Raw genomic sequence first — 288,358 nt, 5'->3', positions numbered from 1 at the left:
AACCTGGCTGGGAATCCTAAGAGCTTAACAAGTTCATGTTCACTGGGAAGTTTGGGTGAAGGACAGGAGGGCACCTGCAACTTAGTTTAGTACAAAGGTGTCTTTGAGGGAAGCTCTTGTCTGGTGGTCTGGCTGGATGAAATGGATTAGAAGTGATCAAACAGTAGCTATAAGTCTACACTTCTGTAGAGAACACATGTTAAAATATTAGTGCAAACTGAATTGTAAGAATAGTTTGGGACAATGGAACAAGATGCCAGGACAGATAGTGGAATCTCCTTTGCTGGAAATAGTCAAGACTAGATTTGACACTGCTCTATTGGTGATGAATGATTTGATGATGATGGGCCAAACTGATCATTAGCGTATGTCAATGAACCTCTGAAATTACACTCGTGATGAATTTGGCCCAATTAAAGCAACAAAGGGGAGGGCAGGATTAATGGGCCACTTGGAATCTAAATGAGCCCAAAAGAAATAGCTCTATAAGTAAGGCTCCGTAAGTTTAAGTAGTTTAAATAAAAATGTATTTAACAGGCTAATTCTTTTGAAATCTAATTGAGGAGTGCATCTAAAGCCAAGTAGTTCTTGGTTCTGCATGTTTCCTAGTTAGGACACTTAAAACTCATTCAATTTGCTTCTTTCAACCCCATGGCTGAAAATATTTTATGCCCCCTCTTTGGTAGTAGAACTTGGTGGAGCACAGATGTTGGGAGTATTAATTTTTTTTTTTTTTAATCCCTTTACAGATCAAGTTGCTTAAAAGTGGTTGGCTGAGGGCAAACCAAGTATTTTTATTGTTAGTGTAACAACATGTATAAACTAGCTAGCTCCATTGTTAACTAACTCCTTATTCTGGTGGGGCTGGCTTCTCTAGAGAAGAATATTACATCCGTACTAGAGTTCAGGCTTGAGTCTCTTCTCCAGGAAAACAGTGCAGAATTATGTGGTTTGCATTACTCTTTCTGAAATAACAAAGTTGATTTCTTTTAGGACCTCCACTTTGACTTGAACAAGGTCCACCAGTCTGAAGGCCTTCACGGTATCAACTCTCCTACGCAGGAGTCCTGTTTCTAGAGCTTTACAAATTCACCCATACACAGCATCAGACAACTGAATAATATGCCAAAACAGGTAAAAGCCCCAATATTGTCCGTCTTCACTAATTTAAACTTTTTGTCATAAAATAATGCTGGGCTGAGGTTCAGTTGATTTGTAATCCACAATCGGAGATTGTTAAAGTATGCTCTTCCTCTTTTTCCCCCTCCCTTGTTGCCCTGCAGCTGCTCCACAAATTTGTGAATAACCTCTGGGTAATATCAAGACACTAGATTTGATAAGTTTAAGGTTTTGATCTGTGTTACTAAAGATTGTTTTTTATATATGGCTGATAAAATGAGTAAGACTAGTGAGTACTGGCAATTCATTAATTTAGGTAGGCCTGCATTCAGGGATGTAGAACCACTAAAACTAGAAATTGCAGGATTACAATAGACTATCACTATTTTTTAATCATCGTTCTTCAAATTAAATTTTCAATGACATTGTTAAAATGTGCACTTTTTTTCTCCTACCTGGATTTTAAGAGTTGAGCCAATTCTTGCATATTTTTGATTTTAGCCATAAATATCAATAGATGAAAGTGAAGGCAAGGAAGTTGGGCTAACTAATACAAGCCAGCAAAAAAGCCTCCTTTTCCAGGACTTATTACAGCCAGCTCTGCAATGGAGTTTGCAACCATTTATCTACCGTAAACATTAAACAGTAAACCGATGAGAGGGCCGGGGGAGAACAATGCATATTGTTCCACAGATAGGGGAATCAACAACAACAAAACTCGAGTATTATCTGAAGAGCAGTATTTGGCTTTGTGTAGTTCAGCATGTCCAGCTGTGAACTCATTGGGTCCCTTAATGCTCATACATAGTATGATAATGAAAACCATGTTCATGTCAACATCTGACCTACTCTCTCTCATTCAACTTTACTGGTAAGCACATTTTTATTCGTATGCTATAGAATTGTGCATGACTTTAAATCCAGTTATATCCAATCTGGAAAGAAATTGGAGATCCCCAAGTGCATATATTAATTTTGAGGAATTATTATTCTAGTTTGCATATTATTCTTGCAGAGCCATATGTGCAAGTGGTGTCTAGAGGATGTTGTTTGTCCATTTGAATGCTGCTGAGGTCAGTTAACAAATTGTATTTGCTAACTGTATGCAGCAGCTTTTTGGTATAAACAAAAAACAGCGTGTTAAGACGTGGTCAACTTGTAACGCTAATGATAGTTACATAATTTGGGGGGGGGGGGGGGACGACAGAACGCTTGCAGGAAGGAATGCAAAAATCAGCATTTGCCCAAAAATAACAACCCAGCACCTGAAACCTGTGTGTACTGGCTATGCTTTTCATTATGTACGCTTAACAAACAAGTGACCTTCCAAACAGTGTTTTCAAGGACACTGGAGCCCAGAGGCTCCGATTAAAACCTTTAAATAAGTTATTTGTAGAGGGCCACATTCTGGTTTCATGCAGACAAAATAGCATAACCTCTCCATTCACCTCTCCAAATGGGCACTATATATACACATTGCAAAACCATAGTTGTGGAGCACTGTTTGGCTCCAAAAAAGGCAAGCCTGGGGAACCTCCATTAGCCTTAGTACCTCTGACAACTAATATGATCTGTGCACCAGCCATTAAGGCTAATAGGCCATTTCCTTGAGTCAGATCTTGTGTTGAATATATGGTGTTTAGAGGAGTCAAAATCCCCTGGTCATGAACGACTGTGTAAGTGTATTTGTTCTTAAAGAATCACAAAGTTGCCAACATCAAGAACTATACATCTAGGGACACATTTATCCATGGTGTCATTCCTCTTGAGTCAGAATTACACCAGGGATGAATTAAGCCCATAAAAATTGTCATTAGTTCACGATCTCTCATGCATCAAATAAACACCTTCTAAAGCATGTCTAAAGACTGAAACACAACTTCCACGGTAGTGAGATATATAATAATTTTTTTTAATACTTCCTGGGCAGAGAGGTCAGACCAGTAGTAAAAATGTGCTGAATTATTTGTTTCTTGCTAAGACTGAGCTTAAATCAAATCTGTCTTATTTGGAAACTGGAAAGGGACTTTAAACTGCAGTTGAAGAGGTGAAAGTCCACCCTGGTGTTGAGTCTGTTACAGGTGTTATCTTTTATATGTGCTTTCCAGGTGAATGGCCCAAAGAGAGATCCTGCCATCCAGAATGAGCTTAATGACTCATTCGAAGAAGAGGTTAAAGCTTTTCTGAGTGATGAAGATAAATTGCATCTCTTAGATGACCTTACCAAAGTTAATCCTGTAACCACAACAACAGGTCAGTGTTTGTGGCCGTCTGGGGCATCTCCTGAAAGATTACTTCACTTCACATAACAAATAACTGTCAACATATACTGTGACAAGATGGATGAGGCAATCTCTTTTATTGGATCAACTTCAATATATTTAAAAGATATTCCCTCATCCACCTTGCCTCTTTAATATCTTGGGACCAACACAGCTACAACAATACTGCATACAAAATATATTGTGGTCAGCTATTCTGATCCCTGTAATACTAGCATGAAAATAGTACCTGCGGACATGATCCAGAGCCTGTTGAAATCAATGGAGAGATTTCTGGTGACTTGAGATCAGTCTTTAAACTTGGCTTGATCAATATTCTTTAGCATTGCTTTAAACCCACACCGGTCTTTCAGCAACATGGAACTAAGATTTAAACAAAAAACCTTTCACCTATGTCACTGGTTCAAATACACCTTGAATTGGTAGTGGTTGGCAGTTGTTACTGGATGGCTCTTACATGGCTATGCGAAAGGATTTTGTGCTCTGTCCAGTTTCAATTAACAGATTTCCTTATCTCAAGACACCATCACAAACAGTAGAGCCCTCTTACTGTAATAGTCTTTGCAGAGAAGCCAAGGATTGAAATCAGGCTTGGAAACTGCAGTCTTCACTTAACTTTAAAAATGGTCCTTTGTAGACTGAGATGAGGCATATTGATGGTACAATGTGGAGAATTCTCCAATGCTTTCTCCTTTTTCTGTGAATGAATAGATGATTCAATCTCCAGGGCTGTGTATGTGGAACCTATAATGAGAATGCATAAGAAATTAATTAGTCAAATTTGGTGTTCTTTAAATTTTTGTTTTTAAGACCAGAAATGAACCTATAAGATGAATATTTATTCATGGTAGACATGCTAGAAATTATCTTATTTGACTATTCTCAAACTCTGTAAAAATCAGATTTAAATCCATCTGTGAATAGGTAGAAAAGATAGTATTTCCTAAATATTTCTTATACAAATAGGACTGGGGAAAACAAAATACATTTGTTTCCAATAATTGCTAATAGAACGTATGTTTATTTCAGTACTGAAATGTCTGCAAGCAAGGTACACAGTAGATGTGTTTTATACATACGCTGGCTGCAGTCTTGTGGCTGTAAATCCATTTCAACCTATCTGTCACCTCTATTTGCCTGAGCTTATGAAAGAGTACCACACTGCACTTCGCCCTCAGGTAACGGTGATGACTGTTCCTCTTACAAAGCAAAAGAGATGAGAAGTCATCCAAATCTGAACTAATAAACCAGCTGTGTTAGAACCACTTCTAGCAAAACTATATGCTTTATTCAGCCAGGGCTCTTGTGCATTTTTGCCTTCTCCTCTCGCACTCTTCTATTTGCCAGGTTCATTCCTATAGTGTATAGTTAAGTGCGCTTCTCAAATTTTAGATTTAGAACCTAACATAGAGCTCTATGTAGAAGAAAAGATGTGATTGATATTTCTGTGCTCAAATTCTTCAATCAACTAGAAGAAGAGACAGTATGTTCTAGTGACCTGAGCGTGAAGCTTAGTCAGAAACTCCTGAGGTCTAATCCTTGTTGTGTGGCCTTAGGTTACATAGTTTATCCTTCTGCTTCTGTTTCCTGGGCCCAAATTCTTCTGTTCAGTTCTATTTCCCTACCTCACTGGGCGAGTGAGGATTAAGTAATAGACTCTGCTTTGTGTTAAACATAACTGTCTTCCTTTTCAAACTATATATATATACACATACATTCACACTCTTTATTGTTAGGAGTTGAAACCTCATATCTTTGCTGTGGCTGAACAGACCTACAGAAATGTTGAAAGCCAGATTGAACCGATAAACCAGTCTATAATTGTTAGTGGTGAAAGTGGTGCTGGAAAGGTAAGCATAGGATGTTTTTTTGTTTTTGTTTGTTTGTTTGTTTTGCCTCCCCTTTTTAATCAGGCCACTGTTCTGACATTGTTAGCATGTTCTGAGACTTTAATGTGGTACAAAGCATTTCAGCTAGCTCTCTAATTTGAAGAAGGAAGAGAGAAACACAATGCAATTGGTACAAAATACAGCAGCCAACTGTAAGCCATTATAGTATGGGGGAAGACAGATGGGAGGGGAATGCACTCTGGTTAAATTCAAATGTGCCATGCTCAGTAAAACTGCTCTCTGGACCCTATTTGTAGTTCTTAATAGAGTAAAATTCCTGTTGAGATCAAGGTAAGGATAGCTGAGTTTGGCCCTTTGTTAGGACTTGACACGTGGGGCTTACGCTAAATTGTATCAACACATCCACAAGATTTGAGGAGTTCAGCTTCTAACTCTGACCCTGATTCAACAGTCCATCCCTGCTCAGCAAAGCACTTAAGCAAAGCTGTATGTGAACTATAGCTGTCAATTCTGGCTATAGTTTCTGAATAGCTGTACCTTCATTTTTCTTACAAGAACCTAGTCCAGTAAGGCACGTAAGCTTGTTTCATGCATTTGAAAAAAAAATCACTTTCCTCAACATAATAACTAGGTGCACAATGTTGTTTTCTCATAGCCAAAGCTCTTGTCAGACTTGCATCTAATTAATAATGTGAGAGCAGACAAAGGCTTATTGTCAAGATTCTCTTTTTAGACTTGGACTTCCCGATGTCTTATGAAATTTTATGCTACTGTTGCTGCATCATCTACCTCTCCTAAAGGCAATGAAACAGTGGAGAGGATAGAGAAGAGAGTGCTGGACTCCAACCCTGTTATGGAAGCTTTCGGTAAAGCCCTTTTTTATGTCAATAGTAAGGAGAAACAAAACCATGACTACATTGTCAGTTTGTGCGTTTTTAATTTTTATTCAAACCTTCACTATTCCCCATTATTACTCTTTTAAAAAATCACCTCTGAAATACTCAAGCAGCATGCAAATCATCCTATATATTTGTGTGTCCCTAGAAGAAGACTAAAACAAGCTCTGGTTTTTTTGGTTCCCCATTATTGGAGAATAATTATGCTTTGTGTCCCCCCGCTCCTGGTGACTTCACAGGAAATGCATGTACTCTTCGGAATAACAACAGTAGCCGTTTTGGAAAATATATCCAGCTTCAATTAAACAGGTATTAATTATTATGTAAAATGCTCAAGCTGTGTGGTGGTTTTTTGTTGTGTTGTTGTTTTTTTGACATTCACAACTTTCTCTTCTTGCAAACGTGTGTCTCGAGTCTTCCACAGAACATGGAATGGAGTGTTTTTTGTAACATACCTTGGTATATTGGGATGAATTAATGTTTCCTGGATTTACCAAGTACGTTGTCAACACTGAAAGGACATCTATCTTGCAAAGATAGCTTTTCAGTCCAGAAGACTGTACCTATGGACTACTCTGCACTTGCATGGCTAATCTATTAAAGATACTATGATAGAGTTCTTAAATTAAGTAAAGACACCAGAAGCTTAAAACAGCATTAAAAGATATGGGGCACCTTGCATGCTGTGTGACAACGGGCTGTCCATAAGACTTCTGTTTTTAAGGGCATATACTAACCTGTTTGTTGTTTCTCTAGATCACAACATCTGACTAGCGCTTCCATCCAAACATTTCTATTGGAGAAAACCAGAGTTGCTTATCAGGCCCCGCGTGAAAGAAACTTTCATATTTTTTATCAGGTTTGTACTCGATTAATTTATCTAGGTATTTCTAAAGTACATTAGTGATAGAACCATTAGATCTGGCAGAAGATCTGCTTGCAACTTCCTGTTTAGAACAGTTCAGTTTTTTACTCATGGTTTAATTCAGTTTTCTGGACCTTGTGTTATCATCCCATTAAGTATGTTCCCAGTTTGCTAATCATCACTCTGCCATTTATGTTTCGTACAATATTAGGATTCAGTAGTCTTCTTTTTTTGTTGCAAGATCACAAAAGGTGCCACAAAGGATGAAAGACTGGAATGGAACCTGCCTGAGGGTGCCAATTTCTTCTGGCTGCCAAATTCTGAAAGAACACTGGAAGGTAAGATTTAAAGTTGACAACTGAGACTGTTGTATGTAGAATATTAATGGCCCATAGGAGTATGGTCTTAAGGAAGAAAAATCACTCTATAGAGACTTAGGGCTCTGGTACATTGGATTTATGTTCCATTTTCACAAAGCCACCTGCCTGACTTTGACTCTGTTCAGATTTCACTTTACACTGTTAAGAATTTGTACTTGGCATTTCTCTGAGGCTAAGTTTACAAACCTCGTGTGATACCTGGCTGCTTCAACAACTTGCTGCCTAACCTCTGGGGCCCACAAAGGTTCAGTATTAAGTCACTCAGTGGCAGTAGTATAATTAATAGTATGACTTCTGCTCCTTTGGTTTGGCAAAGCAGATGGTCTTGTGCTTGCAGCTGGTACTTTCAAAGGGGTGCCCCACCACCTTAGGCTCTGAAAATTTCAGCTGACCTGTCTACACTGCTGTTTTGGAGGGATGAGAGTGGTGTTGGGTGGCTTGTTTATGTGTTTGTTTTTTTTAACAACACCCGTTTGGCTTTCCAGAGGACTGCTTTGAGGTGACCAGAGAGGCAATGTTTCACTTGGGCATTGACCGCTCCACACAGAACAATATTTTTAAGGTCAGATAAAAACACTCTGCAATATCTGTAAACTCATCTTTGAAACTAAGGATCTTGGTATGCATTTGGTTGTTTGGTGTGTGATCGGTCTTAGTACCAAATTCTGCAGTCCTTGCCTTACCAGGCAAATCTCCTACTGATTTCTTAGGCAAAGTTCCCATTAGTAAGGACTGCAGGGTTTGACTTGTTAGCAGCAAATCCTAAACCTGAGTGAGAATCCTGGGTAAGGAATCCTACCCTGCCTCCCCAAGACTGTGGAACCTGTTTGGCTATTGTTGCAGTAGTCCCCACAACTTCTGCGTTTCTGTCTGTGGGTGCGGAAAATGGCTCTCCTCTGGCATTCCCCAAGATCTTTTTGACGATCCTGCCCACTCCTGGCATCTGTTCAGCTGCATTCAGAGCCCTTGCTAGCAGCAGAGCAGGGTGGTGGGACGATCGGGAGGATGTGCTTCTAATGCTTCATTTCAGCAGTTGACTGTATTTGTTCAACGTAATTTGTAGACAGATGTTAAACTAATAGTAGTTCTGGTTAGGATATCCTATCTAAAGTGTAAATGTTAACTTCCAATGGCTCAATTCTGCTCTCACTGAAATAAATGGTAGAATTTTCATTTACTTGAATAGTGCAGGATCAGGCACTAAATTAGTGGCTTAAAAAAATATAAGCAGCGTCTTTCAAATGATTTCTGGCTTGCATATTTGCGCAAATGTTTCCGCTGCTGTGCTGTTTTTCTGAGGTATTTGGAACCCAGATGCCTCTAAAAATGATAGGTGAATCTGAACTCCAGAATTCAAATGACTGTTTATGTTGCAGATATTAGCAGGACTTCTACACCTTGGTAACATTCAGTTCTCTGATTCAGTGGATGAATCCCAGCCTTGTGAACCAGAAGATAATGCCAAAGGTGAGGCCCCAAACATGCGTAGTTTTAGTGTTTAGTTTCCTATTGGGTAACTACTATTGAAAGATAATGGCACCAGAAAGACCTAATGATGTCAGAAGTACATAATCTCATATACTGTATTCTTCCTTTCATTAGGAGACCAAAGTGGGGAGAGGAATGACAAGAACTGTCAGTTAATTGTACCCTCTCCATTATTCCTTTTATCTGTTTTTATAAAACATCAGAATGCTGCACAAATGCTAATGTAATCGTCCCACCCCAGTGAGAGATCCCTGTCTTTCAGATCAGGGGAACTGAGTGATTTGCACAAAGGCACAGAGTGAGTTGTTGGAAGAATCATGATCCTTGTTCTTAGTCGTATACTTACACCACATGGCCCCTGGAGGCAAAGAGACCTAGACTGGAGGTTTTATATATATCTATGTGCTTAAATATTCAGGCTGTAATTCCATTTTGAGATTCCAATCTGAGCAAGTCTGTCAAATTGCAGCCTTAGATACTTTACAAGGGAGAACATATATTAAGCTGCTTTCCTTCTATCCAAAGATCATCTCTATGACCTAAATTTAAATGGCCCCAGTTTTCCATGGAACTAACAGTGGCTTAATCAGGAAGGCTTCATATTTCTGTTTCACAAGTTCTGACAAATTCCAGTGGCTTTAATTTGGGCCCAATAATTTCTAGTACACTTCAGCTGCTTTTTTGAGTTAGCACGGTCTTAAGTAGTTTACATTTTCTGCATACGTTGGACTAGGAAATCTTGACTCCTCCTACTGTGACAGGGTTAAGTTCTCTAACGATCATAGAATATCAGGGTTGGAAGGGACCCCAGAAGGTCATCTAGTCCAACCCCCTGCTCAAAGCAGGACCAATTCCCAGTTAAATCATCCCAGCCAGGGCTTTGTCAAGCCTGACCTTAAAAACCTCTAAGGAAGGAGATTCTACCACCTCCCTAGGTAACGCATTCCAGTGTTTCACCACCCTCTTAGTGAAAAAGTTTTTCCTAATCTCCAATCTAAACCTCCCCCACTGCAACTTGAGACCATTACTCCTCGTTCTGTCATCTGCTACCATTGAGAACAGTCTAGAGCCATCCTCTTTGGAACCCCCTTTCAGGTAGTTGAAAGCAGCTATCAAATCCCCCCTCATTCTTCTCTTCTGCAGGCTAAACAATCCCAGCTCCCTCAGCCTCTCCTCATAACTCATGTGTTCCAGACCCCTAATCATTTTTGTTGCGCTTCGCTGGACTCTCTCTCCAATTTATCCACATCCTTCTTGAAGTGTGGGGCCCAAAACTGGACACAGTACTCCAGATGAGGCCTCACCAATGTCGAATAGAGGGGAACGATCACGTCCCTCGATCTGCTCGCTATGCCCCTACTTATACATCCCAAAATGCCATTCGCCTTCTTGGCAACAAGGGCACACTGCTGACTCATATCCAGCTTCTTGTCCACTGTCACCCCTAGGTCCTTTTCCGCAGAACTGCTGCCTAGCCATTCGGTCCCTAGTCTGTAGCTGTGCATTGGGTTCTTCCGTCCTAAGTGCAGGACCCTGCACTTATCCTTATTGAACCTCATCAGATTCCTTTTGGCCCAATCCTCCAATTTGTCTAGGTCCTTCTGTATCCTATCCCTCCCCTCCAGCGTATCTACCACTCCTCCCAGTTTAGTATCATCCGCAAATTTGCTGAGAGTGCAATCCACACCATCCTCCAGATCATTTATGAAGATATTGAACCAAACCGGCCCCAGGACCGACCCTTGGGGCACTCCACTTGATACCGGCTGCCAACTAGACATGGAGCCATTGATCACTACCCGTTGAGCCTGACAATCTAGCCAGCTTTCTACCCACCTTATAGTGCATTCATCCAGCCCATACTTCCTTAACTTGCTGACAAGAATACTGTGGGAGACCGTGTCAAAAGCTTTGCTAAAGTCAAGAAACAATACATCCACTGCTTTCCCTTCATCCACAGAACCAGTAATCTCATCATAAAAGGCGATTAGATTAGTCAGGCATGACCTTCCCTTGGTGAATCCATGCTGGCTGTTCCTGATCACTTTCCTCTCATGCAAGTGCTTCAGGATTGATTCTTTGAGGACCTGCTCTATGATTTTTCCAGGGACTGAGGTGAGGCTGACTGGTCTGTAGTTCCCAGGATCCTCCTTCTTCCCTTTTTTAAAGATTGGCACTACATTAGCCTTTTTCCAGTCATCCGGGACTTCCCCGGTTCGCCACGAGTTTTCAAAGATAATGGCCAATGGCTCTGCAATCACAGCCGCCAATTCCTTCAGCACTCTCAGATGCAACTCGTCCGGCCCCATGGACTTGTGCACGTCCAGCTTTTCTAAATAGTCCCTAACCACCTCTATCTCCACAGAGGGCTGGCCATCTCGTCCCCATTTTGTGATGCCCAGCGCAGCAGTCTGGGAGCTGACCTTGTTAGTGAAAACAGAGGCAAAAAAAGCATTGAGTACATTAGCTTTTTCCACATCCTCTGTCACTAGGTTGCCTCCCTCATTCAGTAAGGGACCCACACATTCCTTGGCTTTCTTCTTGTTGCCAACATACCTGAAGAAACCCTTCTTGTTACTCTTGACATCTCTGGCTAGCTGCAGCTCCAGGTGCGATTTGGCCCTCCTGATATCATTCCTACATGCCCGAGCAATATTTTTATACTCTTCCCTGGTCATATGTCCAACCTTCCACTTCTTGTAAGCTTCTTTTTTATGTTTAAGATCCGCTAGGATTTCACCATTAAGCCAAGCTGGTCGCCTGCCATATTTACTATTCTTTCGACTCATCGGGATGGTTTGTCCCTGTAACCTCAACAGGGATTCCTTGAAATACAGCCAGCTCTCCTGGACTCCTTCAAGTTAGTCCCCCAGGGGATCCTGGCCATTCGTTCCCTGAGGGAGTCGAAGTCTGCTTTCCTGAACTATGCCAGATACGTTTCTTATTTTCCTAGCAATAACTGTTTGTATACTACCCTTCGTGGATTTAGAGACCTCTTTGGGCAGTGCATGCTGGGGCTTATGTGAGATGACAAAGTAAACAGGCAAGGGTATATTTTAAGAGATGTGACCTAATTTCGGGTGGCCAGTTTTAGACACTGAAGATATGTCCACACTATATTTTAAGCCCAGGTTTCAAACTTTGGACGCTAGGTTTGAGCCTGTCTGTCTACACACAAATAGTGCTAACCCAGGGTCCCAAGACCCCTTGGGCTTCAAGCCCTATTGCTTTGCAGTGTAGATTCAGCACTACTGGACTCATGTTCTGGGAGTCCATCAAAAGTGTCCCACAATCCCACAGGCCAATCCTTTGTCCTCTGGACAGTCAAGTTTGGACAGTCAAGTTTTCCCACACTGCACCATGAACAAAAAGCTAGAGCAGCCACATTTTGGGTGGGCATTAGGAAGTCCTGGAATATGAGTGATTGGACTGTGGGTCCACATCATGCAGTGTAGATGCTTGAGCTCCAAGTTGGGACTCAAGGTTCAACAATTCCTAACCTGGGGCTAAAAATAAGTGTAGATGCTCAAGCCCTAAGTTAACAAACCCAGGGTCTGCTGACTCAAGTTCTAACCCTGGGCTTTCATTGCAGTGTAGACATAGCCCTACAGGTGTGTGTTTTTTAAACAGTCATTGTTGAGCACCTGCAACTCGGGTAAAATTAGTGGGCATTCAAAATGAGAGGCTAGTCTTACAACATTCTGTCTTAAAAGTAAAAGAGCATATTCCATGAAGTCAGAAGCTTCAGTGTGGGCTATCCAAAGGCCACTTTTTAATATATATTAAATTTCTGGAAGGTGCTTAGGTTTTAAGAAACAGATTATATTCCTATGATACTTTTTTGGCTGTTTTGAATAAGGTTTTGTGAAGACAACTGCAAACTTGCTAAAAGTATCTGTAGAGGAGCTACTGGAAACACTAAGAATTCGAACTATAACTGCTGGAAAACAGCAACAAGTCTTCAAGAAGCCATGCTCCAGATTAGAATGTGAAACAAGAAGGGACTGCCTGGCTAAAGTTATCTATGCTAAGTAAGTTCCATCAGCAATGTTGCCCTGACTGCCTATACAAGGTTTAGTTAAAGTGTCAACGTGACCAACAGGGTTTTATCCTAGTCCAGTCAGTCATTTCTACTATATTCCTCTGCAGCCTATGTAGCATGACTACATGTACTTGTCCTTGGAAAGCTTGCCATGTGATGTCTGTTCAAGAACATTTCTAATCGGTTAAGTTTTATCTTCTACATGTTTGAACATTTGAGGATTTTTTAGCATTTTCAACTTTCTAATAGCTTCATGTATATAAACATTTTAAAAAAGCATAATATGGCAGCACTTTCCAAACTCTTGTTTTATAGCACTGGCTTTTTCAGTTTCAGCTGTGAAATTGCATTAAGACAACTGAAAAACAACTACTCTTCCCCTCTCTCTTGCAAATACAGCAATTGCTTACATGGATGTTATGCAATTACAAATGGGAAGGAGAAGTGGTCTGTGCAATCACTAGTGGGATTTAAATACATTAAAAATGTGGCTTATATTATGAAAAAGCTTAGGAATCCTGAGCCAGTGCTCCTCACTGTAGATATTTGACTTATGTTTTGAAAGCGGGAAGTTTGCTTATTGCACGAGTCACTGTTGTTGTTTAGATGCAGCACTAGAGATATATCTCCAAGTTAAAATAGTTTGAATACATGGGTCAGTGCTATGAAAATTTTTTTCTTCTCATCAACTTCCATGATAGCCCTATGTGATTCTGCCTTCTGATAAACATTAGAGAAACAAATGTGCATATTCTCTCTCCCTCCCTCTCCTCCCCACTTCGAGACCCTGATCCTACAATAAGTTCTGCATAGATAAGGGGCTTAGCACGTACCTCATTGTATGACTAGGGCCTTGGATTGTAAGCTTTTTGTGGGAATTGGTCTTGTATTTGTGCAGCTCCCAGCACAATGGGGCCACACTGCTGGTGCTACTTCAGTCGAAGATAAAAAACATGGTATAGGTGATTTTAAAATAAAGAAAACCGTTTCTTGAATGACAGGTTTCAGAGTAGCAGCCGTGTTAGTCTGTATTCGCAAAAAGAACAGGAGGACTTGTGGCACCTTAGAGACTAACCAATTTATTTAAAAGTGCCACAAGTACTCCTTTTCTTTTTGTGTTTCTTGAAGAAACTCTAGATCAAATTCTGCCTTCACATTCTGACTTCCCTTTGATTTGAGTGAGACAACATGATGTAAAGTAAGGCAGAATAAGGCCCTGTGTCCTTAACTGAATCAAGCCCTTAAGGGTTTAGGTCCACAGGAGTTTTTTAGGTGCCATTTTCAAAAGGGCCATAGGCTCCTAAGTCAATTAGTCGTTACAGTGCTGAGCAGAGCAATACCTAAATACGTGTACTAATCTGCTAAACTCCCACCAAACTCCATGAGACTAGAGGGAGTAAAGGGAACAAACACAGTAAAATAGGGTCTTGACCTTGTGTTCCCATATTACAGTATAGTCTTCTGCTCTTCAAAACTTATTAGACACAATTAAGTGAATTAGTGGCAGGGGTGTGTGGGCTCTTCATTTGTTTGAGGAGGTCTCTTAACTTTATTCAAATAGTCATGGCCTACCACTGACTTCATAAAAATTAGTTTAGCTGCCAAGATAAAGTGGGAAGCTATAAAATATTGGGGCACTGGCAGTAACAGTTGGAATCAGAAAAAAAAATCACTGGAAAACATAAATCAACTGATCACTTACCCTGTAAATATAAATCTTTTCAGCTAATCAGGGTTCTGTTATTTACAGATTATTTGACTGGCTGGTTTTAGTGATAAATGGAAGCATCTATGCAGATTCTCTTGTGTGGACCAACTTTATAGGTATGGTTTCTAGTCCCTTTTTAATTCAAGAGTAGAAAGTAAATCTGTAGACCCAAACACACTAGATCTGATAGAAAATAAATATTTTCCCATATTTCTCCAGGTTTGTTAGACGTTTATGGTTTTGAATCTTTTCCTGAAAACAACTTGGAACAGCTCTGTATTAACTATGCCAATGAGAAACTGCAACAGCACTTTGTAGCACACTATCTGAAGGCACAACAGGTACTGTCCCTCCACAAGATGTCTAACACAAGGCCATTTTATTTATTCCTACGTCACTATACTGCTAAATTCCTGATTACAAGACTGATTTTGGTTTTTTAACCTAAAACTCTATTTTATGGCCTGATTATGCAATTTTTACTCTGTCACAGAAATAATGGGCATTGCACAGGTCAGTCAGGATTACTTAGGGTATGTCTACACTACGGAATAAGGTCGAATTTATAGAAGTCTTTTTTTTAGAAATCGGTTTTATATATTCGAGTGTGTGTCGTTCCCCCCCCCCCCCCCCCCCCAGAAAATGCTCTAAGTGCATTAACTCGGCGGAGCGCTTCCACAGTACCGAGGCTAGAGTCGACTTCGGAGCGTTGCACTGAGGGTAGCTATCCCACAGTTCCCGCAATCTCCGCTGCCCATTGGAATTCTGGGTTGAGATCCCAATGCCTGATGGGGCTAAAACATTGTCGCGGGTGGTTCTGGGTACATATCGTCAGGCCCCCCCCTTCCATCCCTCCCTCCCTCCGTGAAAGCAAGGGCAGACAATCGTTTCGCGCCTTTTTTCCTGAATTACCTGTGCAGACGCCATACCACGGCAAGCATGGAGCCCACTCAGGTAACCGTCACCGTATGTCTCCTGGGTGCTGGCAGACGCGGTATGGCATTGCTACACAGTAGCAGCAATCCATTGCCTTCTGGCAGCAGACGGTGCAATACGACTGGTAGCCGTCCTCGTCGTGTCCAAGGTGCTCCTGGCCATGTTGGCTGGGAGCGCCTGGGCAGACATGGGCGCAGGGACTAAATTTGGCCATTCTCTTTAGTCCTGCAGTCAGGCCTATTGAACCGTCTTATGGTGAGCAGGCAGGCGATACGGATTGCTAGCAGTCATACTGTACCATCTTCTGCTGGGCAGGCAAGAGATGAGGATGGCTAGCACTCCTTCTGCACCGTCTGCCGCCAGCCAAAGATCTAAAAGATAGATGGAGTGGATCAAAACAAGAAATAGACCAGATTTGTTTTGTACTCATTTGCTTCCCCCGCTCCGCTGTCTAGGGGACTCATTCCTCTAGGTCACACTGCAATCACTCACAGAGAAGGTGCAGCGAGGTAAATCTAGCCATGTATCAATCAGAGGCCAGGCTAACCTCCTTGTTCCAATAAGAACAATAACTTAGGTGCACCATTTCTTATTGGAACCCTCCATGAAGTCCTGCCTGAAATACTCCTTGATGTAAAGCCACCCCCTTTGTTGATTTTAGCTCCCTGAAGCCAACCCTGTAAGCCGTGTCCTCAGTCACCCCTCCCTGCATCAGAGCAACGGCAAACAATTGTGCATCTGAGTTGAGAGTGCTGTCCAGAGTGGTCACAATGGAGCACTCTGGGATAGCTCCTGGAGGCCAGTACCGTTGAATTGTGTCCACAGTACCCCAAATTCGAGCCAGCAAGGTCGATTTAAGCACTAATCCACTTGTCGGGGTGGAGTAAGGAAATAGATTTTAAGAGCCCTTTAAGTCGAAATAAAGGGCTTCATCATATGGACGGGTGCAGGTTTACATCGATTTAATGCTGCTAAATTCGACCTAAAGTCCTAGAGTAGACCAGGGCGTACTTGACCAAGGATTGTCGGATGGGGCCCTTGCAGGGAGGGGGACCATCTGTGGAGGAAATAAAACGTGTATCCACGTACATATTAAAAAGCTGTCACCGAGGGTCCGGTGACATTGGGAATTGCTGAAATGTTCAGAGCTCATCCCGGGGGCATATTGGTGCTGCTGAATTTATTGGGCATCTCTTAAGGTACGTGGAGTCTGAACAGCGATTTCCTCAGAAATTGCAGCCCCAGCACCCCTTTCCTGTTAGGAACAAAGGAGTTAAACCCATGGCTCTGTAATGGTCTTGTGGGCAGTTCCTGAGGGCCAAAATTCATCCCCGGGCAGAGAGCTCATGCGGGGCCCTGTAATAAGCGCTTAAATGATACCTAATGCTTTGCGTGGGCCCTCTGCCTTGGCAGTACTCCTCATAAACCAAGTTGCCACTCCCTTGTCCCTACACTTACTGTCTGCCCTGTGTTATGAGTGGGGAAATAGCCCTGGGAAAGGACGAGCAGTATTTCCTACTCTGCATTTCAACCACTAGAAAAGAAGGGCTTGAGTTAATTTAGAACCATACAAACATTTATGAAAATACTTTGCACTTTGCGAAGCTGTTTTTGCAACCACTGGCTAGATCACAAGAAACAAACAAATTCATTGCTAATTAGATCTTGATGCATCTGAATATAAATTTCAGACCTATAAACCTTCAGACTGTAAGTGTTTAAATTTGCCAAGTTGTACAGTGTCTAGCACAACGGGGGCCCAACCCTCACTGGGGCTTGTGGCTGCTACTGTAACATACTTGTTGCATTCTAGCCCATTATTACTCATATATCCCCATTATGCTTTTTGCCCTTTCAAGTGAGCTGAAGGATACAACGCTATCTAGTATTTGTGGCAGTGAGGAGATAGCATAGTAGTGCAAAAGTGGCCCCGAGTGTAAGTTATCCAGAAATTCACGATCTTGTACGCTTGTGTGTTCCACTGACTTTTTTTCTTAAACTGCTCTCCTGGGATGACTGTGTACAACTTGCCAGCACACAAGGGGTTAACCATCTGTACAGATGGAAACCAGGTTTTGCGCATGTGCGCAAATGACTTTTCCCCTTCTGACTGAAACAAAATCCTAATCTCCATTTACAGAGCCATTTTATGCCAGCTGCAAGTCACTGCTTGACTTCTTGCCCTTCTTGATATGGCTGCATGCCAAAGAGTTTACGTTCCATTCGTGAGTCTGCCTAAGCAAGTTTAACTTGCCACACACTTTTAAAGTTAACAAAAATGAGAACTCGTTCTGCTTTATCACTTGTCTGTTTTGTTTTGTAAGAATGCTGAACTCTGCATCACAACTGCAGTACTCCAATCAATTACATTGATTTTTAACTGCAATACAATCCTTTTCCTTTTGGATCTAATTTAGTTTTCAAACACAGAACTGTTAGCGGGTGGGTGTGTGAGCTCTTGCTTAGGGCTTAATTCTGCCCTAAAGGTGACCGTGTGGGACACCCTTTCCCTTTAAGGGAACCCTGAAGGGGCATCTGAGTCACAACTTGGCTTTAACCTTGTGTGATTTGCTCTGTAAAGCATCTCTGCAGTTTTATGAAAAGCTGCACAATTCCCACCTATCCCCTACAGATGGCCCTGTGGGGTTCTGGTACTAGGTATTAGGCAAAGATTTTAGAGCTCTTATGTGAGAAAAAACTTCCAAACATTTGTAGTTCAGAAAATGATGTTTAAGGGTATGAACTGACTTGTTCTTTAAAAAGCCAACATGAAACAACTGTATGTCGAGTGACAAAAGCCCTATGTGAAATACTGGGGCCCTGAGGAGAACATTCTCCCCATTTCTCTTGTATTAGGAAGAATATGCAGCAGAGGGTCTAGAGTGGTCTTTCATAAACTATCAGGATAACCAGAGCTGTCTAGATCTGATAGAAGGAAACCCTGTCAGCATCTTTTCTTTGCTGAATGAGGTAAGTTTGAGCTGAACTGATAATTCTGTCTCGCCTGCTTTTCTTCCTTTCCTCAACTGTCTCCGAAAATGACCAAAGAAAACCAGTCTGATAGCAGGTATACAGTGTGTACATTCTATTTAGCACGAAACCTGCCAGCAGTGAGCTTCATAGTAGATTCACTTAAAGGCGAAAGAGCCAACTGTTCCCATAATACTATATGGGAGCTTCTTTTCCCCACATCCCTCCCCCAGTCTTGCAGGGTATCCCAGGCACTCCACTGATGTCAAACATAGAACCCCAATGACTGGGTCACTTTTTTTTTAAAGTACTTTAACATTAAAGGACTTGGAATACCAAATGCAACATCGACCTTAAGGCATTTTACTTGTCTAAGTATACTAATGCCTGAAAGATTTTATTTGTTGCGCAGGTAAAGTTTGCCTATATCAAATAGGACATGCTGCAATTCTACCTTTTGTTTTCATTACACAGGAGTGTCGTCTGAACAGGTCCTCTAATGTCGGCCAGTTCCAAACCCGAATTGAGAACGCTTTGTCTCATAACGGGTGCATAAGCCGGGACAAGTTTAGTAAGAAGCCAAACTTTGTTGTTTTCCATTATGCTGGCAAAGTCTGTTACCAAGTGGAAGGTATGGTGGAGAAAAACAGGGTATGTATTTTAAAAATAAAAATAAGCACATGGCTCATGAAAGAAGCTAGCCTTAAAATAGTGTTTAACTGCTGTTTAACATGGTGCATGCATCCACTACTAGTAGATGACTGTTTTGGCCATGTGAAAGGGGTTGATCATCTCAGTCCAGTTCCTAGTGAACAATCACCAGGACAGGTAGCACTTTTGGTAGCAGGCTCAGAGGCCCAAGGATTAAGGGAGCCATGCAGACTCCATGACCTCTCGCCCCTAAAGATGTTCTCTCCAGGGTTTGGTCATATTGCTGGGGCAGCGTAGAGGCGTTTGCACTACTGTTGCATATTGTGACTAGCGGACATCAGCTTCCAAAACTGTCGTCGTGCATTTAATTATGAATATTAAATTCAGATTTTAAACTTCCACATGATCAAGGAAACAGCAGCATGGACTTACCTTTGGCCGTTTACTAATATCACATGGAAACTTAAAACTTAGCGTCTTTCTGCACCATGCCTACCAGGAAGTTAATGAGGTAATCTGTGAACACAAGAATCTATTTTATATTATGTCATTTCTGATACGGCAAGTCACCTTTTTTTGCAAGGAACTTTTAAGAAATGGTATCGTGATGCAGTGAATATCATCTCTTATTCAGCATAGGAAAGTGTTTTAATGTCCATTATGAGGACTACCTGATGATTAGTTAACTAGCCCTAGGGCAGCTTAACTTAAACTAAACTCCATGAGTGCTTTAGTCTTCTCACTGTGCCATCCCTCCATAAGAAAACGCTAGTAACAGACACCATTTTTAGTAAATATGGTCTAACTCTCAGCATTTTCCTGTATTTGTGAATTCATATTCAATACATGGGGTCAGATCTGAAATGGTCTCTAAACCATTGCTTTTGTTGTGTAATAAAATTCTGATACAGCCTATTTACTAACCTTATTGATGCCAAATGTGATGACTATTTAGTTACATCTTTAAGGGTGCCTTATGTATCCAAGTAACTCCACCAAATTCTAGTGACGTGTATTTGCTGATATAGGACCCAGTTCCACTGGAGTTACTCCAGCTTCTGAAGAATTCCCAAGACTGCTTGCTTCAGAAGTTCTTTCCCATGACAGAAAAGAGCCAAAATGATACCAAAACCCAGAACAGAGCAGCAGCAGTTACAGTGGTCTCCAAGTTCAAGGTTTGTTTTGTTTGAGTGATGCTACTTACATACTATATCCTTCTGCCTGATTTCTGCTGCTGTCTTCAAGTAACTTATGGTAAAATCCTTCCATTTATTTCCTGACTCTGTGCCAAATAATGTTTTGATACACTGGTATAAAACTCCACTGTTGAGTAGAGAGCCTCTGTATTTAAACAAGTAGAAGTTGGAGTCTGTTGTACTTCCTTTGTGCTTTTTAACCCATCTTGTGGCTGTATGTCAAACCGATACCTCCGTCTCTGGACTTGCTACAACCCCAGGCAGAGAGCAATCAATCCACGTACGAACATTGAATTACCCCCAAAATAAAAAAGTGCCAGAAGCTATCTTTAAAGGAATACTGATCATTTGTTCTAGCTGTCCTAAAAAAAAACCAAACCAGCTGTGCTTATTATGCTGAAATTAAGCAGTTCTGCTCTTGTGGGCCTGTGAACACTGCCATGAATAAACATCAGGATTTTTTAAAAACATAATTATTGATTAGCCAAACTACTCTGGAAAAACAAAAGGGACTCAATATGGCATGGTCATTAATAATTGCTATGTTTGTTTCTATAGGGTTCACTTGAACGTCTGATGCGGATCTTGCAAAGCACTACACCTCATTACATCAGATGCATCAAGCCTAATGCTGATTGCAAAGCAATGACCTTTGAAAAAGAGGAGGTAACTCTACAAAGAATTTTCCTCAGAGTCCATGTCTTTCCATTGGTTTCATACTGAGCTTTGCATCAGGCCCTGTATGATATGGATTGTAAAGCACTTTTCTTAGCAAATAACTTGAAAGTTTCATTTGAGACAAGGGAACTTACCAGAGGTATCATAGATGATACTTAAACTTCTCCAAACTAGGGTGAATCTTCAGTGAGGATCTCTTCACTGCAGCTTCATTGATAAATACTGTGTATGTGAAACCTCAGTTTCTCTTAGATGATGCTGTTCAGTACGAGTTTGGATTTAGTGGTTTGGGGGGCTTGGAGCTCACTCAACCTAGCTCTGAGTCAAGACACATCTTAATGGCACAGTCTATTTTAGAATACACACCTTTAAGCTGTGCCTACTCCTAGTTTCTATAGAAGGAGGTCTGCCAACTCAGATGAGAACAGCTGAAATGCATGCTGAGTGGGAGGTTCTTTGGGAGCTGAGCAATTGTAGCTAAACTTGGAGAGTTTCAGCTGGTGTATCAAAAGCTCTGTTGAATGGAGCTACGCTGATGCTTATATCTACAAAGGATCTATCTTGATGGTCCTTTATTGACATTCAAAACAAGAATCTGGTTGGAAAATTCAGGATAAGTTTCCTGCCATTTGTGGTGAGGCACATAGGTGGCAAATCCTCAGTACAAATTGCAGGTAAAAGTTTAGCTTGGGGTTGGAGCAAAACAACCTACTTCACAAAGTAAAGGAACTTCTGCCACTAGTGAATGAGCTGAATGTGTGAGGGGGTGGAAATCGGACACCTAACGAAATTAAGTTTCAAGACTTCTGGCAAACTGTCTGGGATAGGACAGTCCTGTCTAACTCTCTGCTCAGAGTTAAATGTAATGTATCATTTGTTTTAACACACTCACGCTACAGTACTTAAGCTAAACTCCCACTGTAGTAAGTGGGAGATGAGCTCCATAACTTTGCCATCTTTCAAAGAATCAACAGATTTGAGAGATTGAACAGGTGAATGTTAATTGCTCTTGGAAACTTTTTGAATAGAAAGGTTCAAGTCTTTTGAAAAACTTGTAGGTTATCAAAGGTAGTTTGCACTGATAGAAACCCTGGTAAACAATACCTAAACAGAATGAAAGTGTTTACATTCATGCTATAGGTTCTCAGTCAGCTTGAGGCATGTGGCATAGTAGAAACTATCAGCATCAGTGCAGCTGGATTTCCTATTAGGTAAGTCCTAATGAATTTTAAGTTTCTTGTGTTTACTTTACTTTATCTTCAGAATATAGCTGCTTAGTCTTCATAAGACAGATTTGTCTAGTGTAACTCCACTGGCTTCCACAGAGTTTGACCAGGGACAATTTCATCCCTCTCTACATATTTATATTACAACGTAATTGTTGAGTACTTGTTATTATAGAGATTGAGTGGACAGATAAGCTCTTACCTGATTAGCCAAATGTAAATTGGCAGGAAACCTACATATTCTGCTGTATGGCTTATTTAGACAAATGCACCTTGGTGAAGAATTTCAAAATAGTGTAGAGAATTTTAGATGCATATTCCGCTTATTTAAACAGAAGAGGCCTAAATTCCCCACCTTCCTTTTTAAAATCTCCATGCTGAAAGGAAACAGCCCTATGACCTGTTGGCTTAAGAAATATGGGTATAAGATTTGTCACCTATGTCCATTTCTCCACCCCCACATCAGTGTAACAGTTCATTATGCTGCCACTAGATCAGGTCAGCCTTTGTATATGACAATTTTGAAATCTGCCAGTGGCACAGACAAGTCACTTAATTATTCTGTTCTTAGTAAGGAATTTTGTATTCTGAGACTGAGATTTGGAGAACCAACCGGGGATTTAGCAACACAATTCCCACTCATTTTTAGTTAGCTAATGTCTAAATCCATTAGCTTTTGGTGGAGATTTTTGAAAACCAGCTATCATGAGTGCTGTCTCTGGATTTTTCTCATAGAAACAGTGGGTTTTTAAAGCCATCTGAGCAATTCTTTTGCAGGGTTGTCCTGTATTTAAGAGCCAAGACTTAACACAGCAGAATAGCTTTGTGATGCAGTAAGTCGCAGTGATAGCTAGCTTGCCTCCAGTAGTAAAACTCTGTGGGTTTAACCAACTAAAAATGGAATAATCCTGTTTAAACCAGGGCATGGAATATCTGCTGTTGCAGTGTAGAATTTCCTAAACAAAAACTAAGTCTATACCTGTGTGCAATGGAACCTTGCTCATCCTTTCCTTTAATAATTCACACCAAAAATTAGTTTGTTTTTTTTCATTAAAAGATCATTTTTAAGCATTTGAGCCATACTGTAAATGGTACTCATGTAGGATTGATTTTCATTTTGGCTGTCAGGGTCTCCTTCCAAAGTTTTACTGAGCGTTATAAAGTGCTGGGAAAATCACCTACATCCAATACAATGCCAGATGAAAATGGTTTCTCTCCCGCTAAGAAGAAAAGAGGTAGGTTTTATTCATTTCACTCAGCTCACTGTAGTATACAGAATTTCTTGATATTGCATAAATCAAATACAGCTACTGTATTATCACATGTTCAGTTTTGGGGAAGTACCTCATTTTTGAGCTTTCATAGTATTTTTACATTCTAGTCATTTAATTTAATTTCCATACAATCTGGCATTTAAGGCAGGTTTTTAAAACTGTTTAACTAAAATTACTTCCATGCTAAACCCTCCATCTTTGTGCAGATAGCTGTATTCTCATCTGGAGTAGAATACGATTTTTCAAATGATCCTGTTTTTTCTTTTGTGAATATTTTTATGTTTTTTGCATTAGATAAGTAAACTGAAGAATTTTAGTGTTTCTTTTTGTTTGCTTACGGTCCTTTCTCTGTTTCATGTATCTGTTGCCAAATATACAATTGGCCTCTAGCTTTACTGGATTCTGCTGCTGCTATTATACTGCTTCTTCTACCTTTCGCAAACTTCTCTATGCGAGTCTGTATTTCAGAGCAACAATTGAGGATGCACTGTAAAAAGTAATCCTATTCACAAGGTAATACATATGCTGTGAATTCCTGAAAGAGGGGCTATTAGGAGACGTACCAGCTCATTCATTGTTAAATTTGGCATGGAAAGTATCTGCAACGTGCACCATATTAATCCATTTTTTAACCTTAATCTAATTAAGTTTGTACATCTAACTTTTAACATAAAAAAGGAAGCCCGGTAAGCTAGGAAACATTGGTCATTGGTGCAAGAGGTTCTAACTCGCTCAGTCTCCTTGTATCTGGGAAAATAACGATTGCTTAGCTTTGGTTAGTTATATGCAGTAAAGTATAAGCAGATAACTATTTTGTCTGTGGCTCGCCATTACAAATTTACTGGACACTGGCCTGGGAAATGCCTTCTCCTGACTAGCTACTTTCCCTCTTTATTGTAGTAGGTAACAGGTTGAGGATGAAGAGGAGGAAACTATTTCCTGTTGAATAAGCAATACGGCTATTGGTTCCCAGTGGTGGCCAATGGAAGCACTGCTCATCCCCAGGTGTTCTGTTGGCAAGAAAAGCAAAACTTCAGCATTCAGCCTAAATGTATTGCTTATTCCAACTCTTCCATTTCCTAAAGAGAAATAAGTATTGCAATGAACAAGCAGAAACGCATGCATTGTTAGGGGTGGAAAGATGCAGGGATTTCCAGCTTCCTATATTTGACATTCAGAATCACCAGGCAGCACTATTTTATACTCGGAAAGAGATATGTAGTAGTTCTAGCCTGAATTGTCTATCCTCCAGTCTTCCTTCTTCCAAAAGAAAAATTACCATGTGAAACCTTTTCTCAACCAATTTCCCTCATTCTCGTGCTCACTCTGCTGTCCATTCTTTATTTTTTGGCAATTTCCTAATAACGTGACTAGAACTGTGTCCATCCTATCTCAAAAGTGGCCAGAATAATCCCTCATTCATTGACAGAATCATCTCCTATTTAGGTATCTCAAATGTTTCCCTTTTAAAACTACAATCTAAAGCACTGTGGTGAAGTCCTGCTCAGTGCTTTTGCTTTTTTGCAGAACATTGTCACTGAAGGTCTAAATCCGTTGCCGCTTGCTCCTGTTCTCAGTTTTGTTTTCTAGATTGCATAGGATCTGTTTATCTGTTTCTGATCAGTTTCTACGTAGGTGGTTTTAACCATTGCAGTAATTCTGCCCTTTCACTTATATTGAGACAATTTTCCAGTCTTTTTAATTAGATGCTTGACTTTCCCTCCCTTCAACATCTTGCATTTTGCAGGTTTGACTCCAACAGCAGATGATGATGAAGCGTTACGCTTTGTCATCCATGATATTCTTCAGAAAGTGACCGTGGGACAAAGTGCTATTTCCCTGAAGCAAACAGAGACCAAATCAAACAACTCTTTGATGTACTGCGGAAAAACCAAAATCTTTATGACCAATTTCATGGTAAGCACGTTACATTCACCTCCTGGAAGAACAAGGGTGTGCTTCTGCAATATGAGTCAAAGCCCAGTTCCATTATAGACAATGACAAAACTGACTTCAGTGGAACCAGAATTTCACACCCTGTTCACATTATTTAAAAAAAAAAACAAAAAAAACCTTTTACACTTTGGTATGTGGTGAGAACGCTCCAATGGGAGTAGGCATTTAGTCTTTTAAAAACCCCATCTCCATTGTGTCAGGGACATGAGGTATTCACCCAGACTGTACCTGTTTCCATGCCCACTCATTTGCTATTGCTCGTCACAGGTGCACTGAAGATTATATTCAGTTTCAGGCTGATAAATTTCATTCCTCTCCTATGTGTCAAATCTCCTGTTCACAACGTGCTTAACATGTTGCTGAACTCATAGCTACATGCTTTGCTGAACTGGGCCTAGGCTAATGAAGCAGACCACTTTAAACAAGCTTCTTGCATTGGCTTTGATAGAAAGTCTTTTTCTTCTAGGCACTTTCCCACCCCTAGGTCTCTTCCCTCTCACTTTAGGAATAGCAGACTATCTAATTAGTATGTCTTTTCTTTGGCTTTTAAAAACATGATCTACAGTTCTAGAAACTGAAATATTTTCATGTCTCCATGGAGACATTAACCCACCACTGTTTAATAGTTTTCTGAAATGTGTTCATGCAAAATACCAAAGGATCCATCTTCTAAATTAATGAAAAATGAGAGGCCAATCACAGCTTTTTCCTAAATGACTGAATGAATATGCAGTCTACTAATGGCAAGATTTTTTCCTTGCCACAGCTAGAACAACTTGAAGCTAGAAGAGCAGCAGTACTATCTGAGAGAGCATTTTGCATTCAGTGTTGCTGGAGAAGATTTAAGCAGAGGAAGCTATCAAAGCAGAGATGGTCTGCTACCATCATCCAAGCTGGTAGGTGAAAGCCGATACAGGTGTGGTTCTGATGTCCAAAGGTAATTTTTCCAGATGGGTTAAATAATATTCAAAGTGCCAGGGTCTGGGTGCCATAACTGAACATTGGCACAAAGTTTACAATTAGGAAATGTATACAACTGGCTTTGTTACAGGTAAAGGCTTTGAGATCCTCTATACACCAGTTCCTTTATTCTTGACTCTTCTGATTAAATCTTCAGCTATTCGCTCCTGGTTAGCAAAGAAACATTTTCAAGGAATGCGCCGGGCTGCTACTGTTATAAAGCGTGCCTGGAGGAAATGGAAAGTAAGTACCATACGAACTGCATTGAGTCAGTGTCTGGTTGCCTGCTTCTTTTTACGTGTTTAAAAATATTCTCCTCCTTCAGGTAGTCATAAGACAACTTAAAAGTACAGTGCTGTGACTTGCTGTTTTATTCCTTCCTTCCCATTACTATAAATATGCCTCCTCTGTTTCTCTTAATGGGAAAGGAGAAAACCAGTCTCTGTAGTCTCCTCTCCTGGGACCAGAGTTAGTTTTCTCAAGCTGAAGGATGGGAGAAAGGCAAGAATTCAGAATTCAATCCTGCAGTTAGTCCCCTTTGAGGGCAGCGGGATCAACTCCTCAGTTGCTCTTCAGCTTCATTTAATGGAGAGTTAGTGTTTTAACCAGCCACCTAGACTCTTTTAATTCTGCAGAATGTTGTCCTAGTGGTTAAATTGCCCATGTTGTTTTTGGAAGATTCTAATAACTTAAGGGCATAGGGGGCTACTTCTGAACTAGCTACCTCTGCTCCTTTCAGTCTCTCAGGAATATTTTTGTCTCTCTTCCCTAAGGCAAGAATGGATGCGCTAGCAGCAGAGGAGCTGGATTACGCTGAAGAAAAATTCCATTCCCCTGTTCCTGGTGCTACCGTTTCCTTAGACCGGTCACCTAGTCCACTGGAAAAGACTTGGCCTCTAAGTGCAATAATCCAGTTCTGGCCTCTTGGACTAGTTCTTTCTACTGCACCTGTTACAGTGGTTGGGTTTCGAAAAGACCTGTCCCTTCTGGCATGCTTGAAAATACTTCATCGGAACAACGGTTACAAAGTGGAGAGCAATCTGTTCAGCTGTGGCATCACTTCCATTAGAGCACTCCCACAGGTAACGTACCTAATATTGAGAACACTTCAAAGTCAGCAGTATGACCTGACATGCAACAAACTCTGGTTATTACGTAACGGCATAGCTAGTGAGATTTACTGTCTAAACTTGAGCCTTTTGTGCTTGTAAGCCACAGCCTTGCCCCACGAATGTCCAAGGCTGAGCGAGACTTCCTGGCTCAGCCAGACTTCCTATGACCTTAGGCATGTCATTTAACTTATAATTATCTGCAGTTTCATAACTTGTGCACTCCATCAGGACGCTGAAGGTTAATATAGTGCTGGAAGCATTTTTGATACGAAAATGCTTGCAGAAGTGCTAAGTATGGGCCTATAAAAAATCTGCACCACCAGGGCTTTCTAGAATTCAGAGGAGGGCAACACTGAACTATCTCCTCTCCCACTTGTTTCCAGAAGAGAGCAAATTGGGGAAAGATTCAGTTAGGTAAAACTGCCCCCAACTGGTCAAGTCACAACCCCACACTTGCTTCTCCATGAACTGCTCTTTACTTAAAGGCCTAGCTTTTTTTTAGTCCTGTTTCTCAGCATGAAATAAACTCAGATGCCATCATAGGATGCTAAGCATGAAGGAACATTTGTGTAAGCCTCAGCATACGGGGGACCTAAATTCCAACCACTGGTTGCATGCACGTTGGCATTCAAAACCAAAATCTCCTATTTAAAAATGTAGTACTGTAGCCCCTGCTGGTTTGAAGGGCTTATTGTACAAGTTCTTCTCTGCTGTAACTTCCCTGAAGTCTGAGGGCCAGATTTCCCCACCCCTACGTACAGGGAGTTGTATTTATTCGCTCTGCACGTAGTCTAACGTCAGTGGGTTGGTGACTGGTAGCAAACTGAGCCCAGTGTGTGGCTGATTTCTTCCCCCTCCCCTGCAACTAAAAACTAATTATTTTTCTTCCTAGGGCTCTGTCAAGTTTCACTGCAAGAAGTCTCCACTGCCTCACGCAAACATCAGTCCACATAACCAAGCCTGTATGATCGCTGGATTCAACCAAATCTTACTAGATAGGGGAAAACTGCTCACTACATAATTTGAACTTTTGGCCACCATAAATATTTATTGCACTTTTTCCTTCAAGGAAGGACTTCTTTCAAGCTGCTGCTTCTAAATGTTTTAATCGATCTACAATATTCATGTATGAGACAGATCAATTTTAAAAATATCAGCTGCTACCCTGGAACCTTGATTCCTCCCCCCACCCCAGTCACATATGTAAGTATTACAGATATATTGGCCATTAGCACAGATTTCTTACTTTCTCCTACAGGTAATAGAGGAAGTATTAATACCAAGAAAACACTACAGTAGGACAAACAAAATCACAACAACCTTTAATAGAACTAAAATATTTTTGGGGAAATAATTGAACAAGTAGCTCTATGATCTGATGTAAAATATCCTTCCAGCCCTCCACTGCATAGGGAAAAGTAAGAGGTCAACAGTGAGTTTTTCAAGAAATCTGAACACTACTAGGGATCATCCCCCAATCTCTCCTCCCCCCCCCCAAGGCAAACATACAGCCATTTACCTCGAAGAGCACTAAAATTCAACAGGTTGCTAATGCTTATGAATAAAATACAAGAATTGGTGGAGCTTAGTGCTGGACACAACTGGCTCAGGAAAAGTGGGATCATAAGACTGGGCTCAATGTATCTGACCAGCTGAAGAAAAGTTAACATGCTGCTTTTAAGCAGTTAAATTGTATTGGTCCAAACTCAGATAAAAGTATATAACGAGTTTCACCCTCTTGATGCTGCTAAGGTCCAGAGCCCTTCACTGTTGCACCCATCCCCAGGATTAGGGTCACAGATTGTGTAGGGGCAGAAGTGTTTCTTAGCATGGGAACCTTTAGAGCAAGAGAGCTCAAAAGGGCTCTTTTCCTCTTGCTTGACCTGAAGCAGGGAAATGTATGTTTTGTTTGTTAATCTTCCCTACCTAGCATTTTAATAAATATCTTGTGCAGCTCTCTGGACTCTAATTTCTCAGCAAGGTTTGTCAAATGCTTGAAGGATAAAGTTTTAAACACTAGGGGACTTAATCTAACCTTTCTCCTTCCTTACACACCTGACAGCAGCAATGCCTAGCACAGCTACTGTTGGCAATGGAACCTGTACTAAGAGAAAGTAAGTCACAGCACTAAAACACTAACCTTCAATTACAGCTAGTAGATGCATACATATTCCCCCTCTCTTCAGCCACCTGTGACAAAGCTTACCATATGACAACGCTGGAGGTGAGAATTAGAGTGCAGACATCCAGGAGTTAAATATGTTTTACTGGGTGGGGGGGAGAGAGAGAACCATCTGAGGCTGTTTCAGCAAAGCACATGGTAATAAAACATTTCTTCCAGGTTTAGAAAAATTCATGATTAGTTCTGTTCCTGAAGAGTCTCACTCCAAAAGCCAATTCTCTTTCTCTGGAGGTTCAACAACCCTCAAGCAGCAGTCTGCAAACTCCACAAATAATGGCTCTTGCATATATATTTTCATGAGGGAATCTTTTTCTTTGGCTTGATCTACAGTTAACAGAAGTTGCTGCAGATGGGGGTTGAGTAGTAAGCTTCTCAGTTCTTTAGACTCCCCTATTTTAAAAATAGAAACTTAATTAAAGGAGGAAGAGTGCCACATTGAAATTAAAACATGCAGGGGATTAATCATGGGTTTGAAAGTGTGTTTTTTGTTTTTTAAAATCAACCTAATGCTGCATCTGCTTGAGGAAACCAGAAAAACTTAATATGTAGGAGGGAAACTTACACACATATTTAAGAGGAAAAACCCAAGCCCAACCTTTCCCATTATCTGTTGTCTAAGAGGACTTAAACTCACCCCCCAAAGCTTCAGCAGATGCTACTTTTGTAAATACCTAATTTCCTGCAATTGGAGAATAAGTCCAGCAGTACAGTCAAAGAATGTGTTGCTTATTTGTCCTTGTGTATGTGCTATGGTACTCCCAATTCAGTTTATTTGGAAATTACTCTTAGTTTTTGTACAAAAACTAACACACACCTTACTAATGGTATAATAAAGATTCCCATGAAGAACTAAAGACCGAGCACTGAATTTCTCAACTTAGCTTTTAATAGAATTCTTAGGTGTTGACTGAAGCAGAACTGGTGTCAGGTCTTACCGTAGACATCACACATTAATTTTAAAGATTACCTAAGAGTTTGAGTTTCTGCAGTGGAACTCTGTCCACCTCATCATCTTCTGTCAGGATATCATCTACAGACCAATGGCTTCCTAAGACAAACAGAAATGTGGTTTAACTGATAAAATAGAAAGAAATGTTCGTCTTGTTGCTGTGACTCCTATCTACTATCCCTCATTTAGAACTCAGATCACCCACTGGCAATGGGGTAAACCTCAGCTGTGAAATACCTAGACTCCTTCATCCCACTTTCCTGTAACCTTCTGAGTACCATTCAATGTAGAGGTCTCCTAGACAAGACCTTACACAATTGTAATACCTGAAACACTGAATAGGTATTCACTCACATGGCACTTTCTAAAGAAAAAGGACTTGGCCCTTCTGCTTTTGGTATAAATGTAGAGGACTCATTTGAAAATCTGGACAACTACCCATTCAAGTTTAGTCTTAGCTACATATTTAATTTAAAATAAAAAAGCAGATGTTCCGATTAAACTCACATGTGTTAGCTGTAGAGCCCATTAGCTTGTCACAAGGTACTTTACAAAAGATAGCTATTTAGAAGGATTCTGGGTTCTAAGCATATTCTAACCAGCTAAAGGAACAATTCTATTAGGAAGCAGTACTATTCCAACCAAACAGGCTACATTCTACAGTTATAGAAAAACTTTCCCTCCCTTACATAAACAATAGCAGGCATTTGCTAAAACAGGCAAGTATTCAGCAAAAAGTAGGAACAATTATAAGATTGTTTCAAATGACAGCCTTTATAATAATGTGCTTTAATTTTATGTATTAAAAACCTGTCTATTTATGGGGGGATTAAATGTATTTAGGCAGTTTTAACAGGTTTACAAATCACTGCATTTAAATATCAGACAAAATTATAATCATTACCACAATGAGCTTTTGTTTAGAAAAACATTACATAGTAATCTAATCATTAGATCTCGCTAACTATATTACAGAGAAAGCCTCTTTACCATATCCAGGATGTGGTGTTTCTGGTACTTTTATTAGAGAGAGTGAAACTTTTGATGACATTTATTAAATCAGGCATGTCTATCCACTGTTAATATAAAATAAGTGGACAGTTGTACTTTTTTTTCCCTTTAGCAGACAAATGTTTTTTGCCTGAATACTGAATAAATGGTAACCAAATACCTATTTGTCCTCTATTTTTCTGGGTACATAATTGGCGTGTTAATTTTTCCCAGTCCCTAGGTTTTGGGCTATTTTTCTTTCTCCAATGAGAAAATAGCAGTAACCAAGCAGATGAAAGATGAACTCTTTGGTTCTTTTTGTGTGACCATTTCTGCTAAGAAGCCACAGAAGGCTCATTTGGTAATCGATATCCAGAATTTATGCTTTTAGTATATTTATAAAGGAAGTAAACATACCTTCATTTTCCACTGGTTTAACTCTTCTGAAAGGTGAGGATGGGTCTGTAATCAGCGTCTTTCCAACCTGATCCTGTTTGGGTCTACACTGGTCTATGAAAAATTCAAAGTTACATGAATTCTCCACAGTAGGAAGGTCACACAGCTGCAAGTGAGCAGTATCTTAAAAACTCCTTTCGAACAATGTACAGCGCTGAGCCAAAGTCATCTTCTTACCTTTATGCTTCTTGTAGCAGGGGACAGAACAACTACAACAAAGAACAGTGTAAGTAAGTATAAAAAAAAAAAGAGCCATTCCTTTTTTTAATAAAACACCCGTTAGCGGGTGCCTGGGCGCCGCCAGAGACTAACTGCAGCCACGCTCCTTGCAGAGCGAGCAACCTCGGGGACAAGCAGCGGCTCCCCGCGGCGCAGCGAGTATCCCCGCTCCCCGCACGGGGTCTGGGCCCAGCAGCGCCGGCGAATAGGCAGAAACGAAGCGGCTCCGCTGGTTCACTTGTAGGACAGAGGGGGCGCCCCCCCCCCCCGAGGGGGAAAGAGCCATCGCGGGGCTCCGGGGGCTGCCGCGCCCAGCTCTAACCGGCGGCGGGCGGAGAACGAGGATCCCCTTCCCTGCCGCAGGCCGCTGCCCCGGGGGGGGGGCGGACCCGTCCCGGCAGCCGGCACGAGGCTCCCTTCGCAGCTGAGGGGCCACGGGCCGCTACTGCACGGGGGAGGGGGAGCGGCCCAGGCCGGGAGCCAGGAGGCCCCTGCCGGGAGGGGGGGTCACGGGAGGAACCTGCCGGGCCTGGGAGCCGGGTGCCCCTACCGGGGGGGGAGGGGGCTGTTTAACCGGCCGTGACCGGGGGGGGGTCCCAGCCCGCGCCCCCCGCACTCACTATCTGGCCCGGCAGCCCGGGCAGCGGTACCGGGGGGCGCCGCGCCCCGCGCACACGCCGCAGCCGCCGCCCTGCCGCTCCATGCTCCGTCCGCTCCCAGCCGCCGCCCGCGCTCCGGCTCCGCCCCAAGCCCCGCTCAGCCGCGCGCCCATCGCCTCCACCCGGCTCTACTAATCCATCGCCGATGCGCGCCGCCCCCAGCGCGGGGGCGGGGGGGGCTGGAGGCCCCGGGTCAGCCCCTGCCCGCTGGACTGGGGGCCTTGGCCGCTGGGGACACCCCGAGCAACAGCAGGAGACAAGATGGGCGGGAAGAGAAGAGGAATTAAGGAGACAAGACCCAGGGCCAGGCGCTTAGCACAGAGAGCATCACTGCTGGCCGCCCTCAAGAGGCACGCCGGTGCTTCTGAGGCAGCCCCTGGGGCGAGAACGGGGTCGTGTCTGGTTTCAGAGGAGCAGCCCTGTTAGTCTGTATTCGCAAAAAGAAGAGGAGGACTTGCGGCACCCTAGAGACTGGGCCCTAGGGCCGTGCAGGCTCCTGCCACCCAGGGGTGCACGTACGGAGCGCTGGCTGAACCCCTGTTCTGTTCACGCCCTCGGGGGGCCCTGGCATGGGCCCCGGTCCTTGGGTCTGAGCCCCTGTGGCCTCTCAGCCCTTAACTGAGAACCACTCCCCACCCTGTCCTTCCCTACCTTGGGAGCGGAGGGGTGCTGTGTTACATATTTGGATAGACCAGCCTCAGGTGACTGAAGCATCTCACCCTTGTATTCAACTTCCTTGACTGGCTCCCCTCCTCTGTCCACCCCTTCAACCTACTTCTATTGCCTTCGGCCCAGGAGCAGCGGAGCACTTCCCAGAAATTAAAATACAAACAAAACTCTCTCCTTTTTCCTCCTTTGTCACCCATAGTCATAGAATTGTTTGCTTCCAGGTTTAAGACAGGCATTTTAAAAACAGCAATAGGGCATCTAGCTGCATCTTTGGGTGCCTAAATACCTTTGAAAACCTTGTTCTTACACCTTATTTTCAAGGCTCAGAATGGTCTGGTTCCAAGGTACATAAAAAAAAACCCTCCTCCACCCACCAGATCCGTGCCTCTGCCACTCCCCAGAACCATGACCCTGTCTAGAGATTCCAGGGTACCACACATGCCTTGAGGAGACAGCACTATCGCAGGGATGGGCCCATAACTTCACTCCCACAGGACCAAGGAAGGACACCTCACCACTTTTGTTTTCAGTCCTGCAATGAGTTCGGATACTGTGCTGATGGACATGGTGTAAGAATCTGAGAACCCATTAACTCATTTTACTTTGCTTCTAAATATTGAGCTGCTTTCCAGTTAACAAAGCATTTTTCCTCTTCTCCTGGCTGGAGTTTCTATTGTCATTAGCTAAATTTATGATAACTCGACTTACCTTTGAGACCTTTGCGTGGCTTCCACTTGCAAAGAAAGGGTGGGCATGCAGCTGTAGCTTTTCAACCCAATTTCAGGGCCCTGGGGATATTCCAGCTGGAAGGAGAAATTGATTGAATCTGGTATTTTCTTTGGTGCAATCTTGTTTATATACAAGGAATGTACAAAATCCCACTCCTCACAAACATCGGAAGAACCAAAAACAACCTGAGCATTTTCTTAGCTTACAGCTGCCAGTATATTTACAGACTCAAAAGCTCTCTATAGTTTTTTCTAGGATATCACACCCCAGACTTCAGAGCCCGAGATCTAGCCTGAGCTGCAATGTCTACACCGCTGTTTTTAGAACTGTAGGCGAAGCCTAAATGTGTCAACCTGGGCTCTAAGCCTCACTCTCACAGGCTGTGTAGACATACACTTAGTTACACTAGAGGCCCACATAAAAGAGAAGGTCAGGTCTGCTGCCCCAGAAGAATTTTTTTCTCCTCCTTTTTGAGTCACTCTTCTTCTCTCCCCTCCCCCCATCCCTTTTAGATGGTTGAATTTAGTTTGATGCATCCAGACTGGATATTTTTGTTGACTATAGTGACACCTGCTGGAATGAACCTTTCAATGCTCTACAAAGTCAACTACGGGGAGATTTTCAAAGGCATAAAACAGGAGTCAGGTGACCAACTCTGATTAGCTTTTCATTGAGAGTTTGGCTCAAGCTGCCTTTTGTGCCTTTGAAAATCTCCCTGTAAATTCATGCAACTTCAACAGATATTTGGCACTTTTTACCTGGGAGACTATGGGCTCATTCTATTCTATTCTTCCTAGAAACATTACCTACAAGCAATCTACATCAGCATGACCTGCTTTGTTCACTAGGAGCCTGAAAATTAGACAGACAGACAGACAAATCAATGTGAATTTGATGAACCTCAGACTATGGATCACTTTTTGGAACATTAAATATCTATTGTATTCACACAAAGAAAACATTAGTTCGTTTAATGTTAGTTAAGGTTACACTGTCACCTTCAATAACATCTTCTTCAAGTACTGAAAAACTAGCAGACATATAGTTAAGAACCACGCTTCTATTGCTCTGTCTATACCCATATAAAATGTGTTAACTCTTGCCCATTGCTATCCTCCTTCTACAACTCGTTCATGCCCCTGGCTCTGTACAGTCCCATGCAGCCTTAACTCCAAAATACATACAAGGACAGCACACATGTTCAAAGAAATGTTAAAACCATCACATCTCTTAAAAGAAGAAGTTATAGTTTTAACTATATAGTTATAGTTTTATAGTATGTCTCCTTCTCATATGTATATTGGATTTAAGGCTGTATGGTAGTTTACAACAAGGAGACAAGGTTAAAAGTTGTTCTCTTTTTCACAGCAATCCACAAACAAAAGCATATGTCTCCTTCCTGGATAAACTACCATACATGTTGCTTTGCTCTCGCTTTTAAAGAGGGAGTTGCTCACAGTGCTGTTTTCCACATAGTCCTGCTCTGGAGAGGCTTCTTGTGAGAAATAGAGGGACCCTCTTACAAAATACTCATACATTTCTCCCTCTCCCCCACTCTCTCTATTTTGTTGGTCTAGGGATGGGCCTGGAAGAGGGTTAGAGGCATCATTAGCTGAGATGAGATTCTGAAATAGTCTGGAATTTAGATGGATAAAAGGAGAGGCACTCTTCCAGACGAGAGGGACAGAGTAGGAAAAAATATGAATTCTCCATGAAAAAATAGGGATTCTGAAAAGAAAAAGAGAGAACCACTGGCTCTGTACTGTGGCTATGGTAATAATCTGCTACATGGAGTGACATATTTCTGGAAGGAATCCCTTTATAAGACACCGCAAAGGGATGGACACTGTAGAGCACATTATACAGTCTCCAAGTGATAATAGCATCCTGCAGGTTACTGCCGGTTGATCAACAAGTCTCAGTTCCATGCAAGGTGATCAGGAGTGCTAGACTTGAAAGCTAGTGTCCATGTTTGATCTGAAAACAAGTAGAGGGAGAAGGGACCCCCTAAATGGCCACAAGATAATCTAAAGCAAACATTTACTTCTTTGCAGAGTTAATGGTTAAACTGAATGGTTATACTGGCATTAGAAAAGGTTCAGAGAAGGGCAACTAAAATGATTAGTTTCAGAGTAGCAGCCGTGTTAGTCTGTATCCGCAAAAAGAAAAAGGAGTACTTGTGCACCTTAGAGACTAACAAATTTATTTGAGCATAAGCTTTCGTGAGCTACAGCTCACTTCATCGGATGCATTCAGTGGAAAATACAGTGGGGAGATTTATATACACAGAGAACATGAAACAATGGGTGTTACCATACACACTGTAACGAGAGTGATCACTTAAGATGAGCTAATGGGGGGGGGGAGAAAACCTTTTGTAGTGATAATCAAGGTGGACCATTTCCAGCAGTTGACAAGACTGTCTGAGCAATTGGGGGGGGGGGGAGGAGTACACCAGTCGGAGAACACTTCAATCTCTCTGGTCACTCAATTACGACCTAAAAGTCAAAATATTACAACAAAAAGACTTCAAAAACAGACTCCAACTAGAGACTGCTGAATTGGAATTATATTTGCAAACTGGATACAATTAACTTAGGCTTGAATAGAGACTGGGAGTGGATGGGTCATTACACAACGTAAAACTATTTCCCCATCTCCCCACTGTATTTTCCACTGAATGCATCCGATGAAGTAAGCTGTAGCTCATGAAAGCTTATAAATTTGTTAGTCTCTAAGGTGCCACAAGTACTCCTTTTCTTTTTTTAAAATGATTAGAGGTTTGGAATGGGTCCCATATGAGGAGAGATTAAAGAGGCTAGGACTTTTCAGCTTGGAAAGGAGGAGATGAAGGAGGGATATGATAGAGGTCTATAAAATCATGAGTAGTGTGGAGAAAGTGAATAAGGAAAAGTTATTTACTTGTTCCCATAATATAAGAACTAGGGGCCACCAAATGAAATTAATGGGCAGCAGGTTTAAAACAAATAAAAGGAAGTTCTTCTTCACACAGCGCAGAGTCAACTTGTGGAACTCCTTGCCTGAGGAGGTTGTGAAGACTAGGACTATAACAGGGTTTAAAAGAGAACTAGATAAATTCATGGAGGTCACGTCCATTAATGGCTATTAGCCAGGATGGGTAAGGAATGATGTCCCTAGTCTCTGTTTGTCAGAGGGTGGAGATGGATGGCAGGAGAGAGATCACTTGATCATTACCTGTTAGGTTCACTCCCTCTGGGGCACCTGGCATTGGCCACTGTCAGACAGGATACTGGGCTGGATGGACTTTTGGTCTGACCCAGTATGGCCATTCTTATGTTAATGAATGTTAGTTACCAGAATTCATCTTACAGTCTGGGTAGCACAAAGCACAAGCACAATACTCACGTGATCACTCACGAACAGCAGCCTGGTAAAGGGAAGTTTGAGTTTCGGTGCCTTTGGATTTATGATTTGCATTTGTTTTGCAGCATAAATGATCAACAGAAGTGACAGGCAGCATTGTAGGTTTATCAGCACACTGATGAGGAAAATGCAATACACACTCAGGTACCACAGTGATAAGCATATTGTAACTATCCAGAGTATTTTACTTCATATTTTCAGCACTGGATCTACAGTTCCTGTGAAACTAGAGGACCACTTGCAAATCCTGCTTCACTTACTCACAAGTTTACAGTGCGGAATGCAGCTGCCCTCTTGTGGTGTTCCAAGCAGAACACACATTTCACACCTGTGCTCTCTCTAGCTTTCTGAATGGATCTTAAGATATTAACTCTGCCCTATAAAAGCCAACAAAGCCTGGATACAATGAACCTGGGCTATGCCGTAAGGGTCTTCTGTGTTACCAGGCTTTTACAGGGGCAGCGATGAGGAGGGGGCTGAATAACATGATGAAGTGGGGCGGAGGAATTTATATGGATGAGTTGGAAGATCTTATTTAAGGTCAATGATCTAATATATTTCTGGGTGTACATAGTATCGACTGTATCTTAGACAGAAGGCTTTTTAAATTTGAAAAAATAAACAAATCTGGATTCCTAATTACTGTACCTTCTCCTGCTTCTTACTGTTATTACTGATGCAATATTTACACACCCTAAATCAAATCAATGCCCCATTGTGGGAGGCACTGAACACACCCAGAGCAGGAGACAGTTCCTGCCGTGAAGAGTTTACAGTCTAAATAGACACAGCATGAGAGGGGAAGTAGAGGCACAGATAAGTGAAGTGACTGGTTCAAAGTCACACATCAGTGACAATGCCAGAAAGAGAACCCCAATCTTCTACATCCCAGCCCACATTTCCTTCAAGTTAAATCAATGTGAGTTTTGCTATTGACTTTAGTAGGAACAGCACTGTGCCTGAACAAAAGGGGCTGTAGCAGTACAAAGTTTTATTTGCGAATTGATAGGTTTGAGATTAACTTTTCTTTTTCTGGCTACGGGCCAACTGTCTGTTATCTTGCTTTTAAAAGAATTTCAATATCTTTTACAATCACCAGCATAGATAAATGGTAAATGAAATATTCTGGTTGCTACATGTCAGCTTGCCAAGGTCAACATGGCTGTTAATGCAGCTAAGCAAAATAAATATCACACCCCAGTTTTATCTTTAAAAACAAAACCCACTAAAGGGCAGATTATAATCTCCTGATTTACAACTCAGGTTGAAATATAATTAGTGAGAAACAGCTGTTTAGATGTTGTAACTTCTGAAATACAATTAAGAATACAGTAATATTTAAAAGAAATAGAAGAGAATTTGTCCTACTTGACCTATAGGACATCATTTATTTTAATGATTATTCATTATTGTTTACCTGGTACTGTCACTTCCTTAAAAGTAATGGATGGCTTTTAAATGCTTGCTTAAAAAAATATAAAAACACCTCCCAGATTTTCCATATTTAGTGTCACAGTCAAGATGGCTTTTGTTACCAATATCCATAAAACACTAAATTGCCAGTACGTAAATGTTGAATTTACCTATGTGTTAATTTAACTGATGCATGTTACCATCATAGTAAACTAAACTTGCTGTTTCAGACCCTCTGAATAAAAGGCTGATGATGTTTAAGGAAAATTTCACCTAAGTCTTTAGAGGTTTCAGAATAATAATTAAAAGCAAAACAAACAAACAAACCAGAACCACCCAAAGCACAAACAAAAACCACCTTGAAATGTATAAAAATAAACAGCTTCATTTTCAAAACTCCAAACCAGCAATTCAAGGGCTGATTTTCAAATGATGATTTTGTTTTGTTTATGTGATGTGTGTGTTTGTTTTGTGACTATGAATCCATATTACTGTATTTTCACACACCAGACAATGTCCATTTAAGTAGCCTTTTCGATCAAAAAGGTGAGCTTGTGTAACAAGGATTTCTAAGTGCAGATTTCTGTATTCACAACCATATGTGTAGTGCTTTAGGACTACCTCAGATCACTCAAAACTTCTATCCCAAAAATCCCCCCAAAACATTTATCCCAAAAGTTTATTTTGAACAATAAGGGGCAGAGTTGAAAAATTAGTTTTCCATTTTCTAGTCTACGTAAGGAAATATGAAAAAATAAACTATTCAAGTATCCAATTTTTGGGGGGTGGGGAACCCTCCCTCTTTTTAATTAGATGCAGATGAACAAAGTTTAATACCAGTTATAAAATGTTTGCTCTTTTTATCTGAAAACTCCAACAATTTTCTTGGTACACGATTAACTCCATTGCAGTCTTGATATTGTAAAACTGAAGTGTGTTTTTAACTGAGGTTATAGTTCAAGTTTTAAAGTGGATGCAGTGTGAAAAGTAGAAATATGAAGAACTGAAAAGGTAGAAAGTATAGGATCACAAATGTTTCACAAAAAAAGACACAATTCATCTATATTTTGCAATTAAAAGGTCTACAGTAAACTACAGTGAGTGCTATGTTAATAGAAAAAGAAATAAATTTTTGCACACAGAAAAGTGATTATAAATAAATAGCTGAAACTAATTTTTTCCACTATTTCTGAAAATTTTCGTGTAAATGAACACAAAGTCTCCTTTAACAACGTGAAACAATATAAAAAAAGAAAGTTTGGTAGTAATGCAAGCACAGCAAAAGCACATCTCCAATGCAAAGTAAATAGTATCCATGGATTTATTTTTCTCTTAATGCAAAATAAATCTTATGTTTCCAATAAAGAGAGACAAATCAGGCATACACAGAACTGTCAGCAGACAAATAACTGCTACTCACAATTCCTGTGTTCAGGGTCAAGGGTTAACTGAATAATCGAGTAAAATTAAAATAATGTAAAGAAAATTGATTTAACTCACAAAACTCTTTCCTTTCAAGACAACAGCATTGCTGTTTTATCACAGCAAGACCAACAGGGGTGCATCCAGAGAAGCACCTAACAGACCATTTGGATGATTGCATTTCTATAGTCCAATGACTGAAGTAGGCTAATGTTCACAGCCAGTTTTTGCTCATTAAAAAAAGCTCCCCTTGTTTGGGTTTTTTGCTCCCACAGGCACTCAGTATGAATTTCTCCATAGGTGCATTACAAAGCAAAGACTTGAAGAGCTCAAATCAGTGATGTTGGTGCCTATGAAAGAGTTAAGCAGTTCCAGCCCTGCCTCTGCCAAAGTTGCAACAGGGAGCTGTCCACTTGCCCTAGTTCTGAAATTGACCCATGGTTGTAGGCCAATCTTTGGCATGCTAAAATCTGAGTGTAGCTTTGCGAGAGAGAACTATAGTCCATCTGAAGAACTACATGCATGCAGAGATAGATAGATAGACAGACAGACAGAATGTGTTGTTAGTCATATGCAATTCCAGACTGGGTCAGATATTCCCAATGACTTGTACCCGGTTGCTGGCAGGGCACTTCAAAAACTTGAGCTTACTCCCCAGTGTTTTGACTTGGAGCGTGTATATGATGGGGTTCCCTAGACAGTTCATGGTTATCATCATAGCAGTAAAGTTTCGAAACACATAGACACTTGGATACAGGTCAGTGGGGCACAGACGGTTGGCTGCATCTAACACAACTCCTACAACGAAAGGTGCATAGGAAAACAGTGCCAGAAGCCAGATAAAGACACCAGTTCTGGCAACCTGGACTTCAGCTGATTTGTAGGTGCCAGTGGTTTGTCCACACGCTCCCACTGTGAACTTCTGTTTCCTCAAGACGGCAATGATGCTAAGGTAGGTGAACAGAGGCAAAATAAAAGCCACCACACAGTTGGGGATGGTGATTAAGATGAGGTAGTCAACACAAAAGGGGCTATAGAGAGCAGAGATGTTTTCTTTGTTGTGCAAGCAGTTCCACCCCACTAGAGGTATGCAACCCAAAAAGAATGCAACTGCCCAGTTAATTAGAGCTGCAGCCAGCGACTGGTTTCTGGAAACCCTGCATCTCATCCTGAGGCTTTCTGCCACAGCCAAGTAGCGCTCAATTCCAATGCTGACTAAGTTATAGATGGTGGACAGAATAGACATAGTATAAAAGGCATAAACTATGAGGATATCTTTGGATCCAAAGATTGTGCTTTCTGGATTAGTGATGAACAGCATTGAAATCCAAAAGCCTGAAGAGCTGGTGAGGAGATCAGAAAAAGCCAAATTGCAGAAAAGAATAAAGATGGGTTTATGCAGATCCTTTGTAGACAATATGGTAATGATGACCGCACAGTTGATGATCACAGATATTATGTTCATGATCAGTTGAGGGATACCCAGTGCAAGGACTAGATTGGAGCTCCAGATTTCAGTGCTGTTGACAGAACAGTTCAGGTATCTGTTCATGGTGGAAAATCCAATTTTAAACTGCTAAAAAACACTGCTTTGTATATCCTATATCCCATGAGAGTGAATACTACAAGATGTATTACTGCCCCCCTGCTCGGCAGTTCAAAAATTTATCTTTTTGATGGAGTTTCTGTTGCCACGATATCATCCTAATAATGGATTAAACTTCAACCCTTGGTGCATTTAAGCGCTTTGGTTATCAATTCAGGGGCATGGCTAAACCCCTTCAGGTTGCTAGGATAACCAAAGGTGGCAAACATATTCAATAAAGTATCATTCCCCTGCCTACGGCAACCTTTATCAAGCAGTAAATATTCACTGCCTACAGTGGCATTATATGATCAGATTAGTAATTATAAAGTCTCTGACGGTATAAAAAAATAGAAACTAATGTGAATTTGGGCCCTGATTCATAGATAGATTAGACAGAGATAGATATGCTAGTATGGTAATATTTAGCAGAGCATGTCATTGGGTGGAAATTAAATGTGGAAAACAATATTTTAGCTTCACTGTCTTGAGCCCCAATCCAGAAAAGTACTTAAAAACATGCTTAAAGTTAAACTTGTGAGTAGTCCCATTGATTTCAGTGGAATTCTCATGTGCTTAAAGTTAAGCATGTGCTTACATGCTTTTGCTGGCTCAGGGCCCTAGTCTTCAATTCAATTTCTTTGTAGAAAAAGATGCCAATTTATTGCCCAGCTTTCATTTCAGAGCAAATCTTAAAGCGTCTCATATCCTGGATGGTTTACAGACCTCTAGTATTATGTTCTTAACTAAAATCAGCCATTTTCTGCCTCTTTCTAGACCCGATATGAGTCAGGGCTGATAATTTCTTAATCCAGCCTCTCACACAGAATTGTGAGCTGTACTTTCATCTCAGAATGATTCTGAAGTACCAGAAATGCTACTAACCATTAAAGCTTTCATACAACACAGCATCCCCTGAGTTAAAATTCAAAATTGTTTTATGCACAAAAATACATATAGTTCATGTGTGCCTAATACATTACATAGGGAATACATCAGAATTTCTAACAGCAATTTGATAGAACCAACAATCTAGTAGCTAAATGCCTGTTTTCTCACAGTTGCAATTGGTCTGAACAGTAGCTGTTCAATTTTTCTAAGCACAGTACAGACATGGTAAGACAATAGATCCCCAAGCCTGCAATCAAACCCCTTTGCAATGTCCCAGAGGGGCTTCATGCAGGTGAAAGGGTCTGCCCAAACAGAGCCAATTACAGAACTGAAACCTATATTTGCAGAAACATCATTTTCAGGCAGGACATTCAAAAATGCTTCATGACCAATAGCTAAATATAAGGGCCTGAGTCTCCTCTCTCTAACAATGGTGTAAATCATGAACACTTCCTACTGTTTTCTTTTTAAGTTAAAACATACACTGAATAAGAGGGTCTAGTCTATTCGCAGGATTTTCAAAAGCATCCAAGCAGGTTAGGCACCTAACTCTTAATGAAATCAATGGAAGTTAAGCACTTAAGCTACTTAGGTGCTTTGAAATCCCATCATATGTATTTATCTAGTCCTGATACACGTTTGTAGAAGGCAAATGACAAGCATCTGTATTTGCATATATTCATTATGGGCTATTCCATGTGGTACCAGCACAATTAATGACTACTTTCTGATCTATTTTTTTAAAAAGCTATATGAGTTTCAAGAACCAAGTTTAAAGTGCTTCAGCCTCGTTGGAAGAAGGCTGGTGTTGGAATGTACATTATAAAAACGCATGTTAGACAGTAGAGGTCACTGTTGTTATAAAGAATGTTCTACAGCTACACACATTGTGAGTGGGAAAAATGAAGAAAGTGGGACAGTATCAGAGCTCTCTGGGAGTACCACAAAAGGGCAAATATTCACATAATCCTCCCTTAGAAAGTTTTTGCTGAGTCTGATGGCTTTCTTTTCTTACATCATATCAGCCAATGCAAACAGTGAATCAATATGTGAATTTGCATTGGTACACATACACAGGTACCTTTTTATACCCAAACAGCTGCTTTTGGTCCATAAAATTTTATCTTTTTTTATATACAGCCCTCTCTTTTTATCACAAGAAAACCTTCTGGACAGAGGACCTGCTGAAATATTTATGTTGTTATTTGGCTGTCCAAAATGAGGACCCACTGGTACAAGTTTCCTGTGAGCAAAATAACCAAATTGGGTTATACCGAAAAGTTTATAGAACAGAATAATTACAGAATAATTTTAAATCAGCTGATGATGCACCAAGTCATGAGTCTGCATCATTATTCTATAATCATAGGATTAATTTTTATTCAAAATAAGCATCTATTACAGTGAAATGGTAATGTCACTACACTATAACTCCAACAGCAGTTTTGGACTTGATGCAGGAATTCCTAGCATCGGTGAATTTCTATGGACTATGTTATATGGGAGGTCAGAGACTAGATTATCAAAATTGTCCCTTCTGTCCTTAAAATCTATGAATCTGTGAATCACAATAGTTCTGCCAGCATTTTACAAAATTCAGCAAACCGGAAACCCAAGGTAAGAAATCCATATGAAAAGGCTGGATGGACATGAAAAGGAAACCAAAATAATCCCACTTTATATTAAGGATGCCTTTATAAAGTTGATAAAGGCTTAATAGGTGTTGTAAGCATGTTACAAATGTAAATAGTATGCATTATAGAGGGTTATAAGAACATCAGCCAAGGTGTTATGAATGGCTATAAGCAAACTATCGACCTGTTTGACTCAACAACAGTTGATCAACCCTTTATTAAAAAAAAAATCTATTCATGCTATATTAACCCTTTAGAAACATACCCAGTGCAAAGCGTGACCAACAAAAAGTTGTGTGTTAATGCTTGTCTATACACTCTTGTTTGTCCTCTTACGACTTCATCGTCCAAGCAGTTGGCATGTTGTTTTGCTGTGTCCTCTTTTACTATTTCTGCCACTATCACTACCTCCCTGGCAATACCGTGAGGGGCAGCAGTTCCTGTCAGCATCCAGCTAGATCCACTGCATCCACTGATGTACAAGTCAGACAAAAGGGGAGAACAGTGGGACCAGCAGCAGTAAAGTTATTAAGGGTAAATTTTTCAAAAGCACCTAAGTTCAATGGAACTGAGGCTCCAAAGTGAAGCTAACACTTTTGAAAACGTTACCTTAAGTCTCTTGGGAATCTAGTGTTCTGGGGTGAAATATCATGTGAAGTGATAGCCTAATTAAAGAGTAATATCAAACAGAGCATAAATAACTTTTGTGAAAAGCTCAGGGATCTTCTTAATTCTCTATTGGATTTGCCAAATAAAATTTTAAAAATCCATCCGATATTATTAGATTAAAGGAGATATTAGTGAAGTAGTAGAGAGTGCTGATTTATTATGCATTTATGTAGAGGAAGCCAGACTTCTCTCTTTTCAGCTTTTTGCAAGAGAGTTTTGAACTTTCAAAAATATATATAAGGAATGGTTTAAAGCTGAGAATGAAAGCTATGCTAGACTGGGGACCACCTACTCTGCCAGAGCTGAACATCTATCCTGGGCCTCCCCATGAGCGAACAGTGTAACACTGTTGCAAAAAACGTGATCATCATTCTGGGATGTATTAGCAGGAGTGTTGTAAGCAAGACACGAGAAGTAATTCTTCCGTTCTGCTCGGTGCTGATTATGCCTCAACTGGAGTATTGTGTCCAGGAAAGAAGTGGACAAATTGGAGAAAGTCCAGAGAAGAGCAACAAAAATGATTAAAGGTCTAGAAAACATGACCTATGAAGGAAGATTCAAGAAACTGGGTTTGTTTAGTCTGGAAAAGAGAAGACTGAGAGGGGACATGGTAATAGTTTTCAATTACAAAAAAGGTTGTTACAAGGAGGAGGGAGAAAAAATGTTCTTCTTAACCTCTGAGGATAGGACAAGAAGCAATGGCCTTAAATTACAGTAAGGGCAGTTTAGGTTGGACATCAGGAAAAACTTCCTAACTTTTAGGGTGGTTAAGCACTGGAATAAATTGCCCAGGGAGGTTGTGGAATCTCCATCACTGGAGATTGTTAAGAGCAGGTTAGACGTACACCTTCTCAGGGATGGTCTAGATAATACTTAGTCCTGCCACGAGTGCAGGGGACTGGACTAGATGACCTCTCGAGGTCCCTTCCAGTCCTATGATTACCAGAGCATCTGGTGATCTTTATTTAGCCTCAACACTGCTGAGAAGTAGGGAAGTACTATTGTCCTCATTTTACAGATGAGTAACTAAAGCACAGAAAGACTAAGTGACTTACTTAAGTCACAGGGGAAGTCTGTAGCACAGCAGGGAATTGAACCTAGGTCACTGAAGTCCCAGGCTAGTGTCCTAACCATTAGAACATCCTTCCTTCCACCTTCCCTTGGCCAAAAGCTCAACAGGTTTAGATGTGTACCTGGTGTTACCAGAAAGTAACTGATTTATATCTAGCTGTTTGATACCTACTGATGAAAAACACTATATAAGAGGTAGGTATTATTATATTATATAGTGTGAAAACAAATGCTAAGTAATAACAATATTTTGCTCTTCTGTATCACCTTTCCCCCCAGGATATCAGAGTGCTTTATAAACATTAATTAAGCTTCCTGTTACCTCTGTGGGGCAGGCAAGTATTAGTGTACTCATTTTACCGATAAAGTGAGAGACAGAAATTTGGAGAGGCATGTTTTTTTAAAATGTCCACTACTAGTGGGTGCCCCAGTTCTTGAGTGCCAGCCTGAAACAATTAGGGTCCGATTTCAGACATGCTGATCCCTTGGTGTTCAGCTGGAGTTGTGGGTTGTCTGCACCTCTGAAAAATCAGGTCCTAGTTGTCCCACACCAAGTCAATTTCCAAACAGGGAGTAGAACCCAGAAGCCGTGACACTCAGCCCCCACACGATAACCATTAAACAACGTCATCTCTTATGAGCACTATAAAGGAAAAAATTGTCTTGAGGTCTGTTAGGTTTTCAAGTGAATCATTAGCCTAATTTAAAAATATTATTTGAATTTTTAAAATGGGAAAGAGTTTGCTGATATATTTAATTTCCAAATTTTGTTGTGGCAAGACAAGAAAAAAATACAGGTCAGGCCTTTGGATCAGGCCTCTCTCTCGCTAGCTCTCTTCTAAATCTAAGAATTTATTTATATTACAGGAGCACTCAGAGGCCCCAGTCAGGCTGAACCATCATTGTGCTGGGTGCTGTATAAACCCACCAAAAAAAAAAAAAAAAAAGGTCAGTCCCCACCCCAAAGACTTTGCAGTCTAATTCGAAACATGAGACAACAGGTGGGTCATAGCCTGCAATAGAGGTCATTGGCAGGAGGTGAAAGACCAGGACAGTGGTTCTAGGAACACATGGTTACTTGGACTAGCTATGTGCATAATTTGCAGCTTTCAGTCTTTTTTTTAAATGAGATTGAATGCATCTCTAACAGGCCACTTGCCCAGCCATCAGTCAACCTGCTGATTGCTTTGTTTTAAATGCCATATTTTATGTTGCAGGAATGTACTGTACCATGCAGAAGATATATGGCACCAGAAAGATCATCTTGTGACTTTAACCATTCTTACGGTCAGCAAACAGATATAAAGAGATAGGAAATTACGGCCTTTTTATTACCGATAGACCAGAGCTCAGGAATGCTTGCAGGAAGTTTGCAGACAAAAAACAGTCCCAATAAACTATAATTTTTTTAGCTAGACAAATGAGAATGTAAAGTAGCATGTTTATGGGTACAAGAGGTCACTTTCCAACATCAAACCCTTTAGGTCCACAGTGTCACATGACTTTTAAGTGCTACATTCTGGTATACATTAGCTTAGGTTTAAGAATATTGAGCCACCCAGCGCTGAATAATTTAACGAGAGTCCTTCAGTCTTGGTCTTACATTGAAACATTCACTTTGAAACTGTGACACCCAACCATGGAAGGCCCAATACTCTCAAAATGCCCACTGGCACCAAGAGAGAGCTTGGACTATAGAGTTTTGAACAGCATGTCACTGGGGTCAAGCTTGCAGGAAGTGTGCAATGGAGCTAAGCATGCTCACTTTCCCCCTGAAGACACCCCCTTTTCTCTCTGTGCAGATGGAAGTGCAGGGCACATGCACAACTAGCCTCTCACACCTCTCACACCTCGGGGCAGGGATCATCTCCTACTATATATCAGTACAGTGTCAAGCATAATGTTATTCGGTCTCAGTTGTGGCCTTTACGTGCTGCTGTAATACAAATAATGAGTGTCAGTAATACTATCTGCCAGGATCTGGGTAGAATCGCACCTAGGCGGGCTTCCTGAGAGGGGTCCACTTTATGGGAAAGTCATGCACAGTTTTGTCCATATACATTAGCACAAGGCATGTCAGAATTTGTCCTATGAGGGATATCATGCATCCTGGGTTTTGTGTTGAAACCAAAAAGCAGTTTGTAAAATATCTAAGACAAATTCTGCAAGTCCTTACTCAGGCAAAACTTCTACTGACACCAACGGGAGACGTGCCTGTCTGAAGACTGCAGAATTTTACCGTGATTTTAAATAAATGCGCAAAAACTGTTCCTGAAGTTATAGAAGATGCAGCACTGCAATGTGATGAGTAAGACAATATTTTGTGTCTCCGTTGCACCTCACATCACCCAGTGTTATCCCTCCAGTCGTTTATGCTTATTTTACATATAGGGAAAGTGAAGCACCGAGAGGTTAAGTGATTTGCCCATGGAAACACAGAAAGGCAGTGGTAGGAATAGGAACACAACCCAGGTCTGGCTCACCATTTTATGCTTGAGCCCCAAGACCTTTCTTGCTATGAAATTCCACAGGCCCAACATACAATAACTATTTTTTCCAACCATCCCCTCATTCTATTAAAAATATTTTTTAACAAACTGTGGACAGCAAATATCCTGTCCCAAATTATGAAAGGCAAAGAGCAGGCTGGACCTTATTAAGGAAGAACATACCATTCCTGCTTGCCATGACCTCCAGCACAGTTTTGACACAAGAATACGCATCTACTCAGCATTTCAATCTAGATCCAGCAGGCCTGCAACGAAGGAATATTCAGCAAAGGGGGTAGTAAAAACAAGGAGCCTATTTACCCAATTTTTGTTTTAATTAATGTGGATTAAAGCCTTCCTCTTTGGATAGGAAGACAAGAGTCGAGTGTATAATCTCTTTCCAACATTTTTGCTGGGACTCTTTCAAAACGGACGGTTTTGCCCCTCCCCCATCCCGTCCCACTCTAGAATTTCTGTGTCCTAATTTTTCAGTTAACTGAAAATGTTCTAGCCATAAATGTGTGGCCCTCAGCAGGAATTTGAATCCAAGATGATCAGGATTTAATGTCTCAGATCATTGTTCAGCAGCCAGTTAACAGAACTACATTAGCTACAAGCCACAGATGGAGAAGCAAAAGAAGGGAGTGAAAACCTTGCGCAGCCAAAGTAGCACATGACCCAAGGCTATACTAATCTAGTTCTCAGATGTAACATTTTCTAAATGTGCCTGAGTTACTTAGGAGTGTAAGTTCCATTTTTAAAAGTGATGTAGGCATGCATGAGCTTGTCTATACATGGAATTATTCCTGATTAACTCTACCGATTAACCCAGTGGATTAAGATGAATAGGAACCAAGTACTCTTGTTCCAGAATAGGAGTGTCCACACACAGAGCTAACTGGGGATAACTCCATGTGTAGAAAAACCCTTCATCTGACTGAAAGTTAGGATGACTTAGGGCCACATTTAAAATGATATTTAGGCACCTAAAGACACAGATAGGTGAGATTTTCAAAAGCAACTGTGTGAATTAGGTGCCTGATTTCCATTGACTTTCAGTGGGAGTTAGGTGTCTAAATTGTACGAGCAGTTTTGTAATTCCCTCTAGACACCTATCAGCATTGTTAGTCATTGTTAGACTAAGGGCCAGATTGACAGCCACTTTTGAAAAATGGTACTTAAGCTCCTAGGTCACTTAGGCACTTCTGAAAATTCTACCCCAAGTCTGACTAGATCAAGGGCCCAATCTTGCAAAATTCCCACAGATTTCAATGGGAGCCAATTTACAGAGCCAAAGACTCCTCCTGAAAATCTTCTCCGGGCTCTGCACATCCACTAAAATGGCCTTGGCAGGCCCTGTGAATAAACTCCTTTTTCCTTTTCATCTCCTGGACATGGACAGCCTTAAAAGGAAAAACAACAAAAACAAAAAACATTTTCTGGAATATTACAGTTTGCAATTATTATACTACCTGCACTCGATAAATAATAGTAATTATTATAACTGACAAGAATCACATTTATACTTCATCAAGAATTTTCCAAAAATAGATTTAGAGATCAAGAGAAGGAAAACTTAAAATTTATCTATCTAATCTAGGTACTTATATGACTTCCATTACTGCTATATCAGAGCATCTCAAAATCTTGCACATAGCTTTCACATATCCTCATGGCACCCCTGTAAGGGAAGGAAGTACTATTATTCCCGTTTTTGAGATAGGGAACTGAGGCACAGAGAGACTAAAGCTCAAACTTTTAAAGGTATTTAGGCATGGTACAGCCTGTACAATTCACCCAAATGGAGGGTTGTAATTTTTAACCTGCGTAGAATTTATGAGGTTGTCTAAAAAGAGAAAGACATTGATGTATACAACACTGAAAAAGGGAACTTGCGTGTCATGCAGCGAAGTCCCCTACCTATAATTTAATTCTAAAGAAGACAATGCTTCCTGTATTTGCAGTCATAAACCCATCTGTCTCAACATTCCTGCTTTTCGCAACTTGTGCCTGAACCAAAATACCCATGTTCAGACTAGAGGAATGTTTGGCACAAGGGACTGGTCTTGCAATAGAAGCAGTGTAACAAATCCATGTACTGTAAAAGGCCAACACAATGCCTAGATAAACCACCTGCACACACCTGAGGGCTAGGAGTAGCAGCCATTGTCCTTTAGTTTAAAAAAAAACCAAAACAATCTAACACCTGAGTTAAAGGAGAAGTTTTCTGTTACAACTCTCTCATTACCTATGAGACGGAAACATCACATACTCATACACACACAGTCATGCCGTAGACCAGAAAGACTGCATGAAGGTGGGTACAGAGTCACAATAGTTGATGGTAAAGACTTACTGGAGCACATAATGCCGCATACAGTTCTCAGATATAACACAAAACAGATAGTAAGCAGATAACACAAGAACTGAGCCAAAAGGCTCAAGAAGCCCTGCAAATCTCTCTGGATGCCCCACCTACAATGATCTGTTACTGGGATAAGTTCCCCACACCACAGTGAAAAGGGCTCTGCTGTTAATGTTCATCACCTGTTCAAATCTGGCAGAGGCTCGTCAAACTGGTTGGGTGGTTAACGGGTCTTAGTTCTGTTCTTGGAGAAGGCATGTCCATAGTGCAAAAGCAAGCTCCAAAACTGGCACATCTGTTGGCCATCTAAGATTGCGAGGAGAGGGTTAAGGTGCAGCCATGGGGCTGTGTGGCCTTTTACTGCCACCACCTATGCTGTACCCGTGTCTGTAGACAGAGGACTTCAGTCTCTAGGGAAGTCAATTTGGCACATTCCACCAGCACTAAAAATTCACTTCCCTTAAAAAATAAACTATCAGACAAAACCCCCCGACCAAGTTCATGAGCAAATTTGGAAAGGTCTTGTTTCAAACCAGCAAGGGGACACTCAACCAGCATCACCTTTCAGCAGATCAATGCACTGTCTGGAAGGAACTGTTTGCCAGCCTTCCTCACCCCAGAATGAGCACTGTGGCTGCAGCCGCATGGCAGAGCAGACTTGCTGGGAAGGATCAGAGCTAACTCAATGGAGAGAGAAGATGCCTTGGGAGCTTGGATCTCTCCAGGTTTTCCTGCACCTACTGGTAGAGATATTCCAGCTTTCCCAGCCCGTAGGCAGAAAACCTTCACACAGTGTAATCAGGAGCAACCCCACACGTTCTCTCATTCTTGAGGGCGGGTTTCCCAACTGGAGAGCCCCTAGTTGATCAAGGGTCAATCCTCCAGCATTCTTAGTCCCTCTAAATGCCCCCAGCCTCCCCAGATGGACTCATGTCATTCTCCTGCTCTCTGATCTCCATCCGAAGTGAGACAGGTGCTGACCAAAGCAGGTAGCTGACTGGAGGCAATACGCTGAGCACGGTGCCTGTGGCCCGCTACTCTGCCTCTGTTCCATCTGGTGTCCCCCCCCACCACCCCCCAGCCATGGTACTCTGATCCAAAGGATCCTGCTTTAATCCTCCCTTGGCTGCTTTCCTCAGATATCCAAGAGGCCTCCAGCCATTCATCTGGAGAGGATGCAAACTGCTTTTACTTCCTGTCTCCAGGCTTCTGCAGAAACAGACTGGCTTAGTCATATGCAAACAGTCCTCAGGAACGTTACAAAAAGGATCACATCAATTCTTGCAGCACATCCTTTGAAGCATTGTGGGGAGTGGCTGGCGAAGGTCAGATCTCTTGGAGGCCAGGATCCAAGCCCCGGCAGGAGATCCCCAGAAGTCTTTGCTGCCGAGCGCCAAGCATGATGGCATACCTTTTAGGATGCTTGCTGCTCAGGTTACCAGGCAATACAGGGTTTACCTCTGGCTTGTAGGGGTTCACAAAAGAGTGGAAGGGCTAGTCTGGACTGGGAGAACTTAAAATGTTTTCTGAGGCCAGGGTTTGGGGTAAGGAGAATCTCTGCAGAGAGAGACCACAAAGTGTGGGGGGATCCCACTGTTCTGAATGTCCCCAGTTCTTAGCCCACCCATGGCCAAGGAAACCACTGCAAAATATTCTGTGGAGGAACAGCTATGGAAGGGGATGAATGGCCTTGGGGTTAAAGGTCAGGAGACCTGGATTCATTTTCCAACTCAGCCACAGACTTCTTGTGTGACACTGGATAAGACACTGAGTCTCTCTATGCCTAAATTCCCCCATCACAATACTTCATTTCTCCTGCCCTCTAGCTATCTTCTCTATTTAGACTGTAAGCTCTATGGGGCAGGGACTATATGTATGTACAGCACCTAGCACAAAATGGGGCCTCTAAGAGTACATTACACTGCAGCTAGGAGCAAGGGTCCCAGCCCAGGTAGACAGACTTGTGCTTGCTCAGCTGGAGCTAGCTCACTAAAAGCCCACCCAACTTCCTGGGTCTGAACCTGGGTGGCTAGCTTGTCTCTCCACCGGAGCCATGATGTCCACACTGCTATTGTTAGCAATGCTAGCTCAAGCTGATCCAGTGTGAGCCCGTCTACCTGTGTTGGGAAGCTTGCTCCCTGCTGCAGGGTATACATACCCTAAGCACTACTGTAATGTAAATTAAATAATAACGAGAGGATGAACATGGGTATACAGGAAAAAAGAAAGAGTCCGATTTGAAGGCCAAAGTTTCTCAACCTGATTCTTTGGTCCTAAATAAGGATGACGTATATGAAGTGTGGAATTAAGCTCTTGGCTTTCAGGGAGTGCAACCAGACCAGTGAGAGGAAATTGTTCTGGAGGAGCCACCGCCCTCTTCCCCACCAAAGACCTTATATCTGCACCTAGTACAACTGAAAAGAGCTCGAACAAACTTTGGTGCACAATCATAGAATCATAGAATATCAGGGTTGGAAGGGACCTCAGGAGGTCATCTAGTCCAACCCCCTGCTCAAATCAGAACCAATCCCCAATTAAATCATCCCAGCCAAGGCTTTGTCAAGCCTGACCTTAAAAACTTCGAAGGAAGGAGATTCTACCACCTCCCTAGGTAACGCATTCCAGTGTTTCACCACCCTCCTAGTGAAAAAGCTTTTCCTAATATCCAACCTAAACCTCCCCCACAGCAACTTAGACATTACTCCTTGTCCTGTCCTCTTCTACCACTGAGAATAGTCTAGAACCATCCTCTCTGGAACCACCTCTCAGGTAGTTGAAAGCAGCTATCAAATCCCCCCTCAATCTTCTCTTCTGCAGACTAAACAATCCCAGTTCCCTCAGCCTCTCCTCATAAGTCATGTGTTCCAGACCCCTAATAATTTTTGTTGCCCTTCGCTGGACTCTCTCCAATTTATCCACATCCTTCTTGTAGTGTGGGGCCCAAAACTGGACACAGTACTCCAGATGAGGCCTCACCAATGTCGAATAGAGGGGGACGATCATGTCCCTCGATCTGCTCGCTATGTCCCTACTTATACATCCCAAAATGCCATTGGCTTTCTTGGCAACAAGGGCACACTGCTGACTCATATCCAGCTTCTCGTCTACTGTCACCCCTAGGTCCTTTTCCGCAGAACTGCTGCCTAGCCATTCGGTCCCTAGTCTGTAGCTGTGCATTGGGTTCTTCTGTCCTAAGTGCAGGACCCTGCACTTATCCTTATTGAACCTCATCAGATTTCTTTTGGCCCAAACCTCCAATTTGTCTAGGTCCCTCTGTATCCTATCCCTGCCCTCCAGCGTATCTACCACTCCTCCCAGTTTAGTATCATCCGCAAATTCGCCGAGAGTGCAATCCACACCATCCTCCAGATCATTTATGAAGATATTGAACAAAACCGGCCCCAGGACCGACCCCTGGGGCACTCCACTTGACACCGGCTGCCAACTAGACATGGAGTCATTGATCACTACCCGTTGAGCCCGATAATCTAGCCAACTTTCTACCCACCTTATAGTGCATTCGTCCAGCCCGTACTTCTTTAACTTGCTGACAAGAATACTGTGGGAGACCGTGTCAAAAGCTTTGCTAAAGTCAAGAAACAATACATCCACTGCTTTCCCTTCATCCACAGAACCAGTAATCTCATCATAGAAGGCGAGTAGATTAGTCAGGCATGACCTTCCCTTGGTGAATCCATGCTGACTGTTCCTGATCACTTTCCGCTCATGTAAGTGCTTCAGGATTGATTCTTTGAGAACCTGCTCCATGATTTTTCCAGGGACTGAGGTGAGGCTGACTGGCCTGTAGTTCCCAGGATCCTCCTTCTTCCCTTTTTTAAAGATTGGCACTACATTAGCCTTTTTCCAGTCATCCGGGACTTCCCCCGTTCGCCACGAGTTTTCAAAGATAAACACAACCTTCAAGGCCTCCGCTTGACACCGACCCATTCCCTCCCTCCCTCCGACGCCCCCATCTCTGACTACGTGCTTAGCTTGGAAAACTCCACAGAGGCTGCCAAATTAGGAAGTTCTAAACTCCAACAACCCCCCACCCCAACCCCTTTGTTATTGTTACTGCAGTAACAATTCAGCTCAGCACCAGGTGCTAGGTTCATTATTGTCCATTCATGTTTCTAAATCTACCCAATCCAGGATGGAAAAATAGCAACTCTTCATTGTTACAACTTTATTTATAGTCATCATCTCTTGGGGGGAAAACAAAGGCCAGCGCATCACAGATCAGCTGGGAGATATTAAATTGTTATTATTGGCCCCAAACCTTATTCAGGAAAGACACCAACTGAAAGCAAAGGGAGATCTGCCCAAGTACAGACTTAGAAGAGTCTGCAGGATCTGGCCCATTATTGTTGTTTACTATGTACCTGCACACAGAGGATCCCTGCACCAGGGGCTTCCAGTGTAAAGGCTCCGTTCATACGAGGTGATGCTGGGTCAAGTAATTGCACTGGGAGGTGCGTGGGGAGAAATTATTGCAGACATTTACTGGGTAACCCTTGCTTTTCCCTTCAAACCAGCTCAGTTCTGATGGATGGCACTTTAAGACTCAGAGCCCCAGCATACTCATCTCCAGCTGCTCCCTATACTTCTGTTTGATGGAGCAAGCAGCAGGCAGACAACTCCAACTCTTCTCTTTCTATCCAAGCCAGGACGTACAGTGCACTAACATGGCCACAGGAAGGATCTTCTCTCCTTTACCCCTTTATTTTCATGCATGGCTGGGTCATAACCTGGCCCTAACTCAGATGCATACAATACAGTTTGAATAGATACACTGTATGAAAGGAAATGCTGCTTGCTAGTAGACTTGTTCATCACACCTCTACTGGCAGAGCATAAAGCCTGTCTGTGAATCAGGCACCTTGAATCAGTGCACTCCAATATTACAGGGATGAGGCAGTATAAGAACCTGCATCGCATGGCACAGCACAGCAATCAGAAGAGTTGCGTCACTTTTTTATAGTTAAAGGAGCATTGGATGAAAAAGTTTCGCTCTCATTTAACTGTAGCAAGTTAAAACTACACACACACATAAGGTGCCTGGCAAAATGCATGAAAGCCATATGGCACTTGATAAAACATTGACTGTAATTGCACAAAGAGATCCTGCTTTTTCAGTCTCTAACCCTGCTACAAGTCTGAGTAGCTTCTTATTTTTACAAAGCACTGACCATAATGGACATACTCTCACTTAATCTGAAGGTCATGTGCACTATCAGAGAAGCTGCTATTTTTCAGTGGATAGAAATGAAACACTAAACTAATCGGCTACAAGATATCTGCCCAGTCAGTAAAATATCTGTCATTTAGCCCCAGACACTTATTTAGTGCTGGAAAATCTCACCCCTTCTACAATTCCAGTTTTGGGAGAAATTAATAAATTAAATCAAATCAGGAGTAGGGTATACCTGGAGAAATTAGAAAGGGGAGGAGTTCACCTTCCTGACTACAGCTATCAGGACTGACCACGACTACTTACTCCTGTATAAAAACTCCCAGAGCAGAAATATGATCACATCCTAATTGATTCTAGCCTCCTCACTCATCTTATCTAGAATAGGAGATAGATAATGGAATTGATTTTTCTTGTTCTGCTCTCTCTGCACACTGCCAAGACAGCAACAGAAGGTAAGAAGACCATGCTGTTCTTCCCACCCCTGGGTATCAAGGTTATTCATATTTGATTATTTGAATTTTGAATACCACTGAATTCTGTTCAAACTCTTTAATCCTTCTATATGATAAATCTGAGGTATTTGTTTGTTTCTCTCTCAGGTCATTTATGGGTTGGTATCACAAGTGGATTTATTCTGACTGTTTTATTTTACCTTTATGGTTACAGTATTTTTTCACCCCAAGAAAATCCATCAGGTTTTACTTTACCTCTATATGTAATTATAAATGTCAAAGATTCCGTAAAAATGTATTTTCTTTGCCTATGTACTATGCTGATTTAAATGGCATACAACTATAGGTAGCCTAATTATTTTATTTTTCTTCTAATAATGCTAAGAAATAATGTAAGAAATGAAAGAATTCAGGTTCTTTGTCTTATGCTACTTTAGCCTGATAGAGCCATATATTTGTTTAAAAACTAACAGACATTTATAGTTCTCTTTCTTTCTTTAATTAAATTTTTGCTATCCACTGATGATGACTGTGTTAATACCAGATAATGATCTATCATCAGCACTGCAAAAATTTCAGATGGCTTTTGTACGCTTATATTGGATCAGGAATGCAGTACTATTCAATAATATCCTTCCCCATGTAAATATCAAAGTTAAAAATAAACACAACAGTCCTTAAGTAGCGATGAAGGCTCTGAGAGTTTTTGTCCTAAAAAGGAGCAGGCTGCATCATTAAGAAAAAAGATTCAGTATTATCAGATGCATCTAATGTATTGCTGCCCTGTGTCTGAGAGTTTGTGAAAGGGATGCAGCTTTCAACAAGATAACCCATCTCAAGATCCACTGGCAAAAGTAGTTGAAAGCAGCAAACGTTGAACGTGATGAGGACAGTGTTAAAACCTGAACAGAACACTACTGAAACGGAGGAGTTTAACCCCAGCGAGGGGTTTTTTAATTCTCCAAATCAACAATCCAGTAATTTACCCTTTTCCTCATCCATCCTTTGAGAATGACATTGCAATACAGTTGCAGCTGCTCAATCTGACCAGTGTGGCTCTTCTGTCACTTAAGACTTCCAATAACCTCCTTCCTATAAACTTCCCCATCCACATCTAGTACAGATGCACATGCACAACAAGCCTCTGCTTTTCAAAGTATTCAGCAACTAATATATCTCCCACTTGGTTCAAAGCCCACAGCTACTAACACACATCTCTCTGACTGCACTCTTGGTGGGCTGTTTTTATAAAAGAGGTTTGTGCTTTTAAATAAGAGACAATCTATAACAGTTTGCTGTATTCACAAGACAGAGCTTAAGTTACTAGGGCTCTGTTTATACTTTTAGGGGTTCTCCCTAAACATGAGTGATCAGAGCTGAATTAAAAGCAGGTTTGATGGGACCATAGCTTGGGGACCTCAAGTTGTAGGAAGCCTTGACCTTTGGTAAGAGAATAATAACATCACCACCACCAAGCTCTTTTCATGCATATATCTTAAAGTGCTTTATAGAGTAGGTACATTAAGTATTATCCCCATTTTATCAATGGGAAAACTGAGGCACAGAACTGAAGCAACTTTCCCTAGGTCAACCAGAAGCCAGGAGCAGATCCAAGAATAAAATGCAGAAGTCCTAACTCTCCGGCAAACATCCTAACCTGGGCCATGTTGTCTCTCAGTATGGTAGCATCTCATGAAACATCAGAAATAATTTAATGATGTTAATCGGCTCCTACATATCTATTGTTATTCCATCATCAACAGCAGCATAATGTGCCCCCAAAGCATCCCATTTCAGTGCCTCCTGGGGATCACTGGTAGGGGCAAGACTGAACATGACAGATCCGTGTGAGATCTGGGCAGCTCCAACAGAGACATTCAAACCTTTTGAGAGAGGATTGCTTAAAACCATCTGTAGTGCCATCACCATTGTTAGCACATTATGGTCCAGATGTTATGGAACAGGGATACACCTGCCAAAGTGGGGATAGGGAAATAATTTCTCCCCAGGGCATATTAGCAGGGACCTTGGAGCGTTCTCACATTCCCCTTGAGCACTGAACAGGATTTACAGATTTACCACCCCAAACTATTAGTTTCTGGAACTTCAAAGGATACACATATGGCAGACCTTGTTCCTTTCATTTTCTGTACTTCTACTTTATGTATTTTTGATTCTCATGGAGGTAAAACTTTGTAACGTACATTGGCACTGACGGGGTCTGCACGAAATTCTAGCCTTATGTCTCTCTGGGCCATGCAAAGGCAAAGTATGTGCTGTTCATAGCAATGCAGAGTTGCAAGAACAAAAAAAATAAAACAGAACAGAACAAATAAAGGCATAAGAATTCTTTAACTTTTTCCATTTCCACTTACTGGGGCAAGAACTCTTTACAAACACACTTTAATATTTCATACCCAGCTCCAAGATGGCAGAACCATGACACTGTCACCTTAAGATTTAATGTAAAACTAAGGAGAGTGAGAGGTACACGAAAAGAACACAAAGACAGGTTAGTACTGGAGAGCCAAGGAGGAAAGAAATCGCTGATCGCCTCCCTGCCTATCCTCACCATCCAACACAAGATTAAATATCACTAACAAGTTATCAAAAACATGATCTTCTCCCAGTAGTTACCTTGGCCATTACAACTGTCAAGGTTCCTTCCCCACTCTGAACTCTAGGGTACAGATGTGGGGACCTGCATGAAAACCCCCTAAGCTTATTTTTACCAGCTTAGGTTAAAACTTCTCCAAGGTAAAAACTATTTTACCTTTGGCCTTGGACTTTATTGCTGCCACCACCAAGCGTCTAACAAGGAAAGAGCCCGCTTGGAAATGTCTTCCCCCGCCCCCCCCCCCAATCCTCCCAAACCCTACACCCCCTTTCCTGGGGAAGGCTTGATAAAAATCCTCACCAATTTGCATAGGTGAACACAGACCCAAATCCTTGGATCTTAAGAACAATGAAAAAGCAATCAGGTTCTTAAAAGAAGAATTTTAATTGAAGAAAAAGTAAAAGAATCACCTCTGTAAAATCAGGATGGTAAATACCTTACAGGGTCATCAGATTCAAAACAGAGAATCCCTCTAGGCAAACCCTTAAGTTACAAAAAGACACAAAAACAGGAATATACACAGCACAGCTTATTTTATCAGCCATTTAAACAAAAGAATCTAACACATTTCTAGCTAGATTACTTACTAAGTTCTAAGACTCCATTCCTTTTCTGTTCTTGGCAAAAACATCACACAGACAAAGAGACCCTTTGTTTCTCCCCCCTCCAGCTTTGAAAGTATCTTGTCTCCTCATTGGTCATTTTGGTCAGGTGCCAGCGAGGTTACCCTAGCTTCTTAACCCTTTACAGGTGAGAGGGTTTTTCCTCTGGCCAGCAGGGATTTTAAAGGTGTTTACCCTTCCCTTGATATTTATGACAACAACACAGGCAGACTTTTGATCTTAAGTTTATATCCTTAAGCAGGATAGGTTCTTTGGTGCTTCCTTTTCTTTCTTCCTTGTAAGCATTCAGTGAGCGGCTGCCAGCACACTCGTAAAGCCTTATCTGAGTTGGCCTGCGAACATTCATACATAGCTACAGCGTGACAAACTCTTACTCAACAGACCCAGTGTAAGCATGAAGGAAGGAAATACTACGTGCTGCAGGTTACTGAGCATGTGCCAAGAACCGGAGATGCTCAGCCCAATATTTTTCTGTCCTCACTATTCTTCTCCTGGCCCTGTAAGCCTGAAACGCAGGCTTCAGTCATCATAGGAACTGATAGCCCCACAATCTATGCTGTGACAATGAGAATATTTAACATTTATATAGTGCTTTACAGCATCAAAGTCCTGTAAAAATATTAACACATCAACCCTCTGATTAAACATCAATCCTGCAATTAATCATTAAACTAATAAGAGCGGTTAATAAGGGAGTAATAACTGAGCTTTGGACAAGCCCACAGAATAGGCAGGAGCGTACCTCACTTGGGATGGAGGATTTGGCCCACAACCGAGGGCTTCTGTGAGCAAGAGAAAGGCGTGGACGGACTGCATGGCAAAGAGACAGAAGAGGAATACGAGGGGAGGAATAGAGGGGAATTTAGGACATACTCATTCATCTCTTTAGGATTATAGTAAGATTGGAGGCTATGGAAATGCAGCAACTTCAGTCTAATTCACTTCTTAATGCTAAAAGTCCAACGAAAGATAAAAACAAAGCAGCACAGGCATTCAAGTGCTTCCTACTGCGGAGACAGAGACCTAGACGGTTTGTTCTTACTTAGTCGCTTCCATTTTTATGAGACACCCTAACTGGTGGCAGACCAGGAGACACCACTATATGCTACGTGGTGTATCTGAAGCTGTCCCCACTTGCAGTCATTACCAGGTGTACCACATATTCAGGCACAATATGGCCTTTTAAATGAATATACTTTCAGTGTACTGAATTGAAATGTAATAGGCTATGGCGGGTTAGAAGCCCCAATTGCTCTTTAATTAAAGAGTGTTTTGTGTGTTCTTACCGGTAGTATGGCAGGAAGCCTCTTCAGAGGTGTCCAAAAGGGTATTATAGCCTTGTATGAAACAAACCTTGAACAGTTTTAATCCTTTACAAGCCACACACCCTCCAGCCAGACAGACATGGCTTCATTACATATGGCAGAGAAGGAAGAAAACGTAGCTTCTTATAAGTCCACTGTATATCCCTCTTTAGCAGTCTTCTTGTAAAAGGATTTCAAAGCAGTATGGTCAACAGCACATGGATACCAAGCACATAATCTTCCGGATACCCCAGTCCCCATCAAACTTCAGGAGTGAATTCAGAGCCTGGTTCTGCAAAGCCTCCTGCAAGTCCCATTTTTTAAGGAGTTGTCCACACATGGAATTATTCATGAACAACTCCATGTGCAGATGCTCTTATTCTGGAATCAGAGTTCCTTGTTCCTGTTTATCTTATTAATCAACTCATTGATATAAGCAAGCTAAACAGAAATAAGGTACTCTGATTCCCGAAAGAATATCCACACATGGAGTTATTCTGGAATAGCTATTGTGCTTTAAATTCACACTGTACCTTAATCTGAATTACTTTTCGAATGTAAAGAGCTCAAAAGATTATACAGGATCGGTTCCTTAGCCTGTCTCACAGTATGAAACAAGTTGCTGCCATACCAGCAGCTCCGGAACATTTACGTCTTTTTAACCGCTCAACGAATACGGCTGATAGTGCAAGAGCAGATGCCTGACCCCACAGTCAATAGGCCAGTACAAGTCCTCCCGTGCTGGATACACGCTTTAGCTCCTCAGCCAATAAAGGGGCTAAGGATCGCAAGAGAGTGCATTCTTTGCTGTGCCAATGCAACCAAGGGCATCACAGTTGAAAGTTCGCAGGTTGTTTTCCCCTACTTTTCACTTTGTCTCTGGTAATATTTAATGACTGGGTAGAATTTCTTCTCGTAAAAAAGCGGAGTCAACATCATTAATACCTCAACTTCTTTAAAGGATCGGCCTTTGTGTTGTCAGTACAGTGCACGGTCAGCATGTTGTATCCACTCACCCTGTTCATCTCCCTCTCACGTAGCAGTGTAGGTGCAGTTTATTACATGCTTCTCCCCAGTGCTCTTCAATCCAGTACACTCATCCTGCAGGAGGAAAGGGACCATCCGATTAGCCAGTCCGGGGGGAAAATGACATTTCCCACCAGTTTCACGTCAAAGATTATTCCCCTCTGCTACAGCAAAGGGTGCAAGACAAGCACCTGGACAGACAGATACACCATTCATAGGAAGCGTCATTTCAAAACAGCGAGAGCATATGCTCATTTCATGACAGCAATAGCAATCAGAGACACTTCTGCTCACAGTCCCTAGATCTAAATTCTGAAAGCAGAAGGGCATGTGAAACTCATTCCCTTTGACTGTTCACGAAGCCCAAGTGTTCAGGCCTTCAGCATGTGTCGCATTAGGTTCATCTTCCCAGTAAACAAGTCCAAGGCTTTGGGCTACGTATTTGGGATTTTTTTTTTTTTTTTTTTTTTAGTTGGAGCGGGAGATTGGTCAGTAACGATAGCCATTCTCCATATATTGACTTTACTGGATGTTTTGTTTTTAAAGGATACAGTATGCCCAGAGGCCCCTTATTAGATTTTTCACTCACATTTCTATGCACGTTACCAACATGTACCTAAAACAGCAAAACTAGGCAAATGTTACAAAAGAATTCTATTCCTTTTTTTTTTTTTGTTAGTCATAATCATATTGAATAGGGCTCCCAAACTTTATCTAGTACTACCTTAAATAAAGGAAGATAAGAAAGATTCACCTTAGCCCTGCATATCTATTTAACGCCAGCTTCCTTCTTTGATAAGACAACCAACCTCACCGCAATAGCTTATCATTACAAAGGAATTTTATTGATGGGACAAGATCATAGGTTATGGCTGGAAAACAGAAAGGGAAACATTTAGAGTTATAAGTTAGAATCTTCCCTTCACGCTAAAGTGACAAGCTAATTTGGTTCTCTTTCTTCACCTGGCAGTGAGTTAAGGGCTTACAATTCTTATAAGTCATATGAGATAAGCATATGGGTGTGTATGTGGGGATAGTGATGGGGCAAGGCCAGATGGCCATAGAAAACTAGTGGGAGATAGCTCCAGGCTAAACAAATCCCTGGTAACAGGATCAGTGAAATGCAGCTGCTCCAGGTCAATTAAGACACCTGGGGCCAATTAAGAACTTTCCAGAAGGCAGGGAGAAGGCTAGGTTGATTGGGACACCTGAAGCCAATCAGGGGCTGGCTGAAACTAGTTAAAAACCTCCCAGTTAGTCAGGTGGGTGTGCACATCAGGAGCTGTGGAAGGTAGTTGTGCTGTTAGAGAGGCTGGGTAGTACACACCATATCAGGCACAAAGAAGGAGGCCCTGAGGTAAGGGTGAAGTGGAGCTTGAGGAAGTGGGGGCTGCTGTGGGGGAAGTAGCCCAGGGAATTGTACGTATTATGTTTCTAAAAGGTCAGCTACCATAGCTGATACTATTAGGGTCCCTGGGCTAGAGCCCGGAGTAGAGGGTGGGCCTGGGCTCCCCCCAGCCACCTTTGCCCCCTGATTAATCACTGAGACTGGAAGACAACAGAGACTGTGCAAGGAAGGATAACTTCTCCTCACCTCCCTCGCTGGCTTATGATGAAAATGGCTCAGTAGACTGTAACCCTTGTCTCTAGAGAGAGAAGGATTACGTGCAGGGTCATGGTGAGCCTCTGAGGCTAGCGAAATCCTCCAGGAAATGTGGGACCCACGGAGACAAGGACAGAGTTTTGTCACAATTATATATATAATGATTAGCTAGATAGACCTATTATATAACTATACGTAAAGCTCCACCATTTTGAGAACATTTTTCCTTGGGCACCCACTTCTTAATGGTCTGGAAGGCATGCATTATAGCTCTCTGTCACTGGGTGACTGATGCCTTTTAAAAGAACAGGTCCAGCTCCTTGTGCTCAAACAGGTGTTCCCAGTTTGGCAACTGAAGAGGGCAGAGCAGCAGCTGTGGCAATGAAGAACCAGGCTGTCAATAAGGAAAGAGGAGCTGGAGCTGCGGAGAATTCCCAAGGTGGGCTGCTGAAGTCCAAGAGGCACGGCAGAGGGAACTGCCTGGGGGAAATGTGCCTCCAGGGAAAGAGCCCCAGAAGGCAGTGGTCAGTTAAAAGGAAGATTCTTGCATTTGGCCCGGAAGCAGGAGTGGGTGTGGCAGTGGGTCCCCCATGAGCTGGGGACAAGCCAGCACCTTACACTGACTGTGAAGAATAAAATTATCATACAAAGGGAAGAAATACTGGGAACTGGAGACACTTGGTTGAACAAATCTCTGTCCCCAGCTGGTACAGCTACACCACTCGAGAAGTTAAATATTGGAGGCTGAGTCTACCCATCGAGGCTGACAACCAAAACTTCCCTGAAATGAGCAGCACGTTAACTGATAGTGGTTTCCTTCCCCTGTCCCCTAAAACAAGCTAGCCCAACACAACTAATGCTGAGGGTGACTTTGACCCCTAAGCCACCGCATGCAAAAACGTTGCTAATAGAGTTAAAGGGCCAAATTCCTTCCTGGTGTACCGCTGTAAGCTGCAGGTGAGTACACCAGGGATTAATTTCCCCCCAGTGTTACAATACAGCAGTAACCAGAAGTACAACATATAGGTCAGTTTAAGTATTTTTTTTAACGTAACGTCAGGAAGACTAATGTAATGTTAGGAAACTAAGAGCTATCAAAAGAAGGATTGTGATGCTGGGAAACCAGGTACCAGCTTATGCCAAGGTCTCCATGTCTCCCTTGGATACTGACATATTCATATCTGGAAGTAGACTAGCTCCCCTGGGTGTTAGTATTGTTAAAAAAAAATATGCTTTAATCTCACTTACAATACCTGTATCCCATATTGTAAGGTAATATTTGAGTGTTTACACTGCAATTCTCTCTAACTGTGTAATCACCAGACAACACTGTAATATGAAATAGTGTGAAATGCTGGCTTCCAACAGAAGGTGTTAGGCCCTGCACAGTAGAGAAGGCCAATGGACACCAGACAAACTATTGTGGAACATCAGAGGACAAAAGACTTTGTTGATTGTTCTCCCCACCCCATGGCCACCCCAGCCTGCCCATGAAAAGGTGACGTGCAAGTGATTTCCTCCCATCAGCTGAGCTGGTAGCTCAGAGAAAGGGGAAAGGAAATAAAAATTTCTGACAAGAAGAAACTACCTCTGTGCTGCTTGGATTCTTGAAGGCAAGATTTTTTGAGGCATAAACAGATTCCCCAGTGTTTAGCCTGGAGTAGCTCTAAGGGACTTATAGAGCTTGCTTATTATAGAAGTGTCTATTGCCTTTTGAAACTTAAAACTCATTTGTGTGTATGTTTACCTACTTTAACTTTGCATACAATTCTCTTATTTCCTTTTCCTAGTTAATAAATCTTTAGATAGATCATTATAGGATTGGCCACAAGCGTGGTCTTTGTTGTGAGATCAAACGTGCAACTGTCCTGGGGTAAGTGGCTGGTCCTTTGGGACAGGGCGTAACCTGAATACTGTTGTGATTTTTTTATGTAAGGGACTATCTATCACAAAGGCATCTCAATCTTTAGGGCACTTAGGGCCATAAAGGCTTTCCAAATCTCAGAGATTTAATCCGTGTGTTTAACAATAATGAATAGATAATACCATTTAGCATTTTTCATCCACAGATCTCCAGACACCTTACAAAGATGGGTAAACAGTTCATTTAATATCTCTCTTTTATAGGAGGGCACACTAATGAAAAAGAGGTCAAGGGACTTGTACAAGATCTACATAGTAGATCACTGGCAAGGATTGGGAATAGAATCTAGGTATTCTGATTCCCAGCCAAGCGTGCTATCCACTAAACTGTTAAACAGCAGAGGGTGGGGTTCTAACTAAACGGAGCTGCCCCTTTCCCTGTGCCTTCTGTGGTAGCTAAAACAAATGATAATGTTCACAAAAAAAACAAAACAATAAACAACTGTATTGTTTCATGGCTGCAGGGGAGCCAAGAAATACTTTTAGTCAGGAAACTAGCGACAAACTGGACAGAGTAGAAACAGAGATAAGTGTGCACTTATTTGCCAAACGCACAAACAAGACTCCCTGGGTTTAACGGACGCTGCTACCTTGAACTTTGTATAGGAAGAAGAGGCCCTGAGGCACAATACACGCTGGTATAAAACACCAAGGAAGTGAATGGAGTTACATCCTGTATGTGTTGCATCACAGCTTGACCCTGGGATAGCTAAAATGTAGCACAAGGGCCTAATATGGTTCACTTGGCTGTTCTGAGCCTCAGCTGACTTCATCTGTTACAAGATGTAGGTCCTTCTATGCAGACTACAGGTCTCATAACAGCCACCCAGCTCCCAGTGGAGCATGGCATGCTGGGCCTTGGTGTCTTGAAGGTCAGGTTGCCAACTTTCTAATTTCCAGAAAACTGAACAGCCTTGCCCTGCCCACTGACCCGCCCCTTCCCCGCTGCCCCACCCCTGCTCACTCCTTCCCACCTCCCTCCATCCCTTGCTCTCCCCCACCCTCACTCACATGCTCAATTTCACTGCAAGGCCCAAACAGGCATATTTATTGTTTTGACAGATGTATTATGCTAAGTTCTGGTTTTATTTGTTACAGGGCGCTAGAGCTGGCAGCAAAATAGTCAAAAAGGGTCATTTAAAAAAAAAAGAAATTTCACAAAAGGTTTTCATGATTCTTTCCCTCCCCTCTTCTCATTTTTCGTAACTTGCTCCATGTTTTTTGTTCACTAAAGTGATTGTAATTGTATGTGTGGAATTAGGACAGTCCCTTAAAGGCCCACTCCTGAAGCCCAAATACAAATCCATAGAGCACAACCACAGAAATGCACCTGTCCAGATACCTATATAATTAAATCTGTAGAAACTGACTCCCACACCTACATGCAGATATACGCAAAAAGAAAAAGGAGTACTTGTGGCACCTTAGAGACTAACCAATTTATTTGAGCATAAGCTTTCGTGAGCTACAGCTCACTTCATCGGATGCATACTGTGGAAACTGTAGAAGACATTATATACACAGAGACCATGAAACAATACCTCCTCCCACCCCACTCTCCTGCTGGTAATTGCTTATCTAAAGTGATCACTCTCCTTACAATGTGTATGATAATCAAGTTGGGCCATTTCCAGCACAAATCCAGGTTTTCTCACCCTCTGCCCCCCCCACACACACACAAACTCACTCTCCTGTTGGTAATAACCCATCCAACTGTGCCCACATATCTATTCAGGGGACACCATCACAGGGCCTAATAACATCAGTCACACTATCAGAGGCTCGTTCACCTGCACATCCACCAATGTGATATATGCCATCATGTGCCAGCAATGCCCCTCTGCCATGTACATTGGTCAAACTGGACAGTCTCTATGCAAAAGAATAAATGGACACAAATCAGACGTCAAGAATTATAACATTCAGAAACCAGTCGGAGAACACTTCAATCTCTCTGGTCACGCAATTACAGACATGAAGGTCGCTATCTTACAACAAAAAAACTTCAAATCCAGACTCCAGCGAGAAACTGCTGAATTGGAATTCATTTGCAAATTGGACACTATTAATTCAGGCTTAAATAGAGACTGGGAGTGGCTAAGTCATTATGCAAGGTAGCCTATTTCCCCTTGTTTTTTCCTAGCGCCCCCCCCCCCCCCAGACGTTCTGGTTAAACTTGGATTTATGCTGGAAATGGCCCACCTTGATAATCATACACATTGTAAGGAGAGTGGTCAGTTTGGATGAGCTATTACCAGCAGGAGAGTGAGTTTGTGTGTGTGTGTGTGTTTTTGGGGGGGGTGAGAGAACCTGGATTTGTGCTGGAAATGGCCCACCTTGATTTTCATACACATTGTAAGGAGAGTGGTCAGTTTGGATGAGCTATTACCAGCAGGAGAGTGAGTTTGTGTGTGTGTGTGTTTTTGGGGGGGGTGAGAGAACCTGGATTTGTGCTGGAAATGGCCCACCTTGATTTTCATACACATTGTAAGGAGAGTGGTTACTTTGGATAAGCTGTTACCAGCAGGAGAGTGAGTTTGTGTGTGTGGTTTTTGGAGGGGGGGTGAGGGGTGAGAAAACCTGGATTTGGGCTGGAAATGGCCCACCTTGATTTTCATACACATTGTAAGGAGAGTGGTTACTTTGGATAAGCTATTACCAGCAGGAGAGTGAGTTTGTGTGTGTGGTTTTTGGAGGGGGGTGAGGGGTGAGAAAACCTGGATTTGTGCTGGAAATGGCCCGCCTTGATTATCATACACATTGTAAAGAGAGTGGTCATTTTGGATGGGCTATTACCAGCAGGAGAGTGAGTTTGTGGGGAGGGGGGGTGAGGGTGAGAAAACCTGGATTTGGGCTGGAAATGGCCCAACTTGATGATCATACACATTGTAAGGAGAGTGGTCACTTTAGATAAGCTATTACCAGCAGGACAGTGGGGTGGGAGGAGGTATTGTTTCATATTCTCTGTGTATATATAAAGTCTGCTGCAGTTTCCACAGTATGCATCCGATGAAGTGAGCTGTAGCTCACGAAAGCTGATGCTCAAATCAATGGGTGAGTCTCGAAGGTGCCACGAGTCCTCCTGTCCTTTTTGCGGAGACAGACTGACGCGGCCGCTCCTCTGAAACCTGCGGAGACACGTGTGTGTACACGTCTAGCACGCACTAACACACATACTTCCACATTATGGATTAAGACAATTGTTGTTTAGCGCTTAGAGACCCCAGCTAAGATCAGGGCTCCAGGGTGGTAGGTGCTGGACATACACGTAAAAAGAGAGAATCTGCAACAAAGAGTTTATAGCGTAGCTAGACAAAGATGGGAAGAAATGTCTGATAGATTGGCTCTTCCGCAATTACTAGTCAACAACATTCACTTTTTAAGAAATAATACATTTCTTTTAGAGTTCCCTTCTCTTTTAAAAACTTGTTATGAAATGAATACACAGATATTTTATGTCATCAATTTGCGTGTGTGCAAGCCAGCCAAAGGAATAAAAGTCAAGGAGTTAGGCTGCAAATTTTATTCACACAGGTACACACACGTGGCAATACACGCACCTCCCGACACCAAGGCACGCAGTCTCTTCCACACACACAATGCACCGACTTGCCTGCACAGAGACACTTTCATACACTTTTCCAGGGGCTGCCTAAATCACGCAGCTGGGAAGGGAGGAGGGTGGGCTGGAGGGGAAAAGATGCAGGGGGTGGAGGAGAGAGGATGGGGAGGGAAAGAGGGCACGGTGGGGATGAGAGGAGCGGGTGTGGGGGGCATGCGGGGTGGATGGGGATGCAGGGGGAGGCAGAAGGCTACAGGTGCATGAGACGTGGGAGGGCACAGGGGTGTATAGGGGGATAATGGGAATGCAGCAGTGTACGGAGATGAATGGGGTACAGGGTGGGGATGGGTAGGTGTTGGGGGCAGGACGGGAGGGGACAGGGATGCAGTGAGGGGCGCTGGGAGTGGCACAGGAAGGGACGTAACGATGGGGGTGCGCGACAGGGAGGGATGCAGTGAGGGGGATGGGGTGCAGCCCCATTCCTAGCACTCAGAGACGGGGATACGCATACCTTCAACTCCTGGGCGCCAGTGCTGGGGCCACAGACCACGGTTCATGGCAGGGCACGTGCTGCAGCTCGAGGCCTGCCACGCGAGGAGAAGAGGGCCGGGCAACAGCGGGAGAGACGCGTGCCACGCAACCCCTCAACAGCCGCTTGCGGAGTGCTTGCGTGATGTTAGTTCCTCCCCTGCCCTGACCCACCCATAGGAGCTGCGCCTGAGAGCAGGGCAGCAGCAGAGCCCCCCCGGCAGCCGCCAAGGCTAGGAGCCGGACTTCTCAGCTGCTTCCCGACCTGGGAGCCGTGCGGTCTGTAGTGCAGTGGCTAGCAGGAAGCCTGCCAGCCCTGCTGCGGCGTGGCACAAACCGGACGTTCAACGGGCAGGTCAGCAGCGCTGAGCGGAGCTGCCAGGATCCCTTTTGGACCAGTCCAAAACTGGACACCTGGTCACCCTACTCGAAGGGCTGCATCAAAGAGAACGACTGCCAGCTGCTCCATTCTGGGCCAGTGGGGCACATGGCTTTTGAGATCTTGGCCAGACTCAGGCTAAGTGTGGATGCTCATGGCTTAGCCCATTTGTGCCAATAAAACTGGCAAAAGTTTTGGGAACTAAACTCCAGCAGAGAGTTTAACCAGGCTATTGGCATCAGTGAGAGTGATTCAGCAGCATCCTTGAAGCAGACACTTGTGGAAGGGAATATCAGCATTTCAGTCACAAAGAAGCATTTCCTTGCATTGTCCTGGGCAGAGCCAGTAAAGAATACAGCAACCTTGGAAAAGGGGAGGCTGATGGGAAAAAAATCTTATTGTAAATAAGACTTGGAAAACCTTTATCTACAAGCTCTGCTCCATCACCTTCTGGCTTTTAGGCCTTGGAAGTTTTAGGAAGCAGGTTACATTCCCTCTGAAACTCTGTATAACTTAATGGGAATTAGAAACTCGTTCAGGCTCCTTGTGATTTGAGAAGAAATTAAATGGATTCCAGTGTTAGCGAAAGATATCTAAACAGCAGCTCCAGGGAGAGCAATTCTTCATTTATAATACTACCAGCTGCAGAGTAACTATGCCACCACCCAGGTTGGTGACTCTTCAAAGTAGCCAACCAAGCCACAATTCTGTCCTGGGAGCAAGGGTTCCCTTCTGTTGTTGCTGAGCCTGTCGGCTGTCTCCCCCTTTCTGCTCCTGTGCTAAGCATTTAGGTTGCATCCAGCAGGAAGCAGAAACAGTGGGGAGGCACCAGATGGTGGCCAAGAATCTCCTGGATCTGCCCACTAATTGCTAATGTGATCAACACCAGAAGGGTGAAAAGAAAAAAGGTAAGAGATGGCCGTAGGAAAAGGAATTATGAGGACAGAGGAAGGGGAAAGAGAATGAGGGAGGGATAGGAGAAAGAGTCAGATGGTCAAAGTGGGCACAGGAGAGAAAGGAGGTTCAGAGGAAGAGCAGAGAATTAGAAGGATCTGTGAGAAGCAAGAGGACTCAAGAGAGGGGAAAGACCCAGAAAAGGATACGGACATGGCTATGAGGTGGGGAGGGGCAGGATAGACTGGGGAAATCGGGATCACAAGAGAAACCCGAATGAGATAGTTTAAACAGGATTAGGAATTGGAAACCAGGGAGACAGTATTTGAAGACTGTATACACCAGGGAAGGAGAGGAATTGTTTAGAGTGTTACTAGGAGTGAAGGATAAAGATAAGCAAAGGGAAAATGTACACTGTACACCAGGAAATGTTTCCTGACAGTGAAGTGGGAGGAGCCCCCTGCTTTAGATATTTAAAACTGAACTAGACAAGTTTCAGAGTTGGTATGGCAACACCCATTTTTTCATGTTCTCTGTGTATATATATCTTCCTACTGTATTTTCCACTCCGATGAAGTGGGTTTTAGCCCACGAAAGCTTATGCCCAAATAAATTTGTTAGTCTCTAAGGTGCCACAAGGACTCCTCAGGTGACCAGAAGTCCCGATTTTATAGGGACAGTCGCAATTTTTTGGTCTTTTTCTTATATAGGCTCCTATTACCCCCCACCCCCGTCCCAATTTTTCACACTTGCTGTCTGGTCACCCTAAGTAGTCCTTGTTTTTTTAACTAGACAATACACTCTAGGGGATAATTGCACTGTAGTCCATGAGTAACCGGCTGGATGTGACCATCATCATTTGCATCTTATCCAATGAAAGGTTCAGAAACCAAATCCAGTGGGTGAAGGGAACTTTTACAACTCAAAGTTCTCCCATACACAGGGAGAAATCACACCTTTTTCAAATACTGCTTCATAATGCAAATTTTTCAATAACCTAGGCGGGTTTCTGACTAAGTCATAAATACAGTAAACATCCTGGTTCTCAACTTTTCTTAAGAAAAATAATAAAAGTCTTATTCACAACCAATATTAATTCAGCGCTAAGTACTAAAATTAATATTTACTAAAGAATCCTTGTCACCCATTGTGAAACCCACATTCAGATTTATTGACTACTTTCCTGAGGAATTCCTGAGTATTTAGCCCATACTATGATCTGTCATTCTAAACCAGAGCTGTGATAGGAGAAAGCTACATACTTATTAGTAATTTCTGAACTTCTAAAAGGTTCATACAAAGTCCCCCAAGGTCAGATGCAGATCCAAATTGTACAAACAAATTATACAATTCGTATACAAATTATACAAATCTAAATTATATGCCTCCGTGCATTCTACGTGTAGTGGATATAAAGCAGCCCAGCCTGCCTGAGGTCTGGAGTTTCTCTCGTCTTCTCTAGTTATTTTTCAGCATCTGGATGTGCAGGTTCCTTGGTTAAAGATCCAAGGTTTTTCTGATGAATTCACCTGCCCACTGGAACTGGACGGAGACCCACAAATTCTTTTGACACAGGCCAAACAGGGTGTCAGAGGACATTTGATCACATTTGTGAACTGGGCTGGATTCAGGCAGGTGATGAAAGGATCCATACATATCCCACTATCCTTTTCCAGAGGCATTTGCTCCCCTGGCATACGGATGTGGAGATAGTGGATTGTGATTATTAACACCATCCCGGTGATGCCTTTTTGCTCCCAAAGGGATTCCCCGTGTCCCTCTATGACCCTATTTGCATGGCTTTTGTCCCCATAGTCTGAAAGCTCCAAGAAGCAGCCTCTGCTTTTCCAGCCAATGAAATATGCATTTGATACATGCATCCCTCAGATCTAAATCACGTTGTATATTATTATTTAGACTGCAGCAACACCTAGGAGCCCCAGTCATGAACCAGGATCCTACTGTGCTAGGTGCTATTTAAACACGGAATAAAAAGCCAGTCCCATGCCCCTGCGAGCTCACAATATATGAACCAGTAACATGTATATTGAACTTAATCAGATCATTTCTGGGCAAAGGGAAAATAATCACTTAATGTCTGAACCAAGGTTGCTTTCAAGGTGCAGTAGTTCTTTTCCAGCAGTTCCTGGGAGAACACACACTAAAGGAAGCTGCCACTTCAGTGTGCTTGAGTTCACTGCACTATGCAACTCTGGTGTTAAAGCACATGATGAGCCACTGTGCTAGCTGGAGATGCCAAAAATACATTGGCAGCCATTCATCTTTGCAACGGTATATTAAATATTAAAAAACATGATTGTCAAACGCCATGCAGGTTGACCTGCCCAGAGTCCGCTAGGCATTTGTCAAGGTTCCTCCCCCACTCTGAACTCTAGGGTACAGATGTGGGGACCTGCATGAAAAACCTCCTAAGCTTATCTTTACCAGCTTAGGTCAAAACTTCCCCAAGGTACAAAATATTCCCCCCCGTTGTCCTTGGACTGGCCGCTACCACCACCAAACTAATACTGGTTACTGGGGAAGAGCTGTTTGGACGCGTCTTTCCCCCCAAAATACTTCCCAAAACCTTGCACCCCACTTCCTGGACAAGGTTTGGTAAAAAGCCTCACCAATTTGCCTAGGTGACTACAGACCCAGACCCTTGGATCTTAAGAAAAATGAACAATCCTCCCAACACTTGCACCCCCCTTTTCCTGGGAAATGTTGGATAAAAAGCCTCACCAATTTGCATAGGTGACCACAGACCCAAACCCTTGGATCTGAGAACAATGAAAAAGCATTCAGTGTTTTACAAGAAGACTTTTAATAAAAAAATAGAAGTAAATAGAAATAAAGAAATCCCCCCTGTAAAATCAGGATGGTAGATATCTTACAGGGTAATTAGATTCAAAAACATAGAGAACCCCTCTAGGCAAAACCTTAAGTTACAAAAAAGATACACAGACAGAAATAGTTATTCTATTCAGCACAATTCTTTTCTCAGCCATTTAAAGAAATCATAATCTAACACATACCTAGCTAGATTACTTACTAAAAGTTCTAAGACTCCATTCCTGTTCTGTCCCTGGCCAAGACGACTACAGACAGACACAGACCCTTTGTTTCTCTCCCTCCTCCCAGCTTTTGAAAGTATCTTGTCTCCTCATTGGTCATTTTGGTCAGGTGCCAGCGAGGTTACCTTTAGCTTCTTAACCCTTTACAGGTGAGAGGAGCTTTCCCCCGGCCAGGAGGGATTTCAAAGGGGTTTACCCTTCCCTTTATATTTATGACAGCATTTATTAATTAAGCTTCTTCTGATTAAGTTAGCCAGCCATCCCATCCCATCCTATACTTGTCACATCACATTTTACTGTCTCATAATATAGAAGATGTGTTGGTTATCAGTTGTGGAGGTGTGGCAATTCTTTCAACGGAAATGGCCCTGAATCAAAACCCTAGATTCAATCAATTTGGAGAAAGCCAGAGCTAAACATTTTGGGGCTCTGTAAATTTTTAAATATTTGGTAGAACTGGCCAAAAATTTTGCATGTAGAAAGTCTTCCTGCCAAAAAATTAAGATTTAATTAAAACCCCAATTTTTTCATGAAAAATGTCAATGCAAAATATTATTATAAAAGCTCTAATTAAAGTGTAAAATTTATTCTTCTTATAACATGAATATATATATTTTTACTTAATTAGTTTAGCTGTGACATTCTGAGTAAGTTTCCCTGACCTGAAGGAGAGCTCTGTGTAAGCTCGAAAGTTTGTCTCTCTCACCAACAGAAGCTGGTCCAATAAAAGACATTACCTCACCCACCATTGTCTGTCTAATATCCTGGGACAGACATGGCTACAACAACACTGCATTCATCCCCTAATATCGTCTATATCCCTTAATTTTCACACCTTTTTAAAAATTTCACGAACTGACATGGCCCTCCTTGCTGTCTGCCATCTCTGACAGAAGCAAGAAGTCTGCCCAGCTCTGCACTACTGGCATAAGTGTTGCAAGCATAGAATGCGCAATCCTCCAGTGTGTGCAGAGCCACAATATAGGAATGGCATGGCATTTATCATAGGTGGTTTTTACCAGGTAAAAGCATGGTTTTTACCACCTTGGGAAAAACGAGTCCCAGTTTAAGGAATTTTCTATATTTTAAAAACTATTCCATTAATGCACATACCACATCACACTTAGTTTTAGTTACATATTCAAATTGTGGTTCAAATTAAAAAACACAGTAAAAGAACTAAAAAAGAGCCACTGGGGCTTAACAACCATGTAAAAGAAGCAGTGAGAGATAAAAAGGCATCTTTTAAAAAGTGGAAGTCAAATCTGAGTGAGGTGAATAGAAAGGAGCATAAACACTGCTAAATTAAATGTAAAAATGTAATAAGAAAAGCCAAAAAGGAGTTTGAAGAACAGCTAGCCAAAAACTCAAAAGGTAATAACAAAATGTTTTTTTAAGTACATCAGAAGCAGGAAGCCTGCTAAACAATCAGTGGGGCTCCTGGACGATCGAGATACAAAAGGAGCACTTAAAGACGATAAAGTCATCGCAGAGAAACTGAATGAATTCTTTGCTTCAGTCTTCATGGCTGAGGATGTTAGGGAGATTCCCAAACCTAAGCCGTCTTTTGTAGGTGACAAATCTGAGGAATTGTCACAGATTGAACTATCGCTAGAAGAGGTTTTGGAATTAATTGAGAAACTTAACAGTAACAAGTCACCAGGACCAGATGGCATTCACCCAAGAGTTCTGAAAGAACTCAAATGTGAAATTGCGGAACTATTAACTATGGTTTGTAACCTGTCCTTTAAATCAGCTACTGTACCCAATGACTGGAAGATAGGTAATGTAACACAAATATTTAAGAGGGCTCTAGAGGAGATCCTGACAATTACAGACCGGTAAGTCTAACGTCAGTACCGGGCTAATAAGTAGAAACAATAGTAGAGAATAAAATTGTCAAACACATAGAAGAACATAAATTGTTGCGCAAAAGTCAACATGGTTTCTGTAAAGGGAGATCGTGTCTTACTAATCTATTAGAGTTCTTTGAGGGGGTCAACAAACTTGTGGACAAGGGGGATCCAGTGGACATAGTGTACTTTGGGCTACGTATTTGGAATTTTTTTTTCTTTTTTTTTTTTAGTTGGAGTGGGAGATTGGTCAGTAATGATAGCCATTCTCCATATATTGACTTTACTGGATGTTTTGTTTTTAAAGGATACAATGTGCCCAGAGGCCCCTTATTAGATTTTTCACTCACATTTCTATACAAGTTACCAACATGTACATAAAACAACAGCAAAACTAAGTAAATGTTACAAAAGAATTCTATTCCTTTTTTTTTTTTTGTTAGTCATAATCGTATTGAATAGGGCTCCCAAACTTTATCTAGTACTACCTTAAATAAAGGAAGATAAGCAAGATTCACCTTAGCCCTGCATATCTATTTAACGCCAACTTGCTTCTTTGATAAGACAATCAACCTCACCGCAATAGCTTATTACAAAGGAATTTTATTGATGTGACAAGATCATAGGTTATGGCTGGAAAACAGAAAGGGAAACATTTAGAGTTATAATTTAGAAACTTTCCTTCATGCTAAAGTGATAAGCTAAGCTAATTTGGTTCTCTTTCTTCACCTGGCAGTGAGTTAAGGGCTTACAATTCTTATAAGTCATATGAGATAAGTATATGGGTGTGTATGTGGAGATAGATTATATATATATATATATATATATAATGATTAGCTAGATAGACCTATTATATAACTATATGTAAAGCTCCACCATTTTCAGAACAGGTTTCAAAGTAACAGCTGTGTTAGTCTGTATTCGCAAAAAGAAAAGGAGTACTTGTGGCACCTTAGAGATTAACCAATTTATTTGAGCATAAGCTCGTGAGCTACAGCTCACTTCATCGGATGCATACTGTGGAAAGTGTAGAAGATCTTTTTATACACACAAAGCATGAAAAAAATGCCTCCTCCCACCCCACTCTCCTGCTGGTAATAGCTTATCTAAAGTGACCACTCTCCTTACAATGTGTATGATAATCAAGGTGGGCCATTTCCAGCACAAATCCAGGGTTTAACAAGAATGTCGGGGGGGGGGGTAGGAAAAAACAAGGGGAAATAGGTTACCTTGCATAATGACTTAGCCACTCCCAGTCTCTATTCAAGCCTAAATTAATTGTATCCAATTTGCAAATGAATTCCAATTCAACAGTTTCTCGCTGGAGTCTGGATTTGAAGTTTTTTTGTTGTAAGATAGCAACTTTCATGTCTGTAATCGCGTGACCAGAGAGACTGAAGTGTTCTCCGACTGGTTTATGAATGTTATAATTCTTGACATCTGATTTGTGTCCATTTATTCTTTTACGTAGAGACTGTCCAGTTTGACCAATGTCCCTGGCAGAGGGGCATTGCTGGCACATGATGGCATATATCACATTGGTGGATGTGCAGGTGAACGAGCCTCTGATCGTGTGGCTGATGTTATTAGGCCCTATGATGGTGTCCCCTGAATAGATAGGTGGGCACAGTTGGCAACGGGCTTTGTTGCAAGGATAGGTTCCTGGGTTAGTAGTTCTGTTGTGTGGTATGTGGTTGCTGGTGAGTATTTGCTTCAGGTTGGGGGGCTGTCTGTAGGCAAGGACTGGCCTGTCTCCCAAGATTTGTGAGAGTGTTGGGTCATCCTTCAGGATAGGTTGTAGATCCTTAATAATACGTTGGAGGGGTTTTAGTTGGGGGGCTGAAGGTGATGGCTAGTGGCATTCTGTTATTTTCTTTGTTAGGCCTGTCCTGTAGTAGGTGACTTCTGGGAACTCTTCTGGCTCTATCAATCTGTTTCTTCACTTCCACAGGTGGGTATTGTAGTTGTAAGAATGCTTGATAGAGATCTTGTAGGTGTTTGTCTCTGTCTGAGGGGTTGGAGCAAATGCGGTTGTATCGCAGAGCTTGGCTATAGACGATGGATCGTGTGGTGTGGTCAGGGTGAAAGCAGAACGCCATTAACCATCACCTTCAGCCCCCAACTAAAACCCCTCCAACGCATTATTAAGGATCTACAACCTATCCTGAAGGATGACCCAACACACTCACAAATCTTGGGAGACAGGCCAGCCCTTGCCTACGGACAGCCCCCCCAACCTGAAGCAAATACTCACCAGCAACCACATACCGCACAACAGAACTACTAACCCAGGAACCTATCCTTGCAACAAAATCCGTTGCCAACTGTGCCCACCTATCTATTCAGGGGACACCATCACAGGGCCTAATAACATCAGCCACACTATCAGAGGCTTGTTCACCTACACATTCACCAATGTGATATATGCCATCATGTGTCAGCAATGCCCCTCTGCCATGTACATTGGTCAAACTGGACAGTCTCTACGTAAAAGAATAAATGGACACAAATCAGATGTCAAGAATTATAACATTCATAAACCAGTCGGAGAACACTTCAGTCTCTCTGGTCACGCGATTACAGACATGAAAGTTGCTATATTACAACAAAAAAACTTCAAATCCAGACTCCAGCGAGAAACTGTTGAATTGGAATTCATTTGCAAATTGGATACAATTAACTTAGGCTTGAATAGAGACTGAGAGTGGCGAAGTCATTATGCAAGGTAACCTATATCCCCTTGTTTTTTCCTACCCCCCCCCCTCCTCAGACGTTCTTGTTAAACCCTGGATTTGTGCTGGAAATGGCCCACCTTGATTATCATACACATTGTAAGGAGAGTGGTCACTTTAGATAAGCTATTACCAGCAGGAGAGTGGGGTGGGAGGAGGTATTTTTTCATGCTTTGTGCTTTGTGTGTATAAAAAGATCTTCTACACTTTCCACAGTGTGCATCCGATGAAGTGAGCTGTAGCTCAGGAAAGCTTATGCTCAAATACATTGGTTAGTCTCTAAGGTGCAACAAGTACTCCTTTTCATTTTGAGAACATTTTTCTTTAGGCACCCACTTCTTAATGGTCTGGAAGGCATACATTATAGCTCTCTGTCACTGGGTGACTGATGCCTTTTAAAAGAACAGGTCCAGCTCCTTGTGCTCAAACAGGTGCTCCCAGTTTGGCAACTGAAGAGGGCAGAGCAGCAGCTGTGGCAATGAAGAACCAGGCTGTCAATAAGGAAGGACGAGCTGAAGCTGGGAAGAATTCCCAAGGTGGGCTGCCGAAGTCCAAGAGGCATGGCAGAGGGAACTGCCTGGGGGAAATGTGCCTCCAGGGAGAGAGCCCTAGGAGGCAGTGGTCAGTTAAAAGAACAAAGAAGATTCTTGCATTTGGCCCGGAAGCAGGAGTGGGTGTGGCAGTGGGTCCCCCATGGGCTGGGGACAAGCCAGCACCTTACACTGACCATGAAGAATAAAATTAGATTCTGGAAATCTAAGTAAGCCTTTGACAAGGTCCCTCAACAAAGGCTCTTATGTCAATTAAGCTTTCATGGGATAAGAGGGAAGATCCTTTCATGGATTGAGAACTGGTTAAAAGACAGGGAACAAAGGGTAGGAATAAATGGTAAATTTTCAGAATGGAGAGGGGTAACTAGTGATGATCCCCAAGGGTCAGTCCTAGGACCAATCCTATTCAACTTAGTCATAAATGATCTGGAGAAAGGGGTAAACAGTTGAGGTGGCAAAGTTTGCAGATGATACTAAACTGCTCAAGATAGTTAAGACCAAAGCAGACTGTGAAGAACTTCAAAAAGATCTCATAAAACTAAGTGATTGGGCAACAAAATGGCAAATGAAATTTAATGTGGATAAATTTAAAGTAATGCACATTGGAAAAAATAACCCCAACTATACATACAATATGATGGGGGCTAATTTAGCTACAACTAATCAGGAGAAAGATCTTGGAGTCATCATGGATAGTTCTCCAAAGACGTCCACACAGTGTGCAGCGGCAGTCAAAAAAGCAAACGGGATGTTAGGAATCATTAAAAAAGGGTTAGAGAATAAGACAGAGAATATCTTATTGCCCTTATATAAATCCATGGTACGCCCACATCTTGACTACTGCGTACAGATGTGGTCTCCTCATCTCAAAAAAGATATACTGGCATTAGAAAAGGTTCAGAAAAGGGCAACTAAAATGATTAGGGGTTTGGAATGGGTCCCATATGAGGAGAGATTAAAGAGGCTAGGACTTTTCAGCTTGGAAAAGAGGAGACTAAGGGGGGATATGATAGAGGTCTATAAAATCATGAGTGGTGTGGAGAAAGTGAATAAGGAAAAGTTATTTACTTGTTCCCATAATATAAGAACTAGGAGCCACCAAATGAAATTAATGGGTAGCAGGTTTAAAACAAATAAAAGGAAGTTCTTCACTCAGCGCACAGTCAACTTGTGGAACTCCTTGCCTGAGGAGGTTATGAAGGCTAGGACTATAACTGGGTTTAAAAGAGAACTAGATAAATTCATGGCTATTAGCCAGAATGGGTAAGGAATGGTGTCCCTAGCCTCTGTTTGTCAGAGGGTGGAGATGGATGGCAGGAGAGAGATCACTAGATCATTACCTGTTAGGTTCACTCCCTTGGGGGTACCTGGCATTGGCCACTGTTGGTAGACAGGATGCTGGGCTGGATGGACCTTTGGTCTGACCCAGTATGGCCATTCTTATGTTATCATGTTTATGTTACATAAGGCACAGATCAGATTCAGAGATTAATTTAGGGTTGTACAAATAAAAAGTAAAGCTGCAGAGAGGGTACTACTAATGTATATAATTATAATATTGAACATCAGAATGTATATATTTTGGTTTGGTATTTTCTCAAGAAAGCTATACATCATGATTCATATTTCAGTTTTCAATATTATATAAACAAAAGTCAAAAACATTTGATTATATGAAAGACAATAATGCAGAGTTGTATGCTTGAAGCATTAAGCAATCAGAAGCATACAGAGTTTCAGGCTACCAGAGCTGGTCTGTTTAACCATGCCACATTGTGTAGCAGAACACCAACTTTGATGTAGTGGATAGACCAAGTCTACTGCTCAGTTTGGAATGGGTGAATCCAAGTTTGAAAAGATGCATTCTATGCTTTTTAGACACTGATGCAATTATTTTTTCTTGTTTCCCAGTTTAAACCGGTATTTACCAGCACTCTGTCCTAAACTAGATTTTCCTGGGAAACTGCCAACCCTGCCATAAGAAAAACCAAATCAGCAGGGAACATGGCGATTTCTTGGAGGACAGTGCATGTGAAACTGTGGTTGTCCTTAACATCTGCTGGGGCAGAGATGCTGCCCAGTGTCACATGGAATGTTGGGTGGGGAGTGGCGAAAGAAGACGCTGCACTGGAGTTCTGCAGGGACTGCAAAGGGAGACAAGCCCAAGGTTCACAAGAGTTTGCAACATGCGCATTTGCTGACGAAGAAGCTCCATTATATCCTTGTGCATCTTCCTCTGCTTTTCCTGCTGGAATTCCTGGGCCTTTTTCCTGTCCGTTCTTTCCTTCTCCAGGCTGCCTGCGATGTTCACCCTCCAGGCCCTTTGCGTAGCGTCATGCAGCACTAGCTTGCAGGATCTCATTGAATGTCATCCCAAGTGCTCTTCTTTCTCCTCCTTATCTGGCTCAGGAGTTCCACAGGTGTGGAGACAAATTTAATTGTAGACAACAACCAGGTCAACACAAAACAGCTTACATTGACCTAACTTCCTGGCACAGACCAGGCCTGAGACAGCAAGAATAAGATGCTCCAGAGGGAAACTCTTGGGCATACTGAGTGAGATCAAATTCAGCTGAGCTGGAATGAGGAGAGATCTTTATTTCTTAAGAAAATTCCTTATTCCACCATATCATCTTTAAAGGTCTAACTTTTTTTTTTAAAGATTCCATCCCTGTTAGGTTGAGATGAGATGAGGTTTCTTGTAGACAAGAACAAGGGGACATGACATGAAATGAATGGGTGGCAAATTCAAAACTGATAAAAAGAAATACATTTTCCTCACAATACATATTCAGACTGTGGAACTCCTTGCCATATAAAATCATTGAAGCCAAGAATTTAGCAAGATTCAAAAAGGGATTGGACATTGACACAAGAATATCCAGAGTTATAATTGTTAATCCTAACACAGGTTTTGAAAGGGATATTAAACCACGTTTCAGGGTTGAAGCCATCTGTATCAAAGACCAGGATCAGATCTAATGAAGGGGGGAAATTATCCAACCTCTCACTGCAGCAGGGTTCTTACATCTTCCTCTGAAGCATCTAGTATTGGCCATTGTCAGTACTGGACTCATGTTTGATCCAGTAAAACAATTCCCATATTCTGGTTTTGCATTTTTTAATAAAGACTAGGCTTGCCATAGCTTTCAACCTGATTTACACGATGGCTGGGGAATATTCGCTAATGAGCTTTTTGTACAATCACAACATTTATGTGTGTCATCAGCCAGGGGTTCTCACATATTTTGGAGAGCAGGACACATTTTAAGAGAGAGATTGTCTTGTGGACACCTTCTCTCCTCCAGGGACCACCTTTTCTCCCATGCATGATCACATAACATACTTTTGTCAACTATACAGTAGGAAAGTACCTGTGCACTTTTAGCTTTCTTTTAAAGCAATTTAGCAGCTGGAAATAAGGAGTGGGAGTCAAAGCTGTGTGGTCAGCTAGCTCTCTCCCTAGATCACCGTACCAGAGCCAATGTCTCTATGTGGTCATTCTGAAGTTAATCAACGACTCATACAGCTTCTCATTTTAATGCAATTTTGTAAAGTTTGTCTGAAATGTTAATTTCTTCTGTTGCAGGTGAGAAAGAATGGTGCTACCTATCACAAAAATGCACTCACCCCAGCTGTGCAGGTAATTCTAAGCAGTTTATTTCTGAAATCATTTTAGTGCTGTGCTGTTTTACAAAGGGCCTACTTGTAGCAGTGATACAAATCTTCCCACAACAGCTTCAGATATCACATGCCACTCCATTATACTCTGAGACAGGGCCAGCTCCACGTGCTTGCTTTGCTGGTGCCTAGAGCCAGTCCTGCTCAGAGATTATATCTTGTGCCTCCATTCTCGGGCCAAATTCATCACTACGGTAAACAGGTGCAAGAACATTGATGTCAATGTAGTAAATCCGATTGATTGTATGTCATCGGAAAGAGGAAAACCCAGTCCAATTAAGTTAAATGATTATTAGGATATTTAAGAGAAGGGGACAGAGATATGTTAATGACTCCAATGTTTGTTCTGGCTACCAATTTGGTTTTGGCTGAAGAAAACCCTGCCAATATAAGAAGTGGATCTAAAGTGCATCTGAAGAAGTGGGGTTTTTATCCACAAAAGCTTATGCCCAAATAAATCTGTTAGTCTTTAAGGTGTCACTGGACTCCTCCTGGTTTTCCTGTCAATGTAAAAGGAATTTACAACATACCCAAAAGATAACCCACAGGCACCAGGCAGGCATGCAATTCCTTAAAAATACTTGAGGCCTACATTAAGAAAAGTCTTTATATTTTAACTGGACTTGTACCCTTTGTTTTACTTCAGCCCAGTGATACAACAGCCAGCTGTACCACATTCGTTCCTTTGCTTCTATGCTAGTCAGAGCATCTAGTCTCACCTAGGCTGAGATGTAACATACTGGGAATAAAACTCAGGCATTCCTGGCTCCCAGTGCTGCCTTCAGTAAACACTAGAACATGGATCTGCAATTTAAACCTGTCCCATCCCTCCTTTTTAAATACATTCTAAGCTACAGGTTACAAATTTTTACTGTTTATGATCAATTAGCTAAGTCCGACACAGGCATGCTTCCCATTTAATCGGGCATTGCTACACACTTCATCTGCTTACATTTTCCAGTTGCACCAATCAGTCATTGTTGGGCACATTTCACTGTTTTGCATTTTTAAGTATTTTGTAAACATGTCAAGGAATCTCTCTATTAAACTCTGCCACTGAAAGAATTTTCCCAAGCTCAGAAGCAAATGTAGATCTACCAAGAGGTAGTTTGGCTTTATCAGGATGAAGTCACTTTGTCCATCAATTCTCAGGGGGTAGCCATGTTAGTTGTATCCACAAAACCAATAGGGAGTCCGGTGGCACCTTAAAAAGACTAACAAATTTATTTGGGCATAGGCTTTTGTGGGTAAAAACCCCACTCTTTCAGATGCATGGAGTGAAAATTACAGATGCAGGCATTATATGAAGAGAAGAGAGTAACCTCACAAGTGGAGAACTTGTATGAAGAGAAGGGAAGTTCCCTCACAAGTGGAGAACCAGTTCTCCACTTGTGAGGTAACTTCCCTTCTCTTCATATAACGTCTGCATCTGTAATTTTCACTCCATGCATCTGAAGAAGTGGGGTTTTTTACCCACGAAAGCTTATGCCCAAATAAATGTGTTAGTCTTTAAGGTGCCACCGGACTCCCTGTTGTTTTTGTCCTTCAATGAAAGCCATTTTTCCTTTCTCTTAAACAGAACCCCGTCTCTGGAATACAGTAAATATGGAGTGTGGAAAAAATGAACAGTCACCTATCAATATTGTCACCAACAAAGTGGAGTACAAAGGGGACCTGAAACCATTTACTTTTGAAGGCTATAATACCAGTCAGTCCCCTCACTGGACCATAGTAAATAATGGGCATACGGGTAAGCTATGGCAATGAATGGGGTTTACTTATTTGCTCTGTTTTATTAGCTCCTTAATTGCTGTCAAACATTTTCACTGTTGAGATTATTTTCTTCACACACTGAAGTTAATTGGCAAGAGCTGATTAATTAGCTATTTACGGATTCAGCTTTAATGTTCTGCCAGGCTGTCTGTCTATTGGGAAGAAATATTACTGGGGATACTCTGCGGCAGTGCTGTGTGGTGTCAGGTTACTAAGTCTAAAAAAAACTTTTTTTTTTTTTTAAAAACTTAGTGCTGATTTAACCCTCATATTGGACCAAAAATCACCCAACTATTTCTATATTGTTATGTCAAAATGGGGGGGAGGGACAGGGACATGGGAATTGGGATGCATTTGAAGCTGGTTTTACTGTAACCAGTGAACTATACAACTATGCACAAGTTAAAACTTTCCTAGATTCAGATGCGTACTACACAGTACTTGTGTTGGGGTCTAACTGACCCCAGGATCAAACACATTTTAAAGAAAGCTACACAATAGTGTCAGGGTCTAACCGAGCCCATGTTTGAACAATGAAAATAGATAGCAACAGTAATAATATAAAAGCAAATACAGATACAGCAAACTAGCAACTCAATGGCCTAATACTTGGGGGAAAAAATGGAGCAAAAATTGGTGACCCAGGTTCTGAACATGCAAAGTATTTACACTTCACACATTTCTGATGTATTTTTCTGACTCATTCTCTGGACCAGATATAATATCTTCTCCATTTCTCTGGCTCTGGATCAGTACCCAGCACACTCAGATGCCCCAGCAACAGCATCTGTCAAGTGTGGGCTTGTCAGAAAATGTATCCAACAATCGTGGCTTCCCTGGAAACTTTTCCTAGCAAGTGCAGGCTTCCCAGAAAATCAGTTTGATGGAACTATCTTCAAAGAAATGCAATTTGCTCTACAATTGTGATGATACATGAGGCAAATGTTATCTGTGGTCTCACAGACCAACAGACCATTTCAGTATTTTTTTTTGCGTGGTGGGGGCTGAGGGGAGAAGAACACTGAAACTGTGATGATAAAAACAGTTATGTAGGATTCATATAATCATATAATAATGGCTGCCTCAAAATAAAGACAATCTGATGCTGGAATACCTGCATAATTAATTTGGGGGCCCCCAATGCCTTTTAAGTGACTGTTTTCACTATGCTAAAACCACAACAGATATGTAGACAAATGCTAACAGGTTTGCTCATCACAGCTTGAGAATTCTTCAAGAAAGAAGAGGCTATGGCTTGCCCATCATGTTTTATTCAAATTTTTGTACCCGTTTGCAGTCCGAGACCGCCCCCCAAGACCTTGGATATGCAATACTTTCATTTCCCCACTGACTAACACTGAGGGGTCTAACTGACCCCAGTGACCTTCTCAGTGACTTTTTTTTGCTGCACAAAACCCACAACAGGTAGGATAAAATCAATGCAAAAAGATTGACCTCCTCCTACTCTGACAATAATGTATGAAGAGGTACAGGACAGGCATGAAAAAACTGTATTTATATTTGTGTGCATCCATTTTTTGTCAAAGACACCCCAAAGCATAAGGAGAGTTGAAAAAACCTGGGCTGTTGTCAAGAGAACCAGCTGCTTGACAGCCAGCCCCGAATCTGAATGGCCCCAATGCAAAGTGCTCCCCTGGGAGACAGCTGAAATTTAAAAAAGCACTTTACAGATGGATTGGGCAATGAGATTTTTGTTTTGAAATTCAGTAGTTAGGCAGATTGTTTTTTCTTACAAACTTCTTCTGATTTTCCACTAATGTGGACAAAGTTAATAGCCTTTTTGGTACAATATAAAATTGTGGAATCTTCAAAGCGTGGCTGATGCTCCGAGAAATGTCTTTGTATAAAAAAATCAACCATCGTAGAAACAGCTTAGAACTTTAAGTCCCCAAGACATGCAAAACGGGGTTTGCAGCGGGGGGAGCAAGTGCAATGAGAATAAGATTGGATGCAATTATTATTTTTAGATTTCAATAGCACCTAACTGCTCTGAGATTGGAACCTCATTGCGCTAGGTGTCTTTCATACACATAGTAAAGGAGAGTCGCTGCCAACAAGACCTGACAGTCTAAACAGACACAAGAAATGTTACTAATCCATTTACAGACAGGGAAGTGAGGAACACAGCTATGAAATGACTCATCTAAGGACATACAGTACAGCCAGTCTTTGGGAGCTGGGTATTGAACTCATGTCTCCCGAGTCCCAATCCAGGGCCTTATCTACCAGACCAGCCTTCCTCTCAGGGAGGTCCGAATTCCATCTCCCAGAGAGCACAAAGGCTGCTGTTTTCAAATGCATCACAAATCTCTCAAGCAGAGGACGGTTAAGGGAAATTATCACTAGAAAATATTTTTATTCTTCCCGGAGACACGTTTTATTCTCCTGTTAATACCGGACTCAAGCTCTGCTCTTACCTGGGTTTCACTTACCTAGTTTTACTCTATAGCATTGGTTTTAACCCTTTTTCATTTGCAGACCCCTAAAAAATTTCAAGTGGAAATGCAGACCCTTTTGGAAATCTGAGACATAGTCTGCAGACCTCCAGGGGTCCCACAAACCACTGGTTGAAAACCATGGCTCTATAGTTAGACTGGTGTAAAGTGAAAGTGAGTCCTACAGTTGAGACATAGTAACAGTGTCTTTAACTCTAAACCCTGCAAGACCCTCACAGCAAATAAATACTGCAGCACACACAATTGGCGACAAAAACAGAAACCTGCAAATAAACCTCTTGGGACCAAGTTCACCTTCTAGAATGCAGCTCTGTACATTTAAAGGGAAAAATCCCTGGTCCAACATCGCTTTTCTAGATAACAGAGGAAGAAACCTAGGGTTTGTCTTAAAAGTGAGAGAAGCACAGGCTCTTGCTTCTCTCCTGCCAAAAACCAGTCACTTGGACGCTCCCAGCAAGGAAGAGATGGTCAATTAACCTTACACTGCGTTGAAAAGCTAGTATTGATTTATTTAAAAATTAAATTGATGAGAACAATTGATTGATTACAAAAAGGAAGATGAAGATGCTTCCACAAAAGCTCATTTAACTGGCTTTCACCAAAATAAATAGAACTATAATCCATAGATGGCAGCACACAAATTCTTTTCCGTTATGTAGCATTTTTCATCCATAGGTCTCCCCTTTACAAGGAGAGGTAAGTATCATTATCACCATTTTATAGATGAGAGAACTGAGGTACAGAGAGGTTAATAGCCTGAGCTGTAGAAGTGTTGTGGCACCTGGAGTTGCCATAGACTTCAACTGGAGCCACAGGTGCTCAGTACTTTGGCAAATCAGGCCCTAAGTGACTAGCACAAGGTCATGTAGCAAATCAGAAACTCAAGTATCACAGAATATCAGGATTAGAAGGGACCTCAGGAGGTCATCTAGTCCAACCCCCTGCTCAAAGCAGGACCAATCCCCAACTAAATCATCCAGTATCTGAACTCCTAGTCCTGTGCCCTGGATATAGGGATTGGACTGTTCCCCATTTTAATTACATTTGAACCGGTACTCAGGAGTGTTCAGAGTCAGATCTGGATCTGAAGTTCATTAATCTAGGTCACTCAATATAAAGGGCTGAGCCAAAGCATTGAATCCAAAACCCAGTGAACTTCTGGGAAACTCTGGATCCAGAGCTTTCTCAACCAATGCCCCTCGCTCGTTTCAACTATTCTTAAAATCAGAGCCAAACAATTTATTTCTTTTTAACTACTTGTTTCTACCAGTTAAAGTTTCTCTTAGCGGGTCAGCAAAGATTGGAGGTGGAGGTCTTCAAAATAAATACAAGGCTATTGAGTTTCACTTCCACTGGGGCATGAAGCTAGACAAAGGGTACAGCCCTGGATCGGAACACAGCATCGATGGAGAGAGATACGCTATGGAGGTAGGCGAGATTCTCTCTCTGTTAATGCAGCCGGGTCCAAGAACTCTGACTTCTTAAACTAATGTTGAATGAAATAAACCAACAGATTCTTTTTCAAGACTCCAGGAGGAGAATTAAATAACTGAGAATTTATTGTTTGTTGAGCCCTGTGGAGATCACAGAGGGAAAACGATCAGGGTCTGGACGTTTTGCATGGCAAAGGCAAATGTGGAGAGGCAGTAAAACCCAGGGTTAGTTAGCCTTCAGAGACGGCAGTAGCATTTCAGGCTATAAAGCATCCATCTCCCAGTCTCACACTTGCTTATTCAGATACTTCTGTTGTGACCGTGCAGGGACAGGTATAAATTCCTTGAATAGCAGTGAGGGCAAATCCTACCCTCCGTAGACAAACCAGGTGGGCTTGATGCAGGAAGGTCCCAAGTGAGTTGGTGGGAGGAAATCACCCTCCACCTCAGGTCATGGAGTAACAGTGGAACCACTGCAGATTCAGGGCAGCAGTAGCCCATAAGCTCCTCTTATACCAGCGGTTCTCAAACTTTTGATCTGGTGACCCCTTTCACACAGCTAGCCTCTGAGTGCGACCCCCCCACCCCTATAAATTAAAAACACTTCTTTATATTTAATGCTATTATAAATGCTGGAGGCGAAGCGGGGTTTGGGGTGGAGGCGGACAGCTCGTGACCCCCCATGTAATAACCTCACGACCCCCTGAGGGGTCCCGACCCCCAGTTTGAGAACCGCTGTCTTATACAGATGGGGGAGAAGGGGGGTGGAACTGCCTTTGGGTGCATGTCTTTGCAAAGTCACCAGTCCCATATCTTCCACAGTGCCTCTCGCCAGCTGTGGGCAGGGAGTAGCCCTGCTCCACCTCCACAGTAGAACAGCAGGGGTTTCTCCACGCCCAGGGCACAGGGAAGGGGCCAGGATTTGCTGATAAATGGCTATAAAGGGAGTAATAATTGACCTTTAATGCCTGTATTACAGCTTCATATAGTCCACATGAAAGAGGATTTCTCCACTATAGAGCAGGCAGTGAAAGTTGAAGAAGGTCTGGCCGTGCTGGGGTTCTTTATAAAGGTAAGTTGCCAGGATTTTTTTAACTGGCCACCTCAGACTGGCACCTACCAAAGCTTGGACCAAGTTGCAGGGTTTGGCTGTAGAACTGGCCAGGAGCCAAAGTTCCCCCAATGTTTTCAGGGGTCCAGATCAATCATTTAAGTCTGGCCTCACCTCTAGTGCTTAGCGAAGGTCTGCACTGCACTCAGAGAGACATGACTGCAGCATAGCACCCGTAGACACATCTGAGCTAGCTTTGATTTTGCGAGCGTGAACAACAATACCAGTGATGCCACAAGCAGCACAGGCTACACAAGCCCACCCAGGACCCTGGGTGTGTACTCACACACCAAGCCCATGCTACGGCAGCCTCACTGTATTGCGATTCGAGCTGGCTAGATCATAGCTTAGCTTGGGAATGTCTACACATGCAACAGTCACACCTCTGACTGTGGAGTAGACCTATCCGCAGTGACTTTCTGTTACGTTCAGCTCATTGATTTTTGTTCAGCTTTCTTTCCCACTTCTTTTCTGTTTCATTAATAATTAAATTAAAAGTTACGGGTCGGGGGTGGGGGGGAAATGTCTGAGGAAAGGGATACATTTTCTGACTCAAAATATTGTTTCAGACCGGTGCAAAAAATGAAAACTATAAATCTCTAATAGAGATATTAAATGAAGTTGCTGTCAAAGGTAAGGAGCTTGGATTTATCATCGAGCAATTTGAATTTATTTAACAAGATAATCATTATACGTTCCTAGGCGTTACAGAGGCTAAGGTCTGGTCTACACAACAGAGCTATACCGGTATAGCTACGTCGGTCAAGAATGTGAAAAATCCACGACCTACCCTCCCATGTCGACAGTGCTGTGTCGGCAACAGAGCTTCTCCTGCCAACATGGCTACTGCCTCTTGGGAGGTGGATTAACTAAGACGACGGGAGAGCTCTCTCTGTCAGCTTAGAGCATCTTGATTCAAGCGCTATAGAGGGGCAGCTGCGCCCAGGTAGCATTTTAAGCGTAGACTTGCCCTCAATTCAGAAGAAACTTTGAAGTGATTTTCAGCAAGGAAGCAGGGAGTGGAGAGCTCACACGAGGTGTCCATATTGTGAAGCTGTGCTCTGCAGGGGCTCTTGAGAAGGGCAGGCACAGTGGTTCCTTGGCTATGCCCATCCAGTAGCCCCCACCTCCCCCCACAACCAGCGATGGGGGACTATGAGGGTGGCATTGCAACAGAGTTGGTAGTAGCAGCCAGAGTTGAAGGGAGCTGTAAACCGAGAACCTGTAACCATGTCCATTCCAGCTGACGTTTCTCCATTGTTTTCCTAGGGTCTCAAAAAAATATGCCGTCTTTGCCCCTGGAATCGCTCATTCCAGCTAAAGAGGATCTCACACACTATTATCGGTACAGTGGCTCCCTGACCACTCCCAACTGCTACGAGGCTGTCGTCTGGACAATATTTCAGGAGCCAATCATACTGAGTGAAAGTCAGGTAATGCATAGAGTAACAGACTGAAAGGAGCAGTGAGGTCATTTTGTGTCTGTCTCACTCATACTCCCCTCCCCACCCTCTTTTCTTCCCTCCCACATATGATCTCATATGCACAAAGTCCAATGTAGGATTGTCCCCTTCTCCATTACCTTTGCAGTCCAATCTTAAGAGACTCTAAATCCATGTCACCACAACAGATCACACACTGACCAGCGTGTTTGCCATCTGTCCCACCACTCATTTTGGTGAAAAAACAAAACAAAACTCAGAATCCTTCCCTGCTCCAAAAGAGGGGCGTGGGCATATACTAGATCTTATATGGCACTTTGTATACAAGGATCTCAGAGCAATTCTCAAAGCAATGTTAGTAACATCACCATTTTAAAGGTGGGGAAACTAAAACACATTGTAATTAAGTGACTTGCCAAAGGCCACACAGTGAGTCAGTGACAGAAGTGGGAACAGAATTCAGATGAATGCTAGTTCAGTACTTTATCCAATGCCCCATAGTGCCTCTAAATGAGGGTCTGAATCATCCCCTAACTTCAGATGTTTTGGAATGTGTCGCTGAATTGCTTCTGAGAACTGAATAATGAATTTTTCCTCGAGCCTCATTAGAATTTTATTTTAATAGAACAGAATATTTTAAATTGGTCATGATCTGTTCGCGCTTCCATCTCAGCTCTACCATGAACTCATTGAGTGGGCTTGGACAAGGCACAACCCCTCTGGGTCAGTTCATCGGCAAACAGTGACCATGATCAGTATGTCCACAGTGTGATACCCCATCAGACTGAGTCCATTAGATTAACAATAGTTGCTCGGTGTTTGCTGAGAACCCAACACCCAGCCAGATGTGAGCCAGTGCAGTGGGGGATGACAGAAATTGGGGGTGTGCCTCACAGCTGGCAGCTGCTGGCTAAATTTCTGCTTCAAGTAGCCAGGAGTTAGGCTCTAGAGAAGAACCAGAGGAGATGAGGCATGTAATCTTGATCCCCGCAAGTTGTGTCACAGGGACCTGAGGGATGGGGGCAGGAGCTGAACATAGAGAAAAGACCTGTCTTTCCAGGGTGGCTTGTGCTTAGACAGAACTAGGATGTTTAGCTGGGAGGAAGTTTAAAGAGTCTGCCTGGGCTAGAAGGAAGCATCTATCAGTGATCTGGGGGACAAGTTTTAGTGGCACTCGTTCCATTTAAGCTTTAATATACTCTGTGGTTCAGAGCAACACCACAGTGAGAGGAACTATAGACTCAAGATAGGACAATTCCCTTTTCTTTCCCTCAGAAAAATAACAACTATTTTTGGATGGTGGTGTGCAGGTGGTGAACTTCTTGGAGAAGCTTTACTTCAGTGAGAATAAAACATTACAGATGACCGACAATTTCCGACCTGTTCAACCTCTCGGGAACAGAACTGTGTACCGCTCTGATGTCAGCGTTGTACAGCCTCCTGCAAAGGCTTTATTGGTGATCCCAACACTTATCTACCTCATGAGTCTTCTTTTCCAGTAAACACTACCAGGTTTCTGGGCTTTAATTTTTTGTTTCAAGCACTTCTCTCCAGTTGAGAAGCTCTAGACTACAGCTGATTGTACACCATAGCCTTGCTGTTTTTTCTAACGCTTATCAATAGGATTTTTTATATATATAAAAATAGGGCTGTCGATTAATCACAGTTAACTCACACAATTAACTAAAAAAATTCATCGCAATTAATCGCAGTTTTAATCACACTGTTAAGCAATAATAAAATACCAATTGAAATTTATTATACATATTTGTGGATGTTTTTCTACATTTTCAACTATATTGATTTCAATTACGACATAGAATATAAAGTGTACAGCATTCACTTTATATTTTTATTACAATATATGCAATGTAAAAATGATAAACAAAAGAAATAGTATTTTTCAATTCACCACATACAAGTACTGTAGTGCAATCTCTTTATTGTGAAAGTGCAATTTACAAATGTAGATTTTTTTTTGTTACATAACTGCACTCAAAAACAAAACAATGTAAAACTTTAGAGCCTACAAGTCCACTCAGTCCTACTTCTTGTTCAGCCAATCGCTAAGACAAACCAGTTTGTTTACATGTATGGGAGATAATGCTGCCCACTTTTTATTTACAATGTCACCTGAAAGTGAGAACAGGCGTTCGCATGACACTTTTGTAGCTGGTGAAGCAAGGTATTTACGTGCCAGATATGCTAAACATTTGTATGCCCCTTCATGGTTCAGTCACCATTCCAGAGGACATGCTTCCATGCTGATGACGCTCATTAAAAAATAATGCATGAATTAAATTTGTGACTGAACTCCTTGGGGGAGTATTTATGTCTGCTGCTCTGTGTTTTACCCACATATTGCCATATATTTCATAATATAGCAGTCTCGGATGGTGACCCAGCACACATTGTTCGTTTTAAGAACACTTTCACTGCAGAGCTGACAAAACACAAAGAAGGTACCAATGTGAGGTTTCTAAAGATAGCTACAGCACTCAACCCAAGGTTTAAGAATCTGAAGTGCCTTCCAAAATCTAAGAGGGATGGAGCATGCTTTTAGAAGTCTTAAAAGAGCAGTACTCTCATGCGGAAGCTACAGAACCTGAACCACCAAAAAAGAAAATCAATGTTCTGTTGGCGGCATCTGACTCAGATGATGAAAAGGAACATGCATAAGTCCATACTGCTTTGGATCGTTATCGAGCAGAGCCCGTCATCAGCATGGACACATGTCCTCTGAAATGGTGGTTGAAGCATGAAGGGACATATGAATCTTAAGCACATCTGGCATGCAAATATCTTACGATCCCGGCTACAACTGTGCCATGTGAACGTCTGTTCTCACTTTCAAGTGACATTGTAAACAAGTTTCAGAGTAACAGCTGTGTTAGTCTGTATTCGCAAAATGAAAAGGAGTACTTGTGGCACCTTAGAGACTAACAAATTTATTTGAGCATAAGGTTTCGTGAGCTACAGCCCACTTCATTGGATGCATTCTGTGGAAAGTGTAGAAGATCTTATCATATACACACAAAGCATGAAAAAATACCTCCTCCCACCCCACTCTCCTGCTGGTAATAGCTTATCTAAAGTGATCACTCTCCTTACAATGTGTATACACTGTGTATCACTTTAGATAAGCTATTACCAGCAGGAGAGTGGGGTGGGAGGAGGTATTTTTTCATGCTTTGTGTGTATATAATAAGATCTTCTACACTTTCCACAGAATGCATCCGATGAAGTGAGCTGTACATTGTAAGGAGAGTGATCACTTTAGATAAGCTATTACCAGCAGGAGAGTGGGGTGGCAGGAGGTATTTTTTCATGCTTTATGTGTATATAATAAGATCTTCTACACTTTCCACAGTATGCATCCGATGAAGTGAGCTGTAGCTCACGAAAGCTTATGCTCAAATAAATTGGTTAGTCTCTAAGGTGCCACAAGTACTCCTTTTCTTATTGTAAACAAGAAGCGGGCAGCATTATCTCCCGCAAATGTGAACAAACTTGCTTGTCTGAGTGACTGGCTGAAGAAGTAGGACTGAGTGGACTTGTAGGCTCTAAAGTTGTACATTGTTTTATTTTTGAATGCAGTTATTTTTTGTACATAATTCTACATTTGTAAATTCAACTTTCATGATAAAGAGATTGCACTGCAATACTTGTATTAGGGTGAATTGAAAAATACTATTTCTATTTTTTTTACAGTGCAAATATTTATAATAAAAATAAATATAAAGTGAGCACTGTACATTTTGTTTTCTGCATTCAATTTGAAATCAATATATTTGAAAATGTAGAAAACATCCAAAAATATTTAAATAAATTATATTCTATTATTGTTTAACAGTGTGATTAATCATGATTAATTTTTTTAATCGCTTGACAGCCCCTATATATAAAAATTAATTTCAGGAAACATCCTCAACACTCATGATAAATATAATACAAAGCTATAAAGAAGCCCTTTTTAAATCACAAAAGACTTTTCTTTTTAAAGCAATAAAATGTATTAATTGCAACCCTATAACTTTAAAGCAACACTGCAAGTGTGTTTAATGAGCCATTCAGAGGACTTATAGGAATTTGTAGCCGGAGTGCCAAAGTGAGGTTCTGAAGGCAATATATTTATATGCTGCACCACAAATCAGGGACATGAAACTGCTTTGGTCACTCATAGCATCCACTATGTCCTCCAACACTAAGGCACAACACAACCTGTTAAAAAAAATAATCAATCAATCAGTAAGCAATACAGGGCTCATCCTACGTATTGCAGGATACATGGCACGCTTCACCCAGAGGGGAACATTTTCTTGCTTCTCTCTCCTTAAGGTTAATTTTAAAGAAGGGTTTGATTATTTTTTAAATCTACTGCTCTTGGGTTTTAGGAACATAGGAGTTACTATACTGGTTAGACTGTTAGTCCAATCTAGTCCAGCATCCTGCCTCTGGCAGTAGCCAGTATCGGATGCTGCAGAGGAAAAGGAAAGCTCCACCCAATACATCTAGCTTCACACACATGGAAAATTCCTTCCTGAATCCCACTGGAGGCTTAAATCTGAAGAGTGAGGTTTGATGATCCTTTATTGTCTCCCATTGAATAATAAAATACGAGAACTGTTCAGGTAATGTTTCCCCCTGTGGAATTTTTCTTTGAATTTTTTTTTCAGGTTTTCATCAAAACCCTCCAATTTTTTGGTTTAGAATTGATATTTTGTGAACATTTCCGTTTTGTTGAAAAAAAAAATGTTCTGATGGAAAGATTTTTACCAGCTCTATAAAATACTCCCACACTTGTGTGATAGGTAAGACCCATACATATATAAAGGGGGTTGTTCTGTGATTTGGGTTGTTATCTTCAGAGCTTATCCAATCACACACTGGAAATACACTGTGAAGATGGGTTTCTCCTGTTAAATTCTGATCACCTCAACATGCAGAGAGATGCAGTGTCTCAGCTGATTTAATCCTTTGAGCCAATGTAATGTAACATGTTGCAGCCTCTTCGTGAATTTTAAATCTTGGCTATCTCAAAAAGGGATTTTAAACTCGGAGTGCAGTTATGCCTTTTTCTTTAGGGCTATGTTTCTGTACAGGACACTATAATATCACATCCATATAGTCACTCATATGAGAGATATACAAGGGTGCCTGGACACAGTTTACTGAGGGCAAATGGCAGGGTGGGAAATTATTTTCTTCTCTACTGTATCTATTTAAGTTGATTATGAAGACTTGAAAACCACAATGGAAAAGCAGATTGATATTTATACCTTTAGGAGAATATCCAAGACTGTAAGTGTATTTTTATATCGTTTAGGAGATTTCAAGAACTGAATAAAAATAAAAGCTTGTGATTGAATGGTGATGTCTCAATTTTCCATCGGCCTGCATTTCTCTCTCTCTGCCCTCACAGCAAGTGCTAAGAAGAGGAAGGTATTTTCCCCATCTCTTCTAGACAATTTAGGTTGTATCTTTGGAAGCGTTCCCTGTTCCATTTGTGTATTATGATGTCAATGGTCCCAGAGATCTTTGGGAGGATCCTTTCTTTACATTGGCCTCCAAGATACTAATTGCACATATTGGAATTACGCAGACTATAGGGGCTGATTTTGCACGGTGCTGTGTGCCCTTCCACTCCTGTTGAAATGGGGGGCGTTCCATTTTATCCAAAGGAATCAGAGCCATGGGGTCGCCCAGTACATCTTCATGTCAGAATGGACACATGGCTATTTAGTGAGATGCTAGCTAGCTAGGCATCCATCCATCCCTTAAACATCTTTGTACAAGAAGCAATGGTCTCAAGTTGCAGTGGGGGAGGCCTAGGTTGGATATTAAGAAACCCTATTTCACTAGGAAGGTGGTGAAGCACTGGAATGGGTTACCTAGGGAGGTGGTGGAATCTCCATCCTTAGAGGCTTTTAAGGCCCGGCTTGACAAAGCCCTGGCTGGGATGGTTAAGTTGGGGTTGGTCCTGCTTTGAGCAGGGGATTGGACTAGATGACCTCCTGAGGTCTCTTCCAACCCTAATCTTCTATGATTCTACCTGCCTTCCACTACTTCCACCCATTTCCCAAAACCAGGAAGACTATTAAGAAGCTATGGAGCAAAGAGACTTCACAACGTGTAGTAAACTAGTTATTTGACAGCCTCATGTTTTGCTGCCCCATCCAGACTTCCAGGCAACAACAGAAACAATGCAATCTTGTATAAAAGCCATGCGTCTTCACTGTTTAAGATCTTAGCAAGGTGATCACTCCCCAAGATGATCTCTCCGAGAACAATGCTCCGTTCATGCAACAAGACCTCTGCATCCAATGAGAGAGTCCTTAAGGTGTAGTCACAGCCTTCTTCACTGAGATCTCACTCATTTCCACAACCACAGAAGGGTGGGCTGTCAAACTGCATGAAGAGTGGTTAGACCACAGTGCTGGGCTCCAGGACTCCTGGGTGGGGTGGGGGTCTATTTTCAATTCTGTCCCTCACTGCATGAGTGACCTTGGGCACCTCGCTGTTCCTCAGTTTACCCAACTGGAAAATGGATGTACTCCTTCAGCACTTCAAAGGTTCTGAGACAATGAATTAGTTGTATGCAAAGCACTGAGTTTCTCCTATAAATGGACAAAGTGCTACTAATTAACTATGTTAATTCTACTATAGCAAAAAGCAGTTAGAAAATGTGATTTACTGTGAAGGAGACAACACTCATTCACTCCCTAATATTTTAGCTGCTGGATGGGGGGGAAGAACAAAAACGCTGCTGACAAAGTCAATTGCTTCAGCTCTATACAAAATAGTCTTTCATATTCTATATATGCCTCAATGTGGAAGACTTCAAGCTTACTCTAGGGATATTTTCTTATTCTATATGGGTGAGATTTACCCCAGTGTACAGGGCCTGCATCAATCCCCTTATCATCTAAACTGCAGTTATACTCTGAGAAGTAAAGCCCCAGTCTCGCAAGGAACTTGGTGTAGGTTCAGGAGTTCTTTGCAGGACAGAGGGAAGAGAACATTAGGGGGTTCCGCCTTATAAGGCCAGATCATCCGCACTCAGTTTACATTTTAAAAGATAGTTGTTGATTTAACTGTCAGCCCATCATATGCTGAAATTCCTACTGGCTCACACATCAACAGTAATGGTTTTCTATTTGGAATTTAATGAATAATTTTGTTCAAGATGCTTAAGGCAGAATAGAACCCAGATCCCTCTTGCAAGGTTGTGTTGGCTCTGAAACGGTAAGAGGGTTAAACAAAAGTAATAAAAATGTACTGTAAGCAGCGTAAGCAGATGTGACTCCGCACAGACACAAAGACCTATTGGAGGAGAAGGTGGAACATTTCCGATCACAGTCTGGAGTAAAGCTGACCTTCAAGCCCTTAAAGTGGGGCTCAAGTGGTGATAAGAGACTTGAGCCGTCTTTATGCACAAGGGTGTATTTCTCCCTAAGTGTCTTCAGTTCAACTTATTTAAAGAATCATTTTTCATCAGTATGCAGCACCAGCTGTCGGGCAATGCACTGCATCAGCCTATCTTTGGTCGGTGCAAGCTCAGGAATGTTCTGTTCCCTTCCAAGCAACGAGTTTGATGTCTTGTCACCAGTACTTGGCATGCGGCTGGAGCACGTTATTCTTGTTGCATAAAAAAATTAAGGCTCAAGCACTCTATTCCCGTTTATACCATGCACCCATCACAGAAGCCTCGGTCCACGAAGCTCAGTACTGAAAACACCTATATTACAACAATTACATTAATTTGACATGTCATTAAAAAACCCACCACTCCCTAACAAAACAAAACACAAGACTCCTTCCACCATTCTACCTGCCCCTCAGGAAAAAAAAGTCTATGTATTTTTATTATATGTAATGCCTTGCAACTTACACAGAAAGTTATTAATGCATGTTCTGAGAGACTAGGAGGAGGGGAGAAAATTCAGGAGTCCAGGGCCATTAACAGAGAATCCACCAACATCAGCCCCCCCGCATGGAAAAATCTAGGCATTCTCGAAGATGGAAGTGTGCCAGCTCATCTCAGCTACCCCGGTAGAACAGAAGGAGAGACAAGGTCTGTTAGACAACCAGTAGCTAAACCACAAAAGGCTACTTAGGTTAAAGACAGTATTTTGAATTGCACCTGAAACCAAACTGGAAATTGGTGCCATCTGCAAAGTGAAGAGATATTAATGGGCCAATGGAACTATAACGATTGACACTTGTCGAAGATCTGGCCCAATATACTCTTTTTGCCAGAATCACCATTGTGCAAGCTGCCAGCCACCTTCCGTGCTAACACATCTGAGTGCGCTAATTACAGGGCTACATGTCAGTTACTTGGTAAATCCAAGGAAAGCTACAGCAAGGACTATTTGATAAAAAGAAGATTAAAGCAGGATCTTTGGTTTTTCATTAGAAGACAGTTAAGGAAAAATAATTTGTCATTCGCAGTTCATTTCGGTTGCAGGCTCCAGGGGTTGTACATACATAACCATTTATCATCTTACATTTCTATTTCTCTAATGAATTAGCCAGTGCATCTGCTTGAACTGCAAAGATGATACCAATTTAGAGAAGCTCTAATAGCTTCTAATAGCCAAACTATGAAATTACAAGCCCTTGTTTGCCCCTTCAAGTTACCATTAGTCTTTTTTAATCCATTCTCCTTTAAGGGGTTAAAGGCAATTAAAGGGATTTATACACAGAAGTTATCTGAAAAAATGGGCATTGGGGCAACTTTAGAGTTAGAGGCTATTGATCAAGAGAACAAGATCTTAACTAAAAATGGGTCAGGGAGGAGGTGCTTCAATCCAGATCAGTACAGTGGCTGGTCAGCGTTTGGGTTCAAGACAGGAATAGGGTTAATGTTCAAGTTTGAAAGTGCAAAACTTTTCTAAAGTTGTCTATTGAGATTATGGCCCAGAATGGCAAAATCTCACCAGATTAGATGTAGATGTTCTTAAGGATATCTCTGCCATTCTGGGACTACATCTGAATCATTCTTCTTAGGGTTTTCTATTAGTAGCTATCACTGCAGCATTCAAACACTGCACATGTAATTTTTAGGACTGTATAGAGCACTAAGGTCCCTACTGGACTTCATGGAGTCTTCTATTTTCCTTGTTTAAAGGAATCTCCACTTGGAGCATATACACGCCATATACATGTAATATCAATTATAGATCCAGAAGTCAAGCCCCTTCCAATTTTGAATCATACTTGGCTTTGGGCCCATGCATTTGAAACTGCCATATTTCTCAAAATTTTGAGTGTGGGTGGCAGATTTGAGGTACTAACTTGGGTCCTCTTTCAGTTTTAATTTCTAATGCAATCACACTTAACTTATTAGCTAAATGAAGTCAGTTCTTCATTGAAAGAGTCACTGTAAACAACTCTAAATGCAATTAAGCTTTCCGTCAGGTCACAGCAGTTCAGGAAGCTGAGAGAGACAAGAAATGCCAGATAATACTCATAAGGCACATATTTATATTACCCATCAAGAATTATCTGCAAGACATTGGAAAGGAACATGTCGTCAGTGCAGCTGTGTTGGTCACGTCCTTCTACATATTGAACTTTTGAAGCAGGAGTTCAAGTATATAAAAAGCATTTTTCATGTGAGTGTTAGCAAGATTTGAAGTTGCCTTTTTTTTTTTTCTTTCCAGATCGAGCCTTTAAGGGTAGAAGAGGCAGGTGGAAATGACAACACAGCTACCAGATTTTATTCTGAGCAGATGCTTATAACACACCCTTCAGTGGTCCCAATGTGAACTGTACCTCAATTTTTCCCATTACAGAAATGGATATCAAAAGTACTTGCATATCTCACTGCTGCTCATGAGGCTTAATAAATTATTTTTAATCACTACCAGATTTTATATAGAAGTGTACAAAGACAGAATATGTGAATATTTTCTGCTGCTATGCATGCAAAGGGGGGATACATTCCAAGCCAAACTGTTACACTTTGGAGACAAAAAGCTAAATGTTAGTGATCAAAGGTAAATTCCTTTTTAATATAGCTAGAAATAGATCTCAGTGGTGTCATCTTTTATAGAATTCATGACTAAAACATAGAACACTTCACTTTACAGAGGATTAAAAAAAGAAAAACAAGAAACACAACAGCGCTGTGCAGTCAGACCAGACTGTGGAAAATGAGGAATCTGGAAACAAAAGTAATTTTCATAGACAACTTGGGTTTGTATTTGCCTTTGAATTTACTAGTGAATGAATAATATACAATGATAAGTACAAAAAGGTAATATTTCTGCCCCTCTGGAGTGCCTTCCACATAAGTCTCTCAAAGTGCTTTACACACACACACTCAAAAGACCCCTGTGAGTCTATTCTTTAACTAATGCATCATCTTCATTGTACAGATAAAGTGAGACACAGAAAAGGGGTGTGATTTGACCAGGGACCTACAGCAAGTCAGTGGCAAATGTGGGAACAGAATCCAGAAACCCAATCTAACAACAACAAAAGTACCTAGTTCTTACATACCCCTTTTCACCCATCGATGACCAAGAGTTTTACAAAGCGGGCAAGTATCATTGCTCCCCTTTTACAGTTGGGAAAAAACAGACACAGAAGTGAAGTGGTCTTCTCAAGGTCACCTAGCAGGGCATAGCTTGCAGTAAAATGCAGGTCTCCCAAATCCCAGGCCAACACTGTATTTGCAAGGCCACACTTCACCCAATGTAATGTCTAGTTTCTCTCTGCATCACTCAGATCTCTCTTTCATTCCATCAGCAATGTCTCTGTTTGAGTCATCACATTTGTAATGGCCCATTGCGGCAGTAGCTAGAAATACAGAGCTTTATGCACAAGACCATCCCTTAACCCTGTACAAGGGGCTGACTTAGTGGGTTAAACCTCAGGTTCACCCTCTTCCCTCTCAATTGTTTCCCTAGAATGCCAACAAGGGCAATTCGGTCTGGTGACCTGCACAAAGAAGAGACCAGGTCTGGTACAAATGAGTTCATGGGGGGTCCAGGAGGGAAAAAGACCCTAGAAGCCAAACTCTTGGGTGCTCAGCACAAATACTTGGGACAAATGGAATAAGCGCCAGGGTTTGCTGCCACACACCTTGGGGACCTTGGCCCCATTGGCAGAAGGCATTCTGAGCTGAGAACGGAATTCTCTTCAGTTCTGTCACCCACAGGAGTTGACAAAACCATGAGGAAGACCCACAATAATCCTAACACCGGCTAAAACAAATGAGACGTTAAATGTCAGCCTGAAAGGGACAAACAGGGCATCCCTTCATGCACCTTGGGCACGACATGGCTCCCAACCAGGCCCCCTCTGCAGCTCCCACTTCCTGAAGCCCTGCTTACCATGCAGCTTCTGCCCAGTCTAGCTCCCCTTCCCACGCATACACGGCAGCCACTAATGCCCCTACGCCGGCTTCCATGTCTGCTTCCCCTCTCCTCATGCAAGCCCCAAGTCCACTCCCTAGTCTCTTCCCAGCAGGCTGCAGGCTCTAGGAAAAAGCTGAGGTTCCCTATGCAAGGGGGTCCTTCTTACCTGCTTTGTGCACCATTGCTGAGGGGATGAGGCCTCGGCTGCCTGGGAATTCGCCTGGCAGGCTCTGCTGGGCTCTGGTCTGTGGGTCTCACACCTGGGACTGTAGATCTCAAACAGCTGCTCACTGCTGTACAAGCCGTACAACGACCCCTAGCGACCACAGCCGGTACTGCGAGCAGCTTAGCCCACAGGCATGGGGCCAGGGTAGAAACAAGTCCAAATTAGCAAATGCTGGAGAAATTGTCCCTTCCCCGTCTGCCTCAGAGTCTTCCCCCGACCCACAAACCTTGGGGGAGCCGTAGGGGCTAGTCCCCTGGGTGCTGGAGAGACAGGGGGGCCATTACTCATGTTCCAACCCTGTCCTGTGGTTCTAAGTAGGCAGGTGTTGTAGTAAAAAGAAATATGATCTAAAAGAAACTGGAATGCAAAACCACAAACAGTTTTAACATGTTTTGGGCATCTCCTCCTCAAGCTTCTCGAATGATCTGTTCTTGGGAGAAAAGCAGAAGCTGCAAACTCCTCAAGCAGAATAGGTTGATGCCAACTTCGATTGCACCTATCAAACCGGTGGAGGCTCGCTTCCCGGTCAGGGAGAGGATGCAGAAGGCTGGAAAATGGTAGACGGGGGGTATCCAAGTAATGTGGGTAGCATGGACTAGCAGCTGTATTTCTTGTATGTCAGACTGTGCTTGTGATTGACTTCTCAAATTTTAATTGATGGGAACGTTTAAACGTGTAGCAATACATGTAATGGAAACATGTCTTAGGGCAAAGCAAGGGATTAAGAATCAAACCCTGATCTGCTACGAGCAGATTCTGTTGCTGGAGAATCACAGTCAGACACCACCTTTCAACAGAAATCATGTTTGTGCTGCAGGGACACTGAGAGCTTGTACTTAGGCTTGCTAACCCATGCTTCCACAGATACACTGCTACTGTTATCCAGGCTAGCTAGATTAAAGCTAACACAGGTATGCCTACCCCTACAACAATCACAACTTCACCTGGCAGTGTAGACATACTGTAAGCGGCTTCTCTGGCATGCTTGGCTGACACTTCAGAGCTGCAACATCTACTGGCTGCTATTCACCCCACTAGTGGCCACATTTATCTATATTTACAAAACGTGACTATCTGTGGTGGTCTCTGCATTCTTATCTGCAATTCCAAGTTCCCCAAAATTTTCAAGATGTAAACTGGGGGTGGAGGCACATTTGTTCTCCTAATTGCTTATAAGAGATGTTTTTCCCCTAGCACTCTCCACAAAATGCACATGTTACCCACCCAACACCAAAGCTTTATTGTATTTTCTCCATTCAGATATTGCAGGAAGATGCTGCCCATTACAATGGGAAGGGGGTGACTGTATCTTGGTAGCCCTTGGTAGTTGCTCCTTTGGAGATGGACATCAGGTAGGGCAACCTGAGAGCCCATCATCCGCAAAGCCAAGGCTATGTAGCTTTCCTTCTAACGCAATGCTCCCCCATCCCTCAATAGGGTGACCCGATAGCAAGGGTGAAAAACCAGAACAGGGGGTAGGGGGTAGTCGTCATCTGTATAAGACAAAGCCCCAAATATTGGGACTGTCCCTATAAAATCAGGACATCTGGTCACCCCATCCCTCGACCACCTGCTGCAGCTGAGCAGCCGCTAATGATAATGCCGCCGCACAGCGGCCAGACCACAAACAGCATAGCTCCAGCTCAGCAACTCTGCCCCGGGTTCCTCCCTCTCTCTCTCCTCCAATGTTTCAAGAGCTGCCTGCAAGCGCAAGCCACCCCCAACCCAGTGAGCCCCCTCAGGAATTGCCCGCCCACGGTGTCCCTCAGCAGCTGCCTGTGCAACCTTCCTCAACATTTTCCCGCCCAAACCCTCTCCCTCAGCCACCTCAAAATTCTCTCCCCCCCCCAGTCCAAGCCACCACCTTAACGCAGGACACGCCTCAGAATTTTCCACCTAAGATCTTTCCACACTAAATCACTACGGTTTTCCTTGCTGCCCCTTCCTCCTCTTGCAGCATCCTCCCCCCCTCAAAATCAAGTTAATTTAATAGCACACTGGCCTGCTCTGCAACAGATTGAACACTTCACACTCCACACTCCTGGCAGATTTAATGCCTCATCTGCTGTACTAAGACCTCCAACGAACTCAGCCTCGCAGAGGAGGCACCATTGTAAATTTACCACACAGTTTATCATTGTTCTGTTCCCAGAGATTTAGCACCACTGCTCCTGGTGCTTTGACCAATTTATCACTGCACGGTGCCGCTATTTTGTGCCCAGCCCAATTACATGCCTTGTAAATTGATATTTTTGTACCAGAGTACAATGATCCAAAATTTATGCTGAGGAAGTTTTCCACACAAAAAAGTTCCCTACAACTAAAAAACTGCAGTGGATTGTTACCGAAGTCAGATGCTTATTAATTACTATTTATTTAGTCTAGCCAAGCAATGGCATCTTCCGTGGCGTGATGCAGTTCTTCTATTTAACATTCTTCAAAGGGTATTTTAAACACCAATACAACCGTTTCCAGTTTTAACCGACAGGGTAGTAATTTTACCTCATCTTCTCCTTCATTTTTAGGACTCTCACCACTACAAAAAATACACAACAAAATACAGCATTGCCAACTCATTACGGGTTATATACATTTATACACACATACAAGAATGAAAAGCGACACAACATAATCCTTGAGCCTTAAAATTGCACCTGTCCTGGCACAACAGAGGGAGTTTTATAGGAACTGTGATTTAACAGGCAGCAGGAAAATGTTTGAGTCCAGATCTATACATACCTGACTACACCAATGCAAGAAACTTAAACAGCAAAAATAGATGAACTAGAATGTCTAGCAACTGAAGAGGACTTAGATAAAATAGACATTTCTAAAACATGGTGGGATAATACTGATCAGTTAGATACTGTTTGCAATGTCGTTTTGCTGTAATGGTCCCAGGGTATTAGAGAGACAAAGTGGGTGAGGTAATACCTTTCATAGGACCAGTTTCTGTTGGTGAAAGAAACAAGCTTTCAACCTACAAGGATATCTTCTTCAGGTCTGGGAAAAGTACTCAGGCTTTGTCGACATAGCCGTGCTGCTAACAGGGGTGCAGTGTAACCGCTGTTTGTTGGCAGGGGAGAGCTCTTCTGCCGACAAAGCGCTGTTCACACTGGTGCTTTTCGTCGCCAAACCTTCTGTCATTCGGGGGTGTGTGTGTGTGTTTTTCGCACTTCTGAATGACCAGTTTTGCTGACGAAAGTCCAGTGTAGGCAAAGCCTCAGTGTCACAGCTAAGCACAAGGTGGAACAGATTGTGTAGCATAAGTAGTTAACACATATTCTAAGAGACCAATCAAGGTGAAGTGGCCTGTTAAAACCTCTGCAGTCATAGGACAAAAAAAGTGGGGTTAGTGTGTTACAGATTGTTATAATAAGCTATAAATCCAGTGTAAAATTCTGTAATAGCTGGCTATATTTTATACAGGAAGGAAAGATTAGGTCTTGGAGATAAGGAGTTAAATTATAGTTAAAAGATTTCATTATTAGAAATAACGTTTTTGAGTTGGGTTACCAAATTCCAATGAGTAGATGCCAAGGCCAGAAGGAACCATCATTGAGATCATCTGGTCCAGTGGCTCTCAATCTTTCCAGACTATTGTACTCCTTTCAGGAGCCCGATTTGTCTTGCGTACCCCCAAGTTTCACCTCACTTAAAAATGACTTGCTCACAAAATCAGACATAAAAATACACAAGTGTCACAGCACACAATTACTGACAAATTGCCGACTCTCTCATTGTTACCCTATAATTATAAAATAAAAATTGGAATATAAATATTGTACTTACATTTCAGTGCATAATAGATAGAGCAGTATAAACAATCACTGTCTCTATAAAATTTGAGTTTTTACTGACTTCACCAATGCTTGTTATGTAACCTGTTGTAAAACTAGGTAAATATCTAAATGAGTTGCTGTACCATCTGGAAGACCTGTACGTACATATACCCTGGCTGAGAATCACTGATCTAATCTGACCTGTGTAACAGAGGCCACAGAACCTTCCCAATATAATTTATTTTGAACAATCTTTATTTAAAAGTTGCCAGTAACGGAGAAGTTACCATGATGATGACCCTTGCTAAATTATTCCAAATGTTAATGGCCCTTACTGTTAATAAATTACACCTTATTTCCAGTCTGAATTTGTCTAAATTAAACTTGCTAGCTATTTGATCTTGTTATAACTTTGTCTGCTAGACTGAAGAATCCATTACCAAATATTTGTTTCCCAGGTAGATACTTACAGCCCACTTCCCAATACCTTCCATATGTCAACAACTGCCACTATGTCTTCAGTTGCCAAAATCTCTAGCCTCACTCCCTGAAAACTTCTACAATACAGTTATGCATTGTCATCTAAAAAACTACACGGTATTTAAAACGTAGGGATGGCCTAAAATGAACTGATTTCAATATAACACATTACATCACAAGAAATACTGCATGTACGTATATAGCATTGTTAATTTGCCTATCAAGTGCAATGAGACCCTCACAACTTTTTAATTACCTGAAGCTGGTGGAAAAAAGCTCTACTCTTTGGCCCAGAGTGTTGCAGAAACCAGGAGATCTTGCTGCCCAATTCAGATCAAACTCAATTCAGAGTATTCTGGGCCTTAAGTCTGCCAACCAATATTACTGGTCAATAATTAGAAAAGTGAGACGGGACAAGGCCAGAACACTCCTTACAATGAGACTATATTAAATAAATTTTACCATCCTATTAACTAGTTTAGCTCCCTAAAACGTTTACCCCTCAATGCCTCCACATAAAGGTGCTTCATATTTTTTTTACAAGCACGCAGTATTGCTAATCCTGAGCATTAAAAAAAAATAGAGTCAGCCCCCCCAAATCATTACATTGGTTAAAAATCAAATTTTAAAAGTAATAATTGGAGGTGCTTTTTATTTGCCTTTTGTTTGTTTGAGCTGTCAGTGAATACTTGGCTCACGTTTCCAAGCTTTTCTGTACAACTACGATGGATAGAAACTTATTTCTAAACAAAAGCTGAAATTCTCATGAAATTACATGAATTGTAAAGTTGGGACTTTGAAACAAAAACAGTAAATAGGAGACTCACAATAAAATCATGAAAGTTGACAGCACTGAGCATTCTAAGAACCAACTGGAGTAAACCAAGTTTTAAACACATTTCAGAAGTGGTTCAGTCTCAATCTGCTTGATTTGAACCATGCTGGTGCCAGTGTGGACATGGACAGACTGAACACAGTTCAACTAGACTTCCCACCGCTCACCATCTATTCCTTCTGGGAGCTGTTCCAGGGATTATGGGATAGGAACTCAAAGGACAGCACAACGAGAACAGTTTATAAAGGTTTTAATGTGGATATGGGGAAAGCCTACGATTCTTAATATTATTCATCAGAGCTAGCAGGGACACGGTTTTATTTTAACCAGTTTTGTCTGACTTATGAGACTGAAAACAATTGCAAGGTACGTGTATGGATTATCCAACTTTGTTCTCGAAGTGATACACAAGAAAGGCCACACCAAAAAAATCTGGCTCCGAAAATGAAATGCTCCCTCTTCTAGGGAGGCTTGCTCAAATGTCTGTCTATGAAAACTTTAACCTGAAGATGTTGCAAATATCTAATAAATGGAAGGAAGATAAAGCACTAGCCCTAACATTATACATATGAATCTAACACATCTTTTACAAACATATCAAAGGCAACTTTTACTGTGTGAATTTGGACAAGTGGGAAAACCTTCTTTTGCCTTTAATTCAGCCCAGGGAATAACGGATAAAAGTATTTTCTTTGGGACATGCAAGTCTCCAAGTATTAAGAAGGTTACTGATAAGAATACAGTTTGCAGGTGAGTATCTGTATAAAGACGGTTTCAGAGGAGCAGCCGTGTCAGTCTGTATTCGCAAAAAGAAAAGGAGGACTTGTGGCACCTTAGAGACTAACCAATTTGAGCATAAGGTTTCGTGAGCGACAGTTCACTTATAAAGAAGGATCTTCCTTCATGTAAGTTGGACTGCATGCTTCTTCCTGTGGGGCAGTAGCTAGATGTGGCATTTTTCCAGCAAGTAGTTTAGATTTAAACCACGAGACAGAGAATCCAGCTAAGAATACATGGATTGTTTATTTTTCTGAAAATAAACTTCCTTTTCTTTGCTCTTTGGTTATCTTACTGGCGTCATTCAGAGCTTACGCTGTCTGCATGTCAGTTTTTTCACCGATAACTTTGTTTCCTTCTGGTGCTCTATGGTTGTTTTGAAAAGGACATTAAGAATTATACACAAGATGAAAAATAGTCTTACAAGGTGTATGTCTGCCTTCCAATGGTGGTCAGGGAAAGAGTTAACACTTTCCCCTTGAACAAAGAATATACCACCTGTATCTGGCCTCACTGAGCCAGAAGCCTAGCCAAAAGTGGATGAGGCCAAACTCAGCTGAAGTAAAATGAAAGGCCTCCCTTTCATTTCATAAGATGAACTCCAATTTAGGGAAGTCCTTTTGCCTGCATTTATTTTAACTCTAGATTTGTGGGCTATTTACACTTCATTCTCCCCTCTCCTTAATCAACCTATGCCATTTCTTGTGTGAAATTAATATAATCATAGAAATGTAGGGCTGGAAGGGACCTATAGAAGGCTTCTAATCCACCCTCTTCTCCTGCCCCTCCCTGAGGCGGAACTAAGTATACCAGACAATCCCCGACAGGTATTGTCTAACCTGTTCTTGAAAACCTCCAGTGACAGGGATTCCACAACTTCCCTTGGTAATGTATTCCACTACTTAACTATCCTTATAGTCAGGAAGTTTTTCCTAATACCTAACATAAATCTCCCTTGATTCAGATTAAGTCGATTACTCTCAGTCCTACCCAGGCCTGTGTTCAAGGGAAAGCAGAAGTCAAGTTTTCAAGTGTAACTTGTATTTTTATCCCATATGATTGTTTAAACTTAATTTCTGCAAGCCATTTGACTACTTTAAGTGCAGACTTTCGATACTGGGAGACAAAAGAAACTCATCTAAAAAGATGACAATGTTAGATTCCCCTTTCAGCCAGCAGTACAGCACCAAGCGGAATAAATGAGAAAAAAATAGCCATTTGGAGACTCTTAAAATGCTCTGTGTGTGTTTGGGATTTGCTTTTTAAAGATCTTGGCTGCCTGTTCTGTCTTCCCCAAACTCTTACTCAGCCCCTTTCATATGTTCACTAGTCCAGTCAAACAAACATTGCATTAGGAGCTTTGGACTCCTTTTTGTAGATCATACTTGGATTCAGATGTTTTTAGAGACAGTTTAAAATAGCAAATGCTAAAGAATTCTCTCTGGTAATTTGCATATGCAATTTCTGGAAAAAGGGAACCACACAAAAACCTCAGTGTTGCAGAAACTATCAGAAGCCTGCATCCCAAGAAAGGGGAAAAAATTCATAGGCAGGAGTTGTAGACCAAGCTGGATAAGCAAGCATCTCAGAGAGATGATTAAGAAAAAGCAGAAAGCCTACAAGGAGTGGAAGATGGGAGGGATTAGCAAGGAAAGCTACCTTATTGAGATCAGAACATGTAGGGATAAAGTGAGAAAGGCCAAAAGCCATGTAGAGTTGGACCTCGCAAAGGGAATTAAAACCAATAGTAAAGGTTCTATAGCCATATAAATAAGAAGAAAACAAAGAAAGAAGAAGTGGGACCGTGAAACACTGAGTATGGAGTGGAGGTTAAGGATAATCTAGGCACAGCCCAATATCTAAACAAACACTTTGCCTCAATCTTTAATGAGGAGCTTAGGGATAATGGTAGGATGACAAATGGGAAGGAGGATATGGAGGTAGATATTACCACATCTGAGATGGAAGCCAAACTTGAGCAGCTTAATGGGGCTAAATGGGGGGGCGGGGCGGGAAGCTAATCTTCATCCAAGAATATTAAAGGAACTGGCACATGAAATTGCAAGCCCATTTTCAAAAATTTTTAATGAATCTGTAAACTCAGGGGTTGTACCGTAGGACTGGAGAATTGCTAATTCCTATTTCTAAGAAAGGGTAAAAAAGTGACTCGGGTAACTACAGGCCTGTTAGTTTCACATCTGTAGCAAGCAAGGTCTTGGAAAAAATTTTGAAGGAGAAAGTAGTTAAGGACAATGAGGTCAATGGTAATTGGGACAAAATACAACATGGTTTTACAAAAGGTAGATCGTGTCAAACCAACCTGACCTCCCTTCTTTGAGAAGATAACAGATTTTTTAGACAAAGGAAACACAGTGGATCTAATTTACCTCTATTTCAGTAAGGCATCTGATACGGTTCCACATGGGGAATTATTAGCTAAATTGGAAAAGGTGGGGATCAATATGAAAATTGAAAGATGGATAAGGAACTGGTTAAAGGCGAGACTACAGCGGGTCACACTGAAAAGTGAACCGTCAGGCTGGAAGGAGGTTACTAGTGGAGTTCCTCAGGGATCGGTTTTGGGACCAATCTTATTTAATCTTTTTATTACTGACCTTGGCACAAAAAGTGGGAATGTGCTATTAAAGTTTGCAGATGACACAAAGCTGGGAGGTATTGTCAATACAGAAAAGGACCGGGATATCATACAGGAAGATCTGGATGACCTTGTAAACTGGAGTAATAACAATAGGATGAAATTTAATAGTGAAAAGTGAAAGGTCATGCATTTAGGGATTAACAACAAGAATTTTTGTTATAAACTGGGGACACATCACTTGGAAGTAACAGAGGAGGAGAAGGACCTCGGAATATTGGTTGATCACAGGATGACTATGAGCCGCCAATGTGATATGGCCAGAAAAAAAGCTAATGCGGTCTTGGGATGCATCAGGTGAAGTATTTCCAGTAGAGATGGGGGGTGTTACAAGTCACAAGTTACAAGGCACTGGTGAGATCTCATCTGGAATACTGTGTGCAGTTCTGGTCTCCCATGTTTAAGAAAGATGAATTCAAACTGGAATAGGTACAGAGAAGGGCTACTTGGATGATCCGAGGAATGGAAAACCTGTCTTATGAAAGGAGACTCAAAGAGCTTGGCTTGTTTAGCCTAATCAAAAGAAGGCTGAGAGGAGATATGATTGCTCTCTAAATATATCAGAGGGATAAATACCAGAGAGGGAGAGGAATTATTTAAGCTCAGTACCAATGTGGACACAAGAAAAAATGGATATAAAGTGGCCATCAGGAAGTTTAGACTTGAAATTAGACAAAGGTTTCTAACCATCAGAGGAGTGAAGTTTTGGAAAAGCCTTTTAAGGAAGCAGTGGGGGCAAAAGACACATCTGGCTTCAAGACTAAGCTTGATAAGTTTATGGAGGGGATGGTATGATGGGATAGCCTAATTTTGGCAATTTATTGATCTTCAACTATTAGTGGTAGACATGCCCAATGGCCTGTGATGGGATGTTATATGGGGTGGGATCCGAGTTACTATAGAGAATTCTTTCCTGGGTGTCTGGCTGGTGAGTCTTGCCCACATGCTCAGGGTTTAGCTGATCGCCATATTTGGGGTCTAGAAGGAATTTTACTCCAGGGCAGATTGGCAGAGCCCTGGGGGTTTTTCACCTTCCTCTGCAGCGTGGGGCACAGGTCACTTGCTGGAGGATTCTCTGCACCTCGAAGTCTTTAAACCACGATTTGAGGACTTCAGTAGCTCAGACATAGGTTACAGGTTTGTTACAGGAGTGGGTGGGTGAGATTCTGTGGCCTGCATTGTGCAGGTCAGACTAGAGGATCATAATGGTCCCTTCTGACCTTAAAGTCTATGATTCTATGAAATGGTAGTGAACAGCCCATCATAAGTATGTACATTATTTACAAACATATACAAAGAATGCAGATTGTTTCCTTGGCTGAAAATTTGACTGTTCAGAACCAGAGAGGATGTTTTCTTAGCTTTCATCTACAAATAAAATCACTATTTATGTCTTTACTGTCATCTCTGTTAACCTACAATACCTAATTCTGCCTCTTTGCTAGTGCATATAATAGTCATTGCAGAAACAACGTTCATGCAGAGTGTTAAAAAACAAAACCACCAAAAGAAAAAACAAAACACACCACACTTCAGAGTGTGTAAAATCCTCAGGAAAACAGCTAATCCAGCTCATCTGAGAACTGACTATGCATCTATCTGCCATACACCTTCCAGAGCTGCAAGAGCAACAAGGACTTACGTAGACTAGCTCTGCTCATGACTCAGACTCCTTGCCTGTTGAAGTTTGTATTATATTGAACTCTATCTCTAGTTTTCTTGGGTAAAACTTAAGTATACCAAGCATTAAGTGCTTTGAGAATTGCCGTAGCTATTGAGAATGATTTAAATCCCTAATAAATACTTCTGGATCTTATTTTGGGGAGGAAAACATATTTAGAGGTATACTTTTTTTTAAAACAATAACTCCATTGTTTCATATTCCTTCAAATTTGGTCCCAAGACCCCACCCCATATTCTTCTGGTTATTGATAATCCTCATTACACATCCCCATGCCACTGCCAGTTTTCTTTGCCTCCTGTATCTTGTTGCGTAATCAAATCCCTGGAAGATTATGAAAGCAATCCTTCATTATTTCTCTAATTGGCGAACTCTATCTAAAAACATTATGTACTCCAAAGGCTACTTTTTCCCATGGTTCATATTTCACTAGTAGTAATTTAAATTAAAAATAAATAAAAGTAGAAAGATGGGTAAGGAATATAATACTCAGTGAGGTACCCTCAATCTCATCTTGGGCCACCAGCCAAGAATAGTTGGATCTGTGCAGTGACATGCTGCCAATGTTTTATCAAGGGGATCTTACAAAAATTCTCCTTGTGATAAATGTAATTTATTATGGGGATGCAAGTGTTTGCAGTAAATACTGGTGGGAGGCTGAGGGATTTAGTCTGCTTTTGTCCTTTAAACAGCAACACGTTGTTATAGTTACAACTGAGGAACAAGGAAAGACCACTTGGTAAACAAATGTCTATTAATTGTACTTGCTGGAAATGCTTATACTTTAAGTAAAAATATGTTGACTAGATTGAGAATGGAACACAATGATCAGTTTGTATCATTTGGCGGCGGGGGAGGGCAGTGCAAGCTTTCCCCATATCTTTTTTAAAAATGCTGATATGGTGCAATAAAATATTTGTATATGGACCAGGGGATAAGTGATCTCTGGCAGGGGTAATTTAGCAGTAAAGGCTAGATCCTTTCATTCAACTTTCTGTTCAGTTTGCTGGTGAAATTTTAACCAGGAATCACTTAACTCAGTGTGAAAGATGTTTAATTCAATACATTAAAACAGACAAGTCTGAGCAGCTGCAGCTATAACTACTGGAGGGAGAGACAAAGAAGTTATACCTACCTAGAAAGAAAGAGAGAGAGAGAGAGCACGCAAGCGCATGTGCGTGTAAGACAAAGAATCTTCTGCCCTCTCATGTAAACTGCTCACTCAGCAGTGGTTAGCTTTGCCTTATAAGCCCCATGAGGAATTGCTTGCTGGAGGTCATATGGAGGAACTATTGCATGTACAGTAGCTTTTTATACAGCATTAGTAGTGACATGTGATACAAGGCAGCAGCTGCTGATGTTACTGTAGCTGTTACTTCCTTAGGAGTAAAAATAGCATCAGACCAACCTTGCTCTTCACCTTGTCTCATTGTTCTTTTTTCACAAGCACGCTCCTTGGTTTATTTTAATGTCTGCTTAATTTGGCAGTGGAGGGGCTGGATCCTGTCTCTGGCATCAGAGCAAAGGCTTCCCCTCCCTCTTCTTCCCCACATCTTGAGAGCTGAGGCAGAAGGTTCTTCAGGTTTTCCTGTAGCCTCGTATTTAGAAGCCTCCATTTATTCATCATTGTTTCTCCACCACAACCCTACATTCACCTCTAATAGGAAAGAATGGATAACTCTTGTAGGCAAGCCATCACATAGACCAGCCAGTTAGGGGTGTTAAAAAAGTCAAAGGGTCATTTCTGTGTCACGTCTGAGCTCCTCTTAAACAAGGAAGGCCTGAGAATTTCTGTGTAACTGGTACAACCAACCCTCTCAATTTTTTTTTAAATATACACTTAAGATCTGCATGATGCCCTTTGCCTCTGCTATTCTTTTAACTTCAGACAGCAACCAGCACTGAATCCACCACCAGGTCACTTAAATCCTTTTCTATTCAGTTCCATTTGTTCTCTACCAATTCACTAGGCCCATAGTTACATAATTTAACTAGGGTGGAAGGAAATCAATGCAAAGGTTTTCCTGAATTAAACAGTTCTACTTCGGTTTATTTTAAGTGCTTTTCTGATATGTTGTAAGTGCCATGTAACCTCTCTTTCACTTTTTGAAGCTTTAGGAAAAATTTTGCCCATACCCTTGCAGAGGCCAAGTATGTGGGAAGATTTGTGAAAGGCCAGGAGTATCTCCTCCTTTCTTAGGACTCATTATTCAATGGACAAGCTGTCAAGCTTGAAGTACTTGGAATGGTATATAAAAAAGGACCCTAGGAGAGGAGAATCTGCCTGCTCATAAGATGGAACAAACTTTTGCAACACTTTGTTTTCTATAGAGGTGGAGGTTTGTGCACTGTAGAATTGGGTGAAATAACATGATGAAAACGACAACCTGGTTGTAGACTGAAAGCAGTGGGGGTGAGGACAACCAGGAATTGTCTGTTTATGTTGGCGTTCATAGCATATGCACTTTAACAACTGTAGCTCGTTAACCAGCTTGTTTGAACAATGCAAAAAAGGAACAAGAATGCACAAAATGTTTTATTGCGACAGTGCATGCAATATGTACTTCTCCCTCTCAATAAGTCTTAAAAACCTGCGTTGTAAGATATGACTCTTTCAAAGATTTATACTCTACTTTTTACTGCAAAGCCGTGTTCAGCTTCACCAAGTCTCAGTATAAATATTGTTATTCACCAATGGGCTGTCAGGGGCACTGTTGTAAACATTTAGTCATCATCATATAACTAAGATGTTCACAGCATATTTTACTACTCAGAAAAATACAAGTTATGATGTTTAAGGTGACTATGGGATGCTGTGTACTTTCCCATCCTTGTGAAAATGTGTTTGCCAAAAGTTCTAAACACAGAAGTAGGAGAATTCAGAGTAGAGGAAAGGAAAAAGGAAAAAAGATTTGAGAAAATAATAGGAAGGCTGGTTAAGGGAATTAGGGAGCTTAGCGTAGAGCAAGAAGGATGGAGACTTCTGTAAAATATGCAAAAGTTTAAATACTATAGAACTTCTATCAGAGGACTTCAAAGCACTTCAGAAAAATGAAGGAGTTAATTCTCCACATATGCCTGGAGTTGGCTGGTTAAGCTCACCTTTCTTAGTGAGAAAACAGGGCCTCAGAGGTAGCATGTTTTGCTCAAGGTCACACAGAAAGTCTGTTGTATAGCCAGGGAAAAAAACCAAATACCACTGTTCCCAGACCAGTGCTCTGGCCACTAGACCAGACATCCTCAACTTTTCCAGACGACTGTATCCTTTTCAGGAGACTGATTTGATTTGCGTACCCCCAAGTTTCACCTCACTTAAAATCTACTTGCTTACAAAATCAGACAAAAATAAAAAAGCATCACAGCACGCTATTACTGAAAAATTGCTGACTTTCTCATTTTTACCATATAATTATAAAGCAATTGGAATATTATGCTTACATTTCAGTGTATAGTATCTAGAGCAGTATAAACAAGTCATTGTATGAAATATTAGTTTGTACTGACCTTGAGACTGCTTTTTATGTAGCCTGTTGTAAAATCAGGCAAATATCTAGATGAGTTGATGAACCCCATGGAAGACCGCTGCATACCCCTGGGGGTACGTGTTCCCCTGGCTGTGAACCACTGCACTAGACCATCCTTCCTCATGATGAATTATTCTTATTCGTAAATGAAGGCAGAACAAGAAATAATGGGTTTATGCCACAGCAAAAAAATTGCAGTTTAAATATAATTTTAGAGGAAAATGTTAACTATAGACCTGGTGGGAAATGGAACAACTTGCCAAGAGTATGTGAAATCACCTTCTCTCTTTTTATATATCTATTTATGGACTTAAAAACAATTTGAGGTAATGAAATCAGTCCTGTCAGGATGCAGGTTGGATTAGATGAGCCACTAGGGACCTAGAAAACAGACACTGAAGTGATGTATGATTAAAAACACTAATGTTTATGGGAGGATGGACTTCTCAGTACAAAGCCAAAAGGTGACCATGATCACTCCCACTGTTTCTATCTTTTTATGGAGCACTCTATCCATTTGCAATTACTGTTAGATAGCATCATTATGCTTAAGTGTTAAAAAAAGCTGGCTGTCTATATATTATGCATTCAAAGTACACTCTGCCATGAAAAGTAAAGCAGTATTAATTAACCTTACTAAATAGAGTGCTGACTTTGATTTTCGTTTAACAAATAACAGATGACTAACTCAGCTGTATGTTGTTGGTTTTTTAATAGTGTAACACGAGCAGAGCCAAAATCACACAGAGCCTCATGCAGTTTTTAAGCATCTGGGGTGAGACTTGTGATAGCAGACCTATTTTCAAACTACATGCCAAATTCCTTAATTGGAGGATCAGAAAACACGGTATGAGCGATGTAAAAAGTTATAAAAGGTGTAACACTCAGGACTGGGAATCTGTTTACAAAGCCAAAAAGAAAGAAGACAAATAGATTGTCAGAGTCCAAAAAACACAGTGTCTTTGGGTCTAAATTCTACTGTAATTTATTCTACTATAAATAAGACAATTGCTACCATCAGTGAAGTAAACACTGGATTTACACTGGTGTAACAAAGGATATGGCTCTATCCCCCCCTGCTCCCCTGTCCCCCCCCACAAAATACCGTCATCGCAAATGAGAGGAGCTTGTTAAATTCTTTCCAGATGGACACTTAAGTCCTCCCTCACACCATTGTTCAGACACTCTTCAGTGGGAGGATCAAACACCACCACCATATGAGGTAGGAGATTCACTTATGAACAGATTTAGAAATGACCAAAGGCAAAATACATTAAAACATGTTAAAATATTATACTTAAGAATAACTCGTTCAGTCACCATAATAGAGCAGGGAAGCAGCTTGAAAGGAATTAATACTGAACAGAGGGAAATTTATACTGCCCAACACCAATGCATGCCTGCAAACTTGAATTAACAGTCCTGCAGATAACAGCAGACATGCCATATAAGTGGACTAGATGTGTCATTCGAGTAAACTTTGCATAACAAAATGATTGTAGTGAATCTCTTCTAATTCAACTGAAAAGTGCTCTTTACTTGGGGTGTGAATAAGTAGATTCTAGTTACTATACTGGGGTTTCATTTTAATTTTTTCCCTAGAAAATTAAGTTGGAAGAAGTTTAGATTTTTTGATATTTTAATAGACTTTTACTTTTGTGATTTTAATGTTTTTAAATGTCCATTTTACCAATGCAAGTTATATTCACACTCAAATTGTTATAGATTTGCTTTTGCCACAAAATAATTCTCTCATTGCTAAAAATGTATAGGCAATGGTATGTAAACATACCTACACTATCCTCAGATTGATTCCCAGTAGATACCTTCTTTGTATGGGTAAATTCAGCAACAAGTGATAGTTTATAAAGCTATTCACTTTAACTTCCAGGTGCAAGTGATCAAACTGGATTCTTCACTGGGATACCGTGAGAATTAGTTAATCGCACTGAAGTTATAAAACACCGCTTAAGTCTTAAGTAGTACTAATGATATAAGATTTTTCTTAACGTATATTTTCTGATTGACTGGTAGGGAGTACCCATCAATCACATCTGAATCAGCCAATTCTCTCTGCAAAAGAGTTCCAAACTTTTTAGCAGCTCACAAAGTACTTCTGTCTTCAGGAAACTTAATGATTATTATTCACGTGCCAGCAATGTGCTTGGAATTGTACAAGACACAGCATAAGATACTCTTTTCTCTTGCAGTCTACAGCCGAGCCCTACTTTGGAATTTGTTAGTGTGGATCACGTTATTCAAGGGGACTCCACAGAAGAGATCTGATGCAGGATTCAGGCCTAAAAAATACACAGACGACAGGCTGTACTGGAAAACTCAGAGTAGGAAATAATTTGATATTATAAATGTTAATGCACTTGTGGACATCATATGAAATGAGATAGTATCTATATTTAAAGATACCAAATTACTACTTTAGGTATCCTGCTAGTTAGAAGATTAGTAGATAATAAATCAAGTACTTAATCCTTTGGAATGGTGGCACAGGGATCTCAAACTCAATTTAAAAGGGGTCCCTGTGTGGGGAGAGCGCCTGGGGACGGCAGGTGGGGCCAAGGGAGAGACCTGGCCGCAAAACTGCTGGAGCCCCGCAGGCCACATTGGGGAGGTTTGCGGGCCGCAGATGGCCCACAGGCTGGGAGTTTGAGACCTCCTTTACCACTATGGCATTTCACTACTAAAAACTCATGGGGGAGGGGAAATATTTCAAGAATTTCTATCTGACTAAAGGACTAAAAAATGCTTTAATTTAAGGCAACTTTAAGATGGAACCTCAGTAGTTACTTTCTCTGCATGCCAAGAACACGAAAGCATCACAACTTTCCAAACTGATAATTCTCTCAAATGCTAGTTGTCTCAGCTTTTTTATCTTTCCTAGAGGAAATGTCATATGAAAGTAAGAAAATAAAATGAAACATGCAAACCAAAGCAATTGTGTGAAAATTTAATCCTCAAGCAAGTAGGAAAGAGATGCTGGTGTTTTCAAGAAAAAATAGAAAACTTTAAACACTGCCGTTTGAATATCATTGAATTAATGCCTTTATTAGTGACGGTGCCCTTGATTTTAATGGCCAGTTGCAATATCTGTAACAAGTTTCAGTTTTAATGATTAGTTAGACTTTATAGGTTTAACTGGGGAGTCTGAGGTGATTGAAACCCATGGTGCCTGCAGCCGTATACATGGTGCATACAACTGGCAAGCAGGGCCACCAGAGACAGGGAGGGCGAGGGGAGGGTGGGGTAAGGGGCAATTTGCCCCGGGCCTTCCATCAGAGAGAGCCCACAAACCAAGTAGCATCGTGACCTGATGCACGGAGTGACAACCCCTGAGCAGTAGGTCACAATGCTGCTCACTCGAATTTGCCCCATCTGCCCTCTCCATCTATGGAGTGGCAGACAGGCCAAACCTGAGCATCACTGCGACCCTGTGCACAAAATCACAAAGCCCAGGGTGGGGAGCCGGGCTTGGCCCTGTGGGACAGCAGCCACCGCTGTAGGGTGTGCGAGAGGTGGGCTCACTCTCCAGTCCAGGGGAGTGGAGCGTGGTCCAGACTTGTTGGGGGAGGCACTGCATCCAGTGGCTGCACTGAGGATGGTTCCACAGGGATTGGCGATGATGCCTGGGATCTCTCTGGCCCACATGGTACACGTGTGGACCATGTGAAAGATTTCTGGGGGGGCATCCCTGATTGAAACTAGGACCTCTTGCATTGTATCATTAGTCTGTCTTACTTGAGCTAACGGACTAAGTTCCCTAGCTGAAAGCTGTAGCAGACTCATCTGCTTATGCAAACCAGACTCTAGAGAGGGACAAAGACCCATACAGAAGCAATGTGTGAACACTTAAGAAATGTGTTTCTTGGCACATTAATATGAGATGTCATGACAATTTTTTCACCTGATTCTCTTCTTGCTTTTGCATGTCATACCATGATGGCCCCTTCCACATGAAGGAAATGGGTACTTCACACTCTCTGAAGTGCATTCTTTTATCAATCACATGAAAGAAGTAATCAGATCAACACTTGAAACTGAAAGCAAATTGATATACATCATTTATTTCAAATTGTACCATTAACATGAAAAATCTTAACTTCAGCAGTTCTGTTTTTCTCTTTGGGGTGGCAACTAGCTTTGAGAAAGAAATAGAAGGCAGAAGATTTTTTTGTAACAGGTAACGTAAACTTGTTACTGTCTCAAGTGAAATTTCTGTAAACAGAAGGATTATTTCCCTTTCTTATTCTTATTTAAAATTCTGGGTGAAAAAAGGCCACGCTGAAAATCCTGACAATGTAGTATTTGGAATTTTGGTTTCTGGAATAAACTGCTTTTATTTGCACCCAGGAAAAACAGCAGTAGTCAACACTGCCACCCTGTGGTTTTGAGCTCCATTGCACTGTTATACTTTCCATTTAAAAAAACAAGGACAGGTCAAATTATTAAGTTTTGTGAAAAAGATTTTATGAAAACTTGAACTGACAAAACTTTGCACTATTTTATTAAAATTCCATTCATTCTAAAACCAAGATTTTCAGCATGAACATTTCCCAACTTCAGGGGCAACCCAAACATCACAATATTGTGCTAGCTGCATGAGAACCTAAAAGTGACGTGACTAGAAACTATTAAATCTATTTTCATTGTCCAAAGTTGCAAGAAATGCAAAAAGATGACAGAAAATTAGTTTTTTAATATTTTCACGTTAATAGGATAAGGTATGATTTGTAAGATAGGTATGGAAATTTACTTCTTAAAAATACTGTTAACCTGACACATTCAGAAAATAAAAGGGACATTGTTAGATTAAAATAATCCAAAGTAATTAAAAGCAATTGTTAAAAATAAATGTAGAGAGAACGTTGTTAGCTCATTTAAACAGGCGCAATAGCAATACCGCAAAGAATTTATAACATACTTACTCAAGCCATTCAATCCTTTGGGTCCAAAAACATATAGAAACTCTCTGAAAAAAAGTACTGAAACTTGAGAGTAGAAAAAAACAAACTTTTGCATTAAAAATTAACTTTGACATAAAAAAATTATGACACTTGAGCTGCATCCACAGTTTTTAATTTGTCTGAATAATATAGTTACAGATAAACAAGTTCACTCCATATACAATTACTGATACATTTTTATACAGTTCATATTCCAATACATCAACACTTTTATTTACATGGTATTTATGTACATTAACATCTTTCTAAAGTCAGTGCATTGTCAATAAGTTTTATACAATAATTTACAAAGTGAATGTAGTTAACTTAATAAATTTCCTGCTAATTCATGAATTAATTTAATTAAAAAAAATAATTACAACCAATGTAACAAACACAGAAGATCAAATAACATTAGTAGATTGTGCTACCTGCTTAAATAAAACCTTTTTAAGTAAATAATTTGAAAATCTTTCAATTTTCATGGAGTTTGGCTAGGGAGATATAGACAAATGTGATCACAAAATTCCAAAATGAGAAATTCCACAATTCATAACATTTGCTTTTCTTCAACCTCACTGTTTAGACCACTCTAAAGATAAAAGAACACACAAAATAGGGCTCGACACCTTAGGTCAAAGACAATACTTATTTTGAAACTGATCAATCCTTACAACTTCCATTTAAGATTGGGGAGGGGGGGTTGCCTGAGTAAAGACAGCACGATCAACTTTATATAGTTTCTTAAATGGATAAAAACAGACCCTTTCTGAAAAGTGTATACTTCCTAGTTGATTTGGCATTGTTGTAGAACACACTGAAAGGAGGTTGAATATTAACTAATTTTACAGATCTACAATGTAAATTTAATCAGTAATTATGCCAAGTCTAAAGAGGGATGCTTAAGGAAATGAATGATAAAATTACTAACTTGCTGAGGCTCAGTTGAAGAAAAGGCTGAAAAAAGAGTAAAACATTTACCTCAATTCAGATATGCTAACAATTTAACACGGCTAAAATACTAAAAGAAATGCCTACTCATAAATAACCTTTTTTCCAGTCTTGAACAAGCCCCAACCATCCTGCATTCCTTGCTCAAGCCAAAGCCCCACTGACTTAAAAGGGAGTTTTGGATGGGCAAGGAAAGCAGAATCTAGCCAGTGAGTAATAAAATGAATGCCAAGTAGTAGCAAATTTGTTGACTAATGCTGTTAAAAAGTGGGTTTTTTCAAAAACCCTGCAAATTAATCCCTAGCCTGTTACAGTAAGAAAATGTGAAAATGCAAACCAATTAAGAAACCAAACCCAGTTTAAATTATTAAATGAACAAAAATCCTTCTTGCCTCTTAACATAACTACCTGACAACCATCATTTCTGACGTTTGTTTTAAAAGACATAGTAGATAACGGTGACATCCATTCACTCTGGAGACCTTACAGCATCAAAAACGAACAATGCTTCTGAATTGTACTGGTATGAATTTTTTTTAAAAAGTGCAAAATTTAAAAGCAACACTAGTAATGAAACATAACACCTGTCCTTCCATGAGTTGGGAGCACTTTGTGCAAAGTGCACATTCAGACACAATGCATATAACCACAGATATTTTTTCTGAGACTTTTCAGTATATAAAAGACAGGATTCCTCAGGCCAGACAGCCATTCCTGAAATTTGCTGATTTGCACAACCAACATGTGGAGAAAACAAAAGTATAATAAACCATTCAAGTGCAGAAATCAATCTGCGCTCAAATTATGATTTGGTTGCGCTCCCAACACATTGAAAGCAACAATACACATAAATAGTGGCAAAAATGGAAAAATTCCATAACCATTTTGTAAGCTTTGTGCACTTTTCATTTTCTTGCTTTCCCTGTTTTGCCAATAAAATGGGATGAAACTTCAGGAAAAAGGAGGTAGCAATATCGTGTTGTCAACAGACAACACTACAATTTTTTCCCATCATCTTGAATCGAAGGAGAACCTTAGGATTTTGTTAGAATAATTGGTAAACGCTACACTACTCTGTTTAGCTCTTATTTGGACTATTTCATTTAGCTCTTATTTGGTCCTCGTTGGCTTTCATCAAACCATGTTATTTAAAGGCCAATGGCAGTTTTAATCTGATGTCTAACATCAGAATTGTTTAGAGCATGTAGTGAGATATTAGAACAAAAACAACGTTTATATTAACTGCTATCTAATTAGATTTTTCTTGTTGTGCTTTCTGACCACAGAATAAGACAACTGACATTTAGCTTGTTCACTTCAACAACACTGTAGCCAAATGTAAGTTTCATCCTGCATGCTCTCAAACGGTCCATGGAAGATCACTTGTTTACTGTAAAACACAGTACTTTTTATAATCAGACTCAAAATCTTCATCCATGCTGCTTGTGTCTGCCATCTTTTTGCCATCTATCTTTGGCAAAAACTGCGCATAGTCTACCCCCTGCTGCTCGTAGAAAAGAATGTAGGCAGAGTCGGTGTCAATTTCATCAGGATGTAATTCCTGGAAAGCAGAACAAACATTTACTAAAACTTGCACTTGTACCATTGTGCTACCATCACTGAATTTAAATATATGCATTTACTGTAGAAACAATCATTTTAAACGGACAGTTAGAACAAGAACAGTCACATTTTCTCCATCTGCCTTACTTTATCAGGCGAAATTATTTACCTGAAAGTGAGAGATGACTTTTATAATGATAATAATAAATGCAATTACTTAGAAAATATTCAAACCACAGTTATCCAGTAGCTTCAACTCAAAATGTCTAGCACAAGTGACAACATTTATTTTGTCTAGATTGTTATTGGGCAACATTTTCATTTTGGTTCAAAATCATCAAGTATGTTTCCTTACTCTGTTAGCAGCTGATATGCAAATTTTAATGTTAAAAGTTTTCCAAGTGCAATTTCAGGTCACCATTTTAATGTTCATATGTTACGTTTTTCAAGCTATTCATATTTCTAAACAAACAGTTCACATAAAATTGGGTTTTAGCCCCAACCCAAACTAATCTTTAATGAAAATGAAATATTTACCTTACAGCTGCTGTCATTGTAACAGTACCACTTGTTATTTGGGTTTTTGGCATAAGTGACATAATGACCTCCTCCCATAATTCCTGAATGGCACTAAAAAAAAGATTTTTTTGAATTAAAAATATATCATTCATTGAGATTGAAACCAATCTGCTTTCTGTCACTGAGTGGCAATGGTTCAAGACATCCCTTGAAATCAACAGATCCTAAAATGCTCATCTACTGAATGCTTCAATGTTACAGGCTCTACTTGATCAAAGCTCTTTCCTCATGTCAATGCAATCTAGAGCAAGTTCTAGCTACAGTCTACCTAGGACATACCCAATTGCGTTATTCAAGGGGATGAAAGGTATGTCATGGATGATCTTCTGGCAGTTCCAGCTCAACCTGGCCAAACTCAATTAAATTTCTCCCTCACACCCTTCTCCTGCATTCATCTTTTTCCGTTATTATACCACCACCATTTTCCCCCATCCCTTTTATCTTTGAAATCATCTAATTCCTTTCCCTATCCATGTGTTAACAATTCATTATCTTCTACAATATCAAGTAAGTTGGATTCTTAATTTGTCACCACAACTAAAAAATAAAACCCCCCACACTTTTCACATCCTAGTCATCCTGTCCCTTGCTTTCTTGCAACCACTCTTCTCTGGCCTCCCTGGTGCCTACATCTCTGCTTCAGCATGTTTAAAACGCTGCTGCAAAGATTATTGTCCTTGCCTGTTGCTCTCACCACATCATTTCCCTCTTTGAACCACACCATTGGCTACTCCTCACCTACCATATCGTGTTTGAATTTCTCATCCCTTACGCATCTCCAGTAACAATGCCAACCTCAGTGTCCCCCTGGTGTTTCTCTCACTGCTCCCCCACCATATTTATCTTCCTCGGTGTTGCACCATATGCTTAGAACAACCTCTCAACAACCTCTCAAATGCAGAGTGTCAAGCTCCCCCTCTCTCTGTGACATTTGTGGGAATCTTGCTGTACAACTTATGAATTCTGGTTGATATTGTAAAGTTATTATGAAATTGCTGTATCATGAAATGCCTCTCTCTCGCTGACAAGGTGTTAAGCATGTGTCCCCAACCCCCCAAGACCAGGCACAATGGTGAACTCAGTGACTGCCTGGACTTCATTTGGACTCTGGAGGCTTAAAACATATGGGATCCCTTCACAACAGTTTGGCAAGTGTCCAGCAGGGCAAGTGTGTCTAGACCTGACAGTCAAACCTTTCCCAAACATTCACTTCTTCTGAGAGGTCTACGAATACTCGTTAGTCAATTAAATGCCTTCTCCATTCAAACTCAGTAAGAGAGAATATAGTGAGAAGGGAGAAATTTAAATAAAATCAAACAGCTGTATCATATGTGCACAATGGTCATCAATAACCAGTTAATCTAGTCACTATCTGCCCCCTTCATTAGGAAAGTGCGTTTAGATGTTGTATTCGTAAGTATTAATAATGGTAAGAAATTAATGAGTTTTGGTATTTTCCAGACTGTCAGACAAATAAATATTCAATATGTCTGTACCTGTCTACAAACATAATCCTCAAACATTAATTTGGCAGGCCAGTATCTGGGAAGCATTTTGAGAAAGTAAAGCTTTATGTAAATGATACTTTAATCACTAACTCTAGGAACAGGTGAGAATCTAAATCTGGCAAAAAAGTCAGGTTAGATATAAGGATACATTTAACAATATGAACAATTATGAAATAGAATATACTTAAGGAAGACAGCTTAGTCCCCATTATTAATAATCTTCAAAAAAAGATTAGAAAAGTTCCCAGTGGACTCAGAGCAAAGAAAGATCTTATTTGACACAGGAAGTGGGAATAGGTAACCTGAAAAGTCTCTTCCAATCCTAACTTCTTATGGACTGTGCTGTATTTCACATATTTTTGAATATCTGGGCTTGGCAAAGCTCACATGCTCAGGATTTAATTCATCACTGTGGGGGGGGGGGGGGGGGGGGAAATCAGAAATAATTTTCTCCCAGTCCAGATTAGCAGTGACTTTGCTTTTCTCTGTAGTGTGGAATAAAGGTTGCTTGCCAGGATTATTTAGATAAATCTCACAAACAGTTCCCTGCCATTGTAGGGTCCTCAGGCATTGATGTACCTGTTCTCTGCCTGAGGCACACAATTTCAATTGTTGGGTGTAGTGTGAAGGTGGTGGTGGCGGCCCTGTAATACACAGGTCAGGGCTGATGATCTGGCAGTCCCCCTCTGGCGATCCCTCTCTGGCTTTAAACTCTATGACTGACAGATACTCAAGCAGAAAAGCACTGTGCAGAGACTAACTTTTCAGTTATATTCAGCTTTATGGTAAACTGAATTTACTGGAGGATAACTCCATTTACCTCTTCTTTTTGTTATTCTTCTCAAGGACAAATGTTTACTTCATGTGTATTGCACGTGAAATTCTAAACTTAACAACAAAATTGCAGTTTAAGCATATTTTACTTATATAAAATGTCAACTTACCGAAATGGCATATAGATTGTAAATAGGGTTAACACAGACTTCTCTTTGGTCATCTGTCATATCTTCCTCACTGTGGTTATCAATCACACCATTGATACTGCCATTACTATATGCATTCTGCTCACAAACGTATCCATTGGCTAAAGTCATCTCGTCCTGAAAAATGAATAATTCACTCTGGCTACCACCCAAAATGTGTCCTTTGCTAATGGCATCTCCTTGGTCAGAAGTAAATTTCTGTTCCTGGTCAGTACCATTCTCTTTACTTGCATCCAAATTTTCTTTGCTATTTGATAGTTTGTTTTTACCTATCTGTGGTAGCCGCAGCCGCCCTTTACCTCTTCCTAAAGTCCTTGGGCTATTATTTGGGCTACTGTTTTTACTTGAAGGACAGCTAGTTCCACTTTTCCTCCCTGGTGATGGAGATGCTGTAAAAGAAAGAAGTTAAAACCTTTTAAGGTAAGCAAGCTGAAAGCCTAGATTTTTCAATATAAGATTTCTTCCAATAACCAGAGACACTAATGAACAAAACTTTTGGGATGGATAACTTCTTTTTTTAAGCGACCAATGCATAGTTTATAGTTAGGACTACAGATTGCAACTATTAATTTTACGTGGATTAGTTGGCAGATCTTGCTATGCAAAAAGAGGTCAATTACTCCCCGCCCCACAAATCTGCAATGGCACATATAGCAGTTGAATAACTTCAAGCCGCAGAAAATTTGAAATGCCAATATATACCAACCCTGAATAACTCAACTTCTTATTAATGAATGCTGTAATAGGCTTACAATGGAAGACAGTGGCAGAAATCAACGTTTCAGAATAAACTTAACTTCTGAATCAATAGAACACAAATAACCTCACTTTTACAATGAGTACACTATTCAATTGGCTTGTATTTTATAAGTTCAAGGGTAAAGATGATTTTGAAGAAAGAACTACCATACGTCTTGCTATAGGTCAATAATCACTAATTTCTACACTGCAATTTATAGAGAGACTGATTTCCACTATTTATTCCCTACCTTTGATATTATTCAAGATGCTACTAGTGTTAAATGAGGATGGACTCCTGTTCAGCACATCCCCTTCGCCAGATGTATAAGTATTTTGGAGATCTGTTTTTCTAGGCTCCCCTTGCAGAATCCGTGGCTCAGAAAGGTCGTCAACCTGGGGAGTTCGTTGCTTTCGTTGACAATGACTTGGATCCCGTTGTACCAGAAAGGCACTTGGGTCAAAATTTTCGCGAGGAAATTTAACAATTTTCTGAGATTTTATCCAGCGGCCATTTACAAACTGAAATCGTTTCAGGTGAATTATCTAGGGTGAAACACATTAAACAAACAAGGTGATAGTTATACCACAATGACCTAATCAAGTAATTTAAATGTTCATTTTATCCTTCCAGAGATATACATACTATAAGATTAGAGCACAAATCAACTTGCATTGTACAATGTGTGGTATCTGGGTCTACAGAGGCAACATCTACCAACCAACAATAGGTAGGAGATACAGCTTTAGTAAATAAATAAATAGTAAAGCATACTTTGTGTGCTTTGGACAAATTCAAAGGCAGCAAATGTAGATGCTGCATAATTTAAAGAAGAGAACAAGGCTGTGTTCCATAAAGGTAACACAACCAATGGCACTGCAATAAATGCAATGAACATTTCAATCCTTTGCTGAGCAGAACACCACATTTAAGTAGTTATAGCAGGTATTTTTTCATTTACATGATATAAAACAGATAATACACGTGTAGCGACCTCACGTTGCGTCACCTATGATAGCCATGATTCAGTTGAGACAAAAGGGAACATAGGTAGATCTAAACCTTCCTTATTCTGTGAAAGTAGGAAGATGTACCCAGCAATCCGAACTCTCATGTTGAGTGTACATTTTTACTGTTGCCCAAAAGAGAAAGAAAATTATTGAAAGTTGTACCAAAATAGGGGGAAGCCTCCAAAGGTCCAGTTTTTTAGTGGCCAGGCAATGAGTCTTGCACTTGGAACAGTAATACATCTCATCTTCTCCCAGTTCCTCCTCACTGGTAAAAGCTCTTAGACAGCTATCCAGATTGATAGGCTCCGCCTGAGCCCGCCGGCTTTGTTCAACACTTTCGTGCTCTTCCACAATCTAAAGAGGTTACCAGATTAACATGAACTTTGTATCTTGGCAACTTTCCTAATACAGTAGACCCCCAGAGTTATGAACACCAGTGTTACGAACTGCCCAGTCAACCACACACACCTCATTTCGAACCGGAAGTACACAATGAGGTAGCAGCACAAACACAAAAAAAAGCAAATACAGTACAGTACTGTGTTAAACCAACTACTAACAGAATAACGGGAAAGCAGCATTTTTCTTCTGTATAGTAAAGTTTTTCAAAACTGTATTAAGTTAATGTTCAGTTGTAAATTTTTGAAAGAACCATAATGTGTTGTTCAGTTACGAACATTGTAGAGTTACAAACAACCTCCATTCCAGAGATGTTTGTAACTTTGAGGTTTTATTGTATCTCAAAAACACACCAAGTTCTTCAGATTCACGTCCAAGGTTCTCAGAAGGTCCTTGCAAACTTATTGGGAAGTAACTTATTTAACTTGTTTGCAAGGAACTTCAAAAGCAAATTTATGTGATAAAGACACGTCTGTCATCTTAACATGAAGCTCAGGAACATAAATCTTTCAGGGGCTTAGGTATGACCGCAATACAGAGGATAGCAAGCTTCTCCACTTCAGATCATTAAAGTTGTCAGATAGAGGAAGTGGCTAAAAAAGTCAAACTTTTTTATAAAAATGAAATAAGCAGGGCCTGGGGTGTTACCATTTTCATATGCTTTAGTTTACCTAGAATTTCTTCAAGCAGTGGTTTGTTTGTTTGTTTTTTAAGAAAGCCCACACTTTGGTACACATTGTGAAATTTAGAAGAGTTATTTATTTTAGCTAGCTCTAGGTCTCCTCTTTAGGATTATTAGGTAGAGAGATGTTACTATACAATTTTTTTAAGACATTCCTATTTTTGTCCGATTCCTCCATTTCTATTGTGCGGGAAGGAAATAAATATAAGGCACATATAGTGCCTTTCATCCGAGGATCTGAAAAAAATCCTTTACAAATGTTAATTAAGCCTCAGACGCTCACCTGAGGTACAACAAGTATTACACATTCTCTCTACATACAGGCAAATTGAGGAACATTGAGGTTCATGGCAATTTGACGGCAGCCATCATAAAAACAGGATAACCTTAGGAGATACAGTTATTTTATTGTAGTATGTACTTCGTGGCTTTTCCCATCTTTTCTTTTAATAGGATATTCATTTTCCCTCTCAAAGTAATGAGATATGCAAATAGCGCCAATGATCCTTTATTTAGATGCAATTGTTTTAGTCTATCCTCTAGAATTTACTCATACTTGAAGCTAAGTTTATTAGCTACCTTCTCACCACCACTTGGGTTACTTCCAAGAAAGTCTCTCTAGAGACATTTTATCTCTACCATTAAATTTAAAGTACTATATTATTGTTTCCTATGCTATGTTCACACATACTGTGTCCTTTAAATTGGGCGTGGTCTCCTGTTGAACTCCACGTTATTTTTGGAGACTCAGACTGACATCTGTTGGACCATTACATAACGCCTACAGAGGCGCCAACTGCTCTTTGTAATAATGGCTGACAGCAAAACCACCAGTCTACTTGTGTGTATAGGGATCAAGGGTAAAGAACTCAGTCTTTGCCAGCAGAGTTTAACTCTCCGTATGTCTGACAGATACCCTGTGTGTCTTGAGGTGCATAGTTGAACTTCCATCTTCCCCTAAGTTACCATCTTGGTTCATCAGTACAAGAGTATGGTTATGCAGTTAAAAGCTCCTCCCAATTTAGTCTCACTCTTCCTAAACCTCACATTCTGGAAATAATCTGCAAAAAATTTTGGCCTGACCTTGGTTTTTGCTGTGGATTCTGCCAATCGTAACTTCTTTACACAGCTTGGAGCCTCTAAGTACCAGATTTCTGCCTTCCTTATCTTTGACCTGGTCATCCACCTGTAAAGCTATGGTTTTTTTAAAAAATTATTGCCACCCCTTGTTTCTTCGCATAACCTTCTCTCCTAACCTTGGCACAAGAACCTCTCTGAGATGCGGTACATAAAGTCCTGTATAGTGTCTGGTTCTAAAAGCACTACTCAAACAGTCAGCCACCCTGTACTCAGCTGACAAGGATACGTGGGATCAGCAAGTACCCTGGGCATGAATTTTAAGGGATGCCATTGGTAATATGGATCTGATTCCCGCGGCGGTGGAGGAATGAACTGGGAGAGAAAGACTGTCCAGTGCTGTCCACTAGTGTCCAGTGTTTTGCTTTTGCTTTCTGAAGCTATGATGGCTCAAGCAAGTTTTCCCTGACACAGGTATCTGGGCTTTGGCTGAACCTAGCCTTGTGTTCTACCATTTACTTCAGGATGTAGATAAGGAAAGTCATCTCTTTTACATTTAGATATTGAAAGACTTGGCACTTTTTGCCATCGCTTTTTTTTTTTTAAAATACCCAGACTTTAGCCGGTGCTTGAAATCCAATTCAAGCAGGCGAAGTCAGCTGCTTATTTTGCCATTACTATAACTAGCACAGTACAGAATGAAACGTAGAGATTCTGGGTTTGAACTCTGACCCGGAAGTTCCAATATTCGAATATTCTAACACTGCTTTTCCACAGAGGGCTTGTTTAGACAAACAGCTGACGTGCAGCAAGCTTGGGTGTCAATCCACAGTGCACTAACTGGTCATGTGGACCCTGCTACTGTGCACTAAAAGTTCCCTAGAGTGCTTTGATCTGCTCCGCTGTGAAACAAGCAGCAGGCAGCATTATCTCCTGCAAAGGCGAACAAACCTGTTTGTCTGTCTTGTTGGTCTGAGGAGCTGGCTGAACAAGAAGTAGGATTGAGTGGACTTATAGGCTCTAAAATTTTACACTGTTTTATTTTTGAATGCAATTCCTTTTGTACATATTTCTACACTGTAAGTTCAACTTTCATGATAAAGAGATTGCACTACAGTACTTGTATGAGGTGACTTGAAAAATACTGTTTCTATTGTTTTTTACATGCAAATATTTGTAATAAAAAACAAAGTGAGCCTTATACACTGTGCATTCTGTGTTGTAGTTGAAATCAATATTTGAAAATGTAGAAAACATCCAAAAATATTTAAATAAATGGTATTCTATTATTGTTTAACAATGCGATTAGTTGCATGATTAATTTCTTTAATTGTGCGATCAATCATCATTAATTTTTTTAATCGCTTGACAGCCGTAAAATTTACACCACAGTATGCTGTGCACTAGCTATTCCTCTGAACAAGCCCCAAATTCCATCTGACACTCTGAAATGTTCTCCTTTACAGTGAAATGGGCAAATCCACCCCTTACATATAACGCCACTGGTTTCAATTCAATTAACACTAGAGATTAACTTGGTCCAAATTAAATGATGCCATTACTATGCCAGATGTTTCATGTACCTTTTGGATTGTTACCTCCCCATGTTCTGTAAATCTCCTTCTCTCATGACCTATTTAAAGGTTTTCAACTTCTTCGGCCTACTGCAGTCCTTTTCCCCCCAACCCTCCAAACCCTGCCAATATGAGTGCCAGCAAGTCTCCAGAATGCACAACATCGAAACTCAAACCAGTTTGCCCCCAATACACAATCATAGCTAGTGACCCCTTCTTTCCTCAGCTAGCCTCTTCCACATTTTGAAACAGAAAAACACAAATTAATGGAATGCTCCATTCTCCACGTGGCAGATGTCACAAGCTGCCCTTCCACGGGCAACACAGGCACACCGGTGTCTCTGTATTGCTAATACAGCCCCTTTACTGCTCTAAGAGTACCCTGAGGACACTTGTCTGAGAATACTGGGAGATCCCGGCTGTACCTTCCTAACTATTTTGAGGGCCCTCAGAGCTCTTCAAAACCCCTCTGAATGACTATGCCTTCAACTTCTGGATTTCAGAAACTACTAAACTTTTATTTTAACTACATTAAACAAACATCATAATATCTTACAGTAACCTTTCTACTTCTTATTTTATTAGGGATTGAAGTCTAATTTTGTAAGAGCTCAGCAGTGCTTCCCTTCTTGATCACAGTTAATCCCATGGACCCACCCCAGTGATCTTGCTCTGTTTCTCCTCAGGAGCTAATCGATGATCCTTCAAATTCCAATCAAACCCCTGAAGTTCCAAACTAACAGCCTAGATGCAACTTCCATCCAGGAGGCCAACCCTTCGTGTCTCTGTGCACCCACTGGCATACGTTCTTCACACACATATCCCCTCACACAGTTTCACTAAAGTTTATTCTATAACATCTGATATCAAACAATTTCAAGTAAGTATAGTCTGTTTTCCACACAGCACATCAGACTTCCTCTAATCTTAGGTCGCCCTCAAACCGATAGATGTTTGATTGAGCTTACATATAATGTGTTCAGGGCATACAATGCACGTTTTAAAATGAGAAGGCAGAGAGCCAACAAAACTTGTGCCTTTCATCAAATGCGACAATATGGGCCAAATTTTCAGTGGGCATCCAAATGTACTTGTAAATACTTTACTGGTGCATCTGCACACATGAAAACCCACTTCTGTGCATCAAGACCATTTAAATGTATGTATAATTGACTGTTTACATGTGTCTCTTCAGGGCTGCATGTGTACAAATAGATTCAGCCTCTGGGCATGTTAAAAATCGTAATTCCTTTTGCATGCAGGACACTTTTGAGCAACTTAAGTTGCTCATTATTATTCACCTTAGCAACACACCTCTCTTTGCCAAGTTTAAGAAGGTTACTCACTTGTAACCAGGAGCTCTTCATTAAGGACTCTGCATGTTCACTCATCAGATACACTGGTAATGCAGCTCTGCTGGCTAAATGTTTCACAGTTGCACCTGTTGGAAATTCTCCTGCCCCCCTGCTGCCCTTCCTCTCACTGTTCCTGAATATTCTGAGGGCTATAAAAGATGCTGTGGGGCTCAGGCTACCTCAGATCCTCTGATTGTCTCCACAGATCTGAGGCAGTAATTAGGACTCCAAGGAAGAGGGGAAGGTGGGCATGGAGCGTAAATGTGCACAGCCCATGCAATACTGTCATCTGTGGAAGATGGAATGTGAAGTCCTAATTAAACAGTGCTCTTCAAATACAGCATCCAACCAGAATGCTAGGTCTAGCGCATAATGTTTTGTAAGTGTGTGAACAGAGAGCCATGTAGCAGCTCCGCAAATTTCTACAATGGGAAATATACCTAAGGCATGCCAAGGTATTTGCAGTGTAAAGGCCTGATAGGGATGTGGAAATATGTATCCCAGAAACTGAGACACCCAAATAAATCTGGGGCTATTGGGAGAGAATTATGGATGCTAGGGTCAACATACTGAAATTGAATTTTTTGACGAAGGAGTTGAGCTCTCTCAGGTCTAAGATGGGTCAGAGACAGTTACTGATTCTGAAGAAAGATGGCTATCTGGAATACAATCCCTTTCCCCTGAATTCCTTTGGAACTTCTGCTATGGCCCCTACTTCCATGAAAGTGCAAACCGCTATTCTTAGTAAGTTCTCATGAAAGGGACACTAGCGCCTCCTGAAGTAGTAGGGCATGGAGCCAGTTTTACACTCCCTGTGAACTCTTGGGGTTAAGGCGTTGCAGACCACAAATGCTGAAGGAGACTGTCCACTCAAGCCAGATACCTCATATGGGCATCCAAAGCAGGGAATACAACATGATTTAAGAGGCACACCCCTTAAATCATGGCCTCTTCCCCGTTGCAGCCACCACAGGATCTGTAAGCTTTCACACCAACATGTGGGAAATAATAAAATAAATACTTAAGAAAATAAAGAAGTTAAAATTTCTAACATTAAGTCTTCTAGGAGGGTAGGTCCAAATTGCATCTCCCTAGAGAGGTTTCTGGCCTGTCTGCTTGCCCAGTTGAAGGGAAGTGAGGTGACCAGAGCACACCACTTCCTCCGATAGCCTTGCCCTTGATTTTCAGGAACAATAAAGAGAGGGGCAGACAGAGGCGAGAGACAATTCCTATGGGCACTGCTGTGACATGTTCCACTCAAAGCTGCACCACGGGTGCATCCCATGAGTAGGAATGTATAGCGGTCACTCAAAGAAGGGTCTATTTTCAAAAGCTTACAACCAAAAAGTTACATTTTTAATTTATTTAGGATAAAATTTCAAGAATCGCCAGCCAAGTTCTGTTTGTAAAATGTTTCTTTAAACTATGTACAGACAGGTGATGCATTCTTTCAGTGTACAAACGGAGCATGACATCTGGGGTTTTGTTTTGGTTTTTTGCTTAAAAAGTTACCCTTGAGGGAGAGCACAAGTATTTTTGTAGGCACAATTTGCAAACAAATCCCAATCCCAAAATCACTTACACATGTTATCTTTAGTCACATAAGTAGTCCCAATAAGCTAATGAGGCTACTCATGTGTATTAAGTTTAGCTTGTGCACAAGTGCTTTCAAGATTGGGGCCTCTCTTTTTGTGAATGTTGTCCTGTTTAGTTCATTTATGGAGACTAAATAAAAGGTCATTGCATCGGGACGCATTGGGAATGTGCACCTTTTGTGGTTATCAAAAGCGTCATCACTAAGTAAAAGGCCTATGGATATAGCAATGTCACACAAATTGCCCTTTACAGACAACCTTCGATTTAGCTCTTCCCATTATTGATTTTGTATTCATTATTTCAGCAGAAGATGAAACACAAAAGCAATAATGCAAGTACCTAAATACTGAGAATAAGTTTCTAATCTCGCTCCTGCTGAGATGGACTAATGATGAGCATGCAACCATGGAAGTGATGTTAAAATGGGATATATTTCAGAGCTAATAAAATACAAGTAAATATTGAAACCTAAGATGTGCTGCTGGGTTTATTTTGTAAATGATTTTACCCGTTCCTGTGATGTCTGGTAGCGGAGATGAAGGGCTGTAGGATCCCAGTCTACGGCGATGTAAGCATTTCCAATACAGGCCCTGTCTTCTGCACACTCGATTTTACACCCACGGCAAAATCTAAACGAAAAAACCTTTAGCCTCAATGGTGACAGATGAATTATCCAATAACTTAGATTCCTGTTAATCAGGAGGATACTTTGTTCTCCTCCTTTTTCCTGTTCTCAGACCATGGCCATCACTGTGGTGTTTGAGACTTTGTCTTCAGTGCCAGAAAGGTGTGCTTTTCCAGTAGGATAACCCAGGTACGTTAGCAATCATTCTGTAACATCCTAGTGGAGACCGGGCACTGTAGTTTTTACCACCAGGTAGGTAGGCAAAGTCAACACTATACCCCCACCCATGGTTGACCTTGACCAAAAATCTATCAGTTAAAAACTACAGTTCCTTGTCTCCTCTAGGATGTTACAGCAGGATAGCTAATGCACATACTTTTTCGTAATCAAGACATAGTCTGAATGCTTTCCAACAGTGTATTATGCAACATGACTAGCACCTGTCATGTGTGCCTCTCTTCCCCTCTCCAAATTGTGTGTAGACTTTAAAATGTGTGTGTGATGCAGGGTGGATTATAAGTTAAGGCAAGGTCTTCATCTTCTATAACAGTTTATAACACAAATAGGCTTATTTTTTGTTTCTCTTCAGTCATATTTTTTCCTGGGTATGAAGTCTCCTGGCCCTTGTGAGGACTAGACATCAAGAGGCAGGATTTCAAGGTAAGCCAAGGATTGTCCAGTATAGTGTCAACATGATCAGTTTCAGGTTCACTAAAGGCCCACCTGTATTACAGATATAACCACACACTAGCTTGGTTGTCTCCTACAGTAAGAGATGTACCTGATCTAATATAATTTATTTAATTGCCTGTGAGGACAACGTTTCTGGGTGTAAGATGGTTACACAGCTATATAGTCCAGCCTTAGGTGAATAGTTATACTGATAATATGAACAGGCCCTAAGGTATAGTTGAGTGTTAAACCTTAAAGAACACTTGGTAATTTTCAAGTGTTTCACACCATAGGGACAAGTCAATTTCTGATGGCTTTTGGAGACTTGCGAGGGTGTTCTAGACTAAGAGAAAAGGTTTCTGGCTACTGGGAAATAGGTTAAGGCTCTTGTCTACAGCAGCTCATACATGCCTTTCCCCAAGGTGAACTGCCTCTGTCACTGTGAATTCCTACTCAGGCTAGGAGGCAATGATTTATATTGGAAGGGCAGGCCTGCAATAGAAAAGACATTTTCTTCATGTGGAGCAGCAGAGAGAAAGCAACCTGGCAACACGGGGACAGTTAGTAAGGGCTTTTTAGGTGGTCAAAGACTTGTTCTTTTTGGGGGTTTGGTACTGACTTGTCCTGAGGAATGTAACGGGTTAAAATATATTTCAAAACTTGGTGCTGGTTTCCTATGTTGAAGCTTACATGTCAGAATAGTTTTCAGCTCTGTAAGTCATAAAAGCAATTCTGCAGTGAAAACCTGACACTTGGGGGTTTGGGTTAAATTAAATTCCAAATTCTCATTGTTGGATATTACCTCTTGAAGTCCTGAAATCTATCAAAAATCCATCATCATAAATTACATTTCTGCTTAAGTTATCCCCTGGCTCAATTCTAGAAAGAGCAATTCACCTGTACCATGGACACCACGCACAAGAATTTCCATCCTTCTGAACCACCCTAAGGGTAAACGGATACTGGTACCCCATGCTGTCATCGCTGAAACGGAACAGAATACAACAAGAAACGTAAGTATTGATCTAGTCTGCTGAATTCCTTGCCATACAGCACACACTGTTCACCCCACGTTTGATTTTTTGCTTGGAAGGAACGTTTAATACAGTCAGCAAGCATGATGGTGCATGAGATCAATGCTTAAGGGAGCCGATTCCAACCCATTAAGAGCTGCTTAACAAAACAAGATGCTTCCCTGTGTCATCTAAATTCCACTCAACACTGTAATGTTTACTTTGTAAGTCTGCTCAGCAGGACAGTCACATTAAGCTGCAACAATTTTTGAGGGAGGAGTCCAAAGAGCAGCAGGCATAATTACAATACAAATTAATCAATCAATCACACAATCATACAATCAGACTATAAGCCTCATTTTATCACACGGTAAAATAAGGCTATTGGACAGTTTATAAGGACAGTAATAAACTGCAGAGATGGAAATTCATAAATACTTTTAAAGATCCTGCTGAGGTAACAGATCTCACATAAGACTCTACAGCAGTAGAATTCTCTCCACATATACTAGCGGATACATTGAGCCAATTAAGTAATAGTCCAGATTATCAGAGGCTCACAGGAATACACTAAATTGGAAAATGGTCACTCAGCTCATCTGAAATACATTGAAATATTTAATTCACTATGTTAAACATTAGGGACTTGTTTAGCAGTCACAATGCTGCAAGAAAGCACCCTGATGTGAACAAAGGGACATAGCAGAAAATTTGCTGGAGGCCAGATCTACACACACAGTTGCACAGATACAACTAAAGGTGTCTGTCTGAACCAATTCAATTAAACCCATACAAAACCCTGTGGGAACATACTTAATTCCATTTAAACCAGGCTTATGTCTGTTAGTCCTGTATACTTGGCTCCTTTCTCTTTCAAGTCTCATTCCTCTTTGAATACATTTAATAATTTGCCACAAAGCCAAACCTTCATCCCATTCAAGCCAAAAGCTAAATTCCCACTAAGTTCACTGGGAGTAGGATTGCCATTGACAGAATATCCATTTACTCCCCTAGCTAACATGGAAACAGACTCACTTGTTTAAATTTCCTCAGCTATAAATTAATCCACCCCACAAGCTACCTATGTAATTCATTACATTCCAGACCATCTAAAATCACTGCCACACAGCAAAAGACCTTATCAGTATCTCATTCTTAAAATACATCAACAGTGCTCACATAAGAAAAAAGTGTATTATTTTCCTGCACCAGGCTATGTAATGAATTATCAATCAATGATTCAAGAATGTGCAGTATGTAAGAATAACTTAAATTGAAACCTAAAAGCATAAGTTAGATAACTATATTAAAGGACACACAGCATCATTATTTAATTTGTACTACATGAAGATGGCTTGGCTACAAAAATAACCCACCAGATGGAATCTGCAGGCAGCAACAATGCATTTGAGCTAAAAATATATGCAATAGTTTCTAAAATAGTTGACATTTAGAGTTTAATTGGGCAGTAAGACCATATCTTCATCTTATGGAATGTCTCATGTCAGCAGTTAAATTTACAAAGCAAGGCTAAGCACTAATACTTTTGAATCCTTATAAAGAAGTCTGTACCACAGTAAAGGGTGATCCCAAGCCATAGGTTAGCACATCCAACTCACCAGTCTTGTGCATGGTTACTAGCTTCCTGGGGAGGGAGAGGGCTGGCAAGCCGGGAAACCTGAATCCATACTGCATCATACAAGTCTTTTTTCCGAGTATGAACAGTACATGGAACAATTAATGGCATTCCAAAGAGACTGGGACGATTCTTCTGAGATGAAAGGAAATATAGTTCCGTCCGCATCTGTATTTACATATTAAAGGAATGAATGTAATGTATTGTGAACATTAACTGATACTATGACTATCAGAAAGCTCTTTCCACTTGTCATTCACTTCAGTATTTTCCTGTGCTCTCTGTTTGATCTTGAAAGAGACTAATAATTCTACAATAAAATCACTGAGCATCTCTGAATCATGTGAATAAGTCAGCATTAAAAACTGTTGTTTTTTAAAGTTGAGTTACAGTCTGAAAGCTCGGTCATTGACTTTTTATTTACTTTAGCATGTGTCATATAGACTGCAATTGCTAGGCTGTATCAGCATTTCCATCAGAAACCTGTATTAAATTAAACTTCTATTTTCTATTTAATATTACTTATGTCTTTCCCTTCCCCACCAACTGGTAACATTTAAAAACGTAAACAAGCACCTCTACGTACAAGTCATCAGTCCCATAGTGCAAACCCTGCCCAGTGTTTATCCCTTGAAAAATAAGATGGTATTGTGAATAGAAAACACAACAGGAAATCAGATTTGGGCTTTGTGGACTTTGAGAGATCTTGGACAAGTCATTTAACCTTTGTGCCTTATTCTCCCCATCTATAAGAATGGGAACAATACATCCTATGTAACAGATATTGAGGCTTAATACATTTGTGTTTGTAAAATATATTGAGATCCCTGGATAAAAACAAAAACCATTATTAGCCAGCTGACCCCCACCATTAATACAATGCCTAGAAATAGAAAGCTCTCAGCACAAACTTTTGATGGCATTTCTGCAGGCAATTTGCTTTGCCTTATGGGTTGCATAACCAGTTTGGATCTGATAAAGAACATTACACCAATTCCCTAAAAGATCTCCTACTAACCCTTATATGAGGCCTATGATGGTGTTATTGGACAATGGTAAAAAAAAAAGCCTCACAAAAATATACTGTGAAAAGGGAAGTTATGCAGCCTTCTAGCCCACAAACCACTGGCTTTAAATGTTAACCGCTTCTAATGCCTGAAGGCTGAGAATGTATACAGAGTGCAGAATTATCTAAGACACTCAGTCAACCAGCCGTGACATTTATAGTTTAACTTGACTACAGATGCATTTACAAAGAGCAGTTGACGCTAATAAAATGACCTGCAAATGTACCATATGCCTTAGCTCTATACTGGTTCTGTACAGGATATTATGCAGCTCCAGGTAAAGGGAAAGAAAAGAGTTTCAAGTAGCTTCTCAAAATCAGATTTCTTCTGATCAGAGTGGATGCCTGAAAGCAAGATAGATTAGACTACAATGAAAAGTCAAAAATGCGTCTTAGCACTAAGGAAATATGCTAAGAGTCTCTGAGGAAAGTAAAACCCCTACATTAGACATGGTGGATAAACTTTCAAAGGAAAGCATAACACATGCTCATACAACTTAACATGTATGCCTACATAACAGGTGATTGTGCAGATAAATGGGTACTTGTGTGCCCTTCCTAGGACTGCAAATATACATTCATCACAGCTTCATCCAAAAAAAAAACCACTGCCTTTTACAAGTAGCCTACACCACACATTTGCAACTAGTGCAGAATATACTAACCATTTTTCTGTGGACTGCAATGATGTAGCCTATAAATGGACTATCAGAAAGCAAAGACATATGACCATTCATCATCCCATTGGCAAGGTTATTCTCTGTTCCACATGGCACTACAGTATTTGGCATTCCATTTGGAATTAGTGTTGGTCTGGGGAAATCCCCATTCATCATTATGTTGAGCATTCCATTAGCCGATGGCCCAGTGGAGAAATCTGAATTTAGGTACAAACACATGGTTACTGAATTATGATACTTGCACCATTAATATTTGTGAACTATGAATCAGCTGCTTTGGCTACAAATCAATCTGCTCAAACTTGCTTGTTAAATGCTATCTTATATAGAAGTGACCCATGTCATTTACTGAATGCCAGGAATCTATACTCCAAAGTATACACGGACCACAGACAAACATTCACATCTATCCCTTAATACCACCACTTCAAAAACAATTAAGTCTTTGAGAAACAGATGTAGCCAGCCCCAGTCGCAATATACATCCCACTGTTAGCAGCGTGTCTACTGCTCAAAACAGAAGAATGAATCAGATTCTGTTCCCAGCTTTGCCAAAGATTCACTAGGTGACCTTCAGCAAATCATTTCTCTGTGCCTCCGTTATGCTCCTTTTAAAATGGGTAAATTTAAGATTATGATCTGTTGTGAAGTTTAATCAATGTTTATAAAGTGTACTGAAGTCCTTGGATAAAACACATAACACAGATATTATTGTCCCAGTATTGATGCCAAATCTAATTATAAATACACAATTAGCAACAGCAACCAGAACTTGTAACAGTGTTTTGTTTTGTTTTTTAAACATTTCCTGTTCCATCCAACTGAGTGTATGAAATATTCTTCCCTTCCTCCAAACCATACTTTTTCTTTAGCCTTATCTCTTTCCCCATTATAAAGTTGGATTTTTTCTGTACCTCGCCATCTATACCTGATCAATACTCTTGGATCAATTTAAACAAAGAGGAAAATGAATAATTTTGTTTTACCTGTTTGCACAGGACTAGACGCTGACGTGGGGGATCCTGGGACCGGTATCTCAAACGCACACAAAAACCCACTCACTGATAACCGAACCTTCTGGTTGTCTTGAGGAAAGTTCTGTGGAGAAAAACAGAATAAAAGGAATAATAGTATAATATAACAGCATTTAGTATTTTCCACTGTGATCCTGCATATATTTATTGTTGAAAATATTTTGTGATGGCAAACTTGGCTTTAAAGTATATACATTTTATTTAGAATTAATAGGTTATTTCTCATCAGGCTTCTGCCCTAAAATATTTGGTAGCGTTTAAACACATTATATCACTGCTTGTCTTTGAGTTAGGCCTGGTCAAAATGAGAAAGTTGTATCATTTTACCTAAAAATGTGATTTTGAAGTCACTTTAGTTTAACTGGTGCAAATAACTTTGCTTTGGTCTGGTTCTAGAGTAGTTTATTTGGATTCAGCTTAGACCAATTCTAAATTAACCCTGGTTTAAACCAAAATAAAAGCATTCACATGGACTCACACCATTTAAACTAAATTGATTTAAAAATCACATCTTTAATTAAACTGGTGCAGTGTTCATGTAGACAAGATCTTATGTTGAAGATATGAAGGAATTTTAGTATGTTGATGTACAGGCTTCAGTAATTACTCTAAGTACTGAAAGGATGCTGGTATCGATGAAAGCATGTTACCTTTATATTAGAGCTATGTACTTCTGCAAGAAGAATCTGTTCTGGTTTTAGCCCACAAAGTTCACTTAGCTGCTTTTTTAAACCTGTATACTTTTCATCCATGTTCAGTCTGAGCCCATATCGAACAGGGGTGGTACCATCTAATTTAATTACTTTAAGAGAAAGAAACACACTTTAGTCAGCAAAATGGCAGTGTTTTTGTGAGAATAATACAGGTCACATTTCTCATTTATTAAAAAACTATTGTTTCTTCCATTTTAAGACTTGATCTTTTCATTGACTACCAGACACTTTTCTAGCATTTCCAAGACAAAAGAAGGTCTTAATACTGGACAAGAGAACCTTCATTACCTGCTTAAGTGTGGGAGCAGCAGTTAAGGGTTTTTTTGTTTTTTGTTTTGTTTTTTAAACACTATGTCTTTTTTTTTTCAATGTCTTAAGATCCAAGCATGAAAAATTATTTTTCTTCAGTAAAAGGTTTGAAGATCACGGTACAATTCTGCACTGGGCAGACTCTCAAAAACTATCTGTATAATCAAATTGCTACTGACCTGAAAGCGGTCTAGAAGGCCTCAAATGCTGAATATTACACACTTTAGGCATCAAATCTTTTAGTTGAGACAAAAGAGATGGCAGCACCTGAACTATGCTCACTGCTATGTAAATATTTGACAGCTAAATCATTTTTTTTGTTCTAGTGTAAATGAAGCCCACTGAAATTAGGTAGCTTTTAGTAGTGTAAAAGGGCACATTTATGCTACAATATTTTACCTCAATTCCAAGAAAGGTCCAGATGCATTAGTGCTAAGTGCCAGTGTAGACAGGACTCTTACCACTGTGCCCTGAAAACCTCTTCTGCATCACTGCTGGAACGTGAGTATGTTTTAGGACAGGCAAGACTAGAGTGATTTAAATTCGGACTACCCACCTGTAATTTCTAAGTGCATGTAGCTATCCATTGGAAGAGGCAAGGATAAAAAATTAAAAGGGTCAAATCGAACACTTATGTGCCCACATGTTTTGCATTTTACTTGGGACCTTAGCTGCCCATGAAACAAATCCACTACGATTGATCTGTTTCTTCTCAGATGATTTTCCCAGGCCTGAAACAAAGTGTAAAATAAGTTAGAAATGTAGCACAATTGCTTGGACTTGGTAGAGGGAAGTGTGTTACAAGATTCCAAGATATTTATAAAAATATGGTGCTAATATATGCTGTACTTACTATAAGTTATTTGACCAGTGTTGTAAACAAGCAGGAAACAATTTAGTTTCAACATGAGAAAAACATTTGTGATTTAGGACAATCAGCCAGGGTTACAGCTTCTTTAAGTAGCTCTCGACACAATCACTGGCTATCTTTTCAAGTTTTGCTATACATTGCTTCTGAAAAAATGACTTCCTTAAGATGACATTGTGAGGTTCCACATTTTTGTTCTCATAATTTTTAGGTCAAATTTACTCCGTTTACCAATAACAGTGATTTTTCTAGCTGCCTTCAAATACAACGTAATCTATGAAAAATTCAAGCTGTATTTATTTCTGCCACTATTATCATTTGTCACTGATAATAAATATTCTGCTATTTCAATTTAGTGATCAATTTTTTTTAAAGGTATGAGGCAGAAATAAATACAGCTTGCTCTTCCACAGATCTACAAGAGTAAAAATCTATCTGTGTAAGACAAAGAGAGAAGGTTCAGACACAAAGGGAGAAGACTGGCTGAACAGAAAGGTGACATTTGTACAAAGTCAGTTTTCTATTAATGCAATTTAAGAGATGTTATGTTTACTGAAATACCAGTATATTAATTATTCCATTATATTAATGGAAAGCCTGCTTGAATCCAGACCAAAACATCCTTCTAAAGTGTTTCTACGGATACACATAACACATTGTGTATCTACATAACATCAGTAAAGTTTGGTAAGTTAAGAAAAAAGGGGAGAGTCTCATTAACTTTTACTCAGCATCCATGTGACTGAGAGATCAATAGCTAGAATTTAAGGATCTATCCTACAAAAGTATTTATTCCCAGCATTTACAGTTTCTACTGATCCAAATACGATCCTATGTTCAGTTCAGAGGTAAACACTGTACAGATCCAGTATGTAACAAAAGAAAACGCAACAGTATTATAATGGAAAATGTAACCTTTAACCTTACTGACAAAATAGAAAGCCAGTATCACAAAAAAAGGTGTATTTACCAAACTACTAAGAAACCATGTATAACTACCAGAAATACCATAAAATCCGCAGATATAATCTGGCTTTCATTTTAGAGTGCTTGGCTTCATATATATTTCAACTTGCATGAAATCTGAAATTTGAGGGCATATCGCAGACTCCAGAAAGCGAAAGCCAATAAATATGACCAATGCAAAGGTCATGATTCAGAAAGAATTACTGTTTACAAAAAATATACTTTTGCAATGTTAGATAATGTTACGTTGCAAGGTAATATTTATTTTAACCTTTTATGGCAGAATCAAGCATCCACAACAAATTTCCTTTTAACCCCACTCAGAGGTGGGCAGGTAAAACTCTTTATGCCATGGGCAAAATATTTCAGAAACTGTCCTGCCGTTCTACTGAGTCTACAAACATTCACACACAACGTACTTCAGCGAGGTCATACAATTGCATGGGTCTTGCTGAAATTAACAGATAAAATCATCACCACTTGCTAAAAGTATTGTGAGGAATCCTATATTGTATTTCAGTTGGATTAAATATTGCTTTAAAAAAAAAAATCTGTATTTCACTGGTTCTAGAGTGCTGTCAGAAACCTGTGTGTCAGTGCAGATTCTACTGGCCAAGTGTCAATAACTTCCAGTTCAGACACACCTCTGCTGCTACCTCCCAATCGGGTCGACCGTCACTATCTTTCAGTTCTACATATGGCTTATCGTGAACTCTGTTCAGATCCTCATGAAGACCATCCAGAAGAAAAGCCAGAAGCTCCTGCGAGTCCTGCTGCTGGAAACCATTAAATCTTGGAGCATATTTTGCTATCGTCCACTATATAAAAAAAGAGTAAAAACCAAGAAGTTATTTGATAATAAATCACAGAAACCTTTACTTATAACAAATTAACCTAGTGAAGATGTATGATGGTGACCAGTGTAATAAACTCATTTTTAAGTGTTAAAGATGACCACATAAGTTTCCAGGGTCAGAGCGAGGCCAATTGTGAGTTGTGAAAGGTCTTTCATCTCTAATTAAAGAGAAATAAAGGACCGTGTTGTCAGCCTGATGTGCACATAAACCAGAACCCACATTAACATTAGTGACTGTTCTGAATCTACGACTTCTGCACTGGATTATGACATACCCCACAAAAAGGGTATTACAATGATCATCGTCATGTGTCATATTCATGACATACCTATGTGTGCTTGTGTGACACATCCTAAATTGTAATTTAATCTCATAAGAGATTTCTAAATTAAAATTCCTTTAGGTGGGTATCAAACGGTACACTAAATATTCAAAATCCCTTCCAGTCCTACATTTATACAATTCTATTTCTCCAAAGACTGCAAGTAAAATTCACTACTGGTATAAACTACCTACATCACAGACACTTATAAGCTGCACACCTAAGAAAAATATGAATCTTCTCTCAAACTGTCAATACAGAAACACTGATGGTAGTATATTTATTGAATGGACTAAAGTTTTGAAGGCTATATTTACCACAGCCAAGTGGTAAAGAAATGTTTTAATGGTTAAGTTCAAAGCAAATATGACCATTAAACATGCTGAAGTATCATTAAGGAAACTTTTCAAGATTATGAAATAAACAACATCAAAAAGCAGAAAAGGAAAATACATTTGTAATTTTTTTGGACAGTAAAATTTTTGTAATTGCACACCACTTTGCTACCTATAAATAAGGGCACATTAAATCCTTACCCGTAGTTTTAATGGAGCTATGTTCTTTTGAGTTCCACTCCATAATTCCTGAACCAAATCCCCATAGCACTTGGCCATATGTCCTTTCATTCCTATTGGATTTGTCCTAGAATTCATAAAGTGTATTCATTGATGTTTAAATAAAATAAGCGCTTACAAAGCATGGTGGAGGAAAGTGTTTCAGGGTAGCTAGTATTGGTTTATCTCATGCAGCAACAGAAGTCTTCCTTTTTAGGTATGTCTACTCTAGTGCCTGTTACCGGGGTGCTATTTCAGATTTGGGGGGGTGGGGCGCAACTTTCATCACGATTCCAGGGGCTACTTAGGCACCTGAAAACTCTAGGGTTTTTTTCCCCCCAGATAAAGGGGAAAGGGGCTCAACCAAAAATTATAACCCGGGGGGGAGGGGGGCCTCAGCTCAAAAATTTGAAAACTTCTCAGGGTGCAGGCAGGGGTTAGCTAGGGGCTGTGTGCCGGGAGGGGTGGGGCTCAGGGTGCAGGGAGAAGAGTAGCTAGGGGCTGAGTGCAGGCAGCGGGTAGTTCAGCATGCAGGCAGGGGGGTAGCTCAGAGTGAAGGCAGGGGCTGTGTGTGGGTATGCTGCTGCGGGGGGTTTGCTGTTGTGGGGCCAGCCATGCACTCAGTTTCTAGTTGGCACAGTGGGGGCAGCTCTGCAGGGTAGGGGAAGGGGTGCACTCTACCTGCCCAGGTACATGATGGCTTGGGGGAGGAGGACACATCAACATGAGCCCATGCCCGGCTCTGTGCAGCAGATCAGGAGGCAGGTGCCCAGTCCTCAGCAGCGCTGCCAGTGGTGACTCCATGGCAGGGGACAGCACAGAGGAGCAGGGCAAGGAGGGGGAGCATTTCCCTCCTGCTGGGAACTGCACCCAAATATTGTGAAGGACTCAAGGAGGGGCAGGTCCCCCCACCCTCTGCCCACCCTAAATGGCACCCCTGGCCTGTTGGGAAGTTGAGTGCTTATAATATTGTGATTGAAAGGACATAGTCATGCTGCCCACTTTTGAAGGCAAAAAGAATTTTAAAGGGTTAAAACATTTAAATGCCAAAGGTCTCACATACGCATTACCTGTTGAGTTCATAAAGATGTTTTCCTGAGATGAAATACCGTGTTAGAGGTTGTGTGTTACTGACACACTGGATACTAGAATTCATGAAACATGTATTACCCAGATTACTTAATCCAGTGGCACCCTTTTCAGTAGGAACTGAGGGAAAAGAGGTACAGTTATTTAACATGATATATTTTAAACACATAAGAAATAAAAGAAAAATTAATCAATGGTGAGATTTCACTAGAAGATTACAACCTCCCTCACCCTGCCCCCAATTACAAGATGTCAGTTAATGTGAAGACAACAGACCTCTGAGATAATAAGTGCCCTAAATTTTCATTGAAGTCAACAGAAATTGAGGGTGTCTGGCAACTTGCTAGAATTAGCCCCATTATAAAACACGGAAAAGATACTGGTAATCAGTGTAATCCATGTTGTTTCTGCATCAGTAAGTAAATGATTTTCCTATTCTGCAGTAGCATTACCGTATCATTGTCATTTTTTGTTGTGTTATTCTTGTTCAATAATACCGAAGTCTTCCTTCAACTTAAAAAAACGTAATACACAGAAATATGCAAGTCTTAGACTACAAACGAGGTGAAAAGGAAGCAACTGGTTTTTCCAAAAACTGTTAATCCAATTTCAAATTTAGCTGTATTCAGAGTTTGCTGAATGTTGCAGGACTTGATTACCTCTGAATTCAAACCCCAACACTTTTAGGAGCTAAATCTACAACACAGAACAAAACAAATAGAATAGTTCTAACATGTCTGCACCACTACTTTCAATCTTTATGTTAAAAACAAAATGGTTCCACAAACCAGAATATTTTATTGGGGTTTTTTTCCCTATCATACTTGTGTTACTGCACTTGAACACTTACCTTTATGTCTGTCTATTTTACTACTGTTTGCTATAAATGACATCTCCTCTGGCCAGCTCATGTCTTTGTTTCGAACTAGGAAGCAACACAGTAAAACAAGTTTTATTTTTACCTACTCCAGAGAGCTGAGCATGTAGTTAAAGTGATTTCACTCATTTCCAACTGTTTATTAAAATGTAAAAATTGGTTTATTATTTCAAGTTAGTATTCATTCTCAATTTTGTTTTTACTTTATTAACCATACATAAAGACTCCATTGGTAATCTTGAGATTTCTTTCCCATTGTAAAAGCCAATTTTCAGGGTTTATTGACTTAATATTGTAAATGGCATCAGATAATTAGATAGATAGATTATAGGTCCAGATGCAATATCTTTCTCTTTAACAGCAAGATAACTTTTAATTACAAAAAGAACAGGGGTATTTGTGGCACCTTAGAGACTAACAAATTTATTAGAGCATAAGATACAGCCCACTTCATCCTATGCATCCAATGAAGTGGGCTGTAGCCCAAGAAAGCTTATGCTCCAATAAATTTGTTAGTCTCTAAGGTGCCACAAGTACTCCTGTTCTTTTTGCAGATCCAGACTAACATGCCTGCTACTCTGAAACCTTTTAATTACAAAGGGACAATAGATTCAAATGTATTTAGATATCAGCATGAGGGGAAATTATGACATGAAACCATGCCTCAAGGAGAGAGCAAGATTTAATGTGGTAACTTATTCATCAAGTATTCATCAAATTTTACGCCACAAAACTCCACATTCATACCCAAAAGTAAGTTAAACGTGCATAGAGGGTATGTCTACACTGTAATTAGACACCCACAGCTGGCCTGTGCCAGCTGACTTGGGCTCAGGGGCTGTTTTATTGCAGTGTAGACTTCCAGGCTTGGGCTGGAGGCCAAGCTCTAGGACCCTGTGAGATGGGAGAGTTCTCCGAGCTTGGAAGTCTACACTAGAATGAAACAGCCCCATTGCCTGAGCACCAGGAGCCGGGCCAGCCAGGAGTTATCTGCACTGTAGACATATCCAAAAAGTGTAACAGCTCTATCATTATTTTTGTGCAAAAGTTTATGTTTAAAAAGATTTTTGTGACATTATAATCAGTACAAATGCAAGGCTTGAGGCCAATGGCAGTGTGGATTAAGTTTGTACTTAATATATTCCCAAATGTAAGGGGGAAGCTCAAAAGTCTGGCATTAAGTTAGCTGAAAGGTCACAAATCTATATACCTTTCTGCCATTGACAAAGGTCCACTCCTTTTTAACTGCTGTTTCCAGTAGTGGTTAGTGTGATGCTGGCAGACCAGGTGCCAGCTCATGCCAATGCCCCAAGGCCTTACTAAAGGTTGAAAATGCATAGCTGGAAACCAGTCTGGCTCACCTGTTTGTTAGTATTGTTAAAACAGGAATTAGTTTTGGAGATGTTTTTAGTGTTTGGACTTTATGAAATGCTTGAGATGCATTAATCTCACTTATAGTATTTGTATCCCATGTTATAAGGTGATATTTAAGTGTTTGTTCTGTAACTATAAAAGTGTCTGCAAAGAAACTGGAAACTCCCACAGTCAGGACAGAAGCATTACCAGGTGTGAAATACTAATTAATAACAAGAGGTGTTATCTCCTGCCCAACAAAAAGGTGGTCTATGGACACCAGGCAAACCATTGTGGAACATCAATGGACAAAAGACTGTTGATTGCTCTCCCCACACCCATGAAGCGGGGACATGCACAAACACTCATCCCATCACAGCTTGAAATGTGGGGGAAAGGAAATGAAAATCCCTGTCAAAAAGCAATGGTCATCACAGGCTGGCTGGAACTTGAAGAAGGCAGTATTTCTAAGCATAAGCAAGAGATTTCCCAAGCTGCCTAGCTTGATTTAGTCCTAAAGGACATCTAGAGCTTGCACATTACAGTAGCTTCTATTACCTTTTGAAACCCAAGACTAACTCATTTGTGTGTACGCTCACCTGCTTTTATCTTGTAAATAACTCATTTCCTTTTTCTAGTTCATAAATCTTTAGTTAGTTTACTACAGGATTGGTTACAATCTTTGGTGAGAGATCTAAGGTACAACTGACCCGGGGTAAGTGACTAGTCCGTTGAGACTGGGTGTAACTGGAATATTGTTTTGATTTTTGGTGTAAGGGACTATCTATCACAAAAGCAGGCATCTGGGTGGCAAGTTAGACCAGAGTACCCAAGGAGACCGTCTGTGACTCCATATTAAGGTTGTTAAAGTGCTTGTGGAGCTCACACTTCATACTTGGTCAGTGAAATCTAAAAATTGGGGTTTGTGCCTTCGTTTGTAACAGTCAGCCCGGAGTCTGGCATACACGTTCGTGAGCCACCCCAGACAGCTTGACACCCAAAACGTGCCAGGTGCTTTTGAAAGACAGAAGACGACACGATGCCTGCCCCCCAAAAGTTTAAAACCTCACCCATTAGGGACTGAAACATGCAGTGCCATTTCATGATCTGCTGCTTTCTAAATATGTTGAAGTATCACAGAGTGCATTCTTGCAAACCTTTGTAAATAAAAGCTTTTCTGTGTTTTTTCAGGAGGAGGTGGTGTTGGAGAGGCTGCTTTGCTCTTAATTAGTACTGTAAGCATTGTGGACCGTTCCTGAGATTTTCTTTGTAAACCAATAATTATATAAGGGATGTATAAGTTTTGTTCCCAAAGCACGGCATATGTTTGACATAGAAAAATTACATATGTCTAAAATATATCTGTTGATCTTAATGCAGAAACTAATAAATCTTCATTATCCATTTTTATACCTTCTATTACTAAGTGCTGCTCATCTTGGATTTTCAGGTATTCTAACATATGATCCTCATCATCCAGAAGAGTAAGATAGTTCTGCAAAGAAAAAATTACTGTTTATTTCTTGTTTTTAAAAAAATTCAGAAGCTATTTTAAATTTTAATCTTAAAGTAACAGGACTCAAAGAGTATTAGTCATTTCAGGACATACATTGGTTACCAGCTCCCTACTTGCATACGTTAATTAAACAGAGCTACTTACTTGCATCTCCAAAAGTATCCACTGGCTTTTTAGATAAAACTTAAAAGGTATGTATGGTTTTTCCTTATAATGAGGATCGTGGCATATTGGATGAAACACTAGCTAATTCATAATCAAGAGTAGGTTTTAAGAGACATGGGCAAAAACAACATGGCCTATGAAAAAGCAAAGCAGGAAACAACGATATCTAGCTAAGGTAAATTATTTCAAATTCCAAGTTGTAATCAAATGTGTTTTTCACAAATGCCTATGGGATTTAAGAGAACATCATTGACCATGAATGGCCCCAGTGCTCTTAAATCCTTTCAGCACTTTTCAAAATCTTCCTCTACAGTAACTATTCACTGGCTTCCTAGAGCTGATTTGACTTCAATATGTGGTCTCAGAAGTTTTATCATCTTCCATCCTCTCCTCCTTATTAGGACATAGGGAATCTCCATTTATAGATCCTCTCCTAAGGGATGTCCGAACCACGTGCTCTGTCGACTTTCCCTCAGGCACCTGTCAGCTTTCCCCGCAGTAAGTAAATAGGTGTGTAGGTAAATTCTAAGGATACACTCTGGCAGCATTGACTTATACAGTCTCTTATTTAGGAAAATCTTTTTTCTTTTGAATATGAGCTATTATATTATGCTGTTTAAGCAAAGAAATATTAATCTATTACATTCTGACTCCCCCTCTATTTTTATCTTCGTTAGTTATCTGTGATTTACAAAATAGGACCAGCATGACGCACATTTGGTTTTGGTCTGCTTTTATTTTTTCCAGTGAAATCTGTAGAAAAGCCACATAAGCAGATTAAACATTTAGGATGTTATTCAGGAAAAAAAGGAGTTCTCTTTTTTTAAATGGTAGTCTCCAAATTTTGGGTTGGCTTGATTGCTATGTGAAATGTGGCAACTGGCAATAAGCCCACAAATAATGCCTTTTTCAGACACTCACTTGAGATACCAAGTGACAAACAGTCACTTTTCGCCAAAGAAACAATTCTATTCTTCTGCCTAGTCCACAGTTTTAAGTTAATGGACAAATACTACACAAAAACTAATGAAGGTACTTCTCTCCAATCAGAATAAATAAAAAATTAATAAATATCAGTGCAGAAATGCTGTATACACCATTAGGCATAGTAGTTAATTTCATGGGACAACATTTCTTATGGTGACTGTCATGGTTTCTTCTTTTCCTCATAAGCATACAGCTACATGAGGATCTCCATATCTAACATCACTTCCTATGAAAGCAATTGTAGTGCTTTCATTTGGGGAGACACAGTTCTAGTGCAAATGGCCAGTGTGGACTTTTCTACATTATAAAACTTCAATATGTTTGGACACAGCTGTGAAGAATTGAGCTCCCTGACATGATGGTTACAATAAATTTGCAGACACTGTAGATCAGGGCAAACCATGTTCCTCATCACATCAACTATTCCAGGGGTTCTCAAACTGCAGGTCGGGATCCCTCAAGGGGTCACAAGGCTATTACATGGAGAGTTGTGAACTGATAGCCTCAACCCCAAACCCGCTTTGCCTCCAGCATTTATAATGGTGTTAAATATATAAAAAAGTGTTTTTAATTTATAAGGGGTGGGGGTCGCACTCAGAGGCTTGCTATGTGAAAGGGGTCACCAGTGCTAAAGTTTGAGAACCACTGAACTATTGTAATTCTTCACTGACATATTCTAACAGCAACGTTCTACAAGGCAGTAATTTCCCTTTACTATCGACACTTGTGTATATTTTGCTTTGTATATTAAAATAATTTAAAATGTAAACACATGAAGAAAGAATGGTTCCTGGACGGCTGCTGACATATTGAAACTGACAGCCTACATGTAACAGGCCGCACTGAAGGAAACACATTTTTTAATCTACCTTTAAAGTGGGTGCTATGATGCTACAAATTAGCTCTAAAAATTCAACAGAAGAGGGCTGAGTTGTAATCACATCAGAAAGAAAACCAGGATATATGTAAATTAACATCAGTCTTACAAAGAAAAATTTGCCACATTCTTCACCAAGCAAATCTAAAGATTCCAATTTCACAGCTGGGAGCACATATGAAAACTAACATGCAGGTGGTTGGTCAAAGTCTTTAGTGTCACAACCATTCTGGCCCAAAATTTTCAGACCAAAGTGTGTAAATAGCAGCTACAGCACATGCATCTCTGAATTTGTGTGTTTAGCAGTTTTCTGAAGAGTGAAGATATACACAGCATTTAAAGTCCTTAAAGGTTAAGTTACCTCACTATTGTATAACCACAGCCGCATATCCTCCTCTTTTATACGTAGCCTCTGGGACAGATATTCATGTATCTCTTTAATAGTCTGCATTCGACTAAAGCAGCCTGTATAAGCCAACACTCGTTTTAAAGGAGCACTGGGAGAAGGTACATTCCCTGTGTCACAATCACAAGAAAAAGGCCAAGATGTTCATAACACACATCTGTACATTCAGCAACAGGCAGATGAGTTTAATAAGGTTATTCTACAATATACACATTCAAATAAATGCATTTTGTGAAAAAGGAGTACACAGAGCTACTTATGTTATGGTGTTAATACGGGCCATATTGCAATCTTAATAAATCTTAACCCTTGGTCAACTTGCCACACAAACACCCAGTATAACTTTGCTAACTTCCATTACCATATTACCATAAGCAGCAACCCTCCCTCCCTGCTTGCTAATAGCAGGGCATTCTAGAGAGGCTGTCCTCGGCAAGTCTTCATTACTTTTACAAACTATACTACAGCAATTACCACCATACTATGAAGTAGCAAAACTGATCTGATCTGTTTCTTTAGAAGACAAGATATGGAAGGCAAGAGGTAGAGGTTTTCTTTTGTTTTCTAATTAAACTAAAAAAAATTCCTTCATGAAACCTACTCTTAGAAAGCATGTTATATGTAAAGGAAAAATGTGAAAAAATCAGTTTCACTGTTCTTTTTGGGAAGCAGCACTTCACTGCACCTCTTCTACGGAGATGAATGTTGATTTGTGAAGATTAAATCAGTCTGGAAGCTCAGAACAGGATTACTCTCTCACAGACACGGGCTACATAACACATTTTGGGAAGATGGCCTAGGAATTCAACACAGTTTCTCAAGATTCACTCAGATATGTCTGCAAAACTAAACTGACTTTGTCAAGTCAAAAATGTCATTATTGGCAGGATTCAATATATGTAGCTCATCTTCGGATAATGTACTTGCAAATATTGGGTTTGAAAAAATGAGACCAATGTGACCTTTTTCTATTTTTCTGGGGCTTTTTCCAGTTTAAAATTAAAACGTTTTTCCTTCAGTGCACACCCTGACCGAACAGCTGCATTACTTTAAATAAACCGAAGGAGCAGTATAGTTACAGTTCAGTTGTAAGAAGATTAAAAGAACCCAATATACAGCATTATGATACGGAATGCCACTACACACTACGGCACCGAAGAGCAAAACTAAATCACAATCATTTTATAAATCAGCAAAGCATCTGTTTTACCGTAAAATACCAAGCAAAGGACTACAATTTTTTAAAAACACAAAAAAGCATTCTCTGCAATTAAAGATGAGAGGATTAGTTGTAAGATTACAGCAAGAAAGCATATTTGAAAAAATTCAAAGATTAATATTTGATTCAACAAATAATTAGTGCAGAGCAAAATAATTCCAAATCAAGATTAAATTTGGCATATCAGAAGAACCAATGTATTTGAATTAGAAATGTTTAGGTACCAAACAAAGCAGTTTCCATTATATAAAATTAAGTAGTAAAAAATGTTTTTGGATACTAGGCGGTTTCTATAGCGCAACTTGATCAAGCAGGCAGCCACTAATTATACAATAATTTTGGGATTGTAACATTACCATATTTTGCAGGATTTGTCAAAGCAGTGAAAAATCGAGCATCTGCATGAGTTTTAAATAGACGCTGACGAAAAGGTCAATGTCCTTCCAGGTTCTGATTTCCAGTGATCAGTTCTGCTGGCATTTGTACATGCACGAATACACATGTGCATGCAAATCTCAATTTGTGCGTCTCCTGCCACGCGGCATGCCAACACTGGAGATTTGCTCGGACACAAACTGTAGGAGTTAGGTATGCAATTGCGTATACAAACCTGATAATTGAAAATCAGACCTCTATCATGCCTTCTCAACCTGTCTGTAAAATAGTATGAAACTAAAGGCCTACACACTTAGGGTCCAGGACCAGGGTAAGCTTAAAATGAGAATAGAGATTGCAATTATGGGGTGTTAGCTGAAATCTAGATTTTCCACTAATCTTACCTGTATGTATTTTCATCCTCTTGCACAAATGCAGCCTTTGTTTGCAAACTGTATCAAGTAAAAGACTTCATATTTCACTTGCCCTATCACTTCTTATCAAGTATTAAATATGAGTGTTCGAGACTAATTAACTGGTTAACTCAGAACCACTCAATTCACTGTTAAGTGTGAACCAGCAGCTGGATGAACACCGCTGATTTATTACAATGTAGTATTGTATGTTAGGGGACTACCTAAAATAAATTCAGATATAAATATTCTATAACTACACAGATTGCAGACAAGGAAAATAAGATTGTCTTCCCCAACTGTTTGTTTTAAGCAGTGCTCATTTCCTCACTCTCACATCACCAATCTGAAATGTGTTTAATAACTACGCAAGTGAACTCACTTAAAAACTGAAAATGCCCCTAGTCTCTCCTCTTTGTACAAGATCTTGATAAAAGAGCTTTAAGTTTTACCAGTCACTCATTCTGCTTTACAATCGATTAAAAGATGTATAAGCACAGTGGCAGCAAGCTTTTATTGACCTGGGTCTCGCTTTTTTAGAAACTGCGCAGTTGTGTTCTTGCTGCATTCTTACGTTACCTCTAGGTAAATGATGGGGAAACATTCTCAGGCTCATCATACCCATATTCACCCAGATGTTTGATTGCTGTGTTCGAGTGGCAGGTTGCTGTCTCAGAAAGAGCAGATAGCGAGGAAATAACTCTAGCTCAGCGACGCCAGTTTTGCTGTTTTTGATCACCTAATGAAGACATTTAAAGAAAATTTCAGAGACTTCCCTTCTGAGTCTTCAGGAAGTCCCAAAATGAACCTCTGTAGGGGGCAGAGGCCTGGGAGATCAAAGTACCATACTGAAAATGTACCAGATAAGAATGGACTTTTGGGACAATATGTCTTCAGTTAATTTCCTGGGGAGATTAATGCAAAAACCCAGCCTTTGGAAGCTACTCCCTGAGAACCGGGTCACTGTCTGCTGATTACCAGTTTCCTACAGATGAGATCAAAGGCTCAAGCGATACAAAGAAACAGGTGAACTGACCAGCTTGGGTTCTGGCTCTGAATCTGAGACAGTTAGGAACTTGAAAAATCCAGTTGTCGGTTTTGAAGAACTGTCACCAACCAGAGCCTGAGATGAGCTCTGGGGGTGACCTCTGCTGAAGCTTTTTCGCATGTGTGTAGGTTCTTTTATTGTTTTAATATGTTTTCAACTTAAGAATAAATGTGCTTGGTTAGAAGCAGTGTGTTAACTTGTAACTGCAAGCAATACACTGATCACAGCTTCTTGAGAGAGCAAACCACATATGCTGGCCTTTTAGAAATTCTGGCTTGCTGGGGATATCACAGCGTAGGCAGGGAACTGTGCAGCCTTAAAGAACACCTGGACAGGAGGAAGTGAGATGAGGGTCTCTGCACAAGAGAGGTGATGGCTGGGAGCTGGAAACCTTTAAGTGGGCGCCCTCAAGCAACCACTGAGGGGGAGTGCAGGTGCAGTTACCCTGAAACCGTGACAGACATCTCTTCTAACATTGCTCAAGTACGTTCGTTTGTGTTGTGTGTAAAATGCTGAGGCCATTTCTAAACTACGAGAGGTGTTTGTTTCCATGGAGATCATGTGCAAGGAGGACAACAGAAGTCAGTATGGTTGTACTGTAAAATAACTGCTACCATTATAGATCAGACAACTCTATAAACTCTTACAACCAACCCTTCTCACCAGCCATAACACTGAGTATTTAAACAAAACATCCTGAAAGAATACAGTTTAAAAATCTGGTCAGAAACAAAACATTTAAAATACCGAGGATTATTGTACGTAGTTGCTTTCATCTAAATGGACCCGCAAATGCTATAAAGTTCACTAAATCAATTGTACGCTATACACAGTCCTTGAATTATAAGATTCTATCTGACCAGCAGGGTGAGCAATACTGAGTTCCTATAAAAGAAAGCTTCTTGAAGGACAGGTGCCACTTTAAGGCTCCAGGGCTACACAGGATTCATGTCACCCATGAAATACAGTCATCTCTGTGGCAAAACCTAGTACCGGTTAAGCAATGCACAGCAATTTTACGCAAGAGTTCAGAACCTGTAGTGACAAACAGTCCATCCAACAGAAGTGGGAGGGCAGATTTTTAGATGTGAACTTCACAGAACGATGGAATTTGGGCAGGAGACAGGTTCGCATCTCTGCTCTTGTACAACTTCTAACTCCATGGGCGTGGTGTCAATTTTATGCCTTCTACAAAAGAGGAACTACAGCAACACAATGCCCTTTCCAATGCTTTTAGCTTTAGTTTCACTGACAGTTGAGCACTTGGCTTTGAAACCCTTCCCCTTAAATTGATCTACCGAAGTATAGCCCATGTGTCTGACTAGAACTGACTTAAAGATCACTGTAAGGAACCTGTAATGTCAACAGAATTTTAAGAAAGTTTCAAATTCCTTCGAATTAATAAATCTCGCTTAATTTTTCTTGATCTTGTTTAGTTAGTTTTTGATACATTCTGATTAATAATTTATGTATGCCATAGTTAAACTGCATAATACAGCTCTAACAGTATGACCTGTTAAAAGTCATTTTGTAACGCTATATATATTTACTGTGCAGTAGCTAAAGGAGACTTGTGAGACAATTGTATATTTTAACAGTAAAATATCCTCATTATTCACTTTTGTTTCAGAAATACTCTGGCTGTGTAACTATGGCTGAGAAATCACTCAGTAGGATAACAAGAGACGTCAACATAACCCATTTATACTCAATTCTACCTACAGTAGGCAGTTTTTGATAGCATGGGGCTGGACTTGAGGTCCCAGGAGGTCCCTTCCTGTCCCTATGTCCCTATCTACATTTGAAAGTAAAAGTGACCTTAAGATACAAGGCAGAATTTAAATTGTTTAGAAACTGCCATGTTTGAATATCGTAAATGCCACTGATATTTACAAATACATCTTTACCCTCCCGTCAGTTTAAGATTACATTTGGAAAACATTAAAAAAAAACAGGAGCACCTTGCAGAGTAAGAGACCCATTACTAACTAACTTTTTACGGCAAGTTAGTAAGTGAACATATGCAGTAAGAATTCCATGAGCACTGATTCATCATGACACCAATTCATATAAGAAACTTTGTTGCTTTCATCTGGAGAAAGAGTATCTTCGGTTTAATTATTTATAATGCTTCTTAATAATCATACTATAGTATGTTTGTAAAGGTAACTGACTAAGTAATGTGAAAGCTCACTACAGCCCTCCGCTATCAAGTCTTTGCTGAGAAACGGCTATGCTATCAGGCTTGATGGAAGAACGATTGGGCTTGAACATTAGGAAGAGGAAGAATTAGGACAAGTAAAATTTTCAGTGGTTGTTAATTTAAAAGAAATAGGCAATCATTGTTCTGTAAGAATAATCATTAATGGAACAAAGCAACTTCTACAATGTTAGCAGTTAACATGGCACAAAAGAAATATAAAAGACCTGGGAGTGAACACCGGGTACAGGATCTGTTCAAAATACAAAGCATTATTTATATTGCCCCAGCACCAAATGGCTCCCGTGAGAATTCAGAGTCAGACTCTGTAACACACAAAACAGTAGCTCTTTGGGGCAGGTGCTATCTAAAAAATAGGTGTTTTTTTGCATTGGCTGGCTAACAAGGATTACAAATTCTTCAAGACAGGGGCCATGTGTTCCCATGCATTTTACAGTGCCTAGCACAGTGGGGCCTCCTAACTCCAATTAGGATTTTTTTGGATGCTGCAGCAATATAAAACATCCCCAGGAGACCTAACTGTAGACAACATGGATCATGTAGAGAAGGTAGGTGGACCTTTGGAGTGAGAACAGCTTACACCCATCTCCCATTTCACAGCCCCTTGAAATAACTTATGGAAAGATAATTATAGCCACAGATTGGCTGACAGAAGCAAGGTTGAAATGCAGAGAAAATCTAGAGGGAATAACACTTCAGATTAACTCTGAAACCTTTCGTTAACCAATTGACATTGTGAGACTTGCCCCAGAGGAGAAGATCGATAAGTGGATGTTTAGGCACAAAGGATTATTAGCATACATGACTCCAGAGTCTGTCCCAAATAAACAGTGGCTATATTCATTACTTACTGGTCTAGGTAATGCCAGGTTTGCCCCAAACCAATGGTAAAGGGCTCTCCATACTGGTTCTGGTACCATTTTATAATCCCTCCCTTCAACCAGATGTGGAGATCGTTTTAATCGTCCGCCTTCCAGGGTTAATGATGCAGCCTTCAAACAAAAAAGGGTGGTGACAGGACTTAAATGGAGAAAATAGCCCACAGTTGCAAAGATTTCAGCTCATGAATTCTAGAACATGTTTTAATTTTTAAATATGCTAGCAAGTGGCAATTACTACCTGTCTTTCATACTGGAAGAAAGTATTTAATTTAACAATTATGTTTAATTTTTACTATTAAATACTTCTCTAAAAGGGACAAGATAAAATTCCTATTTTCCCCCATTTCTTTACTACCACCATCAGGTTATTATTATTTATGTTTCAACATTTATACTGTTAACTGTTTGCATTTCACCCAACCTGAACAGTGAAACTAGACTAGTCAGTTTAATTTTCAATTTATACTCCATTTGTACTTTGTTTCACGTGCACAAGTACAACAGCATTATGTTTGGGTTGATAATGCTGCAAGGATATGTTTAAATACAAAAGTGTTTTCAATATAATTGTTAAAATGTTATTTTCATGAAAACATTTCCACCTGTTTTACTATATTTTGGAAAGCCACTTAAACACAGCTGTAACTTTTTCCTCCTGGAAACTACTTCACAGTGGCCTTTTAAATAAATAGCAAAATAATTTCTGTAGTAAAAGTCTGAACACTGATTACTACACTGCAAATGGTAGATCATACTCAATTTTTTGTTTTGTGGCCAACAAAATTGTGCCAAGTAATATTAAACTAGAAATTAAGTGACAATTGAGAGCTAGTTTTGTCCTGTTGCTTGATTATCTAAATAATAAATTAAGTTTTTTCAGTTAGACAATTGGGATAAAGATTTATCAAACATTTTCCTGAATTTCCATAGGTCAGTCACATTTACCTTCACTGGTTCTTGTGTTACAAGTGGTTGGTTATCAATAGCTCCTGGTCTTTGTGGATTAAGTTGTAGCAATATATTTCCACTGGATCCAAGTAAACACTGATTATTATTGTCCGAAGTGTTATGCTGCCTAGCAAAACACATATCGGCTGCTGGAGTACTGGAGTAAAGAAAACCTGTAGAAGAAATGAGTCATGTGTCTCAAATTTTAGTTTAAGTTACATTCCATAAACATGAGCACATCAATTAGAAAATAAGGATAAACTTCTGTGTTAAGACTGTGGCGAAAGTTTCCCCTCAAATAGTACTTGAGTTGCAACAAAGATATATAAATGGGTCCAGATAACAGAGCACAAAACATGCATCTGCATCTGAAAATGGGGACTGGAGTGTAAGATAACTGTATTCCCAAATTAATATTTGGGTATACAAATACCAGTTTCTGGGCACAGTAGCCGGCAGCTCAGGTATGCTGTTACCTAGCTGTGTATATGGTAACTGATATCTAGGTTTCACAATTTATCCCTGTTCATAAAGAGTAACAGGAACAGAGACATGCACAGTAATGCTGTTACATTCTTGGCACCAGACAAGGCAAGTGCCTATCTACATACAGAACCACCTATTGGCTGAATAATGCAATACAGAAATAATGAGGCCTGGCTTCTGGGCTCATAATCAGAAGCAAGCAGTTGGCTTTATTAACTGTGAAACACAGAGCTGTGGGTGGCTCCAGCATGAGGAAAAAAGATGGCTTGTTCTGGTCCAGGGAACACAGTATATGTAACCATCCTACTCTTGAATGCCAAATAAAATTGAATCTATTTCCCCATGTTAAGTATCCTCACACCTTCTTGTCAACTGTCTGAAATGGGCCATCTTGATTATCACTACAAAAGTTTTTTTCCTCCTGCTGATAACAGCTCATCTTAATTAATTAGCCTCTTAGACCTGGTATGGCAACTTCCACCTTTTCAAGTTCTCTGTATGTATATATATCTTCTTACTGCATGTTCCATTCTATGCATCTGATGAAGTGGGCTGTAGCCCATGAAAGCTTATGCTCGAATAAATTGGTTCGTCTCTAAGGTGCCACAAGTCCTCCTGTTCTTTTTGCAAATAAAAGTCAGTTAGCTTTCAAGAAAGAAAATCTGTCTCAAATTCTGTCAAGATTTTGCTACCAACAAGATGGCAGAAATTTTCTGCAGCTGGATTGGTAGCACTGAAGTGGGGAGAAAGGAGAGGACAATAGGTAACTCTGAGATGGCCCCTAAAAAAGCAAGAGTGGAGCATCACTTTGAGTGATTGTTCGATTGGCTGGAGTTAAGGAGTGGGGGGGAGGAGTTGAGGCTATACAGCTTGCCTGGGCTTTTAAAGAGTCAGTTTGGCTTGGGAGATGGCACAGGGTTGCACTAGTCTGAAAAGATTTCGTTCAAGATAGACAAAGGCTTATCCTAACTCTGGAGATTTGTACTTTAGCTGGGAGACGTATTGTTATGATATTGCTACAGGGACTTCTGTTACTTAAATTATTTCAGTTCCTACAGAACCTAAAATTAAGACATATATTGTCCTATATTTTTAATGCCTCAGTCTTTTTCTGCACCTTTCGCCTTCACAGGGAAAGTGATCTGAGGGCAGATCATTGCATGATGACAGACAGAACTTTATGGGAAACGGAAAACATTATTTTGGAAAGTTACAATGATGGGATGATGATGAAAACAATGTTGAGAATAATTAATAGCATATAGGGAGAAATGTGTTATTTAAGTAATCCTGTCCTCTTACCTACCAACCAGACTCAAATGCACTATGACACCAACAGTGCATACACAGCTCATTTTTTTAACTCCAGTCTCGCTCCCTTTTAGTCTGGAGGAACCCATGTAATATTTAGATCCCTCGAGACCCATCCTGGATTAAACCTCTATGGGAACAAGATTTTATGCTTACTGCTGGTAGTAGTCTCTGAGGCTTCTGATGCAGTAGAAATATTATCTGAAAACTTTTCTTCTGTGACAGAAAAGTAATTTACACCTCCTGTTTTGTCTTCTCTCTGTTCTGATGTATGGATTGCAGCAGCTACGAGTGAATTCTTACCTCCACTCAAGACAGATGAAGGTTCTATCACAACAGGGTTAGCATCCTATAATTGTTAGAGAAAGAGAAAAAGGTGAACTATTGGCCAACATAAAACTGGAAATTTAAAATCACTCATATACAGAGTTAATACACCAGCATACATTGTACCAACATTACTTTTAAGGATCTCAAAATGTTCTATAAAAAGATATTTTCCCATCTACACCATGAGGATAACAGAGTTATTCACCATCCAAATCACCGAAATAAGTATTTATATACTATACTGATGCATGTTACAGACAACTATAAAACAGATAAGACTGCTTTGTTCTGTCTAAGAACCTGGAAATGGTATGTTTATAAGCAGCTACAGTTATCTGCTATAAACATTTTAAGATCATCTAATTGATAATTGGTTGTAGAAGTCATCTCTATTGGGTGGGTTGGGGGACTTGGATTGTTAAAAGCTCTGAACAGCAATGAAAAGTTAACTTCAATTAAGTCTGTGAATAAATGTAGGGCTTCTGAAAGTCAACAGCTAAGTCCATCGGGCTAAGCAGGCATGGCATAAGTTATGCACACTTTCCTCACACCTACAGCTGGGCAGGAAACTATTTTCTTTTCCTGTCAATGTTTTCGAGGTGAATACATTTTCCTTATCCACACTGGGACACAACATAAACCTTTCTAAGTTTTCTATAAAAAGGAGAGACCGGCCATAGCTCAGGGATTAGGACACGCATCTGGGATGTGGGAAACCCAGGTTCAAGTTCCTACTCTGTTTGAATCCAAGCTCGTCCCCATCTCAGGTGAGCTTCCTAACCACTGCTGTCTTCAGATGTTTTCCATTTTGAAGGTTCAGTTCAGATTTTAATAATTTCAATTATACTTTAATATCACAAGAGGCTGGGAAAAAGCAACTAGTGAAGGAACAAATTAGAACTATTTTGAGACCATAATGGAGAAATTTGGATAGGAAAAACAAGTAGGTTACTATGGTATAGTGTTTCAATTAGCAGCCATGGAAAACTAGGACAAGCCCATAGTTTTATGGCTCTATAATGGATGCACTCTGAGCCTACACTAATTTAACTGTAGATTTTGACTGATACTTGTTCAATACAAATCACTTTATGTTTCAATTAGATTTCTGGAAAGGTTGCAAATAGAGTTGTTTTAATGTATGTTAAATTTTCCTTTAGTACAACTTCCCTACTCTGTGGTAAAAAGCAATCGTTACAAGAAAAAAAAAATATGGACTTAATTTTAATTCTCGGTAACAGTTTCAAAATATGAAGTTCACTACGCCTCAGCCCCAGCTGCAAAATGCTCTCCTACTAACCTAGGCAACTAAAGAAAATTGTCAGGAAAATTTAACTTCGTTCCTTACTTGTCTGCATTAGAGTTAGGCTAAAACTTAAACCATGGACATTACAAAACGCTGCTTCACTAAAAGGTTGGATTCCTGGTCTTCCTCTTTGGAGAAACAGCACTGAAAAGGCAATCTGGCTCACCCCTGGGGCAAGGTGCAGGAGAGACCTCCTGTCATCCAAAAGCAACACATTTACCCACTTAAGAAAAAGGTATTGACAAGGTTTGAAAAGAGTCCCATTGAGTTTAGAACAATAATAGCCACCAGAGGAAATCTCCAGAGGTTGGAAAGCAGAATTAAAAATGGGAAATAATCAGAGCTTAAGAGAGCCATGGAATGTCCTTACATCCTCAACAAAAAGAAAATGTATGCAATGGACACTACTGCATTACTGCAAGAGTGAAAAAAGGGGAGACCCATTTAAAGTTGCATCTGAACAAGATTTACTTGCAAATTCTTGGCTTGTTTTATAGCATCATCATCATCGAATAAAGGCAAATTAGCATAAAAAGTAGTATGTTCAACTGAATAACAGTGCCCTTGACAGAATCCTCTTGTATGTATCTGTAGAGCCCTGTGTAGTTCTTTAATATTTTCTTTACATGGCAGCAGAGTACACATGCCTGTAAGCCACTATGTTGTACAGAGAATCTCACAAGTGCTGGAGTTAAGCAAGGTATTAAGTATGAAACCCTACATGCTTTTGAATAAATCACACTATAGCAAGGATCAAATTACTCAGCGTGTCAAGCAAGCCAAAACATCCATTAAGTCCACATTTGTCCAGCTTGTCATGTATGAGCAACAACTGTATTAAATCACTAATTAACAGTGCACACTTTCTAATCTTTACATTTATAAAGCAAGTCACATTTTTATTTATAAGACACCCTCTTCTAACTATTAATATTACTTCCTCTTCTGAGAAGCAACTTATTTCACTTAGTTTTCTCCATTTGTGGTTGAGTGAACTGCGAATTATTTTTATTCTGGTCTCAAACAAGTCTTAAATAGATTTTTTTCCCCCCACATGTGTATCAAGCTGGCAAAGATGTTCTCATTTGCACGCTTTTATGGTAAAGACTTCAAGGAACATAGCCTCACTTCAATTCACTTTCAAGAGGTTTTGGTAACATACCTTTTAAAAAAAAACCCACCATGTACTTTGGCTACTTCTCCTTTTCCATCATTGCTACTTATCAGCATATTTGTATATAAATCAAATCATAATCAAACTCCCCCTGAGTTCATTCAGAAAAGGCACAATGCATTATTTGTGACACACACACAAAAAATCACATCCATTATTATAATTGGTTATGTTAAAAGCTAACTGGGTTGTGATATTACCAAATAAATCAGACAGAACAAGGAGGCTGTATATTGGCAAGAGGACTCTTATTGGAAAAACTATCTTAAAAAGCTGCAACGATGGGAAAGAAAATGCAGAATAAGTACGACAGCCCAATGGGATCTTAGTGAAAAGTTTAGTATGCAACAGCGATTCTCTAAATCAATTTGTATCCTGAAATGGATGAGGGATATTTAATTTCTAGCATTCTTTTTTATTTACTCATTGGTTAATTGATTAAGCAATCATTTTGCTCTTCCTTTCCTGTTTTATCAACACATGCACAAATGGAACATCAAAATGTTGAAATCTCACTGTGTTAACGTGAACTACTGCCAAACTTACATATTTGACATATTCTTTCCATTGCTGCCACCATTGCATTGCGATGAGAAACCAGTTGTGCCCTGGCTGGAGACCATATCTGCTTTCCCGTTCTAACCAACCCCTACAGACAAGAATTAAGAAAACAATACAATCAAAGACATTACTTGAAACATGACAGTTGAAGAAAAAAAGCCAACTACTAAAATGATGGAAACCTATTAAAACAATTTTTTCAATAAAATGCATACCTAATAATTTGTCCTTCTTCTTCTGGGGTAGCAGGTCTTAAACCCAAAACTATATGGCAAACCTACAGAGAGAGAAAGGGAGGCAAATCAAACCATGAAGATGTAAGACTGTCAATGCAACAGTAGGTAAGTAGTAATAAGGGCATCTTCCACACAGAGACCTCTTTCAGAAACAGCATTTGGATGGTGATAGATGATTTCAAATGAACACAACATTCAGAGCCAAGTGTATTCTTTTTGTGGTTTTAGCCAAGCAAGTTACTAAAACTCACATCATCCTGTTTGTACTATTTAGCCGAAGGTAAGCCCCAACTTAGATGCCCAAAGGAGAAAGAAAAAGGAAGGGTTAACAAAAAAAAAATAAATTTTTTTTTAAAAAAAGGTCTCTCTCTTGAACTTACTCTACACAAGAAAAAACACGGAGGTTCCAGTCATCAACTACAATAACATTTACCCCTAAACTGTAACCAATTTTAATAAACGAATCCGACCCAACTCCCGACAAAGGAAAAGAAGACAGCTGGGTAATACAGTATTTAGCTTAGTACTTTTATAGGTCTTCTCCTCTGCTGATCTGAAAGTGCTTTAAAAGGAGGGCAAATATCATTACCTCTATTTTGCACGTGAGGAAACTGAGGACTTGCCAAAGGCCATTCAGTGAGAGCCAGAATTAGAATCCATGCCTCCAATTCCCAGCCCAGGGACTGGTTAGGGCTTTAGACTCTCCTATAAAACAACAAAGGGGTGGCCACCCTGCTCCAAAGAAAGTTCACGCTGTCTGCAGTTTATCCCACTACATGTGCACGTCAATAACAAAGATCTATCTAAGCTTGTCCACATTTAAGGATTCCCTGTAGAAACATCGATATTCCTAGAGCTCCCTTTCATCTATGAATCAATCCCATCTCCCTGATTATCTTCCCTAGCGTAAGCTAGCTGCATTGGTTACAAACACAGCATCTTACAACAGAGTTTTAACACCTGCTAACTGGGTTGCTCAACAGAAGAATCCTGGCCATCATGTTACGAGGGAGGAAAGAGAAAAGAATCAGAGAGAAAGTAAATCAGTTTCAATACCAATATAGTATTATCAAAATTAATTTGTCTATTAATAATGTATTTCACATGAAATTAATGTAATTGTATGTATTACAGTAATATCTAAGAATGAACCAAGAATGGAGCCCCAGTGCGTGGCACTGGCTACACACAGTAAAAGACAATCCCTGCCCCCAAGACCTTGCAGTCTAAAACAGACAAGAGACAGGATGGGGGAAAGTGGTAGAACCCACAGCAGAATGAACAATTTGAAACTTCAGGTTAGTTCCACTATTATTATTTTTGAGGTGGCCTGAAGTGGAAAGAAAAGTGAAACAAGAGAGAACACTGAAGGGAAGTCGAGTGCAGGAACAGGGTGGGGGAAAAGGTTCCTCTCTGCAGTTCAGCCTCCCACCAGGCCACCTGGCCCGGGGAAGGACCTGGCAGTTAGTTTCCCCAGAGCGGAAGGTTCCGTCTGCATCCATGTGTGTGCTAGGGGAGGGATAGCTATAGCTGGACCCCATTTTACCCCTTTTCCTCCCAGTCCCTGATTTGGCTACTTCTGGACCTGCTCCTATAGGTTGGAACCTCTCTGCAGTTGCTCCCCAATAACACATGGGGAAAGAGACCACCCGAGTCCTCCTTTCCCCAGAGTGGGGGGAGGAGTGGGTCCTCCCCAATAGACTGTTTAGTCTTTGAGCCAGTTTCCAGATTGGTTGCTCCTCATTACATGTTTTATAGCCTCTTTTCATGTCTCTTTTGAAGCTATCCATTTGAAACTCAGCTGGAGATGTCTAACGATTGGTGGAGCAACTGATTTAAATTGATATTACAGTGTGAGAGCTGGTATTCTAATAATCTGAACAAAAGAAAGGCCATTAGCTGCTGGGAAGTGACAGATTTCCCAACAACTAGAACACAGCTGGCTCTGATGTTAGGTTTTTTTGTTTTTTTTTAAACTAATGCTATAGTGTACTAGCATCAACTTCTTCAAATAAGCCACTCCTGCTGTTATCAAACCAATTTGTTGAAAGGCTTGATTTAAAGTAATGAAGACTAAATAAATAACAAATACTTCACACTTTCATAGCACTTTCCATTTGTACAGCCCAAGGTCTTCACTAAGGCTGGTAAGCATTATCACCATTTTACAGATGGGGACCTGAGGCACAAAGAAGTTAAGTGACTGCACAAATACATCAGTGGCAGAATTAGTGTCCTCGTCCCCTTCTAATGTCTTGTGCAGTGAGCATGCTGGTCTGGAGATTGCTGCTTAGACAGTAAGAGCTTGGGGGTCCTACTTATAGTGGATTCACGAAGAGAACACGAGGAGGCATGAAAACTCAACTAAAAATATCATTATCAGAATGAGAGTTCTTAACACTTACTGAAGAACAAACACAACAACTAGCCCACCACTGGAGAATGCTTAGATTGCCAATAGTTATTCATTTGAGCTCTGATATACACATATATGTATTAGTTATTAGTTAAGCATTGACAGTGTGTTAGTGCTATTCAGGCCATAAAAATAAAGACATCTGATCCTGAGGAGATTACAACATGCAAGAAAGAGAGAAAATGTACTGTAGCTAACGCTACAACATTTATTTAGAAAACAATCGTCCTAGATTTAATTCTGTTTACCAATGAATACATTTGATGGCTTCCAAAAATGGAGATTGCAACACTTCCACCCCCACCCAAATTTTGGCAGAAGTATCATCACAATAAAATTTAAAGTTGCTTTGGAATGAATACATACATAAGAGATCTTGAAGAAAGGGCTGGCTCAGTAGCCTAGGGCTTGGGAGGAATCTGAAATCTTATCTTTTTCTTTGCTGCACCCACGATAACTGCATCCACACACTCAGCCCCTTTGGGAAGGAACATGCCTCTGACCATGCAGCTGATTAAGGAACTACACTGATAAACTCAGAATGGAGCCCCATACAAGTTTTTTTCAGATAGAAGAATGGTGGCTATGTGGGGCCTTATAGGGAGGTAAATTAGGGCAATTCCTCAGAGTTCCATCAGGGAAGGTAACTTCTTTATCCACCTCTAAGGACAAAAAGTTCAGTGGAAAACAGGCAAGGAATAAACGACAAAGAGGAAAACAATCTTTGGGGTTTACATTTTACACAAGATGAGCCAACCTTGAAATGTGGCTGTGCTAAATTTTTGAGATTAGGCCTGAATTGGATTTTAAAAATTCAATACACATTTGATCCCAAGCTTCTGAATTCCAGGTTTACCTGCATTGTGAAAGGGATGTGATGTGATGATATCTTTCTGTGCACTATTAATAGCTATACATCAATAAAAGACTGCTTAGATACTGTCTACAGAACATGGCAAAAAAAAAGGACTGTAAGCTGCAGGAGAGCAGCCTCTCTCATTTCCTGTATCACTTTCTTAGGGAAGATTTGGAACATCACCACTTCTAATGGGGAATGTAACTACTGTTACACGTTAAATTTCTTTCCATTTTATGTACCGTGTACTCCATTTTTAACAGCCTGTGCTCCAGGCATCTCACACTTAAGTGAATAATAAGCAAGTACAGCATCATTCAGTCAAGGTAATGCATGCATACAAAAACCACACTTTATTCAAATAGACAAAGCTGTACGTGAGTTGACACAAATGCTGATGCTGTACTATGTGACTGCAAAAAGAAAAGCTGATGAGTTAATTACCATATTGTTATGGTTTAAATTTGCACTAAATGTACCTGAAAAAGTAGATTTAAAAATTCATTGGCAAGAGCACTCTTCACGCTCCAGATCTGATAGTCTTCCAGAGTGAGGTGTCCAAGCTAAGTTAAAAAGAGGGGAAGGCAAATAATGAGCATTATCCATTTTACCTCATTTCTGTGTAAACTGTACATAAACCCATCATACAGAACATGAAAAGTAAGGGTCTGGGAAAGGATTAGCATACATCATTACTGGTATAAAACTTCATGTGACACAATGATAATGAAATTAAATCCAGATACCAGTTTTAGCTTATCTTAGTCAAAGCACATGAATGTCCCAAAAGAACTACAAAGCACTGAACCTACAAAGAACGAACCATGAAAAGGTACTAGTCTTGGTTCCTGCAACGTAATCCTGTAAGTTTAGTTTCCAATATCCATCCAACATGCTTTGTCAAGCCATGACCAAAACTGCACTGAAGAATCCACATGAATGGTCAGGATAGCCATTTTGTAGGACACAAAGCCACACTGAGGCTATGTTTCTGCAACGAGTGCTCCACAGAAATGCCCCAGCATTTGTACAGAACTGCACAGAAGTCAACTGCAGGTTTAGGGTCTAATTGTTGTAAGATTCTAAAGCAGATTTTTTCAATAATGTTCTTATCTTAATTTACAATCTGCACCAAAAAAGCTGATGGCATGAAAGTAGCTCTTCGGAGTTCAGAAAAAGCACTGCTCGTTTTAAGTCCATGTATGTCTAATGTGATATGTTGAGTTCTATATTAAATTGATCCTAATAATAAATCTTTAAATCAAAATATAGATCTTTACACAGCAAAATAGCAGAATCTTCCTAAGGTCTGATTATTTCATAAACATTTTAAAGGTGAAAATAATTAAATTCCTTCTTGACAGTCAGGCTGACTGGGGCTCTGGAATCGTGTCTTATCTCGTGTTGCAGGGGTTCTCTTAGTTGGGTTGTGACCAGTAACTCCTCTATCTTTTGCCTGGGACTAGTCAATCCTCCTCCTCCGAGCAGGAGCTCTCCCCCGCAAGGCCATCTTCCTAAAGCTGGGCTGATTCTCACCTTAGGGTAGTCTGTCTTATCCCTCCTTTAAACAGGATTCCCTCCCTTCATCCTCTCCCTCTAGGGCTGAGAGTTATGTTCCATACAGTCACAAGCTAGGTCTCCTCCTCTTCCAAACAGGAGCCCTCCCTCAGCTCTATCTCTGGAGATGGCTTCCTTCCTTAGGGTAATTGGTCTTGTCCCTGATTCAAGCAGAAGTTCCCCCTCAACCCTCTTCCTGGGGCTAGGGTTATGCCTCGGGCCTTTTTGGCTCAGGTTAGTCAGTCCTACCCTCCTTCAAGCGGGACTTTCCCTCTTAGCTCTCTCTCTGGAACTACGGTTATGCCTCAGGCCTTAGGTTAATTAGTTTTATCCTCCTTCAAGCCAGAGTTCCCCCTCCAGACCTCTTCCTGGAGCTAGGCTGTATGTCTTAAGTTAGCTGCAAGGTTTTTACCAATTCCCTTCAGCTGAACATCCTTTCCAGTTAGCTTTCCACTCTGGAGGGTTCAACAGTGTCTGCCCTGTAGTGAAGGACCAGGCAGCCTTCACACTGTTCCCCTTCCCCCACCTTCTTCCCAACTGGTTGGGTGAGAGGGGAGACTTGTCCTGCCCAATCTGCAGGATCCCTGGTTCCATGCTCTTAAAGGTACAATAACAAGATTCCCTCTCCAAGCACTATTCATTCCTGGGGCTGCTTCCACCCTATGCCTGTCCCCCTTAAGTCTCTCGATATCTTCCTACTGGACCTTTCAAACCCTCAAAGGGTCATGTCAGGTTGTATGGTGGGCTGACTAGTAAGAGTTACTGTCCTTGATGGCAGACTACCCCATCACAGAATCTAGGTGCTACATTTAAAACTACACTGCCATTTTGTAATGCTACACAGTTCTGCTTTGTTGTTTCTCCCCCCCTCCCATGTCTTTACTGTCAGTAACATTAGTAAAGCTTCCTTTTTATGTCAAAATACTTCAAGCAAAGGTCAAGATGTAATACAGCTTTGCAAATGTCAGCTACACAAACTATATTTTAACTATTTGGCAACAGCACAAAGCATTGCTGGCCATAGGTGAATATAAAATACACCCGAGTCAAGAGATCAACAAGAATCCAGATTATAAATATAAACAAGAAATGATGAAGTATAGTTTGACATTGCCCAGCTCTGTTACACTTCCTAATTTTTTTAATTGCCTGATAAAAGGCTCAACTTGATATTTTCATACTGGCATGCAACTGCATAAACACTTAGTCAGTACTGGTAGTTACTAAATCTCTGGTTACACCTACTTTGTTCACAGTTCAAAGGCAAAATGAGATAATGTGCATAGGAGTTCAATAACTCACCTAATTATTGCATCAGCTGCTTTTTCCAGCACTACTTTCATAATCTATTGGGAGGGTCCATTATTTTACATATAATCTTTGTGGAGAAGGTAGGGTCTTTTCCCTTTTACTTAACGCTTTGGGAATGGGTCACCAACATGCTTCGCTACAGACTACCCTCACTGTGGAGCAAACTACAAAAACCTGACGGGATGAAGGAAAGAACATCTCAGAGGCTACCTTTCCTACTGTTATGATAATGGAAGAATCTTTCTTCCAGAGGATGGGCCAGCAACTTCATTGGAACACAGGTCGGTATGGTATACAATTGTTCAAGGTTATAAGCATTTCTAGGTATCCTTGATAACTTTTCAGAAGTAACACATCCCATGAACTTCCCCACTTAAGGTAATAAGGCAATGAATTAAATTGTGGAACCAAAGTCATAGTATATTAGGGGAGGTGGGATCATCCTGAACCAAAAAGATTAAAAAGTGCATTTCTCAAATAAGTTATTTATCTAGTATGAATAGAAAAATGCCTAAAAGTATTATATACGAGCTAGGCATTATTTTGATTATTAAAAGACTGAAGAGCTTTTATATAATCAAGAAAAGTCACGACAACTGCCTCTAGAGTATGTTCCACGGATTCCTGCCTTGGATGCGATTGAGACAGTACTACAGTATATGTACTTCATTACATATGAAAATATTGTAGAAGAAATTTGATCTGAATGTAATATATCTCAACAACTGAAGGCAAAATCTTATGCATTTCAAGGTGATATATAGACAGCATTATATTGCACTACTGATCACCTGAGGGATAGAACTATTCATCTTCCTATCTGCTGCAGAGTATGAGATACATGCTGACACAGTGAACAAACAGGAAGATTATTATCCATTTGTTTTTTATCTAGGACCTGTTGGTTTTTAACAACAAAACATCACAAGGTGTATAAGCCCATTTCTCTCTCTCTCTCACACACACACACACACACACACAATTTAGATTTATTAAAGCAGTACTACTCACACATAAATTCTAGTAATGGCATAGGATGATTAATTTCAGCTGATTATATAAATTTGGACCTGATTTTCACAAGTGTTAAGTTTCACACCAAGATCTCCCACTGACTTCCGTTAAAATTTGGTGGAGCAGCACTTTGGAAAATTTGCTCTGAAGCAGAAAGGTGGATGCAGAAAATGAGCCATGTCGTATATACACACATCTGATTTTAGCACAACCACCTTCCTTCTTGAAGCATGAACCAATTACTAACAGTTTTCCTTCTTTGGAGAACAGTCATTTTGTTAGTCATTACTCTTATAAGAAGAGTAATCATTTCAATGCTTTAGGCAAACTTTGTTTTACCAGTATAGAAAAATAATTAATAATTAATTAAGAGGGTGATAATTCTGTTAAAATTAAATTTTACAAACTGACATATGAATCAGAATGTAAGCACAGTCTTTTTCTAATAGATGTACCTGAAAAGTTGCAATGAAAAATGGACGTTTGGTAGAGAACCTACTACTGACAGATCTCTGCACTGAAGCCAAACATGGTAAGTTTACTTTACCTTGGATTACTTTTAAATAAATTGAAATATTTGAGTATTACCTACTTGCCAAGTATTTTCATTTTTATCACAGCTAATCAACTCCTGCCCTTTAGGATTCAACCAGAATCCTTCCCACGTATGTGAAAATACAGCTGGAAAATAAGATAATTGACTGATTCTCTTCAAGTTATCTATTAAAAATGTAAAAGAAAGTTCAGCAAGTTCCCACCTTTGTGGTATCATGTGCATCCAAAATGTCTTCTACGATTTCAGACAAGTTCATGCCCAATTCCTTGACAAACGAGTAGAAAATACAACGTTTAGTGCCTACACATTATTCCAGGGCTATCCATGTCAAGAGGAGGAAAAGAGTGAACATTTAACTTTCAGTGATTTTTATTAAGTATCTGGGTAGTTTAAAATTTGGGGTCTTCATGTCAGCCACATTTTATATCTAAATATCTTTGTACCATAAGCAGAAATTAGAGAGAGTAATTTTACTTTTGTTAGAATCAGCAGGGGGTAACTTACACAAGGTCAATTGCATACATCCCTTTCCTCAATTCAGACATTTCAAGAGGATGTTTTAGTGACATCTGTCTCCAAATAACACTCATACTTGGAAACCTAAAATTGATGCCTATTTTTCAAAGGCCACTACAGAAAACAATAGCAGGTAACTTAAAACATGACTTACAAGTATCTCATCAGTACGGTTGTCTTTCCAGACCTCTAAAAGTGCAACTACCATTTCTTTAAGTTCAGTGCGAGACAAAACTCCATCCCGGTCAACGTCAAAAACCTTAAAGCAAACTAAAGGTGCAGGGGGGCGGGGAGGGGAGAGAAAGGATTATTTTCGCATCTTAAAGATAACTGACAACTATGTTCTAATTAGGGCGACTGCACTTGGTCAACTTCATTGCAGGACAAAACCCTGCAAAGTCACAAGGATGTGACTTCATTGACAGTTCTGAAAATTTCACAGTATGATCTGGGGTTTCTTAGTTGTGGTAGTGGGAAAGAGGAGCTCTCTTTGCTGAACTGAAATTCAGTTTTCCCAATTGCTTGATATCTGATATAACAGGGCATGGAATGCACACATATTCAGAATCTGTAGTTTTCCAGCTTGATGGCAATTTTTAAGCTACATAGATGTTGTCATTTTTTCACCTACTTAGGTACATCACAAAATACAGGAAACTCATAAGGAGCCAGTTGAATGAGACTGACAATAAGAGCAAACTGGTTCATGCCAATGGTGTGGTTAAGAGTGGTTAAGCACTGGAATAAATTGCCTAGGGAGACTGTGGAATCTCCATCATTGGGGATTTTTAAGAGCAGGTTGGACAAACACCTGTCAGGAATGGTCTAGATAATACTTAGTCCTGCCTTGAGTGCAGGGGACTGGACTAGATAACCTCTTGAAGTCCCTTCCAGTTCTATGATTCTATGATTACAACAGAAAATAAACTAGCAAGAGCACAATTCACGAAAATCTAAAAGGAAGTCCAAATGTTTACATTTTCCACTATATAATGGGATGCAGACTTTAGCACCATGTATGTGCTAATACAGTTTGTATGTATGAATAGTTAGCAAAATTAAACTACAAAAATAATTTACTGAATACCAACTTTAAAACAAAATTTCTGAAAAGGTTTATAGCTGGAATGAAGTCATAGAATAATAACTCACAAGAATACACTGAATTAATAAATGTTAACCATGTTTAATAAAATAAAGCCTTCATATTTAAACTTAATTCAAGATACAATTGCTAGGTTTTTTCCCCCCTCTATCTCCTTCTCAAGTACAGATTTAAAAATATGTACATTAAATAAATTTGACTGACAAAAACTGAACAGATTTTTTAAAATTAGAAGCTTAATGGGCAATATTTTGCACACTCACATTTTTGCCTTTCTGCCAAGGGTCCCCTGCAACATGCCGACAGCCCACAGGAGATTTCCTTAAAGTCTATGTGATTGTCACGATTTTCATCAAAGGCATTAAACAAACCTACAAACCACAGAAGCATCACCACACACTGAATGTGATCAGACAAACTCACGAACAATATTTAGCACTTACATAATGCTTTACATCTTCAAATCAAGGTACAAACATTAGTTACAGTAATTAATCCTAAACACCTGTGAGGCAGATAATTAAGAATTATTATGCCCATTTTACAGATGGGAAAACCAAAAAAGCATGTTAAGGGACTTACCCATGGTTAGACAGAGCCAGGAATACAAAAACCTCAGGAATTCCTGGCCAACAGTCTCATTCTTAGACCATGCTCTCTTCCTAATGTTTAATAATTTACACAAGCCTTTCGTGCATTTGGGGAATAACTTTAGTTGCCAAGGCTGTCAGGGTAAATTTTTCAAACATGCTGAAGGGCAAGATTTTTAAAGTAGTTTAGGCACTTCAAGATACAGATAGGCCCCTAGTGGGATTTTCAAAAATGCCATGGTGCCTAACTCCCACGGATTTTCATTTGAATTAGGCGCACCTAGGTGCTTTGGAAAAGCCCACTATGCACCTCTCTGCATCTTCATGCACCTAAGTATCTTTACAAATCTGGCTCTGCATAATTTAGGATTATCAATGGGACTTGGGAACCTAAATCCTTAGACACATTTGAAAAATCTTCTCTCAATAAAATCTTTACCCTCAATGACTGAAGTGTACCATTCACAAAAGAGATACAGTAGGTACAATAATAGTTCAGGCTTCTCCACATCAGTCCCAACTAATATGCCCTACCTGGGATACACACCACTTCTAGGAGAGAAGAGATAGTTTAGTTGCCAGAGTCCATTTAGGGGGCACAGTCTAACATGGTTTAAATTGTTTTTGCTTTGTTGGGGACTTACGACAATATAATCCACCTGTGGATGCGCCGCCCCTGTATTTAGCCCCTAATGACATTGCTAACAATGTTGTCAAATACTGACAATTGTGGTAGTTTTTGTGATATGGACACCAGCTCATAAAGAAGTGGAATGAGACCTGATTTATTCACATGGAGCACCCAACAGCTATTAGATGGTTACAACCTTCAGTCACTACCAACCTGGCTAGGACTTGGAAGGGCCAACCTAGTTATGAATGGCTCTGTATCCCATTACCAAGCTTCTGAGCTAGTCGCTTTCACCCTCTTTATCTTGCGCTGTTATAAAGAAAGGTCTCTTTAATTGACTGTAGGACAACATTTTAACTGAGCACACTGAATATCCACTTTACAGATTAAACTACTTGGAGTTTTTAAAAAATCTTTTCCATATTCTTGGCTAAAGACGCAGTGGAATAATTTCGCACATTAGAGAATTTCAATAATGACAATAAGGAAGTTTCAAGAAATCATAAGGTAACTTACACAAAACAGATCAGAACATTTGCCAGCTTTCCTGATAGTTCAGATGTATGCCTCTCAGAGGATCTACCTTCTCTTGTCATTCTACATTTGTCAACAAGCAAGCATTCACAACTGCTTTCTATCCTTTTTTTGAGTATTTAGAGCGGAGAGAAATAAATCTTCTCTCAACAGAAGCTTCAAAAAATGAATGAAAAATGTGTTCTTCTGAACACTAAGAAAGCAATACTGCATCTGTGGGAGAGCTTGGCTTTTTAGAGTTCTACAAATAAGCACTTTTGAGATGAAATTAGAGTAGAGTACCATAAGCCCCACACCAATACAACTTCATAGAATGAGTATTTTTATCAGTGTCCCATACCTTCACTCAGAGATGGATGAATGGGAGGGGAAACTAAAGGGCCAAATGTCTCTAAATCAAAACGTCCAGTTCTTGACTGAGCCTTCAAAAGCCAATATCGTTTTTCAAGATCAATGATGTCTGATTCTTCCACTGTAGAGCCAAAAAAAAAAAAAAAAAGTCAATCTCTGACAAGCAGAACAAGGTCTTTAAAGCGAACATTTAATTTATATCAATACAAAGAAAATGCATACTCAAGACTGTTTAGATACTTAAAGAAACACTAGAATTATAACATTCACTTATGAATACATAGGAAAGTTGTTAAAAAATCCCATGTAGCTTGTCTGCGAATCTAGGAATATTTGGGACAGAAACTTTTGCCACTCTTACAGGGAGTTAAAAGACAGCACAATGAAAACAGATAATTTCTTTAAAAAGAGAAACAACGAATCATTTTATGCCTGCTTCCTGCACACACAAGACCATAGTAATAATGGAGAAACAAGCTAAATTTAGTTTCCTCACTTACAGAATCACTGCACATCACCAGTTACTCCAGAGTGTAAAATCAATTACATTGTGATCTGTCTTGATATCACACGTTCAAAGGTACCACAGAAGTGAACTTTTGCCAGCTGCTGAGTCTGCTGAAGTCTCTTGTTCTATCTGATAAATTTTTTCCCCCTAACACTGATGTCTAATTGCACAGAGAGCATATTTTCTCCATGCTGGTCCTTAATAGGACATCACACATTGGAATACTGAAATCAGGATGTAAAATGATCATTTATACACAAAATATAATGAAAATCCAAGTACAGGACTTGGCTACTTAATTGAGGCATTCATGTCTGAAAACTGTAAGCTAAAGTTAGAACAAATTCCTATACAGAGTACTGTGAAATTAAAACTAACAGTTAATACAACTATGACTTAAACTTACATTTCGACATTACTATCTTTCTACATGTAATGTTTATTTCCAACAATAAAATCATTTGCGTTTATTTCTTTTTCTTATTTATTGTTTCTATTAGAAAAGCACCGGGAGAAACAATGAGTAGCGGGGCCCCACTGCCCAAATTCAGATTTGGGCTCTTCAGGGCAAGGATTATACTAATTTGAAGACAGGATGCAGTCATGAATTTAACAAGGAATGGGGAAGAGGTGAAGGAGGAAACAGCCACAAGAATGTGCATTAACACAGGCCAGTGACATGCACAACTAGATCGTTTCTACACTTTTTTTAAATTTTAAGGTAATTGTCAGATGAATAAGATAAATATGCGAAGTCCCTACTAACCAATTAAATTTTAAAATAGCCAATGGGAAGAGTAAAAGGTTTCCACAAGAAAGCACGAGCAAAACTCCACATGCAAACAACAGCCTCTAGAAAACTGAAGTCTTAGATGAACTTCTGTACTTGAAGAAATAACCTGTTCAAGAAATATTTTCCCCAAAGCATTTTACCCATGTGTTATAAGTATGCGTGTCAACAGTGCTTTCGGTTGGTGTGAATTAAGTGTTTCTCAAATATCTATTTAATAACAAAGCTGTCTATATTAAGAAACACCATGTGTGATCTCATTCCCAGATGGTTCTAAGCCCTTAAAACCATGCCAGCTTTCTAATAGGATTTAACTTCAGCTATTTGGCCTGCTTAGACGATAGAAACAAAACAACGTCACAAGGACTAAAAACAGAACAAAAAAAGAGGCAGTTTTAACATTTCACCTTTGCCTCAACTCCTAGTTTTAGTGGATCAATATAGGCCAATATGTATTCCAGACATAAGAATCTCGTCGGTCTTAATGGCAAAACAAGTTAATAGAAGGGAACACTTCCCCATGCCAATACTGGATTGTGACAGGCAATTTACACTGCCCTATGAATGCAATCACCAGCTGCTTTTTGGTTTATATCTAACCTAAGCAGCATACAGATTTTGGAAAAATAAATAGTAGAATAAACTTGCAAACTTGAAAAATAGTTCTGCATCACAGCTCAAGGTTAAAGTTGCTAGTTTGTATTTCTCGAACACCACTCATTGGTGCTTATTCTGTCATAGTTTTCATATTCAAGAGTGTAGCAACAACGAATGTAAGGATTTTTTTTTTTAAATGGGCCTTGATCCTGGACTACTCTAGTTTACAGCAACTTCCCTCAGCTGCCTCCAGGCCACTTTGTGACCTGCTGCATACTTTTGTGTCTCAGGAAATTCCTTGCAGGTGTGAAAATTTCCCAGGTTCTGGCCCCACTCTAGAATCAGGACCATGCTTTTTAATCTTTACAGCTTCTTTGCTTTTTCACCATGCTGAAGCCTAGGTCAAAAAGGTAAAATTTAAAGGTAGAAAAATAGGTATTAAGCTCACAATTCTGAAACTTAAAGAAAAATTTGTTCAAAAATATGCAACTACTATATTATCTATGAACAGCACGAACAGTGCCTCCTGGAGACTACCAACGTCATAGCCCTGGCTGCTCAGCTGGCTGGATCCAGAGCCGCAAGTCCTGGCCACAGCCTTGCCCTCCTCTAGGATGGCCGTGAACTCCTGCCTTGACTCCTGCAGCAGGAAGTCCTTAAATTCAAACAGTGGGTCTCAGAGGTGCAAATCATACCTCCCCAGCAGGGCCTGCTGTTTGGAGATACGGAACTGGAGACTACCCGTCGAATAAACCTCACATCCAAATGGGTCCAGTCTCTTGGCCTCTTTTTTTTGCTGGGTAGCACTCAACAATCTGTCTGTCCCACTCATTCACTGCTGACACCATCAGGGACCCTGGAGTAGGGGCTGCGAGTAAAGGTACTCAAGGTACCCACTTGCTGGAAAATAGGTTTTCTTTGCTGTCCTTTTTGAGGTGGGGGCAGAGAAGGAGGAGTCTGCCATGGTGATCTGACAGGACCCTCACAGCCTTGTTAACGGGCAAGGCCACTATGGAAGGAGCAGCTGCAGCCAGGATATGTATTAGGCTTTGTGCTGACTCCTTAAACTCCTCAGCTTCCAGGCCGAAGTTTGCAGTGACCCTTTTCAGGAGTTGCTACAGCAAGAGGGGTTGGTCCAACAACTGCCACAGGCAGTAAGAAGGTATTGAGAAGGCACAGGGCTGGCGACACCCTTTATACTGGCACACAACTCCAGAGGGCACTAAAGCCGGCCCAACAGATACCACTGAAAGAAAAATCTCTGGCAACTGTGCATGCGGTATGCACACACCTAACCTGGAATGGAAATGGGCAAGAGACTCGAAGGAAGTTAACTTTAAGACCTAACAAAACAATGGTTAGTTTTTAAACCAAAATACACTCAGTATGTAATAAGGGCAAATGTGTTATGATCTGAGATTGTTTTCCCATCACTCTGGTAGTAAAGTGCACTATCCTTCAAGATATGGGAGTTGAGGATACTCAGCATCTGGCAGAGTAAAGAAAAAACAGATGCGTGGAACAGGAAAGTCCAACGGGCAACTCTTCCATTTTTAGAATTCAGCTGTTCACACATGCAAGGCAGACGAATTCCTACCGACACCTTATTCTCCACAAGCAACATATGCCATTGTGCTACCTCCAATTTCCTTTCCCTAACACTTGTGTCCATTATGAGTCTGTGACCCCTAACCAAGTAACTCCCCAGACAATCATAAGAGAGTCAGCTTCCAATATAGAAAATGGGAAATGCATATCTATATTCCACCGCAATCCATGATATGTATCCAGAGAAGTAAAAAAGAAAAAAAGAAAAAAAAGGTGGACAATCTGAAGTAAGAGGATTTGTCTCAAACAAACCAAAATCCTTGTGGGTGTTAAACCACAAAATTGCAAAAATATGACAGTGTTTTGACAGAAGAGACCCATGATTTATTTGCTTAAAGCAGTCACTCTGAAGATTAGTTTAAAAGCAAATACCTTCATTTAATGTAGGTTTATCCATGTTTTTAAAGGGAAAGGATCAAAACTTTGTGTTGAACAAAAATTAAGCTCTCTATAAAGAGCAAGAACCTCACACCCAAACATTGTGAAAGCATTTTGCATGTTGGGTACGAGCATGCAAAATGGCCGCACCTAGTGCCTAGAAGAAAAACAGGATGTTCTGCATGCCTGCTGTATGGCAACAGCGTAAACGTCTTTCCAGCTCAGAGGTGTTTCATAGTATTGTGGGTTTCTCTCTTCCAGGATGCAAGATTTAGGTGTGCCTGTAAGTACAAGTTATTTTCCCTGTAATCTGCCAGGGAAAATTCTAGGCACGCTTCCTTGTCTTTATCCTCCATGTCACCTGAGTACATACACAACATACAAAAGAAGGTAATTCTAGTTATGAATCAAGAGGTGAAAAAATAGGGTAAACTACATGTTTTAAGACTATTATAGCTGCAAGTAGTCTCCTGAGTTTACCTAGAATACTCAACTGGGATGGAACAAAGAATTCAGATCTGGGACATTCTAAAGAGACATTATTGGATTGTCAGGCAGCTAACTCACCAAGATATAGGTCTAAGATTATTAGAGATCAAACAGACACGGGAGAATCTGTCAGAAGGAGAGAAGACAAGCTGAGGGAAGGTGTATTTTTCCTACAGGTTTAAATGTGCTGGTGTATTGAGAGAGGTCTTGGAAAGTTTCCTGTAAGGAGTGGAGTATGAAATTTCTCTACATTTCTTGTAGCTTCAAAATCAAAAGTAAATGTTTGAGAGAAGAACACGGTCAGAAGAAATGGGCTCCCCTGTGTGAGAAAGTTTCGAGCAAGTGTAGAAAATTGAAGAGTAACATCAATTTATCTGATTATTATTTAGATAACGTGAAAGACAAGTTTGTGCTTTCTATGAACATTTTTCTGCATGTTATGTTGTCCCTAGTTTTCTTGGATTGCTAGAAGTCATGCAAACACTATTTACTTAAGGAACTAAAAACAGCATATAGATTATTTCCTTTTCTTTTAACCTACCCTTATTTAGAAATAAGGAAATATATAAGGATAACAAGCAGGCCAGTTTTGATGCATGATCTAATGGGTGGCTGGTAACACTTGACAATTACATAAGAAAGGATCAGGGAGTTAACACAATGCCTGAACATCTACCAAAGTAGGTAGTTGGCAGCATAAACATGCTTACTGAGGCATCTGCAACATTTATGTTTAATTAAGGACTATTGGGTAAATTGACTGACAAGATACAAAAATAAAGGAAACTTAAAATGGCTTGTGTTTCATTTAAAAAAACGTGTCTATATACTTGGTTTCTTCAAAGTTATCTTAATTGCTTGTGCCAATTTAACCTTGGAAAATAATGATTACCCACTAACGTTTTATCTGCCTTTTTTGTCAAGCAGACCTTTGAATAGCAAGGTTATTGAAAAGACTGTTTTCAAATTGCCATCTTTAAAAGGATTAATAAAATGAATATGAAATCTGCTACACTGGTAACACTAGCCAGACAGGTCCATTGCATTGATTAGACTTAAACAGATTATATATTTTAGAAACCAAAAATAAGAAAGTATAACATTCTTCATTTACAAGATAACCACACTTTGTAGAATTCTCCATCAATTTCACTTATATAAAATTGAAGGATTATTGATTACAGTATATGTGGACATGTAGTCTGAGAGGGTCAGTGATTACAGACCATCCAAAATTCTTCAATAAACTTCTGTGTATATAACCTTATAAATCCAACTGCAACGCACAGGATATATTCCTTATTTTTTACTTTATGTTGTAATCTCATGTTATTTTTTATTCTTATTCTTATTTTAACTAAAATGGCTCCCTTGACCTATTTTTTTTTTAAATTGGGTGCCCAATTTAAAAACCACTTTTTACAATTATTAAGCATTTATCCTCTGAAAACACGGCCTCTCTTCAAGGAGTCTCAAATTAAGTACCCAAAAATCAGGCACCAAAATCACCAGTAACCTCTGAAGATGCAGGCCCCAATATTTGTAGTCCTCTGTCATCAGGGTGACCTGATGTCCCGATTTTATAGGGACAGTCCCGATATTTGGGGCTTTTTCTTATATAGGTACCTATTACCCTCCACCCCCGTCCCAATTTTTCACAATTGCTGTCTGGTCACCCGATCTGTCATTAATTCTGCGGTATGTACTTTTTGTGCTTTTAATCCTTAGCACTGTTTCATATCCCCTGTTTATTTTGTGCAACTTACAGTACATCATCATTGTATTGCTTTTTGTAACTGAAAATAATGAACACAGTAAAAGATTTTGCACAACATGTAGAATGTCTGAAATATCAGTGTCTCCTAAATAACTGTCAGATGGATAAAGAATTTTACATCTTGGTTCTCCAAAGACAAAATACTATAATAAGGCCTGCTCCACTATCATTCAAGTCAATAGGAATCTTTCCACTGACTTTAATGGGTGTTGAACCAGGCCTTAGAAGAGTTGGGCTACCAAATCAACAGTGTTGTTAATGATGAAACAGACAGGAATTTATTTTCTATATATAAGGAAAACACAATATAGCAACAGCCTTGAATGAAAACATAGATGCAAAATTTCTGGGCACAGCAACTATACAACACGCTGTATATTTTTAAGCTTTTTGTATAAGTATATACTCCATACATTTTTGGAGATGCTAGCCTTATACGCCAAGATACACATCTATTACACATTGAGGTTTAATACAATAGGTTGGTAGCCCAGGTCAAATACCATGTATATATTTTGTAAAGTATGAGACACTTATATCTGGGTTGAGACCCCATTCTACTAGATGCTGTACAAATATATAATAAATGGTAGTACCTGCCCCAAAGAGCTTTTGGTATCAGAGTCTCATAAAAGGGGATGAGCCAAAGTGTGTGTTCTCAGTTCATTACATTAGATACTTTCCTAAACTACTGAAGTATCTAAATTCTTAGGTGGGGAACACATATAGTCATTGTTTTTGCACAAAGTTATAGTACATTGATAGTTTATAGCTCTAAATTCTTTTGTCTTAATATTTTGGGGGTTTTTGGCAAATTTTAAAGATAAACACCTTTTAGAACTGTAAAATACTTTAAAATGCAAGTTACTTTTTAACAGCAGTTCAACAACTACAATCAGAGCAATGTTAAAAATGTCAAGTGCATATCCAATTACAGCCTTCATAGAGTATAAACTACTCACAGCTGATATGAGCTTAGTAAGTCAAGGTCCTTGCCACCCTTTATCTAATTTTCAAAATATACAATTTCTTGCACTTACAGTAGTAATACAATCATTTATTTACAATACATATAGAAGAAGAAAGATTAACAGAATATTTTCTGCAGAAATATGGTACCGGAAGAGTTGTCAATCTACTACAGACAGTGAAATAGTTTGAAATGTTATGCACATTAATGCACAGAAAAAGCCTAAGACCATATTCACACAGTTTTGTATTTGCTGCTTAAATATTGTGTACAAGGACACTAATGTTATGAGTATTTCAACATCTCTAAAAATCAATTAATTTTTACCCACCTAAAGGTACAATTCTCTCTGGTTCACAACAATAGAAGCATACCATATTCCCAACATGTTTACTAATGCTCGTCTTGTGTTACTGTTCACCATAATATTCAAGTAAAATCCAGCTCTCATGCACACAAACAGCTCTTCATCTCCAAATAGCTGGGCTGCTACCCAAACAGCAGATGACTGAACAAAAGTATTTTTGTACAAACGCAGTTGTTTGTCACTTTCAAATTAACAGAAGATTCTAGGGCCTCCGGCAGAGAGAGCAGCTTAAAGTGACATACAATGACCCAGCAGCTAAGAGGATAACAAGGTGGTGAGATGAAGATTAAACCATGTTAGGGGTTTTTCATATTGGCCTAAAGCTTGCTATAATATCCTTGTTTTGCTTGATAATAAAAAGGGGATATTTTTTCTGTTTTATTCAGGTTCTTACGCTGTGCCAGTCATCTTAATATCTAAGCACCTATGCTGCAGATGCAAGTGCATATCAATATTAAGAGGAATATAAATACTCTAATTTCATGACAAACAGGTCCTGACTAAGAATTTCAGGCATATAGCTAAGTTCACAGTGCTGGTTCACACCAGAGTATGGTTGTTTTCACATTTACAGTGCAACTGCACAGAGCTAAATATGTATTTCTAGGAAACTTCATAATTTATACACAGCATCCTTTTGAGTATCATACAGAGATACTGTTGTCAGAAGTGTGATTATAATGATCAAAGAATAGTGTATACAAGTCTAGTTCCAGAAAGCCTTTTACTGAGGGTGAAGCAGATTGCTCATTTCATTTTCCCTTCCTGTTACAGACCCATATTCTAATACATCTCTGCATAAAAGTGTACAGGATTTTAAACCCATTCTTTCCAGAAACAGTGCCCTTCACCAAACATCGTTTCAAACATATGCTCCCTTTTACCATCCATTTGTATTTCAGTCATAGGGTTAGCTCTGTGGTTCATCCAAGGCTTCTCTTGTATATGAGTTAAATTAACCACATTTTTGGGCAGACAGTATTGCTGAGACATTTTGCAGGGTCAAGAGAGGATCTCAGTAATCATTCACTGGAAACTAATGACTTTCAACATCAGGCTCACCTGCTCCTGTTTGTTCAGATATCACATGCGGCAGTATGTGTAACAATGACTCTCTAAATCAGGACAGTCGCTGTACGTTCTACATTTGAATTTCAGTCATCCAAACACTTTTGCTTATGCATAGTGACAATGGTCCAATGGAGGGCAGCACTTCACCTGAACTTAAGCACATGCTCAAGTGCATTGCTGAAGAGATTGCTGAAGAGAGTTTAAATTTAGGCATGTGCGTAAATGCATTACTGAACCAAGGACTCTAGAACTAGCTGAATGGATCATCTCAGAATTTTTTCTTGCTCCTGAGTCAATATATTTATATATAAATACTCTAAACATACTGAAGTCTCTATCAATCATGTCCTGTAAACCCATACCAAAAACAATAACCACAACTTAAATTTATAGAGACATCTTGAAACCCACCCCAAAATGACTTAAGAAGATCTCAGTGAATTTACAGGGATAACTCATCCTCCAAAGAAGAGTAACCATTGCCATTCTGCAAAGCCTCAGTAAATCCAGAGCACCTAGCGCACTCGTAGGTGCTACAAAAAAAAATAACAAACAAAGGAACAAGTAGAGGAGGAAAAGTAGAAAACAATTTATTTAACTGTAACTAGAGGAAGAATTGTAGGCATTCATAATCCTTGTACAAACACAGAGGGCTGAAACACTGAAGTGATAGGCAAAAGCAGTAGTAAATGGCATACTGTTATATTAATAAAAACAACACGGAGTCCGGTGGCACCTTAAAGACTAACATTTATTTGAGCATAAGTTTCTCTGAGGAATGCATCCAATGAAGTGAGCTGTAGCTCATGAAAGCTTGTGCTCAAATAAATTGGTTAATCTCTAAGGTGCCACAAGTACTCCTTTTCTTTTTGTGAATACAGACTAACACGGCTACCACTCTGAAACTTCTCTAAGGTACCACCAGACTCCTTGTTGTTTTTGTGCATACAGACTAACCCCCTGATACCTGTTATATTAATAGTGAGTTGACCAGTAAGGAGTTAGAACTTCAGTGATAAGGCCCTATACTGAGAACAGCTAACAAAAGTTTGCCTTTAGACCAAGTGGTAGGTGTTTTTGGAGAAGGAAGATCTCTGTTCTAACGCTGCTCTCAGAGCAAAGTCCTGAACAGCCTGGGTGTGTCACATAGTGAAGTTTCATGTGGCTAAGAATGCTATTACTGAAATACTGTGTTTGGTTCTTGGAGTGCCATACAATGTTAGAAACTCCATTTGCAATGATTAATGATTTGCAATGATTTGGGGGGTATTACATTCTCTTCCCACTGAGCTCTTGACCGGCGTTACAAACTCTGAATTTTATTCTGTTTTGGAGTGCAGAATAAGTTATTATATACTTCCTGATTCTTAACACTGCTTTGTAGACTATGGAATGTAAACAGTATTTTAAATATAAAACCATACATTATTAAAGAGAGATGCAATAATGTTAAATAAAAAAATGCCAATTAAGAGACCTGTTGACACTGCAGTTAATCTCCACTCCTGATTTATGGTGTCACTAGAACTCCTTGATAAGATTATAGCCTTGCTCATTACTCTTACATTCAGTATTCAAGAAAATCATGTTAAAAATCAAGAGGTATGGAATACCCAGTCTTATACTCCACAACTGAGAGACATTTAAACTTTGTTTACTAGGAGGAGAGGGTTATATTCCTCAAACCACTGTAAGTCAAATAATATTTCTTACACATACATGGCTAAAAGTTTCTCTCCTCTTCTCATCCCAAAACATCTTTTAAACCCTATAAAATTAAATCACAAAATTATTCTGCTAGCTTTCAACTGAAATAACCACCATTGTAGAACATTTATGATTTAGGTGAAACGGAACAAAATTTGATTAAAAATGGCAAGTGTGTGCAACTTACCGTGACTTCAAAATTTCATTTATAATTGTGCTGAGAAATGCAATTAAACTCATCTGCATTCAAACATAAATGTTATTTACAAGTGAAAAATTGTAATTCTTTTTATGTTTCCTTGATATCGTGGCTCATTAAACAAATCTAAATGGAGTCACTGATGCTTCACAATAAACATTTGCTGTGTGTTTCTAAATCAATGTTAATAACTTCCACTATTTTTATCACAGCAATTTTTCATGTCCGTGCCACATTATTCAAGAAGTTTAATGGAAAATAAGAGGGGAGAACAGTTGTAGCCTGTTTAAACTATGTACCAGCGGAGGACATCCTATGAAATAACAGCTCAGTGTTAGCATTCAGGAAACAGACTACTAAACCTCTGTTACAAAGTTTCACTGATTACACTAAAACAGAACTGAAAATAAGCAACTCTGCATTATACTTGGCTAACAGTATTTACCTTTTGTTTTTTAAATATCCTTTCAGTGACTTGTTCTCTCGAAAAGCAAACATCCAAGCAAAAAGCACCAAAGTCAGTCTCCACTCACAGGAAAAACAACTCTTTCACAACAGCACTCATTTTATGAGGGCAACTGTAGTAAGAACACATGGTTAAAATAAAAAATATAAAACTCTACTAAAGAATAATGAAGTTGAGTTACACTCTGTACATATCAGAACGTAAAGATTATTCACACTCTGATACAATCATCTCCAAACTACTCAACCCATTTATATATTTTTGTTGTTGCTAAATTTGTATTGTGTAAATCACACAATGACCTTTCTTTTTTACCTTTGGGACCACTAGGGAGATCATCAACAGTATCACAGAAAAAGGAATAATGCACAGTAGTCAGCAGAGGCAGAATACTTTACCATTTTCTGGTTGTCATCAGTATGTTCTAGTCAATTTTCCACATTCCAATATTTGATGTGATATTTACAGCCCTGACACTTGCTCTTTTTCTTATCCTCATTTGATGCACTTAATAGGTAAATAATTGGCAAAATTTATATTTCAATTTTATCCTGAAACTACAACCTATTCTTAGTAATGATGTGGGTTTACTAGATTAAATTAACTACAGCTTAACTTCTTTGCTACACAGCTGTGCGTTCTACAGTTTGAGTCAATTGTATATGGTCAAAGCCATATATAGAATTTTAAGCTACAAGATTCATAGATCAAATCCTATATGTGGCTGAATATTCAGGAAAGCACCACCTAATGTACTTTTTTATACATTTTTTGTTGTTGTTTCTTTTAATCCTAACAATGAAAATACAATTTCTTATCCGGTTATATTGCTGGGCAAATGGCCCATAAAAAACAGGAAATCAAAGAACTAACAATACTTCCAACTATCTAGAAACCATTAGTTGTGAGACAAATGGTTCAGTTTCATGATACTATCTGCTTCCTGCTGAAACACCCAGTAAAGGTTCTAAATTTCACAACAAATAAATATTTGATGATGCTTTAAAATTCTGCTATCTTTACCAGTGGAACCTGTAGCTACAGCTAACAGCATAAGCTGCTATGGTATAGTCAACAAAGCCTGAAAGTTCCTAAAGAAAATTGAAATCAAGGCTCTAGTTTCTCCCAGGACACTTTCACTCACTTGTAATTTTACAAGTATTAACTCTTCTTTTTTTAATAGGCAGAGAACAAGTTGGTTTCAAGGTTAACACTTTCAGTCAAGACAATTACCATGCCAAAGCACAATTAATGAAATCTAGCAGAAAAATGTCAACACTTTTGAGGAGGTGGTTGCTGTTGGGTTTTCTTTTGGGGAATGGAGAGGCAATATCTGCCAAGGTGCAACTGGTAAACCGGAACTGAGATTGTGTAGCTGAACACCTAAGATATCTGAAAGGTATAACTCTTACATGAAGGGGACAATAAATATTAAATGGAAAAGAGAGACTATTGCACTTCCTCCAGAAGTGCAACCAACCAAACCAGACATCAACCTCACCCAAGTATGATAAGCCTTCACAATCAAAGGAATTCAACAGCCTATAGAGAGAACTTGTGACACAGGGATTTGATAGAGGCCTGCAAAGTAATTGTTAGAAGTTGTGGTTTTGATAGACAATGGTGAACACGCACACGCGCAGCCAAAATAACTTTAGTACAACCAAATGGAAGGCGAGGTTATCTAGACAAACTTTTTAAAGAGTCAGCCTACTTATGCTACGAAGTCTACTAATGTGACTTAGTCTGCTCTTTTCTCTCTCTACTGTTCATCTTTTTAATTATAGTACTTGGGTATTAGACTTTTTTTTTTTTTTTTTAGGAATTTCACATAGTTATCAGAAAAGTGAAAATTATTCAGCTTCAGTGATAAGGAGATGAAGGGAGCCTAAAACAAGGAATCTGGGGGAATGATATAGAGCCAATCCTACTTGGGGCCCGGCTTAAAGGTCATGGACTAAGGAAACCTCCTCTATTAAGTTTCTTGTGCAGGGCAGCAGTCCAACACACAAGGGAAACAGTTGGAAACCAAAGGACAAAAATTAAGCTGAAGGGGGTGAAATATTGAGAACTAGTAATATGGGAACATCATTCAATAAATTGCATTTAATATCCAGAATAAAAAAGGGGTACGCTACTGGTTTATTATACTTTTTACATATTTAACCAGAAATCTCTATGCACAATTAAAGCTGCAGCAGAAAAAAGGGTTACCTACCTGTAACTGTTGTTCTTTGAGATGTGATGCAGGTGTGTGCCACAAGGAAGGTCATTTTCTGACACAGAAAGGAGAAAGAAGAAGCTGGCGAAGGCTCAAAGAGAAGCCCCATAAGAGCTGCTAAGACAGTATTAAGGTTCCACAAAGGAATCGGCTCTTTAACCAGCACATGGAAACAAGTGATTCCTTTCATGTTTCAGAGTAACAGCCGTGTTATGTACCTCGCTGCCACAGGATTTGAAAACACTGACTTCCTATGAATGGGATGATAGCAGCCATACACCTCAGGAGGTCCTGATACATTTTAAAGTACTCAGGCATCAAGGGAGAGGAAGATTTCAGCATGGCAGTGCTGTCCAGGAAGGATAAGGAGGTGGTTTCTTAAGCCAGCAACAGGTACTGTTCTCGCACCCCAGGATGTGGTTGGAAAAGCCCTGGAGGTTCCTGGGGGAATGGGCTTAGTGGTCACTTGCAGCTGAGATGGTTTGGGAGTGGGAGCCACCATCAGGACCAGTGATCTTGCTCTGGAACAGGTCAAGGAATGGGACTTCAGGAACCAGGGAGCATCACAAGGATTCCAAGTAGGCCTCTGGGCATAAGGATAAGGCATTGGGGGACAGTAGATATCTGGCCAAGAGCCCTTGTCCCGACTATAGGACAGATACCTATACTCAATACCAAAGGGATCTGATGGAGATCTCTGGTGCCCATCTGATGACGAAGGGGAAGATGACCCCAACACGGATCTTGAGGAATCCCAGAGGCTCTCTAGTGACAATGGGGCGCCAACCCCGTCCTGATTCATTTTGTGTGACCTCTTCCTCACTGTACCAGAAGAGGGAGAACAACCCCTCTTCCTCCTGGGGGAAATGCCAGAGCCTGAGCACGGAGTGGCATCACTTGCCAGATCCAAAGCAGACTGCCAATCAGATGATGGCCTCCTGCTCCAGCAGGTGCTGCTTCAGCCGCAAGTCCCTGGTCACCCGAGCTCTCTTTGGGAACGACCAGCAGATGAACTACCACTTTCTAACGTGTTCTTCGCGCAGATACAGCGAGCACGTCATGTGGGGATCACTGTTAGGGCTGGCCACCCCACACAATGGACAAGCTTGAACCCTGGTGAGGGCATCACACAGGACAGCCAACTCCTCTAATTAATACTATACTAAATAAGAAACTTAACCTAAGGTGCTACTAACTATTACATACAAGGAAACATTTCTCAGAAACTGAGACAAAGCCACGACTCTAGCCATGGGTAGTGAGAAGGAACCGAAGAGCTTGGACCAGCACCAACCTTAAGTGGCCAGGGATGGGGTAAGGGCCACTGGACACAAACACTGCCCCAGAGGGTACTGATAAGCAGAGTTCTCCACCTCCAGTGTACTGGGCACACACACAGCTAAGTATAATACAAAGCTGCATCTTCTCGAAAAAGGACTCTAGTTTGCTGCTCTGGTGATATAGAATCCCAGACCCTTACTGCAGGATTTCGTTCCAGCTTCCTCAGACCACACAGGGCATTGGTTACAATTCATGAAGCCACATATTCTACTGGAAGAAGTGCAAGTGCCAGAGATCACAAATCTGGTGGCAGGTATTTAGTTTAAGGGAAGCAGACATAACTTGGATTTTTAAGAGCCTGTGACTGGGTTGACCTCTCACTCGCAAACTGCCAGAAGTGGCTACCTTCCACACATCATCTTCGCTTAATACAATTTACAATCTCCTCCAGCACATTCCACGTTGCTCATAATTTTCACAAGACCTAGTATAAATAAACTACCTGGCTTCTTCAAGATGCAAGGATATGTACACAAACAGTATTAGCCGCCTCATTCCATTTCATTTTTTTTTTTTAATAGGGAATGCTGATCCTGAAGAACCCACAAAGTTACTTATTCCCTCACACGACAATACTATCTGAACACCTCACAAACATGAATGTATCCTATATATAGATATAGAACAAGTACATTATCATCCTCACAGCTCCCCCCCCCCCCCACCTTGGTCTGCAACATGCCCTGAAAGTGAAACTATCTGGGCAATGTCGAAAGCAAAATAGGTGTTGGGGGGGCGGGGAGGGGTGGGAATATTGATAAGTTTAGAAATGAAGTTTTCTTTGGATACTGAGGGGAAAGTACATTTTGATTTGGTTCGGAGAAGTAGTATGATTCAATGGATAGGGCACGGGATTGGGACTCAGGAGATCTATTCAGCTCTCCCACTGCAGACATTCCATGTGACCTTAGCTAAGTCATTTCTCCTATGTGCCTCTGTTTCCTCTCCCACCCTTTGTGTATCTTTCCTGTTCGGACTATAAACTTGGTGGCTTCTGGAACCCCAATCTCAGTTGAGATCTCTAGTCATTAACACAACGTAAATGTTTCTATTACATGCTGGTGCCTCACAGTTGTATGCATTTGGGGAGAAAACATGCCATTGGATAATCATTAACAACCAAAGCAATGTACTGTATTTTCAACTCATGCCAAGGGCACCTAGAGCTCAGAATAGGAGCTTTTATGGGAGTTATGTAAAACCTAAGCAAACAGACTATATATAATTTTACAGCTGAGATACTGAGGCACAGAGATTAAATGACTTGCTCAAGGTCACACATGAAGTCTGTGGAAGAACAGCAAAATGAACCAGATGTGGTTAAGATATTCGACAGCAGCTTGACCAAAGATTATCCTTCCTCTCCTAAATGATACCTAAGTCCTTTGAAAACTTTACACAAGGATTATTTATCTACCACTTAAATGTGGCTCTAGAGGTAGCCGTAATACATGCAGTTTTTAGAAGTAGAAGAATAAATTCAATTGAAACTAAGAGAAATTTTGGGTAAGCATAATGTAAAATTAATCAGGCCCTGATTTGACATCCAATCTGAAAAAAAGCACCGCATATCATCAAAATGGGCCCTAGTATTACTTCAGGATGGACTCAGAAAAAGAGTTCCATCTACATTTCTTTGGCGAGCTTTCCCATATGCAAGTACAGACCAGGTTTCACTCTGTTTAGTTTATACCTAGGACTATAAATAAAGCTAAAACATTGTTCACTCCACAAGAAATGCAAACGTTAAGAGACACCAGTGATGTTTATGACACACTATTTATAGATCTGTGCCAATATTTGTGACTCTTGGTGCACAAAAAAGGGAATCAAATTAATAAGACTTTGTTTAAGATCATTAGAAAAAGGAAGATACATGGAAAATATATTTTCCATTTGGCACATTACAACATTTAAGAAAACATACTTTGCTGACATCCATTAAAACAAGTCTTGTGACCTCAGTACTGTTTCCCATAAAACACTATTTATTATTTTTAGGATACGCAACAAATAACATTCCTCAATAGTGGAACTGTATGTAGCTTAACTTAATAGAGCAGTAGCGATTTGTTGAATGATCACATAGAGAGGCAAAAGTTTTATGAACTCAGGTTAGCAAAGGCCAGATCTATAAGAAAGATACCCATTTATGCAGCAAGAAACGCCAATTACTTACAGTGTGTGACTCCGGCCAGAGTTTGATAGAAGGTAGGGGTGTCACTATCATCGGTGAGTGTAACATACACTCCTCCAGATAGCAGCCAACGAGAGAACGTGAAAGCATCTTTGTTCTGCAATAACCAATTCTTAAACTTTTCATAGTTTACCTTTTCACCCTACAATAAAAGGAAGGAAAACTGAGTAAGTCTTTCTCCTCTTCTCCTGGAGCAATAGTAAATATGAAATATCAAGCTGTATGAATAAGAGGATGTGGCAACCTCCTCTCAAAACAAGTGCTGAAACAATGTCCATGGGACCATGTCAATTCTTCCACATTGCCCTGAAATCCACCAGGAGACTGAGAAATAAGAGCCCTGGGTTCCATTCCAGCTCTGCTACTGACTCAGTGTGGCCTTGGTAAAGTCACTTAAACACGACACTACTTTCCTACCACTCACAAAGTTCTTTTTTTAAATCAACTTTAATGTATTTTTATGGTAGCTGATAAAACCCTGAGCACGTTATAAGAGCATAAAATATTTCCTGTTATATCTATGCAGTGGAAGTGTCTGAAGCCCTTTATTAGTAGAAAGCTGACAAATACTAATAGGACTACTGAAGTTTATCAGTATCACTGTAACCAGCACATCACATTTATGCAATACCTATTGACCCCATTGATTCCAAAATATTTTGCAATATGTGTATAAATCAATATACAAGTCACACTCAATGAAGATTTCATCCATCACTGAAGTGCAGCCATGTTAGAGTGAAACCCAGCAGCTGGGTAATATAAAGTATCAACACTACAAATAGTTTAGGGCACAAAATGAAGAAAAATACCGTCATTGAAACTGCACAGAAGACTGAGGTAGGCAGAACATCACTAACCAAGCTGGAATCTGGTTAAGACCTCTAGGTTGACTCCCCTAATTTGCAAAAGTTCCTTGGAATCCTTAATGACCACAAGCAGGCCAGGTGTTGGGTTCCTTATCCGAAAGGCTAAAAATATTAATACGCGGTTCACTGACAACATAATTAAATGGTTTCTCTGTTATTACGATAAATTCAGAAATAGTGAGAAAGGAGATTTAGCTGTAAACAGTTTCTGCGGGCTGCACACTATTGATGATGTTTTTAAGGAGGTAAGTTTGTGTGTCTGTCAGGACTCTTAGTAAGCTTCGCAGCATATAAAAATTCTAAACATGCTGCTGCTTAAAGCACGTCTATTCATTACGGACTGCCACTCACACAGTCAGGGTGTCTATCACCGAAATCTTATCTGTCAATCCAAGACCTTCACGGGTGTATACTTCATGTTTATATATATTCACAGCAGTGGCAAGAGATCTGCCAAGGAAGACAATGTTTCCAGGTGAGTTTTAGGATTTTTCAGACTCAGAGTTTAAAGGACAAATACATCCTCTATTCCAACCTCCTGCATATCACAGGACATTAAATTTCAGTTACATCTGTACTGAGCACAATAACTTGTGTTTAACTGAAGCATATCTTCCAGAAAGGCATCCAGTTTTGATCTGAAGACATCAAGAGACGGATAATCCACCACTTCCTTTGGTAGCTTGTCCCAATGGTTAATCACCCTCATTGTTAAAAATGTATACCTAATTTCTGATCTACGTTTCTCTGGTTTAAAATTCTAGCCACTGGTTCTTGTTATATCTTTCAGATAACAGAGTGCTTTAGTACCTGGTACTTTCTCCCCATAAAGGTAATACAATGTAATCAAGGCACCTCTCAATCTTTTCTGATGAACTAATCAGATAGAGCTCTTTGTGTCTTTCAGTGTAAGACATTTTCTCGAGCCCTCAAATCATTTTTGGGATCCTTTTCTACACCCCTCCTGTATTACACATGCAGCACAAAGTCAATTAAGCTAAAACCAATTAAGGCCACTAAATGCTGAATAAGGATGTTCAACGTGGGGTTTAATGCAGTTTAACTAATCCACTTCAAATTCACACCTTTAGTTAATTTGGATTAATTTTCCTGGGTGCCCCATGTAGGTACGCTTGCTGTGTCATAAACAAATTGAACTGAAGTGACAAAGGAAGTGAAAAAAAATTTCAGAAAAGTGAAAGATACCTTTAAGAATACCTGCATGTTTTTAAAATAAATGCTATTTGAAATTGCTACACACTGTACTATTGTTTCAACACAGAACTGTGCAAAAAAAATTCAAGTTTTCCTGCATCCTTTCTGAAGTTCAGAGGTAATAAGAAAATATTCCACATGCATTATGTAGATTTCCTCAGCTGTGTTCCATGAGACTAGTAAAAGAGTCTGGCTACCTCAATTTTCCCTTTATGTGTAAATGGGTAATTCCCCACTGTGGCTAGATAAAATGCACAAATTGAAACAGAATGAAGTGGAAATGAAACAAGACTATGTTCTAGAATTAAATATGCCTACTTGATAAATGTTAAGTTAGTTTTTAACACACATCACTGGATGCAGGACCAAGTTGTGCAAGAATTACACCCTGTGCAATCTTAGTGATGTCAGTAGAATTCTATTTTATATTTTCCCCTCTCAAATAGAATAAATGGAGAAAAGCTTGTAAATCCAAACAGTAAAATTTTGATAGAGTAGACATTTTTAAATAGTATTTTGTACATTTGAAACTATACATACTTTCTGAGCTCTCATTTCAATAAAAAGGAGTACTTGTGGCACCTTAGAGACTAACAAATTTATTTGAGCATAAGCTTTCGGGAGCCACAGCTCACTTCATCGGATACATTCAGTGGAAAATACAGTGGGGAGATTTATATACATAGAGAACATGAAACAATGGGTGTTACCATACACACTGTAACGAGAGAGTGATCACTTAAGGTGAGCTATTGCCAGCAGAAGCGGGGGGGTGGGGGGGTGGGTTACACGATGACGGGACCTTTTGTAGCAATAATCAAGGTGGGCCATTTCCAGCAGTTGACAAGAATCACTTGCCCCATAACCTCAGCCATGCAGAACACAATGCCATCCACAGCCTCAGAAACAACTCTGACATCATAATCAAAAAGGCTGACAAAGGAGGTGCTGTTGTCATCATGAATAGGTCGGAATATGAACAAGAGGCTGCTCAGCAGCTCTCCAACACCACTTTCTACAAGCCATTACCCTCTGATCCCACTGAGAGTTACCAAAAGAAACTGCAGCATTTGCTCAAGAAACTTCCTGAAAAAGCACAAGATCAAATCCACACAGACACATCCCTGGAACCCCGACCTGGGATATTCTATCTACTACCCAAGATCCATAAACCTGGAAATCCTGTGGACCCCATCATCTCAGGCATTGGCACCCTGACAGCAGGATTGTCTGGCTATGTAGACTCCCTCCTCAGGCCCAACGCTACCAGCACTCCCAGCTACCTTCAAGACACCACTGACTTCCTGAGGAAACTACAATCCACCGGTGATCTTCCTAATAACACCATCCTGGCCACTATGGATGTAGAAGCCCTCTACACCAACATTCCACACAAAGATGGACTGCAAGCCCTCAGGAACACTATCCCTGATAATGTCACGGCTAACCTGGTGGCTGAACTTTGTGACTTTGTCCTCACCCATAACTATTTTACATTTGGGGACAATGTATACCTTCAAATCAGCGGCACTGCTATGGGTACCCACATGGCCGCACAGTATGCCAACATTTTTATGGCTGACTTAGAACAACGCTTCCTCAGCTCTCGTCCCCTAACGCACCTACTCTACTTGCGCTATATTGATGACATCTTCATCATCTGGACCCATGGAAAAGAAGCCCTTGAGGAATTCCACCACGATTTCAACAATTTCCATCCCACCATCAACCTCAGCCTGGTCCAGTCCACACAAGAGATCCACTTCCTGGACACTACAGTGCTAATAAACAATGGTCACATAAACACCCCCCTATACCGGAAACCTACTGACTGCTATTCCTACCTACATGCCTCCAGCTTTCACTCAGACCACACCACACGATCCATCATCTACAGCCAAGCTCTACGATACAACTGCATTTGCTCCAACCTCTCAGACAGAGACAAACACCTACAAGATCTCTATCAAGCATTCTTACAACTACAATACCCACCTGCGGAAGTGAAGAAACAGATTGATAGAGCCAGAAGAGTTCCCAGAAGTCACCTACTACAGGACAGGCCTAACAAAGAAAATAACAGAACGCCACTAGCCATCACCTTCAGCCCCCAACTAAAACCCTTTCAATGCATTATTAAGGATCTACAACCTATCCTGAAGGATGACCCAACACTCTCACAAATCTTGGGAGACAGGCCAGTCCTTGCCTACAGACAGCCCCGCAACCTGAAGCAAATACTCACCAGCAACCACATACCGCACAACAGAACCACTAACCCAGGAACCTATCCTTGCAACAAAGCCCGTTGCCAACTGTGCCCACATATCTATTCAGGGGACACCATCACAGGGCCTAATAACATCAGCCACACTATCAGAGGCTCGTTCACCTGCACATCCACCAATGTGATATATGCCATCATGTGCCAGCAATGCCCCTCTGCCATGCACTTTGGTCAAACTGGACAGTCTCTATGTAAAAGAATAAATGGACACAAATCAGATGTCAAGAATTATAACATTCATAAACCAGTCGGAGAACACTTCAATCTCTCTGGTCACGCGATTACAGACATGAAAGTTGCAATATTACAACAAAAAAAACTTCAAATCCAGACTCCAGCGAGAGACTGTTGAATTGGAATTCATTTGCAAATTGGATACAATTAACTTAGGCTTGAATAGAGACTGGGAGTGGCTGAGTCATTATGCAAGGTAACCTATATCCCCTTGTTTTTTCCTACCCCGCCCCCCCGCCCCAGACGTTCTTGTTAAACCCTGGATTTGTGCTGGAAATGGCCCAACTTGATTATCATACACATTGTAAGGAGAGTGATCGCTTTAGATAAGCTATTACCAGCAGGAGAGTGGGGTGGGGGGGAGGTATTTTTTCATGCTTTGTGTATATAAAAAGATCTTCTACACTTTCCACAGTACACATCCGATGAAGTGAGCTGTAGCTCATGAAAGCTTTTGCTCAAATAAATTGGTTAGTCTCTAACAACACAAGTACTCCTTTTCTTTTTACGAACACAGACTAACATGGCTGTTACTCTGAAGAATGCCTGTGGAACAATGGGGGGGGGGGGAAGGGGGGAATAAACATGGGGAAATAGTTTTACTTTGTGTAATGACCCATCCACTCCCAGTCTCTATTCAAGCCTAAGTTAATTGTATCCAGTTTGCAAATTAATTCCAATTCAGCAGTCTCTCATTGGAGTCTGTTTTTGAAGTTTTTTTGTTGAAGAATTGCAACTTTTAGGTCTGTAATTGAGTGACCGAAGAGATTGAAGTGTTCTCCAACTGGCTTTTGAATGTTATAATTCTTGACGTCTGATATGTGTCCATTTATTCTTTTACGTAGAGACTGTCCAGTTTGACCAATGTACATGGCAGAGGGGCATTGCTGACACCCCCACCCCACCCGCCCCGACTGTTCCTCAGACATTCTTGTCAACTGCTGGAAATGGCCCACCTTGATTATCACGACAAAAAGTCCGTCCGCCCCCGCCCCCCCCCTTCTGCTGGTAATAGCTCACCTTAAGTGATCACTCTCTCGTTACAGTGTGTATGGTAACACCCATTGTTTCATGTTCTCTATGTATATAAATCTCCCCACTGTATTTTCCACTGACTGCATCCGATGAAGTGAGCTGTAGCTCACAAAAGCTTATGCTCAAACAAATTTGTTAGTCTGTAAGGTGCCACAAGTACTTCTTTTCTTTTTGCGAATACAGACTAACATGGCTGCCACTCTGAAACCTCTCATTTCAATGTTTTTCAATCTATGATAAATCACGTACAGTAGTCTATGAAACTCTCTACAAGCATTTTCAGCATTTTTAAGGTCCTTTGCTTTACAAGAGGTTTTATTATATTCAAAACTACAGAATTCACTGATTGGCATCTAGAGGGACAAATCAGTCCTTCACTTTTGGGCATCAGGTGGTCAGTTTTTCTTCACCCCGCTAGGAAAGGCAGTCATAACAGAGAACACAGATTTAGTGCAATGAATGATTTCTCCATGCAGCTTATTTTAATGGGTTTGTCATTAAATCCTTGGGCATTATGCTGAAAATTTACCCCTAAAAGTCTGTACTTCACCTGCAAAGTTGTATGAACATCATAGTTAAGTGTGCAGCATTATGGATTGTCTGCAAATACAATGTTTTATTCAAAAGTTATTAAAATGGTAGTAAGTTTTTTTCCTGAATTTTTAATGGAGCTATAAAACATCATGCCTGTTTGGAAAAAGAGCAGGTTCTTCCCAGTCTTCTTCCCATCCCCACTCCCACCAGACACACACTGCAAATCTCTATTACACAAGGCACACCTTAAGATGCAAACACAATACTCTTTGTCAAGTCAACATACCAGTTGGTTATGGTAGAAAACAAAACATAATGGTCTGGCCCAAGTATGTATTTAGAATAAAATATACAAACATGACTTAGCTTAGTATCAAAGATGGTCAGTTTTTCCATACTATCAATAGAACAATTTGATAACACTTAATTCAAGAAAACTCGACTCGCTTTCCTAACAGCATTTAAAAAAAAAAAAAAAGATTATTAACATTCACTATATATGACACTTTCCCACAGAAGAAATGAAGACCGTCTCCCAACTGCCTTTTATCCAACTGACCTCCAAAACAGAACACGCAATTCACTGAAATTGTTTCTTATTCTTGATATGAAAAGAGAATATCAAACACTTTTAACCACTATCACATGGAGTGACATAATATTATAAAGTCAAGACTGATTTCAAAAGGGCAAACTTAACAATTAAAGGAATGAGTTAGGGAAGTGGACTGGACTGAAGAACTCAAGAATCTGAATGTGGAGGAAGTTTGGAATTACTTTAAGTCAAAGTTGCAGAAACTATTTGGAGCCTGCATTCCAAGGGGAAAAAAATTCATAGGGAAAGGTTGCAGGCCAATCTGGATGAACAAAAGCATCTCATACAAGTTATTGAGAAAACAGAAAACCTACGAGGAATGGAAGAAGGAATGGATCAGCAAGGAAAGCTCTCTTGGAGCTCAGAAAATGCAGAGAGGAAAAGTGAGAACTGCCAAAACCCAAGCAAAGACCTTGCAAAGGAAATTAAAACCAATAGTAAAAGGTTCTTTAGCTATATAAATAAAAAGAAAGAAAAAGTGGGACCCTAAGCACTAAGGATGGGGTGGAGATTAAAGGAGCTAGATATGGCCCAACACCTAAACGAATACTTTGTCTCAGTTTTTAAACAACAACAAAGAGCCTGGGGACAGTGGCAGGATAGCTAATGGGAATGAGGATATGGAAGTAGAAATTACCACATCGGAGGTGAAAGCCAAACAAAAATAGTTTAATGGGACCCAAGTGGGGGGGGTCAGGGTAATCTTCATCCAAGAACATTAAAAGAACTGGCACACGCAATCCACATAGCAAGGATTTTTAATGAATCTCTAAATTCAGGCATTCTACACTATGACTAGAAGATTGCAAATATAGTATCTATATTTAAGAAAGGAAAAAGAGTGATCTGGGAAAATGCAGGCCTGTTGGTTTGACCTTAACTGCATACAAGGTTTTAGAACAAATTTTGAAAGAGACAGTAATTAAAGATATGGAGATAAATGGTAACTGGAATAACATACACCACTGTTTTACAAAAGGCAGATCATAACAGACAAACTTGATCTATTTTTCTGGGACCAAGGAAACACGGTAGACCTAATCTACTGGGATTTCAGTAAAGCATTTGATACAGTCCCACATGGGAAATTATTAAATTGGAAAAGATGGAAATTCATATGAGAATCAAAAGGTGGGTAAGGAACTGGTTAAAGGGGAGATTACAACAGGTTATACTCAGAGATGCCTAGCTGGAGGGGGAGTTCCTCAAGGCTCAGTCTTGGGACAAATCTTATTTAAATATTTTCATTAATAACCTTGATATAAAAAGTGGGAGCACGGTTAATAAAATTTGCAGATGACACAAAGTTGGGAGGTACTGTCAATATGGAAGAGGATCCGAATATCACACAAGACAATTTGGATTACCTTGAAAACTGGAGTAATGGAAAGGAGGTGAAATTTAATAGTGCAAAACGCAAGATCATGCATTTAGGGATTAACAAGAATTTTTGCTATAAACTGGAGAATTATCAGGTGGAAACAACAGAGGAGAAAGACCTGGGTATATGGCTTGGCCACAGAATGACTATGAGTTGCCAATTTGTTGTGGCCATGAAAAAGGTTAATGCAATCCTTGGATACATCAGGTGAGGAATTTCCAGTAGAGACAGGGAAGCATTATTACCATTATGCAAGGCACTGGTGAGACCTCATCTGGAATACTATGTGCAAGTTTGATCTCCCATGATTAAGAAAGATGAATTCAGAGTGGAATAGATGCAGAGAATGCTACCAGAATGATCACAGGAATGGAGAACTTACCTTCTGAGAGGACACTTAAGGAGCTTGGCTTGTTTAGCCTAACCAAATGAAGGCTGAAGGGAAATACGATCGCTCTTTATAAATACATCATAGGGATAAACACCCGAGAGGGAGAGGAGTTATTTAAGTTAAGGGCCAATGTTGGCATAAACCGGCCATCAACAAGTTTAGGCTTGAAATTATAAGACTGTTTCTAACCATCAGAGGAGTGAAGTTCTGGAACAGCCTTCAAAGGGAAGTAGAGGGGACAAAAAAAACAAAACCCTAACTTGTTTCAAGACAGACCTTGATACTTTTATGGAGAGGATGATATGACAAGGTTGCCAGCAATGGCATGTGGCCCATCTGTGACTGCTATTGGTAAGTATCTCCAAAAGCCGGAGATGGGACATTACCTGGGGAGGGTCCTGAATACTGAAGACAATTATTTTCCAGGTTTCTGGCTGGTGGGTCTTGCCCACATGCTCTGGGTCTAACTGATCAGTATACTTGGTGTCAGAAAGGAATTTCCCCCCAGGTCAGATTGGCAGACCCCTGTTTTTGTTTTGTTTTGTTATTTTTTGCCTTCCTCTGCAGTGGGAGGCATGGGTTGCTTGCTGGTTTGAACTACAGTAAATGGTGGATTCTCTACAACTTGAAATCTTTACATCAAGATTTGAGGCCAGAGGTTATGGGTCTATTACAAGAGTGGGTGGGTGATGTTCTGTGGCCTGCAATGTGCAGGTCAGACTATATGATAATGATGGTCCTTTCTGGCCTTAAAGTCCATGAGTAAGATGCAGTCTAAGTTAAGCAAAATAAAGTCTGTTGCTAATCAAAGTCCAAACCAGCAGAGCATACAAATGTAATGTATTATGGAATTGTACACTTTCATATTAAGTTTGGTTTGGAAGTGAGTTTTGCTTACCATTTTTTATTTTCCTTTCTCAATGGTTAAAGAAATCAGATTAGTTGCTTGGTATGAGGGAGACTATAAGATGCATAGTATTCACATTAGATTCCATATGGTGCAGAACGTCCCAATAATGAAAGAGATAAGGATGTTGTATGCACAGTAAGATTGGGAACAGGAAAAAAAAAAAAGGGGTTTAAAGCCAATAACAGCACTTGCTACAGAGACCTGTTAGAATTTAGTCCAAAATACTTAAAAATCTATAGCAATACAATTGATTAATTTGTTTTCTGTGTCTCTGAAATAGGGTAAAAAACAGGTATACTTTTACAAGTTTATATTTCTAGTTAAACACATGCTAGAATTCTGCAGAAAAAAATAAAGCTCCCTATAAACATATCCTCAAAAGAGTAAATCCATCTGCCTTACAATGGGAAGGAAGACACACAGCAGAAACATAAAAAACTTTCTTAATATCCGAAGTATGGAACCAATTTGACCAAGTCTGATTAACAGACCAGTAAATCCAGTTGAGAAGGTTATGATGTCCTTTTTCTATTTCAAAAGAAGATCAATAAAAGACATTTTTGTAAGACCTAAAAACTGTATCAAAGTCAGATAGATTCTTCTCCTCCTGAAATATTTTCATAAAGTATCCTGGACACTGTTAAATTAAATTTAGCATATACTTCATCATACTATATAGTAGTGAATACCACACTGGTCTTTCTTTGCAGTGTACATATAACTTGTGGCTTCTGCCAAGAATGAAGAACTTATGAATTAAGTATAAAGTCAACATATCATCATTGCCAGATCAGTTGAGGGACACTCAGTCCACAAGTACAGTTTCCTTCCAGGACTCCAAAAGCATTCTCTTTAATAAAGTCAGACAGCCATAAGACAGTCTTCTCTCATTGGGTATCAGAGTAACAGCCGTGTTAGTCTGTATTCGCAAAAAGAAAAGGTGTACTTGTGGCACCTCAGAGACTAACCAATTTATTTGAGCATGAGCTTTCGTGAGCTACAGCTCACTTCATCGGATGCATACCGTGGAAACTGCAGCAGACATTATATACACACAGAGATCATGAAACAATACCTCCTCCCACCCCACTGTCCTGTTGCTAATAGCTTATCTAAAGTGATCATCAAGTTGGGCCATTTCCAGCACAAATCCAGGTTTTCTCACCCTCCACCCCCCCACACACAAACTCACTCTCCTGCTGGTAATAGCCCATCCAAAGTGACAACTCTCTTCACAATGTGCATGATAATCAAGGTGGGCCATTTCCTGCACAAATCCAGGTTCTCTCACCCCCCTCCAAAAACCACACACACAAACTCACTCTCCTGCTGGTAATAGCTCATCCAAAGTGACCACTCTCCCTACAATGTGCATGGTAATCAAGGTGGGCCATGTCCAGTTTTCAGTGAAATGTGAAAAGTTGACTAAGCTTCACTAGTCTGAAGTCTTCTGATACCGAACAGATGACAGCAATGCAACTAAATCAAAAAACTGACAACAGGTTACCAGACATGGAGAAATATAGGTTAATATTTTGCTCTACGGACACCCATTTTGTGAGAATCTCAGTTTGCTTTACAAATATTAAGCCTCTCTAACCACTTGAGTGGTGGGTATATGTTGTACCTATTTTAATGTTGGGTAAAATGAGGTATAGAAAGGTTAAAAGAATTGCCTAACTCAGATCACCCAACAAGTCAGTGGCTGAACTGGGAATGACCACAACAGTGCTAATTCCCAGTTCCCTATTTTAAGGAATGTTAAGGAAGGAGGTTATTGCAATTTAATCTTGATCGAGTAAGACACTGGATTTCTGTTAGAATCCAGATGTTATGCTCTATAAAGTTTTTACGCCACAAACTTAAGACTGACCTATTTATTAAGAGCCCACATGTCTCTCACCTGCAAGCAAAAGACCTTGTGTGACTCAGTAGTGACTTCATTTGCTTGTCTGTATATAGAGGGCAGGAATGAATTTTTCAAGCAATGAAGGAGAAGCAAATACTAAAAAAGTAAGATTTTCATTTGTCTAGGAATATGCCTTATCAGCCAGTTGAAGAGAAGAGTGCGTTTCCCCTCCAAGCAGTCTTGGAAAAATAAAAAGGATTCTATCTCCAAATTCTTCATCAGCAAACTATTTCACTGAGTTAAAGAATTCTTTGCTGGACCTAAACTCTGAGGATTCAAAATTACATCTTTGGTCAGTAGTGTTTTCGGCTGGGTTTTGAATTAATAGTGCTTAGATATATTTGTAATGACCTTTCTAGCAGCATAGTTTCACAGAATTTCTTTTTTTGGTTGAATGCTCAATCTCCCTCATTAGTGCTCAAGTTCAGATACTCCCATTCTCTCTATGGGGCAGTTAACCTATTTTTCACATGCTCCACCTCGCAAACAACCTCTACTCTCTACCTCACATCCACCCACAAGAAGGAGGGAAGTTGCGAGATGACTAGACTGCTCTTTGCTGTCAAAGCCAACAGGAGTTCTGCATGGATGGAGCTTCTTGAGATAAGGGTAAAATTCATGCATTCAACAGGGCACCTTTTGACCAAACAGGAGAAATGCTTAAAAGGTTTTTAAGGGAGCACAAATCACCACGAGACATGGGTGGAACATAATCAGAGTAATCCACGGCTTCTGTAGAAAACAGGATCAGCTGAAACAGGGTGAGGGAGTGGGAAATAGGCAGAGGTCTGACCCATAAGCCCAGATCTTAGAGCCCGGGCAACTCCTAGTTCTAACCCTAACCCTAGAATTATAAGGATGAAAATAACTATAAGAGCATAGTACTACTTTCAGTAAGAAAAACAGGAATCTAATCAAATGTGTATAGTTGAACTGTTATAAAAATCCTCTTTTTTTTTTTTAAATATAACAACTGCTGTGGTGATTGCTAGATGACTTGTCAGCCAAACATCTTCTGTACTGTCTGTGCCACCTCTTGAATTAAAAAAAAACTGATTTGGGAAAAAAAAATCTGACTACATTTTCAATTTTTATTTTTAAAAAGGTTGCTTTTTCAATTGTTTGCTCATTTCTGCAGCTAGCATAGAAAGGTTTGTGAAAGAAGAAGGCATACCTAGCAATGGGACTTAGAAAGCTTTGCAAAGACAACTGAATTCAACTTGCTTTTGGAAAAGCACCTTTCAATGGACTGTGATGTTTTGAAAAGGAGAGTGCTTTCCATCAACTTTCAAACAGAATTATCTATTTCGATTTACACTGTATCAGAAACAAAAGGGCAAAACACATTAAAACCTAATTCTTATCTATGAAAGAAAATGTGTCGCTTGACTTTCTTCCACTGATCTTAATGAAAAGACGTTTAATTTGCTGTATTCTTGAACATAAGGGTTAAATATCTGTATCAAACTGGAGTGTAAAAGGCAACACCTTTTAGCGAACAACATTAAAAAGAAACTTTTACGAATTTTAAATAGTTAAATCCGTGAGTTCAGTGTTAACGTACGTAATCTAAATGTAAAACACATGAGATTTATAAGGTAATAGTTAGTAACCTACATCAGAATTACCTGCTGTTTATTCCCACCTTCATGTATAAATCTACTAATACTAGAAATTTCGCCTGCATATAAGCCAAACAAACTCACACAACTTTTTTTTAAAATGACTTCATATCACTTCTTGAAAAAACTAGAGAGATGTTACCTCATCCGGTAATTCAATAGTACACCATGTAATAATGCTGGGAATTTAATTTTCTTTTGATGCAAACCCAAATTTGGTCTAAAACCAATGTCAGTGATGGTATACTCCACTATTCTTTTAAATAAAAATCTTATTTCCCCCATAATATTCCAGTGGCCAGCCACCAGGTAAAGAAGATCAATACCCTTCTTTCTTTTCAGATGCGATCACTCTATTTAGGGTAATGAGTGTGCTAGCCGGACCACTTTCTGACTCAGTGATGCAACGGAAATCTTTATACTAAAGTCTTGCCAACATGGTTGTTCTTAGTACTCTATCTGAAACCACCATTTTTAAACAGAAAAAACACTGCTAAGTAGAACTTCCCTCAACTTCTTTTGAGTAAGATTATACCACTGTCCTCAGAAAGAAGAAAATCCCTGTACACACTAGACAAGGAAACCCCCATTAACATCATCTGTGTTCAAACTACAGTTGACAGCATGGTTTTAACCACAAGTTCTGATCTTGCAAACACGCATGTAAAGTTAAGCATGTGTGTAAGTGCTGGATGATCAGGGCCACTGCATAGGCCCTGTCTGCTCCTATCAATGGCAGTTGCATTTGTGGATTTACAACTTTTAAAGCTTGGAATATATACTGTATTTAAACAGTTATTTTATAAAAATGTGTGTATGCATGTATATTGCAAAGAAAATAAACTGTCCAATAAAGTAATACGTTCAACTCTTGTAAATTCAATGCATTAAAAATTGCACGACATACCTCAGAGAAACATCTCTTGAGCGAATCTGGGATTTTTCCATCAACAATGTGAAGCATCCGCTCCATCTCTTCACGGATGACATAACTCCCAGATTCATTGGAAAAGAGACTGAAAATGTCTAGGTAAAAAGAGAGATTAAACCAAAAGTTGTGCTGATTTTGCAGTTAAGCTTTCAAAAATTCTGTTCAAACTTGCCTCAGGCCACGTCAACACTACCCGCCGAGTAATGATCGATCTATCGGGGATCGATTTATCACGTCTAGTGTAGATGCGATAAATAGATCCCCGATTGCTCTGCTGTCGACTCCAGAACTCCACCAGGGCGAGAGGTGGAAGAGGAGTCAACGGGGGAGCGGCGACTGTCGATCCCGTGCCGCGAGGACGCGAAGTAAGTGATTCTAAGTCTATCTAAGATACATCGACTTCAGCTATGCTATTCTCGTAGCTGAAGTTGCGTATCTTAGATCGATCCCCCCCTATAGGGTAGACAAGGCCTCAGAGTGCCAGTAACTGTCTGGTAATCGGAGCACAAGGGTCTTATTTAGGCTCATTCCACCAAGCTCTGGTATTGCTCAATAAGGGGTTAACAAATATTTCCTTCTGTATACTATTACCTGCTAGCCAAAGGAAAAGCAAATATTGTTGAGTCAAATTAAGAGGAAGACAAATTAACAAAACTCACTATGCAGATGTTTTAGATTAATGAATATTTTTTAAAAACAACTGTGACCGTAACTCTTTCTCACTCTGCCTTACAGAATATCCTCAACAGCCTTTCAACAAGATCCAGACACACTTGGCCATTCACTATGTAATGTCAGATCATTTCACTTTTGTTAAGTGCTGTAAACATAAAAATCCTGAGTGCATCTCAAGATGTGCATTGTTAAAAAAAAAATCTCAGTCTTGATTACTTAATTAACTTGTGCTCTGAGTTGCATATAAAAATCAAGATCTACATATTAAAAATCTCAACTTAATCTTTGCTTTATAAAAGCATGTTCTACATGTGTTGTATTCTATGCACCTTGTTACTCTGATTACACGCACTTGTTACTCACATTTTGCTTTCTCTTCATCTCTGCCTCTTGTTAGTAGGACTAATCCCACTATCAGGTTGTTGAAGTGTAGCCCTTTGGATGTTCCCCCAAATGAGCAGTAAATGACCTAGAAGTAACAAAACAAAAACTGTTATTTTCATTCTTTAAATTATGGAAGGGAAACTGAAAGTGTGGATGAAAAAATAAAAGCAACAAGCTATGTTTGGGTCCTTGTAGCCAGACAGCCAGCCCTCCCACCTCAGACCAGCATTGCTGGAAACACAGGAGGAAGCCGGAATAGGGCACTTAACATATATTCCAGCACAGCCTTTGAAGCTGTGAAAGCACAGGTGTGCTGCTACAATGTGCCTCTGGGAACAGATACAACGATTAAGCTCACAGCAGGCAGAGGCCCTGTGACAGACATGGCTCTTAGCCCCTACTAAATAGCGTGATGCACACACACCAACATCCTAGGTGGGAAAATATTTACCCTGATAAAAGAAATGTCCAGTAGTCGAAACTTATTGTTTCTCTCCCTTGCAAGTGTAAACTACTCTTGCGAAAGCTGGCGTCACCCAGACAGACCAGCCTCAATTTGGCATAAGAAAGGAGAAAGAGAATAAAGGAGTACAGAGGTATAAGTAGGGGACCTACAGCACCATGATTTTTGAGTGCTTTTCACTATCTATCTGCTGGTCAGATAAGTGACAGCCTCCCAAGGCTTCTGCAGCTAAGAGGGTCCCTACGCCTTGTCCCTTATTCGTCTTTCCGCGGAATTGAGTGACCGATCCTGGCTTGGCACCGCTGGAATCGAGAGATGCAAGGAGGGTAAGAAGCACCTACACCTGATCTCCTATCTTTAGTGTACACATATTTTGAAATAGAGCTCTATACTTTGTTTTCTTTCTTTGGGATTGTGGCTTCAGTTTTGTAACTTGTGTGTGTGTGTAACATCTCTACATTTAAATAAGTAGGCACTAGCAATTTTGTAACCACATGATTAGAATCTAGCTTAATAAATTTTGGTAACCATTTATGCATAAGCCTGACTTGTTTTCTCTGGTTTACTGTAAAGCAGCCAACACAATTAAAGAACCTCAGCTGTTTTGGCTCTAAAGCCTGGCCATTAGGTGAGAGTACTAAGAGCCTAGCGTTGAGTTGTGCCGCCTCCACGGGGCAAACTCTTGGGGCACCTGTCAGTCAATCCTGGCTGCCCGCTGCGAAGGAGCTCTGAGCTCTAGCAGTTAAAGTCACGGGTGTGGAGAGGCTCTTAGTGCTGCCATTGGGGCACCTGTCAGTCAGTATTGACTGCCCGCTGCGAAGGAGCTCTGAGCTCTAGCAGTTGAAGTCACGGGTGGTTAGGACCTTGGGGCATCCGTCAGCCTAGCCCGGGCTGCCCGCCGCGAAGGGACAGTGCGTCCTAGCGGTTAAAGTCACAGATGGTATAAACGGGCATAGCTGGCACCTCACCAAACATCCTTGGCTGTCGGCTAACAGTCCTGGTTTTTGTTTTAGGCTAGTCACCTTCTATTCAAGTAGAAGCTTTTCTGATCCTTGTTAGTCACATTAGGTATGCTGTTGTTTCCTATCAATGCCTATAAAAGGGTCTTTCCAAGATATCTTAAATAGTCCATCAGGGAAATAACATCCTCAAGAGTAGATAAGAGCAAGCCATAGGGATAACAGAAAGATTACTGAATACAAACAATTCCTGCCTATCTATCCTTTTTTTTCCTCTTTAAACTGAGAGAAAGTTAACTATTTCCCTTGTGTACAAGGAGAAACAGTAAACAATGCAGTCAATAGTCCAGGCCTGTGGGAAGAGACTGCTGCCTGGATTAGGAGAGGAGTGTAAAACAGGAGTTGGAACCTGCTCCATGCGATCACCTATGGGGAGAGAAAGAACCATGATTGTCCTGCCAAAGGAATTCAGGCACACCCACATTTAGGACACACTCTTTGACCAATGTGCTCCATAGGAGAGGAAGGCCTTCACAATAGAAAAGAAGAAGCAGGAGGACCTCAGGACACAGCTGCCTGAATGGGTAACTTGGCTGGGTCAGGGAAAGATCCTAAACTAGTGGCTCTACCAACACAATCTGAAATACACAAAAGATAGCCCACTGTCAAGGACAGGACAGGTTTTATTAATTAGTGGTTGGGGTGGTTGTATTACCGGTAATTACTGATCACAAAAAAATGGCTGTTTGAAAGCTCAGAAATTTGGAATAGTAGCAGCAATCCCAACAGAAATAGGATTAGTGGACAAAATGCAGGCAAGAAGATTCATGGTACAAACAAAATGCAGTTTATTCCAAGGTTCAACAGTTTATCACATGTTTCAGAGTAACAGCCGTGTTAGTCTGTATTCGCAAAAAGAAAAAGGAGTACTTGTGGCACCTTAGAGATTAACCAATTTATTTGAGCATAAGCTTTCGTGAGCTGCAGCTCACTTCATCAGATGCATACTGTGGAAAGTGTAGAAGATCTTTTTATACACACAAAGCATGAAAAAATACCTCCCCCCACCCCACTCTCCTGCTGGTAATTGCTTATCTAAAGCGATCACTCTCCTTACAATGTGTATGATAATCAAGTTGGGCCATTTCCAGCACAAATCCAGGTTTTCTCCCCCCAGATTTGTGCTGAAAATGGCCCAACTTGATTATCATACACATTGTAAGGAGAGTGATCACTTTAGATAAGCTATTACCAGCAGGAGAGTGGGGTAGGGGGAGGTATTTTTTCATGCTTTGTGGGTATAAAAAGATCTTCTACACTTTCCACAGTATTCAGAGTAACAGCCGTGTTAGTCTGTATTCGCAAAAAGAAAAGGAGTACTTGTGGCACCTTAGAGACTAACCAATTTATTAGAGCATAAGCTTTCGTGAGCTACAGCTCACTTCATCAGATGCATATCGTGGAAACTGCAGCAGACTTTATATATACACAGAGAATATGAAACAACGCTTCCTCAGCTCTCGTCCCCTAAAGCCCCTACTCTACTTGCGCTATATTGATGACATCTTCATCATCTGGACCCATGGAAAAGAAGCCCTTGAGGAATTCCACCATGATTTCAACAATTTCCATCCCACCACCAACCTCAGCCTGGTCCAGTCCACACAAGAGATCCACTTCCTGGACACTACAGTGCTAATAAACAATGGTCACATAAACACCACCCTATACCGGAAACCTACTGACCGCTATTCCTATCTGCATGCCTCCAGCTTTCACCCTGACCACACCACACGATCCATCGTCTACAGCCAAGCTCTGCGATACAACCGCATTTGCTCCAACCCCTCAGACAGAGACAAACACCTACAAGATCTCTGTCAAGCTTTCTTACAACTACAGTACCCACCTGCAGAAGTAAAGAAACAGATTGATAGAGCCAGAAGAGTACCCAGAAGTCACCTACTACAGGACAGGCCTAACAAAGAAAATAACAGAACGCCACTAGCCCTCACCTTCAGCCCCCAACTAAAACCCCTCCAACGCATTATTAAGGATCTACAACCTATCCTAAAGGATGACCCAACACACTCACAAATCTTGGGAGACAGGCCAGTCCTTGCCTACAGACAGCCCCGCAACCTGAAGCAAATACTCACCAACAACCACATACCACACAACAGAACCACTAACCCAGGAACTTATCCTTGCAACAAAGCCCGTTGCCAATTGTGCCCACATATCTATTCAGGGGACACCATCACAGGGCCTAATAACATCAGCCACACTATCAGAGGCTCGTTCACCTGCACATCCACCAATGTGATATATGCCATCATGTGCCAGCAATGCCCCTCTGCCATGTACATTGGTCAAACTGGACATTCTCTACGTAAAAGAATAAATGGACACAAATCAGATGTCAAGAATTATAACATTCATAAACCAGTCGGAGAACACTTCAATCTCTCTGGTCACGCAATCACAGACATGAAGGTCGCTATCTTAAAACAAAAAAACTTCAAATCCAGACTCCAGCGAGAAACTGCTGAATTGGAATTCATTTGCAAATTGGATACTATTAATTTAGGCTTAAATAGAGACTGGGAGTGGCTAAGTCATTATGCAAGGTAGCCTGTTTCCTCTTGTTTTTTCCTACCCCCCCCCCCCCAGATGTTCTGGTTTAACTTGGATTTAAACTTGAAGAGTGGTCAGTTTGGATGAGCTATTACCAGCAGGAGAGTGAGTTTGTGTGTGTATGGGGGTGGGGGGGATGTGAGAAAACCTGGATTTGTGCAGGAAATAGCCCAACTTGATTGTCATGCACATTGTGTAAAGAGTTGTCACTTTGGATGGGCTATCACCAGCAGGAGAGTGAATTTGTGTGGGGGGGGTGGAGGGTGAGAAAACCTGGATTTGTGCTGGAAATGGCCCACCTGATGATCACTTTAGATAAGCTATTACCAGCAGGACAGTGGGGTGGGAGGAGGTATTGTTTCATATTCTCTGTGTATATATAAAGTCTGCTGCAGTTTCCACGATATGCATCTGATGAAGTGAGCTGTAGCTCACGAAAGCTTATGCTCTAATAAATTGGTTAGTCTCTAAGGTGCCACAAGTACTCCTTTTCACTTTCCACAGTATGCATCCGATGAAGTGAGCTGTAGCTCACGAAAGCTTATGCTCAAATAAATTGGTTAGTCTCTAAGGTGCCACAAGTCCTCCTTTTCAGTTTATCACATGGCTGCAAAAATAACGGAGTTTATTCCCTGGATATCCTTCTAACATATGTAGTACATACCAGTATACAAGCATTTCGTTTAGCTACACCAGTCACATGAAAAACTATTCAGTAATTGATTTTGTAGAAATGTTTGTGGAAGTCACTGGAATTGAAGATTTCATTTGAAGGGAGCTATGCCAATTCGATACAGAAGTGGCTTACATTTAAGTTTCATAAGGAGCCATTATTTACCAATGAAGTGGTCAGTAGCAGGGCTGAAGCATGCGCCTTTTATACAATAGACCAGTTTATGCATTGCTCTTTAGCTAGCCAGCATATTTAAATACTGGTTGAATATTTACAGATGTGATATTCATGCAGGAAGTCTCTTTAGGACAAGTAACAACTAATTTTAATGACCAAGAATCACTAACTGGTTTATTCCAATGTCACTTACTTCACCTTCCTGCTAACTTTACAAAAGAAAAGGAAAAACAGAAGATAACAGCATGACGTGTTTTCTATAAAATACACTTCCAGTTGTACTGTTCTTTAACACCTCCTGATTTAGGATGCTCACCAACTACCTTACCTACAAGCATCGGTACCTTACCACTAATAGGAACAGAAATCTATGTTAGAAATTTAGAAATGAAAGCAGCCAAAATTTAAGTTACACTCTCAAAGAGAAATTACTTTAAAACCTACACTTCTTCTCATTTGGTTTTCTTACAGATACAGCACTGTGCAACTAACCATAGACTCTGAAGTCTGGCTGATGGGGAAATATTACCGTCACAGACAACAGAACAAATGATGTTGCGCTGATCACGGTTTGGGTGGCACTCTGTGTCCAGCAGCAACTGCCTTACGTTTTCCTTTACTCTGCAAAAGTCAGTTACTTCAAAGGGAACCGTATTTGACAGTGCCAAAGCAATCAACATCATAGTGTTACCCTCTATTAATAGTTCAATAACCTTAAATAGGACGTTTTTAGCTCATCCGCAATATGTATTTTAAGTAAACAACTTCAAAAACTCAATTAAATGCAAATGTTACTTCAAAATGTGCACAAACAGCTATCACTGACTTCAGTGGGAGCCACAAATGCACTCAAGTCAGAATTTTGCATAATAGCATCAACATATATATCAGAAATCAATGGGGATAAAAAGTTAATGTAGAAATATCCTGTGTTTTGTACAGTACCATTAACACAGAGGTGTGAATTGTTACACTCATCCATTTCCTCCCCAAAATGGACAGCGTTATGCACCTCAGGCATGTGAAGCTCAAAGAAGAGGTACAAGTGACCATATAAAAATAATTTTGGCTCAAAGCTGTATCACGGACAGGTTCAAGGACAAAAGCATAAGATTTAGGAGCAAGAAGAGCAGTTGTCTGATGCTAAGATGGAGGTTCCCAATAAACAAAACTGAAGAAAATTTGGAGGCCAGGGCATTCCCATGCTGTCAACGATGGATGTGGATTTATGCCCTCTAACTCTTATGGGGAGATATTATAAAGTCATTAAGGAAAGGAAATTGTTGTTCCATCTCATGGAATGGCAGCTAGATTAGTCATGAGCTGCTTACACAGTCATTGACAAATTTCTGTAATGTTTATAGCACCAGCGAGATGTTTTGAAAGATAATTTGACTGCATTTTATCTGAAAGAGTTTCACTATAATTAGTAACTGCTGTAACAGCCCTTTAAAAGTCTTGTCTACAGCAGATTTGTGGGAAGTCTCCCACTGCTGCCCTTCCACCAGTGACAGCAATACAGTGCTAGTCTAGACAGGGGTCAAGTGTTCACTTATGTTTCTATCACCATGTTTTCTAGACTTACTCCAGAACAGGATTTGATAACATGGTGCTAAAAGTGCTAGTATCTTGCCTCTATCAGTACCATCATAATTACTACCAGCAGTGGCTCTGCACCAGATAGATGTCCAGCAACACCTAGACAAAGCCTTACACACTATGGTAGATGAGCCCTATGCCACTCTCCATCATCCATCCTTTTAAATGCTCTCCACTGAAGTAGTTTAAGAGACCCATAGGTATGTGAATTCAAATACAGATGGAGCACATTCTAAGGAAACCGTTAAGTACAACCTGCAATTTCATTCCACTGCTGGTTGCATAATGCTACAAAAATAGATTAGCTTCCCAGAAGATGCTTGGATCATCCTCTTCTATTCAACCCACTTCCAAATGCTCCAGGGGGTACATTACAAAAGCTAAATTTGTGCTTATTTGGATAAACTGATTGTAAATGCTCCGTGCACACTGTCAGAGTTCTAAATTCCACACTTCCTACTCTTAATCATTTTGATTCCATAAGAGGTCTTCAAGGCTATACTGCATATGTAGGTCATTTACCTTTAGCAGTGAAAGGAAATAATTCAGAGCATTTAAAAATATGCTGTTAGCTCATCTGATCAGGTGAAAGCGATCGTAGCTTTCAAGTATCAATATGGTTACTTTCAAATGAAAAAAAAAAATTCTGGGTGCACCAGGAGCTATAAAAACCCTGTCTCTTAAATATAACAATCAACTGAATTTTACAGGAAGGTCACTGTATCAAGTTAATAGCGGGGGGGGGGGTTGTTTTTTAAATAAAAAGCAAGTAACTCTCTTGGATGGGAACCCAGATGTAACTGTCAACCAGCAAGTACGTGAGGAAAGTTCCAAGTTAAACTAATTAGATACATATATATTAATGCTTCTCTCAATTAAATCTCACTGAATTTATTTTGCTAAGACACTTTTCTAAACTGAAGAAAATCCATGAGGGCAAGTCCAAACACGCCTTAAGCATGTAGATCGCGTAAGGCCTTTTCATTCTTAAAACCCTGTAGGTAAATGCTGTCCATTTTAGACAAAGCATGCTCTTTACAATTCGCAATTCCAACATTATACTTTTCAGACCTGCTTCCCAACAGAATTAGAAGCAGGTCTCCTGGCAGAATCATGCAGGCTAGAATGTAAGAGGGAAGGTTCTTAGGGGGAAAAATAAAAAAAATCACCACATCTTCCCTTTCACTACGCGTGGTGAAAAATCTTTCTTCTCCCCCGTGTGTCCTACACAGGGTAAGATGAATGGCAGCTGATACGCACCAACTTGGACAGATACTAAACAATAACTATGTGTAACAGGGCTAACCATAGTCACCTAAAATAACATCATATTAAATAGTGCTGCTGTCTCATTTAGACACATAGCTTGTTACCTCACCCAGAAATAACGGAAGTGTGAGTGACTCTCTAAAAGAGATCCAAGACGTGGACTGAGCAGTCCTGAGGAAAAACTAGCCTCAGCAGATGGCTAATTTCTTTGTGATTAAAGACAAAACCTCAGGAGACGAATGCAGTTTCGACAGTACAGACTTACGGACTTTTTCAGAACTCGCTAGAAAAGGCACCTGTTCACACAGTTAAAGTCGCTAATGTCGCTGTGCTACACATACTTATTTTATTATTGGAAGGCAAAAGTACTAAGATTTGGTAAACACCCCACGAGGCAGCAATGGACAACTGTATTGTTCTAGACCATAGCCAATGTATGATCCTACTGTATGATCCTACTGTAAAAGTACAAGTGTAGAAAGACTGGAAGCAATGCTGTCATGATGTGTCAAACATTACGAAGTGTTTCAGAGTAGCAGCCGTGTTAGTCTGTATTCGCAAAAAGAAAAGGTGTACCTGAAGCACCTTACAGACTAACAAATTTATTTGAACATAAGCTTTCGGGAGCCACAGCTCACTTCATCGGATACATTCAGTGGAAAATACAGTGGGGAGATTTATATACACAGAGAACATGAAACAAGGGTGTTACCATACACACCGTAACGAGAGTGATCACTTAAGGTGAGCTATTACCAGCAGGAGAGCGGGGGTGGGGGGAGGGAAATTCCAATTCAGCAGTCTCTCATTGGAGTCTGTTTCTGAAGTATATTTGTTGAAGAACTGCAACTTTTAGGTCTGTAATCGAGTGACCAGAGAGATTGAAGTGTTCTCCAACTGGTTTTTGAATGTTATAATTCTTGACGTCCGTTGTGTGTCCATTTATTCTTTTACGTAGAGACTGTCCAGTTTGACCAATGTACATGGCAGAGGGGCATTGCTGGCACATGATGGCATATATCACATGGGTAGATGTGCAGGTGAACGAGCCTCTGATAGTGTGGCTGATGTTGTTAGGCCCTGTGATGGTGTCCCCTGAATAGATATGTGGGCACAGTTGGCAACGGGCTTTGTTGCAAGGATAGGTTCCTGGGTTAGTGGTTCTGTTGTGCGGTATGTGGTTGCTGGTGAGTATTTGCTTCAGGTTGGGGGGCTGTCTGTAGGCAAGGACTGGCCTGTCTCCCAAGATTTGTGAGAGCGTTGGGTCATCCTTCAGGATAGGTTGTAGATCCTTAATAATGCGTTGGAAGGGTTTTAGTTGGGGGCTGAAGGTGATGGCTAGTGGCGTTCTGTTATTTTCTTTGTTAGGCCTGTCCTGTAGTAGGTGACTTCTGGGAACTCTTCTGGCTCTATCAATCTGTTTCTTCACTTCCGCAGGTGGGTATTGTAGTTGTAAGAATGCTTGATAGAGATCTTGTAGGTGTTTGTCTCTGTCTGAGAGGTTGGAGCAAATGCAGTTGTATCATAGAGCTTGGCTGTAGATGATGGATCGTGTGGTGTGGTCAGGGTGAAAGCTGGAGGCATGTAGGTAGGAATAGCGGTCAGTAGGTTTCCAGTATAGGGTGGTGTTTATGTGACCATCGCTTATTAGCACCGTAGTGTCCAGGAAGTGGATCTCTTATGTGGACTGATCCTGGCTGAGGTTGATGGTGGGATGGAAATTGTTGAAATCATGGTGGAATTCCTCAAGGGCTTCTTTTCCATGGGTCCAGATGATGAAGATGTCATCAATGTAGCACAAGTAGAGTAGGGGCGTTAGGGGACGAGAGCTGAGGAAGCATTGTTCTAAGTCGGCCATAAAAATGTTGGCATACTGTGCGGCCATGCGGGTACCCATAGCAGTGCCACTGATTTGAAGGTATACATTGTCCCCAAATGTGAAATAGTTATGGGTGAGGACAAAGTCACAAAGTTCAGCCAGGTTTGCCGTGACATTATCGGGGATAGTGTTCCTGACGGCTTGCAGTCCATCTTTGTGTGGAATGTTGGTGTAGAGGGCTTCTACATCCACAGTGGCCAGGATGGTGTTTTCAGGAAGATCACTGATGGATTGTAGTTTCCTCAGGAAGTCAGTGGTGTCTCGAAGATAGCTAGGAGTGCTGGTAGCGTAGGGCCTGAGGAGGGAGTCTACATAGCCAGACAATCCTGCTGTCAGGATGCCAATGCCTGAGATGATGGGGTCCACAGGATTTCCAGGTTTATGGATCTTGGATAGCAGATAGAATACCCCAGGTCGGGGTTCCAGGGGTGTGTGTCTGTGCAGATTTGTTCTTGTGCTTTTTCAGGGAGTTTCTTGAGCAAATGCTGTAGTTTCTTTTGGTAACCCTCAGTGGGATCAGAGGGTAATGGCTTGTAGAAAGTGGTGTTGGAGAGCTGCCGAGCAGCCTCTTGTTCATATTCTGACCTATTCATGACGACAACAGCACTTCCTTTGTCAGCCTTTTTGATTATGATGTCAGAGTTGTTTCTGAGGCTGTGGATGGCATTGTGTTCTGTACAGCTGAGGTTATGGGGCAAGTGATGCTGCTTTTCCACAATTTCAGCCCATGCACGTCGGCGGAAGCACTATGTAGAAGTCCAGTCTGTTGTTTCGACCTTCAGGAGGAGTCCACCCAGAATTCTTCTTTTTGTAGGTAATGTGAGTGAACAAAATGGGGACAACATACTGTTTCATCTTTCTAAGATAAACTCAGCACACCATCTGAATAGAAGCTGAGTTAATTACTGAAATTATAATGTTATAAAGATCTACCAGAAGATATTTTTAAAAGCACTGAAACAAAAACTGAAATGACATGTGTGTGTACTGTTTCTGGAATCTTCTGGGGTGATCTTCACAGTAAACAAGTATAACAGAACATTTGCCCTAATGTCCATTATCTTGGAAAGTAATTTTGTTCTCTCCTTATTTATTTTTATGCATGTCAAAGACATAAGGTGTGCGTGGTAATGTGCAGTATATTCTTCCTTTGCTACCAGACTCCTCAAAACACCATGTTGTCATGACCAAGTCAGCCCGACAAAAAGGCTTACTTGAAGTCATTTAGAAATTTGGTAATACACACTTCACTAGAATAGTTCAGTATTGGAAGAAGAATTTAATATGCACTTTGTATATTGACTTTTTATGAACAAAGATCAAATGATACATCAAAATATAGCACAGAAAACCCAGCAAGGAATGGCCTGGCACATATTACAACAGGTAGCCTTGAAATAGGATGGCTATCATCATGACAAGACATGGAAAGAATAATATTTTGCTGGTGTCAACAAATTTCCATTACAGATTTTGTACATGTCATCCTGCCTTCATTCACAGAGCGTACACATGAATGTACAAACTGAAAAATCCAGTGACTCTTTGCCAATTGTTTGTGTAGGCAGCTATGTAACTTGCATCCTGCACTTTGCAGTCTTACCCTTAAGGCTACTAGCTTGTGTTATCAGTTGTACAACTGAATTCTGGAAACCTCTTAAGACTTTTGTTGTACCAATGCTATTTTGTGGAAGACTGGAATCCAATTTTTAAATCTTAGTCTGGTAATAGAGTACTAGAATCATAGAATCATAGAATATCAGGGTTGGAAGGGACCCCAGAAGGTCATCTAGTCCAACCCCCTGCTCAAAGCAGGACCAATTCCCAGTTAAATCATCCCAGCCAGGGCTTTGTCAAGCCTGACCTTAAAAACCTCTAAGGAAGGAGATTCTACCACCTCCCTAGGTAACGCATTCCAGTGTTTCACCACCCTCTTAGTGAAAAAGTTTTTCCTAATATCCAATCTAAACCTCCCCCACTGCAACTTGAGACCATTACTCCTCGTTCTGTCATCTGCTACCATTGAGAACAGTCTAGAGCCATCCTCTTTGGAACCCCCTTTCAGGTAGTTGAAAGCAGCTATCAAATCCCCCCTCATTCTTCTCTTCTGCAGGCTAAACAATCCCAGCTCCCTCAGCCTCTCCTCATAACTCATGTGTTCCAGTCCCCTAATCATTTTTGTTGCCCTTCGCTGGACTCTCTCCAATTTATCCACATCCTTCTTGAAGTGTGGGGCCCAAAACTGGACACAGTACTCCAGATGAGGCCTCACCAATGTCGAATAGAGGGGAACGATCACGTCCCTCGATCTGCTCGCTATGCCCCTACTTATACATCCCAAAATGCCATTGGCTTTCTTGGCAACAAGGGCACACTGCTGACTCATATCCAGCTTCTCGTCCACTGTCACCCCTAGGTCCTTTTCTGCAGAACTGCTGCCTAGCCATTCGGTCCCTAGTCTGTAGCTGTGCATTGGGTTCTTCCGTCCTAAGTGCAGGACCCTGCACTTATCCTTATTGAACCTCATCAGATTCCTTTTGGCCCAATCTTCCAATTGGTCTAGGTCCTTCTGTATCCTATCCCTCCCCTCCAGCGTATCTACCACTCCTCCCAGTTTAGTATCATCCGCAAATTTGCTGAGAGTGCAATCCACACCATCCTCCAGATCATTTATGAAGATATTGAATAAAACCGGCCCCAGGACCGACCCCTGGGGCACTCCACTTGATACCGGCTGCCAACTAGACATGGAGCCATTGATCACTACCCGTTGAGCCCGACAATTTAGCCAGCTTTCTACCCACCTTATGGTGCATTCATCCAGCCCATACTTCCTTAACTTGCTGACAAGAATACTATGGGAGACCGTGTCAAAAGCTTTGCTAAAGTCAAGAAACAATACATCCACTGCTTTCCCTTCATCCACAGAACCAGTAATCTCATCATAAAAGGCGATTAGATTAGTCAGGCATGACCTTCCCTTGGTGAATCCATGCTGGCTGTTCCTGATCACTTTCCTCTCATGCAAGTGCTTCAGGATTGATTCTTTGAGGACCTGCTCCATGATTTTTCCAGGGACTGAGGTGAGGCTGACTGGCCTGTAGTTCCCAGGATCTTCCTTCTTCCCTTTTTTAAAGATTGGCACTACATTAGCCTTTTTCCAGTCATCCGGGACTTCCCCGGCTCGCCACGAGTTTTCAAAGATAATGGCCAGTGGCTCTGCAATCACAGCCGCCAACTCCTTCAGCACTCTCGGATGCAACTCGTCCGGCCCCATGGACTTGTGCACGTTATTGCACAATAACTGTGTGTTTAAAGTGTTATATATTGTAAATTGAGACAGGAATGTCCCTTCTTTCTATTACCTTTCTGTTTTATGAGTTATTAGAAGATTACATTTAACGCATTGCATAGCTACAGCTACTTTCTCCCTTTATAACACTAGGGTTAGTGTGAAAATAGATTTATGCCTATAAGAAATTACAAGTTTGGCATTAAAGATGCCTTCACTTCTGCTCTGGTTTCTTAGAATCTGATTTGTGCTTAAGGGGATCACCTGTCTTTTGGTAACTTTTTGCTAATTAACAAAGTTTCACAACTTTTTTGCAGTATAAACCAAACATGATCCCACTTGTCACTGGCAAATTTCCATTTACCTAAATGTTTTCTGAGATGAAAAAATTGACAGAAAGATAGGACAAAGTTAGGATTTTCTTTTAAAAAAGCCAGAATTAAAAAGTCTGGAGGAATTTTAAAAGGGGATGCTTTCTTTGTAACAGATTAAAATGTGCAGGGAAAGAATTGCTACCAAATGGAAAAAATGCAATAAGCCCGAAAAACAACTAGTCTGTCAAAATCCAGAAACCTTGTTCCTCAAAAATGACAGTGTCCTTAGTCCTTAATTTACCTATAGCATTCATAAGGCACAGACACAAAGGACTCCCCGTAATACTACAAGGATAATGAAAAATGTTCCTTCTAGTGTCATTAAAATAAAGACTACAACTCACAATAAATGTGTGGAAGTTAACTAGGAAAGAGTTTCCAAATGGTTCAGGAACTTTGACAGAGAGCCCAAACATTAGCAAATCAGTGACATACTCCAACTATAAAATCTTTTCACACTATTTATCTATGCACTATATTTCACAAATAATTATTTAATACAACAAACCAAGTTTCCAGGCTATGCTGTTTTTGGAGATATTTAATGAAAAGTTAGAATTTTCAAAATATGGACACCTGTTAGTTCCAAGTTGTAACAACTTATAAATATTTTCAGATGAACTATACATCAAATTTCTCTACTCAGACACAAATAAATTTTCAAAGAGTACTTGGAGAAAGTGAGAGATCAATAAAAACCTAGCCACAAATATAACTACAATGAAGGGACTGTAATCATTCCATAATAAGAACTGCTTACAGTACTACTCATGGCTTTTAGATCTGACAAAAAGGCAAGGCTATTACTTAAGGCACCTTTAATAAAGGAGATCTAAAGTGCTGACCTCTATCATCTGAAGTTTAGGCAAGAAAAATGGTTCTAAAAACCAAAAAATCTAAAGTCATCAAAACGCAAATTAGACTTCACATCTGACCTAGCAACAATTCACTTGGGTTTTTTCCCCCCCATTTAGTTTTCTGCCTCTAGGAATACTGTTCCCCCCACTCCATAATAAGAAGTGATGAAGAATAAAACTTACTGTTGTACACAATGGGCAAAATTCAGCTCTGGTGTAACTAGGTCCAATTCCATCGAAGCCAGAGGGTGTGTGCCAAATTCAGTCCAATTGTAACTTAAGGCATCATTCTGGTTTTAACTTTTCCTTCTTTGCCTGTATATTATCACTATTGTTTTCACATTACACAAAAAGGACATTTGTTTTTCCATTCCAATTTTATTCCATTATGCACTTAGCACCCTATCAGAGACAGAGGAGTTGACAAAGCAGAATTAAAAGTGGAGAACCTAAGGGTATGTCTACACTGGAAACTTCAAAGCACGCAGTGGGAACGCTCCCGCGGCAGCACTTTGAACTGCACGTGGTCACGCGCGAGCGCTGGGAGAGAGCTCTCCCAGCACTCCACCTCCACAAGGGGATTAGCTCCAAGCACTGGGAGTGTGGCTCCCAGAGCCTGTCTACACTAGTGCTTTAAAGCACTCAGACTTGTTGCACTAGGGGGGTGATTTTTCACACATTTATAGAGCGCTATAAAATGTAAGTGTAGACAAGCCCTAAGAAAAAGATGGCTGGAAAGGAAAAGGCACTAAAAGAATTTCCTGTGTGGCCAAGTCTTTGCATTAATCAGGGCAAGAGCAAATCACATTCTATGTCTGAAGGCAAGAGCCACATACCTGGACCGTTATCTTTTATCATCCCTCCATATATTTTCCAGTGTAAAACACAGTTTTAAAACTGTTGTAAAAAAATAAAGCACATCACTACTCATTTAAAAAAGAGAGAAAAAACGAATCCAATATACTGAAAGAGCAAAATTGATGCTTTCACTGTGAAGCTCTGATTTATATGACAGTGCACTTAAGGCAACTTCATGTGCGGAGTCTATCATACCTCTCGTGAGAGTAGGTGCGAAGTTTCCACCTTGCTTAACTAAAACCAAGCCTAGCAGACACAAAAATACCGAGGTCTTCCAGCTGGAGGGGAAGAACTCAAATAAAATGACAAATTTCATAATGAAACAGATGTTAATACGTACTGCACATCAGGACAGACAAACATTCTTAACTGAGGGGACGCAGTGTAGCCATGCCCGTGTCCTCAGACTAGAGCTGTACACACCTAAGCTCTGATTTACATTTAGAACAGATTTCTGGGAGGTAATCTATTTTTAAAGATTAAAATATATGAATGGCTCTTACTACCTATGTATGGAACTTAAACAGCCCTTATTTGCAACTGTTTTAAAAGATGGGGTTGGATGTAAGAGAGAGATGAAACTGACAGTTACTCAATTATAGGACAGTGGTGTGACGAAGACCTGACATCAGCACCATACAGGAATTTTGTTTAATTTCAGAGGACCTTAAATCATTTAACTCATACTGAGGTTGGAATGCCACAGGTGGTCATTGTCCCCCAAATTTTCAAGGCTTGCCTGGGTATTTAGCTTTCCAATTTATTACCATCAACAGAAGTTACCCAGCCAAAATGAAATCTTTGAAAACAAAGCAAATTCAAGCTCAGGAACTACAATAAATGTCTTTACAGAATCAAATCCACCTAACAATGCGTACAATCAGGTGGTGATCATTTTTATCTTTGGTTAAGTGGATACCACCCCTCTGGTCCTATATGTTTTATATAAATGTCATGTTCTCTGTCTATATAAATCTCCCTACCGTAGCTCATGAAAGCTTATGCTCAGATAAATTTGTTAGTCTCTAAGGTGCCACAAGTACTCCTTTTCTTCTTGTACAGTATGTGTATCCCATTTTGAGAAACTTGGTATCCTCATCCTGCACTTAACCACTAAAAAATTATAAGCCCCAGACATTAGCTTAAATAGACTATGAAAAAAAGACAGAGTGGTATATATCATCTTTTCCAGTCCCATTAGTTATACTTTGTAATGAAAACATGTGGTAAGCCTAATGTAAAACAGCAGACAAAGGATTAACAAACAAGACCTAGCTCGATCCTCTCCAATGAAGTCTAATTTACTAAATTATTTCCGAGTCTCCCCATATTAAAAGCCACAGTCAGGTATTTCCTTCCTTTTTAAATCGCATTCTGCATATCCTTTCCACTTCAGGACAAATCAGAATCACTAATGCACCTCTGTCTTTCCTTCAATATACAAACAATTAAAAGCTAAGACATTTGCGACAGAGAACCCCTTTGAACAAATCAACATCACTCCTAGATTAGCCACAGGGCTTGCTACAGAGGGCTACTCTGTGGAACCTCTGGCCCCTGCAGGCCAAGAGAAAGGAGACAGAGGTCAAGTTTACACAACCAACTCCCATAGGCATAGTAGCAGCTTCACTCGAGCGCTGCAATTGCGCTTCGGCAGCGTTTTAAATGTAAACCTGGCCCTATATCAAGTAATCAAACCTGAGCTGATGTAAGTATTTGGGCCAATAAGAGATCCCAAACCTTTGAATTTTCAGGAGACCCTTCACAGATAAGAACACATTTTTTGACTGGCCTGAAGTCAGCCCAATAAGCTCTTGTTTTAACTGATGCTATTAACAGCAATGATTCAGGCAAGTGAGACTTCCCAAGATCTTGAAAGTATAACTGCGCTTTGGTGAATAAATTCTGTGTGCAGTCCCATGACCACATGACTCATCTAGGGTCTCTGCCTAAGAACACTTTCATCCCAGTCAGAGCAGAACTGAAGAGATGGGGGAAGTCAATGCTTAGAAAACCCCAGGAGCCTGTCAATGTCCAGTGGTGCTGCAAGAGCTCTGTAGTAACTTACAACATGATATGTTGTTAAGTTCATCTGGTTATGTGTTTACACAAATCAAACTGGTCGTGTTTAGATTTTCACCATTATTTTTATTTTATTTTATCAGTGATCATTTAAAAAAGACATTTCTACAACAATTATTTACTAACTGGCCCCAAGCTCCCAAGATACTGCTGACAACAGCTACATTGCAACTGGATTCAAAGCTAAACATACTGTTAAACAGTACCAGACAAACATGTGGAGACAAGAAATAGGGGCATCTAAAGTATGTGCTTCTCCCTGGTCTCACCTGAAGGGGTGAATAATGATCAGGCCTTAGGAAATCTTCAGAGGATGATCATATCCCAAACTAGAGAGAGAGATGAAGATTGTGGGAGACAGCCCAAGCATGCTTCTTCCATGAAGGTAGTCCTTGAATAAAAGCATTTTTTTATTTCATGTGTAGCGGTTTGAAGTAAACACAAAATGTTTAACCAAAAGGTATTATTCAGAAGACATACTGAGTTTAAGATTACAACTTCTTAAACTGAGTATGTCTTCTGAATAATACCTTTTGGTTCAATATTTTGTGTTTACTTATTTTTTGATATCCTGGGCACGTGTTTAGTGTTTTTGAAAGATGCTAATGAGCAGCCTGGAAACTGAAAGTTAACAGCACGACAGTTAAGAGCACAGGCAGCAGCACTAACCCCAGCAATCTTTCCCATCCCTCAGAGTAACTGTCCATTAGGGGTGATAATTTAGTCTACAATCATTCAATTTATGGCTGAGATTATCACAAGGTTGCCAATTTGTACCAACTGCAATGGTGGTTTTCCTATAATCTTTTAGAAGTAGAGACCAAAACACTTATTTTATATAGATCACAATTTCTCAAACTTTATTAGCTCATGGACCATCTTCTTAAAAAAAAAAAAATAAGTTGTGAAGTAAATGGATTTAACCTAAATTCAAATCCTACCAGTGGCAAACCTGTCACAATTTGGGAAAGACTGCCAATGGTCCTTATTAATCATCTTTGACAGTCTCTAAAAGTCTGATACTGTATAATGAGTTTCACGTAGCTTATCTTCCACCACAGTTGCAAAAGATTGCTATGCTATGCAGAAGACCAAGATTCTCAAGCTATGCTCTATTATGTTTTGTGATACACCCATTCTCCTGCTTTCCAGGCTAGCAATGATTATGTGGGCAACAAACTGGCCAAAAACAAACACTTTTCATTCCTGCCCTTTTGTGAAGCAAAAATAGGACCAGCTTCAAGAACACAGACCACGAATTCTGCTACAGAAGGGAAAAATATTTGAGGAGAAAGAGAAACAAAAGATAAGAGCAAAAAGTAATGAACAATGTCCGCGTGCAACAACAACTGAGGAAGAAAAACAGAGGCAGAAAAGAAGGGTTCAGACTACGTTTTCTATTGTCCACAGGGAATTATGTACCAAGGACAAAAGCATGCACTTGAGCTGAGAAATACCTTCATGACAAATAAGCATGAATTATGGGTTGTTTTTTATTTTAAGCTGAACACAAAAATTCTGTAGCTGTGAGGTACTGGTGACAGAAACAAGTAGAATTTCCCAGAGTGGTATTCTACACAGAAGCCCAACTGTTACAGAACATTAGCTGCCCCAGGCCAAAGGAAAACTGGATGAGCCAACTTCAATGTCTCCACTTCTCATTGAGCTTTGAAAGGCTACAAGAGACTATTTAAAATTGTAGGAAGAAAGGATGTGGGCTATGAAATAATTTATGAACACTGGAAATTTTCAGACTACCCTGACAAGACTGAAAGGATATCAAACCACATGAGCAAACTTACAGCTCACAAAAATCATTCCCCTGCCACCACAATCGTCAAGAGATTTTTTCGCTCAGCGTTTTCTCAATACTAGCCCTACCCCAATAGTAAAAAATACTATACCCAATAGTAAAAAAAATACCATACACACCATTCCGTCACATAGTCCATCCTTGTTCTTTTGAAATGTCTAAAAGAGATTATGATTCTGTAACTAAAATACAGGACAGGGAACCAGAAAACCTGAATTCTACTCCCAGTGAGGCCAGACAGCTGCTGGGTGACCGAGGAGCACTTTATCTTTGTTTTCTTATTTGTAAAATAGGTATACTTTACCTCATTATGTGTTGAGGCCCAATTCATGAATGTATGTACCGTGCTCTGAGATCCTCGGACAGAAGACACAACAAACATAAAACATTTTTACTTCTAAAGAAAAAGCAGAGCTAATCCATGTAGCTGAGACTCTTTTCTTTGCGGATAGTAACTCCCTCTGTTGAGGGAGGGATTGGATCAAAACGAATTGGCTCTTTTTTGCCTCACTGTATGGGACTGCACTGTAATGGTAGTAAGTAACAAAGCTTCTCTCTCTCTCATCTGGATTTCAGAGGACTGGATAGAATAAAAGAAAAAGGAAGAAAAATTATACCTTAGTTCAACAGAAAGAAGTGATAATCATGATAGAGGAACTACATTCAGGAATGGGAACTGAGGAGTGACTGAAATCAAAAAGGGCTGGAGAGCACCAGCAGCACCCTTAATTTCTCCCCAGATCCAAGCAGTGCAACAAGGGGCAAAGAACAGGAAGGGGACAGACATGTTTCTGCAAGCCCAGGGGATGAGTATCACCACAACGACGCTGCTGAAGAGATCAGTAGGTAGGTGGAAGTGTGCAGGCTCTGAAGGAGATTTTTCAGAGGGAGCCTGAACACATCTGATGATGTTGCTCTGGGGACTGCAACTCTCACTTGCTAAGAAAAGCCCCTTGGCAGAGGACCAGAAAAACATCACTGGATTTTTATTTTTAAGACTAATCAGTTAAAAAATTCAAGTTGACAGTATCCCTTTAAACTACACATGAACTATGGTTCATAAGTGTGAATTATTCTAGAGGTTCCTTCTATTATTCAATCCTATTATTTACTCCTTTTTTCACTTTACTCTTAGATCTTTTGTTGCCTGACTAGAAAGAGTAATTCAACTAGATGTGTAAGAGAGCTAGGAAAGGCATTTTACAAGGACAGCAAATTTATAGTTTTTTATTCAGTGTGCCACACCCTTTTCCAAACCCATTACAGAATATATATTGCAGCAGCAGGCCAGTGTATTTGGGGATATATCATTACGGAGGAAGGCCAAGAGGAAGGGATTGTCATTCTCTGATGATGCTTTTTCTGGAAACAGAATCTATACAACCAGCTGCTACAAGCTGGGCTATTATTATGTTGACATCGTATGTAGAAATATAGCTATTTTGTAAATGTAAAAATTATTGCAAGAAGCAGACTGTAGGGCTGAGTCTTTTGCTCTAACAGCAAGAATGGATTAAGAGAAATACTGTCTGAAACCCAATGCGGAGAAATAAGAATAAGATGGATAGCCTTTTGGTATACTGTGGGAGTACCTCGAATCATAAGCAGCATAGATTGAGTCTATGCAGAGTTTAATAAATGACAGATTTAGTCCCCACCAATCCTGCGATTCACAATGTATGAAGAGACTGCTGTTCCCACAGACCCTCCAGGGACCTGAATGGAACTCCACATGGGCAAACTACAATGCCTGCATGTTATATAATGCAGGACTAGGGGTCCAAGTAAGCGTTTTTATAATATTATTTACAGATATTTTTTAAATTAGGTAAAAAAATTATACTGTTGAGCTCTGTATCAGGTTAACTTTAGCAACTAAATGCACTTCCATATTTATAATAAATATGTAACAAAGGTGGTTTCTCCAAACAGCACCTGAACATGCAGATTAAATTTAAAAGGCTAAATATGTAAAAGTTTAAATATGTTACTCCAGTGCAGCACTCATTTATAATGAGAGAAGGGTTTGAAAGGATAACGTACTGCAGAACTCTCGCATTCTTTGGGATTGCGGGGAGGAGGAACCACTTCTGTGAGTAAAAAAAAAAAAAATTCTCAACTCTTCTGCTATAAAACCTTTCCCTAAATTTATTTTTCTTATTACCAAGTTTTTTCAGGAATGATAGACAATCCCATAAATGAGGTGTATGTGCAACAATAAATAAAAGGGTGAGAAAATACATCATGCATATGAGAAGAATGACGATTTTATCACCAGCCATTTTCTCAAGGGAATATATTTATATGAAGGCATAATTCGTGTAGTTTGAAAAATTGAACTTTATGTCTAAGAAGCAATTAGCTTGATAGGTGCTACATTCAAAAACATTACTGAATATTTTTAAACCCTTGACATTTAAAAAGATAATATTTTTAAGGCATCTGAACTATTCTAAACTCAACCCATATTGTGGTATATTCTAACAGAACTTCCTCCATTCATGTGCCACAAATTTTACTTTGCCCTAAAGCTAGGAGAAGTGGTAAGGCAGTTCAGAGAGGTGACTGAGGTCTTGGAAACCTATCAAATTGTACTTACAAATCCTAAATAAAACTGAATCCCATATTATTGGATAATACTTCACTTTAATTATTTTGATTCTAATGAATGGTACAGTAATTGACATAATAATGTAATTTTTATGTAATTTTAAATATTAAAATTTACTTAAACATGCATATTTCTTTGTATACAAGCTCCATTATGACCTCTCAGCCTCCTTTGTCCACAGAGTCACTACTTTCTCCGCATCACTGAAACTAATCAAAATTTGTTACTGGAAGATGAAGGCTATAACAGCTGAACCATCATCTATTCATGTTTGGGTCATGAAGTTTCAATTTATAAACTAACAACTTTCAATAGCTATTTTTTCCAGTCATCACACTAAAAATTCATTCTTTATTCACAAAATCAGTATTTTCTCACACAGTGTTGTTATCTCTCTAGGTAATTTGTTCACGCAGCTATAGCCCTAATTTACAAATGCATTCTTTACCTTCTATTATACCATATTGTCATAAAAATAGTCACGTCATCTAAAGTGATAATCTGCAGTTATCTGCATGAATCTAAACCTTTATTGCAACAAGAATTTAAAATATCCAGCTAATAAGATAATGATGTGCTATTCCTCTGAATTCTGACTGGGTTTTTTGATACTTTGCTTACCTAAGTTGTTATTATGACACATATTCCAGTGCCAGCAAGAAAAAGTTCACTGTACTACACTTCTCTTCACTAACATTTCTTACACACCTTTCATACTTTTTGTACATTCGGCTTCAAAACCCTATGTCCGTGTTTAAAAAAAATAAGGCATTAATTGTGCAGTTAGATCCACCAGTAACTGCTTCTCCTGCAACAAAATTTGTTGGCCTATTTTGCTAAATATAAATAGGCTGCTCCTAGCTCTCAGTTTTACCTAATGCAATATTGTAGGTATCCTTCTCAAGAGGAATCAATAGTTCACAAATCAAAAATGGCCAACAAGCCAAAATAATTTTTAATCATTCGGTATCAGCTTCTGGGCAACAACTTCTTGGACATGCAATGAAATGCTTCCTCTCATACTCCTTTAGTAACTATGATGAAGTGAGCTGTAGCTCACGAAAGCTTATGCTCAAATAAATTTTTTAGTCTCTAAGGTGCCACAAGTACTCCTTTTCTTTTTATGGGGCAAAAATCTCTTCTACTACTTTGTGCACAAACAGCAACTGTGTGAAAGAAAGCAGAAGCTCTTTGCGTGGTTTCCCTCTCTCCCAAGACCGTGCAAAGCTTGCATGAAAATGCACTAGAGGCTCCACTAAGCCAAGCATAGCAGGAACCAGAAAGCAGTAGTTTAACGTAGCAAGTTCCCCTGAAAGGGGAACAAAGTCGCAAGCAGAAAGGCTGCAGTAGTTAAAGCTATCCACAAACTTTACTCTCACACAATCTCTTGGGGCTCATCTACAGTATAAAACTGTATGTTTTAACTTGATTACAAATAATCAAGTCAGCTGACAATGTTGACCATAGCTTACCAATTAGCGTAGAGCTGTTGGTTCAATCACAGTTCACTGATGTTATTCTAAAACACAATTTGTTCCGGAGTAAATTGATGGTCATCAGCATGTCAGCTAACTCAATTTTTTCATAATTGTGTTCACATTCAACAACACTCTAATCTAGGCAGCCTTTAACCTCAGTAGGAGTGCTGGCTCAACATCCTTTCTCAGGTCTTGACAAACAAACAGGTCTGGCCTCATCGGTATCCATTAACAATACTGCTGGAAAAATCATTTCCCTAGCCTGTCACCTTCATCACCTCACTCCTTTCTTTGTATCCCTCCACTGGCTCCCCTTCTTTATTATAGCATCAAACATAAGCTGCTTGTCTTTACTTTCAAGGCCCCTCATAGCCTATTCTCTCTCTACCTATCATCTCTCATTTGTTAGTGAAATTTCGATTCCTGCCTCCAATCAGCACATGATGCCAACCTCCATCATCCACTTAATAAATTTTCAAACATACATCACTTCTGGTTTTGAAACAATTTCAGAACGGCCTAGTTTTAAGGGTTTTTAAGGGTTCAAAAACCAGAGAAGCAGATTTAAGGATTCAAAAATCAAACAAGCAGATTCATGTAGTTCATGGTTAGGACAGGTTTCAGAGTAGCAGCCGTGTTAGTCTGTATTCGCAAAAAGAAAAGGAGGACTTGTGGCACCTTAGAGACTAACCGATTTATTAGAGCATAAGCTTTCGTGAGCTACAGCTCACTTCCTCAGATGTTATATTTCCAACAACATTTCAACAAGACAAACAAAACAGGAATATAATATGCTGGGATTAAGTTGTGTCAGTCTACAAAATATAGTTACATATGTTAGATTGAAAGAGATTTTAAATATCTGCACTGAGATTAACTTCATCAGAGTTAATTATTTTATTTTAGAGTATAGTCTGTTTCTCCAAAGATGGTTCATTATACCAGTTGGTGTAGCTGACATCTAGAGCAGTGTTTGCCCAAGCTCCCTAGTAAATAACCAGGGATTAGATATCAATCTGCTTACTTCAACAGCATTTATTTTATTGTTGGCTGAGCAAAACGAGGCCTAACATTCTGGTCAATGGCATGTCTCTGTTTAACTATCTGAATCTCGGTAACTTTCGAAGACCACAGCCAATCAATTCCAAAGTTTCAGGAAACATTCTAGCCATCAGTGGAAAGAACCCTTCTGATTGTCATCAACATAAACCAGCAAAGCCTAACTTCTGCACAGGGCCCACTTTGTGCTGCAGGCAGAGGAGCATGGCTGTATCAGAGATAACTGAGCCAAGCATCAACGACTCATTCCTGTTACTTTTCACACTTCGTATTTCAGTCAGCAGCTGAAATGAGTCAAGCAAACAAAACTGCAGATCAGGACTGAGGTGCTTTCACAGAGTTGGAACCAGTGTGGGTTTCAGGACTGGAAGAGTGGGGGCTGCTTCAGATCAGGAGCTATATGGGCTAAAGAGGTGGGAGGCTCGAGATCTGAATTATGGTTACCTCCACACTATGCCTGGCTCAGGCTAGATCATTTACCTTTTCCCAGCTAAAACTATTATAGTTCATCTAAAAACAGTGCCCATTTGGTGCTGCAAGCAGTGATTCTTTTGGCTGCAACACCAAAAGGACACTGATCAAGGGCAAGCTGTTGATATTAAACTGGATTTAAGAAAAACAACTTCAACAACAATATTTTGGTTTAGTGGCATTATCCTGTATAATTGCTACAGGTTCAGGGATAGAAACTGCATTCCTGCCACCACCTGCCAGCTTAGCCTACATACGCAATGGAGTGACCCTCTAGTCACATAATTTTAAATACATGTTTTCAGAACAGGAGTAATAATCTGGTATTTAAGAATACACATAATTATCACATTTCCAAGAGATCTCATATGAAAGCTATTTCAAATCCAGAACATTCCTAAAATTGGAATAAAGAGGGAATACGCCACATCCAGTCTGCAGAAGAGCATCACTCCAGCTACTCCCTTACTTCCCCCGAAAGAAAAAAATTCTAATTTTTCACATCTATTAGTTGGGCACACCAGGCCTTCCAAAGCAAACAAAAATACAGGAATGTACAAAACAGTCTCACTTATAGACAATACTGAGAGGGTTTTCTTCCAGGGAGTTCTCAAGGCCAACAATATAATAGTAAGGTCAGAGGGGTAGCCGTGTTAGTCTGTATCCACAAAAATAACAAGGAGTCCGGTGGCACCTTGAAGACTAACAGATTTATTTGGGAATAAGCTTTCCTGAGAAAAACCCCACTTCTTCAGATGCATGAAGTCATCTGAAGTGGACTCACTAGAACAGCAAACTCCAGACGGCAAAGGAAGCAGCATCCAGAAGAGGGACTCCTATATTAGGAAGAGGTAGTAAAATGTGGCCCAACCAAGGCCACTCCTCCACAGCACTGCCTTGGACGCAGAACTGTGTTGGGGACCCACCCCCCCCAACATTATGGGAGCACTATGACCCTGCTGGTGCCTCCTTTCTCCCCTGCTATATAGCTCTGGGGGGAGAACTGCAGAGGAGGCAGCCAGAGACTCCAGCTGGTAAGTCCAGAAGCAGTGAAACTAAAAGTACTTCAGATATTTAGAGAGCATTCTACAATTTTGACTCGACTCTTCCTGCCCTGTGTGACTAGCAGCTTGTTCCAACCCTTCCCCCTTCCTCAGTCTCTACATCTCATCTTCACTCCAAACCTACCCTTTTTTACCTTCTTCTCCCTGGTCCTGTCCCCCTCATCCAACCTTCTCTTACTTTTTCTTTCCATTTAGCTTATCCTCTGCTAACCAACCCCCACCTCACAATATCTTGGCACTAACATGATGTTTGTCACCATCACATTGTTCTCTCTAGTTGTTTGTTTTACCCCTTCATCTGTCTTGTCTATTTAGACCCTAAGCTCTTCCAGAGAAGACCATATAGTATTTTTTTATACAGTGTGTAGCACAATGTGTTGGCCTTTAGGCACTACCATAAAAAACAGGATTACCAACAGTGTTCCAAGCATTCTGAAGACAAGAAAACAGTTTAATTGTGAATAAGTCATAAAAGCATTTGACTGGTCAGAGAAAGCCCAGTTTACAGGCCCCACTGAAAGTCTTCATAGCCCAGTTCAAGACCAAACATCAACATCCAGTCAGTCAATTAAAAGTTGATGTCTTAAAAGTAAAATAACTTAAGAAACATCACTAATTGCTTCTAATCCAATATTCCAGTGATTGTTTATATTATCTACACATGGCCTGAAGGTTGCCTTCTCTTATGGTTAAGTTAAGCTGTTATTTGCCTTTGGAATCTGCGTACACTTGACACAAAATGCTTCCCCCCCTACAAAACAAAAACACAAACCTTTAGAACCCAGATTAACACAGAACCGGTTATAATGTGGCTCTACAAAACACCAAGGATATCCACAAGGCACAACGAATAATGAAAAAATTGGTCTATAGATCTGAAATGCTATTAAATTGCTCTCCAGATGCAAGTTACCGCTTGAGAAAAATAACTTTGGCTGACTACTTATCTCCATCAGCAAAGTTAATTTATTCAGTTTAAACTTTTATGAATGAGTTTTTTTTTCCTATCATCTGGAAAACTGCTCAAGCTTCTATAATCTGGAAAACTGCTCAAGGGGTAACACACTGGTTTTATTATGCCAACAAACGTAGTACAAAAGAGATTTCTCCAGACAGAGGTAGATTTTCAGTGCGATGCATCACGTTTTATCCATCCAACTCACATTATTGCTAATGAGAGTTCAATGTCTAATTTTTTTAATGAAAATTTTATACCCAGAGTCTCACTCCATTTCTCTCTCGTGGAATATTCTATCAGCAAACAAAACAAGCTAAACTGTATTATTTATTAGGTTTGAAATTCAGAGTTTGACAGCGGGTAGAGATATTGAAAGCCAGTAATAGTGGAGAAAGGATGTGCAGGAAGTTAAGAGAATTAATGATGGTAGGAGGTATGATTACAAGGTTAAAAGAACCAAGAGAGATTACTGAAAATTCACCATGAGAAAGATTTAAGATTAGCCTTAAAGCTCAAAAGATAGAGTTGCAAAACAGTAAAATTGAAGTTTGATTCAGTGTACACTATTAGAACTTCAAAATTCAGTATAGCTCTCTTTGTTCTAATATTCTCCTCCCTAGTTGCACACAAGTAAGGAAATTCTATTAGTTTATTAATTAAATATTTCTTATGATGTGGTTTGAATATTTCTGTTAAACCCAGGCTAATAAAACTTCAGTGTATTTATTTCTTGTGCCCATTCTACTCTTTGCTTCTGTAAATATTTATTTACCATTTCTTTCCAATATCTGCAAGGGAATAAGCCAACAACGTCTTTACCCATATTTTTATTTGAAATCTTCAATAAAATATTTGATCACAATAAATAAGCATGCAGACAGTGCCTCTTATATTAGATTTCCAACTACCACTAAGCATCAATATGATACATTTCAAAAACAGAAAGAGCAAAACTGAAAGTTCCCATTATTCTTTTCACATAAACCTCTTAAGAGGAGTATTTTATGATGAGTTTCAGTACATCACAAGTGACAATCACTTATTTCAGTTCCTTGTAACAAGTCTGTGTAAACTAAAACTTCAGGTGTTTGTTTTAACTGCTATTTTAACAAAACCTGATGTCTGCACAGAACTTGTATGGTATATTGGCAGATTATACCTCTTAAATGAGTGCAGCAGAACCCTGTAACTAATATTTTTGCTAGCCAAATCCCATTTATCTATGATCTTTTCTGTAGTTTTCTGAGAAAACCAGGGAGGTAAGAGAAGACTAGCTCTCCTACTTCCTCCCCTCCCTCACCCAGGCAAAATTTCTCTAGTATTGTATAGCTTAAACAAAATAAAATGAAAAATAGAAGATTTCGTCTATGAGCAGAAGTAACATTCTCACTTTCAAGGTTCAAGTTCAGAATGAGTCTAGTCTGAATATGAAGTCTAATATCCACTCCTAATGGAAATGGCACCTTTCCTATCACATTACTTAATATTTTTGGTAGTTTGGTTGTATCAATTGCTGGCAAAGTAGTGCATCAGAAAAATTTAACTCTTGGACAACTTTTAATCAAAAGGTTTAAAACATTAAGAACTAGACTAAAACACTGATCGCACAGTGTGAGGTCAATAAGAGCGAAGAAGAGGATCCTATATTGGGTGCAAACTTAAGTTTATCAAACAAACCACTAGGGGATGGGAAGTTTATTTTGAGCTTCTTACACAAGCCTTTAATGAATGAGGGTGTCATTTGGCACCTAAAACGTCACATGGTAGTTGCTAACAAGACATCTCTGAACAGGTGATGAGGTTTCCTAGGAAGCAATAAAAATTAGGCTCAAGTTTCAGGTGTGTACATTGGTAGAAGACGGTCTGTGAGACACACTGTGGGCTGATGCCATATGAACAGGCCTGTTAATTCTATGGTCTGTGTATACTGGAATGACATCCAGCGAAGTTGACACCTTATCTTATCATGGACATGCTACATATAGCACTTTCAAGGAAGAAGGAAAAAACTAAATACTAATCATGGACAAACATTGTTAAACACATTACGTCAACTGTTTAACTGAGAAGAATAGTGTTCTACTCAATCTGACTGACTGCGAATTTTAGTTTATTAGTATTTACTTCAGTATTTATTTAGTGGCTAATGCAATATCAAAAAGCATAGCTTTTAGGCCAGAAGAAATCCAGCCAGATATAATTTCATAGGACTACTCAATTAATACACTGTATCTTCTCTGTTCTACTCAAATATTTTAAAATATACTGTGTAAAAATTGCCATTTAACTGCTCTAGTCTCAAATATGAAAAAACTGCATTTCTAACACTAACAAATCTTTTTTAAAGTCACACACTTGGAATCATTTGAATCATTTATTGTTCCTGTTGTAAATTGCTAAATAATTTGATTGTCTTTGCTTTGTTTATAATCTTAGCATTATTTAGTTGCACAGGACACCTTAATTCTGGTATTTTCTAACTTCTGAGTGCTTGACTTTGCAATCTTTATCCTGTTTTTAATGAAGGTTTTCAGGTGTAGTTTCCTAGGTTTTTAAACTATCAAACTGAAACCAGATAATCCCACATGCTGGAATTTGTGGAGACCCAGATGGTTCATCAGATGGGTTAGAACCTTTAGAGAGCAGTTATGCTAGTGGAGTAATTGATAGCCAAAGTACTCATCCCCACCTTAACATCATTTAGATCAATGGTTAAAGATTAGAGGTCTCAGAATAGAGCTTTGAGTAACTAATCTTTTTGCTTGCTTTCCCCACTTCCCAAGCCACCCAAGACAAGGAGTTGTCACTTTGGATGGGCTATCACCAGCAGGAGAGTGAATTTGTGTGGGGGGGTGGAGGGTGAGAAAACCTGGATTTGTGCTGGAAATGGCCCACCTGATGATCACTTTAGATAAGCTATTACCAGCAGGACAGTGGGGTGGGAGGAGGTATTTTTTCATATTCTCTGTGTATAAATAAAGTCTGCTACAGTTTCCACGGCATGCATCCGATGAAGTGAGCTGTAGCTCACGAAAGCTCATGCTCAAATAAATTGGTTAGTCTCTAAGGTGCCACAAGTACTCCTTTTCTTTTTAAAATATGGGTTTAACCAGGCCCTGATTTTGTTTGAAGAATCTAATCAAGGTACTCAGTTCACAGAGATGAGTCACAAGTGTATTACTTAAAGTATATTGCCTGACTGACAATTATTAGGCATATTTGGACATTTTAATGCTACATAGTTTTGAGGTGTCACGGTCTCAGCATTTAGCCAACATAATCCTGGTTCTTGCATTCATCTTGGTTCACTGACTGAAATCTGAGACTTGCTGTCAGGTGGAGGGCAAGTTAAAGTAAGATAACCATGACGTAGTCTCTACCAGTGAGCAATGATTTAAAAAACAGAAGACAACCAGCAGACATTATTTGAAAACAAAATCCACTGCTATCTGTGATCACATGTCTCATCACTAGAACACCACAAGATCACATGGCTCATCACTAGAACACAGTTTAATCCCTAACTCTACACTACAAAGGGAGATGAGAGGTCCAGTCTCACAGTGGAATTTTAGGAGTATTATTCCAACCCAATAACTCATAAGACAAGATACAGTTTTGTTCCTATCCAATCACTTTATAGGCTATTAATAGTGAAAGCATCCTGACCATATATTTGGAAGTTAAGATTAGAGAGATATTTCAAATGAAGAGTAAGTTATACAAAAACTTTTTTTTTTTTAATTTAATGTGAGCTAGCATGTACATAGCTATTTCCTCTTGGGACTTGGCTACACTTGCGAGTTACAGTGCAATAAAAGAGCCCCAGGCGCACTAGCTCACTACCCGTCCACACTGGCAAGGCATGTAGAGGGCTCTGACTCCACGGCTACAGCGCTGCTGGTACTCCACCTCGGCAAGTGGAATAACATTTGCTGCGCCCCCGCTGGACCGCTGCCAGTGTGGACGAGGTGTTGCATTACTGCTCTCTGATCAGCCTCCGGAAACGGCCCATAATCCCCTTTAGTCAAATGGCCACTCTTGTCATTGTTTTTGAATTACTGTAGGAATGCGGATATGCCCTTTGGAAGCCCCATTTCTGACATCCGGATGCTTATCTGCTCCGAGACAAAGCAACCATTAGTTGGAAAGCTGCATGAGAGAGAGAGGCGGGGGGGGGGGTCTGCTGCTGAACTTACAAGACAGCATGCTGACATGCTCTCAGCCCCCCCAAAAACTCTCTCTCTTCCCCCTCCCCACATACACACAACACACTTCCTGTCACACTCCACCCATTTGAAAAACACGCTGCAGTCACTTGCATGCTGGGATAGCTGCCCATAATGCAATGCTCCCAATGCCGCTGCAAGTGCTGCAAATGTGGCCACGCCAGTTCACTTGAAGCTGTCAGGGTAGACAGACTGCAGCTCTTTCCCTACTGCGCTGTACGAAGGCTGGTTTAACTCAAAGTGCTCTACATCTGCAAGTGTAGCCATGCCCTTAAACACTGAACAATTTGCATAAGAAATGTCCAACTATATCATAACAGTGAATAAAATAGTCCATGCTTTCATCATCTGTTTCAGTGCTGGGAAAGAAAAAAAAAAGACAAAAAACTGATTTATAACAGGCCAAAAAATACCCATATTCATGGAATAAACAGCTATATCTTGGAGTAAATCTTGAGATCGATGCAAAAGAAACATCTGTCATATTTTACAAGGTTAATAAACCTTTTGCATTAAATATTTCCCATATATGTATTACCACGCAGACAGACAAAAGCATAGGTCCTCTCGTTGGTGGGGAAGGAGAGCTAATAATTGAGGACATTGAGAAGGCTGGGTTGTTTAGTGACCATTTTGCTTCAGTCTTCACAGAAAATGTTAATGCTTACAGATAATCAACACAATACTAACAACAAGGGGGAAGGAATGCAAGCCAAAATAGAGAAAGAAAAGGTTAAAGAATATTTAGGTAAGTTAGATGAATTAACATTGGCAGGACCTGATATAACTCCTCTTAAGGTACTTTAGGAACTGGCTGAAGCAATCTCAGAACCATTTGCAATGATCTTGAAGTACATTATAAGAAAAGTTAGAGGAGGACAAGAGAATAGTATCCATTGTTAAAAAGGGGAAAAGAGGACCTGGGAAGTTTTAGACCAGTCAACGTAATTTTGATACCTGTTGAGATACTGGAACAAGTTACTGATCAACCAACCTAGGGGATAACAGAGTTATAAGGAATAGCCATCATGAATCAGTCAAAACCAAATAAGGCCAAATCACCCGAATTTCCTTCTTTGACATAGTTACTGACTTAGTGGATAGGGAGGAATCAATAGATGTGATATAACTTGATTTATACTTTTGACAGTTCAACAAGACATTCTGATAAGCCAATTAGGGAAATGTGATCTAGATGAAATTACTATAGTGAGTGTACAACTGATTGAAAGACTGTACTCAGAATAGTTATCAATGGCTTGCTGTCAAACTGGGAATGCGCGTCATACAGCAGTCATCCTGAGTCCAGGACTACTCAGTGTTTCCATTAATGACTTGGTAATGGAGTGAAGAGTATGCTTACAAAATCTGCAGAGGACAACAAACTGGGAGGGGGGTTGCAAGCACTTTGGTGGACAGGATAAGAACTCAAAATGACATTGACAGATTAGAGAATTGGTCTGAAATCAACAAAAATTCAATAAAAACAAGTGCAAAGTACAGTAAAAGCTATTTTATCCAGCACATTGGGGGTGCTGATAAGTGAAAAATGCCAGTTAACAAAGAAGGAGGGAATTTGGGTGCAGGGGGATTTGAGGTTGGGGCACAGGCTCTGGAAGGGAGTTTGGGTGCAGAAGGGGGCTAAGAGCAGGGGGTTGGGGTATGGGAGGGGGTTCAGGATGCCAGATCCGGGCGGGGGGGGGGGCACTCACCTCAGGCAGCTTCTCACAAGTGGCGACCTGTCCCGGCTGCTCCTAGGCAGAGGCGTGGCAGACGGCTCTGCACACTGCTCCCACCCCGCCCCGAGCACTGGCTCCACAGCTCCCATTGCCCAAAAAACATGGCCAATGGGAGCTACAGGGGTGGCACTTGTGGACAGAGGTGGCACGCAGAGCTGCCTAGCTGCGCTTCCACCCAGGATCAGCAAGGATAGGTCACCGCTTGCGGGGAGCGACACAGAGCCAGGTAGGGAACCTGCTAGCCCCATGCCAACCGGACTATAAACCGGACTTTCTATGAAGATTAGAAATGCTGATTTATAGAGCTTTCTGGTTGGTACAGGGCCAGATAACACAGCTTTTTACTGTACTTCTCTTAGGAAGGAAAAACCAAAAACACAACTATAAAATAGCAAGTAACTGGCTAGGAGATAATACTGCTGAAAAGGATCTGGGGGCTACAGTGGATCACAGATTGAACACAATTCCAATCAACAATATGATGCCGTTGCAAGAAAAAGGCTAACATTCTGGGGTGTATTAATAGGACTCTCATATGTAAGTCATGGGTGGTAATTGTCCCACTCTAGTGGGCACTTGTGAGGCCTCAGCTGGAATACTGTGTTCAGTTCTGGGCACCACACATTAAGAAGTGGACAAACTGGAGAGTCCAGAGGAGAACAACAAAAGTGATAAAGGTTTAGAAATCCTGACCGATGAGAAAAAGTTAGAAAAACTGGGCATGCCTAGTCTTGAGAAAAGGAGGCTGTGATAACCGTCTTCCATTATGTTAAGGGCTGTTATAAAGTGGACTTTGATCAATTGTTCCCCGTGTCCTCTGAAGATCGGACAAGAAGTAATGGGCTTAATCTGCAGCAACGGAGATTTACGTTAGCTATTAGGAAAAACTTTCTAAATATAAGGGTAGTTAAGCTAAGCCTTCATAATTGGAATTTTTTAAGAACAAGTTGGATAAATACCCTTAGGGATGGTCTAGGTTTACCTGGTCCTGCCTCGGCACAAGGGGCCAAATTTGATGAATTGAGATCCCTTCCACCCCTACATTTCAAGGATTATCTTTTAAAAAAATTAGATGTATGTACTGTGTATAAGATCAGCAAAATTGAAGATATTATAAATATATAATTAGGAATGACAAGCAGCAAGATCTCAGCTTAAAGTTCTGGCTAATCTTATTCTTTTCCCTCCAGCATTCAGTATTTTATTAATTTCTCTCTCAAATCACTTCAACACTGAAAAATAAAACATTTTTCTGAACATCCATATTAAACACACAAGATGGTAGCGTGGTGGTTTTTTTTGGTGGGGGGTTACACAATATTTTTATTTATGGAGCACATTTTGTTTCTGGATATTTTTCTGTATTATGTATGAGTCTTTACAAATACAGTTAAGTAATCTTATTTGATTTACAATCTTTTAAGACACTTAAATTGTCAGTAGAATTCTGGAGTAACCAGAAGTATGGGTACCTTTAAAAACAAAGAAAGCCCCACCTTGTCATGAGAACTCTACAGGGTCAAGCTCCCACCTCAAATCAACATGAGTCTAGGATTTTGACTCTTTCGAAAATAAGACGGTATGCCTCTCCATTCCGTTTCCCCAAGCCAATCTCAGGCTGCCAACTGAGTGTAGATGGACCTCATTGTCACTTGACAGCTATTGCTCTCTCTTGATTAAGCAACATTGATAGTATCTGACCAGAATCGTGGCCAACTGTCCCCAGCCAGAAAAAGTGAGCTGTAAAGCTGTATTAAAAATGGCATGCTCATCACAATTAGGATGGATGTATACTCACACATACATACATCCTCTAAGGAAAACAGTAAATATATAAATATAGATAGATATAATTACCTCTGCAACTTTTGGAGGCACTCCATCACCAAGCACTTCCCTAATGAAGCACTGCTGGCTCATGTAACATGAGAGTCCACAAGTTCTCTTGAAAGCATCTCTCAGACGCTTTAGTTCTACATCTGTAACTGTATTAAGAAAAAAGAAATTATAATCAAGGGAGATGTGCAGGAAGATTTAGCAGCTTTAACTGCACTATCAAGAAGTCCTTTCACAGAGAAATAAAAATTTCTAAAACATATCCTCTTGTCTTGCAATAAAAATACCTAGATAAATTAAAGAAATTGTGTATTTAATTTATTAGCTCTCATTAGACATCTGGAAAAATATTCCAGAAAAGGAGTGAAAAGTCACATAGAACAAAAAATTAAACATCAATTGAATATTCTCTGTATAATATATATAAATCTGGACTGAGTATAAGCCAAACGCATGATCTGTAACTGATAGTTGCCAACATGTAGTTAAGAGTTGAACTAGCCAAGCTCCTTCATGTAAGCAGTTTTCATTTACCAAATAAAGAAGTCTGCTTTTGTGCTATATAAAAAAGAGTTTCCGCAAATCACCACCTACAGAATCATAATACAAAAAGCATTAATAGAAAACAGATCTAACTATATTATGGTTAAGTTTTGGCAGGAGTGGAAAAATCATTTTTTAAGTTTTTCTTCCACAGTCACAGCTGCAAGCTGATTTCTCTACTGAAGCGTATTTGCACCAACCTACAACATATGACAAAAGGATTGATGGGTTCCCCTTTTACATGCACACAGGCTTCCTCTTGCCTGAAGAACTGGTCTTTGATTTTAATACTTTACACTTCCAGCATCTTTCTAATGAAGTTCTTCAAGGTCCTAATTCAGCAAGGCACTTAAGCTTGTGCTTAACTCATGTGCTTGAGTGCCTCGTTTGAATGGAAGCCAAAATGCTCTGATAAAATGAAGTCTCAGAACCCTGTGAGATTCCATTCGATATCCATTTTATAAAGATAACGTTCGGCACATTTCTGTTCCTTGGTCAAAATGCAGTGTAGCTGTAGCCCTGTTAGTCCCAGAATATTTGAGACACAAGGCAGGTGAAATAATAACTTTTATTGGACCAACCTCTGTTGAAAGCCTCTCTCTCTCACCAACAGCAGGTGATCTAATAAAAGATCTCACCCACCTTGACTCTCTAAAATGGGTCAATGACAGAACTAGGAACAGAGCCATGGAGTTTTGATTCCTGTTGCCTACTACAACACCACTCTCGCCCTTAAGACAATCTGAGCAGCATTACCCCCACTTCAATCCTGCATTTAAGTAGTGTGTTAACAGACTTCTCCTGCTGACTTAATGTAAAAAAAAAAAAAAAAAAACAAGAGGGCGAGGGCGTGTTTAGAAAATAAAGTCCTCTGTTTCTGTCAATGAACAAGTAAAACTGTCCCATACCTAAACTTGATAATTAGGAGTATCTAAAACCATTCCCTTGCCAATGCAGGAACAGTGTCTAGCAGATTTTCGAAAGCACATTTATTATAAGCTATTATCAAAACCCTTTGAATCTCTCCTCACCCAAGTATGTGTTCTAATCACTCTCCATTTATATCCTAAGAGAAAAGGAATAAAACATTAACTGGAATTCCCATCCCTAGGCTGTGTCAGACTGAGACAGGTTTGTGACCCTATTCTGCCATTAGAAGACTATATGACCCAGATCACGCATCAGTGACATTGTGCTGCAGAAGAGAACCATTTTTCACACTGAAGCCAGAACACAAAGCAAGCAACATTGGATGCAAAACTAACATTACCACTAGGGCATTTTTCATCATCTTCATAAGATTACTCAAACCATCTCCCCTCTTGAAGGTCTATAAATCAGCAGCTAAACAATAACAAACATGCCTGAATGGTTATTGGGGTTTAGGGCTTTGAGTGTTAGAAGCATACAGCACACCACAGATTTCATTTCCAACCAGCATCCTTGAAGATTACAACTTGTCCCTTAACTCACTGAAGATTCATTGTCACTGTTTTGTCAAAATATTTCTCACCTATTTTGAAATTGGTTCACATTTAAATTAAAAATCTACCTTTCATTAATAACTATGTTCACAAGAAACCCCCATATTTATTTTCATATATATTATTGGTTCAAGACAATGATACTGAAATTTTCATATGCTTTTTTTAAACTAAAAACAAGGTTTTAAAGGTTATGAGAAATGGGGTGATAAAGAAAGAAAAGAAGCTATTTTGACAGCATTAATGCTGTCATGAAGAGATAGTTTTGATGTAAGGATTTTACTTGAGCTATTGCCACTGCATATCATACTGATAAAACAAGAACTGACATATAATTAGGTCATCTACTGGCAACGGCATTGTTATCTGGAGCATAAAGTAACATTTAAATTTCATACTCCCATATTAGTTTCTGTCTATATAGTCATTCCCAATTTTTATTTCTTGAGAGAAAGTAGGATTCTATGTAAAGTTTTGCTAAAACACCACAGTCTCGTTAGAAAATTCTCTCCTCAGCATTTATCTGGGCACAGGAAACAGCCCAAAGAATAACCTCCATAGCTGTAGGTTGCCCCCAACCTCTCCTGAAGAGTGGGGGACAGGACACAAGGCTAGAGATTCTGCCCACCTGATCCTGTATCTCACCATAGCCTTCAAATATGTAAGGAATTCACGTAGCAAGGCTCCATACATACATACAGACTAAGTATTTTTGTAGGAGTAAACCAAGATAAACCAAGATACCTAACTCTTGTCCAAAAGCTAAGTGTGATGAGAACATTGGATGTCCTACAAGATTTAAGTTCAGGACCTTCACGGTATTATTCTCTGAAATGCTTCCAGTTCCACATGTAGGGCTAGAAAGACAGGCAGAACTACCAGGTCTAATTGCATAGAAGAGACATTGGTGAGGGGAGGACAAATTTATGCTCATTAAGAATGGGGAACCTTCTGGGGAAGGAGAAGCCTACAGAGGAAACATAAGCTCCACCTTAACCAAAATGGAACCAGACTGTTGGCATGTAAAATTAAGAAGGCGGTAGAGGATTTTTTTAAACTAACGACTCGGGGAAACCTGACAAGTATGGAGGAGCACATCCCTTAGGGATGAATTTATTAAAAGGTGAGCTCTATATTCTAATATACAGAATAGGAAAGAAGTTGCTAAAGTACGGGTAGAAGCTAGCGAGGAACAGCCAAACACAGAAGTCCAATTTAAACATAATTCATGAAAGCAACTAAATACTGACAATATGTACAAGGGCTTATATATAAATGCTAGAAGTCTACATAAGTCAAATTCTAACAAGGAATAGGAAGGAATAGGATAGGATAGAAGAATAGGAAGGAGCACAAACTCTGGCAAGTAAAATGTAAATGTTTAATAGAACAAGACAAGAAAAAATTGGAGAAGCAAGTTGCTAAAGATGCAAAAACTAACAACACAATTTTTTAATTTTAAAGTGTATCAAAGGCAGGAAGCCTGCCAAACAAGCAGTGGGGCTGCTACATGAGAAAGGTATTAAAGGAGCACTCCAGGAAGACAAGGCCAAAGGCCCACTTAGTCCAGTATCCTGTCTTCCGACAATGATCAATCCCAGGTGCCCCAAAGGCAATGAACAGAGCAGGTAATCATCAAGTGATCCATCCCATCACCCATTCCCAGCTCCTGGCAAACAGAGGCTAGGGACACTATCCCTGCCCATGCTGGCTAATAGCAATTGGTGGACCTAGTCTCCATGAATTAATCTAGTTCTCAAAGTGGGTGCTGGGCAACAAAATTGCAGATGAACTTTAACATTGATAATGCAAAAGTAATGCATATTGGAAAAAATAATTCCAACAATACATACACAATGAAGGGTTCTAAATTAACTGTTTACCACCCAAGAAAAAGAAGATCTTGGAGTCACTGGATACTTCTCTGAAAACATCCACTAAATGTACAGAAGTGGTTTAAAAAAAAAAAAGCTAACAGTATGTTAGGAAAAAGGATAGAAAAGAAGACAGAAAATATCATAATCACTATATAAATCCATGGTGCACCCATACCTTGAATAGTGTCCAGTTCTAGTTATCCCATATCAGAAAGGATATAGTGGAATGTGAAAGTGTATAGAGAAGGGCAACAAAAATCATCAAGGTTATGGAACGGTTTCCACATGAGGAGAGCCTGAAGAGATTAGGGCTACTCAGCTTAGAAAAGAGGCGACCATGAGGAGATATAATAGAGGTCTACAAAATTATAAATGCTGATCTGAATACAGTGAAAATTGAAAAAGTGAATAGAGAAGTGTTATTTATCCCTTCACATAACACAAGATCCAGGGGTCACCAGGTTTAATACAAACAAGAGAATGTACTTTTTTCACACAATCCACAGCTAACCTATGGAACTCATTGCCATGGACATTGTAATAGCCAAACGTATAACTGGGTTCAAAAAAGGACTGAATAAATTCATGAAGGATAGGTCCAACAATGACTATTGCCAAGATAGTCAGGGACACAACCCCATGCTCGCGGAGACCAAAAGCCTCCAACTACCAGAAACCAAGAGGGGAAGAAAGGGGTGGATCACCATAACTGCCCTGTTCTGTACACTCCCCCAAAGCTCTGGTATGGGCCACTGTAGGAGACAGGATACTGGGCAAGATGGACCATGGCATGACCCACTATGTTCTTATGTTCTATTTTACAGTAAAATAAAAGTATTATTATGAGACCTTTGAAAAGGGGTAAGTGTCTTCCAACACAAAAAGAGAAACTTTCTCCTAGCATTGTATTTTTCCACACTGTTGATTCCAAATCCATTTCTTTTAGTCTCAGTATAAAATCAATCCAATCTTTGTTGTGATTATACAGTGAAGAAAGGCCAAGAAAGATGTTTAAACAACATAACCTAAATCTTGCGTTACCAGATGCTTCAGGGTTTACATAGGTAAGATGATGCAATATGTACACCCCACTGACTTTCAAGGACCCAATTAATGTATTAAACACACCAGCTTGATGCATGGTTACTTAATACAATCCCGTCACTCCCAATGCTTTAATTTAATGCACTAAACTAAGTTAAACACCACTTCAGGTTCAATTTCCTAAAAGAGGTAAAATGCAGAAAGTCAAGGAAATGAACTGACAGTCAAAACATACGTAAGTCCTTTGGTCTACTAAAAGCTTTTCACATTTTTTATTAATTACTGCACTGCTGAATTAGAATACAAACCTTAGCATTGTATGAAGAGACACTGCCAATGATCTGTATTTAAATAAACATCGGCTTCATAAAAACGTCCTGAGGGGTAATATGAATTACTTACATTGAGCCCTTCTCAACCACACCAACAGGAGCATATACCTTTCCCCCCGCCCCCCTCTACTGAGCAGAAGCACAGCAAAGGAAAGAACCCCGAGTGCACCAGCCTGGTAGATACAAACATGAGAACCTTATCAGTGGTGGTCTATAGTCTAACCTGAAAGACTATTAACAGATTGGAATATGGCTTGAGGTTTACATTGACAGAAGCATGCACTGATCCAGAGCAGTATTACATAGCCTTCTTCTGAGTCAATAAAAAGCACATTTCCAAAAGGTTTAATTTCCTTTCTTCCTTCTCCTTCCCATACTCCCAATATTAGTACAAAAGGTGCAAAATGACAACTTTAGGGTAACAACTTTATCTTGCAACTTCTCACTTCCCTTCTGTTTTTTTTTTTAAACTGGATCTCAGCCTTTTGCTTCTGAATCCCCTCATGTTCTAACTTCCCAATGCATGTCCTTTTCTCTACAGTATGCCATCAGAAGCAACACACACTCCTACATGGGACTGCAGTTGCATGCCTACAAAGCGCATGTCCCCAGCTGTAATGGCAACCCCAGCCACTTAGGAAGAGAATAGGATAGGGCAATTCCAGTCAGTTTCCAAATGCTAATACTGGTGCTTCTAGTTACTGTAAAAGCACTACAGAACAGAAGCACAAGCACACTCCTAATTAATTATATTTAAGATTTTCCTGCTTGTTTAAGTGAAAAAATGCAGCATACCATGCCCAGTTTAAATCTTCAATTACTGTTGTAACAGAAAATTTCATTTACCTGATAAATGTGAATTGGCTGCATATAATATGCTAGAATATAAAGCGACTTTTACTCATCCAAGTGCTTTCCTAGTCATAAATTTATTGGCTGCTCCTTTATAAGATTTACCCGTTTTAATAATTAAAACAATTCATAATCTGGCAACCTTAACTACAGCCATCATTAACACTTCTGCTATAATTTATATAGCACCTTTAAGGGGCTGCAGAGGAAGATTTGGCCTTCTCCCTCCTTCCATCACCACCTGATCCTCCTGTTCCCATTTCAGGTATCCTCTCCCTCCACCAGCCTGACACCCATGTCCCCTACACTAGACCTCTCCAAATCTGAATTAGTGGCATTATGGCCGGGTGCCTGGGGTTACAGTGCCACTCGAGTTTGTCCCAGCCAGCCCCATCACACCTCCAGCTTTCATCGCAAGAGTGCTCTACATATAATGTATATATAGGAATTACTACACACACCACTGATCTGCAGCCTTCTCTGTGTTTAATATCTCCTCTAATGTCGAACAGCACATAATATTTCCTGTGCTAAACTTGTGTAGTGAAGAACACTGAACTAAACAAACTGTGGAGCAATTCAGGAAGCTGAATATAGTTGTGCAAGTTTGAATTGAACTAGGAAACCAAGAATAAAAAACCTCTACTTGTAAGCAGTGGGTACTGCAGCTGGGAGCATGCCTCCCTAGCCAGGAAGACAGACTCACAGCTGGCTGTCTCTAAGCTACCGCAGTAGAAACAGCAGTGTGGACGCTATGGCACACGCAGGGGCTTAGGCTAGCCACCCAAGGGATCCCCTGGGTTCAAACTTGGGTGGTCAGCAATAGTCTCCGCCCACGACACAACATCCACACAGCTATTTTTTGCCCGCTAGCTTGAGAGGAGCGAGCAGCAGGTCTGTCTACCCAGGCTGGGAAGCTTGCTCCCAACTACAGTGCAGGCATACCTTAAGTGCTCAAGATCTCTGTTTTAGATCTCATCCAAAAGGCTGTCCTGCCTGCAGCATACTGACACCTAATGCCATGAACGACACAGAAGTTATGTCTACGCTACAGACCTCACAGCAGCACAGCTGTACTGATCCAGGTGCCCAGCTGTAAGATCTCATGTAGCCATTCTATGCCGATGGGAGAGCGCTTGTGGAAGCTTTGTACTTAAATCTCTAGTCACTCTATCAAGTAGCTGAGTCATCTGAAAGTATAAACTCCTTGTCACAAAGGTCCATAAAACACTACCAGGATTTTTTTTTTATTTTTATTTTTAATGGGAAGTTTGGATTTTTTTTTTCCCTCACCATCATTGCTGCTTGACAGACATACCGCCACTGCCCACACCCAACTGCAACTGGAAACTGAAAAAAGCAGATTTTCCCTTTGACTTACCGACCCCATGCACCACTGTATTTCTCTACTATTGAAAAATTTTTAAAAAAGACAAATTTAACAGATCTGGAAAAGCTCTCCTCTACTTTAAGGGCATCTGGACAACAGTTAAGTTCAAGAACTGTTCTCCTTGTAACATGCCTATTCCTCCTCTATTCAACTCAACATGATACATGGTTGCATACCTCCTGAAAGTCTTAATATTTTGGAGGCAGGCCTGAGAAATCTTCAGAAGTCTGAGACCAAAGCACTTAATCTGCTCCCTTCACATTTTCTCTATGGCTTCCCCTTGCTTACTTCTACCAGTGTTTAACCCCTGGTAAGGAGGAGGGCGATTTTAATTGTATTATTTGTATTACAAATAGTTCTTAGAGATGACAGTCCCACTGTGCAGTGCCTAGCACAAAAGAAACAGCCACTGCCCTGAAGAGCTTACTATCCACGTTCTTCTCTTTCTTAGGCTCTTGCTTAAAGATGCACTTCCCAATCCCTTTTGCTCTGTTAGTTCCAAAGATGTTCATTCGACATAGGAAAAATTCAGCTTCACGCACCCAGGAATCATCATGTTGGGGCTATATGTTCATTTTTATTACTTTACAAATATTGTCTTGGGCATACACTATTCTTGTTCTAATCTACTCAATCACATTTAAGTATCGGTGCCCTCCTATATTTATATCTGATCTACTTATTCTGTCAAGTTGGCCAAACTGAAGTAATGAATTTTTCTTTCCTAATAACTGGTTTTGCTTTCATTACTACATAAAAATATATATCAAGTGTTTAATTTGGTTATTCTGCCCAATTTACTGGCTACAGCCATTGCTAGATGTGTAATATTCCTCAGGAGACTGTTGATGCGGTTCAGAAAGCAATCATTTACTACATGCATCATCGGTCTACATCTCAGTGCATGTCGAAAGGGCTTAATACCAGGAAGGTTTAAGTTACCCAGAGTCATGATCTAGTCATCTTCAAAAGTCTTATGAATTCTAACTTGTGAGATATTGTATTTTGTACCGCTGCTCTGCAACATACCACAACAATTATGAACGCATCGATATAGCTTCTTGTCATAAATAAAGGGAAGGGTAAACCCCTTTGAAATCCCTCCTGGCCAGGGGAAAGCTCCTCTCACCTGTAAAGGGTTAAGAAGCTAAAGGCAACCTCGCTGGCACCTGACCAAAATGACCAATGAGGAGACAAGATACTTTCAAAAGCTGGGAGGAGGGAGAGAAACAAAAGGGTCTGTGTGTCTGTCTATACGCTGGTTTCTGCTGGGGATAGACCAGGAATGGAGTCTTAGAACTTTTAGTAAGTAATCTAGCTAGGTATGTGTTAGATTATGATTTCTTTAAATGGCTGAGAAAAGAATTGTGCTGAATAGAATAACTATTTCTGTCTGTGTATCTTTTTTGTAACTTAAGGTTTTGCCTAGAGGGGTTCTCTATGTTTTTGAATCTAATTACCCTGTAAGATATCTACCATCCTGATTTTACAGGGGGAATTTCTTTATTTCTATTTACTTCTATTTTTATAAAAAGTCTTCTTGTAAGAAAACTGAATGCTTTTTCATTGTTCTCAGATCCAAGGGTTTGGGTCTGTGGTCACCTATGCAAATTGGTGAGGCTTTTTATCCAACATTTCCCAGGACGGGGGGGTGCAAGTGTTGGGAGGATTGTTCATTGTTCTTAAGATCCAAGGGTCTGGGTCTGTAGTCACCTAGGCAAATTGGTGAGGCTTTTTACCAAACCTTGTCCAGGAAGTGGGGTGCAAGGTTTTGGGAAGTATTTTGGGGGGGAAGACACGTCCAAACAGCTCTTCCCCAGTAACCAGTATTATTAGTTTGGTGGTGGTAGCGGCCAATCCAAGGACAATGGGTGGAATGTTTTGTACCTTGGGGAAGTTTTGACCTAAGCTGGTAAAGATAAGCTTAGGAGGTTTTTCATGCAGGTCCCCACATCTGTACCCTAGAGTTCAGAGTGGGGGAGGAACCTTGACATAGTCATCTTCAAAAGTCTTATGAATTCTAACTTGTGAGATATTGTATTTTGTACTACTGCTCTGCAACATACCACAACAATTATGAACACATCGATATAGCTTCTAATTTAATATTTTCACAGGAAGCTCAAGAAAATAACTGGACAACTTCCTTCTCCCCAGAACATTTATTTTGGTGTCTCAACAGAAAGCTATCTATATATGAAGTATTTTTAACTGTTTCTGCCTTTACTGAATCTTTAAGAAGAAAGGACCAAGAGCTTTCCACCTGCTTACAGACACTCTAAAATACGTACATACCTGTTTAGTTTTAAAAAACATGTTTCCAGGAAGGAGACTTCCAAAGTTCCCTTAAAACTTTTTTATACCAGGGAAGGCAAAATAATGCTTATGTATTTTACAGGTAAAGCCACCACTAGTGGCTTCCTGGAGTCCCACATAAAGTGATAGGCCAGACCATGGTCTCTCTTTTTAAAGAGCAAAAGGGTATTACTTACACTACCTCTCCCCCCAACCCTTATCTACTTCCGCCGCTGGAATGGAAAAACTCTAAGCCCATCCACCGTCTCTGGCTGCTGAAAGTCAGTGCCCTAGTACTTTAGGAGGAAAGAGCTCGGACAACATTAGAAAGCCTGTACTAGTTCAGCCCAAGCAGTTAAAATTAATTTCTTCACAACTGTTTATTTAAGCTCCTGAAATCATCATAATTTCTGCTGTACCCAATACATTTTGAAACCTATTTTATTTTGGTCTTCCAGGAACATTGCGTATTGCTGCATTTTAAGTGCCTTTTTCACTCCAGCAATACACAGTGTTTCTATAATAAAACATGGAAAAAATAGCTTACGCCAAACCACGGTTAGCCGTTTGAATTAAACCAGCACGAACAAGTAAACACAAAGTGATGGATGATACTACCATCTCCTTTTCTCATCCAGTTATGCCTAAGCTCTGGATGCATGTGTCAATATTTTAATCACTGAAAGAGGTACTTGAGGTTGCTGCCCCCAGAGTTTCACCTAACTTCTGTTTTTTATGTCCTGTATGGTAAGTGTCTACAGTCTATTAATTTTAGTGTACTTAATTTCAAATACTTTTACACTTTTTATTCCTTTAAACATACATTTCATGAAGTCATTAATCAAACAACAAATGTTGATAAACCTTTATTCCCTATTCATTTGGGCCAGATTTCAATCAGTAACCTAGAGACGAAAGGTTCCAGATATCATTAAGCCTGAGCCACCCAGTTCCAAAACTTGATGTCCTATGAGGCACAAAAGCTATGTACAAAGGCAATAAAGTGAAACCAGTCTCACTAACAAACCATTCTTTAAAAAGCTATATGCTTAATACCCACTTCAAACAAATGCAACCCTAACACCTGCCCTAGATTCTGATCTTGTTTACTATGAGAATTCCACTGCCTCTACCTACTCAATTAGCATTTTTCCATCTCACTAAACTATTATCTATTTTAGCATGTGATAAAACGATCATCCCTGATAGTACACAAATTAGTTACATCTTGCCCATCCAATGCCTTGTACTCACTTTAACATGTGTCTGGTTTTCCTACGTGGCAGAATTAAACATAAATGAGGTGGTGATAAATAACTGCAGCGTGACTTCAACAAAACAACAATTTCATACAAATTTCACTCACAAATTAGAGAGATTTTGACCCTTGGATACTTTTGTTGTGCATATTCAGACTAATATTTTTGCACTTCTCAAAACTGGAGTAACTCATAGCAGATTTATTTAAAATGTGAAACTTCCAATTACTCCTTATTGTGTGAATTTGAACTGCAGCTTCACAACGTTGCTGCTTTAACAAGTAGATGACATTGTATCACAATCCCGGGCACTGAAAATGTAAATGACTAATACAATATGAAAGTTTTCAGGACAGATCTCAGTCTGAGATTCCAATGACCTTGTCATTTAAATTAAAAGAAAAAAAAACAAACAAAAAAAACCCACTCAGGTACTTAAAAAAAAAAAAAAAAAAAAACAACCACCCTGTTCCTAAGGAATAACTGATTGCAAGCCCTTATGTGAGGTGTTGGTACACTGGTCAGCTAGGGGTTCACGTTAACCTTACACAAAGTGAAGACCTTCTACACCTCAGGCTTCTCTCCTTCCTTAGCTTCACCACCTCAGGCTTTTTACTCTGAGAAAGCTCAATTTGAAGAAGTTATGGCCCTTTCCAAGGATGGCATCAGTGGTAACTATAACTGTATTTGTGCAGGGAAGCATTAATTATGTAATGCTGTCTTATTCGACAGCACTGCATTGTCTGCTAGATGGAAGCCAGAAACTGAGAGCAGAACAATCCATCTCAATAGCATGTACAACTTGCACATGATGGCAACCCAGACTTAAAGTCAGACCTCTGGAGGGGTAGACCTCAATATTATTCAAAACTAGTTTAAATTATAATTTATTCTAATTTTAGGTTATTACAAACTTGTCTTCACCTTTAATGAATTCTGACACACAAAATCCCTTGTTATTCAGTCTCAGACCTCCATGTAGAGATTCCCCATAGTACTGAAATGTGCCAATTATTTGTTATGAGAAAGGGAAGTGGAAGGAAAAGCAGAAATGAGTTTGGTTTTAACTAAGCAAGATTGTATCCATATTTGTAGAGAAATTAATGTGATGAGCGTACGATAAATGGGACACTATCTTTACTGTCTGCTACAGAGAGTCACTTGTTCAAAGAGATCCATTTTACTGGGGAGTTCATGAAACCTACAGCCATAAAAAAAAATGTATACAATACTATAGGCATCTGTCAAGTAATGCGATATTACTAGACCATAATAACTAGCTCACTCATCTCCTCAGGGTAGAAACACAAAGGTAGTGAGTGACCTGCTTCAGATTAATACTGACTGAGGTTCATGAATGTATCTACAATGAACGTGAGTTGAACTGTTTGCTTTCTGAAATGTACATTCTTAACAAAAGCAAATCAGCTTTCAAAAATAATCAAAAATATTTTCTCTCGGTAGATAATACATCTATGAGTTATTTTACACACACATACACAGTCTGCTGTGTACAGACAATATTTTTTCAAGTATATTGTTAATGTGTTCATAAACTGGCAGTAAAAGAACCATACAGCACAAAAAAATCTAGTGTAATTCACCTTCTAAGACAAAACTCATGTTAGCCAACATAGCAATAGATTATCACTTGTCCAATGAAGTGGGATGAAATTTCAGTGTTTTGCAATGGAACTCCTATTATTGTTAATTTGGAGCTACAAGTCCAGTTCTTTACATGTCACATTATAAAGTTATCCCCTGTATCTTTAAAGTTTTAATTCAAATAATTACAGGATTATTTATATTTAGATATTGTACCTGATGTAAAATTATAGCTCTCACACACATAGCTGAATCCAAAGTAATATCTTATAAAAAAGGAAGATTATTCCTAAATTACACTGAAATAAAATGTTCTTGCTATAAAAGGCTAAGTCACACTCTCCTAAGGAAAGCCATCCTAAAACTGTTTTTTTGCTGGCAGGCTTGCTATAATTTAGAAAACAGTTTAATGACAGATTAGCACTGCATCCCTTTTCCAGCTCTCTGTAGGGAATGCCTTAACTCCAGTCCTCTGGAGTTAAATTAAATTTAAGTGAAACTGCACAACCTCCGCTAAAAATTCTATTGTAAAATACAGTAGTTATAACATAGCTTCAGTCAATCCAAACATTGGGAGTATTTTTAGTTCAACAGCGTAACTTAAATCTAAAGCAACTTGTACAGACTTATGATTCTAAAAGTTTTTAAATTTGTAAATACCTAGCTTTATAATTTTTAAATATTTCCAAGAGTAATTATATTGTAAAATAAATGAGAAAATCTCAAGTGATCCCCCAGTTTTTTTTACTTTGGAGTCTAGGTTTTGTTTGTTTTTTTAAAAGAGAAAGGCCATCCATCACCAACATGTGTAGGTCAAGAATTCAGTTTGAGGTTGCTAGACGTAGCGTGATTTTTAGAGGGCATAGTCACCAACAAATCCTGCTTCTAGCAGTGGGAGTTACAGGTACTAAACACCAAAATTTAAAAAAAAAAAAAAAATATCAAGCTACTTCTAATCAAGAGCCTAATGTCAGGTACCAAGATGCTAGACATAATGTTTAATGTCATAGGGAAAAAATTTAAGTTGCAGAATGAAATTTAAATTTTACTGCTTTTCTTCTCATCCTACTTAAGCTTATTCTGAACAGACATGTATAAAGACAAGTTCCCTGCCCTGAGGAGTTTACAGCCTAAGGCCCCATTCCTGTGAACCTGAACCTGCATATAATTTTAACGGAACTACTCATGTCCTTAAAGTCAATCAGACTAGTCAGATGCTTCAAGTTAACTATGTGCAAATGTTTGCATGATTGGAGCATAAATACTGTATGGAAAACAATTATTAACTTATAGGATTTCATCTTCAAGCAACAGATACCGCAATCTTCAATTGCACACTCTGCAGTATCAAAACTATTTACATTATCTCTAGATGTGAACAGTATTTTATTTAGAAATCAAAATAAAAAAGTCTAACTAAATCAGAAGACAGCCATTTTTACTAACAAACAAAGCTAAGCAGTGTTTGAAAAATTATACGAAGTTGTCCTAACATTTTAGAAACTCTTCCCTTTTTCTTCCAGCACCCTGTATTTTTACCCCTCCCTGTTTCTTGCCTTACTTTGAAACACTAAGATGAACCGACTGCTGTTCGGGATGCACCTTTCCTTTTTAACTAGAGGAAGTTCTAATGAATGTCAGATCAAAAAGCACAGACCCACTTTGGCTCAGTCACATCCATGCAACCCTAAGGGGGTTGCACGTGCCTATGACAGCAAATTTACTCCGTATTTTTTTAAAAAACAAAAAGCCTAGTAGGGATTATTTTTTTAAAACAATTAATTGTAAATCAATTAACACAAATATTTTTAAAATCTTAAATTAACACTTCTGCTGTTTGCTTTTTACATTTCACTGTGCCTCAGCGGAAAGAGGCTCAGTAAGGCTGACTACTAGGTTCTCACCCACTAGCACAATACTGCCATTTGAGTGAAACGCTGTAGGACTGCACTTAAATCGAAAGGCACGTCTATACTAGAAGTGCTACAGCGGCATCCCTGTAGCGTGACACTTATTACAACGATGGAAGGGGTTCTTCCAATAGTGCAGTAAATCCACCTCTCAGAGGTGATCAACAGGTCAATGGAAGAATTCTTCCAGTGACCTAGTGGTGTCTACACCAGCCCTTAGTTCAGTTTAACTACATCGCACAGGGCCTGACATTCTGCACAGCCCTGAGCAATGAAGTAAGCAGACCTAATTTTGTAGCACAGACAGCCCTAAGTCAATATACATCAGTTTAAAGGTCATGACAATTGAAACTAATCCCACCATTTTGCACCTCAGATGCAGAGCCGTGTCCTTTTTAAAGGACCGAGGTCCACCTTTCTTGCTGCTAACCATGAATGTCAAACAACTGAAGAAACCTAAATGCAGTAACATCAGTGAAAAATTAAACTCTCCAATTTTCTCCCCAAAACTGATCCGAGTAATTTGGTATCCTGAATTTAAGATGTTCCAGACTATATGTGATGGCACCAAATCACTTAATATGAGCATCTGTGGCAAACTATGCTATTTGTGTATTGATCATTGGAAAATATCAATGAATAGAGGCTCCATTTTCATTTTCAATGGGAAACAACATGCTTCGTAATTTTATCCCAGAGATCCTTCTACAGTTTGAAAAAAAAAATTTATTGGCTTCCATACACCATTTGGAAAAGGAAAAGGGTGTTAGTAGAAGACAACTGGTTTCCTAGATAAGTTGGATGATTCCAGCTCTTCTCTTAGAAATTTAACTTACACCTATTATCATCCTGCTTATAGAAGCTGGAAGCAGAGAGGAACATGTTGATGATCCACTGTGAGATACACTAAATTATACATACAATTTCAAACCCACACGAACACTCGAACTCTAGTCAATCAAAGCCTGGCAGATACCCGAGCCTGTACAATTTCAGCAGTTTTTGCCAAAAACTGAACTGTAGCAGCAGACGTACAGAGCCCTGAATTTGCTATAAAAATATTATCCGTATACTAACAAACGAGAAAAACAAAAAACAATCTACGAAGCAATGTCAGGAGAAGTGATGTCTTCTAAGAATGCTGAGGTCAAACAAAAATTTTCATACAACACAGTTCTCTAGTTGATGCCAATAATCATTTTACACCTACATGAGAAATATCAATACAACAGCTTGAACTTCCCATTTTTCAGCATTTGGCTGCTCGCCAACACCCTTGGGCTGCTCTCCAACACACTTGCAAAGAAGGTTAGATTCTGCAGATATAATGGACAGAGAGCATCAGACAGTACGACCAAGTGCTGCTATTAAAAATGCAAAAAAGTCATGCTTGGACAACAAGCATCACAGCGGAGAAAGGTCAGGTTCAGAGAAATTCTGTGTAGAGGTTAGACCAGTGGACAGTCAAGATTAATGGGTTCTTTTACTGTAGCACATCGAAACACCAGTGCATACTGTGCCTATGCACAGATTCTATGCTGATGAGCACCACAGAAGTGACTAAAAATATTAATTCTAATCCTATTAGTAAACAAAAACAATGCAAACAAGCCAACCAAAAAGCATGTTGTTTCTCCCACATCCCCTCTCAAAAATCCTCAGAATTTTTTTTTAAATGCTGTAATCACATCATATAACCATTTACAGATAAGAGGTTGGGTTACAGCCAGCATTCATTAATATAGAACCATACTTCATTAATATTGGGAGACGTAATAGTACAAAAGGCCTGATGGATCTTTACATACCCAAGATCTCTAATGATACTCCAAACACAACTTTATCTGGAAGGAAGTCAGTCCTTGGTTTTACATTAGATCATTTAAAAAAAAACTAAAAACTTAGAAAGTAGAGTCTAACGGATGTACAGTACTGAAACAAACAGGAAAAAACAGAGGAGGTGAGAATTTAATATATGTTAGGGAGAGGAACACTCCTAGAATATAGGATTAAAGCACCTTACAGTACTTTTAACATGGCTTGTACTTTTTGCTAAATTATGGTCATACACAAATTCACAAGACACCATACAGGGACATATCTGTTCAGTTCCCATCGACATTACTGGGTAAAGAGCACTAATTGCCTGTGCATTGCCTTGGAAAAATTTACCTAAGTACCAAAAAGAAAGACTACCAAGTACCAACAGTATGTGACTGTACATTGCATGCCATTTGTGGTTTGATAAAAACATGCAAATACTGGATTTTAATGCCAGAGGCTTCCCTGTCCCTATTATGTTGAGCTAAACGCTCACCTTCAACAAAGAAAGTAAAATTCTCCTGCCCCAAGATGTCCCTCAGTTTGAGCTCTGGTTTTACTAATTCTCTTAACGTTCTGATTTTTTTTTTTAAGTGACTTCATTTTACAGGTTCAATATCAAAAACTTATAGAACATACAATTAATCTCTAACTAAGCAATAATTTTCCCTGTAATCACTTGCTCAGTATTTCCCCCAGGAATCTTTGTCCTACTTATACATGAAAATGTTATTACTTTTTCATTACTCTGTATTGTGATTCCACGGCTGTTATGAAGTTGTCAGGAACCAAATCAATTTTGAGAGGTTTCAAAGAGGCAAAATATACAACTTAATGTAAAATATTTTGGGAAATAATCCTAATCTGCAAAAGGCAATTGAGACAACTGGATCGATGGATTATAAACTCTGTAATATATTGTGAAAAAACTGAGCTACATCCACATTTAAGAATTCTCATGACCAGTCTATCAACAATGACATCATTCAAATTGCATGGTGCATCTCAATTTGAACTAACTCAGATTCTCTTCCCACACAGTTACTACAAATAGTAGTTAAAAGGAATTTAGGAATGAGAATAGTATAGATTTGATACTGTTCTGGTAAACATCTGTATTTTCTTTAATAAATCTTTTTCTTGACAATAGTGACTCATTCTAGTTGTCAGTGAAAGAGTTTGGGATCCATTAGCCCCAACCATAGTGCACATCAAGAGTTTAAGAGACAAGAGTGAAGACAACCACCACATTTTAGGATGCTTATCCAAAATGAACCACCACATCTTTTCATTTTTTCCTATCATCAGTTTTTACACCGTGCTCCCCTATACTTTTTCCTTCCATCCACACTGCCTTTTGCCTCTGTGGCATATGTTTCATACTCCACGTAATTCTTTTAACATCCTCTAGAAGGAAAATTTGAATACTTCTTTCTACTCTTTCTATTGTGAGGATGTTTCATCCAACTTAGATTAAATACAAATCCCTGTTCTTCTGAACTGCCATTTTGTCAATTGGGCTTGCAGTGTGTATCTGTTGCGATTAGGTATTACCAGAAATGAACAAAACACAGTAGGCTCAGCCATGATTCAGAAGAGCGGCTGAAAATGGCTTCTATTTTATTACCTCCAGGAAAAATAGTCAGATGGCTAGCATTTAACAACATATCATTTTACATTAAACCGTGCTTACCCAGAAGTATGAGAAATAACCCAAAGGAAGAGAATATACACGTAAAATAAGAACTACATCCAAACCAGTTAAAGCTAAGCTCAGAATTAAATACTGGTCACAAATAAAGAATTCACTACTAGGAAACTCGGAGACTAGAAATACTCTGGACATGATCCCATTATAAGTTTAATGTCCTGCCTATACTCCAAATGTATTCATGTTGGAGGAACACAGTTACAACACAAGCTGCCCACAACGTTAAGTATAGTTCCATTTTAGAGTCTGGGAAAACCAACCTGTATTCAGAAGGGATTCTTAACACAGCTACACTAAAAAATGGTATCATGTCTTAAAAATTTCAACTCTGCCCACTACCCTCATATCTCATGTAGAATAAACATCAGAGTTAAAATTAATCTACATCTTCTGAAGATATTGATTTCAGGAACGGTCTACAATAGCCATACGGCAAAGGTTAAGAACTGAGCTTATTCTGCTACAGCCAAATAGGGTTCTAACCAGAACTGTCTGGCTACTATGGACAGGGCCAAATCATGCTAGAAGAATGGCCATCAGAAGGAAAATATACTTCAGCCTAGGTTCCTACCTGGGAAAAGTTCTAACATAGGCTGGCCAATGTAGATGAGGGCCAAATAGACTATGTACAATTCTTGTTTGGCTAAAATATTCAAACCATATTTTGAACAGTTCTTCACGAGACAGATCTTCCCATGTATTTTGCTGTAATTCTTGAAATTCACAATTTTGTTTTAAAATAACACTCTCTCACCCTACGGCTGTAATGCACATTCTGAGAGTAAGTAGATGCACTGTTGGTTTGGTGAGCCTGCAGCCAAATCACAACAGCAGCACCCAGAAAAGCGTGACTCTTCTTTTACTCCTTTTACTTACGTGTTACTTTAAAGCCCAATTACTATCATGGAACCGTTAACTGCTTTACTGCCGAACAACGTTCCAGACATCTAGCAGGGGCCCTTGTCCACCGAGACCAGAAATACTTGCTATGTCCTAATGTTCTCTATTCATCTGTTACTGAAATAAATGCATATTAAAGCAACAGCAAAGAAAGCTGCAAGGAAAGAAAAAGCAGTGACTGCTGGTGCACCTTTGACCAATAACACATGCAAATGTGAGACCAGAGGGACAACTGTCAGAGAAATACAACTTAAAATATACACCTACCCACTTAATACGTGCCTAGATACTATGGTGATTAGAAGCATTAAAGGGATTAAAAAAAATGAATGAGAAGAATGAAGGCAGAGTGTCCATTTTGTAAGTGAGGAGAAAGTGCAATGTAATTTACTTGTAAAATGGACGTGCTAGTGTAGACAGTGCACAACCACTTTACAACACACCTACCACTGCTACCACTGATGGAGAATGGAGGGTTCCCTTCTGCCCTCAGCCTTACTTCACAAAGGCCCCTCTATATAACCTGAAGACAATCTCAAATGGGACTTAGTGGGTAAATTTTTCCAAGGCTAGGAAGATTATATAGTAAAGCTAACAGAAAAACAGTGATTTGGGGAGCTTTAGAGGTGTCCCCTACCTCTGAATGGCATGGTTTCCATTTTTACCATCACTATCTTTTTAACAGTACGATAATAAAGAATTATATTAACAGTTTAAGTGCCTTAACATGGTCAACCCTGAAACACAAGAAAATCAGGGAAATAACACTTCACCCAGAACAACATATAGGATAGGTGTTATTTAGTAGCCAGGCCATTAACTACCTTTCTCTCTAGAAGAAAGAAAAAAATCAAGATCCTTTGTGACCATCTCCAGGAAGTTACCATGAAATACCAAAAGTAATTAGCTCCCATAATACAATTCCTCTCCCACCATCTACCATTCTTCATACAAATTACCATAAAAAATAATAGAAACAAACTTCACCACGTAGGGTACAGTGACTCATATAATGCACCAACAGCTTAACAATTATTTTTCCCCCTAAAACAATCCTATTACATTGAAACAAACTGAAAAAAAATACACCCAAATCCACAAATTTTAGTTTTAAAAAAAAGTCACACTCGGAAATTAAGTAGTCATACCACATTTTTTTAACATTTGATAAAAGTTCTCTCTCTCCTGATAACACCTGGTCAATTTTCAATCTGGAATAAGGTTTTATTCAAATACATCCCTGACATAATTCCTACTTCTTGTAGTTTGTATCAGAGAAAGTGCTGATACAATTTAAAACACAGATGCACGCTGATGCTGCCTTAACAAAAATCTTATTTATGGAATCAACTTGACTTGTGAAATCGAAGTTCTACATGGATTATCTATCCCTGCATTTTCATTCCATCACCACACGCTCAAATTCGCTCATCAGTCCAATATAACTTTTTTTTGTTTATTTTTCCAAGTTAGCTTAGCCAGTGTTCCAGTGCTTCACAATCCTTGGTATTTCCAAAATTAGCATGATAACTATGCTCATTCCTGGCAATTTCCATAGATTCAGCTATCAAGCCTTCTAATGGCTGTTGAAATAATTTCTATAGCACCAAAGAGATGGGTCTTTTGCAATACCGAATTTGGTATTGCCCAAAGGTTCACGGTGCATTGTCAAAGTAGCCTTAATCTGAACCAAGTCTAAACACCACTGGAGCGAAAAGAGACCTATTTACTAGTTCAGCTATCCAGTCATAACTGCTAGTGAAACTCATTTACAATTCAGACACCAGTGTACCTTAGTAGATAAATAATCCAGAAAAAGAACAAACAGGAAACACTGGATGTTCATCTACAATGCATCAAAAGTACTTTAAAGGCCACCAACTAACTACTAGAACACCCCATACAATAAGGGTAAAGCGAAACTCTTGGTGTGAGGAACAACTCAAGCTCTTCTGAGTCTGTGTTCAGTTTTTCATGGCTCAAGAATACATTTTCATCCAGAGTGCAATGCTCTCTGGTACTGACCAGATTTTTATTTGTTTAAAATCCTTCTCTCTCCTTTCCTTACCCTTCCCTGCATCTGTTACTAACATAGAAAATGATGGTCTGATTTAGATTGTAAATCTTCAGGTTGTGGGCTGTCTTTTCAATCCCTGTAAAGCACCATACAAAATTACAGCATTATCTCTACTTGAACTTCAAGAATAAAGTTCCTTTCTACTGGTTTTTCCCCCACTTTTTTCTGTTTTCCACAGCTTAATAGCAATAATGACCTCAAGGTCGGCTATACTTCTTAAGTCAATAATAAAAAAAGCTTGGATTTTGCACAGCATAAGGATTCACTTGGTATATTAACTAAGGTTTTTCTCTTATCCAAATGTTCCATCATTTTTAAATAAGAAGCCTGACATTACCTAAAGGATGGATGAAACAGTTTAAAACGATTTAGGCATAAAAGGGAAGCTATGGTTTTCCAGTTGTGAACAATTATTTTCAAACTAAATGTCATGGTGTAACTTGCAAAGTATTATTTTGTTATTTCTTTTCTAGCTAGAAGCAAATTCTCCTCAGATGCGTGACTTCGTATCTTAATCATCAAGGTAAATTACAAACTACTTTTCACCATAATACATAAAGTAAAACTGACAAGAGATTATTGATCAGATGGGAAAAATGAATTATGTTTTGAGGTAAAGCGAAATTGTTGCTAATAATCCTAGAAGATCCTGCACCCAGATCAGGATTAAGATAGCTGGCAAGATCTGAGGTCGGGGAAACCTCAGTTTGGCCTTTCAGTTGAGCAAGTGACTATCCCATTGGTCTCCTTTTCAACCCAGCAAACCACATCATCCTTGCCACAGCAACTCAGACCACTGCCATTACTGGTTCACAATTCAGCCTTCTTCACTAGGAAGCCCATTAGTAAGCATAAGTGCAAGATGATGATACATTTTCAGGTAGACAGGTCTTTACAGATGGGTGAAATGGGCATAGAAAGGGTAAAGAGGGACTTGTAACTAACCTCTCCATCTCATGGAGATGTTAAGATTCATAAAAAGAACAGGGTTATTTAAATACTGTGTGTTATGCAACTAAACTGAAAAAGACTAAAGCTTAAGAAAAAATAGACCAACTAACAAAGCAAGATGTTGCTGAAAGAAACACAAAAAGGTAACACGCATTTTGCCACTATTTGAGTAGGATATTTTTAGACTACCACTAATCGCTAGAAATAACACAGTATTAAAAGTTTTGCGAATCAGACCCTTTCAAAATCTTAGGCAGAAGCCTGCATTAATGGGTTTTTCTCATTTTACTAGACAGCTTCATTCTTTCATTGTGAAAGTTACCTTTTCATATGAAAATTAAATGTAACGGGTGCTTTTCGTAGTTCTTCAGCACTGAAACTATCACATGGATATTCAGACCCAAACCTGAAGAGCTCTGCGTAAGCTCGAAAGCTTGTCTTTCTCACCAGCAGAAGATGGTCCAATGAAAGATATTACCTCGTCCACCTTTTCTTTCATGGACATTCGAAGTCATTTAGATGACATTTACTCTAAAGAAAAAGTAAGTACTTCACAACTACAGTAACAGTATAGTGAATTAACAATTAACTTATTTAAAAAAAAAAAAAAAAGAGAGAGAGAGATACTTCCATTTAAGAATGTTATTTGGAACTCAAACTCCAAAGGTTTATTTTCAACTCTTGAACCTAAGCTAGGAAACCTTTTTATTGCAGAGAAAACAAAAGATAAGGTTCTGCCAGGCAGCTCTGGAAATTTATACAGCTTTTATTACAAAGCCAGGTAAGAGTGCTCTGTGGCTTTCCTCCCAATTTCTCAGTCTACATCTAGAAGGCCGACTCTTTGTGCAACTCAAAGATAATTCAGTCTCTGAGGCAGCTTACAATGTATCTTAATTATCAGATTGTTTTGTGCTGCAGAATGCGCTCCACGGGGCACTAAACCATTCAGTGTTTTTCAGCTAAAAAGGCAAAAATAGTTCCAGAAGGAAGTATGCACACTACAATTAAACTATCAGGTAGGGACGTATTAAAGTAGTTACCTGTTTAAGATAGCAAGTGCCTTTTCCCCCCCGGCCCCCCATAAGATCTTAGTGTTTTTGCCAAGTATATCCAGAAATAATACCACCAAATACTCAAATGAAGCCACCTCTGAGGTAGTAGCCAAGTGGGAAACGAAACAGCACATTGAACAACAGTGGAGAAGGGAAATGTTACTCAAAGACATTAGGGAAAACTCCTACTTTTACAGAGATCAGGTCTCATCAGAAAAATCTGCACACAAAATGCATACACAACCTCAGTAGGTTAACACTCAGCCAACCCTTCAGAGAGTCTAACCTGTGATCACAAAGAGTCCAGGAGTTCCAAAATCTGATGCTTAGACCATTTCCTTTTTTCTATCTTCATATCTTGGATTCCTTACACCAATTATTTAAAAAAAGATATTTTGTTTCAAGAAAAAGGTAGTTCGGTAACAAGAATAGTTACCTACCACAGGATTTACAAAACCAATGGGTCAAAAACAGCAGGACTCAAGTTGCCCTTCTCTAGCAATTCTATTTTAAACTAATAGCCTTTTATTACTGATGATGCATACTATTCTGAAGAGCTTCTAAATTCTGATTTCTAAATTATTCCTCTAAGACACTGTCAGGCAGATTCAGGCCCCAAAAGATCAACTTGGTTAAGACAAGGTTTTAAAGAACCCAAGATGAATACAAATATTTTTAAAGATTTCAATTATTGTGCTCCTGCACAAGAACCAGAAAGTGAAACTGACTTGAAATAGAAGTGATTAGCCCATTTTCATGGTGAAAGCTATGAATGAGTTAAAAAGGCATAAAAACTGTAATCTATAATAAGTAAATGGCCTACACTGTGAAAAATTATAATGTTTTTAGTGTTCAGTTGTCATAATCTATGGTGTTAAAAAATCAAAATCTTTTCCTGAGTTATCTGACAGTGTACTTCTAGATTACACTAATATTTAATATGATCAGCCACTCAGCATAGAATTTCCTCAATTTATATTTTTAACTTTCAGACCATCACTGATGACTCTTTTCTTTATCCATGTGTTTCTCTAGCAGATATCTTTCTCTCTTCCATTTTAATCTCTAGTAACAACATGCTGACAACATAAAATCTAACATTATGAAGTTGCTATCACTTACAGACTGATTGTATGCTGCTGAATAGCGAGGACTCTTCTCGCATTCACCAAATCAATTACAAGCAAATGCTTTTGCATTTACTCTTTTTTTTCCTGGTTTCAGAGTAGCAGCCGTGTTAGTCTGTATTCGCAAAAAGAAAAGGAGTACTTGTGGCACCTTAGAGACTAACAAATTTATTTGAGCATAAGCTTTTGTGAGCTACGATGAAGTGAGCTGTAGCTCACGAACGCTTATACTCAAATCTGTTAGTCTCTAAGGTGCCACAAGTACTCCTTTTCTTTTTTCTTTTTTTTTTCTGTTCTTTGGTTTTGTTTTGTTTTTTAAACAGAGTAATTTCTCATTTATGAAGCACCTGCTTTCTTAGATCTTGTCAATGCTAAAGCCTTCCAAACAATTTGTCTAGCTGGTAGTATGCAACACTGGAGGAACTGTGTAGGTGCTAGGCAACTGCATCAAGAGTCCTAAGGTAAATGTACCCTTAATGCAAAAGAAGTTACTCAAAGCTTATCGTAGTTTGAGCATCCATTCACCTCAGAGCACCAAGCATTTGGCGCAAAGGCTACACAAACACACATGTGGTTCCTATCATCTAATTCATTCCTCTAAAACCTAGAGTTGTAGAGAAGTAGAACTCCAAGGAGGAGGGAGAGGAAGGTAGTGATTGTGTATATACAAAGGCAATACACAAACTCCAGTTGCAGGCTAGATACCTCTCTTCTCTGAGAACAGCCTTTGTGCATTTCCACTTGTGGCAGTTTAGTTAGGAGTCCTCAAGCCACTTATTTGGGTGTGGTACTGCTGCTTTTTAAAAAAAGGCTGCCCTCCCAAAAGAAGCAGCAGGTCTAGAAGCTAAGTTGTCAAAAATGTTGAGTAGTACCATGTGAGTTTATGAACACCAGGTAATAGCTCTACCGATTTACAGACAGGAAACATTATGAAACCATGAATTAACATGGTTAATTAACATGGTTAACACACAGCCTTAAACCATATGAGAGAAAGTCCCAGGACCCTCAGTGACTGTCACCCTATACGATGTTTAAATGTTGTACCGAGACATGTTATCAAAGCAGGTTAGGTTATATATTCTCCCCACCCTGATGTCCAAAGGCTACAGAAAGTCTAGACCCCTTCTTAAGTGTTTTCATCCTTTGCACATGAAAACTAAAATTCCCCTTAACCTTCTGGGCAAGGAGTTTCATTTCCCTGAATGAGAAAAAGGTCTCCTGCAGAATAGCAGGAGATGGTAGTTTAAAGTCAAGTGAAACTCAGATTCCAGTTTGGGAATAAGCATGAGACAAGGATACAGGTGTCACCTTTGTCCCTGTGAAATGCACTGAAAGGGCAGTGAACCAGTTGCTCCCTCTTCTTGCAGATGTGATAGTGATTAAAAAGGCTGGCTTTATTGACAGGTGAGATAAAAAGAAGTCTCAAAGACTGAGTTGATCAACTTTGACTGATGGGAATATATTCATTTTATTTACTTCAGTCATTCCACTGTCAAATGGAAGGTAGTATGCTCAGATGCATCTTGACTGAAGGCAAGAACAAAATGGAACATTAAATGTACAAAGTTCTCAAAGTTAGTTGATCAAGAAATAGATCACATCAGTAAGATTGTTATCCATTCCAAAAGCTCATTGCCGTTTTTAAAAAAGGCATTTTAACTAACATCTTCGTGGACTAAGGATTTTTTTAAGCTTCTGAAGAACATCAGGTGAGATTCTGTCAATCAAAGTCCTATGATGCAAGCAGCAACGAGTAATAATTACAGATTAGGATAGAGGACAAAATAAAGAGGTCTGGGTGACCACTTGAAAATAGAAAGCCTTCTGTTAGACCCCCAGGAGAAAGTGTGTACTATTGTCTAGATTCTAGGAAAGGTAACCAGTATGACCAGAACCCTGTTTTGTCTGACTGACAGCTAGTGAAATTAGTGGGGGGGGGGAAGGGCAAGAAGCCCTTTTCGCTAGTCTAACTGGAACTGGTTATAACTTGTCTTGATCTGAAGCAAAATCAAAGGCACTGGTCTGTGCACCAAGCCACAATGCAATCTCCTGATGTATAATGTCATTTCTTCAATAGGTCCACCGCAGTCTGTTGTAGAGAATATTTCTGCGGGTCCTACAATCTGCAACTTAGATTGTGAGCACATTTCCTTTGCCAGCCAAATGGAAGGCCATGTGATGCACCCAATAAGCCAGGCTCCAGTCCCACAGGCAATTATTTTCCAACAGAGTGGTTAGAGTACCTCTTTGCCTGTTATAAATCAATGCTGTTGTGTTGTCCACCAGTACTTCGACCATGCAAGGCTTGCTCAATGGCCAAGTATTTTAGATGGTTCTTAGTTTCAGAACAGTTACAAGGAGCTTGGCTTCCCATGTATGTATCACAGCGCACCATAAGATTCCGACAGTGAACCCCCCAGAGCAGGTAAGATGCATCACAGATTACAACCACAGAGGGAATTCCCCTCTGCTCCTACCAACTGAAGAAGCTGGGCATTAAACACCCATTCCCTATCTTCACTAGCCATTCCATTAGTGCTGCTACCAATAAAGCTGCAATGGTGGGAAATTTGAAGATAGATATCAGTTTATATGCAGCCTAGATGTCTCACTGGGACATGTGGTAACCTAAAAACAATGTATTCATATTCCAGCTCTAGAAATGTAGATAAACTGTAGGTTAATTTTACATTTTAATACCACAATCATCTCATGAACCTTGTTACCCTTAAGTCCCTTTTATTCCGGGGGGAGGGTTGGGGGGGAGGGACAGCTCAGTGGTTTGAGCATTGGCCTGCTAAACCAAGGCTTGTGAGTTCAATCCTTGAGGGGGCCATTTAGGCATCTGGGGCAACTATGGGGGATTAGTCCTGCTTTGAGCAGGGGGTTGGACTGGACCACCTCCTGAGGCCCCTTCCAACCCTGATACTCTATGATTCTATGAAGACAGCAGCATTTCACCCTACAGATGGGTAGGGAAGGGACACTTTCCTTTGCTCTCCAATAGTAAAAAAAGAGAGAGAAAAACAGAACATTCCGGTAGATCCCATCTCAGACGACGAGAATAAAAATCCTACACCATACCCTTGGACATCTTGGAAAATACCCAAGCTGGATAGCTAACTTTTACTTACTTATTTCTAAAAATACTTTAATTAGGATCATTTTTCAGAGCTTTTCAATAGCCCAAATTTCTCAGGATTTGTCTCTAACTATATCAGTAGCTATTTTTAATTGCACAAGTTTTTGGAAGGCTGTGCCATTTTTTGTTTTTTGTGACTACGGATTCTTTGTCCACAAACAATGAAACAGACAATCTATCAACAACTGCTCATCTCTCCAAACAGTGCACTCATTGACCACACTGTGATGCCATTGCAATTCCTCAGACCCCATCTTAAGAAAAACATGCAAGACATTTATCTTTGTTTTAAAGTTATCTATGTCTATGCCTCTCCAAGTACACTGAAAACAAACTGGGCCTTCCTCCCTAAATAACATTACACAGATCCATGACTAGTCACTGAAATTTCTACTGAGAGAGTTAAGTTACCTGACTGAATATTCAAAGTGTATGGAAGCTGTCAATAGTCATGGACTTAGCATGCTTTGGCTCTCTTTTTTTTAAAATAAGTATTTACAGTAACAGATTTGCCTTCTATTGTCACGACTTCCCAACATATTAATAAATTTAAGCGCATCCTATTATTTTCCACAAGTTAATCAGCATGCACTAACAGTTATAAAGAAACAGATTTATGAAGGAATTAAAATAGATTGGATAACAATGGATGCCATCTACCCATTTCTCTCCTGCTGAGTCCGTACCACACAGACTGCTTTAGTACTACATACAGCATACAGTAGTAACAATGAAATTATTTTATTTGTATGTGTTTAGTATATGGGACAAGCACACATATGGGTTTTTACAGTTTCGTATTTTGTCCAATTCTCAGGGGTCCCCCGTGGACTCCCAAGATTTTAGCAGCATAAGAGAAATCTTAAAATAATCTCACAGCGTCTTTGTTCAGAAGTGGAAAGCCTTTGGACGAGGAAAGGACAAAACTTCCATTTCTCATCTGGATTTTATCACAACCAATTTAAAGTTTGGGAGACTCAAGGGAGGCAATATGTAAAAGACAAGCATGAATGCATGATGGATCCACCACCTATGAGAGCTCTGGGGGAAAACACTAGTCCTTGATATGATAAATGATAATTCAAACTTTCTGCTCATGGTTTATGCTGCTGTCAAAACCACTTTCTTGATGGAATATCAAAGAGCCTTATACACAGTTTGAGATACAGCGTTCCTTATATTAGCAGGACTGTCTCTCACTTGACCTAGATCCTGCACTGAACTGCACACAAACAGTACTTCTAAAGAACCCTACTGACTTCAAAGGAACACTATGTGGGCAAAAGAGTCCACCAATACAGAGACAAGAGCAGGATCAAGGCTTATGGGTTTGCACCTTGCACAGTTGGTCCTCTGGACGCTACCAGATTATAAATAAGAATTATTACAGTTTAACAGTATTAGTACGAACAGGAGACAGTCTTAAAGAAAATACTGAAGATAGTGATTTATACCAGTGGTGGGCAACCTGCGACCCATCAGGGTAATCCACTGGCAGGCCACGAGACAGTTTGTTTACACTGATTGTCCGCGGGCATGGCCGCCTGCAACTCCCAGTGGTCGCAGTTCGCCGTTCCCAGCCAATCGGAGCTGTGGGAAGCAGCAGCCAGCCCGCGCTGCTTCCCGCCACTCCCACTGGCCGGGAACGGCGAACCGCGACCACTGGGAGTTGCAGGCTGCCGGGCCTGCGGATGATCAGCGTAAACAAACTGTCTCACGCCGCACCACCAGATTACCCTGATGGACTACGTGCGGCCCCATGGGCCGCAGGTTGCCCACCACTGATTTATACACATTCAGTCACAGATTAATTCACAGGTAGCACTCTAAATCGAGGAGCAAACACACACCTCAGCCTCACATTCTGACCACCACACGGCTGAGAAGCCATTAGGCAGCCTGCCTTTAATTGTATTCTTGGGGGGAGAAAAAAAATGTAAGTTTTAATTACCAAATATCCAGGCTCAGGAACAGACTTTTCCCTTTTTCTGCTCAATATTTAACAAGGTACTAGAAGGAATGAAACTCCTGCCATTCATAATTTTGTTATTTCGAAATAACCCTTATTTTGCCAGTCTGACAGAACCAAACGCATGCACTGTGTTTTCCTCTGAAGAAAATAGCATTGGGCACATTTTAACAACTGCAAGTACTGTTTCTATAAAAGTACTTTAACAGCATTCTGAGCAATAACTATTTTTGAAAACTATTTAATCAAAGTAAGTTTTATGTGGAGCAACATACTGTTGAAAGAGATGTGTAAGCTAAATGTAATCTAAAGGTGACGTAAAAGAAAACATTTTATCACTGTTTAATAGCTGAATAAAAATTTTGTAAGGTTGCATACAACCACACACAGAAATAAACTTCAGTAGACTATTTTTTTTTAAATCTCTGTGTTTATAATTTATTATCGCAGCTTGCTGTTCAATATCTCCAGAAATAGCACTGTACTGGTACACAATATCTAGAGGAGGATAGCCTTAAAAAAATAATGTTTTGATAAATAGACTGTTTTGCACGTACAATAACTCACTGGTTAAATAAACAAAATAATTGTTTGGCAAAACTTCAATTTATAACAAAAGATACTAGAACAATGTTTCTAGTCTCTAAAAGAATTACTGCATTCAAAACTCACTGTAGAGGAAGATTAGATTCAGTTCACCATAAACTGAGTGCACATCAGTAAGTTCAATATTAAAAAGTTAATATAGAAAGTTTAATTTCCAATAGGAAATCTTGCGTTCACAAACTTACTTTTAAAACTGACTGTCTTTGAAGGTACTGCACAATTTAATTTTAAAGGTTAAGAACTCAAATTATGATTATTACATGTTTTATAAATATGTAAAGTTTCCACACACAACTTAACCAAGTGACTGATTTCCAAACAGCTAAAATCAAACACTTCCTGTTGCATTGCATATTCAGTCTGTTCCAGAATGTAAGCAGGTTACATTTGTGATTCTTCCTCCTTTCCCCCATTTAAATACCAGAAGTTATAAAAGGACTTAATATATTCTTACCAGAAGTTAAACAGATTTCAAAATCCTGAAAATTTAAATCTAAACTGAAAGCCAGTTCTGATACATTCACTCCTTTTTCATAACATTTAGGGTATATTGCTCAGTTTTATGCCTCTTTACCCATCTGGGATAGCTTCCCTAAGTAAATGCAATGCTCAAATCTTTAAAAATGCTTTTCACAATAAAAATATGTATATTTCACATACATCTAAGGTACCCCTTCAATCAACCCACAATTTTTCAGACACTGCAGGATCAATCACTATATATTACTCTGAGTTATGGCAAGGAAAGAACTAAGCAGCCATATGTTTCTAAGCCTCTGAATTTCATCAGTCTTGTGTATATCAAACAGGTGCACTGCCTAGAACCGTCTATGTCCTATTTCTGTTACATCACCAAGAGATGCCTACAGCTCCTCAATAACAAGTACCATAAAAATGACCATAAATGCAATGCATTTAGCACAGAATATTATTCTCCCTTTTGTCCTTAGGCTTGGAAATCAAATCTTGAGAAAGGCAGATGACAGGGAGTAGTTAGTTCATTGTTTTAGAACCCTGCTAGCGGTCAGTATTCATCATACAATAAGTATGCTTTCACTTCTCTATTCTGTCTTAATACCCTCCAGAAGGGATCCAAAAAAGATTATGAAAACAATGTATATCATAAGCATATAAGCCACTTCTACCCACCTATCTAAATAAGTGTGTGTGCCCTCCCACCTTGGACAACAGCAAGCAAATGTGGGATGGAAGAGAGAGATATGTGAAAACTGCACTCCCCATCCTGGACAGCAGCAAGTAATGGGGCTAATATATATGTGAAAACTATGAAGTAACAGGTAGTGCCGTGAAAGGAAAAGCAAGGCAGCCCCTATCACATCAAGATGCAGAATTTCCTAATGACATTTTATAGTGTAGATGGGGGAGCTGAGAAGCGACAAGCAAAGGAGATGCTGACTGCTGTAAGAGAACAGTGGCCTTGCAGCATCAGCAGCTGTCTAGACCCTTTGCACCTCAACACACAGCTACTCTGTGCGTGATCCAAACCAGCAACACCTGCACAGAAGAGTAAAGGGTACTGAATGTTTCTGCTAAAACTGACATGTAAGTGCAGGAAGATGCAGGAAACATACTACACCAGGAGGGTCTTACAACAGCTGCCACTCAGCTCTTTGTAAAAAGGAAGAATAAGCAGAAGCCATGGTACAAGAGCTGCTGTATCTGAGGTCTATAACGCTGGTGTCAGGAATGCCAAGGCACTTTGGGCCACTTACCCCGACACACACGGACAGCTCCAGAAAGAGAGATTTACATGGGTCCCTCCCTTCAACCAGGGACCAGCCCCCCCCTCCCCCGGGGCAGGGGGTTACGCCCCCCGGCCCCCCGCGCCAGCCCCCCTCCCCCGGGGCAGGGGGTTACGCCCCCCGGCCCCCCGCGCCAGCCCCCCCCCCGGGACAGGGGGTTACGCCCCCCGGCCCCCCGCGCCAGCCCCCCTCCCCCGGGGCAGGGGGTTACGCCCCCCGGCCCCCCGCGCCAGCCCCCCTCCCCCGGGGCAGGGGGTTACGCCCCCCGGCCCCCCGCGCCAGCCCCCCTCCCCCGGGGCAGGGGGTTACGCCCCCCGGCCCCCCGCGCCAGCCCCCCTCCCCCGGGGCAGGGGGTTACGCCCCCCGGCCCCCCGCGCCAGCCCCCCTCCCCCGGGGCAGGGGGTTACGCCCCCCGGCCCCCCGCGCCAGCCCCCCCCCCCCGGGGCAGGGGGTTACGCCCCCCGGCCCCCCGCGCCAGCCCCCCCCCCCGGGGCAGGGGGTTACGCCCCCCGGCCCCCCGCGCCAGCCCCCCCCCCCCGGGGCAGGGGGTTACGCCCCCCGGCCCCCCGCGCCAGCCCCCCCCCCCCCGGGGCAGGGGGTTACGCCCCCCGGCCCCCCGCGCCAGCCCCCCCCCCCCGGGGCAGGGGGTTACGCCCCCCGGCCCCCCGCGCCAGCCCCCCCCCCCGGGGTATCTTCTACATCCGTCCTCTCCTCCGTCCCCCCCACCCAACCGCTCCGCCTCTCCACCCACCGCCTGCCCTGCCCCCCATCCCTCCAAGACCCCTCCCAGCGCCCCCCGCCACTCACCCCTGCGCAGGGCCTCGTCGTAGCTGAGGAAGCCGATGCGGGACTCCTTGGCGCCCATGGTGCGCTCAGTCCATGGCCCCCGCAGCCCGGCCGGCTGGGAGCCCGGGATGCGCCGCTAGCGACTCCCGAGCAGCAGGAGGAGGAGGAGGAGGAGGGGGCCGCCCGTCGTCTCCGCCACCGCCTCCATGCCGAGTCACGTGGGCTCCCCCGCCTGCCCCCCTCCCGGGTCACGTGCCGCGGGAGTGTTGTGGTTCCGCCGCGGGCGCCGCCCCTAACGGACACGGCGCGCTGAAGCCACGCAGGGGACTCCCCGGGGGCGGGGCTGGGACGACCTCTGTCACGTGGGGCATAGAGCGCCCTGGTTGCGCGCGGGGCGTCGGGCGGGGAGGGGCCGGTTGGGGCCTCGCTGGGCCGTGCGGGAAGGGGACACGTTGGGTGAGGGAGGGGCCACACGGGATGGGGATGGGGCCGCAGTGGAGAGAGGAGCTACACTGCCTGGGGGCGGGGGGGGGGCAAGGGATCTGGGGAGGGGCCTTAGTGAGGGGAGGGGACCCTGGATGAGGCGGGGCCGCGCTGAGGGGAGGGGACCCTGGATGAGGCGGGGCCGCGCTGAGGGGAGGGGACCCTGGATGAGGCGGGGCCGCGCTGAGGGGAGGGGACCCTGGATGAGGCGGGGCCTCACTGGGGGAAGGGGACCCTGGATGGGGAGGGGATACTCTGAAGGGAAGGGGACCACGGGGGGGTGGGGTGGGAGAGGGTTTCCAGACATACCTGGTGGTAGCGGGTGTGCCACCATTAACGAAGGGACGTGAATTTCCCCCCTGAAATTCTCGGCTCCCTGATCCCCTGACAAGTATCAGAGCTTCTTTGCTAGGGAGGTTTCAGAGCAGCAGCCGTGTTCGTCTGTATTCGCAAGAAGAACAGGAGGACTTGGGGCACCTTAGGGGCTCACCAATTTATTTGACCATAAGCGTTCCTGAGCTGCAGCTCACTTCATCCGGTGAAGTGAGCTGTAGCTCACGAAAGCTCATGCTCAGATAAATTGGTGAGCCCCTAAGGTGCCCCAAGTCCTCCTGTTCTTTTTGCTAGGGAGTGCGCTCGTAGTTCAATACCAGGGGAAGCCAGGGGTGGGAAGGAAACACTATAAACTGGAGTAGACAAGCATCTTCAAACACCCCCAAACTCAGAGGGAAAATTGGATATTGATCTAAACTTTGTGGCTTGTAGCCATTTACAATGAATGTCACTTTTATGTGCTTTTTCAATCTAAGAAGTGTATCCAGTTCAACCAATGCTGCTGCTATCACATGGCAGGAGCAAATTTCTGTTCCCTTAGAAAGGGGTGCATTTAAAGTGCATGAGGCAGAATAAATGGCTTCCTTATAGGGCTCATGATTAAAAACACCCTTTACTGCCAGTTGCATTTTTTGGAGGGGGGTGCGGGGGGGAGATATTTGTTTTAGAACTCTCCTTTTTTCTAAAGATTTTGAATGGACATTTCTAAGGTAAGAAAAAGTCTTTTTTTTTTTCCTTTTTTTAATCTAGCCAACTCAGATAAGACTACGTTTGAAAGTATTAGGCCTAGAAACATACATACTCTGGGTCACTTCCAACTAGAAAATGTAGAAAACTGGTTTCTGTGACCAATACAGTCCAAGTATGTTCATATAGGACACATAGCCTGTGGGAGAAGGTGGGAGTTGCAGCATCATCACAGTGTCATCTGACTACTTAGCCCAATACTTGGAGTTTCCTTTTGAGTACTCTCCTTACCATATCAAATAGATCTAAGGGAAGATGAAAAGCCAATTAGATAGAAGCTATTTTATTATTATTAATACTGTGTGCCGGATGCTTTTTAAAACAAATTTCACTCCAGTGAAATTCAGAGGTGATCTGCAAGTTACTTGCAATAAAGTTAGTTTAAAAAGGCCAAACGCATCCCTTATGTAACTACTGAAGCTAATGAAATTACAGCAGGCCTGAATTTGGCCCAAGGAATCGAATTTCTTGTTTGTGGTATCCATCTTCTGTCTCTAGTCTTGCAATTAGATTTGGGGCAGGGACCATCACTGTTACATGTATGCACAAGGGGCCTAAGGTACTACCACAAGACAAACAACAATAGTGATTGATCATAAAAAAGTATGTGTTAAATTGTGGAAAGTCTACTTTAACTCACACCTTCTTGCATGTGCCTGCTAGTTGCTTTTCATGCAACATACCGGTCTTTCATACCCTCAGTGTGAAAAATGCAGCATTTTAGACTCAACTCTTACATTCATTTATGCTCACACCATTTTACATGTGCCCTCTAAAGAGGGGCCACAGTCCCTCCCTTGAAGTGCTTCTAGTCTACATTAAGACATTCATTTTTAAAATTCAAGTCAAAGTGTTTGCACAATGGGCAATCCCAGATTTAACAATAAAAGAAAAAGTTCCAGATTGGAAAAACAAACTGAGGCTTTGTGATTGGTAGGTCTATGTCCACATTAAATTAACTGTTCTCATAGGCACCAAAGCAGGTTAATGCAGATAAGATTTTAAACACTAATGTAGGATTTGATCCACCATTTCATTTATAATGAAGCCTGGTCTTGGAGAGCAAACTTATATAGTTCCCTTCCACTAACATTTTATATTTAACTAAAATTAAATTGAGACACAGTAAGTTTAGATCTATATTAGATTAATTCAATGTATCTGTTCATCTAGGAACATGCCACCCATCCATAATGATGACAACTGTAAAAGACCCCTATTCTTTTGACTGATTTGATTTATTGTATTTATGCTTCGTTACACACAATGCTTGGTCTCATTTTATTTCATTATTCACTGACTATTTAGCACCTATTTTCTCTTAAAAGGACTTGGCATAATTATAAAATACCTGTGTGAAGAGTAGTGTGTGATAACTGCTGCATATGTGATACAGGGTGTGGGATACATGTTTCCTACATAGCTATCTTCAATCACCTCGGTCACCCAGTAGCATTTCTGCCACCCTTTGAGCAGGCTGCTTGTTAGCCCCCCCCAGGCTGATGGAAGAACATCACAATAGTCTGATCAACAGCGCAATGGTGATAGGGTTGCAGTAAGAAGACAATGAAAGGAATTTAGATTTGGGCATCTGGTGAAGACATTTGATCTTCAAAATTGATTTGAATTAAAAACAAGCTGATGAGGTGGAGGCCCAGATGAAATAAGGGAGTAAGGGAGTGCACCAGAGTGAGACGTGTGGCAGCATGAGAACATCTGTTGCAAGACCCAAAAAGAACTGTTCAGTAAGGGTGGAATCAAGTAAATCTGTGTCTGTTTAAGTGACGTAGGTGTACAAGAAGTCAAGGAAGGAGTGTGGTCTAATAGAATAAACGCAGGACTCAGAAATATGAGTTCTAAGCCCAACTCTGTCACAAGTCACTGTAACTCTGTGCCTCAGTTTCCCATCTTTAAATTGGAGATACTAGCCCCTGTTTTCCTCATGGGATGTTTTTAGCATTAATTGTTGCTTGTAAAGTACTTAGCATTTACATAGCACTGTACATTTGCAAAGTTTCATTATCTTAGGATTTAGTGCAGCCCTGCAGGTATGGATGAGGCTTGAAGAAAACATGGGTGTCATTTAGGACTTGTATACAACACCAGATAAGTAAATATGGTGCTTCCAAAGAGAATACATCAGTCCCGCCCCTGGAGCCTTCGACATAGATAGATGCAGAAGAGCAGTAAAGTGAACAAAAGCTAAAGTAAGCATTGTTATGGATGTTGCATTGGAAAAGGTGGTTAAACAGATAAATTCCTACAAAAGAGACAAAGCAGTGTTTTCACAGAATGAATAGAGGAGGAATTTTCAAGATATTGCCAGGACTCAGGGAACATGGGATTAGAGAATAGCAATACCAAAACCAACAACACTGATACTAAGGCAACGGTAGATAGAGGAGCATTTCATCTCTAAACTTCAACAGGATAATGGTGCATGGCACTCAAGACTCCCTTGTTTCCAAGCATTCCTAGGTATTCCCCTTTTAATACCACTTCTCTGTGAGTCTTTTTATTGGTACAGATAAAAGGCTATTATTACTACTGCCAATTACCGTACATAAAATAATAATGCTGCTGTAGAAATTGGCTTGTGGGTAGATTGTCATTCTTTTTTAAATTTTTTGTGGCTGATGATTTTGTGAAGGGAATTTTGTCTCAAGCACTCCAGCATGAGTGCGGCCAACTATCAAATGTATTTTGTGACTAGCATCCACACATTTGAGCTTGAGAATTCTGCAGCAACCGTGCTGTAAGGTTTGACATTTCAAATGTCCAAGGGATAAAAAGCTTCTAGATTATCCTCCCTTCTTTTCCACTAAATAAGCCCTTCTTCACTGTCTCTGCCTTAATCGATTTCAGAGAGGTAAATAAAATCAACAAACAGCCCCAAGAATTTAAAACCCTCCCTTGCAGCCTTTGCCTTCTCCCCAGTTAAAAGCCATTAAACAGACACATCAAGGTACTTTGGACTTTAGACCATCGCACTGCGTCCACTTTTTAAAGAGAACGAGTTAGTGATAGCATTTGTCATTAATGCTGCCAAGAGCTCTTAAACTCGCTCACGTTGAAAATGTGACACAACCTGAACGAAACAGGTGCATCATAATTCCATGCTGCATGGATTTAACATACGAGAGAGCTTAGTGTAGATTTCTCTCAAAGGTTCTTGATTTTGTGGAGCCATCAACTGTTGACTTCCCCTCCCAGTACTATGAAATCAACTAGTCATGTTAATTCATAAGGTACTAAATACTGAAAGAAACACTTTGCAAAATACACACAAACTTAAAACTAAATAATGTGTGCGATCATTCTTTTGTGTAAGTGTAAAGGTGGTCACTGAAGGGAAGAGGCTGTTATTTAAAAAAAACAATAGGATGTAGTTTAGATCCAGAGTTAGGTTTTGAAGAAAGACTTAAAAATGTTTTTATGACTTTTAAAAAATCTTTTGAAATGAACAAGCACTTTTGTTCCGATTGGGGTCCATACTGAAGGAGTGACATACTAGTCTCAGATGGTGTCTGGAGATAACCGAGAATGGAATTTTCAAAATAATTTAAGCTGTTCAGGAGCACAAGTCCCATTCACTTTCAGCAGACCTTGTGCTCTTAAGTCACATAGGGTATATCTACATTGTAATAAAAGACCTGCTCGCTGAATCTCAGAGCCTAGATCAATTGACTTTTGCTTATAGGGCTCGGGCTGTGGGGCTGAACATAACAGTGTAAAGTAGACAGTCCAGCTCAGGCTGGAGCCTGGGCTCTTAGACCCTCCCTACTCACCATGTTTCAGAGCCTGGGCTCCAGCCCAACACACAATGGCCCACTGCTATTTTAGCCCCATGAGCCTGAGTCAATTGACTTGGGCTCTGAGACTTGGGGCCATGGGTTTGTCTTTGCAGTGTAGACATAGCTCTAGAATATCTGGCCAAAACACAGCAAACAAAACTATCTGTATCCCCCAGTCTGGAAAGAAACTTGACGAAGAACTGAATGCAGGGATGATGATGACCATCATTTGTATTACTGTTGCACATAGAGGCCCCAATAAGGATTAGGATCCCGTTGTACTAGGCACTGGACAGACACAGAACCATCCTTGCCCCCAGTAGCTCACAATCTAATGTAAGACAGGATGCAACAGTGAATATAACACTAGCAAGAAGCAGAGGGAGGATGGGGGGGGGATCAGCAAGGACGTGTGTTAACATAGGCTAGCTATGTGCATAATGAGATGGTTTCATGTTTTTAATTATCAGATATAACTATGAATGAGCTAAACATGTCAAGTCACTACCTGCCAGTCTAATTTTAGACTAATCAATGGGGTGGGGGAGGAGGGAATAAGAAGGTTTCCCCCAAGAAAATACAAACAAAACTCCACACACAAATAGTAGCCTCTTGCAGCACATTCCGTATTCTCCAGGAAATAAGCGGTATTGCAGAGAAATCAAAGGGTGAAATTCACCACAGTGCTACATGTGACTAGGCCAGGAAATAAATGAACAACCTCTTACCAGCATTACTGTGCGTCACACCTTTACTACATAAACATTGCCTCAGTACTGTTTGCAATCTTAATATTGCAGCATTATTCGGTACAGGAAAAAAGCAGAAATGGGCCACAGACTTACAGGTTTTCATTATCTATACTGGAGGAAATGCAAGTAAAGAAAACTGAATGAAGGGTGGGAAAATAGATTTCTATTAGAATTTAGTTTTAATAAACTAATTGTTATTAGTAAATAGATAAGGAAATGTGGTTTAAAAATTAGGTTATTTCACGGTAATCTCTTGCGTTTTGAAATAAGTTTTTCAATTAAAATATTCAGATCTTTTATGTACTTATTAACCATTCCGCCATGTTAAAAAACAAATTGTGTTAATAAATCCAGTGTTCATAACAAAAAAATGAAGAGCATGGTCTCCAATCAAGTATAAATTGTGCTATTGCATCCTTCCAGCTGCTTTATTATTCTCATTAGTACAAATCCTCCTTTTTTTAAAGTCATCCCACATTTTTAATTTGTGACTTAGCTCAGGGTTCAGATTTGACTGTACTTCGCTTTAACAAGGGAAGTCATATTTGCATTCATGCTCTTCAGCTTTCTCCTGGATTAGTCTGTAGCCTTCATTTTGTGGGTTCATGGCAGGCTTAGACATCGTCAAAATGTTGTATATTTCCCCACTTGGTGCATCGACACAGCTTCCATTAATGATAAGAGAAGCTATGTGAATTAAGAAAATTAGGCTACCTGCACTCGTAGCTGTTTTAACTTTAGTGGTTGGTCTGACACTGTACGTAACACTCCCTCTGCCACACCTAAAGAAAATAGCAGAAGATACATCCCAAACTTGAATCTCTTATTCACACATTTAGTCTTCAGTCAGGAGAGTAAGGGTTACACGGTCGGGCCTAGGGGATTTGCTAACATGGAAGATAGCAATAATTATTCTTTTCTTACAGACTTTGCAAATTTGTCGCTGTTCCAAAAGAAGAAAGGTGCAGCAATTAGTGGATGCCACAAGGCAAGAGTACTTATGTGTTAGCAAATTATGTAGATTTCACATACTTATTTTGTAGCAACTTGTGTGATTATGCTGTATATGCAGAAGTGCTCAGCACTGTGATAATATTAATCAGGCTGCTGGAGTGAACTCTGTGGGAACAGATGAACATCGCAAAGCTGTTGCTGTTGTTAAAAAAATTCTCTTCTCTGTGACAAAGGGAAAAATGCAGACCTGAATCCAAAAATGTGTCATTCATAAAGTGAAACACTGCAATTTATCAACATAATTGAAATTGACGGGAATATAGATCTTCCATCTCACAGTGTTGTCTCTGTGTAAGAGAATAGCATTATCTCTTGTCAAGAAATTCTGTGATGTAAAAAGAAACATGTTTAATAAAAGCTATTCTGTATCCTGTCATGCATACAACAATACTGAGTCACTAGGAACAGCACTGAAGGATTTCTCTATAGTAAGATCCACAGCAACAAAAGAGGAAGTGGTGTGAAGAGAGGAAGTGCTGGTAATTAATAATACAAGATCAAATGGAAAGATTTAATCTAAAAGTGACTGAAAGGTTGACCCCCATCTCAAAAGAGTCAAGCCACAACTCGACATTGTTCCTGTGGCAATGACATCATGCTTGACATCATGCTAACGCCCAGCAGACACCAGCTCACCCCTGGGCACAACAAGGCAACTTTCTCCATCACAAAAGAAATGGCATCCCCCTCACATTCACCCCTGCTGGAGATCTGGAAAATCTTCTGTTTGTTTTTTAAAGCATAAAGATTAAACAAAACAATGAAGTGGAACCACTTTTGAATCTGAAGGTTTTGCTAACAGCTGATGGAGCAGTAGGAGGAGCACATTTCACTGAACGCAGGCTTTCCGCTTCGTTGGCAGCCTGTTGGGCCTTTGTGGGCAACGTGATACTGTATTCCTTCCACCTACCTTTCTCTATTGGGCCCTGTCTTGCTGGGGAGAGTGGGAGTAGTTTTCCTCCCTAAAATTAATTAAACTGAGATTTTTGTTTGTCAATTGTCTTAGCTAAATCAAACTAGTTTACATCTCTGAAAAGGCCTATTCATGCTCATTAAGCTAACAGGGTGGAAGGTGCATTTGCTGGCTGAGCTAGGCCACCCCTTGTCCATACTTGCTACGATAGCTGATCATTTCTGTGATCTGCCTCTGCAGCTGAACTCTGGGAGCGTAAAACTCAAATGCCCCTTAAACAGAATTTTTAAATTTGCCTTCAAAATGATAAATGTGGCTCATGACTGTGAGTACAAACTGCAGCCTACACAGAACTGCTGTAACATCAGAGCCATCAAAGGAATGGCTTTCCCCCCTTAATTTCAGGTGAATTTAGCACTTGTGAAGGGTACCTAAGTGACAGCCCTGTGAACTCTGAAGGCCTCCATTTAGTACAGCATCAGCAGTCACAGGTCAGTCTGACTCACACTACCTCACTAACAAGCTTAAGTATTGTTCTCCACTAGCATAGTTCACTTCTTCATAGCCCGTGCAATCCATGATTGGTTGAGATGGTCAAAAACGGGATGGAATGTGGTGGCCGCTTTGTCCACAATCTAGACCAAGACAACCGGATCTCCTCACCTAAACCACTAAACATTAATCTGGTCACAATCATATTCAGATGCTGTCAACCTGGGCCAGAGTTAAACACGTGAACTAGACGAGAGAAGTTCCATAGCCCTATACCCTTTCACATTAAATGGAGCATAAGGCTGCACACATTTATCGTGAGTTTCTGATGTTGTCTCATAAAGTCTGTCTACTATCAGAACTTCTGCACCTGTAGGCTAACAATAAATAGCACTAGCTGGGATTTTCAAAGGTGCTTGAGGGAGGTAGATCTCCAACTCCAATTCAGTGGAACTTGAGCATCTAACTAGGCTCTTTTGAAAATCCCAGGTAATATCTTTTATTTATGTCAAAGCAGAAACATTCTTTTAAAGATTTCCCTTAGTTATTTTCAAAATAGTAGAACTGGGGGTCTGTTATTTAACTATATATATAATTTAGCCAACACCTTCATGAAATGTTGACATGAACTTGTAGTCACTTTCCCACCTCCACTTGTTCAGTTACAGTTCTTGACATAAAAGGCCAACATTTTTTATTTACTAAATCAGGTTTTAGTTGATAAACACTGAACAAACATTGAACCTGCAAAACATACCACACCCAAAATACAGGAATGTATCAATCATTATGACCTTACCAGCAGGCAGACCTTACAGTCCCACATTATCTCACATCACAGATTGCAGAAAAGGAGTCTGGAACTATTGGTTATATACTCACACGTGTGTACTGTATTGTATATATACTGGCAAGCATATCTGGCAAGGCCAGATGGCTATAGAAAACTAATGGGAGATAGATATATTAGCTCCAGGCTAAACAAATCTCTGGTACCAGGATCAGTGAAATGGCAACTGCTCCAGGTCAATTAAGACACCTGGGGCCAATTAAGAACTTTCCAGAAGGTAGGGAGAATGCTCGGTTGATTGGGGCACCTGAAGCCAATGAGGGGCTGGCTGAAACTAGTTAAAAGCCTCCCAGTTAGTCAGGTGGGTGTACATGTAAGGAGCTGTGGGAGGAAGTTGTGCTGTTGGAGAGACTGAGTAATACATACCATATTAGGCACAAGGAAGGAGGCCCTGAGGTAAGGGTGAAGTGGAGCTTGAGGAAGTGAGGGCTGCTGTGGGGGAAGTAGCCCAGGGAATTGTACTTGTCATGTTTCTAAAAGGTCAGCTACCATAGCTGATACTATTAGGGTCCCTGGGCTGGAGCCTGGAATAGAGGGTGGGCCTGGGCTCCCCCCACCTTTGCCCCCTGAGTAATCACTGAAACTGGGAGAGAACAGAGACTGTGCAAGGAAGGATAACTTCTCCTCCCCTCCCTCGCTGGCTTATGATGAAAATGGCTCAGTAGACTGTGACCCTTGTCTCTAGAGAGAGAAGGGTTATGTGGAAGATCACAGTGAGCCTCTGAGATTAGCAAAATCTGCCAGGAAATGTGGGACCCACGGAGGCAAGGACAGAGCTTTGTCACTATATATATATATATATATATATCCTCTGCTCCCAGATAGTTTCTATTTGCTTTATCTTCTCATTAATTTTTTTACCCACATATCACGGTTGATGATGATGGCTTTTAGTGATAAGGTACCAGCTGTGCATCATTGGAAGTTGATACAAATGTGACCTCAAAAAGGTCCAAGTGGCTAGTCAGAACATGGCTTTGAACAAACAGCATGTCCTCCTCCAGCCAACTTCTCTGTACAAACATAAGCTTGCTAATACCTACAGAATGATTCCCTCACTCAGCCTCTCCATTTTTATTGTCAAAGACAAGCCGATTTCCAAAATCCCTGAAATCAGCCTGGGAAGTTCACATTGTTTACTGCTTACAGGAAGATTTTTAAAAAGGTACAGGAAAACCAGCAGAAAAAGATATTTCATAGTTCAATTAGCAAACTAAAGGTCTTCAATGAATTGTAACTCCCAGCCTTCTAATTACTAAATTATACACGCAGGTTTGGTGGTTTGGGAAGCTGAAGAATGAATGTTTCACATCTTATGTCGCTAGACACTAGAAGGATGAAATGGATGGTTGGGAAGAAGGAAAGCCAGAGACCTACACAACCTTGCTTAACCTGAGAGGTCCTCCTTCAGAAAGCAGAAATATTTATGATGATTAATAGCCCATTATAAGTAATACCTGCAATTAGTCAAGGTACTCCTGTCATTAGTTACCGTGTTGTAGGTCAGAACAAGCTCTAGCCTTTTTTCATTAAAGCCAAATTCCTTTCTGATACATGTGAATCTTCTTAAGTGCTACATGACCTACATGTAAATGGCTCCGCAGATTCAGTGTGCCTCTGGCTAACGCTGCCCAGCCTCTTCACACTTATTTATTACACTCGATCTAGAGAAACATATTCACTGCCTGCTATTGTCACATTTTAATAGCCAATGCTTAAGTGTAACTGGCAGGTGACAGGCAGTGGAAATATTAGAAATGCCAGGAAAAACAGGAGGAATGAAGGAGAAAAATTACGGAAAAATAATTGATCCCGAGCATTATATGATGAAGGTTCAGAGCTGCATTGCTTTCCTACACTTCTTGGTTTCCTTTTTGGACAGGCATTAGTGATATGAAATGAGGACCTTTGCCAATATCTGTAGGCATGCCCTATCTATGGACCTGATCCTGAACTCCTTAGGCATCTTCAATTGGAACAGATGTGAGTTTTG

The 288,358-nt window shown here is 40.3% G+C and overlaps 4 protein-coding genes and 1 long non-coding RNA gene across 16 annotated transcripts in view; 2 read left to right on the top strand and 3 right to left on the bottom strand.

The window, feature by feature from the left end:
* The window catches only part of LOC140899610 (uncharacterized), an 11,482-nt gene extending 3,544 nt beyond the window's left edge, over nucleotides 1–7,938 (bottom strand). Inside the window, exons 1-2 of the long non-coding RNA XR_012155389.1 lie at nucleotides 6,885–7,938; nucleotides 3,631–4,145 (exon numbers count right to left, since the gene is read on the bottom strand). This is a non-coding gene — a long non-coding RNA (uncharacterized LOC140899610). The remainder of the gene's footprint in view (nucleotides 1–3,630; nucleotides 4,146–6,884) is intronic.
* Nucleotides 1–29,545, top strand: part of MYO19 (myosin XIX) — a 44,213-nt gene extending 14,668 nt beyond the window's left edge. For 2 of the 4 annotated variants that reach the window (XM_073315397.2, XM_073315394.2), the window contains exons 2-25: nucleotides 994–1,134; nucleotides 3,228–3,372; nucleotides 4,431–4,579; nucleotides 5,138–5,251; nucleotides 5,985–6,117; nucleotides 6,387–6,456; nucleotides 6,904–7,006; nucleotides 7,254–7,350; nucleotides 7,878–7,954; nucleotides 8,769–8,859; nucleotides 12,740–12,911; nucleotides 14,673–14,746; nucleotides 14,850–14,971; nucleotides 18,423–18,536; nucleotides 19,011–19,187; nucleotides 20,216–20,362; nucleotides 20,942–21,049; nucleotides 22,202–22,272; nucleotides 23,416–23,522; nucleotides 25,309–25,478; nucleotides 26,284–26,413; nucleotides 26,635–26,720; nucleotides 27,251–27,559; nucleotides 28,482–29,545. In XM_073315397.2, the coding sequence (XP_073171498.2) occupies nucleotides 1,123–1,134; nucleotides 3,228–3,372; nucleotides 4,431–4,579; nucleotides 5,138–5,251; nucleotides 5,985–6,117; nucleotides 6,387–6,456; nucleotides 6,904–7,006; nucleotides 7,254–7,350; nucleotides 7,878–7,954; nucleotides 8,769–8,859; nucleotides 12,740–12,911; nucleotides 14,673–14,746; nucleotides 14,850–14,971; nucleotides 18,423–18,536; nucleotides 19,011–19,187; nucleotides 20,216–20,362; nucleotides 20,942–21,049; nucleotides 22,202–22,272; nucleotides 23,416–23,522; nucleotides 25,309–25,478; nucleotides 26,284–26,413; nucleotides 26,635–26,720; nucleotides 27,251–27,559; nucleotides 28,482–28,610 (2,907 nt within the window). In that variant the 5' untranslated portion in view covers nucleotides 994–1,122 and the 3' untranslated portion in view covers nucleotides 28,611–29,545. Of the gene's footprint in view, nucleotides 1–993; nucleotides 1,135–3,227; nucleotides 3,373–4,430; nucleotides 4,580–5,137; nucleotides 5,252–5,984; nucleotides 6,118–6,386; nucleotides 6,457–6,903; nucleotides 7,007–7,253; nucleotides 7,351–7,877; nucleotides 7,955–8,768; nucleotides 8,860–12,739; nucleotides 12,912–14,672; nucleotides 14,747–14,849; nucleotides 14,972–18,422; nucleotides 18,537–19,010; nucleotides 19,188–20,215; nucleotides 20,363–20,941; nucleotides 21,050–22,201; nucleotides 22,273–23,415; nucleotides 23,523–23,951; nucleotides 24,075–25,308; nucleotides 25,479–26,283; nucleotides 26,414–26,634; nucleotides 26,721–27,250; nucleotides 27,560–28,481 lie in introns of those variants that run through there. The other 2 variants (XM_073315398.2, XM_073315400.2) reach the window with 2 other exon arrangements.
* Nucleotides 25,443–60,480, bottom strand: ZNHIT3 (zinc finger HIT-type containing 3). 3 transcript variants are annotated; one of them, XM_078849257.1, is made up of 7 exons: nucleotides 60,237–60,480; nucleotides 37,830–37,962; nucleotides 34,422–34,516; nucleotides 32,344–32,375; nucleotides 32,128–32,220; nucleotides 30,739–30,819; nucleotides 25,443–30,161 (listed from the first exon to the last, which is right to left on the bottom strand). In XM_078849257.1, the coding sequence occupies exons 1-7, from the start codon at nucleotides 60,278–60,280 to the stop codon at nucleotides 29,971–29,973; spliced, it is 669 nt and encodes a 222-aa protein (XP_078705383.1). In that variant the 5' UTR covers nucleotides 60,281–60,480; the 3' UTR covers nucleotides 25,443–29,970. The 3 variants fall into 3 exon arrangements, with proteins under 3 accessions (XP_078705383.1, XP_078705385.1, XP_078705384.1); XM_078849259.1 differs by lacking the exon at nucleotides 37,830–37,962 and having other exon boundaries at nucleotides 28,680–30,161; nucleotides 60,237–60,441; XM_078849258.1 differs by lacking the exons at nucleotides 34,422–34,516; nucleotides 37,830–37,962; nucleotides 60,237–60,480 and adding an exon at nucleotides 33,006–33,172 and having other exon boundaries at nucleotides 28,680–30,161.
* On the top strand, nucleotides 56,954–93,260 carry CA4 (carbonic anhydrase 4). The gene is made up of 8 exons (XM_073315411.1): nucleotides 56,954–57,032; nucleotides 83,291–83,344; nucleotides 84,962–85,132; nucleotides 88,903–89,060; nucleotides 90,045–90,137; nucleotides 90,746–90,809; nucleotides 91,446–91,609; nucleotides 92,929–93,260. Exons 1-8 carry the CDS (start codon nucleotides 56,975–56,977, stop codon nucleotides 93,118–93,120), a joined length of 954 nt encoding a protein of 317 aa, XP_073171512.1. The 5' UTR covers nucleotides 56,954–56,974; the 3' UTR covers nucleotides 93,121–93,260.
* A 29,425-nt stretch (nucleotides 93,261–122,685) lies between these two features.
* On the bottom strand, nucleotides 122,686–277,246 carry USP32 (ubiquitin specific peptidase 32). 7 transcript variants are annotated; one of them, XM_073315742.2, is made up of 34 exons: nucleotides 277,009–277,246; nucleotides 244,510–244,637; nucleotides 210,091–210,196; nucleotides 209,029–209,147; nucleotides 195,122–195,281; nucleotides 178,443–178,574; nucleotides 176,611–176,718; nucleotides 175,397–175,512; nucleotides 174,929–174,991; nucleotides 170,768–170,851; nucleotides 166,996–167,057; nucleotides 166,766–166,868; nucleotides 163,713–163,758; nucleotides 161,610–161,785; nucleotides 160,635–160,775; nucleotides 157,094–157,253; nucleotides 154,463–154,617; nucleotides 151,970–152,051; nucleotides 149,177–149,251; nucleotides 148,308–148,446; nucleotides 147,220–147,325; nucleotides 146,149–146,322; nucleotides 144,227–144,401; nucleotides 143,299–143,450; nucleotides 142,601–142,712; nucleotides 141,600–141,811; nucleotides 139,852–140,036; nucleotides 138,117–138,203; nucleotides 136,431–136,551; nucleotides 129,402–129,593; nucleotides 128,480–128,774; nucleotides 127,452–127,879; nucleotides 124,958–125,050; nucleotides 122,686–124,418 (listed from the first exon to the last, which is right to left on the bottom strand). In XM_073315742.2, exons 1-34 carry the CDS (start codon nucleotides 277,064–277,066, stop codon nucleotides 124,245–124,247), a joined length of 4,719 nt encoding a protein of 1,572 aa, XP_073171843.1. In that variant the 5' UTR covers nucleotides 277,067–277,246; the 3' UTR covers nucleotides 122,686–124,244. The 7 variants fall into 7 exon arrangements, with proteins under 7 accessions (XP_073171843.1, XP_073171840.1, XP_073171841.1 ...); XM_073315739.2 differs by having other exon boundaries at nucleotides 163,566–163,758; nucleotides 277,009–277,245; XM_073315740.2 differs by having other exon boundaries at nucleotides 157,136–157,253; nucleotides 163,566–163,758; nucleotides 277,009–277,245.
* Nucleotides 277,247–288,358: the final 11,112 nt, after the last annotated feature.

Source organism: Lepidochelys kempii, chromosome 17 (genome assembly GCF_965140285.1).
Source record: "Lepidochelys kempii isolate rLepKem1 chromosome 17, rLepKem1.hap1, whole genome shotgun sequence".
Classification (NCBI taxonomy): domain Eukaryota; kingdom Metazoa; phylum Chordata; order Testudines; family Cheloniidae; genus Lepidochelys; species Lepidochelys kempii.
Note: the sequence above shows the minus strand (reverse complement) of the source record. Positions and strands in the feature narration are given on the sequence as shown.

Coding starts and splice junctions, on each gene's coding strand:
- ZNHIT3 (XM_078849257.1), bottom strand. CDS start 60,280: ATGTTTTTGCCAAGAACAGAAAAGGAATGGAGTCTTAGAACTTA. Junction 32,221..32,343: donor CTGCTACAAGAAGCATAAAG/GTAAGAAGATGA, acceptor AATTTTTCATAG/ACCAGTGTAGACCCAAACAG. Junction 30,820..32,127: donor TAAACCAGTGGAAAATGAAG/GTATGTTTACTT, acceptor TGTTTGTCTTAG/GAAGCCATTGGTCTGTAGAT.
- CA4 (XM_073315411.1), top strand. CDS start 56,975: ATGGAATTGATTTTTCTTGTTCTGCTCTCTCTGCACACTGCCAAGACA. Junction 83,345..84,961: donor CACTCACCCCAGCTGTGCAG/GTAATTCTAAGC, acceptor TCTCTTAAACAG/AACCCCGTCTCTGGAATACA. Junction 91,610..92,928: donor TCATACTGAGTGAAAGTCAG/GTAATGCATAGA, acceptor GGTGGTGTGCAG/GTGGTGAACTTCTTGGAGAA.
- USP32 (XM_073315739.2), bottom strand. CDS start 277,066: ATGGGCGCCAAGGAGTCCCGCATCGGCTTCCTCAGCTACGACGAGGCC. Junction 146,323..147,219: donor TAGCTCCATTAAAACTACGG/GTAAGGATTTAA, acceptor TTTTTTATATAG/TGGACGATAGCAAAATATGC. Junction 143,451..144,226: donor CATGCACTTAGAAATTACAG/GTGGGTAGTCCG, acceptor TTTCTCTTAAAG/TAATTAAATTAGATGGTACC.